General features: G+C 40.5%; 1 protein-coding gene across 1 annotated transcript; it reads left to right on the forward strand.

The window, feature by feature from the left end:
• Window positions 1-23,833: 23,833 nt before the first annotated feature.
• On the forward strand, window positions 23,834-228,538 carry LOC129783009 (potassium/sodium hyperpolarization-activated cyclic nucleotide-gated channel 1-like). Its single transcript, XM_055792628.1, has 8 exons — window positions 23,834-25,646; window positions 59,675-60,098; window positions 106,697-106,858; window positions 138,817-139,035; window positions 168,580-168,726; window positions 189,310-189,550; window positions 218,737-218,901; window positions 225,127-228,538. Exons 1-8 carry the CDS (start codon window positions 25,261-25,263, stop codon window positions 225,915-225,917), a joined length of 2,535 nt encoding a protein of 844 aa, XP_055648603.1. The 5' UTR covers window positions 23,834-25,260; the 3' UTR covers window positions 225,918-228,538.
• The last annotated feature ends 59,820 nt before the right edge of the window (window positions 228,539-288,358 follow it).

Consider the following 288,358-nt stretch of genomic DNA (forward strand, 5'->3'; position numbering starts at 1 on the left):
TGGCGTTGCAGCCTGAGGCCGTCCAAATATCTGCAAACCCGCCACTGCCACTGTGCTCGATTCGCGTTTTCAGTAGCTTCAAACAGGGCAAACAGATCTCGTGCAAACCGGTGGTTTCCTCTAATCCATTCTCGCAATTCCCACAAAGGATTCCTCTCTCTAACTTTCCATTTACATTGTAAACACCCTAAACCCATTCATAAGGTATATTCAGAGACCCACCATTCAAGTTTACATAAGCCACAAAGTAATAGAACCCAGCCACATTCCCTTCGTCCACAATCACAGGCATTTAGGGAATAGTATGGAGCTTTGTTCTCTAGTTCCACCCGTAGTTGGCCACATGCATCCCTTGGGGAGGCCCAAACTATCCTCTTCTGTAACAGTAGCGATGCCTCCAACGCCAGAGGCTGTGTGGCCAGTTGCCACCGATGTAGCTCCCGCTGGTGAGCTTCCGGTTCCAGTTTTATGACTACTGGTATCAGCACGTGTCCACTTACTGGGTACCCACACTGGACCTGTAGGGGTAGAAACACACATATAACCTCGACCATTGAACAAAACAGGGGCAGGACCTTCCCATTCCCCTGACCGCGGATTTTGATAATAGACAGATAATTCAGTTCTTGGGGCTCTAGTATTTACACAAGTAGCGTGAATAATAGCTGGGGGCTCTGAGTCGTCCCCAAACACACACAAGTGATTGAGAACAAACAAGACTCTGTGTAGGCACTCCTTTGGGTCTGTAATGGCCGCAAATTTCTGCAGATAATTCTTCAACGTTCTGTTTGTTCTTTCGACGATGGCTTGTCCCGTGGGAGAATGAGATATTCCAGTCTTATGCTGTACTCCCCACGTGATAAGAAATCTCTGCACGACTTGACTGACATAGGCAGGACCATTGTCCGTCTTAATCTGTTCTGGGACTCCCATGACGGCAAAACAGGCTGTTAGATGTTTACACACATGCAAGGCTCTTTCTCCAGATTGTACAGTTGCCCAAATAAATTTTGAATAGGTGTCTACCGTGACATGTACATATTTCAACCTGCCAAACTCAGGAACATGAGTGACGTCCATCTGCCAGACCTCTAATCCCCTCAGACCTCGGGGATTGACCCCCATCCCTAGGCCAGGACCATGGTGACTGCACTGCGGGCAACTCCTAACAATACCCTGTGCCTCAGCATGTGTTAGTTGAAATTGTCTTTTTAATCCCTTAGCATTTTGATGGAACTGAGTGTGGGAGATTCGTGCGGCTTCAAATTGATTGATGGGTGCAGTTCGTGTCAGGCTAACCAATTGATCTGCTCTGTGATTACCTTCTCCTAAGCCTTCCTGCCATTTGTGGCTTCTGATATGGATGACACAATATGGCGCAGTCCTCTGCTTTGTAGCTCTTTGAAGTTCTTGGAATAACTCATTTAGTCGTGGGTTGGTTACTTCTCTCAAAAGTGAATCCTCTATCCTTTGAGCTACTCCTGCCACATATAGTGAATCGGTGACAATGTTCAGCACCACCGTGCGCCAGTTTGCCATAGCCCAACAAACTGCAAGCAGCTCCAATGTCTGTAAATTATCTTTAGGGTGGGCAACAATAATGTGTTGCTGCCAGAGTTCCTTTTCCTTCCAGACCACAGCAGCGCTTCGACTAGCCTTGCCTGCACCCGTGAATGCTGTAAGACCCTCCTGAAGCAGAACAGATGAATGCTTAGGCATTTCCATCCATTAATACGTTCTCAAAAGGTGGATATCTTTCCCCTTTAGTTGTTCTCGTGATATCTGTCCAGTATATCCTAAGAGTGCCAATTGTAGAGCAGCAGAGTTTTGCAAGGCCCATTCTAGGTCTGCTCCCTTCATTGGCAGGTGAATACTAAATGGCTCTTCCCCTGAAATAGCTATCATCCTATCACGACCTTTTCGAATGACTTTGCCCATTGCTTCCATACGAGTCTGAACTGTTTTCTTAGGTTGAAGGGATAAAAATATCCATTCCAAGACATGCAAGAGGTCATCTCCCCCTTTTTTCTTTTGCCACTGCATGATAACAGCAAAAACAGAGACAGGGCGAGAAAACACCAGTAGTCGGAGGGGAAGGGTAACGTCTCGTCAAGCTGCCATCACGCTGATATTAGTTGGCTAAGATGTTGTACACATTTCTGTTGTTCATCAGTGAGTTGAATGGATTTAGCTGCATCTGTGCCTTGTAAAAGAAGCCGTAGGGGAGCTAGATCTTCATTAGTAATGCCCAGGAAGGGACGTACCCATTGCAAATCCCCCATCAGCATCTGCGCATCAGTAAGGGTTTTGATCTCAGTGGTAATGGTGGTTTTCTGTGGCGTTATGATGCTGTCATTAACATTCCATCCCAGGTATTTGAACGGAGATTGCTTTTGAACCTTTTCCGGTGCCACTTGTAATCCTGCTTGTCCAAGTGTTTGCATAAGTTGTTGTAGGTTCTGTTCCGTAAAGGGTTGCGGTTGAGCTACTAAAATATCATCCATATAATGGTAAATGAGAGCATGCGGCCACTGTTGACGTAAGGGTTGTAATGCTGCAGCAACAAAAAGTTGACACATGGTGGGGCTGTTGCGCATTCCCTGTGGAAAGACTACCCATTCATAACGGTGAGCTGGTCGATCCTTGTTAATCGCTGGCAAGGTGAAGGCGAAGCACGGTGTATCTGCTGGATGTAATGGTATGGTGAAAAAACAGTCCTTCAGGTCTACAATTAACAAGGCCCAATCTTTAGGTATCATAGTAGGAGTTGGTAATCCGGTCTGGAGCGCTCCCATAGCTTGCATTTGTTCATTCACCTTGCGTAAATCATGAAGTAAGCGAAACTTTCCAGACTTTTTTGGTATAACAAAGATGGGGGTGTTCCAAGGGCTGGTTGATGGCTTAATATGGTGAGCATTTAGTTGTTCTTGTACCAGCTCATGCGCTATCTGCAGCTTCTCCTTTTGTAGCGGCCACTGCTCCACCCAGACAGGCTCATCTGTAATCCAGGTGAGTTTTAGGATGGGAGGCTGCCCTGCAGCGGCCGCTGCCAGAAAACCGTACCAGGGGTAGTTAACACTACTCCCAACTGAGTCATTATTTCGCGGCCAATGAGGGCAGAAATGCCATCTGGTAAGGGTAAGATCATTACATGTGCTGATGCTATTTTGTCTTCCACTTGAATAATGATTGGCTCTGTGCTAGTATGTGGCAGTGAGACGCCTCCGATGCCACTGACTCCTCCTGTAGCCGGTCTAGTAGGCCAATGTTTAGGCCACACCTGTCGGGTGATGATAGTCACATCAGCTCCTGTGTCAAAGAGTGCAACAAAGGTACAAGATTCATTTCCTCTTCGTAATGTGACTAGCTTCTGGCTGGTTGTTCATTGACATAGTGAAGCATACAATTTCCTCTGTAGATCCGAAGTTTCTATTCCCACGGTTTGGTAAAGAGTCAAGAGGTGGCGCACATACTCTATGTGTTAAATTTTTCAGGGGAACTAATTGAGCAATTTTGCTTCCCTGTGGTATGTGGAGAGGTGGATATAATGTGTAAGCCACGATAACAATCTGTCCTGTATAATCAGCATCAATTAGCCCCGGCATTACAAAGATACCCTTTAGTCCAGGCCTATTAAGAGAGCTCCCAATTGTCAACACGAGGGGTGTATTGGGCCAAAGGTGGTGGATGGAATCTTTTGCGGTGTTGTGTCAATCAGAGTGACATCTATTGATGTCACCAAGTCGATTCCCAAGCTACCCTGGGTTGCTGTGAGGCCGGGCCATGCGTTGGTGGGACCACTTTTGTCTGCACGTGGCCGCTGTTCGAGCTGATATGGAGAAATAGTGTGAAATGGGGACAATGGACATTGATTGTGATTGTATATGTCTGCCCAGGAATGTGGGTATGGTGACTAGTCATGGGTGCGATGTCTGGTCACATAGGCACACAGCCTTGAGGAGACACCTACAGTTTTGAGGAGACGCCTGCCCTTCTTCCTCTAACAAAGGGGAGACGCCTGCCCTTCTTCCTCTAACAAAGGGGCTATTTAAAAAGAATGAGAAAAGGATGAGAGATATTCCAATGCTGTCTAGAGGGAGCTTCTTCCTCTAACAAAGGGGCTATTTAAAAAGAATGAGAAAAGGATGAGAGATATTCCAATGCTATCTAGAGGGAGGGAGTGCTAAGTCTCCTTGCTGGAGAAGATCCGGATGGTCACGGATGGTCACAAGAACATGAATCACCTACAAACCTGCAAGACCACCACATTCCAGGCAAAGGACTGATAAGCTAATTAACATACGAAGCGGGGTTTAGGTAACGAATATGTATAGGCGTTAATTGAATATTCATTTGTTTTATTGTATAAATGTGAGATGGTTTGTCACTTCGGGCATGCACGCTTGTGGAGGAGCGATCCCCTGTGCATCTGAGCGCAATAAACATACCTACTTTATAACTTTCGAGTTATAGAGTCTAATTCCGCATGTCAGCGCTCTTGTTGCAGTTTCCCGAACGCCAACAGACTTTAGAATCATGAGAATCAGTCTGGCAATGGTCACACCATACAGACACCGAGCAGGTACGGTGTTGGTGACCTTTCTCACCACAGCGGAAACAAGTTCCGAGTGGACCTTTTAGTTTGGTTCGCAGTCGTACTGCAGGTTTGAGGGCAGCTGCCAGCGCCTGGGTATGGGTTTGCATGGCTGTAGATACAGCGGAACTTACAGCATCAGAGACAAAGGCGGCTTGTTGGGCAGTTGCGCTGTTTACCATTTGTTCCAGCATTTCCTCCACCGGAGCTCTTCGGGGAAGGGTGGACAGAATCGTCTTGGCCCTTGGATTAGCATTTTCATAAGCTATCATCTGGAGCATTTGCACTTTAAGATCCTCCGTCATACTGTGGTTTTGGTCCAAGGCTTGCACTAGCCGGTTCACAAAACTGTCAAATTGCTCCGTTGCTCCCTGCTTGACTGTTGTAAAGGAAGGGGACTTGTGTTCCGATGGGACAAGTGTCAGGGCTTGTTTTGCAGCCAGGGCAGAGGCATTATGCATTTCCATGGAAAACGTTAATTGTACCTTAGGGTTGGCATAAATGTCACGACCTAACAGCATGTCCTCTTTAACATCACACAGGGTGTGCCCCTGGGCCCTAGGCAGCATCAAAATCTTACGCACTTGTCGTTCCCATTCCTTTTCAAAAAGCAAATACTGTGCTGGTGTAAGAAGCAATCTGCCTAGCGAAGTACAGTCACTGGGTGTCATGATTTCAGAGTCAAACAAATAATTCAGCAGGTGCTTGACTGGTTCTGATTGCAAACCATATTGTATAACAGTTTGTCGTAGCTGCTGCATAAACTTCCAATCAACAGGTTTCCACGCTGCTGAACAGTCTGGTAATGTGGTGGTCCGCACCGGACATGCAACAGCAGAAGCAGCCTGCCACCCTCCCTCCAATATAGCGTCTCGTATAACCCCAGACCAACGACTTTGGGAAGCGGCAGGCTGGATGATAACACCTTCCTGGGTCAGGACTTGAACATCACGACCACCAGTAGGCAGGTGGCATTCGTTCAGTTGCTGCAGCAAGCGGTTTAGGGCCCAGTTGGACGGTTTTGTTCGGGGACGGGGCATTGGGGCAGCTGGGGTGGGTTCATTTTCTCTATCAGACTCTGCGCTCTCATTCAGAGGCGCTCTCGGACCCGCTCTTGTACCCTCTTCCTCATCTAGCACGGGGAGCAGCTCTCGGTAGCTTTCAGGTCGGCGTGGACCACCCTTTGCGGCAGCACCCTCTGGTGTTGGGTGTAATAGCTCTGTCACAGATTTTTTAATAGGCACAATTATGCCTTTTGCAGATGGAACACCTTGACCAAATAATCGGGTAGACTCCATCGACTTGGTTTCCCGACCAAGGAGCTCTGAAGCAGCCATAGCCATCATTTTCTCCACAACCATTGATTGTAAATGGTTCACGACCTACAGCACAATTCTAATTCCAGGCCTATTCTAATTCCAGGCCTGGATTGTGCAGATCTTTAGGGATTCTATGGCCACGCTTCTGCAGCCATTCTTCTACATGTTAGATTGCTTCTGTAGATTAAAATTCAATCTTTGTATTTAACATTTGAACTCTAAAAGTCAGAACAGAATTTTAATGAATGTTTTTTCACTGTGAAAGATTTTACCACAGTCCTATGGGTATTGCTAGAATTCTACCATTCCTATTTTTATTTTCACTTACAGTCTTCTTCTAAAAGTGTATGTTCCATGGTTTTCCTCCTCCTGTTTCCATGTGGTAGGCAAAGATATTCCATGACTCAAACAGCATTAGCAACTGAATAAAACTTTGAGTATACTGAGAAAAATGGAGAGATGTTAAAATCCACATTCCATAGCAGTAGAAAAAGTGCATTCAGTGGCATAGCTGAGCATGTGCTCTCCACGGTTCTTTAATCATCTCCTTAGAGTGGGCAGCAATGCTGAGGAAAAGACAATCTGTCTCTCTGTTAATGAAAAAGTACCTATAAATTAGACTTGATTAGTATAAGGGTAAACTTCAGTGAATTAGAAACTGAGAAACATGAGCACTGTAAAAAATATTACCTTTTCTGCTTGAGCAGCTCAGATATTTATGGTATATGTAACACAAATACAGTAAAGCTTGTAGTACTTGAATATTTGAAGACAGAATGCAAGAAATATAGAATATTTTAATCTAAATACATCTGGAAAATTTGCCAAGTTATACTTTATTTAATTTCCTCTCAAGTATAATATTACCTCCTTGTAAAGTATGCCTGCAGTTCAGTACAGGGATGCACAAACCAGCTTTAAAAGAGATAGCATAGTATCCAGGTTTCATCTGGGATGTAGTTAACTTTCTTCTTAGTAGTTAGTACGGTGCTGTGTTTTGGCTATGATGTGAGAACTATGTTGATAGGACACTGATGTTTTTAGTTGTTGCTGGGTGATGTTTATACTAAGTCAAGGACTTTTCAGTTCCTTGGGCTCTGCCAGCAAGAGGGCTGGAGTGGCACAGGAAATTGGGAGGGGACAGAGCCAGGACAGGTGACCCAAGCTAGCCAAAGAGGTATTCCATACCATATGACATCATGCTGAGTATATAAACAGGGGGAAGAAGAAGGAAAGGGGGGACATTTGTCATTATGGCGTTTGTCTTCCCAAGTAACCGTTACATGTGATAGAGCCCTGCTTTCCTGGGGATGGCCGAACACCTGCCTGCCCATGAGAAGTGGTGAATGAATTCCTTTGCTTTCCTGTGCTTGCATTAGTGGCTTTTGCTTTGCCTATTAAATTGTTCTTATCTCAACCCTTGAGTTTTACATTCCTTTCTGATCCTCCTTCTGATCACTCTGGGTGAAGGGGGAGCGAGTGAGTGGCTGTGTGGTACTTGGTTGCCGGCTGGGGTCAAACCACGACAGTCCTTTCTGGTGCCCAATGTGGGACACGAAGGGTTTGAGATAACAACAGATTTGATTGGAATGTGCTACTTTGATTTTGTAGCTGTTATTGCTGTTTAGCTATTAAGGGCATGTTTCTGTGCTTACCATGGGGCTTGCTTGTCTTACTGTATAGTAGACTAGTGCTTGTTAGTGGCTGCTTCTTCCTTTCACTGCTTGCTGTACTGCTTATCATCTTACTGTGTTGTGCCCGGGAACATTCTGATAACAGCAATGGTGATGCACCGGGGCTGGCAGATGGCCAGGGCATGGCTGCTGTTTCTGTGCTGCTGTACTTGACAGGCTGGAGCTCCCGTGTGAACTCGAGTCAAAGGGACTGTGACCTGTGGATGAGTCCACGTGGGAGTAGGACACTCCAAAGCCCCTGCAGCTGTGACTAAGTCCATGCCTGAGCAGGTATATCTCAGAGCGTCTGTGGCCATGGTTATTTCTGTGCTGCAGCAAGTATGCCTCTGAAGGAATTGTGGCCCAAGGACAAGTCCATGTTGGAAAAGATACACCCTGAAGCATCTGTGGCTGTTGATAAGTCCATGCTGCAGTAGGTGCACATTGAAACATCAGTGGCTGTGCCGTGAGGTTATGGTGGAGCACCTCAAAGTGTGTGGCCATGGAGAAGCCCATGACAGAGCAGGTACAGCCCTGAAGGGACTGTGGCCAGGGATAAGGCCGTGCTGGAGCAGGTCTATGGTGATGGCCCATGGATAAGGCCATGTTGGAACAGATGCACCTCAGTGACTGTGGCTGTGGATGAGTCTATGCCGCAGCAGGGATACCCCTGGAGAGACTGTGGCTCATATCTGAGGCTCCACTTGGAGCAGGTTGCAATCTGTGGATAAGTCCAAGCTGGAGCAGGGGCAAGGGGAGGAGTTCATTGCAATGTTAAACCCTATGGGCTGGTCCGAAGGGTCCAGGGGTGGAGATTGTAATGGATATACCTTTAAATTGTTGTAATCCATGATTTGAGTTTCATGTTATAGGAATGACTATAGCAGCAACCACCTGGACCATTGGAGGACAAGCCTTACAAGAAGCAGTGCAAGTGCAGCAGTGACCTGACCTGTGCTGGCTTTGATGCCCGATAATCCCATACTACACACAACCTCTCTTCTCCTGAGTGACCACCATAAGAGCTCATTTTCATGGACTAAATGAACTCAATGGATATTTTGTGGACATTTGTGGATGTTTTATAGACATTTTTACAGGGATGTTGCATAGATTAGGGGAATGATATCTGTGTATTATATCAAAGGATGGGAAGGGTGATGGTGGTTAATGAGGTTGTATTGGAAAGTGTAGCATGACATCAATGGTATGAATAAGGGGTGGATACTGTCCTGGTTTCAGCTGGGATGTAGTTAATTTTCTTCTTAGTAGTTAGTACAGTGCTGTGTTTTGGCTATGATGTGAGAACTATGTTGATAGGACACTGATGTTTTTAGTTGTTGCTGGGTGATGTTTATACTAAGTCAAGGACTTTTCAGTTCCTTGGGCCCTGCCAGCAAGGGGTCTGGGGAGGCACAGGAAATTGGGAGGGGACAGAGCCAGGACAGGTGACCCAAGCTAGCCAAAGAGGTATTCCATACCATATGACATCACGCTGAATATATATTAGCTGGGGGAAGAAGAAGGAAAGGGGGGACATCTGGCATTATGGCGTTTGTCTTCCCAAGTAACTGTTAGGTGTGATGGAGCCCTGCTTTCCTGGGGATGGCTGAACACCTGCCTGCCCATGGGAAGTGGTGAATGAATTCCTTGCTTTGCTTTTCTTGCGTGCGTGGCTTTTGCTTTACCTATTAAATTGTTCTTATCTCAACCCTTGAGTTTTACATTCCTTTCTGATCCTCCTTCTGATCACTCTGGGTGAGGGGGGAGCGAGTGAGTGGCTGTGTGGTACTTGGTTGCCGGCCAGTGTTAAACCACGACACATAGGCAATGGGAATAGGTCTAAAGTGTTAGCACATAAACTAATCTACTCTTAATTCTCACCTGAATACCTTGACTCACATAGGGCTACATGCTGCTGTTACTAGATTGTTTCATGTAAACAACCTCAACCGTGCAGATAACTTGACTACCTCTGTACTTTTCTGTTGGCTGCCGGGAGGGCATATTCCTTATATAGATATGAAACAGCAAGAAGCTGAGCAAATAAAAGTGAAGGTCCAATTCAGCAGTATTACCATGTTCTTTCTTAGTTTTTCTCTCACCAGAGAACATGCTGCTGGCATTTTATCTGACAACAATAGTGACAACTGTCGCATTATCGATACAAGTCTGACGTGTGTCCAGGGGGAAACCCTCCCATTGAGCCACGAGGTTCAGAAAAGATCCCCTTGCTTTCCAGACTCCTCAGAGAGGAGTCTAGGAACAGATAGATCCAATTCTAGTCTCAGCCTGGCACTTTTCTGTGCCAGGAATCTGCCTTAGGCTTAATTTTAGCAGGTGGACAAAAAAGTTCAGACATTTTTGTAAAAAGAGTTAGACAAAACACAGTATATTTCTCTTATACCCAGTAGTGGTAACTTTTCTTTTTAGAATTTCCAGAATATCCAAGATTTTAAGAAAGAATTCATGTTTGCTGAAGTGTCTTTTGGGCAGGAAATAAGCCCTGGTCTTTCTTCCAAATATGTATTCAGTTTTTTCCAGTTTGAGTCCACAGTCATGAATGGAACCCACTGAACCCACTGTTCTCCTGTTGCCAGTAAATATTTATTAAATCCATTGGCAAAATGTCTCACCTTCCTGTAGAGCACCAACTCTCTGTAGGAGTTACCTCCCCTGTCTTAGCTGGAGAGATTCAGTGATGGACATAGACCTTTCAGAATTACAGATGAACATAACTGGAAGGTAGAGAAAGGAAAGGTGTTTGACTTTAGAAAAAAAAAAAAAGTTAAGAATACATACTACTACAAAACAACTGGCATTTTCAGTCATGAATTTGAAAATTAGGGAGTGCCTAAAGTAACATCTCTTATCCTACTGTGGTTTTGTCAGTGGAATGTTTGCCACAGTTTTCAAAGTATAAAGGAGTACAGAGTACCTAAGACCATCATTCCCAAACAGATCCTCATTGATGAATTCTTTTTAATAAATATATATGTTTTTACGATATTATCTCATATGTACTTTGATCACAGGCAATTTTTGAAATTTATATATATGAATAAACATCATGTCTACATCTCTCACAATGATGAAGATAAAAAGCCTAGACAACTTGGACATAGTAAAAAGTGATTTTGTTTATAAATGATGGCATATCATATTTTAAAGAATTATGGACTGCTTTGATTTTCAGAAGCCATAGTTCTTGCAAATTGCATAATGCTCTAGGAAGCCTATCTCCCATGCAAACATAGGAAAACATATCAGTGATGCATGGATTTTAAAAAAAATCTATTAAGCTTATAATACTTAGAGGAATGAAACTCTGAGTGCAAAAAATAAATTACAACATTATTTTTATGTCAGTGTTTCAATGCATAGAAGGGATCCATCACAAACATTTAGCAATTTTTAGATTGAGAAAGACAGACATGGGTAGCACTTTGGGGTCTTTCTTATTCATGTTAAATAGAAAGGGCTCAAATACAGCAGTACTGAATAGCAGTAGAAAATTAAAAGAATAGTTATTGAATAGCCAATAAAAATGAAGATATAGGTTACAAATCTATCCAAGTTGCTGAAAATACAGAATACAAGAATAAAATCTACCAAGACACTAACTTATAACAGGGGTTCTCAAACTACGGCCCGCGGGCTGGATATGGCCCCCCAGATCCTCAATCTGGCCCCCGGTATTTACAGAACCCCCCCACCACCCCCCGCCAGGGGTTGGGGGGGGAAACAAGCAGCCGCAGATGACTTCCTGCCACTTCATCTGTGCCGGCCCCCTGTTTAAAAAGTTTGAGGACCCCTGTTATAGAATATTAATTGGGAAGTGATTCTTCACACAAGTGATGTGCAGGGAATGCACTACTGGATCACCTACAAAATGACAAAAAGTGCTAGGATTCTCATTTGATTAGAAATATTCAGCTTCATTAATTTCATAATTATACTAGAGTAAAAGCCTCAGTATTTTGTGGACACAAAATGAAAACAGCACAAGAAGAATCTATTATAGTCCCTGCCTGGAGAGGCTGTATTTCTTAAAGACAAGAAAACAGGTGAGCCAAAAAAACAAAACCAAGTTTAGAACATAATAGCTCATCACCAAAATCATGCATATTCTTTGCAACTTGCAACCTAGTGTATAAGGAGAGTTATTCAAGCATTTCAGGAAAAGCAAGTTTTAGATTCAGAGCTTTCCAGACCTTTTTTCTACTGCTACCACTACCTCATTTCAGGTTGTATTACAGTCTTCTACTTACCAGATTTGACTTTCCAGCATGAAATATTATACTCTGAAATTATATCTTTCTTACAAAAGAAATTGAGGTAACGTATTAGCTAAGATCAACATCATCTACCCTCTGTAGTTCATTACCATCAGAGAAGGCTGTTGTGTTTTTGAATGCCATTACAAACAAGCAAGAAAGGAGACCTCTCTATTAATAAAGTGCCAGATACATGCTTCCCATGTTTATCTGTGATTGCTGCACATGGCGTATATTTTCTCACAAGCCTTGAAAGCACTGGAGGATATTCTTTGCCTTCAGTTTATTCTTCTTCTATGTGAAGTAGTATCTTGTAACCAATTTGAAAGATCACATCTTGCATAGACTGCTATCCCTATTTATCTGAAGACATTTTCAATTTTTTATCCTTTTTATAATATCTTGCTTCCCCTGATGCTCAAATCCTACCCGATACATATGATAAAGTTCTTTTAGTTCCTAAGTAAGATGTCTCTTACTTACTCACTTCTATGTAAGAAGTCCCCTAGGCGTGCTACTCTGGCAGAGGTGCTCCAGAGCGGAGGATAGTGCCAAGGGACCGTGGGGAGCTTTCTGTGAACCAGCAAAACAGAGAAAGGAGGGCAGAGAGAGAAAGAGAGGGTGCCCCAACCTCCCCACCGCTAGAGCGGGAAGCATTTGAGACCCTGACGAGCAGCAGCTCTGACACAGTGTAGGTGGGGCCAGGAGTGAAGGCAGCCAAACCCCTAAGCATACAAAAGCAGCCCCCAGGGAGTATGAGCGATCAGGACCAGTGTGGTGCAGTGTGGTGCAGTGCAGTGCAGTGCGGTGCAGTGTGGTGCAGTTGGCACTGGCAGGATGCCGTCCCCCTAACGGCTCAAAAAGGTGAGCTCCAGTAGTGGTCACCACCCCTCCCAGAAGAAACCTAGTCATGGTTTCCACTCAACCAATAGCCAGCACCAGAAGGCACGTGGCGACTCAGACTGAGCTTCCACGTAAACATGCAGCTGTCCAGGTCTCAGGCTACAGGGAGTGCCTGAGCCAGTCACTGCTACTGGAGGGCAGCAGGGATAACACCTGTGTGAGGTGTGAACAGGTGGATGACCTGCTCAGCCTGGTGGCAGAGCTGAAAGAGGAAGTAAAAATGTTAAGGAGCATCAGGGAGTGTGAAAGGGAGACAGACTGGTGGAGCCACTCTCTACCATCACTGAGACAAATGCATTGGATGGATGCATCACAAGTGGGGGCTCCCCCACCCTCTTGCCACCAGGCAGAAGGAGAGGACCTAGTTGATGAAGAGGGATGGAAACAGGTCCCTGCTCGGGGCAGCAGGTGAATCACCTCCCGGCCTACTTCACCTTCCCATGTACCCCTATACAAAAGGTATGCAGCTCTGGAACCTGAAGGCCAGGAAAATGATGATGTGAATGAAAGCCTGTCCAGGTTGGAGTTGCCTAAGGAGATTCTGTCAACCCCACGCATCATGACCAGATCTGCTAAGAAAAAAAGAAAGGTGGTTGTCATTGGTGATTCCACTCTGAGAGGAATGGAGGGCCTGATATGCCAACCGGACCCAACCCATAGGGAAGTCTCCTGACTCCCTAGGGCCCAGGTAAAGGATGTTACTAGAACTCCCTTGTTTGGTACAGCCTGTCAAGTAAAAAGGGGGGAATCCTCTCAACCCCAGGTGTTTTATCTGTCTATTAGCACCCCAGGAAAGCCGAGACCCTTGTGCCTGACCAGTCTGTCAGCGTCCCATTACAGGGATCCTTCACTGAACAGTCCCACTGGATCAGAGGGCAATTGGACTGCCTTGTTCAGGGAAACACGCCAACAGCATCAGGGGGACCCCTCAGCGGGTCTTCCCACTTTGTTTAAATGTGTTACCTGCTGCTGGCAACTTAGTGCCCACAAAGGACTCACACTAACAGTTTACGGCATAACACTATTATAAAATTGTGACAAGTTAAGATTCGTAATTGCCAGTGATAGGGACTGTCTGCAAAAACAAGCTTGAAATGATACACAACCTAACTATATACAACCAAAACCTTAATTACTAATGACAGCTAGAATGAGTTAGTTATTTAGCATGCATAAGTCAAAGTTCTTACCCAATAGGCATCCCTATGGGGGAGAAGACAGGTTCAGCCCGTCAACTGATCCCAGAAGTTATGATGGAATCTTCCCCCAACTTCTCCCCTCATCTGTCCACTTTTTATACTTCATCGTACATTGCATATTAATTCATCATACACAGGACTGGTTACAAGTTTCTCACTTTAATGCAAATCGGTACGCATCCTCAGATAGCACTATTGAAGTTCTCTGCTAACTATGCATGCTCCCCAGGTGGGGTTTGGCCCTCTTTTGGGGGGGCTATTTGAGTTGGAGGTTGTGATCTCCCACTACCACTATTATCTTTGTCCTACTTTAGACTAATTTTCTGTTGATGTCAGTGGATTGCAACACCTTATCATCCTGTTTCCTCTCATAGCCTGAACTTTCCTCAGTTGAAGGCTTCTTTCTGCATAACTTAGATAATGGTGTTCTTTTCACTGTCTGTTCTCATGCTCCCCAAGGCTGACTCCCTTGATTAAAGTCCCTTCATTCATAACAATTTTAGAGTGAGTCAGCTTGACCTAGCCTTGTGAACACTAAATCAGAGTTGGGTAATCCAGGAGTTTAGACAACAATTCCCACTGCCCTTTGGACTTATTTCAGTCCAGGACTAGTCCATTTCCATCACATTTAGGCAGAGCTTGAGTGACTCTAGTCATACATATCGTTGTTACTGATAGGTATCATGTGCCCAGTGAGGTGTAGTAGTACCTTGGAGGCAGGTAACTTTGGGAGGGAGGTGTGTGTTAGTATTACAATGAGATTATTTCATCTGAGGAAAGTAATTTCACTGTAGAGAGCTTTATGGCAAATGCTGGAGGCCACGATGCCTGTGAAGGACCTTGAAGGCTAAAGAAGAAAGAAAGATAAGGTTGGCTGAACGCCTGGAAGAAAAACGGGATATGAAGCGAGGCTGGAGTGGATGCACGATGCCACATTAGCAGCTGGCTGAGAACATGAAACTCAAAGAGATAAGAAGGAAGAGAGAAAAAAAATGCAAGAAGTTCAGTGTGTTTGTAGCTTAGTAATTAACCAATTATATGTAGCCAAGAAGCGCGTGAACAGTATTGATTAACCAATGATATTTTAGTATGGTGCGCGTGAACAGCGAACAAGAATATATAAGCGTGGGTTTTGGACTAACAAAAGGTCTTCTGATGGGATTCAGGAGTCCGTGTCTTCATCTCCTCATTTCACCACAATGATTGGCTCAGCCATGGACACCTCATGGATTCTTTGCATGACAGCTGGTATGCAGCTTATCAGCTGTGTGGTGCCATCAAGTTCCCCTTCCTGCAGGGAGCATGACAGAGCATTGCCGCAGGGTCCTCGCTCTGCTCCATCCTCTGTCACTCCTATCAGCATGTGCTGAGCTGGCAGGACGTGTTACTTAGGGAGCCATGGTAAAGCAGATTTCGTGCATGCCAACCATCCTGAAGGCGATAGCTGTATTTTACCCTAAAAAGCTTTCTGTAATACTATGCTTCTATTAGGACCTAATTTTTCTCTAATTCCCCCCCTCGCGGTGATTTTATCACACAGCCCTCTGATTATTATCCATTACTGGTTTTCCAAGCTGGCAATGATGACGTCCAAATAACAAGAAGTCTGAGGGCAATCAAGAGGGACCTCAGGACCTTGGGGTGACTGGTTGAGGGATCAGGAGCATAAGTAGTGTTTTCTTCTGTCCTTGCAGTTGCAGGGAACGATGGGGCATGTAATCAGAAGATTACACAGATCAATACATGGCTCTGGGCCTGGTGTCACTGGCTAAATTTTGGATTTTTTGATCATGGGTCAGTTTATACAGCACCAGGCCTGTTGGCAACAGATGAGGTTCACCTGTCTCAAAGGGGGGAAAGGATTCTAGGTCAGGAGTTAGCAGGGCTCATTGAGAGAGCTTTAAACTAGATTTGAAGAGGGAAATGGATAAAACCAAGCTCATTAGAGATGAGCCTGAGGGCAGCATCCCAATGTTGGAGGCGAGATTGATAGCACAGCTGAAGTGCATCTATACCAATGCCTGAAGCATGGGTAACAAACAGGAGGACCTGGAAGCCATTGTGCAACAGGAAGACTATGACATTGTTGCTATCATGGAAACATGGTGGGATACCTCACATGACTAGAGTGCTGCAATAGATGGCTACAAACTCTTCAGAAAGGATAGGCAAAGAAGAAGAAGCAGTGGGTTAGCTCTGAATGTCAGGGAGTGTTTTGACTGCCTAGAGCTAAATGATGGTAACAACAAGGTGGAATGTTTATGGGTAAGGATCGGAGGAAGGCCGACAAAGTGGATATCCTGGTGGGAGTCTGTTATAGACTGCCCAACCAAGATGAAGAGATATATTCTACAAGCAACTGGGAGAAGTCTCAAGGTTGCTAGCCCTTGTTCTTATGGGGGACTTCAACTTACTGGATGTCTGCTTGAAATACAGCACAGCAGAGAAGAAAAAGTCTAGGAGGTTCCTGGAGCGTGTGGAAGACAACTTCGTGACATAGCTAGTCAGTGTGTCAACCAGGGGAGATGCCCCACTGGACCTGCTGTTTACAAACAGAGAAGGACTGGTGGCTGATGTGGTGGTTGACAAAATCTTGGGAATAGAGACCATGCGATGACAGAGTATTCGATTCTTGGAGAAGTAAAGAGGGGGGTCAGCAGAACCGCTACCTTGCACTTCCAGAGGTCTGACTTCGGCCTGTTTGTCACTCTAAACTAGAACTTTGCTGTCACAATATGCTGAAGGCATGCAAAATTGGAATATTCACATGAAAAGCGGTGCAAATAAATTCTGGGGGAGATATATTTCCCTTTAAAATTATATTTTAAATGAACAGTTATTTAATTTTGCTATATATGCCAGCTGGCTATATGCTTTTGTAATTTTTACATTCTAAGATATCTGCTGAAGAACTGTTGGTGGTGTTAAGCATATTTGATCAATGTCTTGAATTGAACAGCCTGCATGTATACAATAAGTGAATACATCAGAAACCATTTTAAAAAAAAGGAAAATCCAGAATGTTCAATAGTTACATGGATCTTCTAAGAAAAAGTAGCTTAAATAGAACATGATTCAAGAGGGAACGAGAGGAAATGCTTGCAATGTCCGAGTTTCTGTGGGGCTATTCAGAATGGGATGTTGCACAGTGAGCTGTGCTAGCACCTTGCAGCTGAGCCTGAGAGCAGTACAACTACAAGAGCAGAGGGGCAGGGCAGCACACAGTTATGACTCAAAATCATGCTTCAAATCCCTGCTTTTTCCTGGGTCCCTGGAGGCAATAAGCTGCACTAATCTTTTTCCTAGAATAACTTTTCCTTCTTGCATGCCAGCTCAGCTGCACGAGCATGTGCATTAAGGGGAAGAGAGAGCCAAGAGTCCACCCACTCCCTTTCTGCTAGCCAGAGAGGGACATAGCAGGTCACATCCAGTGCTGCGGTAGCATGCATAGGGGATTAGGTGGGTTCTGATAGCCTTTTACTTACCCGTGTGTGTGCATGAGTAACTTTATTCACATGAGAATTCCCTTAAAATGAATGAGATTATTCTTGTGAGTACATTACCTTGTTTTGTTGTAAGCTTGGATTCTGAGTGAGGTACACAACCAAACTATGTTTTGGGCAATAGGAGGTTATGCATCATTGTCATGTAAAGGGGGGGGGGGGGGGGGGAGATTTTCCTGACCTCTAGTGTTTGATCTGTCTATCACTGTCCCAGGAAAGCCGAGACCCTTGTGCTCGATCAGTCTGTCAGCATCCTGTTATAGGGACACTTCACTGAACAGTCCTGCTGGATTGGAGGGTAATTTGACACTGACTTGTTCAGGGAAACATGCCAACAGCATCAGGGGGACCTCTTAGTGGGTCTTCCCACTTTATTTGAATACATTACCCACTGCCAGTGACTGCTAGTGCCCACGAAGGACTAACTAACAGTTTACAGAATAACACTCTTTATTAATATGAAATCATGACAAATTAAGGTTCATGATTGTCAGTGATAGGGACTGTCTGCAGAAACAAGCTTGAGATGATATACAACCAAACTATAATCACTAATAACAGCTAGCGTGAGTTAGTTATGTAGTGCACATAAGACAAAGTTCTTACCCAGTAGGCGTCCCTATGGGGGAGAAGACAGGTTCAGCCCGTCGACTGATCCCAGACGTTACGATGGAGTCTTCCCACTCTCCCCCTCCCTGTCACGGTCCACTCAGTGGACTCGTGATGGTTCGTTAACTATGATCTCGAAGTGCAAAAATCAAGGCGACCATGCCAAGGGGTTATGCTTCAATCAAACAGCACAATTTTATTGTTTGCCCGTAAAGCGGCATGCGATAGGTAGAAAGACAGAGAGTGAATAAAAGGTAAAGTAAAAAGAAAAGGAAAGAGGATTATAGCTACCACCACGGGTCCAAGGCGTCCCTATGGTCCCAGGTCCAGGCAGCGTCCCGCCGGTCCTTCCGATCATTGTGATCCTTGGTGGGGAAGATCTCCAAAGTTCAGTTGCTAAGAAGGCATTTTTTTATGCCAAGCAACACACCTTGCTCCTCCTCTGGTCCATGGACTTCTGCCAGTCTCTGCCCTCTTGAGCCAGGTTATCTTGCCCCAGAGGCGGGTAGCTTCAGACCAGGAGGCGTGTTCTTGTATTGTTTTCTGGTTCGTTGTTATGACCACGGTTGTGATCCATCTTCTGGACAGCTGTTATGCGGCCTTATTCAATCCCAGGTGGCAGGGAACGGCATAGTACTCCTCGTACCGTGCAGTTCTCTTTCCCAGGGCCTTTGTGTCTTGGTGTCCATGAGGACCACATTCCATCTCCAGGTCTCCGTTGGCAATGTTGAGACAATATTGTTCTCTTTAGACCGACTCTTACACTCCCCCATTCACTTTTATGCTTTTCTTTACTCTCAGGTGGAGCTTGAGTGAGTCTAGTCATACATTCTTTTATTATTGATTGGTGTAAAATTATCTCGCTTGTCATTTAAATATATAGCCGATAAAAAATATAAAGTGCATGCTCGATGAGGGGTGGTCGTACCTTGGAGGTGGGTAACTTTGGATGGAGGTGTGCGTTAGTATTATAACAAGATTATAATGGGCAAGGATCATCTAAGGAAAGTGATTTTGCCACAGTTGTTGGCTCAGCAACAGACATCTTCTCTTATATCTCCCATTTGACTGCCGCTATGTGGCTTATCAGCTGTATGGTACCATCAACTTCCCAGTCCTGCAAGGGAGTACAGCAGAGCCTGGCCACAGTGTCTCCACTTCGCTCCACCCTTCATTGTTCCTCTAGGATAGCAGGTTGTGCTGCCTAGGGAACTATGGTGGAGTAGATTCCATGCATGCCAACCGTCCTGAAAGTGGCAACTGTGTTTTACCCTAAAAAGGTGCCTACAACACTACAACTTCTGTTAGACCCCAGTTTTCTGTAGTTACGCCCCTCTCCCCCCAAGTGATTTTCCCACACTGTTTAAGAGCCTGGTTGACAGAGTCCCTTGGGTGACAGTCCTGAAGGGCCAAGGGGGTTCAGGAAGGCTTGACATTCTTCAAGAAGGTAGTCTTAAAGGTGCAGGAGCAGGCTTTCCCCATGTGTCAAAAGACAAGCCCGTGGGGGAGAAGACCAGCCTGGCTGAACAGAGAGCTTTGGATGGAATTCAGGGTAAAAAGGAGAGTTTATCACTTTTGGAAGAAGGGGCAGGCAGCTCTGGAGGACTATGAGGATGTCACGAGATTATGCAGGGCAAAGATCAGAGAGATGGAAGCCCATCTAGAACTCAGGCTGGCCACTGCCATAAAAGATAACAAAAAATGTTTTTACAAATACATTAGAAAAAAAAGGCGTGCCAAGGATAATCTCCATCCTTTACTGGATGAGGTGGGGAACATTGCCACAAAGGATGAGGTGATATGGAGAAATAGTGTGAAATAGGGACAATGGACATCGACTGTGATTGTATATGTCTGCTCAAGGAATGTGGGTATGGTGACTGGTCATGGGTGTGGTGTCTGGCCACATAGCCACACAGCTTTGAGGAGACTAGGCCTACCCTTCTTCCTCTAACAAAGGGGCTATTTATAAAAAGGATGAGAAAAGGATGAGAGACATTCCAATGTTATCTAGAGGGAGTGCTAAGTCTCCTTGCTGGAGAAGATCAGATGGTCACAAGGACATGAATCACCTACAAACCTGCAAGACCACCACATTCCTGGCAAAGGACTGATAAGCTAATTAACATACGAAGCGAGAGTAAGTTGGGTTTAGGTAACGAATATGTATAGGCGTTAATTGAATATTCATTTGTTTTATTGTATAAATGTGAGATGGTTCCTCACTTCGGGCATGCACGCTTGTGGAGGAGCGATCCCCTGTGCATCTGAGCGCAATAAACATACCTACTTTATAACTTTCGAGTTATAGAGAGGAAAAGGCTGAGGTACTTAATGCTTTCTTTCCTCAGTCTTTAACAGTAAGACCAGTTACCCTCAGGGTACTCATCCCCCTGATCTGGAAGACAGGGATAAGGAGGAGCAGAATGAAGTCCCTACAGTCCAGGAGGAAATGGTTAGTGACCTGCTGTTCCATTTAGATGTGCACAAGTCTATGGGGCTGGATGGGATCCACCCAGGGTACTGAGGGAGCTGGCAGAGGAGCTCTCCAAGCCACTCTCCATCATTTATCAACGGTCTTAGCAAAGTGGAGCCGTCCCATAAGACTGAAGGATAGCCAATGTGACACCCATCTACAACAAGGGCAGAAAGGAGGATCCGGGGAACTACAGGCCTGTAAACCTGACCTTGGTGCTGGGGAAGGTTATGGAGCAGATCATCCTGAGCACCATCACGTGGCACGTGCAGGACAACCTGGGGATCAGGCTCAGGCATAGAATTCATATCCAGTAGTTCATTTACAGAGGCCTGCAAAGGCTGCCCGTATTCCCTCACCACAAGATTTATTTGCCCTACATCTGACGTGCGGAATTAGACTCTATAACTCGAAAGTTATAAAGTAGGTATGTTTATTGCGCTCAGATGCACAGGGGATCGCTCCTCCACAAGCGTGCATGCCCGAAGTGAGGAACCATCTCACATTTATACAATAAAACAAATGAATATTCAATTAACGCCTATACATATTCGTTACCTAAACCCAACTTACTCTCGCTTCGTATGTTAATTAGCTTATCAGTCCTTTGCCTGGAATGTGGTGGTCTTGCAGGTTTGTAGGTGATTCATGTCCTTGTGACCATCTGATCTTCTCCAGCAAGGAGACTTAGCACTCCCTCTAGATAGCATTGGAATATCTCTCATCCTTTTCTCATTCTTTTTTAAATAGCCCCTTTGTTAGAGGAAGAAGGGCAGGTGTCTCCCCGTCTCCCCTTTGTTAGAGGAAGAAGGGCAGGCGTCTCCTCAAAACTGTAGTCGTCTCCTCAAAGCTGTGTGCCTATGTGACCAGACACCACACCCATGACCAGTCACCATACCCACATTCCTTGAGCAGACATATACAATCACAATCGATGTCCATTGTCCCCATTTCACACTATTTCTCCATATCACATCCATCTGTCACTGCCATAGTCCCACTATTGTTAAAAAACAACATCAGTTATCCAACCATCTAATTTTAGTGTGTATATCTAAGGTCATATGTCTTTTATCCCAGTAGTGGCCTAGAGTAAGAAAAGAACAACCATTTTTTTTCCATTCTTGCTGCTAATTGTTTGTTATTTTATTCATATTTCTCTTTAATAAAAGGACACTACTTACTCTATAACATGTATGATTTCATTATGGCAATTTCCACTACCTCATATTTTGGTATCACCACTGGAAAGGGGAAAAATCATCTTAGAGTTGGAATTTATTTATAATCACTAATTCATCTACTTTCCAAATAGGAGAAGTCAAAGACTATGGGAATCTGCTTTCAAACTTAAACAGACAGTGTCTGCAGTAGCAGTACTTCCACCCAAGTACTTGTGGTAATTCAGGACATTACATTTGTTCAACTGCACATTGTAATGTTTGCTTCTGCCTGTTGGGATAGTTTATTCCCCTCCTGTGCGGTAGAGATGCGTTTGGCTGCAAGAAAGTTGCTGGTGTGAACTGGGAAACAGAAAGTCTGACAGGAATAACTGGGACAATCCATCCACAGTTGTGTGTTTGATGTCACCATTTAGCCTGCATCTCTGAGGCAGTGCAATCAATAGGGAATAGTGCTTTGTGTTCTTCTAATTACACATGCTAGTAATTGAAATGTGCCTACCACCAGCACAGCTAGCTATGAGTAATAAAAAGTACCTTTGAAAAATAATTACATAAATGGGTATCTCAAAGATAGCAAGTGACATATAGCTCTAGATTAGTGCTGAGATCATCTCTGGACTCCTTTGGATTCCTTTTTAGTTGCTGGTAAAACTGAAGATTTAAATCAACATTGAAAAGATTTATACATTCATATTGTTTTCCCCAAAGTACTCATTAAAAATAAAAACACTTTTCAACATTCTGAATTTTAAAAAATATTCTGAAACATTTTTAAAAAGTAGTGTAAATTTAAATCATTGTTTTGAAAGTCTTCGGGTTCATCCCCCCACCCCCCACCTACCCCCCCACCCCCATTGGCTTAATAGCTGAAACTTCTTGATTTTCAATAATTTGAAGATTTTGCTTTTAAGGTGATCTTCCTACAACTTAGAAACACCTGGAGCAGGCCTTCCTCTTTGTAAACACTTAGCAATCATCATCTTTCAATAATATAATAATATATAATAATATTATATTATTTCAATAATAATTTCTAACTTTATAATTTGGTGACAGACATTGGATGAGGGAAGGAGGAGGACATCATCTGAGGTGTAAGAGGGTTTTGTCTATCAGCAGCTGTGCAATACCCATCAACAGATGTACACAGAGTCTTCACTATTTTAGGAAAAAATCATACAGAAAAGTATCACTCCAGATGGGGAAGGTTTATGTATGTCAGCTCTAACCAATCACACTGCAAGCATATTCCTTCCTATGCTGGTCACTGCCCAGCCTCCAGCAATCCATCCTGGTGCATCTACACTTGCCATCCTCTTCCACATTAACATCATGTCAATATTAACATCTTCCACACTTAACAACACATTAACATCATCCAAACCTTGAGTGTTTGAGTGCACTAAGCATAAACATTCTGTTAGAGTTGGAATTGCTGAGAAAAGCCTTCAGATCCAGTTCTGAAACACAACTCCCCAGCACACCTGATTTGCACTGTGCAAATTGTGGTGTGCAGATTTGCACACCTATTTATCAAGTTTGTTTTAAACATCTGTTTTGTAAAGGAGGAACTGGGTAACAACGAAGTGACAAATACCATTGAAAATATCAGAGCCAAGCTTGGGAGACTTTACTAATTCATTCTTAACATTTTTTTAATGTGCAAAATTAGAAGTGTGTTGAGAATTTGTGAAAAGCAAACCTATGTCAAACCCAGTGGAGCCCCAGGACCTATGCATATGTGCTGTAAAACATGCCTTTATGCTTTTGCAGGTACGCATAATGTTATAGCTCCTGTGATATCATCTGAAGATATTGATTCCCCATCATTCTGTAATCCAAACTCACACCTTTTAGGGGTAAATATCAACACATTTCAGTTTTCAGGAGAGACTAAGGCCCTCCTTGCTCATGGCTTGTAAACAGCTGCTTACCATTGGCAGAACTGGAAGTACTTGATGCTCTCTCAGATCCTACCTCACTCCACAGCTCCCCAAATACTATACTTTATTGTTAATGTGCCCCTGAGAATTTGGGTGTCTTTCCACCCCTCTTCCAAATGTCCCCAAGATAATGTGTGTAGAGATACCCAAGGCAATACATATCCCATTTCCTTTGAGTTTACTTGCTTTATCTGGAAGCTTGAAATACCTTCTGCTTCTTTCCAGTCCAACAGCTTTTTCTCTGTCTCCTGGAGGCTTCTTAATTATAACTGATGCACTTCAATATGAGGTTGAGTGAGCTGAGCATGGACTCCATATCCCTGTTTACAAACAAACAAAACCAAAATCACCGCTTGGCATATGTGAAAAACTTGTATCTGCACTTGGGTACACCTGCCATTTTATGCTTTTACAGTAAGACAGGCAGGCATCCGTGGTGGCATAGTCCTCCTGCATGCTGTCATGCCTTCACAGCAGGAATTGCACCGCTGCGTGCTCCAGCTGCATGTGCAGCAGCCCATGCATCACGCACCCGTATTCTCGCATGCTCAGCCACCTGTTTTCAGTCTGTGTAACGTTCAGGAACACAGAAACAGCCACTCAGAGGTAGTGAAATGTTGTCTAACTGGAGCAAACTGTTGTGTGTGTGAAAACAAATGTCACTCAAAACCTAGCCTTCCCTCCTTACACCCCCTCCATCTCTCTTGCTATTGCACACACACTGCATCAGAAAAGGATAGGTTCTGATTTAATTTGCAGCAGTATGAATCCAAAATGCCTGTGCTACCTCCGGTGCCATCACTCGGCTCCATTACCAGGCAGACACATTCCTCTTGCTCTCTTCCAGTCAATCTGCTCCATGAGAAGCATGAGACAGGCTTCACAAGAGACAGGCTGCATGCAAAGCGCAAACCTGTGAGATCTCTCCACAGTTTCATTTCCAGCCACTATTTCCCGCTCTCAGTGTGGAGGCACACTACCACCCAGAACCTCACTGCTCAGTTCACCCAAGGTGAAATACAAACCCACCCATTTTGTTGTATTTCTGTTGGAAGAACAGGCAGGGCTGCCGACGGGGAACCTTGGGGCAGCCCCACGTTCTGCCGAAAAGCCCCTCTCCTCCCCATCTCTCTCCACCCGACAACCGTGACCTCAGGTGTCACCGCCTGCCACCGCCATATGGAAGGAGGGAGGCCGGCCCCGCCCCGCGGGCCTCCGCACTTGCGCTCACGTGTCGAGTTGCCACCAGGCCCACGCGCGCCGCGGCCACGAGGACAGATCCCGCCCCTCCCCGCCGGCTCCTTCCCCTCCCCTCGGCCCGGGTGCTTCAGCCCCTCAAGGACTCCGGGGCGCTCGCTCAATGTCAGGCGGGCGTTGTGGCGCGGCCGCTGGCAGGGGGCGGACGAGGGGAAGCGGTGCCAGCCCTGCGCGAGAGCGCGGTTCAGAGTCAGTGGCGCTGGCCATGCCGGGCGGCGCGGTGGCGCAGAGCTGAGCCCAGCCCAGCCGCGTCGCTGAAGGGCACCGGCGGCGGCGAGGTTTCCCCGCGCTCTCCAGCGGCTGGGGCGCGCCCGCCCCGCAGCATGGAGGCTGGGAAGCGCAGCTCCTCTTCCGGCAGCCGGGACGATGGCAGCGCTAACTCCTTCCCAGCCAAGCCAGCGACCCCGGCGGCGAAAGCGCAGAGCAGCCCTGGCGGCAGAGGCAGCGTCGTCGTCGTGAAGGAGCATGACAATTCGGTGTGCTTCATAGTGGACGGTGGCGGGGGAGAGGAGCCCGTGGTGGGCTTCGAGGATGCCGAGGGTCCCCGGAGGCAGTATGGCTTCATGCAGCGGCAGTTCACCTCCATGTTGCAGCCGGGAGTCAACAAATTCTCCCTTCGCATGTTCGGCAGCCAGAAGGCAGTGGAGAAGGAGCAGGAAAGGGTTAAAACTGCGGGGTTTTGGATCATCCACCCCTACAGCGACTTCAGGTGAGAGCGGGGCTCCTACTGCCGCACGGGGCGGGGGGTGGCCCCGCCGCGGGAGGCAGGGTGGCAGTCCCTCCGCCTCGCACCTCGCCCAGCAGAAACTTCGGCAGCCTCTGGCCTGGGGGGGTGGGGTGGGGCGAGAACCGGCGCTCGCTCGGCGGCCGGCCGCGCGCCCCGCGGAGGTGAGGGGCTTCCCCTCCGTCGCCACCCCCGCGGGCGGGCTCTGCCTTGCCCTTTCCTTCCCTCACTCCCCGCGGCGCCTCGTTGCTCCGCTTGGCGACTGAAACATTGCCTCCCCCGTCCCCGGCTCGTGCGGCGGGGAAGGGGTTGGAAGCCGGTGCGAGGCGGTTGCCCTGCCTTCCGCGGTCCATGCATCGCTGGTGGGCCGGCTGCGGGGCTTGGCCCGGAGCGGCGCTCTCCGGCGTGCTGCACCCGATCCGCGCCGGCCGCCTCCGTGGGGCTGCGGGCACCGCCCGGGCGGCGCGGCGCGGCGGGGAGGACGCGCGGGCAGCGGTGCTGTCCCGGGTTGGTCGCGTTGCGGGGCCCGCCGCATTCGCTGCGTCTGTCGGGCGGGGAGTGGGCGGGGGCGCCACTGGAGCGGAGGACGGCCCTGCATAAGGGTGGGAGAACTTGATGGGGTGCACGCAGCAACACTAACTTAATAATTTATTTAAAATCCTTGGGGCCGCGTTGGGCAAATGCCGGCTCCTTCCTGAGTGCCTGGTGTAAACACTTGTTCATGGTGTCGTGTGAAGGAAGCACTTTTTTGTCAGAGTTGCAGTAAAATAACTTTATCCAAGCTAATGCTATATGGGAAACTAGGTTCAGAGAGTGAGCGGTAAATGTGATGCTAAACTAGAACTTTGCTGTCACAATATGCTGAAGGCATGCAAAATTGGAATATTCACATGAAAAGCGGTGCAAATAAATTCTGGGGGAGATATATTTCCCTTTAAAATTATATTTTAAATGAACAGTTATTTAATTTTGCTATATATGCCAGCTGGCTATATGCTTTTGTAATTTTTACATTCTAAGATATCTGCTGAAGAACTGTTGGTGGTGTTAAGCATATTTGATCAATGTCTTGAATTGAACAGCCTGCATGTATACAATAAGTGAATACATCAGAAACCATTTTAAAAAAAAGGAAAATCCAGAATGTTCAATAGTTACATGGATCTTCTAAGAAAAAGTAGCTTAAATAGAACATGATTCAAGAGGGAACGAGAGGAAATGCTTGCAATGTCCGAGTTTCTGTGGGGCTATTCAGAATGGGATGTTGCACAGTGAGCTGTGCTAGCACCTTGCAGCTGAGCCTGAGAGCAGTACAACTACAAGAGCAGAGGGGCAGGGCAGCACACAGTTATGACTCAAAATCATGCTTCAAATCCCTGCTTTTTCCTGGGTCCCTGGAGGCAATAAGCTGCACTAATCTTTTTCCTAGAATAACTTTTCCTTCTTGCATGCCAGCTCAGCTGCACGAGCATGTGCATTAAGGGGAAGAGAGAGCCAAGAGTCCACCCACTCCCTTTCTGCTAGCCAGAGAGGGACATAGCAGGTCACATCCAGTGCTGCGGTAGCATGCATAGGGGATTAGGTGGGTTCTGATAGCCTTTTACTTACCCGTGTGTGTGCATGAGTAACTTTATTCACATGAGAATTCCCTTAAAATGAATGAGATTATTCTTGTGAGTACATTACCTTGTTTTGTTGTAAGCTTGGATTCTGAGTGAGGTACACAACCAAACTATGTTTTGGGCAATAGGAGGTTATGCATCATTGTCATGTAAAGGGGGGGGGGGGGGGGGGGGGGGGAGATTTTCCTGACCTCTAGTGTTTGATCTGTCTATCACTGTCCCAGGAAAGCCGAGACCCTTGTGCTCGATCAGTCTGTCAGCATCCTGTTATAGGGACACTTCACTGAACAGTCCTGCTGGATTGGAGGGTAATTTGACACTGACTTGTTCAGGGAAACATGCCAACAGCATCAGGGGGACCTCTTAGTGGGTCTTCCCACTTTATTTGAATACATTACCCACTGCCAGTGACTGCTAGTGCCCACGAAGGACTAACTAACAGTTTACAGAATAACACTCTTTATTAATATGAAATCATGACAAATTAAGGTTCATGATTGTCAGTGATAGGGACTGTCTGCAGAAACAAGCTTGAGATGATATACAACCAAACTATAATCACTAATAACAGCTAGCGTGAGTTAGTTATGTAGTGCACATAAGACAAAGTTCTTACCCAGTAGGCGTCCCTATGGGGGAGAAGACAGGTTCAGCCCGTCGACTGATCCCAGACGTTACGATGGAGTCTTCCCACTCTCCCCCTCCCTGTCACGGTCCACTCAGTGGACTCGTGATGGTTCGTTAACTATGATCTCGAAGTGCAAAAATCAAGGCAACCATGCCAAGGGGTTATGCTTCAATCAAACAGCACAATTTTATTGTTTGCCCGTAAAGCGGCATGCGATAGGTAGAAAGACAGAGAGTGAATAAAAGGTAAAGTAAAAAGAAAAGGAAAGAGGATTATAGCTACCACCACGGGTCCAAGGCGTCCCTATGGTCCCAGGTCCAGGCAGCGTCCCGCCGGTCCTTCCGATCATTGTGATCCTTGGTGGGGAAGATCTCCAAAGTTCAGTTGCTAAGAAGGCATTTTTTTATGCCAAGCAACACACCTTGCTCCTCCTCTGGTCCATGGACTTCTGCCAGTCTCTGCCCTCTTGAGCCAGGTTATCTTGCCCCAGAGGCGGGTAGCTTCAGACCAGGAGGCGTGTTCTTGTATTGTTTTCTGGTTCGTTGTTATGACCACGGTTGTGATCCATCTTCTGGACAGCTGTTATGCGGCCTTATTCAATCCCAGGTGGCAGGGAACGGCATAGTACTCCTCGTACCGTGCAGTTCTCTTTCCCAGGGCCTTTGTGTCTTGGTGTCCATGAGGACCACATTCCATCTCCAGGTCTCCGTTGGCAATGTTGAGACAATATTGTTCTCTTTAGACCGACTCTTACACTCCCCCATTCACTTTTATGCTTTTCTTTACTCTCAGGTGGAGCTTGAGTGAGTCTAGTCATACATTCTTTTATTATTGATTGGTGTAAAATTATCTCGCTTGTCATTTAAATATATAGCCGATAAAAAATATAAAGTGCATGCTCGATGAGGGGTGGTCGTACCTTGGAGGTGGGTAACTTTGGATGGAGGTGTGCGTTAGTATTATAACAAGATTATAATGGGCAAGGATCATCTAAGGAAAGTGATTTTGCCACAGTTGTTGGCTCAGCAACAGACATCTTCTCTTATATCTCCCATTTGACTGCCGCTATGTGGCTTATCAGCTGTATGGTACCATCAACTTCCCAGTCCTGCAAGGGAGTACAGCAGAGCCTGGCCACAGTGTCTCCACTTCGCTCCACCCTTCATTGTTCCTCTAGGATAGCAGGTTGTGCTGCCTAGGGAACTATGGTGGAGTAGATTCCATGCATGCCAACCGTCCTGAAAGTGGCAACTGTGTTTTACCCTAAAAAGGTGCCTACAACACTACAACTTCTGTTAGACCCCAGTTTTCTGTAGTTACGCCCCTCTCCCCCCAAGTGATTTTCCCACACTGTTTAAGAGCCTGGTTGACAGAGTCCCTTGGGTGACAGTCCTGAAGGGCCAAGGGGGTTCAGGAAGGCTTGACATTCTTCAAGAAGGTAGTCTTAAAGGTGCAGGAGCAGGCTTTCCCCATGTGTCAAAAGACAAGCCCGTGGGGGAGAAGACCAGCCTGGCTGAACAGAGAGCTTTGGATGGAATTCAGGGTAAAAAGGAGAGTTTATCACTTTTGGAAGAAGGGGCAGGCAGCTCTGGAGGACTATGAGGATGTCACGAGATTATGCAGGGCAAAGATCAGAGAGATGGAAGCCCATCTAGAACTCAGGCTGGCCACTGCCATAAAAGATAACAAAAAATGTTTTTACAAATACATTAGAAAAAAAAGGCGTGCCAAGGATAATCTCCATCCTTTACTGGATGAGGTGGGGAACATTGCCACAAAGGATGAGGTGATATGGAGAAATAGTGTGAAATAGGGACAATGGACATCGACTGTGATTGTATATGTCTGCTCAAGGAATGTGGGTATGGTGACTGGTCATGGGTGTGGTGTCTGGCCACATAGCCACACAGCTTTGAGGAGACTAGGCCTACCCTTCTTCCTCTAACAAAGGGGCTATTTATAAAAAGGATGAGAAAAGGATGAGAGACATTCCAATGTTATCTAGAGGGAGTGCTAAGTCTCCTTGCTGGAGAAGATCAGATGGTCACAAGGACATGAATCACCTACAAACCTGCAAGACCACCACATTCCTGGCAAAGGACTGATAAGCTAATTAACATACGAAGCGAGAGTAAGTTGGGTTTAGGTAACGAATATGTATAGGCGTTAATTGAATATTCATTTGTTTTATTGTATAAATGTGAGATGGTTCCTCACTTCGGGCATGCACGCTTGTGGAGGAGCGATCCCCTGTGCATCTGAGCGCAATAAACATACCTACTTTATAACTTTCGAGTTATAGAGAGGAAAAGGCTGAGGTACTTAATGCTTTCTTTCCTCAGTCTTTAACAGTAAGACCAGTTACCCTCAGGGTACTCATCCCCCTGATCTGGAAGACAGGGATAAGGAGGAGCAGAATGAAGTCCCTACAGTCCAGGAGGAAATGGTTAGTGACCTGCTGTTCCATTTAGATGTGCACAAGTCTATGGGGCTGGATGGGATCCACCCAGGGTACTGAGGGAGCTGGCAGAGGAGCTCTCCAAGCCACTCTCCATCATTTATCAACGGTCTTAGCAAAGTGGAGCCGTCCCATAAGACTGAAGGATAGCCAATGTGACACCCATCTACAACAAGGGCAGAAAGGAGGATCCGGGGAACTACAGGCCTGTAAACCTGACCTTGGTGCTGGGGAAGGTTATGGAGCAGATCATCCTGAGCACCATCACGTGGCACGTGCAGGACAACCTCGGGATCCAGTCCTGAAGGGCCAAGGGGGTTCAGGAAGGTTCAGGTTCTACACCTTCTTCTACACCACCCCATGGCTCAAAGATTGTCACTTCTTCATCCATGGTGGTGGAAAGGTAGAGAAAATAGTAAAGTGTGGAAAAGAGCATAGTTTATACAATGTTTACAATCGGGGTTTCAGGCTTATACCAGAATACCACACCGATCTGTTTGACATCTTCATAAGATATGGTGGCTATGAATTGCATACTTGAGACAGTGCGTTGGATCAACTGTACAAAACATGGAATTAAACATGGGAGGAAAAATAACAATGCAACACCACATAACATATAGAAAAGGATGTGTTTGACCCATGGGGTACCTGGAAGCCATGAGAATGGATCAAGATCCCAACTCTCCCAGGTCTGGACAGGGACAAGGGCCAGTTTTCATATTCCTGAGGTGATATGTTTAACAACTTGACCATTAGTATCAATTTTTAAAGAACATTTAGAATCATTTAGCTTACCACAGACACCCCCTTCTTCAGCTAGCAGGTAATCAAGAACCATTTGGTGTTGGAATATCCCTGTTCACATTTGTGTGGCCTGATCTGCCAACAGATCAAGGGCACGGGCAGTCTCACTGGTGATAATTTCTAGGATGGCTTGTAATCGGATGATGCGATTTAAATCATAGATAGGTTCTCGAGCACCACTAGCCATTTTGTTAGGGTTCCAAGTGGCTGGCCTATAATGCTGTATAATTCATTCTGGTGGCCACTCATCCTTTCCCCAATTCTGAGTTCTCCCACCAGTGAGGGAGGTATCAATCGATGGTTTTTCTCTTATTAGGTCATCATATACTCTGATTCTTAATGCATTTCCTTGAATTTGGGGTAAGAGAAAAAATAAGGGCCAAATATACCCTATATAACATATTCCTGACCAATTAGGGGTAATTTGTTGTAGGCATACTGTCCACAAACCCAATAGCGGCCTTGTAAGGCCCAGGTTCCATTAGGGAAAGGACCAATCCATTTTTTGTCCTTACTTGAGGCATCGTAATATAAAGTGTCCTTGTTTCCCAGTGGTCCACCTGTAACACCTCTGGTGGAGTTATAACTGCATCTTCATGCCCCTGCATTTAGATTTCAGGAATAATTAGATACTAAGGGACTTCCTGTTTGGTTGGTACTGGACCAGAATTCTTTGAAAGAGACTCTGGTTCCATTTGGGTATCGCCAAGCCCAATGAAACTCTTGTGTTACATACATCTCTGCAGTAGTAATACCTCGCTGACAAGTAAAACCAGCTGACAAGTTAAACCCTTTATCCTTTGCCATAATACTGATACATTTGTGATTATTATATGAACATCGTATCCAACTGCCAGTGGATAACTGAACATGGGTCTGATTCCACTTGCCCTTATACCTTGAACAATTATGAGGTTTACACTCTGGCTATACAATTGTAACCGGGTGATAACATCCATTCACAGGTGCTTTGTCCCAACCATACCACTACCAATTCTCCCACTTGAGTGTTACCTTCCCCCTTCAGTGATTATTTTTTATTTGGTTTTTATTTGCAAGGCAGCAGCTCAATATTTCCATATATTACCCTCTCATTTAGCAGTGGCATCTGTAAACCAAATATTCTGAAAACAGGGGGGCAACTTGCACCACAGGGGAAATTGTACTGTTTTCAGTTTTCAAGGCAGCTTCTTCCTGAATAGCCAAGGTCTTGGCAGCACCCTCTGAAACCTCAAAAACATTGCAGTAATGTTCTATCTGAGCATACCATTTCCTCACCAAGGCTCATTGTGCCACCCTGTCAGGGGGTGGTGTCCCAGTCAATACAGGTTTTATCACCTTAAAAGGACCTCTGAGCGCTATTGGTTGTTTATGTATGGTGTATTTGGCCTCTTTCAGGGCTAAGCTGACCATAAACAAATCTTTTTCCCAGATGGAGTACTGTTTCATGGCATCCTTAAAGCTGGGAGAGTAGAACCCAATAGGTCAAGTGGGTCCTTCAGGGCCCTTTTGCCAAAATTGTATCAATAAGCCTGACTTGGAAAATCCCCATTCAATTTGGACTGGGTCAGAAGGATGGACTGGGCCAAGAGCCTGATGCTTAGCAGCCTTAAACACTAACAGCTGGATAGATGCTGTAAGCTCGGCAATGTTTGGCACAGTAGCTGTTAATAGGCCTGAGTTAACATTAAGCCTTTGATAGTCTACAGTTAGTCTCCATTTCCCATTTGGTTTATGAACAAGCCATACTGGGGAGTTAAAAGGATAGCTGGCACTATCATTCCTAATTCCTTTAACTCCTCCAATACTAGGATTATCCCTTCCCATGCCTCTAAGGGTAACAGATATGGTTTGACATTCATCAGTCGTGAGGGAGGGAGCAATGGTGCAGCGTGTAACAGCCTTATATGTATAGATGGGGTGCCAAATGTCCAATTCCTCCCCTTATCATCAACCTACACCTTACCTTTCAGAACATCAAGTCTTAAAAGATTAAGTGAAAATGGTCCCACAATCATCGTTACTGAAGTGGCTGTATCCTCCCCGGGTAATTGCAAAACAACAGCAGCCAATGTTTGCACTTGAATATTACCAAAAGCATCTGCAACAAACATATGCCGCTTAGACAAAGTTATGCTGCTTTGTGCTGCATCTTCAGTTTTAATAGCTGAAATTTGGGCTCCAGTATCTACCAGGAATGTTATTGGTACCAACTTAGGTTCCACAAAACAAGTAATTAATAAATCACCTCAGTGATTTTCAGTGAGCTGCCTAATGTGAAGCCACCCTTCACTGCCCTGCTCACTACAAGGGGGCGAAGGCATTAGTTTCCCATTGGCCTAGGGGATGTGGTTGGCTTCAGTAAGGGGGCACTAGGAACAGGATTCTCATTCTTAACCAGTGGACTTTCAGGCCATCCTAACACCAGCTTCTCCAATTTGTCAGTCAGCAACCCATTCATAAGATCTTGGGGAATACCTTTCCACCACCCCATGGTCCACAGACCCTTTTGTCTGTGTCCTTTCTCTCTCCCACTTGGTGATGCTACAGGAGACATCCTTTTATTGTTAGCTGTTTGTGGGGAAAGTTTCAATTCTGTGCGCCTTAACCCTTTTGGGTCCATTTTGGTGGATGGAGTGGTGACAGCCGTATTTACATTCATAATTTATTAATTCTTGAGCAACTTCTCCCCAAGTCCACATTTTCTTTTCCTGGGGTTTGTGATTAGGGGTCACTATCCCTTCTAATGCAGTGATAGTCCTTTTACCCTGGGACATCACCTCTATTTTCCCCTGTAATTCAATACCAATTGCTTTTAAGGAGTCAGGGAAGCCCCTTATGCGAAAAGTCATTCATTCTGGGTCGACCTGTATCATTGGGGATTCCTGCTTAGGTCTAAGCTCCTGGTCATACATCATTTGCAGACATACTGCCTTCTGTACGTTTTCTACTAGTTGGTCAACTGTCCCCATAATAGCAAGGGCATCCCCCCTTTTCCAAAGGGTTATGACCCCCAGCCCAACAGGCTGATCTTTGGGTCAGGGACCAGGGTGCACAGTAGTTGCCAGTGGTTAGGAACACTCCTGGCCCCCAATAGCCCTTGGCTTCCTTTTTGCTCAACAATATCTGATCCCCCCCAGACAACGACACTCTCCAAACATATTCCATCTCTGACTCCTTAGGAGTCCAGCTGAACTCTTTTTTCAATTTAGCCAATTCAGTAGCAGAATATGGAACTTCTTTAGTAGTAGTTCGAGGAAATTCATGGGCATCATCCTCATATTTAAATTCAGTCTTGACCAAGGGTTGCAGAGAACAGGTGGGGACATCCAGTTTGTCCAACTTTGATTTTGCTTCCTCTAATTTATTACTGGGATATTCAATATTTTTTTCAGGGAGCGAAGAACTGCCCTCACCTGTGAGGAATTGCTCTTTCAAAGCAGATTGTAAATAATTTGCTGGGTTCTTTCCTCTTTCAGTTGTCCCTTTAAGTTCTCTACTTGCCCTTGCAAGGACTGGACCAGGTCTTGTAAAGACTGGATGATTTGGGATTCTACTATGCGTTGTTGTTCTCTGGCCTACACAGCAGTGACTAGGCTAGCACCCAATACAGCACGAATAATTGTTTTTCCTTTTCCATACCGAAGCCTTGCATCCTTTTGGAAAGCACTGATTCAGTCGGTCACACTTTGCAAATTATACCAATTATTCTGTGCCCAGTCTGTGCCTGGCACAGGGGGTGAGCCTTATGTTTCCTCAAGAAGTTGTACAACACATCTTTGCCTTCAGGGGCAGTCTTTTTGTCACTCATATCTAAAAGGCAGAGTGGTTGTCTCAGGGAGGCAACTCGTTAGTTTCTACAAACTTCACCCCTTATGCCCCTGAGAGGTGAACACATAATTCAAAACGGGTGAAACATGACACTCTCACTTCCAGGTATCCTGTCCGCGATGCAGATTTAAATGTTCTGGTCCGGGAAAGCCTGAGCCAGGGAGATTCGTTGTTATATCCAGAGTGAGATGAAGACACAAACAAGGTCAAATGCCCCCAATCAAGGAAGCTTATTGGAAGAAAGTGTTCATAAGAAAATAGCAATAGGAAAGGGAAGGAAGGATAGAAAAGAAGGAAACTTAGCAAGCAGTCAGGACAGAGTTGCAAGAGATAGTCACCACCGTGGATTGAGCAGTGTCCCGTTGGTCTGTAGCTTCCTTGTCTGTCAGTGGTAGGGGTCTCCGGATTGTGCCCCTGCTTTTCAGTTGTGCAGTCTTTTATAGGGTATTCGGGGAGTCCGTTTCCCTGACAATGGCACGTACTGCACGTCTGTGCATGCTCCCCATCTCGGTACGCTGGTTCCGAGGGGCACACATGACGGCCATGTGGTCCTTTGCCACGGACTGCACATGCCTCGGCAGTTTGAGGTGGTTGGTTGTGTCTGGACATGTCCTCCAAAACAATGTGGCTGTTCCTTGACCCTGACTGATGTCTGGTTTCAGGTGGCTGTTTGCTCCTTGTCTGTTCACAACTGCTGAGTTCGGTTAAACCGCCAGGTCACCACACACCAAGCTTGCCAGTAATGTGAACAATCTTTGAGACAATCAGTTCACAATAGGGTCTCCCACAAAGGGGACTTTGAAGATCGTTTAGTTCCAGCCCTCTGCCATGGGCAGGGACACCTTCCACTAGACCAGGTTGCTCAAAGCCCCATCCAGCCTGACCTTGAACACTTCCAGGGGTGGGGCATCCACAACTCTGGGCAACCTGTTCCAGTGTCTCACCACCCTCATAGTAAAGAATTTCTTCCTTGTATCTAATCTACCCTCTTTCAATTTAAAACCATTACCCCCTGTCCTATCGCTACAGGCCCTACTAAAAAGTCCGTCCCCATCTTTTCTTATAATTCTGTCCTAATTTTTCCTGTAGGAAGGTTTAGAGATCATAGCATATGCTTTATTTTTTTTAGTAGGAGTAAACAACACTGCATCCTTTTCGGGATGGTCATCTGTATATTCTTAAATTGACTGTATGTTCTGGGGGGTTTATTATGTTTTTATTTTATTAGAATGGAGGTGTTTGTTTTTTGAATAAAGTTCATAGTCTTTCATTAGTCTTGGGATGATGTGGCCTGATCTAGACCCAGTATTTTAGCCAGTAGGACTGTTTCAGTGAGAAATATGAGATGTGTTGTTTCTCCTGTAATAATTGGTGTAATGGTAATACTTTTGTTGGGTGGCAGTGTTTATAGAAATGTATAAAGAAGTTGTACTATATATTCTATTCAACTTCCTATGTGGGAATAAGGTAAAAAAGCTGAATATTTTATGATATCCAAATGGGAAGATTTAGGATAAATTTGTAAATTTAGCTATTATTAAGGTGTTTGTAGCACATATGAAAATGAACATCACAGTAAATTTTAGATATAGGCACACTTAGGAGAATATTGGATGAACCATGTAATACATGGAAAAATTCTGGTACAGGTTCCTGTAGATTCTCTCTCTCTCTCTCTCTTTTTTTTTTTTTTTTAGTTCTGGATGCTTGTATGCATTTGCTAGGATACTTTGATGCCTTTCTTACATTTACTGACATCATTCTCATGATTTTTATAAAACTTAGTATGTTTCTTTACACACTGAGCAATATTTTGCTGTGGTGTTTGAGGGGGGCAGGCAGTGTCCCTGCACCCTCCCACCCCCCTTTTTTTGTATTAACACAGTGTGGAAGCTGTGTCTATATACTCAGTGCTCTGTGAATCAGTTACTCGCATCCTTGTGGGGCTTGGTCTCTAGTTTTATGGTTCTTCCTCCTGCTTGTGTTTCAGGGAAGAATTTGCTCTTCATCAGACAGATACACCCTTGGAGAATTAAGTTCAATAAGTATATAATTTTTCCACAAGGGGACCATTTTGTTCCTGGTTGTCTCTTCCCAGTCTTCTGAGGTTAATGTCTAATTTGGAAGGTGCTATGTAAACTGAGCACCTGATGCACATCAAACCCAGCAAAAGACCTCTTTTTATCTCTTTGTAGCAGTGATTACTGCATCTCTAAACTTGTGTAATTGCATGACTCACAAAAGTGAATTTATCATCAGTGTTTTGGTTAGAGTTTATTGAAGTCTTGCATGCTTTCTGTGAGATAGCAAGCGCCTCTGATCATCCCTGCTTGTGTGCAGAATGAGTTAGTGGGAGAGCATCACTGAGACAGCCCCGTGGCCTTGCAGCCACCAGATAAGAGCAACATGAAGCCAACAGGAGATGCAAACAACTGCACATGGTTATGCTGGTGCCATACGTGTTTCACTCATTTCATAGCAGTGTTGCAGTAAACCTCGGCTTTGGGTGACTTTTGTACATTACAGCCTTCTGATATTAGTGGAAATGTGTCTGATTTTTAAGACAATTAATTACTCAGTGTCATTGGCCCATCAGGAGTTTCATTAATGCTCAGAGGGCTTGATTGCACGTGCCTGGACTGTTGGGTCTAGACCTGTGGCATCTCCCTCCCTCCCTATCTATGAGTATACAGAGAAACTCATGCTGTCATGGAAATCTTGTTTTTATTACTACATCAGCTAAGGTATCTGTAGTAAGCATTCTAAAAAGAAATTAGTTACTACCTCCAGAATCACAAGGGAGAGGCATCTTTTGACGTGTATGAGAAAGACTGAGTGGAAATAATATGTGTGTGAGTAAATGTAGCCTTCACACTCTGATGGTTCCATTCTTAATTTGATGTTTGGGAATAGCCTTTGACTGAAAGTGAGGACAGAAATTTTAATTGGCTTCAAGATAAAGTAAAGTAAGACTGTGATGTGAAGTTATCTGGCAAAGTAGTGGATAAGGAGGTACAATGCAGGCAATGCTGAAGGTCTTTTTCCTATATAGGTGAATGTAAAGTATGAACTGATTTGCAACAATAGCAATAAGCTATTGCCATCTTATATTGAGAGAATCTCTCTGGGTAACTTCTCATCTATTCAAGGAGCACAAAGCCTTATTTTTATGATAACAGAACAGTAAAAGCAGAGTTAATTCTAAAACTTGAACAGAAAATTTCAGAGCATAGTGATTAGTAAAAGTATGCCAGATGTTTTTAACATGTGGCATTCCAATTTCAAAACCTTTTTGTATAAACATTTGAAGTAAACCTATGTTGTTCATCATATAAACCTTTATAAATCATATAAAGCTCTACTGATGCTACCTTGTAAGTAAATTTGTCAGGTTTTAATGGGTTTTAATCAGGGTGAAAGACAATAATATTTGCATATGTACATCTAGGTACTTCTGGAAGAATATTTTTATGTCTGTTGCTATTAAAAATATTATATTATTTTGTGCAGTTTTATGCAACCCATCCATGTTGTCATATACATGTGCAACTTAATTTTTCAGTTATGTGCCAAAGTGTTAGTCATAATTGCAACATATTAGTGTGCCTCATGTTTCTTATTATACTTCTCTCAATTTTGAACTTACATTTGCCTTATGCATCGACTTTCTTTTTAATTTGTATATATCTTTTGGACCTGCCTTTGACCACCGGCAGTCACCTTAATGTGGTAGACTGTGTATGTTATATGTGTGGCTCACATAGATATTTCTAAAATTTGTGCATGTATTGATTTAAAACCTATTCTTCCTTGGGATCAGTCTTCGCTCTATGTGTTATACCTATCATTTATATTTTAAGAATCTTAGGGTAAGCACTTTGTCCCTCTTTTTTGTCACGTCTGTAAAATCTCAGTTGAGGCTAATGAGATTTATATTTTTTGTGAGCTGTTACATACTTCGGTTTATACAGAGCAGTAGAGTTTGAAAGTAAAGTTATATGTGATGAAGACAAAATGTGTTGTGTCATACTTAAGTGTAATTGATATAGAATTATGTATATAAATCATGTTGGTTTATATTAAATAGATCAGTTACAATTTGTTGTGGGTTTTAATAGATACATTATGTCACTGGTAGCGTAGGGGTATGAAATATCTGTAGTTTTGTATTCTAAAGGTAGTCATCTCAGTTTTGTTGCTCAGGATTTGTCATGAGGTTCTCTTACAGTATTAAGACTTTTGAATTATTTGATAATAAACTGATAATCAGGATTTATAATTATACTGTATACATTCCTTGCACAAACCAATTTTATATGTATGTATTTATGGTTTTATGACTGAAGCACAGTTTTAGCTAGGGCTATATTTAATGTGTTGTTTTCAAATACTATTGCAGTGATTATTATTTTTATTTCTATTAAAGAAAAACTTCATACAGTTAAATTATTCCTATTACATGAGCATTTACTCTTTGTACATGAATAAACATAGAGAACCATTTAGTATTAAAAAGATTATTAGTAGTGCTTGGCTTTTTATTTGATAAATTCCAACAATTTTTGCACTTGTCCTGGTTTTGGCTGGGATAGAGTTAATTTTCTTCTTAGTAGCTAGTACAGTGCTGTGTTTTGGCTATGATGTGAGAACAATGTTGCTAGGACACTGATGTTTTTAGTTGTTGCTGGGTAATGTTTATACTAAGTCAAGGACTTTTCAGTTCCTTGGGCCCTGCCAGCAAGAGGGCTGGAGGGGCACAGGAAATTGGGAGGGGACAGAGCCAGGACAGGTGACCCAAGCTAGCCAAAGAGGTATTCCATACCATATGACGTCATGCTGAGTATATAAACTGGGGGGGTTGGCTGGGGCCTGTGGATCCTTGCTTGAGGACTGGCTGGACATCAGTCAGCGGGTGGTGAGCAGTTGTACTGTGCATCACTTGTTTTTCTTTCTCCCTTTCCCGTTGGATTTTATCCTTTCCCCCACCTTTCCATTATAACTGTTATTATTATTGTCATTCTTGTTGTTATCATTATTATTTAATTTTTATTCTGTTTAAATTATTAAATTGTTCTTATCTCAACCCTTGAGTTTTACATTCCTTTCCAATTCTCCTCTCCTCCCCTCTAGGTGGGAGGGAGTGAGCAAGCAGCTGCATGGTGCTTGGTTGCCGGCTGGGGTTAAAGCACGACAGAACTTTACTTCTGTAAATGTCCCAAAGGATAAAATGACAAAATTGTAGCATTAATCTAAACAATACATTTATAATGTCAAAATTTCTTTCTGACAGTATATTATATATTAAGCTTTATAATAGTTCCTCAGGTAAAATGGAACTACCATAATGGTAGGCTGAAGAGAAACATGATAACGGTTCTCAAATGCACAAATGGATGTTACAAAGAGGAAAGAAATTACATAGAAATAATGGGGTGAAACTGCAGCAAGAAAATTAGACATTTAGGAAGCAGGACAAAAAATAATCAACAAAATATTCTATTGGAAATGTTTTGATGTGGAGTATGTCCAGAAATGCATTAGATTATCATCTTCAGTTCCTATTATTTTTGATATCGAATAATGTCTCATCATTGGCTGTCACTGATTCATTTGTTATGAAATCTAGTTGACTAAAGCTAGCTAATGGCATTTCTTTTTGTTTCAGTTATAAGCATGTATTAGTGAAAATGGTTGTGTAGAAATGTACGTTGTGCGTTTGGGCTTATGAGGGTCATGTGTTCTTGTCCTCTTTGAAATTGTCTTCAAAAACCACAAAAGAAAGCCAGCTGAGTCCACCTGAGGTTGGTGCAACAGCCACTTACCTTCCATTCCTTTTGGGGATGTGGGAAGGTTTATGCCTTTATTTGTGCAACAAAAGCAATTCATTTTATTGATAAGGCATCCTTCTGTCTCAGGATAATGCAGAATACTAATCTGTAGTTTGAACTCACATATATGTTGAACATTTCCCAATTTTTATTATGTCCATTCTAGTCCTGGAATAACAGTCCATTCACTGCATTTTCTTTCAAACTTTGGACATGTGATATACTTGAACATAGAGTAATGTTTACAGCAAAGAAAGAGCTCAGTAAGCGCAACTCAAATAATTCCTCAGTTCTTTGAGGTACTTTTAATTTAACTTGGGATGTTTTGAAGATCACCTGCAGCACCTATGAAGAAGTACACAAGTACATTTTTTCCACAGGATGCTTAATTCTAGAATATTCAGCTTCCTCACAATCTAAATAAAAGCAAATATATTCACCATGATTTTGGGATTTGTTTAAAAAACCGAAAACAACAAACCAAACTAAAATATTACAGAATTCCTATGGGTAATCAAAAAGATGATGTTTTGAGGGTGTTATATGCGAGTTTTTAAACTTTGACCCAGGATGCTCAATATCATGAGACTTCCTCTTCAGTTTTCTGATTTTTTTGTTTTGATGTAGTGAGAAAACAGTGCTTGATTAATATTATCTCTATATATACACATATCAAAATTTAGATCTCATAAGATCAGCATCATGCTTGGGGTCATGGGGGAAAAAGTACTGATTCTCTTATTCTTGTTGGTTATTTTAGCAAGACTACACATTTTTGAATGTGTACCGACACTGTTAGCTCATCAAAATAAGCAATGCACATAATCATGTTAGTAAAAGTTTTTTCTTTATATTAGGTTTCTTGGACTCAAGTGTATGGAGGGAACTGTGAATTAGAATACTATGTAAAAACATGGAATATTAAAGGTCTGGGTTTAGGATTTGGTTTGAGGGTTTTGGTGACTACAGAGCTGAATAAAAAAATGCATAATGTTTGATAAGTTGCTTAGGCTTTTTTATGATTATATAATCCAAGTTAAAATTTGAGTGCCTGTTTCTGGTTGTTCAGTCTGGGTTAGGTTTTTCATAGTACTCAGAAACAGAGACTTATGAAATCAGGTCACTTAAAAAGTATGAATCTTTACCTCTGCATTTCTGTCTACCTATCTAAGATTGGTGACACTGTAATATTTAATTAAACTTTGTCAGTTTCTTTGAGAGGCTTGGTTTGAAGGCTCAGTTTGAATTATGAAAGTTAATAGAGAAATTTACTTAATTTGGTTATAAATAAGCAGTATCCATTCTCACCTCTGATTTCATTCAACAGCATGCCTGAGAGCCATTTTCTATGTCAACATCCAATTTTTGAGAGAGAAAAAACACTTAGCCTACTTTGCAATGTTTAATTTTTAACCTGACAGTACAGTTCTTGTTAATTGCTTGAAAGTCCTTTAGATGTCTATTCCCTGATTCTTTCCCAGAGGCATGATTTAATTTTAAAAATCATAGTGTATTCAGCTCTAATTATTGGAGGGCTGGTTCTAGACACATAGTAAGGTATGTTAATGACTAAAAATTGTATCATGTGGAGTCAATGTCAGTACTACCTCAAGGACAGTGTCATTTAACCTCCATAAAATCTCTGCTGATGTCGTTTAATCTGATCATAGTCAGATTTAGGCAATCTGCATTATATTTTGAAATAATCTTATTGTCTTGGTTTGCAATGCAACCAGAACAAGTCTGGAGTAAACTTACGTTCTGAAAATATTCATTTGATTACAAAAGAAAAGCAGTCTGTTTCCATTATATATTAAAAAAATACCAACCTACAACCCCAAACCCATTCTTATTTATGCCACTGAAATTCCCACAACTGGAGTTGCAGCATGTAGCTAAGAATATAATTTTGTTCTTAGTTTATTAACTTCTGTGCTGTTTATGTGGATGTTTTATCTAATGAAGCATGTTATTTAACAAATAATTTGATACGCTATTGGAATTTAGCACACTGCTGACATTAATACATTTTCTATCTCTAAACCCATCATATTTATAAAAAAAATTCTTATTAAGATATTTTGCTCTCATCTGAAAAAAAACAGATTGCTTTACACTCACAGTCAAAGCTAGTTTAATATAGAAAATGATAGTCAAGTCTGTTACTGTCAGGAATAAGTTTTTTTTTTTAATGATGTAATTTAAAATAGCAAATATACATAAAAATTGCTTTGACTTAATGGGTTTATTTTAAGCATTATTGTTCTTTTTCATCCAGTTCTTAGTCTACAATCCACTGAAGCTTATGCTTGTGCTGAACCTTAAGTATGTGAAGAGCCCCACAGGAATAAAATCTGCCCTCACAATATCAAATCTTCCAATTCTATACGTAGTGTATTCTAGTTGCCTACAGATTTTTCTTTCCTGTCAGCAAAGTATGGAAGTATTGATGTTTCCTTGGCTGGTTCTGTTCTATCTTACAATAACTTACCAGATCCTCAACACAGCATATCTCTTTGGGGTGACTGCAGCAATATGTAGTGTTGTTCTTTAAGCAAATCTGTAGATTGCAGTAAATTTAGGGTAATATATAGAATCTTAATGATAAATGATTATTCTAACTTGTTCTAGGTGAAAGCTGTGGACAATACACAGAAACTTTGTAAGATATATACAGTAAGATCTATCCAACTCTACCCAGGAGATGGAATAAGAGTATGCATGGAAAACCATGGGGATGCAATCAAGTTTTTACATGGCTACTGAGAGGTTTTCCATCAGGCTCTTGAGTGACTTCTGTCTTTATTTTCCAGGAGCACTTATGATTTCTGTCTGGTAGAGAAATTACTATGAAACCAGTAGTAGGTAATACTACCCCCTAAAACATCCTATTACTGCCTGACTACTTACTCGCAAGCTTCTGTGTTCGCCAAACACATCCTGGGCTACAGGTTCCTTGGGATGGCTGCATATGTGCTTGTTTGCACTTGATTTCTCAGTGAAGATAACACAGCCAAGCTTGTCTGTCAATCTGGTTCACCTTCACTGCTAGACAAGCTCAGTAGTAAAGCAAAGATTTCCTTGTTCCAACTAGGGATTACTCTGTAAGACAAAAACTTGGAAACCAAACATAAGTAGTAAAATAAATAAAGCATATACCTCAAGCTTCAGTTAATAATTGCATACTTTTCTTGTTACCTACCTTACCAAGTATGCTTCAGAGATTTCCTTTTTTCAGAGCTCTCCCCATTGTTTATGGAAACTGTTATCTAGGTGAATCCCTAAATACTGAATCCTGCTTTTGATGTTATTTATAGCATTTCCTATGGTCTAATTTTCAGGTAGCGAAATATTGCTATAGACAACTTGCAGTTCTCATTTGAACATTAGCAAGAGCATGGTGATGTAGTCCCTGACAGGTCAGTTGCATAGTTGGTTTTGGTTTGGTTTGGTTGGGTTTTTTTTGAAAACAACTTCTTTTTTTCCTCATTCTGTTTTTCCTTCCCCCTCCTTCATCCCTTTTTGAAGACATAATGAATTCATATATATAAATGGAAATGATGCATTGATTGTTTTTTTTTAAATTGTTAGTGCTACTATGCAGTTTTTCATTCTTACTGAGTCTGTTAGCTAGGAGGTACTGAGCTGTTAGTTCAAACTAGCAGGGAGAAGTTAGCCTAGGTATTCTTCATAGTGTCTTGGAGTTTGTAAATAAATACTTTGTAATAATTAAAAAAAAGTAATTGTATGTGCATTTTCTATTTCCCATGACTTGGGCAGGTTGGTAGCTTTCTGGTGAGAATGCACCTGATGAAATTGAACATGCTGTCACCATAGACCTAGTAACAAAATACTTTGCCCAAATTGTCCCCTCAGCTCATTTATTGCCAGCTTGGGAATTCTAGTGTTGCATACATCTAAGATATAATTATAAGAAATACACTTCTGTAATGCAAAGGGAGTGTGGTATCAAGAGTAAACACTGCCAGATGGTAGGCAACCTGACAGAGCATTTAAAAAGGGTCAAAATAAAAAATGTCTGAAATCCGATGGCTTATTAAGCAATAGATGTTGCATGTATGGGACAAGTGAGAGAGAAGTAACCTAATTTAAGTTCCCACATGACCAAAACTGACTTTTAATTGCATACATCTTGTCAGTAAATATCTGAAATTAATTTTTTTACTGACTTATAGGTGTTTATTGAGATTTGGAACAGGATATTAAATGCAATGATATACTGCTGGGTGTTGAAAAATTGAGTAGGATTTGTACATGTACTTATTGTGTATTTATTGAAGTAGTGAATTTATTATGATGGCTGATCTCACTTGAACAGAATAAAAAAATCTAAAAAAACAGGTCAAGGTTTTTGATGTTGAAAAGAATTATATCCAGTACCTAATAATTGTATTATTTCATATGCATATTACTTAGCTAGATGTGAACTAAATACAACATAAATGATGACTGAATCCAATTAAATCTCCTGGGGTTTAGTTTGCTATTTAATGATTTAATTATATTAGCTATGAGTTTAAATTTTTTTTGCTTCTCTTTTAAACTGAAGATGAAAAGTCCCCCCTGTTCTTGTTTCCTAAAGGTACATTTTCCTGTAGTCTTCCTGTATGCTGTGTTCTGTTGTTCACATGCAGACTAATTTTCTTTTGGTGAATGATTCTTGTTAAGACAGGTCTGAGGAATACTCCTTCAATATTATACAACCTGTCAGTGTTCAGCAATTTTCACCCCCCTATTCCCAAGGACTTTATTAACATTGTTCGATTTGATCATGATTGTTTCTATCATTTGTAAGCTGCAGCCAACTTTGATGTTCTTGACAGGATAGACCAAATTTATCTTTTTGTGGAAGGGATGGGAGAGCAGTGAACTTCCACTCCCCCACTTGCTTCTTACAGTATGATGGAGTTCAGACTTGTTTCATGGAAGGAGAGCTAGCTTTATAGCCCAGGAACACAGGTATGATGAATCTGTGTAAAATGGTAGCAGATGTTCCTGCTGGGGCTACTGACTTGTAATTCCATGAAGTGTCACTGAATTGCAGCTCATCTTAATGTTGAATATACATACTGATTTTATGCCACTGGCAAAATGAGCAAACAGAATATGATATTTAACTTGGTTTCATGTTTCCAGTAAAACGTTTTCCATTTCTGGAACAGCTTTGAAAATGTAAATTTTACCCAGTGCTCTGCACAGTGTGCACAAATCTATAGCATGTTAGATGAAGATCCAAGATAGAAGTCAGGAGCCTAGCTATCTTTGGATTTCAGAATGAGTTAGGGACCTAGATACTTTTAAGCATCTGGACTCGGTGGCTGAACATCTTTCAGAATTCTAGCCTAAGGAGCCATAAACGGTAAAAGAGACTTTTTTAAAAAGTCACCCATGGGTGTTGTGCATGTTTTGAATTAGTATATCAGAATAATTTGAATATGCTTCATGTTCCATTTCTGTCATATTATATATTTTGATTGTGCAGTTTACAGATCAATATCTTTTCTTAGATTATGATGAGAAGTTCTATTAATCATTTTTCACCCTCAATTTCTTGCTGTTCTCCACCAATGAATTACTAACATCCATTTGGCTGTTCTAATTATTGCACATCTTTAGTTTAAACATGTTTGAATAGTTCATAACTTACTGTTCTCCAAAAATTAGACATAAATATTTTGCTAAATTAAATTTTGTCTTTCTGAGAAATATTGGCGTGTGGCTAAAACCTCTTCAGGGATCTCCAAAGTAAAATATTTTCATTTGATGAAAGCCAGAAACCCAGTTATTATATTTAGTCAACTTCATTTTCAGTGAATATGAATGGAAGATATAGATGGACATCTGGTATTTTATTCACCATGGTAAAGGGAAACTGTTTGTTTTGCTGTATCAAAGCAACAATCATCTGTCTGTATGGGGTAAATAGCTTCCTTGGTACTTTTGCTGTTGTTTATAGTTCAGGTCATAGATTCCTGACTAAAGTTTCTTTGAGTGCTTGTTTTAGAGCCACTTATCAGTGTGGCTAGGATTATAGGCAACTTTACTTGCAGGCAAACTCTTTCCCTTGTCACCATTAACCTGTACTGTGTGGCTGATCTCTAGAGCCAGCACAGGCAGGGGCTGTGCCATTGTTAAGGAATATGGACTACTTTGTTTGAATGCTCAAAGACTGGTGAAAGAGAAGTTTTGTACCACTTGTGTAAACCAGACTCTACAAAAATATAAAGTGAAGTAGATTATTAAATAATTCCCTTTTATATTTTTTCTGATAAATATTTATAGGTGAAGTATATATCAAATCCTGTGGTTAAGTTTGAATATTTTTTCAGATCTTAATATTTTTATTCTTTTCTTTTTCAGGCTGAAAGATGACATGTTTTTCTGCAGCTTGAAGTGATTTCCTTTCTTTTTTTACTAAAAAATAAAGACAACCGTGGAGGAAAAAATCTTTATCTAATATACATATTTTGTATAACAACTTTACTTTAGATGGTTCTGTCTCAATGAAGATAGAATAGAAACGTAATTTTAAAATTAATTTATATATTGATAACAAATATCTTCCAGTGGCTCAACAACCATTTCATATGACTAAGTTAAAATAGTTAACAAATATATTTCAAGTTTATAATCTGCCATAATTCAATAAATACTTTCAACACATAAGTTGGTAAATCTAATACATATTATTTTTAGAAATGGATCTTTACCACCTATTTCAGTGTTACATATACTCATGACAAACTATAATGGAACCTCATTTTTTAATGACAACCAGCAGTACCGCTGCTGGCAAAGGTGTACTGGAAAGAGAAAAGGCCTCACTGCACATAAAGGCAACCTCTCTGGACTACTTGATATTACAGGTTATCTCCTGTTTCACAGATCAAAAAACATTGAATAAACAAGTATACATAAGTTGTTTTGTTGTTGGCTTTTTTATTGAAAGGCATTTGTTTGCTTTTTGTCCTGGTTTTGGCTGGGATAGAATTAATTTTCATTTCAATAGCTGGTGCAGTGCTATGTTTTGGATTAAGTATGAGAACAATGTTGATAGCACACTGATGTTTATAGTTGTTGCTAAGTAATGCTTGTAATAAGTCAAGGACTTTTCAGTTCCTTGGGCCCTGCCAGTGAAAAGGCTGGAGGGGCACAAGAAGTTGGGAAGGGACACAGCCAGGACAGCTGACCCGAACTATCCAAAGGGATATTCCATACCATAGAACATCATGTTCTGTATATAAACTGGGGGAACTTGGCCAGGGCCTTCTGATTGCTGCTTGGGGACTGGCTGGGCATCAGCCAGCAGCTATATTGTGCATCACTCCCCCCCCCCCTTTGGATTTTATTCCTCTCTCTCTTTTTCATTACAATTGTTATTATTTTTATTGTTATTTTATTGTAATTATTAAATTGTTCTTATCTCAACCCATGAGTTTTACCTTTTTCCTGATTTTCCTCCCCATCCGGGGGGAGGGAGGAGTGAGCAAGTGGCTGCATGGTACTTTGTTGCCAGCTGGGGTTAAACCACACCACTTTAAGAATAACCAAAGCAGTGTCATTGAAAAAAAACTTGTTTCCTTGTATCTAATTAAATTGCAAAAGGGCCATTCAGCAATCATATTCTGTTACACTGACCAATGTTCATAAGCATCAGAGACAGTTTTTATGTCCCTGGAAACTTGGCTTGTATTCCAAATCTCTACTCTTCACTAAGCTGCTTGTAACAGCAGTATGTGAAGTTTCACTCAGGCCTGCTTGCTAGAGCATTAGAGGGTAAAAAGCATGAAAAGATGAAGAACAGAGGTAAAACTAGCAAGATCATGGTTATGTAGGCCAATAACTAGAACATCTTTAAACATCATGTATTCTCCTTGTTTGCTTTTCTGGGTTTTCCTTTTTGTTTTAAATAAGTATCAGGTCTATGTGATTACTGCTCTGTCTAGCTGATTTGTTTTGGCAATGCAGGCAGAGCGCTATGCTGTCAAAAGTACGGTAAGACTAAAGCATGCAGTATGTGAACTGGGACATTTTAAAGAAACATAAAAATTATACTGCATCTGTTGAAATACTGTCAAAGGCAAACAGCTAGCAGGGAGATCTAGATACAAGCTGAGTAATTAAAAAAAAAAACAAACCAGGAGATTTCTGAATATGATTGGTTTTCAGGAAGAAAAACCTGCAAGAGCTGCATTTTATTTCTGGTAGGGATAGGTGTTTTAATGTATGAAGTATAAAACTTTGTTTTGAAAGATAATGGTAAAACTGAATATTCAGCTTCCTAGCTGAGCAGCCTCCCCTCCTACCCACTCATTAGTGGGGAACTCCTAAGGAGCATCACTCTGTAAAAAGGGGATTGTAATAAATACACACAGGGAAAGGCATAAGCAGGCTTGTGAAAGATTACTTCTGTCATTCTGTAAAATTGTTTGACACTCTGTATTAATTTATCTCTCTAAAACATTTAAAAGAACAATTTCAGTCAAAATATCAATACAGTAATAATACTAATATAATTTTCAGAATGTATATTTGAACATGTACATTAATGTTTCCTGTCACTAATCAGCTCAGGAACTGAAACTGTTCAGCTCAGATGTTGAAAGTGAAGACTAATTTCCATCCTCTGCTGAAGAGGATATGAACCTGTACATTTACTTTGCATAGCACTTCTGGAATGGATACTTTCTATATCAATATCACCTCTCAGTTGTTCTGCTTTGACAGAACAAAAGTGAGGAAAAGTCTCTGGTGTAGTGGTTGCCTAACCTGGGAAGAAGGTTTTAGTTCCTGCTCTAATTTATATTTGTTTAGGGAAAGAAGAACATGTCAGCAGCATACCTCACTTCAGGAGATTCTTGGGGGTTATGAATTTTCCTGAGAGGCAGGATATTCTGGGCTCAGTGCCCACAGATGAAGAAAGTCACATGGATTTTCCTAGGTGTTAGTGAGAGCTCTAAGTATCGAGCTGTTTTGAAAAAGGACGATAAAGTTAACATAACCCCTAATGATTTCTCATGTTGCTTTGTTGTGAGTTTGAACTTCTTTTTCCTTTGCTTTTCTAAAAAGTGTCTGAAATAATTTAATCCCTTTTCAAAGTATAAGTAAGAATGAAGAACATATTATTTTGATTTGATCAGAACACCAATACCTCAATTTAAAAAAGAATCGTTTGGTTGGAAGGGACCTGAAACAATCATTTAGCCCAACTACCTGACCAATTCAGGTCTGACCAAAAGTTAAAGCATGTTGTTAAAAGCATTATCCAAACGCCTTTTAAACACTGACAGGTATGGGTCATCAACCAACTCTCTAGGAAGCCTGTTCCAGTGTTTGAACACGCTCTCAATGAAGAAATGATTTCTAATGTCAAGTCTGAACCTCCCCTGACACAGCTTTGATGTATTCCCACACATCCTGTCACTGGATCCCAGAGAGAAGAGATCAGCACCTCCCTCTCCACTTCCCTTCCTCAGGAAGCCGTAGAGAGCAATGAGGTCACCCCTCAGCCTCCTTTCCTCCAAACTACACACACCCAGAGTCCTCAGCTGCTCCTCATAGGACATGCCTTCCAGCCCTGTCACCAGCTTTGTTGCCCTCCCCTGGACACATTAAAGAACCTTAACAGCCTTCTTCAATTGTGGGGCCCTGAACTGCACACAGTACTCGAGGTGAGGCTGCACCAACTCTAAATACAGCGGGATAATCACCTCCTTTAACAAGCTGGTTACATTGTGTTTAATGCACCCCAGAAAGCTGTTTGCCCTCTTGGCTGCCAGGGCACACTGCTGACTCCTATTGAGCCTGCTGTCGACCAGCACCCCAGATCCCTTTGTGCAGGGCTGCTCTCCAGCCACCCCTCTCTCAATTTATACTTGTGTCCAGCATTACTCTGTGCCAGGTGCAGAATCTGGCATTTGTTCATGTTAAGCTTCATGCCATTGATGATGGCCCAATGCTCCGATCTGTCTAGATCCCTCTGCAAGGCCTCTCATCCCTGAAGAGAGTCAACAGCACCTCCCAGTTTAATATCATCAGCAAACTTGCTAATGGCTCATTCAACTCCTTCATCCAGATCACTGATAAAAATATTAAAATGAACCAGCCCTTCTTGTAAATTGGAATAACATTGGCTAGCTTCCAGTCAGCAGGGACCTCCCCAGACTCCCAAGACCTTTGGTAGATGATCGAGAGGGGTCCTGTTGTATCATCTGCTAGCTCCTTCAGTACTCTGGGAGGAATCCCATCAGGCCCCACGGACTTCTGAACATTCAGCTGATCCCTTACAATTTCAGTTTCTACAAATGAAAGTCACTGCTCCCACAGTCATGGTCCTCTGACTCAGGGGACCGGGCAGCCCAAGGTCTATCAGCATTATTAAAGACTGAGGCAAAAAAGAAAACCCAAAAACATTGAATGCCTCTGCTTTTTCTTCACCCCTATTTGCCAGGTGACCATCTTCATCAAGTATCGGTCCTATGTTTTCTTTAGACCTCCTCTTGCTATTAACATACTTTTAAAAAGCCTTTCTTGTTGCCTGACACAACACTGGCCAGTTTCAACTCTAGTTGAGGTTTGTCCTTTTGTGTCTTCTCCCTGCACGGGCAAACCACAGCTCTGTGATCTTCCTGCGAAGCCTGACCTTGCTTCCAGAGATCATACCATTTCTTTTTCCTCTTGAGCTCCACGAGGAGTTCCCTGTTCGCCAAGTTGGTCTTCTGCCCCGCTTGCTTGAGTTATGACACAGTGGTATTGCCTGCTCCTGTGCTTTTACAAGGTGGTTCTTAAAAACTGACCAGCACTCATGGACCCCAAAGGCCCCAAAAGCAGATTCCTAGGGTACTCTGCTAAGTAGCTCTCTGACTAACTTAAAAGTTTGCTTTCTCAAAATCCAGGGTAGCAACTCTGCTCTCCTTTTTTCCTCATTACACTGAAAATTTTGAGCTCAACCATTTCGTGATCACTGTGGCCAAGACAGCCTCCTACAATCACATCTCACAAGAGTCCTTCTCTATTCACAAAGAGCAAGTCTAGGAGGGCATCTTTCCTAGTTGGCTCCCTGAGTACCTGTGGCAAGAAATTATCTCCCACAAGCTTCAGGAGCTTCCCAGACTTGCTCATCACAGCAGTATGGTATTCTCAGTTGATGTCTGGGAAGTTGAATTCTCCCATAAGAACAAGGGCTATTGATCCAGAGATTTCTCCTAATTGCCTATAGGATAACTCATCAGTGCTATCATCCTGACTGGGTGATCAATAGCAGACACCCACTACGACATCTGCTTTGTTTTCCAGCCCCCTAATCCTCACCAGAGGCTCTCAACCACATCATTGCTAACTCTAAGGGCTATGCAGTCAAACCTCTCCATTACATACTGGGAAACTCCTCCACCCCACCTGCTCTGCCTTTCCCTCCTGAACAGCCTATAGCCCTCCATCCCAGAACACCAACTGTGGGACTCCTTTCTCCAAGTCTCAATAAAACCAATGACATCATAGCTCTGGGGACTGACCAAGGCTTCCAGTTCATCCCGTTTTTTCTCATACTACATGCACTGGTTTACAAGCATTTCAGATGTGCTCCAAAGCCCTCAGTGCTTCCAGGAGCAGAGCAAATGCTGCCATTAGCATTGCCACCCTCAGGGGATGCCATACCAACCCTTGGTTTACCTTTAGCTCTCCTGATGGTATCCCCTTCCCCCACCAGTTTTAGTTTAGAGCCCTCTCAATCGATCCTGCCAGCTTATGTGCAAAGATGCATTTCCCCCATTGGAACAGGTGGATGCCATCAGGCCCCAGAATACCTTGTCTTTTAAAGACTCTTCCATGGGTATAAAACCCAAAGTTCTCCAGAGGCACCAGTCCTGGAAACAGGTATTGATATCTTGGGTATCTGGCAATGTATTTTGAAGAAAAGGGACATGTGGCCTATCAAAAGTCAATCTTGCTTTAGCAGCTTGACATGATTAAAGGCTTTGCCTGCTCATCAAGGCTGCAAGGTTGTGTGAGAAAGACACTAAGATTAAAGAAAACAGGATCTTTGGCAGTTAAGCGGGTAGAAAAACAGGAGCTGATAACCACAGGAATGTCAACAATTCTAAAAATGGGACTGACCGCTTGTATGCTTTTAACCAATCTGTATAGCAGCGTGTGAACAGTGTATGTAACCAATAGAATTAAGGTGTGACGTGTGTGCGGATATGAAAATTGTATATAAGTTTGCAGAAACTTAAGTAAAGCGTCTTCAACTAGGATCATATTGATATGTTGTTGAGTCCGTTATTTCACTCCTACATTGGGCACACCTGTTTCTTCCAAAGTCTTTCTCCATTACTGGGAGGATTGAGGAAAGCACTACCTGTGCTCCTGAAATCTCTTTTGATCGACCTTGGACTGCTTGTTGTGATATCGTTAGTACCCACATGAAAGAGCAGGAGTAGGCAATAGTCCAAAGACTGTACTAAGCTTGTCAGTCATCTGGTGACATCCCTGATTTGGACCCCAGGGAGGCAGCAAACTTCCCTGAAAAGAGGGTCTGGTCTGCAAATGGGTGCCTCTGTTCTGCTAAGGAGGGAGTCACCTACGACCATAACCCACCATTGTTTCTTTTTGGTGCTGGTCTTAATGCAGGTCTTGATGTGAGGGACTAGTTGATCTGACCTTGGCAAGAATACTTACATAGGTTCCTCCTCTTTTATCTCATCAAGTCTTCTGTCATACCCAGAGCCTCACGCCTATTCTGTAAAGGTATACAAGAGGGTAAAGAAAAGGTTTTTTTACAGCTTTGTGCTGTAACTTGCATCATTCCCTCTCTATCCCCTGTAACACTGCTTTCCTTCTGGCACGAAACAGATCCTAGGCCTACCTCAGTAGTGGCCATGCTGAGCTAGGTTGTCTGTAACTGAGATGGCAGAGCACAGGTCCATTGATCAATCTCCTTCTCAGACTCAGATGCTCCTCAGTCTGTCCACCTCCTTCTGCAGTAAAGCCACAAGGCAGAACACTTCATCCACCTGGTTGCACCATCCGCAGGTTTATTTGCTGTCACTCTCCATCTCCACAAATATCCCTACACACATCCTACGGCCAGAAATCTAGATAGTTGCATGCTTTAACAGGAGTTCTAGCCTGCATTACAATGGTGGAAGCAATCACTGGATGGCTGGAAACATACCCTGTGCCCCATGCCACTGCCTAGAATACTATCCTGGGCCTCAAAAGACAGGTCACGTGGCGACATGGCACCCCAGAAAGAATTGAATCCAACAATGGAACTCATTTCCGAAACAATCTCATAGACACTTGGGCCAAAGAGCATGGCATTGAGTGGGTATATCATATTCTGTATCATGCACCAGCCTCTGGGAAAATTGAACGATGTAACGGACTGTTAAAGACTACGCTGAAAGCAATGGGTGGTGGAACTTTCAAACATTGGGATACACATTTAGCAAAGGCTACCTGGTTGGTTAATACCAGAGGATCTGCTACTCAAGCTGGCCCTGCCCAGTCAAAGCTTTTGCGTACTGTAGAGGGGGATCAAGTTCCTGTAGTACACCTTAAAAATACACTTGGGAAAACAGTCTGGGTCATTCCTGCCTCAGTCAAAGGCAAACCCATTCGTGGGATTGTTTTTGCTCAGGGGCCTGGGATCACTTGGTGGGTGATGTGGGAAGATGGGGAAGTTCGATGTGTGCCTCAAGGGGATTTGATTTTGGGTAAAAACAGCAAATAAATTGAGTGATGTTAATTGTTACATAACACTGTATATTGTCATTGGTGACAATGGTAGAATTTGAACCCATGGCCCTGGAGAGACTGGATATCTTGTGGCACCCATCTCTACCATTTTAGATTTGAAGATTTGAACCTTATTTCTTTTCAATTGCCACACCAACAAAAATTGATTTGTTTTCAACTCTAAGACACAAGCTCAGCAAAGAATGTAATCACTATTCTGTTTGTAAATGTAAGAATAATTTTCGTACTCTTAAGGGGATTGCTGACAAGTCTGAAAAGAAAAGATATCCTATTAAGTAGATATCTTTAATAAATTGTCATTAGTTATCTGATACAGTCATCTACATTTCAGCTTTTTTTTTGAGCATATTTATTTTGTAATTTATCCCAATTAATAAAGTAGGCAGCTATAGACTTGTAATGAAATTAGTCCTTTTTTTTTCTTGAGGGTAGCTTCTCCACACAATTCACATATTGGCAACTACTGGAGAGGCATAATATTTGGTGCAAGAAGTCTGAAAGAAATTGTCATTCACTTTAAGGAAAATTATTAAGAACATATGATTTCTTTGTCTTTCTTGGTAGTTAGTACTGTATGCATTTATGTATATTTTTTTTTGGCTGCTTTAATTGCGTATGGCTGAGAGTTACAGATTCTTCAAGAAGAAGGCACAGCACACTGTGTGCGACGCTGTCATTTCTATGCAAATGTGAATTATCACTGCAAATATGACCAATGTTTTAATGTCCAAAGGATGTATAAGGCAACATGTAGAAAGAATGTATTAAATTGGCAGGTCCCTTAGTATTTTTTCATGTTAACTATTTTCTTTAGTTTTTTCATATATAATTCCTTCAATGTTAAGCTTAATTGTAATTCTGTTTTTAATTTTACTGATACTTACATGTGTGGCTAAATTCTCCAGATATGTTGTCTAAAATCAAGCAGTCTATTCATGCTGTGGGTTTTCTTAAATCAAACAACCCCCTCCATTTTAAATACCTGGAAGCTGTGGTAGATATCTTTAAATGTGTTTGTTTATATGTGAATTAATTATAGATTTCTCTATAAAAATATAATCAAAATTAAAAGCAACATTTCCAGGACTTATATAATCATTACTGTGACAATCTCAAAGTTTTTGAACTAAAGTAGAGATAACTGCAAATACTGAACCTCACCACCTAAATTTTAGAGCTGTAATTATTATCATGATCTTTCCCTACTGTCAAAAAAGGGGGAGAAGAACAGAGGATCTCTCCTGTTTGTTTCTCTAAAACAGAAGTTGACAGACTCAGAACTGCTGTCTGATTAAAATCTTTTATGTGTCTGTACTTTCTGTGGCAAGAATAGTTTTTACTCATTTTCCTTTCCTTTTACATCATCTGCTCTCAGAAAAGTTATCTAGCATTTGTTGTCTATATCAGTATTACATTTCATAGGCTATCACAGAACTGTATTCTCTTATAGCTGTGATTTAATATGCAATCAGCTTTTTTCCCAGCATAAATATATTTTTCCTTCTTCGATGCAACAAACCATTCACTTACCATGAAACTGTGGGAGGACTAAGTGTTTGCATATAATGTGTCAAAAAAAGGAAAAGGAAAATAATACAATTGGAATCAGCTGTCTTGTTAAACAGGGAAAAAAATTAGCACTCATTTCCAGGACATTACATATGGTGAGAGAACCTAAAATTTTGTCATACATTCTGTCTTCTCATGATCTGTGGGATATAGGATGAAATACTCACTCTAGTCTAGCCTAAGTGTGTCCACCTTTTAAGGTGGTAGTATTCAAAGATCCAGTTCAAAGAGTAATACTCAAATACTCAGCTTTTCCCTCTAAAAATCCTCCTGGCTATGCAGAAAAGCTTTAATGTGCAAGTCAAGTATAATTCATTTATATAGCCTGGATACTTCACTTGGGAAAGGGTGAGCATAACGCTCCTCCACCTCCTCAGGCACCGGAATGGGACAGTCAGTGAGCACTAGATTTGTACTGCTCTGTGTCCCTTCAGCTTCCTTTATAAAAGACCTTTGTGTGTACACAGCTGCTCACACCTCTAAGTAGACAAAAATGAATAAATATGACAACACAGTGATGGGAACAACCAGCTTTCATAAATTTCTTTTTTTAGAGCAGAGTGTTCTTGCTGCTTCTGAGAATGGAGGGTGTGAAGAGGAGCTGTTCTTTTTTGGGACCTGCAGACCTTACACCCTCTGAGAACTTTAACAAATACCACATGGAAAATCGTAAGAGGTCTTCTGCCATAGTGTGTTTTAAATCCAGAGATATTTATTCAGCACTACTTTATCAAAGCTCTCTAGATTGTTGAAAACCAACAGAGTAACCACTACAGAATGATTTCACAGAAAACAGAGGTAGTGATACAGTAGATGATTACCTAGGATGTTATCTTGCAAGGTACTGACTGCAACCTGCAGGATGTTTGGCATTTCTGTCTTCCAAGCAGTGTCAAACAACTAGGTGAAACAACTCTTTCCAAATGTTTGATATTTTTGTTTGGTTGTTTTTTTGTTTTTTACATTGAGTCAGAGTATTGAACCCATCAGCATTGTCTGCAGCCAAGCTCAGCACAATATTTTTAATCACTTTTGAGTAGTTCAGTCATTTCTCATATAATCAGAATAGATAAGCTCATCAGACATTAAGGAAAAATCACATAGTACTTTCTACAAGGTCAGTGAAAGGACTTAGTAATGTCCCAAGAACATGCTAGTGCACTAATAGTGTCTGCCTCAATTTAAAATTGAAAGCTGATCTGGCAGAGATCCAGTTTCCAGAGCACTAACTTGTCTATAGAAGTAATTCTGACCCTGAATGTAAAAAACCACCTGCACATATTCAGGGAGAGACAGAAAGACCCTGTTATAGAAAGGTTTCTGAAAAAATAATGCTGATGTTGTTACATGGCCTCCTAGAACCTTTTTAATCTTATTAGTAATTTTTTCTCTCCTTGACATTTTGAAGGCTGAGAATGAAATAAAGAGATGTTTCATCATTATTTTAAGATTCCTTCTCTAGTTACTCTTGGAAATTGGGAAAAAAATTATGAAGAACACAGCAAAAAAATAATTAAGGACACCACTTACATTGAAATGCCCCGCTAATTACATCATGCCAACTGCAAATACATTTCCAGTTTGGGGTTCCTTTCAGCAGCAGTTTCTAGTGGGCTGAAAATAACATCTTGAATTATGTTTCAAGTTATGTTTTTCCACATTTAAAGCCACAAAGAGATCTTTAGGTATTTCTGTTGGTGCGGTGTTTGGGGGTTTTTTGCTTACTTGTTTGGTTGGGGTTTTGGTGGGGTTTTGGTGGAGTTTTTGTTTTGTGCTTTTGTTGTTTGTTGGTTTGTGTTTGGTTTTTTTTAAATACCTACAAAAATTTAATGTCATATTTCCAGATGTCAGAAAATCTGACACAAATTAGCAGCAAAATTATTCTGGTAAGTCCCACACAGTACTAGAATCTCAAAAAAAGCAGAGAACACCACTTTTTACTGCATGTGTCCCCTCTGGTAAATATATATATGCTCAGCAGTTTCAAGTAGCTGGGCTGATTGTTTTAGCCTCTTTAATTCACCTGTGCTGCTTGGTACAGGCTTTGCTCCTTGCTGGCTTGTTCAATTAGTGGGTCTGGGCTCAAGTTACTTGGGAAATGACCCTTGTTAAGCTGTAGTCTTTACTTAGTTTTGTGTATCCCTTGTGGGTTATTTGCTGTTTCTTCTCCTTCTCCTTAAACTGTTCTGGTGTCTCTGTTGTTTTTGCAGTATCTCTGTTAGTAAATAAGATGTTGGTGTCTTTAATGGGGTTGTTCCAGAAACAGGGGTACTGATGCCTTGCATGGAAAAGTTTTCAAGTCATAGAGTTGCATAATTTAGTTCAGGAGGAACCTGTGGAGGTCATCTAGTCCAACCACCCATACAATGTAGGACTACTGAGTTAGATCAGATCTCCAGCAGAACAAGAGTTTATGCTTTGGGTTTAGGCTTTCTTAGGTTCTGATTCAGTTTAAGTTCTTTTCTTGAACAAGAATAATTTCCTTAGGCAATTTACCCTTCAGGAGTTATATTTTTTTTCTTAATTGTTAGGTATCTATTACTATCCCCTGGAAATCCATCCATCAGGATGGATGGCTCTTCTATATAATAGGTGAGTTTATGTACTGTTTCTATAGTAGATACTAAAGTTATGAGTCTGGTGCTCTACCATCTGTTTCAAGCAGTTAAGTATTCAGAGGGGACCTTTAGATGCTTCTGGAATAAAATAGTGAAATTCAGTATCCATTTTGTACTATGGAAGTTGCAACTATTATTGTCTAGACTTCTTAACTAGCTCTGAAAGAAGATAAGCTATCAGGTGGTAAACTTTCAGTTTATAAAAGTAGGTAAAGGTTTTGATCTTACCTTTTTTCTGTTTCTGTCTTTTGCTTCAGTGTTGTTTTTTTTTCCCTCTTCCTATAATTTTATTCCAGCACTGTAATGGTATGAGTACATTTGCAAAGAGGTACTTACATGTAATATGTTATCTGTTAGGTGTTTGGGTTTCTATTTGGATAGAAGCCTTAAAAAAAACATTGCATTGCTAAAGTACTTGTGATTGGTACCAAAGATATTAGTGTGTTTATATAGCTAAAACTAGGTTTTGACAGGGGTCTGGAGAAGTCTGAGTGCCACACATGCACACCTTTCAGATATGCTATGGAATGATAAGCCATGGTGCTGTCTTTATCCTAGGTGTATATTCTTGAGAAGGAAAGCACAAAATGAAACATATTATTTACTTGTTCTTCTCTATTGACTGTGAATATATTGAATGAGTTTAAACATTTTGTTAATGCTAAGCAAACTCATTGTTTTAGCTTCCTCATATATGTTGTATCTCTGTATGAAAGCATAGTATAATTGCTAACTTCATTTGGAGAAAACTGACACAGAGTTTCATTATTGTAATTAATTTGTATAGAACCAAAAATGTACTTGATGTGAAGAAATGGCATGATAGAGACTATATTACAACAACCGTTCTGTTTATTCCTTTTTTTTTAGGTTTTACTGGGACTTAATCATGCTCATAATGATGGTTGGAAACCTTGTCATTATACCAGTTGGAATCACATTCTTCACAGAACAAACAACACCACCGTGGATTATTTTCAATGTGGCATCGGATACTGTTTTCCTATTGGACTTGATCATGAATTTTAGAACTGGGACTGTAAACGAAGACAGCTCTGAAATAATACTGGACCCTAAAATCATTAAGATGAATTACTTAAAAAGCTGGTTTGTGGTTGACTTTGTCTCGTCAATACCAGTAGATTATATCTTTCTCATTGTAGAAAAAGGAATGGATTCGGAGGTTTACAAGACAGCAAGAGCACTTCGTATTGTGAGATTTACAAAAATCCTCAGCCTGTTACGTTTATTACGCCTTTCAAGACTGATTAGATACATACACCAGTGGGAAGAGGTAAGATATTTATGGTTATAACATTTGCTAAGATCTTATTTCTACAAAAAACTGTTCGGGTCTCTCCAAAGATCTACACACAAACGAGAATGGAATAAAGAGTTTTTACTCCCCAGTTAGTGTTATTACATACAGGTGCTAGTAGAAAAGTCTTGTTGGAAAAAAGCATAAAGGAGTAACCATCTTCTGTCTGCTAACCACAGAGACCAAAAACGTGTTTGGGACCATCAGAACAATGAGCATAGATGGGCTCCTACTGAGAATATTAGAAATTTTAGCAACCACCTAAATCTGCATTTGAGTTTGGTGACTAGCATTTATGAAGTTAATACTCTTGTAATAACAAAGAACTTAAAATACATGTTCATATTTTTCTATTTCAGGAGAAATTTAAACCATTTATAATGGAGTAGATTTCCTAGAACTCCCATTATTTGAAGGCTATATGTAGGCTGAATAAATTGAATGCTGACCTTCATAAAAAATGGGTAGTTCAAATTTTGAGTAATTTCCTTCTAAACTGTCAACTTCACTATTTCCAGATGTGACCTTATGCTGCCTGCCAATTTGGCATGACATTTCCAGGAAATTATGGCATTCCCTAATTAGGCATGCTTATGGCTAGTAAGTGTTTAATGCTTTGGCAAATAGCAACGTGATTCAGCCATTTCATTTCTTGCCTGTCCTCATTTCTGTAGTTCTAAATATCATGTTTTAAAAGGAAGTGCTAAAACCAGGAAAAATAATGTCTGTTTTCTAAACCTTTCTTGCAGCAAGTGTAATGATAATTATTTTATAAAGTATTTTCACAGAAACTGTTAAAATAGATTTGCATAAACTTATTTACCTATTTCAATAAAGATTTATTTAATTAAATTAATATTTAAGGATTATTTGGTACAATTTCTGGTGCTTTTCCTGCTGGTTATCTCCCTTTTAAAGTATTATGTTCATTTTCCAGTTTAATAGAAACCTAAATGCAAAGCCATCTCACAAATAATGTCAGATTATATTTAAAAATTGCATGATTTTGGATGGTACTAAGTATCAAAGCCTAATAAATTTACAGTTGCTTTTCAGAACCCTCCTGAAATAGATAATGGTTTTTTATTAATGTATTTTGTAAATTCTACTTCTTTTTGCCTCTCTGTAATGCAGTATAACTATATTTTTGACATAGAAATAGAACACTGCAGTTTTGTACTCAGTTTAACTAAGGCAAATGATTAAGCATATCTTGCTGTTTTACCATAAAGATGTGCTTTTGTCTCTGCATTTTACAGAGATACAACCTTCTGAAATGTGTTCAGTGACATTATTTTCTGGCAGCTTGAGTTAATAGCTTGCCACTATACAGTCCTACTAAGTAGAGAAATTAATACTCTCTTTTTCCCTTCCCACCTGTTTTCAAAAATAAATCAGGTATTCTAAATCAAAAGTGGTTAAATAGAGCACTAAGTGGGACTAGAAGGGACCAGAAGATGTGGTCCAAACCAGCAATAACTGGTGTTTTAGCTCATGTAATCTATAGCTAATGGCTGCTGGTGTCTCCAGGCTGCTTTGATTGCAACTTCACATTTGATTCTACTGGTAAAACTTGCAAAATATTTTTTTGTGTGATATTTTATTTGGCAAGTATTGAAAACTAAATGGAGTCCATCTTTTTGTGTTTGATAATACTTTACAGAGTTCCCTGGATGTTCTTAGGAAGGTGAAAGAGGTTCAGAATTTTTTTTTAGTATTTGAGCCTGCAATAAAGCATCAAGAAGCTCATTGGCTGCTTTTAAAAAAGAGCTCTCGTGACTGTGAAAACATGTGGGACAAGTGATGAATATGTAGACTGAAGCAAATTTTGATAAATCCCAAAATTAAATGTGTGCAAAAGAAAATTTAACCTTTTCTTTAGCATCTTACAGAGGTCAGAAATGAAGGTGTTTATGGATTTTCATATTTACCTTTTGTTATCACAATAGTTGATTATTATTTTGAATGTAGAGTGTGAAACTGTTCTGCACTGTGATTCATTACCACTTTGGAGAAACTGTATGTTATAGCATTGTAATGTTTTAAAACAACAAAACTGGCTAGGGATTAACTTTGCTGAATTAGGAAACAATATTTGGATGATCTCATAGGGGTAGTCAGTGAGACCTTTGCTGCTGATATTAATCTTTCCTGTATTGTGCGTGTATGCACATGCACAACAGGGAGACTCTGTTAACTAATTTTTATGACACAGAACTACTGCCTATTTGTGCATGGTTAAAAGGATTTAATAGTTTTTGCATATAGGCTGATGTGTTGGTTTTAAATGTGGTGCAGATAGATCTGAAATACTATGTATTTGGATCCAGAATAATGAACATTATGTCAAAAATATTGAGAGGACAGTCAGTAAACTCATTATTCCACCAGGCAGCTTTACCAGCCGCTCTTCCCCAAGCCTGTAGCATTGCATGGCGTTGTTACAACCCAAGTGCAGGACCTGGCACCTGTTGACTTTCATACAATTGGCCTTGGCCCATCAGTCCAGCCTGTCCAGATCTCTCTGTAGAGCCTTTCTACCCTCAAGCAGATCAATACCCCTGCCCAACTTGGTGTCATCTGCAAACTTCCTGAGGGTACACTCGATCCCCCTCATCCAGATTTTTTGATAAAGATATTAAACAGAATTGGCTACCACTTGTGACCAGCCACCAACTGGTTTTAACTCCATTTACCATAGCTCTTTGGGCTCGGCCATCCAGCTAGTTTTTTTACCTTACGAGGAATATGCAAGTCCAAGCCATGAGCAGCCAGTTTCTCCAGGAGAATGCTGTGGGAAACAGTGTCAAAGGCTTTACTAAGGTCCAGGTAGACAACATCCACAGCCTTTCCCTCATCCACTAGATGGGTCACCTTGTCATAGAAGGAGATCAGGTTCGTCAAGCAGGACCTGCCTTTCATAAACCCATGCTGACTGGGCCTGATCACCTGGTTGTCCTGCACGTGCTATGTGATGGCGCTCAGGATGATCTGCTCCATAACCTTTCCCAGCACTGAGGTCAGGCTGACAGGCCTGTAGTTCCCTGGATCCTCCTCCTGGCCCTTCTTGTAGATGGGCATCACATTTGGTGATCTCCAGTCACAGAATCAGATTTTGGGATGGAAGGGACCTTTAAAGGTCATCTATTCCAAACCCTCCTGCAATGAGCAGGAACATTTTCAACTAGATAAGGTTGCTCAGAGCACCATCTAGCCTAACCATGAATGTTTCCAGGGACGTCCCTGGTTAGTCAGTACTGCTGATAAATGACTGCAAGGGTATTGGTGAGCACTTCTGCCAGCTCACCCAATACCCTTGGGTGGATCCTGTCTGGCCCCATAAACTTGTGTATGTCTAAGTGGTGTAGCAGGTCACCAACCATTTCCCCTTGGATTATAGGGCATCATTCTGCTCCCTGTTGCTGTCATCAAGCTCAGTGGGCTGGATACCCTGAGAACAATTGGTTTTACTGTTAAAGACTGAGGCAAAAAAAGCATTAAGTACCTCAGCATTTTTCTCATCCTTTGTCACTATGTTTCCCCCCGCATCTAAGAAAGATGGAGATTCTCCTTAGCCCTCCTTTTGCTGTTAATGTGTTTATAGAAACATTTTTATTGGGTTTTTTTTTTGCAGTAGCCAAATTAAATTCTAGTTGGGCTTTGGCCCTTCTAATTTTCTACCAGCATAACCTCATGACATCTTTGTAGTCCTCCTGAGTTGCCTGCCCCTTCTTCCAAAGGTCATAAACTTTTTTTTTTTTTCCTGAGTTCCAGCCAAAGCTTTTTTTTCATCCAGGCCAGTCTTCTTCCCCACTGGCTCATCTTTTGGCACATAGGTATGGCCTGCTACTGTGCCTTTAAGATTTCCTTACTGAAGACTGTCCAGCCTTCCTGGACTCCTTTGCCCTTCAGGACTGCCTCCCAAGGGACTTTGTCAACCTCCAGCTCTTTGGAACAGGCCAAAGTCTGCCCCCTAGATATCACACAGAAATGTCTTATTCTACTTTTTGCTATTTTCTTTCTAATAGTCATAGTAATATGGATCTAGAAAAGCTCATAAATACAAGCTTGCTTGAATGCTAAGTTTCAGTAATGTGCTTAAACATTAAGAACTGTGCCATTTCAGGTCCTGCATTAACAATTCCATCTTTTGCTTTCATGTTACCAACACTAATTATCACAGATCATCACTAGTTGTCCTCTTCTTGTTCTGCTTGTTGCCAGCAGTATAAAAATACATATGATGTGTATATGATGTTGAGTCATTATTGTTGCCTAAATAAAAATATTATAAAAGAACACCTGAGTTTTTTCAGACAATAGAAGACTACTTACTTAAGTAGCTTGCTGTTTCTGTGGTAGTAATGCAGATGACTTTTGTCCCGTATACAGAACCAAACTACTCTTTCTTTCCCTTATAGCCTGGTGAGAAGTCAATGTTTTGTGTCTCTCCTTTTGATTACTAACTGGGGAATTTTGTGGGGAGAGATTGAGTTAGGTGGTTACTTGGTAGTATTGGATAAAAACACATATTGTTATTGATTATTTATTTTAACAGGATTGTGTCTCTACAAGATGTTTTTTTTTCTGTCAATGATGGTGTTATACAGTTTTATTTTTTTATTTTTTTTAGTTAATGGTGCCATGGAAATTGGAGGTGACATAATTTTTTTTTCTTTCTTTTCATTCAGTTTTCATTCAGTCCTCCAAGAAGTTAGTTTAAAATATATTTTATAGGCCCTATAAATTTGTGTCAATTAGTGGAGTATTGCAAATAGATACACCAGTACAGGTTGAGTGCATTTTAAAAATAAATTAGCTTAAAGTATGATACACTTCTTTATTGTAGATGCATCAGTGAAATATGAGTTGTCTAGTTTGTGGGGAATGAGGGGAGGAAACCTGATTAAATATCTTTGGGGACAAGAATACTTAGGAGATCCCACCTTCTCTTACTGGCACAAAGTCTGTGAATTCTGCAACAAAGTCTGTATTGATAATTTCTGCCTTCCTACTGTTGAGAAGACTGAAGTAGGAGAAAATTCCAATTTTCTGCCAATTTCTACAGGAAGGAAACAAAATCAAGTTTTGTGTTTTTTGGAAAGTTGTGCTTGGAAATTGCCTCTTATGTATAAATTAATGAATTTGTGCCCTCCCACATAAAGTCTATGGTTTGGAGCAGGTTGTGTAGATCGATGAGGAATATCAAAACCCTGAGCTGTTTGGTGCTTTTTTTTTTTTTAACTCAAGAAGTGTTTCTTCACAGGATTAAGTAAATATGCAAACCATGGTGAGTTATTCATGTTGTTTAGTGTGCAGGTACTTGCTTGCATATGTATGTCTTACACAGTTGACTTCTGTTTCGTGCTGGGCTGTATCTCGGACACTTGTGAGGTTTGCTTGGGGCTTCCTCCTTGTTCTGCAGTCTTCCATACCAGATGAAGCTTTTGTCACATGTGCTTGACACATACTGACCAGCTCCACCTGTTGTGTAATCTAGAGGGGATCCCCCCCCCCCCCAACCCCCCTTATTTGCTTGCAATTTGAATTACAAAATCTAAGAGTACTCCTTGCTCCACATAGCTATGGTAGAAGATGAACTCTAGCTTCATCATAGCAGAAGTCTCATACCTATCACATGACTGCTGCTTTTATCCATTTGGGGTTACATGGTCTGATATAGAGGTCCCAAATTTTAAGACAACAGACATTTGAGAGGCTGCTTTTCAACCCAAGACTGTACTGTTCTGAAGTATGTTTGTACTTTTCCTATAATGTGACAGCAGCAAGTGTATTAACCTGTTTGGTTTTTTTTTTCCTTTCCAAGCCATGGGAATAATTTGTTGATATCTTACATCAGTACATTCTGTCATATGTAGAAGTAACTGAGAAACTACTTCAGTTTCTTTGTGTCGGAGGAATTTTCTTATTTTGGATGTAGCTGATTTATGCATGCTCAAAACCCATGTTTCACCCTGCATTTGATTGGTACATCTCAGTCTTATCTGTGTGGATGTGAACTAGTGCGTGGTACTCCATCAGGACTGGGCTATTAGTGTTCCTACTTCAAACCATACAAGCTGATTATTTAGAACTGTTAAATTGCATGCAGCAGAGGGTTGCTCAGCCTAGTTCCCCAGAGGGAATGCATTCCTTCTGTACCTGTGAATTGTGCTGGCTGTCAGTTCATTACTGGGTAGGATTCAAAGTGCTGGTATTTCTTTCTAATTCAATTGGGATGTTGGCTAATGGATAGTCTGTCTCTATGCCAGCAACTGAGAGCAAGGTATTTAATCTGCAAACTCTGATCCTATGGAGCCAGAACCCTGACTACTAGCCCTTTTCTTTTTCCACTTAAAATTAGAGAGTTTAAAGGCAATTTCCTTAATACTGTTGAGGCTGTTGATACTATGTTTTGATAGTGTAGTTTTAGTTTGCTAAATATAATTTGCCTTTATGTGTACAACTGAAATGCTAGAAAAGATACATAAATAATACATAAATTCAAAAATAAAACATTATAAAACATGAAAGAACATGTGAATGAAAATATTTCCATAGGAGCAAAAATCAGTCTCATAATATTTAGATATGCAAATTTCAGTGCTGTTAAATAATTTTTTTTTCTTTGTCATGTAACTTACAAGCCTATTCTCTCTGGTTTGCTAAATGGAATGCCTAATACAGTCTTTACTAAATTGGTAGTGTTCCAAATGGGAAATTATAATGGATCTCATTTCATGCAAACCTTTTTGTTTATATGTAACTATCCATATTTTAATATTAGGTGGGTAAATTGTGCTCAGTTGTGCCAGTGCTTTTTCCTTTATTTCAATGAAAATTGAGTAAAGTACATATCATTGCAGCTAAAGTATACATCCATGAAATATCACTGATGTAGATGATGGAGCATACTCTCAAGTTATTTTCATTCTTTTATATTCTGTACAACAATAGGAAAATGCACATAACTGATAGAGGCAATTAGAAGGCATTATGATCCATGGTCTCCTAATAATAGAATACTAACTGCTAAAACAGAACAGCACATTTGTAGAGCAGGCAATTACCAAAATGCAAGCAAGACATAGAGTATTCTGGTTTTTAATTCCCTACTTTATGACCTAAGCGTAATCACTTTCATGGGAGGAATAATACATCTTCCTACAGAATAAATAGGAAGCGAGTGTAAAGTTTCTTGCTTCATGTTTTTATGCCCTTTTTAAGACTGTTCAAACTGACCTGCCTTTCTTGTGTACATATGCCAATAGAGTAATTGTGTGGTGATGATGTTTTCCCTATGAGATAAACCATGTAGAACATAGCCTGAGATAAATTTCCCTGAACTCAAATGCTGGAAGATAATATTTTTCTTCTTTATATGAGTTTGTCTGGCTTCTATAGTAATGGGCCTGTTGCTGGGAGTCTTGGCTGTAGACCCAAGAAGGTGGGTTCGTTCCTGCAGTAGCATTTCTAGGTGATGACAGTCAATCAGTTTTGAAAATGATCAGAACTGCATCAGCCTGTCTTTGACACTGAAGTGTAATATGTTTTTATAGAAGAATTTTTTAAAAGTCTAATTTGTTGTTTATTATTTTTTAAGCTGTTCTGGAGCTAATTCCTTGTTTTGCATGTGCTAGAGCTTGCATGCATTGCTCCTGGTTGCAGATTTGGAAAAAAAGCCTCTTATTCTTCCATCCTAAGCTTGTAGCATGAGCAAAAAGCCCCCCTTAGCTTTCACGAGGTAATGGTCTGATGGATATGCTCCATGTTAGGTAGGAGGGGAGGTAGGGGATGTTTAGTTCTCTTCTGAGATAGAGCTGATGACTGCTCACCAAGTTGTACTGTTCCTTCCCTGGAGCTGAAGAGCCATCAGAGAAGTTGATGATGGCCAAAGAGCTGTTTGGGCAGGCCTTGATCTAGATCATGATTCACTGTTTGGACACTGCAATATTGCAGAATCCTTCCTGTGGTAAGCGCGTGTGTTGTAAGATCCCTTTGGTTTTCTGCAGTGATGAGACAGAAGGGGAACCCATGAATTGTATTTTTCATTTTTTTTTCTGCTGTATTTTAACAAGAATGACGATTTTAGGGTTTTTTCTTTGTAGGCTAAACACAGTCCATTCAGATATCTCTGCGTTTTCACCTTTGTATTAATTGTGACCAGTTCAGAATTACTTGTTTTCACTTCTAATTTACTCAGCAACAGTAATTTAACTAAAAGATATTCTTAGCTTGTCACTAATGCCTTGTAAGATTTTTTCCCCTCTGTATTTGTTTGCATAATACCAATAGATTTTTGCATGTAAAGAAACCAGTCGAATAAATACCTTAGATTTGTGTCCAGATTTTAATTTGTCTTGGTATTCTTTTTATGTAGCTGCTAGGTCAAGTCATCTTTGGAGATTGTTAGAGATACATTATGGCCGTTTTATGCTGTCTTAAATAGACTTTTAAAGTAAAATTTTAGAAGACAAATTTTAAATTGGATTGCTAGTCTAAATGGTAAAATATGTCCTGATGGGAGCATAATGGGAGATTTGTAATGCACTGTAATAATATCTAATACTTTTTTTTTTTAAGAAAGCAACAAGATGCCCTTACAGAGCATTGCTACTAATTGAAAGTTGAGGCACAAATTATGCAGGAAAAACAAATCATAAAAGTGTATGGGTAGAAGCTGGGTATGAACAATTTAACTTTTTCCTAACATTTGGCCACAAGAAGCATTTAATTTCTTAAATTAATTAGTCATGTATTAAAGAGTGAAAAGATAATTTGTTAGATTTCAAGGTGATAGAATTCTATGTTTTACTTTAAGGAGAAAGTTTTCAGTTGCTGTGAACAGCTTTTTAAATAAAAAAACCCAAACCACCAATATATCCTCTCATTCCCTTCTGTGGAGAACAGTGTGTTAGTGAAACTGCAGGTTTTAATTAAGGAACGTGGATTTTGTGGGAGAGCATTGCCTCAGTTATCTCAGAAAGGTCTGAGAGGTAGAAAATGGAGATATCTGGAGAACTTGTGCTGAGCTGAGCTGGATAGACTGACTGTGAACTGCTGCCCTTATTTATTCTCCCAGTCTGCAATGTTCCTTAATTCATCTGGGCATTTTATCAAATAAGACCAGGACTGAAAAAATACAGATTTCACCGCATGTCAATGGGCTGAGTATCATATTTTGATCAAATTTGACTACCTTCTAATACAATAAAATACCTGGGATACTACTTGTTTAAGTAGGTTTCTGAGGACAATGGAATAATGATTTAATAGTTAAATAGGAACAAGATTCTGCTTTATAAGCATAAAATGGTCTGAATTAACCACTTAGGAAGTAAGATGCAAATGTATAAACCTATTTAGAGAGTGCTGAGGATCTGAGATTGCAGTGTAGAAATGACTTTTCCAACTGCAAGTTATATTTAATGTGTTATTTCTAACCTGAATCTCATGGAGTTTATTCTAAATAGCTATGACATTATCCCACATGCGTAATGTATGATTTAAATATAGTTATGACCTGAAAAGGACAGGAAAATAACCTAATTCAGAAATTGTCAGAGCTGTGCTCCTTGCTTCCAAGCAGAAATTAAGTCTGTGATCGAACTGTTACACTCTCCTCAACATACTGCTCTGGGAACACACTCTCTCACCATTTTAATCTTCCTTAACCCAGACATGTGCTTTGCCATAGCCTTTCCACGTGTCTAGGCTCATAGTGTTTTCCTCTATTACTTATTGTTATCTTAAAACAGGTCTTTTTTTTCCAGCCTCTGCTTTCAGAATTGATGGCAACAAGCTTAACTATACATCTGCCTACTTTGGTATGGCACCTTGTAGTTGCACTGGCTTTCTTTACAGTAAATGTTGCAACTGTTGTCATTGATCTGACAGGAACTGCTGCTGTGCAGTGTACTTGGTGTCATTTCAATCTTGGTTTTGTATGATAAAATGTTATGGAATGGAGATCCTGCTTTGCATCCAAGTGGGTGCTCCTAGGTGAAGAGCTGTAACAGTAAAACCCTGTATAGCACATGCATGGGAAAAACCATCTGTAAAAAACTGAAAGTGGATGAATGGCTAATTATGATATAACTGCTGTAATCTTGCCAGAGCCGTTGGCTCTGTGTGATTGGGCTGCCTGTAGGAGAGAGGAAAAGTGAAATTGTCAAAAAAAAAAAAAGTGAGAAAATAATGGTAATTCAAACAAATGTGCATGTACATATTTATGTGAATATGTCTCCAAGTGTGAGCCAAGTGTGAAGGTTCCTAAGATTATCTGTGTACCTGAATAGAAACAAGAGAAAACTGTCCTATCTACAGACTATCTCTCCAGATTAATTCTCCATGCATTGTATGCTCTCTAGATTAATTTTCCATGCATTGTATGCTCAGTTTACCTTACTTGACTGAAAATATTCAAAGGCTCGTGACAAACAATCTTTTATTTCCACTAAACCCTATAAGCTTTGCTGCTGAGTTGATGCTTCTGTTCATACTCTTAAGATGGTGGCATACAAGATTTAGGGCCAAAACCTGAACCTGGAGAGAGAGCATTGCTGTGTGTAATTTAAAATGAATCTGTTTTTAAGAATACCTTCCTGTGGGATTTCCAAAGCACATTATTGAGAAAGGTGTAGTAGCTCTCTTCAAGATGATAAATTCTTCCCTCAACGAAAGCCATGAATTGTCTTCATCTGTCTCAAAAAAGACTGGGCATGTCACCTGAGAATTGTTTTCCAACTTTTTAAATTTAATGTCAGATATGTTTTAACAAGGAAATGAAAAAAAAAAAGGCAATTAAAATGTGATTTCAACAGGCAAGGGTAACTTCTAGAACTGCTGTATTTTTTTGATCAAGAAGTTTTAAGATATTGAACTCAAACAAGTAACTTTATATATAGTCATAATTTATTGGGATCAACACTTGAGTAGTTTGTCTGATTACATATATTTTCAAAAAGGTGAGGTACTCTCTTCTTGCAGAGACTGCAATGAACTAAGCCAAACACTGTTTTTCCTTTAGAATCAATCATATAAACACTCTTCTTCCCATCACTTATTTCCCATGGCAAAACCAATCTATACCATAAATGTAGCATTCTTTTTATCCTTTTTATTATGTGACATTTTTAGTAATTGAATACACATCTTAGTCCTACGTAGATTCTTATTTATATTTCTGTTAATGTTTGTGTATCACAAATGTGTACATTATTGATCTTTTTAAAACAGTTTTTAAAAAGTTCAGTCTGTTTATTGGGGCTCTTAATTGACATAGTAACTGCCAGGCAATGGAAATGAAGATGTTGAAATACTTTGCATGAATAAAATTAATCAGCCCTGTAATGTTTTTTATCAAAAGCAAATCCATGTATTTTTAAAATGATTATTAAATAAATTCTGGTAAACTTTACATGCTTTCTTCCTTCTCATTTAATCTTCCCATCATTATTCCCATGGAAGCTAGTGAAAATAAAATGAATCAACACTAAGATTTTTACATTTACTATTTTTCTGTTTATTAACATAATTGAATCACTAGTTCTTGTCAGCTCTTGTTTCTCTCCTCATTTAAACAGTTTTGAAACTTATAGTCCCAAATGAGTCATGATCATGGCCCTATGGTTTTCCTTCCAGTTTCTCTAAAAGTTTTCCTCTGATGTCAAACAGATCATGGTGGACTTCAGAAGCTGTGATTATGTCATTCAGAATTAGAAAATTTAGCCCAGTAGTAGATTGTCATCTGAGCAGTGCAAAATAATTCCCCACCAATATAAAGCTATCACTTTTTGATAAGTCATGAAAGAGCTATAGCTTGAGATAGTTAAGGCTTGAATTGTTATACGTTTGAGGAGTCTCATTTTCCTTTAATTCTCCTTTTTTCATCTTTTGACAGTAAGCTTTTTGGAGCAGCAGTGCATCTCTAGCTCTATGTTCCAGTGCTAAATATACTCAAAAAATGTAACAATATATTAATCATTATGTGTGCTAAACCTAGGGGAGCAGAGAGAAGGTGGGGAAGAAAAGAAAATCTAGCGAGAGAAGGGGCAAGCAATCTCATGACCGTAAATGACCTTTTTTTTTTTTTCTTCTCTATAAATGGTGCTGCTTGTTAGCTGCTGCTGTCTAGAAAACCAATATCAAAAAGCTCAACTGTGATATTTTCCTTGACTACCATCTTTTAGTTTAAGCTATGTGAAAATTATACAAGTGATATGGCTGGCAGTAAAATAGACCTTTTGAATCGTGTCCACTATCCTGATGACCAGCTTGTGGCTGGAAGCTGAGAACTCTATTAATTTTTCCCTGACTGTGTTCTTGTCATTGCAAATACTCAGCAGAATCAGTCTGGTGAAAAAGAAACAAGATGGGTGGTACTCGCAAGAAAATGTCTCTCTGAATTCTTGAGAGAAAGTATATTCAATGTAACTTCTTAATCTTCTAAATAGTGCTTTTATTAATTTTATGTGTAAATATTTTTCTTTTACTATATTTTCATAATTGTTATTATGGAAAGAATGAATGATCTTCACAGAAATTATGACTATATTAGAACGATGTCTGGCAGTTTAGGACAATGAAGGAATTTATACTGGAAATCACAATTTCTGATACTTTCTCTCAAGATGGCTTGAAGACTTACTAGCCTTAGCTTATTTTTTTCTGGTTTCTTGAACAGCACCATCTTTAATTCTGTGTTGGTTTTGGGACTCCAGTTTTGACTGGCATCTCCAGGTTTGCAGTAATCTTATGATATAAAAATTGAAATAATTAGTAAATTACAAAGGTATATTCTTGCTGGTTATTATGCCAGTTAAATTGCCTTGTTCTAATTCTTGGATGTCCATCAATCTTTGGTGGTCTGGGATGCTTAGGGCAGTTTGAGACAGGTGTAAAAGCAGGTTTCTAGCTACCTAGAGGACTTCAGTAGGGTCAGGCACATGCAGACCCTATCAGGGGTAGACAGCAGCTGAGCTGGACTGTTGTGAACACTATACTTGGGACTGAATATCTCAGATTCACCCATGTTCTGCTTCCTCAGCTCTAGTCCTAAGTGCTCTACAGTATTAGCACCATTTCCCCTCTCCATTTGCATGTATGTAACATTTTGTGTATGTGGTATTCCAGGCGGTTAGCAGAGTAGGTATATACTATTTTGGGACCTGACATTCTTTTTGCTGGATGATTTATGCTTGAAAACCTGATATAGGAATGCAGAGATACAAATGTGTTAAATATTTTTTTTAGCATTGTCACATTTCTGATGTTTTACATGGATAAAGTTTATCAAACTATAGTTTACTTTTAAATAGTGTCATGGTTTCAGCTGGGCTAGAGTTAATTTTCTTCTTAGTAGCTAGTACAGTGCTGCGTTTTGGCTTTGGTGTAAGAACAATGTTGATAGCACACTGATGTTTTTAGTTGTCGCTGGGTAATGTTTATACTAAGTCAAGGACTGCTTAGTTTCTAAGGCCTTGCCAGCCAGAAGGCTGGAGGGGCACAAGAAATTGTGAGGGAACACAGCCAGGACAGGTGACCCAAGCTAGCCAAAGGGATATTACATACCATATGACGTCATACTGAGTATATATAAGCTAGGGAAAGAAGGAGGAAGGGGGGGGTACATTTGGCATTATGGCATTTGTCTTCCCAAGTAACCATTACATTTGATGGAGCCCTGCTTTCCTGGGGATGGCTGAACACCTGCCTGCCCATGGGAAGTGGTGAATGAATTCCTTGTTTTGCTTTGCTTGTGTGTGATGTGGCTTTTGCTTTACCTATTAAACTGTCTTTATCTCAACCCACGAGTTTTCTCACTTTTACACTTCTGATCTTTTCCCCATCCCACTGTGGGGGGAGTGAGCGAGCAGCTGTGTGGTGCTTAGTTACCAGCCAGAGTTAAACCACAACAGTCCTTTCTTGGAAAATGCTGAGCCAGACCAGGACCCCTGGCCATGCCCCAGTGGGTACCTCTGTACCAGCACCTTCCCAAATGTACTCAAGTAACCTCCAGCTGTTTTTTCACACCGAGAAGTATACTCCCAGGCATTTATTCTGCAACACCTTTTCAGTCCCCCCACCTCTTCCTTTATGTCATGGAAGTATCTGTGCCCTGTGCTTGCAGGCAGTGGTTGTGGAGGGTCCAAGCCTGTTACTGAATTTGTAGCTCTGAGACCTTCAAGTCTGTTTCCATAGTTGAAGATGTAAAACACAAGAGATTTTAGTGACAGTTTTTACTTATACTAGTACAAATAAACATACCAAGACAACATATGCTTCAGTTTCTGTTTTTACAGTTTGAAACAAAAGAGAGAAAACCAGTTTCTAAACTTGTCATATGTCATATTTTCTGATTTAAACAGAAAAATTTTGCAGGCCATCCCAGATGAAAGCTACAGAATGTAGAGTTGTTACAATCACGTTTGTTCCCCATTAAACATTTCCCCCTATAGTAGCACTGCTTTATTTTATAAAGAGAAACAAACCCAAGAAAGTCCACTATATTGTGCACTAATGTCTTGAAGAAAGGAAGGTGGAGACCGGGAAGCCCTTCCCTCCCTGATCTAAAGGGCTTTGGGTAGGGTTGGCATGGGAAAAGGTTTATGCTGGCACACTGCCCTACTTGTCCCTACATGATTCCTTTTGCTTGTGTGAGCACCTAATAGAGAGTGACTCTGCCCTAATGATGGGTGCACTCATACTGAAGGAGAGGCAGCATGGGTATACGCGGGTTTTATGGAAAGACAGTTTCATGACACACAGAAAGGATAATGCCTCAACCCTGACATTTCCCATTGACTAGCTGTCAGCAGATCTGTGCTCCCTATTATGACTAAGCATCATCACCTGAAGTGTCCATCTCTTCCCCCAAAATCAGGCAGGGAGCCCAGACATCCATTAAGCACTGGAGAGCAAATATGTCAGAATGTGCTACCTAGGGGCCTTAGACTTGGCTATTAAAGCTACTCTCAAGTGACAGTTTTGAGAATTTACTTCTATACAAAAGAAATAAGGTGTATGACCTGGAGAGAATGAAAAGATGAAGCTAGTTTAGCTTTGCCTTATAATATTTTGGATTCAGTGATCCAGTCTGCTCATCTCAACTGAATTCAATGGGGCTGCACTGGTGAAAATGAGCAGAATTTTCCATGGAAACTCTGGACTCTCTTCAAGATATACCTTGCTGACCCATACCATTCATTTGCAACAGGAAAAACTAGATATGTCTGCTGAATAGTGCTTTTAAATGTGGACCAGAAGAAAAAAACCCAACATCTAAACTTATTGAACTTTTTTTTTAAGTTGCTCTTGTGTTTAAATGTAAAGCAGGTAACTGGCATAGTTTGTTCCAGTTCTGAGACTGTCAGAGCTTTGCAGTGATACTGCTACCTTAGTTGATATAATCATAGAATCATTTAGGTTGGAAAGGGCCTTTAAGATCATAGAGTTCAACAGTAAACCTATGTCGTGGTTAAACCCTGGCTGTCAACCAAGCACCACGCAGCTGCTCGCTCACTCCCCCTCACCCAGAGGGATGGGGAGGAGAATCTGAAAGGTAAAACTCAAGTGTTCAGATAAGAACAATTTAATAGGTAAACCAAAAGCCACACATGCTAGCGAAGCAAAACAAGGAATTCATTCACCACTTCCCATCAGCAGGCAGGTGTTCAGCCATCCCCAGGAAAGCAGGGCTCCATCACACGTAGCAGTTACTTGGAAAGACAAACGCCATAATGCCAAACATCCCCTCCTTCCTCCTCCTTTCCCCAGCTTATATATACTCAGTATGACATCATATGGTATGGAATACCTCTTTGGCTAGCTTGGGTCACCTGTCCTGGCTGTGTTCCCTCCCAATTTCCTGTGCCCCCCCAGCCCTCTGGCTGGCAGGGCCCAAGGAACTGAAAAGTCCTTGTCTTAGTATAAACATTACCCAGCAACAACTAAAAACATCAGTGTGCTATCAACATTGTTCTTACACCAAATCCAAAACACAACACTATACTAGCTACTAAGAAGAAAATTAACTCTATCCCAGATGAAACCAGGACAACCTAACATTGCCAAGTCTGCCACTAAACCATGTCCCTAAGCACCACATCTACATGTCTTTTAAACACCTCCAGGGATGGAGACTCAACCACTTCCTGGGCAGCCTGTTCCAATGCTTGATAACCCTTTTGGTGAAGAAATATTTTCCTAATATCCAATCTAAAACTCCCCTGGCACAACTTGAGGCCATTTCCTTTCATCCTATCACTTGTTACTAGGGAGAAAGAGGCTGACACCCACCTTGCTACAACCTCCTTTCAGGAAGTTATAGAGAGCAAGAAAGTGTCTCCTGAGCCTCTCCTCCAGACTAAACAACCCTAGTTCCCTCAGACACTCCTCATAAGACTTGTGCTCTAAACCCTCCACCAGCTTCGTGGCTCTTCTTTGGACATGCTCCAGCACCTCAATATCTTTCTTTAGTGAGGGGCCCAAAACTGAACACAATATTTGACATGTGGCCTCACCAGTGCTGAGTACAGGGGAACAATCACTTCCCTTGTCCTGCTGGCCACACTATTTCTGATGCAAGCCAGGATGCTATTTGCCTTCTTGGCCACCTGGGCACACCGCTGGCTCATGTTCAACCAGCTGTTGACCAACACCCCTAAGTCCTTTTCTGCCAGGCAGCTTTCCAGCTGCTCTTCCCCAAGCCTGTAGCATTGCATGGGGTTGTTACGACCCAAGTGCAGGACCCAGCACTTAGCCCTGTTGACATTCATACAATTGGCCTCTAACCATTGATCCAGCCTGTCCAGATCCCTCTGTAGAGCCTTTCTACCCTCAAGAAGATCAATACCCCTGCCCAACTTAGCATCATCTGCAAAATTCCTGAGCGTGCACTTGATCCCCTCATTCAGAGCAATTGGTCTTGCTATTAAAGACTAAGGCAAATAAGTCATTAAGTACCTCAGCTTTTTTCTCATCCTTTGTCACTATGTTTCCCCCTGCATCTAAGAAAGATGGAGATTCTCCTTAGCCCTCCTTTTGCTGTTAACGTGTTTATAGAAACATTTTTTTTTTTGCAGTAGCCAAATTAAATTCTAGTTGGGCTTTGGCCCTTCTAATTTTCTACCAGCATAACCTCATGACATCTTTGTAGTCCTCCTGAGTTGCCTGCCCCTTCTTCCAAAGGTCATAAACTTTTTTTTTTTTTTCCTGAGTTCCAGCCAAAGCTTTTTTTTCATCCAGGCCAGTCTTCTTCCCCACTGGCTCATCTTTTGGCACATAGGTATGGCCTGCTACTGTGCCTTTAAGATTTCCTTACTGAAGACTGTCCAGCCTTCCTGGACTCCTTTGCCCTTCAGGACTGCCTCCCAAGGGACTCTGTCAACCTCCAGCTCTTTGGAACAGGCCAAAGTCTGCCCTCTGGAAGGAAAAGGATCTATAATGTTTCTTTCTGACATCTTTTTTTCTGACCCTGGGCAGAAAACATGTAGGTCAAAAGGTAATATTAAATCAGTGATATATGTATATTAATAATAAGTATGTAAATGAAAAAAATAGGGAAATCATTGAATAAAAATGTCAAGACAGTTGGAAAATAATAAGGTCTAAAGAAACCAGTTATAATATGATAGATGTGTATTTTCTTGGTATCAATCTCATTTGTAGATAGTTGCATCTTCTGTAAGTTTTTTCTTATACTGTTATTTCTGAACCAAATTTTTTCAGGAATCCAGGATCAGTCTCTCATTTTATGATTATCATTGGTCTCCTTAGACATGTGAGTTTAGAATAATGTGAGCATGAATTTCTTTGTGTATATATAACACAGAAATTATTTAGAAGTAGAACAATCAAAAGGGCAGCAATTTGTGTGACTGGAAAGTGCAAGGGAGACTCAGAATAGAGATATGATACCAACGCCCTTTTCCAGGAGTATGTGAAAATGATGTGAATTAAGTATCTATTGTAGTTTAACCCCAGCTGGCAACCAAATACCACACAGCGGCTCACTCACTCCTCCTGACCCAGAGGAATAGGGAGGAGAATCAGAAAGGAATGTAAAACTCAAGGGTTCAGATAAGAACAATTCAATAGGTAAAGCAAAACCCACACACGCAAACAAAGCAAAACAAGGAATTCATTCACCACTTCCCATCAGCAGGCAGGTGTTCAGCCATCCCCAGGAAAGCAGGGCTCCATCATGCATAATGGTTACTCATGAAGACAAATGCCATAATGCCAGATGTCCCCCCCTTCCTTCTTCTTACTCCAGTTTATATACTCAGCATGACGCCATATGGTATGGAATACTTCTTTGGCTAGCTTGGGTCACCTGTCCTGGCTGTGTCCCCTCCCAATTTCCTGTGCCCCCCCAGCCCTCTGGCTGGCAGGGCCCAAGGAACTGAAAAGTCCTTGACTCAGTATAAACATTACCCAGCAACAACTGAAAACATCAGTGTCCTATTAGCATTGTTCTCACATCAGAGCCAAAACACAGCACTGTACTAACTGCTAAGAAGAAAATTAACTCTATCCCAGCTGAAACCATGACAATGGCAGATGAAGGGGCTATGTTTCCACCCCTGGGGCAGTTGATTCCAGGAATCCAAGCGAAGGCAAACTGTGGCCTGCACTCTGCTCCCAAAGGGATTGAGAAAAACACATTTGCAATATCAATAGTGGCATACCACTTGGCTGCCTTTGATTTCAATTCATATTGAAGATCTAGCATGTCTGGCACAGCAGCACTCAATGGCAGCGTGGCATCATTCAGGGCATGATAGTCCACCGTTAGTCTTCATTCTGCATTAGGCTTTCACATTGGCCATGTGGGGCTATTAAAGGGTGAACGATTTCTGCTGATCATTCTGTGGCTCTCTGTTCAGTGAACCAGCTTGTGGATGGGAATCAGGGAGTCTCGGTTGGTGCAGTATTGTCACTGGTGCACTGTTGTAGTAACAATCAGCACCTGTTGTTCTTTGACCTTCAGCAACCCCACCACAAATGGGTCTTCTGAAAGGCCAGGGAAAGTAGACAGCTGCTTAATTTCCTCTGTTTCCAAGGCAGCTATACCAAAAACCCACCAATACCCTTTCGGATTCTTGAAATACCGTCTCCTAAGATAGTCTATGCCAAGGATACATGGAGCTTCTGGGCCAGTCACAATGGGATGCTTTTGCCACTCATTCCCAGTCAAGCTTATTTCAGCCTCCAATACAGTTAGCTGTTGTGATCCCCCTGTTTCTCCAGAAATACTAATTGGTACTGCCCCTTCATAGCTTGATGGCATTAAAGTACACTGTGCACCTGCATCTACTAGAGCTTTATATTCCTGTGGGTCCAGTGTGCCAGGCCATCGGATCCACACAGTCCAATATACCTGGTTATCCCTGTCCTCCACCTGGCTGAAGGCAGAGTCACTCTAATCCTGGTCTAGGGACTCCCCACTAGGATGGGTAGCGGTGTGAAGCGGATATAGTGTGGAGTGGTTCCGCTCACTCATGTCTTGCCAGAATAGGTTAGAATTCCTTTTCACAGGATCAAGAGTAAAGTCAGCCCTATCACTCTGGGTGAGTGTCCTCTGGAGAGTGGAGCAGCAACCTTCCTGGAAGGTTATTTGTGATTGTTTTTCCTTGTAGTTCACGCACTCGTGTCTCCAGAACTGAGGTAGGTTTTCTATTCCACCTCCTCATGTCCTCTCCATGGTCCCACAGGTAAAACCACAGAGTACCCCATGGTATGTATCTTCTATATTCTCCCTCCCAAACAGAAGGGCGTCTACGGTTGATAGCTGAAATGTGGGTCTGTATTGGTGGAGAGCAGGACATATTCTTGTTAAGCCGCTGTACCAGTCTCTCTACAGCTGAGATGATGGAGGTAGAGACACTATCTTCATAGTCTTGGAGATGATGAACCACTTCATCCACTGTTGGTGGTGCAGTATCTGACCAACCCATTACTGCCAATGAGTTGGCATATGCTGATGGTGCGCTCTGTACCAATTTCTGCCACATGGGTTGTGTGCATTGCACTTCATCAGGGTCCGTGTGTGACTGTGGGTCATCCAGGTTATAATAAATCATCTCTTTCACAGCTAATACCCTCAAGTACTGAATACCCTTATCTATTGCAGTCCACTTGGTTGGGTGACATGTAATATCCTCCTTGTAGGGATACCTTTCCTTAATGCTTCACAGAAGTCACTTCCAGAGGTTGATGGCTTTCGTTCCTTTTCCAATTGCCCTATCAATGGCCCCTTCTTCAGATAGTGATCCCAGCTGCTTGGCTTCCCCACCCTCCAAGTCTATACTATTAGCCCCATTATCCCAGCATCGAAGCAACCTGGTGAGAATATGTTCACCTGATTGACAGGCAAAATCTTTCTGCATATCCCACAGTTCACTCAGAGATAGAAATTGAGAGGTTACCTCTTGTTTGCTTTCTTCATCTTGTTCCTGTGATGGTCCTGCTGCTTCATTCTCCTTTACCAAGTGAGTTGCTTTCTGTTTCCATTTCTTCTTATCTACAGGGGCCACTGACACTGACACATGCTGGTCTTCTGCATTGGTCATTTTGGGGGTGTCCTGGTTTCAGCTGGTATAGGGTTAATTTTCTTATTAGTAGCTGGTGCAGTGCTTTGTTTTTGATTTGGTGTGAGAACAATGTTGATAGCACACTGATGTTTTTAGTTGTTGCTGGGTAATGTTTATACTAAGTCAAGGACTTCTCAGTTTCTTGGGCCCTGCCGGCCAGAGGGCTGGAGGGGCACAGGAAATTGGGAGGGGACACAGCCAGGACAGGTGACCTGAACTAGCCAAAGAGGTATTCCATACCATATGACATCATGCTGAGTATATAAACTGGGGGAAGAAGAAGGAAGGTGGGAGACATCTGGCATTATGGCATTTTTCTTCCTGAGTAACTGTTAGATGTGATGGAGCCCTGCTTTCCTGGGGATGGCTGAACACCTGCCTGCTGATGGGAAGTAGTGAATGAATTCCTTGTTTTGCTTTGTTTGCATGTATGACTTTTGGTATACCTATTAAATTCTTTTTTTCTCAACCCTTGAGTTTTACATTCCTTTCCAGTTCTCCTCCCCATCTCTCAGGGTGAGGGGAGAGTGTGCGAGCGGCTGCGTGGTGCTTAGTTTCTGGCTGGGGTTAAACCACGACAGTCCTTTTTGGCACCCAACATGGGGCACGAAGGGTTTGAGATCGCAGCTTTCATTAGAATGTGCTAGTTTGAATTTATAGCTGTTATAGCTGTTTAGCAACAAAAGGGCAGTTTTCTGTGGTTTCTATGGGGCTTGCTTGCCTTACTGTATATTAGACTCCAGCGCTCATTAGTGGCTGTTTCTTGCTTTCACTGCTTGCTGTACTGCTTATCATCTTACTGTGTTGTGCAAGGGAACATTTTGATAACAGCAATGCCGATGCGCCTGGGCTGGCAGATGGCCAGGGCATCATCACTGCTCTTTCGTGCTGCTTTACTGGAAAGGCTGGAGCTCCACCGTGAACTGGAGTCAAAGGGACTGTGTGACCTGAGGATGAGTCCACATGGAAGCAGGACACTCCAAAGCCCCTTATGGTCTGGGAGGAAGAAATAATGTTAGTACAAATATCTCCCTGAAGTGAGGAGAGTATGGTGATGAAGGATACACATTAAAGACCGTGAAGATCAAAGGCATATACAGAGTGGTGCAGTGCCCCCGTTGCTGTGGTTTAGGAGCAATCCTTTAGGAGCTAAAGGGAGTGGTTGGTAATTTCTGTGCTGAGAGAGTTTGTATTTACAAACTTATATGTGAAAGTTCTTGCTGTGAGCTCATCACTAGCAACTATTTTTGTACCCATCTCACCTATCCTGATTACAATGCTATCAAATTGCATAGTCATGTTGGAATTAGATTTGCTGAAGACTGTGATACAGAGGTTTCTGAGTTGGCTTTTCCCCTGTATCCCATCATGTGTTCCATACCCTCTAGGCAGCCACCTCCCTCAGTCCAAAAAATGCAGTAGTGTTGACTTGGCTTGATAGGCTTTACGCCTGGACATGGGGACCGAGGCTTTTTTTGGACAGCCCTGGGAGAAGCCTGGCAAGGTATTATTTGGTCTATTTAAATAAAATATGTCATTTTCCATGAAAAGATAAGATTGCTGTTATTGATACTCTGTCTCTGAAATGGCACATAAAATTAATTTTTGTGTGGTCTCTAATTCTCCACAATAACAATGTTTAAAAATTAATTTCATGTCTCTTGTTCATGCTATTTATACCATTTTTTTCTTGAACTTCTCTAGTTCTGTTGAAAAAAAGGAGCTAATTCCTTCCAGCTCAGCAAAGTGCATTTGCAACCTGCTGTCATTAAACAGCTAAAGCTGGAACATCATGGGGACTTTGCTGTCCCAGTCCCTGGCACTATTCTCTTATTCTGCAGCTACAAAGAACATGTTGTTACATAACATATTTTTTAGTGTCACAGCAGGCAGCTAGCAAAACGAAAACTGAAAATTAGGTTATTTTAGTTAGGAAAAAGCAACAAATATATGAAATTATTCAGATCCATTTTATCTACAAATATAAAAATTTTGAAAAGCTCTGAAGAGAAGTTGTCAGCATTAAAATTCTCACCAACTCCATTTTGGGCATTAGATAGTGTCACAGCTCCGGTGTCTCTATTTCACCTCTTGTGTTTCTGTGAGCTCATTTACAGATTACAGTCTTTATCTAAAAAGTCTGTCGCAGAACTTTTGGCTATCATTTTTAAACACAGGTGCTTAAAGTGGTTATGGTATATTCGCATGCAGATGCCTAAATAAAAATGGCCTGATTTGCAGAGGTGTGATCAATTCTAGGTCCAATTGAAATCAATGGGAACTGATGGAGTGCTCAGTTCTTTTGAAAACCAGGCCATTTATATATAAGTGCCTAAATATGGCACCCAATTTTGAAAAGCCTGGCTTTAAAGTCATATACCATCTTCCTCCTTTTGATATCTGAGTCCCTGCTGCAAGAAAGAGTAAGAAGGGTAATGAAGAAAAAATGTAATGAAAGGAAGACTTACCAGAGCAACCAGGAATATTTATATATAGTTAATACCCTGTGATTATAAAAATAGTTTTTAAAATCAATAAATGCAAGTTTCCACTGAAGTACATAGCCTTTTCAGAGCAGAAAAAGGGAGAAAAAACATACTAAGCAGATCTACCACAGAACATGGGATTTAACTGGGACCACTGTATAACTTTATTGGCAGACTGAAAAATATAACAGGTTGAGAACGTGGTGGAGATAGGCTGGCCTAGATTGTCCCTGACTTGTAAAAAAATCACTTTGTGTAAATAAAGGCAGTAATTCATAAGGGGAAAACACCAACAACCTCTAAACAGTTATTTTGTAAGAAAGAGAGTTAATAAGCAATGTCTCAAGGAGAGATACTAATTTGCTTTGTATTTTTAGGCCTTTTTGTAACTCAGTGAGGTCAGCTCAACAAACTCTTTGTTACTGAACATAATTTCAAATGTAGTTTTCCCACTACCAGAGTAATTTTAATTGTCCTTAACTGTTCTCTTTCCATGCAGGGGAAAAGTAATCTAAGAGAATAAACCAGAGAGGGGTTATTTCCAAATAGATGATTAAACCATTCCACTAGAAAATAAAATTAGATTGAAATGAAATACAGCTATGAAAATGCTATTACTTTGGGGAATTGTATGTGGGGACCCTCATACAAGGGCACAATAGGATTTGAAGGATCTAGGTGCAGAAGTACTAACTTCAGAAAAGAAAAATAATGTAATTGAGGAGGTTCTCTGAACTGGTAGATGATGTAAAGCAAAAAGTCCTCAACTGGAATGTAACAGAGTGAGCTAAAACCAAGATGGATCTATGTTTTGACAGGTGACAAGATAACTTTCAAGTTATGCCAACCTAACTATACAAAGTTAAAGTGATGGACAGACCCCTGGTTGGTTGGTTGTTTTTTTTCCCTCACTGTCATTAAAACTGCTAATATGCTTAAAATAAGGTACTTGCTAAGTGCTTTCCTGGACTAGGACCAGGGAACCCACACAGCATTTTGCAGGACTGGTCTCCCATATAAGTCTGTGAAAAATCCAATATTTCCAGGGACTATCTGTTTAATAGCCTTTTTTTTCTTTTCTTTTCAGCAGTATTGCAATTAATAGGATTTTGTTACATTAATAATGTATAGTCTAAAAGCTTAATAATATAACGTGAAGATTCCACAGTCCACATTTGCATTGACATTAGTACTTTAAAGTAAGACTTAAATCCTCTCTCTCATGCTTATGTTTCTAGTTCCTACAGATTTCTAAGGGTTTGATATAACTAAGTTGAATAACTTCTTTGGAAAAATCCAATACAGTGTTTCTGAACAGTGCTTTCTAAATAATCCATACAATTTCACAGATTCTTCAAACCTCACAGACATTCTGGTAACATCTTTGAATTACTTGAGCATGGAGACAAGTGGGTGTGCTCGATAGAGGGGAGGAAGCTGAGAAAAAAACCAAACACCTGCTATGTGGAACATGTTAAATGACTTGTCTGGTTTTCTTGTAGTTTGCACTGAATACACTGCCACTTCTGCACTTAGATGGTTAGAGTTTTTTAAAGGTTGTATCCATTAGAACTGAATGATTACTATGACACTATGATCCAAATATGACTGAAAAAACAGGTAGACTGAAAGTCTATGATAAAATCACTCAGAATCTTAAAAACAGCATTTCTTGATCTTGTGGTATTTGTGAATGTGTTATCAGGATATTTCATAGAGGTGGTGGCAAGTTGGACTGAGTGGCATTGCTGTATTGGTGTCTGACAAAGGAGGCAGGGTCGAGAAAGAGACCAATAACTACACATTTCCCAGTGATGCCAAACTAACTTTACAAAGTTAAGATGATGAACAGGTCCTTATTTGGTCGGTTGTGGGTTTTTTTTTCCCCACTGAGTCAAAACAATTGCTCGTGTGCTTAAAAATAAGGTACTTGCTAAGTGCTTTCCTGGATTAGGCAGAAAAGCTCATGCCACATCAACGGCAAATGTATATTTTGTTATTGAACAAGTTAATGTATAAAGTTCTGGCTTGGTGAGGTGCTGGGGTACTGTTGTGGGGTGGGTCCATATCATGTTCACAAAAGGTGGTGAGGCATTTCCATTGCTAAGACAGCCTGATGAAAACATTTTCATGAGTTTGGTCATTCAGAGTTTGCAGTGAAAAAAAAAATAGCAAGAATTATTTTTGTGCATATATTATATTTGCTGTCGAATTTTCTATAAAAAATCTGCCTGAAAAATGACGTAATCCTCATCTGTAATTGGTGATGTATGGGACATTCAAGGCTCCTTTTGGTAGCAGTGCACTTCTGAACTGTGTCTGAAAGTAGCCTTAAATAGCTTAATCCACTTTTCTATCCACAGACTTTCCAGAATAACACCAATATATCCCTCATTGACAAAAACTAACAAGCAAGGGGGAAATCAAAAGGAAAGAAAACAAAGAAACCCAAGAATTAAAACCTGGAGTAAGTAAATGCTGTGGTTGACTTCCCCTTCGGCTTCACGCCTCTGTCGAGGAATCCCTCCACATGGCCCATCTTTTGTTGGACTGGAGGAAATAAAATGCAAACTCAAGCATGTGAAATGGAATTTGACACATCCAATACAGGCAATTAATGTGATTCTTAGTTTTCCATTGTTTTGGTAAGGTGGGAGTTTTAAGGCAGAAGGAGAAGGGTGTTTTTTTCTCCTCCCAATTATTTTCTTCTAATATACATATTACTTATTTTGTAATTATCTGGGAGAGCCAGTTACTGGCTGAAACAGAGAAAGAACTCTGTTTCATGGTGGTTTTGGAATTAACATATGCCCTACTGTCTGGCTGGCAAAACTGAACTGCATTAACCTTCTTTAAAACATATTTTTATCGCTAGGAATACAGTTAGGAAAAATAAACCTAATACAGAATAATTGAGCTGTCAAAAATTCAAACTCATAAGTTTATTAATACCTCTAGGTGGTACTAAATGCTTTTCTTGTTCAAAAGTAAATCAAATACTTTATATGTAAATAAAAGCAAAATCTTAACAGTTTAATGCACATGATGATCTCTAAATTGTCAATTGTATAATAGATTCCATATTTTCTCTAATAAAGGTGTCTAACAAGTCTTTTTATAACTCATGGAATAAAACTGTTCTTGTGTGAGGATTGCCTAATATTATACTAGAGTTTATTTAGAACTTTATTGTGAAAAATATGTACAAGGACTTAAGTACAGATTTTTCTTTAAAAAAGTATAAACATTTCAGTAAAATATGTTTGTATTTTTTTATTTAGATTTTAACATGTTTTAAAACTTCCCTGGTAAAGCCATGGCAACAGTGAGAAGAGACAAACAGGAGTAGACTGGGTCTGAATGGTCAACCTGTTAGATAAGAATATAGGTTCTTACAATAAAATTCAGATATAATGAATTGGAAATGTTATAAAGAAATTGTAGTTTTTCTACATCAGGTGACAGGCATATTTCTCAAGATACTAATGAGTTAAAACATTCAGTAGGACAGTAACAGGAGATACAGATGAGGGACGTTCTCTCTGGTTCTTTCTCTTGGCTTTTTGTACAGAGGTGTCCTCTGTATGAATAGTCATTATTACTGCACTCAAATTGATAAATTATATATACAGGTATAGATCTCTATATATTTACATGTAGGCTTTACAGTGTGATCAAAAATGTCAACTATATTAATAAGCTTCAAAAGGTAAAGCATGACAGCTGAGCTGCTGGTGAAACCAAAGTGGAATCTCTGTGGTAGAATTTCTTAGCACTCAGTAGTAGTGGTGACACCCGGCCATTGCTGAAGTAGCACTGGAGAAGGTGGCTTTAGTCCTCTTGGCTTGGAGATAATTGTTTCTATGACACCTGGTGTAGAAGAACTGAAGTAACCAAAGCTGAAAAACACAAAAAAACTTTAACTGTGTCCAAATATAGTTAATATTAGGCACAAGGCACTTTTACAATTAATGCAGTGTTTCAAAATAGTGTATATGGGACCTTTGTCACACAAATGCAGGAATGGAAAAATAAATCTGTAAGCTGAAGTGATCGGAGAAAGCACCCAAAAGCCTACTGGATTAAAATAAAATAGGCTATGTTTTGGAGGAGAATAAAATATTCAGACATCCTGGGTGTTTATTTTGTGCATTAAGCTACATGGTATTTTTCCTGAATCCTTAATTAGCCAGGTCTAGGTGATGTTGCAAGTTGCTTAGCAGGGCAGGTTTTGTACCTTTTTCAAAGTTTGTGTAAAATAAGTAATAAAATAATACAAGGAAAGAGTTGTGCATGTTCTCTGTGCTGGTTTTAAATACTTGATGTTTTAGGCTGTAATTTAACCTTCGATTTCTGTACACAAATTTAACAGACAGTAATGTCCCTTTCCTCTTGCATTTTTCTGCTAAATAGTGTTCAAATCCACAGCACATTTAAAACAGTATCAGTGTATTTTCTTTTAGGTCATCAGGTAAAGAAAGATACAAGAGTAGTAAATACCCACATGACAGTAGTCTTCAAGGGGTTAGATAAGATCGAGTCTCCACATTAATCCTATGTAAACTGCAAAAAATGGAAAATCTAATAATTTGTCCCTAGTTTGCTTTTCAGAAAAGAGCATGTTCATCACCATGGCCAATTTTACTGCTACAGATAAAAGAAAGAAGAACATATAATACAGACTGGTATACTGTTGCTGCCTGGTGATTAGAGAGATGTGCGTGTTCTCAGTGTCAGGAATAGACACACACATATAAAACTTGAATTGACATGCATTTTGATGTAGAAGATATATGAAGAAATGTTAATGGATCCTTTTGCTATTTCAGGCATAAAGCCAAATTGTGCAAAATTTGATAAAACAGGGATTAATACTTGAAATTAACTAAAATCCATATGAACCACACCTCTTATGTTTCTGCTATCTTTAACACACAGTTATCTCTCCCTCTGTCTGTTGGATTCATCCCTCCCAAATCCTTTCTTCTCTAATGGTTGGGACATACTAACTGCCATTTAATTTAATTCAACCACAAGAGGACAGGGAAAATTAAGTGAAACCCTGGATTCACTGAAGGCAATACCAAACTCCTCCAGACTTCTGGGAGACAAGGATTTCCATAGGATATCTGTAGGTATATACATCTTCTGAAGGAGCTCTGTACATTCTTAGGTAAAGGGCTTTTTGAAAGTGAAGAAAAACAGAGCTGGGGTAAAGAATTGTGTTGAGTGTGGAATCAGTTGGTGCTGCATTTCTACACAGCATTTAGTAGTGAAACTGTTAAGGAGAGTGTGGGTAAGGTAGAAGATGGGGTTTTGATGGTTTAAGAGCTTAAGGTGTGTATCAAAAGCCCAATGTTACTTCTAGTAGGTCTGCACACATCACTGTCATTTGTCATATGTATATATTTATGTTTGCATATATATACACACATACAGATGATATCACATATATGTTAGTACATTATATTCAGCATCAGAAAAATAATTGTACACTGTTTTCCCATTTTAACAGTTGTACTTGAATGAAAAGATCTAACAGTACACTAATGGAATAACATTCTGCTTGTAGCTGACAAATACTGAGAAAGGAGATAATTGTTTTATAATTGTGCTTCTTCAGAAGGGAAGAATCAATAATCAATGAAATGTAAAGGGAAGACAAATCAACTGAGAGAAAAACTAAAAAGTTTGAAAGGAAGATGTTGGATAGACCTGATTGTGATTTAATGGGGATTTAGTCTGTGATTACAAAAACTTTTGAAAATAATGATGCATTTAGATGGTCAGTTATTTTGTTTTTACTTTCAGAGCTAATGTTCACTTTACTGTTACCCTGATGCAATGAAATCCTTTGTTGGAAGAAGGGTTCGCCGGAGTCAAGAAGACACTCAATACGAGTTATGCATCTTGCTCAACTTTATTAGTTTCTAACACTACTTATATAGAACCGATACACATGCATATTTGTAAAGCAGAAATATAATTGGTTAGTAGTCTCTAAACACGTGCGGTTCTCACACCCCTAATTATCATGACTAAAATAAGCATTCTATCCATGTAGCTAATTGTGTTGCTGTGCTTCAGCCTTGTAGTTTGTTACTCCCTAATTTCCCATACCGCACCCTATCTTTCTTGGCCCTGCACCTGCTTTCCCAGCAGCTGTAGCTTGTTACAGCCACGGCCTGTTGGCACAACATAATTACTTGGTCTCAGGATTCAAGAATAGCTCAAGGCTACCTTTCTTGTTAACTTCAGCACAGCAACTTCAGTACTATTCTAATACCAGGCCTGGATTGTGCAGATCTTCAGAGATTCTAAGGCCATGCTTCTGCAGCCATTCTTCTACACTCCTTGGTTCTTGAAAAGAAAAACTCAACTTAATTAATTATTATCCTGGTTTAACCCTGCCTGGTAATTAAGTACTATGCAGCCGCTCGCTCACACCCCCCTCACCCAGAGGGATGGGGAGGAGTGTTGAAAAGGAATGTAAAACTCGAGGGTTGAGATAAAAACAATTTAATAGTTGAAATATAATAAAAAATGAAAGAACAATAATAACAATGGTGACAATAACAGTTATGATGAAAAGGGGAAGGGAAAGAATAACATCCAGAGGGAAAGGAAGAAAAAACATGTAGTGCACAATGCAACTGCTCACCACCTGCTGACCGATGCCCAGCCAGTCCCTGAGTAATGATCTGCCCACCCCAGCCAACCCTCCAGGTATATATACCAAGCATGACATCCCATGGTATGGAATACCTCTTTGGCTAGTTTGGGTCAGCTAACCTGGCTGTGTCCCCTCCCAATTCCTTGTGCCCCTTCAGCCTTTTTGCTAGCAAGGCCTGAGGAACTGTAAAGTCTCACATCAAAGCCAAAACACAGCACTGTACTAGCTCCTAAGAAGGTAATTAACTCCACCCGAGCTGAAACAAGGACAATTATTTATGCTCTTTTATATAAATAATATCACTGTTTTTTAAGGCCTCTTTCAGTTTTCCACATGATAACTGTAATGACACTGTGCACTCACACTCCATAATGTCAGGGGAATAAGGGAGATGAGCATTAAATGCAGGAAATATACCAGCTCCTTGTGCTAGGTGTACAGGAAAGGGTGTAGCAACCCCCAGAGGGGTCCTCTGTCTGCTGTGCAGTCACTCTTTGTCCAGACAGCCAGTAAGGAGCCAAGGACAAGCCATGGTGTCTTTGTCTCCTGCTTCTCAATAAGTTCTGCAATTAGTATTGTAAAGATGCGTGAGTGAGGAGAATAAGTGGAGGTCTTGTGCAGAGCACAGTCTTCATATTTAACATGAGGCATGTTAAAAAATGTAAGACAAACCCTTTATTTTTAATGTGTTTATTCCAGAAATAGAAGTCAGGTGGTCAGACCATAATGGATTTCCCAGAATTATTATGATTATAGGTTGGTTTTTTTTTTTTTCTTCTTCTATTTAGCAATGAAAATTATGACATTTTAATGCCTAGAAAACATGCGGGTGACCCAGGAATGACTATTATTTGTTCTGGGTGTCAGACAGGGAAGAAAAACTGTATTTGGCAGGTTGATTTATAAAATAAGACAGTTGTTTATTGCTGCTTCTGAGGCTGGGAATATTAGAGCAAGTTCCAGGCAGATGGACTAGCCAAGTGACAGGGTCATTTGGACAGTCAATTTGTCCAGAATAATTTCAATATTATACTTCAGGGAATACTGTCTGTTAGAGAGTTGAGTAAGTGCTACTCCACATTCAGCAGTCTTTCAGAATACTCCCTGTGGCCTGTTTTCATCGCTCATGGCCTGTCTCTGCAGGGCAAGGACTGGGTAAGCAAATAGTTTTCACAGCTCTGTAAAGCCACAGCTTCTCCTTCCTTCTCTCCTACCCTTTTCCCTTCCTCGAGTGATACCACACATGCGCACACCCTATAGGCATACAACAGTTATGTATCTGGAAAAGTATTTGGAGATAAAACTGTATCTGGCTTGAGGGATGGGGTTGCTCAGGAGCTCCTCATATTTTATTTTCACTGCCTCATTAGGACTAAGAGGGGCTGGTAAACAAGGAGGTCTGCTGCTGTCCCCACACAGATGCTTTGAGATGCCGCAACACTGTGTAAAGGGCTCAGCTTATGCACCCAATCATGGCATGTGGGCAAACCTAGTCAGCTGGAAAAAAATAGCAAATAACAAATGTCCTGATATTATTACCATATTAGATGATGTCAGATGTCAGTGCTCCCTCCCGCACTCACTGCATTTTTTCTTGGGGACATGCTTCAGTGCTGATGGTTTTTCCATCCTTGTTGACCACATGTGAGATGTTGTCACTCAGTTATCTCATGATGTCACTACTCAAATGGTGTGCAGTTTCACTGAGCTCATTTCTGCACATGCTGAGTTGGTTTTTGCATATACTGGTTATAATTGCTCTCTTCCATCCTGAAACCTCTACATTTTTATCATTCACTTCCTGGGTTATTAGCTCCACCATGTGCAAACTAGGTCTTTTGAAATATTCAAAGCACCTAGTGCTTAGCTGGTTTTGCCAAACTCAATAAAAATAACTCCTCACTTCACTGTCACTCTACAATTGCATAAATACTGGGGGTTTTTTGTTCAGGCTCTGTCACAGCACTATCTCAGAGAGGCAAACTGCAGCACTAAGAGCACGCAGGATAAAGATTTCCATTATTTGGCCTTCTGGAAACAAAAGATTTCTGTAACTTAGGACTAAGTTAGTAAAAGTAGAATGATTGAAACATCATTGCAAATTTGCAAACTCTTTCAATTATATTGTAGGCCTTACAGTATTTCTTTTGTCTCTGAGTCCCAGTTCCTGGAGTTGTGTGACTGTAAACATCTCAGATTTATTACTATTTTATTTTCTTACAGCTATTTTTAGCCTTCCACCAATTTCTGAGGGAAGTTTGAAAGGCATGCAAATGTGAACAACCCAAAGCATATTTTTAAATTAATCTCAAGTTTTATGGGGTTACCTAAACCACAATTATATTTGCTTGCAGTCGGCAATATTGCCACGATGTGGTAATTGAAATACTAACCTCTAATGGCAACTATTGGATACAATCACTCTGAAAAAGGATGGACAGTTACTCTAATTCTGAGAACCTTTTCTGAATGCTTTTTGGATGTAATGTTCATGTTCTCTGTGGGACTATATGAAAAAAAATAAAAGAGGATATGGCACAGGGATGAGGTATAGAAAAATTAGAACATTTGGAATGAATGGACTGAAAATGTACTGCAGGTATACCCTGGGGAACATGAATAAGAGAAAGCACAGAAACCAGAAGGAAATTCTGGTCTACTTACTGAAACTAAATCCTTTTCCTCCAGATATTTAGTAATGGAACAGTCTGCCTTTAAAAATGCAAGTGAGTCAAAATCTCAACGCCAATTTGAAATTGCTTAGAATGCACAAAGAGGAAGTAAGGACACATTTTTCTTCTCAAAGACCCCACATGATTCTGCTTTAGCAGTCTGTCTTTGGTTTTAAATGTGAGCTATATATAGAAAGCAAAAAAGGAAAACATCAGGAGGTAGAGCTGTACAAAATAAGGGCTATACAGAAACAGACTGACAGAGAAGGAAAGCAGTAGAGTGCAACCAGTATTGTAGAGGAACACATTCAAAGGACAACAAGAAAAGTCTCCATCTTTTAACAGCAATGTAAAGTGAATAGAAGATAAAACTCTTAAATGTCCCAAATTTTTCCTTCTGCTCAAGGAAGAATAATAAAAAAACCAAAACAAAACAGGGGTACATGGGTTACATGGGATAATTGAGGCTTTCAATGAAGAAGAGTATGTTTGCTTTAAGTTCTTAGACTCAAGATTTACTTCACTATGTTTCCTCTTCACTGGGTGCCAATTATTTGGCTGTCATATGAGTTATGCTTTTCCTCAATAGCCAGTTTGATTCCATCTGGACTGTGGATTCAGCTTCAGTGTCATCAGACAGAGAAAACAAACAGGAGACTGGAAAAAGGCTTTGTGAGGCAGCCGTGTGCTAAATCCATGCAGAAGCCAACGGGTGAATGTGGCCTGTTCATAAGAAAATGTGAAGCAAAAGATGTTTTTGCTTTGCACAGTTGACAAACATTAGTATTGCTCAGCGTTGCGCAGGCGGGAGGAACAGGCTGTACCTGTGATTTTCGTACAATGCTGACTACCCTCAGTGGAGCAGTTCCTGTGGGGCCAGGCATCTTGCAGATTAAAAGGACAGTATTTCATAGGGACAAAGCTGCAAAGAGAAAGCAGAAGACAAAATGAAATCCCTATGTGCAGTCCTTGAGTCACAATAATCTTATGAAACGAAAAAGAAGAAATTATTAGGCTTGAATAGAAGAGGCACTGTTATACATCTTGGAAAGAGCAAGGGTTGTCATTATACAGGAAAGAAGAGAAAACTAAGCCATTGATCATGACATTGAATCATAGTTTGTAATGTCAAGTGATGCCAAAACGGCACAGAGTAACTGCTCAGAGATCAATTTTGTCTTTAAGCAGCAAAGATATTTATTTCGTGCAACATTGGGGAGCTAGCCAATTCGCACCGGACAAACTAGCTACAAAGTTTTCAGTGAAAAGTTTGGTATTTTATACAGTTTTCATGAGATGTTATACAACATCTTTACATACTTACTCATTTGATTTTGACACCCAATCATTCCATTCACAATAGGTGGGATCTAGGTGGAGTAGACTTTTCAATTTTCTTTGTTCAACGATTTCCTGACTTGATGGTCTCCTTATCTCCTTCAGGTGCCCACCTTATATTTTCTAATTATTCAGAGTACATTCCTTTCTCAACACAAACAGAGCATCAACCAGAGCATTGTACCAAACTCATCCTGACTAATCTTTTTAAGACCTTGTTCTATTTCAGAAGGAAGATGTAATGCTAGCACCAGCTTGCACTGCCTACCATCCTGTGGGAGTGCTTTAATTGCTGGTATGATTGTAGCAGGTACAGTCTGGAGATGAGTGTCAGAAAGTAAAAGGCAGCATGAAGTGCTCTTGAGAAAAGACAAAATTGTCATTTTCCTTTTGTGAATAATAAACCATAAGAAAGCATGATGAGAAGGTGACTAATGAATTAATCTGTGTGACTACAACTTAAATTACTGAGTGTTCAGCAAAGTTGTTTGAGAATAAGGATATCACCCATAAAAGCTCACTGATGGTCACCAAACCCATAAGGCCCTTTGCAGAACAAAGGATGAATTAGCACTGTGGAGCGACATGCAGTTGAGGTTTTTGACATACATTTACATCTGTAGCAAAAGGCTACAGACAATCCAACAGACAAGCCCCTGGCAGTAAATCACTGAAAGATTGCAAGGAATGAGTGCACAGATTGTTCCTGGTACCAAATACAGGATGGAACGGAATACTTCTCTGAAGAAGATCTGGCAATAGTGTTAGCTAGCAGAAAAGTTGATATACTAAATCAAAATACATGAGAGGACAGAGGTATTCCTGGGACAAATAAGGAGGCATATTTTCTACCACAACATGAATGGCCAATGAAGGCATACACAAAACCAGCAGTAATTGCGCAAAAGGTGTTTACTTGTGTTTGTTGTGGTTTAACCCCAGCTGGCAACTAAACATCACACAGCTGCTTGCTCACTCCACCCACAGCGGGATGGGGGAGACGATCGGAAAAGTAAAAGTGAGAAAACTCATGGGTTGAGATAAAAATAATTTAGTAGGTAAAGCAAAAGTCACACATGCAAGCAAAGCAAAACAAGGAATTCATTCACCACTTCCCATGGGCAGGCAGGTGTTCAGCCATCCCCAGGAAAGCAGGGCTCCATCACATGTAACGGTTACTTGGGAAGACAAACACCATAACACCAAACATCCCCTCCTTCCTTCTTCCCCCAGTTTATATACTCAGCATGATGTCATACAGTATGGAATACCTCTTTGGCTAGTTCAGGTCACCTTTCCTGGCTGCGTCCCCTCCAAACTTCTTGTGCCCCTCCAGCCTTCTGCCTGGCAGGGCCTGAGAAGCTGAAAAGTCCTTGACTCTAGTATAAACATTACATAGGACACTGATGTTTTCAGTTGTTGCTGTCAACATTGTTTTCACACCAAATCCAAAACACAGCACTGCACCAGCTACTAATAAGAAAATTAACTCTATCCCAGCTGAAACTAGGACAGTGTTCAGCAACAGATCAGTCAAGACCCATCAGCCTCATAAAATCTGAGTGTAATGGTAAAACGTTCAGATCAAACTTCTGAGAATAGATAATAGATGATCAACTGTGATTATTCCAATTTCAGAAAAAGCTGCATTAGGGAACCAAAGCCAACCTTTGCAAAGTGTAATCTTGTGGATATTCTGTATTTAGAAAATGAGTAGAATATTCTGCAGCAAAGTTTAATTGAATTATAGCCGGGGGGGGGAAGCACGCACGCATGTGTGCCCTAGATGTAGGAGAGACAAGGAGAGGCCCTGGGAGAAGAAGGGGGCCTAGAAGACGAGCTGGTGGCTGGAAGACTCTGGATGCAGGAGAGGCAAGAAGCAGGGTGGTCTGGCCTGAAGAGGATGAAAAAAACAGCATGGACAGTAGATGAACTTTTGAAATCTTGTGGGGGATTGGTGGCTGTGCTGGGGCAAGGTGTGGGAGCTACTTATTGAAGTTAACCTGGTATGGGATGGTAAAAGCCTTGTTGCAGCTGGCTAGTTTTGATAGTGCTGTGGCACACCCTCAGCAGGAGTAAACCTAACATGGAGATTGCTAGGCTGGGGGTAACCTTCCTAGGAAAGACTGTGTGCTGTGGCCCAACAGAGATGCTGGACAAGGCTAGTTAGGTAGGCAGCTTGCTGCACAAATGGATTGGGACAAACAACACGCAGGAGCACCTCTGTGCTCAGTGACTGAGTGGCAGGGAAAGCAACAAAATTAATGTGCAGGAGACTGTGAGGCCAGAGGAAGGGCATCATGTTGGGCTGGTAAGAGGCTTGGTGCACATACTGCACTTCTCTTACTGGTGTACTAGAAAAAGGGCAAAAACAATATAAAAGAAAAAATTGTCAGTAGTGTTTTCACACTAAATGAATATTCCTACATCTCCACCACCACATTACATGGTATCGTTATTTCTCAGTGGATTTGGAAAGCTTACCAGGCTTACCACATCTTTGTGTAGTCTATAATTTGCTATTGATGAGTTTTAGTAACAATTCCAGTTGTATTACTCACATTTAATGTACATTTCAAATGCAGAGGTGGACATGTGCAATTTATAAAGCAATCTGTCTTGTTTCATTATTCATATGGCAAACTATAGCTAGGCATTGTGTTTAATGAAGTACTAGTTTAAAAAAAAATTAAAAATACTGAATGTAAACTCTTGGAGACTATGTAATAGTAAGTACTGTGAGAGATACCATAGCTTTACACATTAAGCTTCCTGTGCACTAACAGTTTTTTCAAAAAACCTTACCATAATAAAATAACCATGTTAAAATATAACTAAATAATTTAATTGTAAAAAGAATAATGTGAAAAACTCAGTCCAGGCACAATGTCCCCTCATCAGCTCTTCACCATTATGACTGATAGCATTAAAACACTAGAGTCCAAAACAATTGCATATTGAATCCTGAAAAAAATTTAACTGTTAGAAACAAGAAACAATTTTAAATAACAGTAAGGGAAAAAAAACCCACAACCAAATAGTAGCATAGAAGAACACTTCTTACTTTAGTTCCTCTTTTCTGATATTAGTTATATGTTCACTCACTCACTCACTCACTCACTCACTCACTCACTCACTCACTCACTCACTCACTCACTCACTCACTCACTCACTCACTCACTCACTCACTCACTCCTCTCTTCTTTGGCTGCCCAACCTCTTAACAGAACCAGCCACAGCTGCACCTTATCTACATCAGCCAACCCACTGCCACTGAAACCAGCCCACAGTTGTATATTATCAATGTTAATTAACCAAGCTTCATTCCTCTACGTTATTCCTTTGATTTTTTAAGTTTGTGTGATTATGTGGTTTTATCGTGTTTGCTATTACCAAGATTTTCATGATTTTCATAGGAATAAATGAATTTTCTGTGTTTTGGGCTTTAAGCATCTGACTGATGAAGAGTTCTGACTTTCACACAGTATTGTGTGCTAATCTTCTGCCTTGACTTGTACCGACAATCCTTGATATAACCAAAGTCTTTTTTTTATAAGGATTGGCCTATGAACTCTTCTTTTAGATTAGTATAAAAAGCAAAATTTAAACTCTAATACAGTATAGCATTTTACATATATTATTATGGCTTATATTTAATCTTAAGAACCCAAATATATAAACATTAAAATGTAACAATTGTGCCTCATAAAACAACATTTTGGGGCTTTTTAAAATGAAGGCATCACATGCTATTAAAAGAAAGCATTCTGAATCAATTTGGTTTCACAACTTTTATTCCGTGGGAAATTTAACAAACTTTTATTTTCAATTCCTTGCCCATTATTTCCACATTTGGAAGATTAACCTCAACAGCTTCAGTAAGACACCAACTTTAATTCTCCAGGAGAAATATTCCTTGTGATTTCAGTTGATTGCTATTAGATCATTATGTTGCTGTATTATAATTAGGACAAGTTTGAAGCTCATATATGCAGCAGTATGACTTTGAGGGTGGGCATCATGTAAAGAGAACTAGTGATTTAAGAATGTTAATGAACCACCACATTAAATCTCAAACTGATTCTTTTGGGGGTTTAGGATGATGTAAGAGAAAATTTTCTTTTCCTTTTATTCACCCGCTTTCTTTTGCTTCCCAAGCCTGGTTCTGTCTGAGACAAGAGAAGCTCCTTGAAGTGTTTGCAGCCTATCATGACATACAGGAGATCTAGTGAAAAGAAAAAAAACACTGAGAAAATTGTTTTACAGAAAAAATAGTTTCAAATACAATTCTTATAAACATGCAAACTTTCAAGTTTCTGTGTACATCCAATCTTCTGATGCTTCTCCTAGTGTCAGAAAGTATCTGATTTCATTTCATATTCATAGAGTTTGGAAGTTAAAACATGATTACTCTAAAAACCCCCCAAACTAATGAAGTTTAGGAAAATACCGAGGTTGAAAGAAGTTGGTTACGTGTGTCCCATTTGTACCATACTGATTGTAAAAAATATGTCGTTCTGGGATATGCTGTTACTTTGTATGTATTTATAAATACTTCCTGCAGTGTTTATTCATTTTTATTGAATTTGGGTAGAAGTATTTCTCTTTCTTCAGTTATGGTTGTCACAGTTAAACCTAAAAACATTTGATTCTTTAGACACTTTATTTACCTGAGCCCATACTTTGAAACATCCTGGGATGCATTTAATATTCAAGGCAACTGTCTCTCATAGACACAACGGACAGAACTAAGAAGTCTGAAAGGGATCACAGGGAATGTTTGTGATCTGTTATACTGTTTGATCTGTGAATCTGGGAGTTCAAATTTTGTCCCACCTGTTTTGATGGCAGATGCAGCCAAGGCACTTCCCTGTTCCTCTCTTTTAAATACATGGCTCAAAGTGGTGTTATAATGTCCAGAGTTATGTTTAAAAGATGGAAATCAGAGAGGTCCAAGGTTTGTGAGACCTGAGTGATCAAAAATGGTGTAAACCAAGTATCAGATATGTCACTTTTTGTGAAGACTTCAGTACTTCCTAAGGATATACCTAAATGGTCTCAGTGGCTTTGACACATTTTGTGGTAGACTTCTTTATAAATATATGCCTGATATTGGTTTATTTCACATTTAATAAGGATGAGAACAGTTTCGTGTAAGTATATTAAAACTGGGAAACTTAGGCTTCAGAAGCTCATATTAATTCCTAAAAATGCAATCATTTATCTGACTTCATGCCCTTATATTTGAAATGTTGTAGGCGGTTATATTTTTTAGGATTCACATTGCTGGCTCTGCTGCCCTTTTCAGCACTGTGGGAGTCCCTGCCTTGGCATTTCTGTGGGCAGATGAGTGATGTTGAATAACTTATTTTCTCTTGTTGCTACCAGAGTTCATTTACACATTAATATGAGAAACAGTTCCTCTCACTCAGCTAGTAAGATAAATCATAGATAATATTTTGGGCCATTTAGAGACTGGCTGTATCTTCAAGCTGCCTTTTTTGGAAGAGGCAAATAATTATAAAAGATAATAAATGAAATGCTCCTTCTAGCCCAGCTCCACCCACAAAGGTCTCCAGCCTGAGTTCAATGATGCTGTCACTTGAGATACTTGGCCCATCAAGAAGTTTGAGCTGAAGGTCAGGTGATGTTGATGTTTGAAATAATGCTGAAATGGAAACTGAGCTATACTTCAAGCTGACAAAACCCTCAATGTCTCTGCTCATGTACAGTTCAAGTATTATTTGCCATACGGTCACTCTCAATTTGGTACTATAACTTAAGGAGAGTAGCTTCAGCTTAATTTTGTCACAAAGACAGGCTGTTAGTATTGCATGTTTGTGTCTTTGACAGCTATGAACTGTTTTTGATTTTTTTAATGAAGGTGAAGTCTTAGTCTAAAGAAGTACATTCTGTCATAAAAATAAGTGATGAATGAGACATCCACCTCTGTAAAAACATAGTGAAAATTAGCACTGTATTTTTTATTTCAGGATCCTGAAGTTTGTCAGTCTTGGCTTGTTTTGTTCATTGTAGAACTAAAGTGACTGCTCCTCTCAATTTTAATGTCAAGACAGGTCACACACATTAATCACAGCAGGATAATAAAACCACATGTTTTGGCAGTGAAGTCATGCCCTCTGTGTGAGAGGTAATATATTAGTATGGCATTGGCAGATTTGCAGTAGAAAATATATATAACAGAATTTATATATAGTAAATAAATTTTGCTTCGTGCTTATATTTGACCTTTCCAAGGCTTGCTAAGTCTTCCTTCCTCAAAGTAGTTTTATTAATGTTTCAGGTTTAACCTGGATGTGGCACACTGTCACATTTATATACTGTTGTGATATTCTTTTTGCTCCACAGAAGCTAGCATCCATTTGTACATGCCTTGAAGTGGAATAAGCGAGACTTCCATTATAAAACCTAATGTCAGATTGACTCCATCTAGAAAATAACAGTTTTTAAAGGTCACATAAAATAGGGCCATTCTCTGCTCTTTTTCCAGATATGTTTGATTAAAAATAGTTTGCTCTGTTTATTAAATCACTACTGTCTTACCTTCAGGGGCAACTAAAACAATAGTTATTCAGTCATACCACTGAAAAAGATAGAACAGAGCCCAAACACAATGACAGACCTCTTTGGTTCAGCAAGGCCCTTTAGTTGGAACACAGTGCTCCAGCTATTTGGTTTGAATTTTAGTCTCCCTTTGTAATATCTCTTTGTACTGGTTACATTGGCTCATTTGGGAAGACTTACTGAGCCATTGCACAGTCTCACAGGGTAGGCATGAAATGATAAATCTATAAGAGCTAGGCAAGATCGTGGAAATACTTAAATAAATACATTGGCAAATCCATCCACCTGCTTTTTTTGTTTTTCAGTGCACATTACTCATTTGAATTATGTGGAATTTAAAAAATTTGATATGAAAATGTACTAGCACAAAATTATCTAAAATCTTGAAAATTCTATATCAAGATATGAGCTTTGCAATTCAGAGCATATCTATAATCTGAATTGATGCCCCAAAATGGGCTCTGTCCAAGTGAAAGAGCCGCAGAATGATCATTTTTATTAATCCCTGATCACAGAATACATGCACAATCTGTCATGGTTCATAGGCCTGTAGTTACAGAAGCAGAAGTATTCAGGAGACTTGGGTCTATGCAAGTGCTGTTTTGTGGACTCTGGAGAGTATTGGAGAACCAGATCTTCCCCTGCTCAGCACATACACCTAGGTGCATGTTTTCAGAAAAGTCCTCTTTATAAGTTAGTACAGAAATGAAGATGTTTGTGCTCAGTTTGGCTGATTGTCATATTTGTGACCTATTTTTTTAAAACCACTCAGTATCCGATACTGTGATTTATTCCAAAAATCTGGTCTCTTACAGTAAAGCCTAATAGGAAGCTTGAGGCAGTATGAAAACAGCATGGGTGGGAACTGTGATTTTTGTCCAGCCCTAGTGTAGAGCTGTCATAACTTCCTTTTTTTGAACAATAGAAAATTGCTGTGGAAGTTGTGATATCTGTGTAAAATATGCAATAAGCTGCCAGTATCTCTTTTTCAGTTGGAGTATAGCGGGCCTCAGATCCTCTGTATCCCTGACTCCAAAAACCCAAAGGTCATCCTCGAGTTTCCCCTGGTTCTTTCTGCCAGAGGCTCCAGGTAGGGCCATTCTCCCCAGCTGCAGTGTAGAACACATTCTTTACTTCTTCCCAGTCTGAACTGGCCCAAGACCTACTGCTTGAACTATCTCTCGTTTAATTTATTCAAAGACTGGTCATTGCTCAGGACCCCATTTAAAATCATTCTTCTTTTGGGTCACATGATAAAGAGGGCTTACAATCATACTGTAATTTGGAATGTGCATTCTCCAAAAAACGATGACACATAAGAAAGCCTCAGTTTCTTTCTCATTAGTTGGTGGAGACATTGCAGCTATTTTGTTGATCACATCCATTTGGATTTCACGACATCCATCTTGACATTTTATTCCCAAAAACTGAATCCCCTGTGCAGGTCCCTTGACTTTGTTTTATGGCAAAACTGGATTTCAGAAGGATTTGGACTATTTACTCACTTTCTCAAAAAATTCTTCACCTGTATTGCCCCATACAATGATATCATCAATGTATTGCAGGTGTTCTCGAGCTCCACCCTGTTCTAGTGCAGCCTGGATCAGTCCATGGCACATGGTAGGGCTGTGTTTCCACCCCTGGGGCAGTCGATTCCAAGCGTATTGGACACCTCTCCAAGTGAAGGCAAACTGTGGCCTGCAGTCCGCAGCCAAAGGGGTTGAGAAAAACGCATTTGCAATATCAATAGTGGCATACCACTTGGCTGCCTTTGGTTCCAATTCATATTGAAGTTCTAGCATGTCTGGTACAGCAGCACTCAGTGGTGGTGTGATTTCATTCAGGGCATGATAGTCCACTGTTAGTCTCCATTCTCCATTAGACATTCGCATTGGCCATGTGGGGCTATTAAAGGGTGAATGGGTTCTGCTGATCACTCCTTGGCTCTCTAGTTAGCGAATAAGCTTATGGATGGGAATCAGGGTGTCTCGGTTGGTGCAGTATTGCTGCCGGTGCACCATGGTAGCAGCAATAGGCACCTACTATTCCTTGACTTTCAGTAACCCCACCAAATAAGGGTCTTCTAAAAGGCCAGGGAAAGTAGACAGCTGCTTAATTTCCTCTGTTTCCAAGGCAGCTATACCAAAAGCCCACCAATACCCTTTCAGATTCTTGAAATACCGTCTCCTAAGATAGTCTATGCCAAGGATACATGGAGCTTCTGGGCCAGTCACAATGGGATGCTTTTGCCACTCATTCCCAGTCAAGCTTATTTCAGCCTCCAATACAGTTAGCTGTTGTGATCCTCCCTGTTTCTCCAGAAATACTAATTGGTACTGCCCCTTCATAGCTTGATGGCATTAAAGTACACTGTGCACCTGCATCTACTAGAGCTTTATATTCCTGTGGGTCCAGTGTACCAGGCCATCAGATCCACATAGTCCAATATACCTGGTTATCCCTGTCCTCCACCTGGCTGGAGACAGGGTCCCTCTAATCCTGGTCTAGGGACTCCCCACTAGGATGGGTAGTGGTGTGAAGCGGATATAGCGTGGAGTGGTTCCGCTCACTCATGCCTTGCTAGAATAGGTTAGAATTCCTTTTCACAGGATCAAGAGTAAAGTCAGCCCTATCACTCTGTATGGGAAACTGTCCTCTGGAGAGTGGAGCAACAACCTTCCTGGAAGACTCCTTACTTGTGATTGTTTTTCCTTGTAGTTCACGCACTCGTGTCTCCAGAACTGAGGTAGGTTTTCTATCCCACCTCCTCATGTCCTCTCCGTGGTCTTGCAGGTAAAACCACAGAGTACCTCGTGGTGTGTATTTTCTGTATTCTCCCCTCCAAACAGAAGGGTGTCTACAGTTGATAGCTGAGATACAATCTGTATTGGTGGAGAGTAGGACATATTCTTGTTAAGCTGGTGGACCAGTTTCTCTACAGCTGAGATGATGGAGGTAGAGACAATATTTTCATATTCTCGGAGCTGATGAACCACTTCATCCACTGTTGGTGGTGCAGTATCTGACCAACCCATTACTGCCAATGAGTTGGCATATGCTGATGGTGCGCTCTGTACCAATTTCTGCCACATGGGTTGTGTGCATTGCACTTCATCAGGGTCCGTGTGTGACTGTGGGTCATCCAGGTTATAATAAATCATCTCTTTCACAGCTAATACCCTCAAGTACTGAATACCCTTATCTACTGCAGTCCACTTGGTTGGGTGACATGTAATATCCTCCTTGTAGGGATATCTTTCTTTAACACTTGACAGAAGTCGCCTCCAGAGGCTGATGATTTGCACTCCTTTTCCAATTGCCCTACCAATGGCCCCTTCTTCAGATAGTGATCCCAGCTGCTTGGCTTCCCCACCCTCCAAGTCTATACTATTAGCCCCATTATCCCAGCATCAAAGCAATCAGGTGATAATGTGTTCATCTGGTTGAGGGGCATAATCTTTCTGCATATCCCACAGCTCATTCAGAGATAGGGATGGAGATGTTACCTCGTTTGCTTTCTTCCTCTTGTTCCTGTGATGGGCCTGCTACTTCATCCCCCTTTACCAAAGGAGCTGCTTTCCATTTCCGTTTCTTCTTATCTACAGGGGCCACTGACACTGACACATGCTGGTCTTCTGCATCACTCATTTCAGGGGCCAAAGTAGCTGGAATGCCTTTCACAGGGACTAGAGTAGCTGCAGTGCTGACTGCAGGCATGGAGCGGCTGGAGCAGCCACAGCACCTGCCACAGGAGCTGTAGCAGCTGCAGAGGGTGGATTGGCGGCTGGAGTGGCTGCAGCAGCTGCTGCAGGGGCTGGAGTAGTAGTTACAGTTTGTCGTTTAAAATTCCACCAGTTCCAGGACATGAAAACTGCATTCAGTATTCCTATCACTAGGTTCAGGACTGACACTTTGGAGCTTCCAGCGGACCAGAGATACTGAGTCTTCTAAAATCCGAAATGTTTCAGTAATTAGCCCTGGGGAGAAGGGGGAGTTGTTAGACCCCACCCATAGGCCGCCTATCTTGGAAAACAAAGCCGAAGGTACAGTTGTTGGCATTCCCCCGCAGGGGCCACCAGACACACAGAGGTGACAACACCAAGTAAACAGACCAGATTAGTTTCAAAACCAATGAGTCCATCATATTATAGACTAGTACTATATAGTACAGCACTATAATAACTTTAGCCCAGGTCCCAATGTAAACAAACAACACAAAAGGGAACCCATACTGTAAATAAACAAGACAATTCAACCCTGGGATCATGGGCAGCAAATTTGAAAGCAGGGAAGCCAGCACTGTAGCCAATTACTATTAATTTAATACAACGGATACTGCAAACAATTAAATCTAACACAGTCTGATTAGACCTGTCGTTATCTCTACCCTTCGTGCCCCACTTGGGTGCCAAAAAAGACTGTCGTGGTTTAACCCCAGCTGGCAACCAAACACCATGCAGCCACTTGCTCATGCCCCCCCACCTGGAGGAGTGGGGTTGAGACTCAGAAAGGAATGTAAAACTCGAGGGTTGAGATAAGAACAATTTAATTATTTAAACAGAATAAAGAGGTAAGAACAACAATAATAACAATAACAACAATAATAATAAAAATAAAAATAATAAAAATAAAAATTATAATGGAAAGGTGGGGAAAAAGGGTAAAATCCAAAAGAAAAGGGAGAAAGAAAACAAGTACAATTGCTCACCACCAGCTGACTGATGCCCAGCCAGTCCCTGAGCAACGTTACCACCACACCACCACCCCCCCAGCTAACCCCCCAAGTTTATATACCAAGCATGACGCCCCATGGTATGGAATACCTCTTTGGCTGGTTCAGGTCAGCTGACCTGGCTGTGTCCCTTCCCAGTCTGTTGTGCCCCTCCAGCCCTCTGGCTGGCAAGGCCCAAGAAACTGAAAAGTCCTTGACTTAGTATAAACATTACCCAGCAACAACTAAAAACATTAGTGCTGTTATCAACATTGTTCTCACATCATAGCCAAAACACAGTGCTATATTAGCTACTAAGAAGAAAGTTAACTCCATCCCAGATGAAACCAGGACAGGGTACTTGATCTCCACTTTCAGTTTATATATGCAAAAGTCAGGATACTAACATTCCCTCTTTTATATGGTAATTCTTTTATTTACAGATGCAAAATTGCACATGCCAATATGGTTGTATACCTCTAGCAATCTGATGTTTTCAGCACTAAAGCCTCTGATTTCTATGTCTATGTGTACAATTAAATAATATTTTCTCCTTAAAATTCCATGAAATATCATCTGGACTTTCTTCATCATCTAAACTGAACTCCTGGACAGTGATAATTATGTGTATTAAAATACAGAATATTTACCATGAATTGAGTGAATTGTGTAATAAGTAAAGAATATGGTTGTATTTGTAGCTTTGAAGTGCTTTAAAAACAATAGAGAATAAAAGTACTAAATATAATGTTTTTCTCCATACGATTTGGCAATTGACTGCTGCTGTTCATGCTAATTCTGTCCAACAGACTTGCCCATGATAAACTTGAAAATGTCTGTGTTGTTTTTAAGAGTATATATATGTGTTGCTTTAAGGCTTTTCAAATGCAAACATTTTTGGTCTAAGAATGGAGCAATATATTGAAATCCAAATGATTAGATATATTTGACATATACTTAGCTACTACAGGTGTTTCAGGATTCTCAGAATTTTAGGAAAACTGACAATTATTGAGCAATGAAATACTTCAGTATCATTTTTCTTGGTGGACTGGTATGTGCAAATTGGCTTAATAAATACACAGTGTAAAAACAGAAGTAAAAAAATACTTTGTCACTCCAACAACTTTGAGTATTTAGATACCAAGCTCACAGACAATTAACGGTCTCACTACATGTACCAAGCTTCCCAACTTTTTTTTTTTATTTATTTGTGAGGCTTGCTTCAATTGAAAGAAGTTGTAGGCTTTAAGACAATACTTCAGTCAGTGACTTTGGATCCAAAATAATCCCTTTTCAGCATCTTATATAACACTGGATTATATAAAACACTGTAAAGAGTCAGGTGTGTCAGCACAGCTGTCTGCCCAGATTATTTAGCCTTGCTGAGAACTCTCAACTTTCTTAGAAGTTCAGGAAGATACTTCTTTGTCTTTAACCTGCCTGATGAGAAAAAAATGATTTGCATTTCTGATTTCAATCACATACATCATGTGTAATTTTTGCCTACAGATTTTCCATATGACGTATGATCTGGCAAGTGCTGTGGTGAGAATCTTTAATCTGATCGGAATGATGTTGCTGCTGTGCCACTGGGATGGTTGTCTGCAGTTTTTAGTACCGTTACTCCAGGATTTCCCACCAGATTGTTGGGTGTCCCTAAATGGTATGGTTGTAAGTATTGTTCATTTTTCATTGTGCTTTCTAAACATTATTTTTCTAAACAGTTAATTTCAAACTTAAGTGTAAAAATACATGTCTAGTGATACATTGCCCTGCAATTTATTCAAGGTTACTGTCACATGAAAAGAGGGGGGGAAATCCTCTCAACCCCAGGTGTTTTATCTGTCTATTAGCACCCCAGGAAGCCGAGACCCTTGTGCCTGACCAGTCTGTCAGCGTCCCGTTACAGGGACCCTTCACTGAACAGTCCCACTGGATCAGAGGGCAATTCGACTACCTTGTTCAGGGAAACACGCCAACAGCATCAGGGGGACCCCTCAGCAGGTCTTCCCACTTTGTTTAAATGTGTTACCTGCTGCTGGCAACTTAGTGCCCACAAAGGACTCACACTAACAGTTTACGGCATAACACTATTATAAAATTGTGACAAGTTAAGATTCGTAATTGCCAGTGATAGGGACTGTCTGCAAAAACAAGCTTGAAATGATACACAACCTAACTATATACAACCAAAACCTTAATTACTAATGACAGCTAGAATGAGTTAGCTATTTAGCATGCATAAGTCAAAGTGCTTACCCAATAGGCGTCCCTATGGGGGAGAAGACAGGTTCAGCCCGTCAACTGATCCCAGAAGTTATGATGGAATCTTCCCCTAACTTCTCTCCTCATCTGTCCACTTTTTATACTTCATCGTACATCGCATATTAATTCATCATACACAGGACTGGTTACAAGTTTCTCACTTTAATGCAAATCAGTACGCATCCTCAGATAGCACTATTGAAGTTCTCTGCTAACTATGCATGCTCCCCAGGTGGGGTTTGGCCCTCTTTTGGGGGGGCTATTTGAGTTGGAGGTTGTGATCTCCCACTACCACTATTATCTTTGTCCTACTTTAGACTAATTTTCTGTTGATGTCAGTGGATTGCAACACCTTATCATCCTGTTTCCTCTCATAGCCTGAACTTTCCTCAGTTGAAGGCTTCTTTCTGCATAACTTAGATAATGGTGTTCTTTTCACTGTCTGTTCTCATGCTCCCCAAGGCTGACTCCCTTGATTAAAGTCCCTTCATTCATAACAATTTTAGAGTGAGTCAGCTTGACCTAGCCTTGTGAACACTAAATCAGGGTTGGGTAATCCAGGAGTTTAGACAACAATTCCCCCTGCCATGGACTTATTTCAGTCCAGGACTAGTCCATTTCCATCACATTTAAGCAGAGCTTGAGTGACTCTAGTCATACATATTGTTGTTACTGATAGGTATCATGTGCCCAGTGAGGTGTGGTAGTACCTTGGAGGCAGGTAACTTTGGGATAGAGGTGTGTGTGAGTATTACAATGAGATTATTTCATCTGAATAAAGTCATTTTGCCACAACGGTTGGCTCAGCCATAGACATCTCATGGATTCTTCATGTAACAACTGGTATGCAGCTTGTCAGCTGCGTGATGCCATCAAGCTACAATTCCCACAGGGAACATGACAGAGCATGTCCACAGGGTCTCCACTCTGCTCCATCCTCTGTCACTCCTATCAGCATGTGCTGAGCTGGCAGGATGTGTAGCTTAGGGAACTGTGGTGATGTAGATTCCATGCATGCCAACCATCCTGAAGGCGATAGCTGTATTTTACCCTAAAAAGCTTTCTGTAATACTACGCTTCTATTAGGACCTAATTTTCCTCTAATTCCTCTCTTCAAGGTGATTTTACAACAGTTACTTTTGGTTTTTGTTGGTTGGCTTGCTAATGAACAAAAGTTTTATAGCCTTCATCACTGATAGCATTATGTTGACTCATTGTCAGTAAAGGAGACCATAAATATTTTTAGTTTTAAGGTAATTTTAATTTATTAATCTTCATTCCCTCAAAAAAAAAAAAACACCAAAAGAAATTTGAAAACACTCAATTCACCAGTGCTTTCAATGTAGGCTCTAATTTCAGAATGCTTATGAATCTATATTATTTGTATTTTTTTCACCTAATGTTGCCAAAAAGGACTATCGTGGTTTAACCCCAGCCAGTAACTAAATACCACGCAGTTGTTCACTCACTCCCTCTCACCCAGAGGGATGGGGAGTGTCGCGACGGAGGGAAGACACAGTCACTCAATATGAGTGATCAGCAGACTTCGTTTATTGTACCTTACAGTCACCTTTTATGCCTTGTTATAATTAGCTCATACATATTACAAAAGTTAAGCTCATTATTGGTTAGTTGCCTAAATACCAAGCCCGCCCCTAGTTTCTCTTCTGTAGTTATCTGTTCCCACCTGCAACATTCTTTTCCCACCGCAATCTTCCTGTTATTGTGTAACTTTTGCTTTACTTCAGATAAGCTGAGAGCGATGTGCATTTTTGTCCAGCCAGCTGGACTATGTCTATGTGAACTTTTTCAGCTAGCCAGTTATCCACAGGGGAGGAGAATCAGAAAGGAATGTAAAAATCAAGGGTTGAGATAAAAATAATTTAATAAGTAGAGCACAAGCCATGCAAGCAAAGCAAAACAAGGAATTCATTCACTACTTCCCATTGGCAGGCAGGTGTTCAACCATCCCCAGGAAAGCAGGGCTCTATCATGTGTAACGGTTACTCGGGAAGACAAACACCATAATGCCAAATGTCCCCGCATAATGCCAGATGTCCCTCCCTTCCTTCTTCTCTCAGTTTATATACTCAGCATGATGTCATATGGTATGGAATACCTCTTTGGCTAGCTTGGGTCACCTGTCCTGGCTGTGTCCCCTCCCAATTTCCTGTGCCCCTCCAGCCCTCTTGCTGGCAGGGCACAAGGAACTGAAAAGTCCTTGACTTAGTATAAACATTACCCAGCAACAACTAAAAACATCAGTGTGCTATCAACATTGTTCTCACACCAGAGCCAGAACACAGCACTGCACCAGCTACTAAGAGGAAAATTAACTCTATCCCAGCCAAAATTGGGACAGTTTTATAAATATCTTCTGTGTCATCTCATAACGCCCTTTACCAAGTTGTTCCCAACTTAAATGTTAGTGTGAGGTTTTCTAATTAAAATATGGGAAATAAAGATTTACATCTGTGATACTTTTGTGTGTGTAAACAGAAAGTTCTCGGGTGGGATTTGGGCTGTGCCTTTATTTATAAGTAGTGGTAATGATGTTTGCTTGTTGGATATGTGCCTTAATATCAATGGCTGTGAAGAATTAGTTTTTATGAAGTCACATAATGAGGTAATACATAGAACATTTTTATTGAAATACACTGAAAAAGTTATTGAGATATGCCTATAGCAAAAAGAAAAAGCTCCAAGCAACTGTCTGATTGGCCATCTAAAAACGTGTGTCTCTCCAGTTTTTACAATTTTAGAATCCATAAAATTATAAATTTACTGTAGATGGGCAGCTTGCTCACTCCCATGTATTTCTGTTGTAGAAAAATAACAGTATTTGTTCCTTTAGAAATGTGATACTACACATTATTGTGGGAGCTCGTTGACTAAATTGTCAGTCATACAGACAAGTATTTGCAGTCATCAAACAACTTCTTTAACGATAAGCAGCATGTTTGCTGACACCTCATTGTGCAGCTTTCCTAAAAAAAAATAATAGTGACATATCCTCAAAAATGGGATTGCTACAATAAAAATAGGTCATCAGGATGCTGACTGGCACGTCTTTGCATTCTGCTGCATTCTCAATTCTGCTTTGTAACATCTTTCATTCACATTTAGAAAGGGTACATTTACTACCAGCTTGTTAAAGATCTGGACGAAAACCATACCAGAGAGTGAAAGGAAGCTTTGGATTACAATTTTAGTGTAAAACTATTTAAGTTTTAAAGAACACTGAACTATTAAATTCCCTCTTTTCCATAAGAGCTACATTTAATCTAAGAAGGTTGTATACACTCTGCGCATGCTTGGGGAGACCCTTCTTTCTGCCTGCCTACACATTTTTTTAATGGAAACTCTGTCCTTACAGGCCACATACACTTGGAGAGATCCTTTTTGAAAGTTGCATTTATTATTTTTTTCCTCTGGCAACTGAATCTGTTGCTATTAATGAACATTGTAGGGAAACTTGAAAATTGAGGAAGATTATGTTCATAGAATAGGCAGTCTTTTGGTCCTATGGCAAGAGAAAGAGTTGTGGACTGACAGCCTGGAATCAGGAGCATATCTAAGGCCACTGTTGTGGGAAATAACTAGACCTTTCTTCTGACCCTGTCATGATGTTATGAGACATTTCCTGATTGCTTTCCAGGCTCTGGAAATGAATTCTTTAGCACTAAATGCAGACAGAAAACCCAACATGGAACATTAGTCCTCTGAAATGATAGAGGAAATAGAAGGATGATGATGGTTATATGCTTTGCTGGTGCATTCAGAGTCTAACCAACTGCTAACTTTGGAATTTGGAAAGGCATCAGGTTCCTGATACTACAAGAGTTTTGGGAAGAGGAGTACCTTACTCTCCCTAGTATACTGTAGCATATAACAATTTAATCTGCTCTGAATTTAAACACTTGTTGCTGAAATGACTGTACCTAATACTGGGGTTTAGATTCAAATGCTGTCGAGGCCAAAAGTCAAATAAGAATCTTATTATTTCTTCTGGCCTTAAGTTCTTTATCTGTGAACTGGTAGCGAGGGCCATGGTGAAAGGCCAATACTGTCAGAAAGAGGAGGTCTTTCCTTAACCCCAGCTAATCCACATTTATGTCAAAGCATTCCCTTCTACTCAGATTTTAGTCAGATATTTTAGTAGATTAGTAGGTAAAGATAACTCCTCGCACCTGCATACATTTGGAGTTTTATTCAAATTTCTGAGTCAAAGAATTCTGAAATACAACTGCTCAAAGAAAGGCAAAATTACCCCTCTTTGAATTTCAATCTTTTTTTGAGGTGGGACAGGTTTGTCTGAGTATTTCCTAGGATTCACACTGTGGGTCCAATGTACTTTCCTCAAAAAGACATTGTTACAAGGGCTAACCTCAGGCTAATACACCAACTTTGAAGTAAAATTTTAATTCATGTTGATCATTGCCTTGAAGATTTATTCAAGCCAATGTATGCTCAGCCAGAAAAAGTTAGTTTTCCGATATGCAGCACAGCCAGTGGCCAGTTGCAAGCCAGAGAATTTGCAGATAATTTGTGTAGAGGAAGTGTAGAGGAATGAAGCTGGGTTAATTAACTAAGCAGAGAGAAGAAGGGGGCCTGGGTGAGGAGAGGCTGGCTGGAAGAGGAGCCCAGAGAAGGAAGACTCTGGATGCAGGAGAGGCAAGAAGCAGGGTGGTCTGGCCTGAAGAAACAGCATGGACAGTAGATGAACTTTTGAAATCTTGTGGGGGATTGGTGGCTGTGCTGGGGCAAGGTGTGGGAACTACTTATTGAAGTTAACCTAGTATGTGATGGTAAAAAGCCTTGTTGCAGCTGGCTAGTTTTGATAGTGCTGTGACAACTTGATGCTAAAGGGAGTAAGGATGCCATGAGGGTGGCAAGCTGTCTCCTCAATTGACACAGCCCAGCATACTCTTCCAGCCCATAGTTGTCTCTGTCTTGCATGTTAGTTGCTTCAGGCTGCAGAGTACAAGAACTTCTAAAAGCCTTCTCCTGAAAGCTGTTACTTCTGTACTATCTGATACGTGAAAGTACTCAAATTCCATGGGCATGTTCATGGTTAAGAAAAATAACATAGGTTAAATTTAATGTCACAAAGCAATAGGATAACAAAACCAAGCTACAATTTACTTACTACCTCTCTGAACAATGAGACCAAATGCAATTAAAGCAAAACAAATGGATTGGATTTTCATCTTTGAAAAGGATGATAAAAATGTCACAGTGGATCATGAAGAGACTATGAAATGAAATGGAAAGCCTCCTGTGTAAAAATGGAATAAGATCACAATTGGCTAATACTGCACCAACCTACAGCCTAAGTAGCTCAACAAAAATGTTCAGATCACACTAAGATATTATTAATATTAAACCCAGATTGTATTTGTACTATCAGATTGACCTTCTTGGCTAGTTCCTAACATTGGCCTTCATGTTGCTATGAAATAAAAGCCAGATCTGGTATGTATCTTCCTTTAATTTTTCTAAATGTGATCCTACTTGCCTGCTTTTATATCTTTACTGCCATTTGATTGCACTAACTTTATTAATGCTTAGTTACTACTGACAAGCAGGGTCTTATGCTCTTCAAGAATATCAATACACTTACTCAAAATAAGAAAATCAGTAAAAACAATATAAAAGTAAGAAGCATCTGGGCTTTTTTCTACTCACTTTAAGTCATGTTCCAACCAATCCATTACAGACAAAATAAGTCAATTACTTCTGCAAGGGTATATGGCGCTCTGATGCTGTTTCCAGGGTTTTTTTAACACTAGGATTGAGAGTGTCAATCCTAAAAAAGGTCTTTTCTGAAGAAGCTTCCCAGACTTTCCTAATGATACTGCCTCATTTCTCCTTGGCTCAGAAAGCCTATTATACACAGCTTCTTGTATGATTTGTCCTCAGCTATCTGATCTGCATTGCTTCAGACTAGTGTATTTCCATAATGACTCATACACCAAACATCTTTATCATACCTCAGAGTTTGAGCCAATAGTTCTTTAGAAAATTAGGAATAAAATTTTCAGCTGAAACCAGGGGAGGCACAAGAACAGAAAAAAACAGTGATCCTCTCCTATAGTCAGTCTGTGCAAACAGATTCTGCATTTTGCATTTGGTTTCAGCTGCAGTGAACAGGACACCTCTGTTTGCAAGTGTTGATTATAGCACTGCACTGCATTACTGATGTGATAATATGTGCTAAAGAGGATGACTTCTGTAATGAATTAGTTGTCTGCCTTGTGTGATTCTGTTTCTTTCAGATAGAAAGCTCATCTTTCTCATATGGGATAAGAATAATGAAATAATTAGTTGGAGGAAGCATGAAAAACAAATTGGTGTACCTAATATATACTAACTTATTTCCACACTATTTCTTCATTATCATAAGAGCTAGTAGAAAATTATCAAGATGTGGATGTAAGGAGGGATTTTCCCATTTATCATCAACATTTAATTTCCATTTCTGCCGTCCCCCTTCCCCCAATCAACTCAACTCATAAATTTTTATACTGCAGTATATTGTGAAAGCATTTCTGGTAAACTTTAAATTACAAAATATTTTATGTAAGCCCTAAACTTGAAAGAATACAAGTAACTGCATGTAATATGGTTAAGTCTAATGTTCTATTTGCTGGACATTCTAGAGAAAAATAATAAGCATCATAATACATGCCTTAAGCCATTTAATAAAAAAGCGAACAAAAGCAGAAACATAAATTGGACCTGTCATTTTAGAACCTTGTACTCCCCATTTGCCTTAGAATGAGTATTCAAGGGGAGAGTTTTATGCATCTCATAGCCAAATGCAACTTCACTGTTGTAAAAGAGTATTCCCTTTGTTTCATGGGAGCTGAATCAGGTTACTTTGCTCTGTCTCTATGAATTTTACACTAAGTGTTTATCTGCATGTTGTGGTATTCCAGGTTGAACTGGGATATTGGTGTGGAACAATTATCTGAAGTAGCTTTCCATGGATGGCCTTTTCTCCTGTGATTGGAATATCTGAATGCTGAACCCTTGGAATATTTATACCAGAGTAGGTTTCCCAGAATAAATCCAGGTGTAGATATATCCAAATGAATACCATTTGTATGCAGCTGCTCTTCAGCAAATCTTTCTCATTTTCATTGCAAACTGATACTAATATGCACAGTATAACTTCTTGATCTGTATGCTTTAAGACTGTATAAAGAGAATTGGCTTTGTATAAACTGTGTATTATTTCTAAGGGGTCATTATCAGCCATGTCACAATCAGGTTTTCTTAAGAGCATTGATTTTACTGCTTTTAACTGAGGGGTTTTGCCATACCATATTTGAACTTTCTATACATGGCTATTTAGCACCTGACTCATTCTAATATCTAAAGTACATCTGCAGAGAAGTCTCTATTGAGATGCAATTGGACACCTGAAATTGTGGCATTTAGAATGCTTACATTTCACATTAGAAAAAAATCAAAGCAAGATACTTTGTTCTGGGTCACGTCATTCTAAACTGAAACACTTTCATACAGCAGACACTTGAGATATTTTTGTTTCCATTGACCTGTGTCCACCAGACCTACATCAGCAGTCTATAGGGTCTGTAATCTGGATTCCCAAAATCCCAGAGGGATACAAGGGGGTATAATGCCAATGTTTTTTAATCTGGTTATTTATGAACTTCTCCTTCCATTAAATTTTTATTCTTTTATATTTTCATCCAATCGAATCATAGACTCATTTAGGTTGGAAAAGAACTTTGAGATCATTGGGCCCAACCATTCTCCTAACAATACCAAGTCTGCCACTAAACCATGTCCCTAAGCACCACATCTATATGTCTTTTAAATACCTCCAGGGATGGTGGCTCAATCACTTCCCTGGGTGGTCTGTTCCAATGCTTGACCACCCTTTCAGTGAAGAAATTTTTCCTAATATCCAATCTAAACTTCCCCTGGTGCAAGTTGAGGCTATTGCCTCATCTCATCCCTTGCTACTTGGGAAAAGAGACTGACACCCACCTGCCTACAACCTCCTTTCAGGTAGTTGTAGAGAGTGAGAAGGTCTCTCCTCAGCCTCCTTTTCTGCAGACTAAACAACCCCATTTACCTCAGCTGATCCTCATGAGATTTGTGCTCTAGACCCTTCACCAGCTTCCTTGCTCTTTTTTGGACATGCTCCAGTACCTCAATGTCTTTATTTAGTGAGGGGCCCAAAACTAAACACAATAATTGAGGTGCAGCCTCACCAGTGCCAAGTACAGGGGGAGGATCACTTCCCTTGTCCTGCTGGCCACACTATTTCTGAAACAGGCCAGGATGCTATTGGCCGCCTTGGCCACCTGGGCACACTGCTGGCTCCTATTCAGCCAGCTGTCGACCAACACTCCCAGGTCCTTTTCCACTTTTCATTTTATTTCAGAATGAAGCTAAAAGTGAAACTAGGAGAATTCCCTGTAAAACAGGAATTGTCAATTTGCATCCAGTTCTGCTGACTTAAACATGAGAAAAAGAGGAAATATATGGCACTATTATTTTCATTCATTTTTTTTAATCTACTGATTTTCATTCATGTCCCTAAGACTGGGATTCTCCTTAACATTTCTCCCTTCCCTTCCCTTCTATCCAATAAATATCCTTTAAGCACATACATTCATTTGGGCAGACTCAGCCTGAAGTAATTCAAGTAGTAGTATAAAACTTTCAGAAAATAATGTAATTTAATAGAAATGATGGAAAGGATTTTCTATTGGAGAAATACAGTAATATTCCACAAATTTTACAACATTATCTGAAATGTGCAGCATCTTATTTAACATTATTATTCATGAGTAAATTTTGAAGAATATCATCTAGATAGCCTGTGTACAGATGTCTACGTATTATCTGTATAAGCAAGCAGCAAGTACTTTCATGTATAAATTTCTTGCAAACTTTAAACATTTAATGCCTCTTAAATATGCTTCGCTTTCTTTCAGAATTTTTATGTCCATTTCATTTACTGCTTAGCCGATAATTTTGATAGGGAAAAGAAAGCCCTGTGGTGGGATATTATCTGGTCCGTATACCACTTGCAATAATTTGCAGTGGCTTTTTTCCTCATGTGGGAGGGATAACAATCAGCACTAAAAATTTTATGAGCATCTATTTTAAAAAACTGTTGATAAAACAGTTTCAAATTATTTAATCTAGCTGTTAAAAAAAAAACCCAAAATAGCCAAACAACAGTTTTCCCTAAATTTAAAAAAAAAATTATTGAAATTACCCTAACATTTTTTTCTCTTTCTTTTCAGTGCTGGATTTTATTACAAAAAGTTCATGACAATCTCAGATGAATAGGACTGGAGGAGAGAAAGATGTAGAATATTAGGTATAGTGCAATAACACAATTTTAACTAGGTTTTGTACTACTGCTAATACAGTGAGAGAGATGCTTTGAAGCAATCTCTTTGAAAATCACCAAGCCTAAATATTCTTTGCTATTTGAATCAGAAAAGAAAATAATTCCCATAATGTTCACAGATGACTTATGTAACTTTTCCAGTTCATCTTATATCATTTAAGTTAGTCCAACATGCCTTAATCTGCAATAAAATAAGAGAATATAATTTCTCTTTCCATAACATATTTTCATCCTTTTGCAGTATTTTTTAGGCAAAAAAACATTAGAGTTTAGTAATTGTATTTGATCTTTTGTATTTGGAAGGGGTTGAAATTAGCTTCCTTTTGAGATAGCCTAACATGTTGATAATAGTACATAAAAAAGGATTATCTAGACTGATATAGATAGGGAGGGATTTACATGACTGGTTCTGAACACCTTTCTACTTAGAAGGGGCATTTTCAAGCAGAGTCTGTAAAGAAATGTTTCCTAATGTCCAGTCTAAACCTCCCCTAACACAGCTTTGATGTATTCCCACACATCCTGTCACTGGATCCCAGAGAGAAGAGATCAGCACCTCCCTCTCCACTTCCCCTCCTCAGGAAGCCGTAGAGAGCAATGAGGTCACCCCTCAGCCTCCTTTCCTCCAAACTACACACACCCAGAGTCCTCAGCTGCTCCTCATAGGACATGCCTTCCAGCCCTGTCACCAGCTTTGTTGCCCTCCCCTGGACACATTAAAGAACCTTAACAGCCTTCTTCAATTGTGGGGCCCTGAACTGCACACAGTACTCGAGGTGAGGCTGCACCAACTCTAAATACAGCGGGATAATCACCTCCTTTAACAAGCTGGTTACATTGTGTTTAATGCACCCCAGAAAGCTGTTTGCCCTCTTGGCTGCCAGGGCACACTGCTGACTCCTATTGAGCCTGCTGTCGACCAGCACCCCAGATCCCTTTGTGCAGGGCTGCTCTCCAGCCACCCCTCTCTCAATTTATACTTGTGTCCAGCATTACTCTGTGCCAGGTGCAGAATCTGGCATTTGTTCATGTTAAGCTTCATGCCATTGATGATGGCCCAATGCTCCGATCTGTCTAGATCCCTCTGCAAGGCCTCTCATCCCTGAAGAGAGTCAACAGCACCTCCCAGTTTAATATCATCAGCAAACTTGCTAATGGCTCATTCAACTCCTTCATCCAGATCACTGATAAAAATATTAAAATGAACCAGCCCTTCTTGTAAATTGGAATAACATTGGCTAGCTTCCAGTCAGCAGGGACCTCCCCAGACTCCCAAGACCTTTGGTAGATGATCGAGAGGGGTCCTGTTGTATCATCTGCTAGCTCCTTCAGTACTCTGGGAGGAATCCCATCAGGCCCCACGGACTTCTGAACATTCAGCTGATCCCTTACAATTTCAGTTTCTACAAATGAAAGTCACTGCTCCCACAGTCATGGTCCTCTGACTCAGGGGACCGGGCAGCCCAAGGTCTATCAGCATTATTAAAGACTGAGGCAAAAAAGAAAACCCAAAAACATTGAATGCCTCTGCTTTTTCTTCACCCCTATTTGCCAGGTGACCATCTTCATCAAGTATCGGTCCTATGTTTTCTTTAGACCTCCTCTTGCTATTAACATACTTTTAAAAAGCCTTTCTTGTTGCCTGACACAACACTGGCCAGTTTCAACTCTAGTTGAGGTTTGTCCTTTTGTGTCTTCTCCCTGCACGGGCAAACCACAGCTCTGTGATCTTCCTGCGAAGCCTGACCTTGCTTCCAGAGATCATACCATTTCTTTTTCCTCTTGAGCTCCACGAGGAGTTCCCTGTTCGCCAAGTTGGTCTTCTGCCCTGCTTGCTTGAGTTATGACACAGTGGTATTGCCTGCTCCTGTGCTTTTACAAGGTGGTTCTTAAAAACTGACCAGCACTCATGGACCCCAAAGGCCCCAAAAGCAGATTCCTAGGGTACTCTGCTAAGTAGCTCTCTGACTAACTTAAAAGTTTGCTTTCTCAAAATCCAGGGTAGCAACTCTGCTCTCCTTTTTTCCTCATTACACTGAAAATTTTGAGCTCAACCATTTCGTGATCACTGTGGCCAAGACAGCCTCCTACAATCACATCTCACAAGAGTCCTTCTCTATTCACAAAGAGCAAGTCTAGGAGGGCATCTTTCCTAGTTGGCTCCCTGAGTACCTGTGGCAAGAAATTATCTCCCACAAGCTTCAGGAGCTTCCCAGACTTGCTCATCACAGCAGTATGGTATTCTCAGTTGATGTCTGGGAAGTTGAATTCTCCCATAAGAACAAGGGCTATTGATCCAGAGATTTCTCCTAATTGCCTATAGGATAACTCATCAGTGCTATCATCCTGACTGGGTGATCAATAGCAGACACCCACTACGACATCTGCTTTGTTTTCCAGCCCCCTAATCCTCACCAGAGGCTCTCAACCACATCATTGCTAACTCTAAGGGCTATGCAGTCAAACCTCTCCATTACATACTGGGAAACTCCTCCACCCCACCTGCTCTGCCTTTCCCTCCTGAACAGCCTATAGCCCTCCATCCCAGCATTTCAGTTTTAATGGAAATCTAACATCTGAAGCAGAAGTCCCTTTTATAAAAAAATCTATGAGCCAGCACACTCATCCATCTCGCCATTATTTGAGGAAATATAAAGTTGGCATGTGTACAAATAAATAAAAGCTGAAGGATTTTAGAGTTTAACAAAGCTTGTTGGTAAATAGCTCAAAGGAATTAAGGGATGTTCCTCTAAGAAGGTGTTCCAGTCCAAGAAGACTCGAGCCGGGGAGAATCTTTGTTATATCCAGAGTGAGATTAAGACACAAATATGGTCAAATGCCGCTAATCAAGGACATTTATTGTGCGCTTATATAAATAAAAAACCCAAACATTTACATGTTGTAGTAAGAAAATAGTGATAGGAAAGGGAGGGAAAGGTAGGAAAGAAGGAAATCTAGTAAGCAGTCAGGATAGGGTTGCAAGAGACAGTCACCACCATGGATCCAGTAGCGTCCTGTTGGTCTGTAGTCTCCATTCACTTCAGTGGTGGGGGTCTCTGAATCGCCAGTTATTGTTTGGTTGCACAGTCTTTTATAGGGTGTTCAGGGGGATTGTTTCCCAGACAATTACATGTATCGCATTCCTCCATGGGGCACATGTGATTACTGCATAGGTACGGGTTATCGTCCATGTCCAGACACATCCCTCACAGCATTGTGGCCTTTCCTTGACCCTGGCTGAAAACTGATGTCAGGCACCTGTTGGCTCCTTATCTGTTCACAACTGTTAAGTCTTGCAGGATCTCAGAAAACAAGCTTTGAGACAGTCAGTTTGAGATATGGTCTCTCACAGAAGGTGACACGGCTAACAGCCCAGCTGAAGTGCCTCTACACCAACACACACAGCATGGGCAACAAACAGCAGGAGCTGGAAGCCACTGTGCTGCTAGAAAGCTATGACCTAGTTGCCATTACTGAAACTTGACAGGACGAATCCCATGACTGGAGTGCAGCTATTGATGGCTACAGGCTGTTCAGAAGGGACAGGCAAGGAAGGAGGGGCGGAGGGGTTGCCTTCTATGTCAAGAAATGGATAGATTGTGAAAAGCTGTCTCTGAAGAATAGCCATGAACAGGTTGAAAGCTTATGGGCAAGAATTAGAGACCGAGGAAACAAAGGGAACCTTGTGGTTGGTGTCTACTACAGGCCACCCGATCGAGGGGAGCCTATTGACAAAGCTTTCTTACTCCAGCTGCAGGAGGCATTGCGCTTGCAGGCTCTTGTCCTGCTAGGGGACTTCAGCCACCTCGACATCTGCTGGAAAAGTAGCACGGTGAGCTGTAGTCAATCCAGGAGACTCCTGGAATGCATTGAGGATAACTTCTTAAGTCAGGTAATAGACAGCCCTACCAGAGGGGATGAGATAGTGGACCTGATGGTCACCAACACAAGCGAGCTCATCAGAGGCATCAAGACTGGAGGCAGCCTGCAGTGATCATGCACTGGTGGAGGTCGCAGTCCTGAGGGATATGGGACAGGCAAAGAGTAAAGTCAGGACCCTGAATTTTAGGAAAGCAAACTTCCAGCTGTTCAAGGAGTTAGTCAATAGGACCCCCTGGGAAACTGTCCTCAGGGACAAGGGAGCAGAACAGAGCTGGCACATCTTTAAGGATGTTTTCCATAGAGTGGAAGAGCTCTCGATCCCCAGGCGTAAGAAATCAGGAAAGGAAGGCAAGAGACCAACATGGATGAGTTGAGACTTGCTGGCCAAACTAAAGGGAAAAAAGGAAATGCACAGGCAGCGGAAGCAGGGTCAGGTATCCTGGGAAGAGTATAGGGACGCTGCCTGGTTGTGTAGGGATGGGGTCAGGAAGGCCAAGGCACAGCTGGAGCTGAACTTGACAAGGCATGCAAAGAACAATAAGAAGGGCTTCTACAGGTATGTCAGTGTGGTGTTGCATCTCATCCCCTCCCCTGGGCCGCACTATAGTCTCAGGAATCCTTGTTAGGCCTTATCCTCTGTGTAATGAATTAGGTTGTTCAGTGTCCCTTGACTGTACTAGCAACTTTTGCACAGCTGAGGTGGGAAATTGCACTGGCTGTACCAGATACATCCCTTATCTGAACAACAACACCTGCTAGACTTAAAAGCATTCCTTATCTGGACCATAACATCCCTTAACAAGCTTGAGTACACTAATGTGGTGACGCAAGTCGAGGCGGACTTAAAAGAAACACTATGTCTGCGTGGCTGGGTTTGGACAAAATGGCCTTTATTGTTTATACAAACTATTTATATATCTTAGACAGTGCAGGTGTTAGACCCTGATAGGTTTTTGTGTCCTTCTTCTTGCTTGCTATTTGCTGTTGCTGTAGGTGCCCGTATGCTGTGGTTCTAAGTTCCGATTCTTCACATCCTGTTTACATACCTGACAATTTGTGGCTGTCTTAAAGGTACACGGCTAAGTCTTTGAGGTCAACTAACTTATCTGCAGACCCGCTGCAGACCCCAACACACTATTATGACTATGAGTGGTATAGTGCCACCGTCACTGGAATTTTGAGAAAAATTCCATTAATTACTGACTCAGATTGTGGCCAGGATGGAAAGTTACTGATGACTAAGGCCAATCTTCTCTGAACCTATAAACAGCAGTCCTAACTGAGGCCCTTTGAGCTCTCCTGCACTACAGTAGGCTGTGAACAGCATCTCCCTCTGGCTGGGACACCTCTCAGAGCTCACAGTCTCCCAAGCCTGTGATACTAGGGGGATTGTTGCCGAAAGCTGACAACGGGGCTTGGGCTGATTTTCCTGATTCTTGAGGCTCAACCCTTTGCCCACTGAGAAATGCAAAGTCATTTGGTGTATTTAACTGAATATGAGGGCAACTTTTAACAGGTATACCTTTGTACGTTTCTATATATATATATATATACATCTATCTATTTCTGTCTGTGTGCATGTGTGTGTGAACTGATTTAGGTACCTCATAATAAGTATAGTATAAGTATTACCATTCTGAATCCATAGTTAATCCACTTTATAATTTCAGTAAATCCCATTTGATTCACTTTGTAAATGATATATTAGTTAATCATTAAGTGCTGCTAACATCCTATGATCAACCTCAAACTGTAAATGTTCCTTATATCCTTTTGACATAAACCATTGACCAAGTCTGAGACTAGGATTGGATCTAGCCACACCTAAGCTCTATAAAGAGTTTAGAAAGCAAGGGGGTCCATTCTGAACCTCATGACTCAATGGGGAGGGTCTCCCTTACCCTTTTACGTTTTTAGTCTCTGTATAAATCATTCCAGCTTAATTTTAATTTTATTCTTCTTTGTGTGATTTATCTATGTAGTAATAGAGTGAACCTTGCCATCGAACTTTGTGAAGTCTCCTTTCACCAATTCTTATTAAAACTTTTTTGCTCATACCTTTGATGGTGATTCTTTAAGCAACTTAACCTAAACTACTCATTTGTGACAGTCAGCCAGAAAAGGTCAAAGATAGTCAACCCCCACTGATGAACATGACTGGCAAACCGGTAACAACAGACAAAGAGAAGGCCAGGCTACTCAACAACTTTTTTGCCTCAGTCTTCTCTGGAAACCTCTCTTCCCACAAGTCTCAAGCGGATGGACTGCAGGGTCTGGGGAAGCAAAGTCTCTCCCACTGTAAGAGATTAGTTTTGAAACCACCTGAGGAACCAGAACATACATAAGTCTATGGGACCTGACAAGATGCATCCCAGAGTCCTGAGGGAATTGGCTGATGTAGTTGCCAAGCCACTCTTCATAATATTTGAAAAGTCATGGTAATCAGGTGAAGTCCCCAGTGACTGGAAAAAGGGAAACATTGCACCCATTTTTAAAAAGGGTAGAAAGGAGGAACCTGGGAACTATCGACCTGTAAGCCTCACCTCTGTGCCTGGGAAGATCATGGAACAGACCCTCCTAAAAGTTGTGCTAAGGCACATGGAGGACAGGGAGGTGATTCGAGACAGCCAGCATGGCTTCACCAAAGGCAAGTCTTGCCTGACAAACTTAGTGGCCTTCTATGATGGAGTGACTACATCAGTGGACAAGGGAAGAGCTAAGGATGTCATCTATCTGGACTTTTATAAGGCCTTTCACACGGTCCCCCACAGCATCTTTCTCTCCAAATTGGAGTGATATGGATTAGATGGGTGGACTGTTCGTTAGATGAGGAATTGGTTGGATGGTCACATCCTGAGGGTAGTGGCCAACACCTCAGTGTCTGGATGGAGATCAGTAATGAGTAGAGTCCCTAAGAGATCCATATTGGGATCAGTACTGTTTAATATCTTCATTGATTACATGGACAGTGGGATTGAGTGGACCCTCAGCAAATTTGCAGATGACACCAAGATGAGTGGTGCAGTTGACATGCCCAAGGGACAGGATGCCATCCAGAAGGACCTGGACAAGCTTGAGAAGTGGGTCTGTTTGAACCTTATGAGGTTCAACAAGGCCATGTGCAAGGTTCTGCACCTGATTGTTTGGGGCAACCCCTGGTATCAATACAGGCTGGGGGATGAAGGGATTCAGAGCAGCCCTACGGAGAAGGACATGGGGGTACTGGTGCATGAAGCGCTAGACATGAGCTGGCAATGTGTGCTCACAGTCCGGAAAGCCAGCCTTATCATGGGTTGCATCAAAAGAAGCATGGCCAGCAGGTGATTCTGCCCCTCTACTCTGCTCTGGTGAGACCCCACCTGGAGTACTGCATCCAGCTCTGGAGTCCTCAGCTTGGGAAAGACATGGACTTGTTGGAGCAGGTCCAGAGGAGGGCCACAAAAATGATCACAAGGATGGAACACATCTCCTACGAGCACAGGTTAGGGTTGTCCAGCCTGGAGAAGAGAAGGCTCCAGGGAGACCTTATTGCAGCCTTTTAGTACTTAAAGGGGGGCTAAAAGAAAGCTGGAAAGAGACTTTAGTAGGGCCTGAACTGCTAAAAAACAGGGTAATGGTTTTAAACTAAAAGAGGATAGATTCAGACTAGATATAAGGAAGAAATTTTTCACAGTGAGGGTGATGAAACACTGTAACATGTTGCCCAGAGATGTTGTAGATGCCTCATCCCTGGCAACATTCAAGACCAGAGCCCCATCCAACTTGAGCAACCTGATTTAGTTGAAGATGTCATAGAATCATTCAGGTTGGGAAACAACTTTAATATCAAGTCCAACCGTTAACCCAGCACTGCCAAGTCCACCACTAAACCATATCCCTAAGCACCATATCTACATGTTTTTCCAGTACTTCCAGGGATGGTGATACTACCACTTCCCTGGGCAGCCTGTTCCAATGCTTCACCACCCTTTCAGTGAAGAAATTTTCCCTAATATCCAAACTAAACCTCCTCTGGCACAACTTGAAGTCGTTTCCTCTTTTCCTGTCACTTGTTATCTGGGAGAAGAGACCTACCCCCACCTACCTACAACCTCCTTTCAGGTAGCTGTAGAGAGCAACAAGATCCCCCCTGAATCTCTTCCTCTCCAGGCTAAACAACCCCAGTTCCCTCAGCTGCTCCTCATAAGACTTTTGCTCCAGACACTTCACCAGCTTCCTTGCCCTTCTCTGGACATGCTCCAGCATCTCAATGGCTTTCTTGTAGTGAGGAGCCCAAAAGTAAACACAGTATTTGAGATGCAGCCTCACCAGCGCCAAGAACAAATGGACAATCACTTCCCTTGTCCTGCTGGCCACACTATTTCTGATACAGGCCAGGATACTATTGGCCTTCTTGGCCACCTGGGCACGCTGCTGGCTCATGTTCAGCTGGCTGTCAACCAGCATTCCCAGGTCCTTTTCCTCCAGGTAGCTTTCCAGCCACTCTTCCCCAAGCCTATAGCATTGCATGGGGTTGTTCTGACCCAAGTGCAGGACCTGGCGCTTTGCCATGTTGAACCTCATACAATTGGCCTCTACCCATTGATCCAGCCTGTCCAGATCCCTTTGCAGAGTCTTCCTACCCTCAAGGAGATCAATACTCCCCCCACACTTGGCATCACCTTCAAACTTCCTGAGGGCGTACTCAATCCCCTCATCCAGATCATTGATAAAGATATTAAACAGGACTGGCCCCAATACTGAGCCCTGGGGAACAGTCATCAGCTGGATGCAACTCCATTCAACACCACCCTTTGGGCTAAGCCATCCAGCCAGCTTTTAATCCATCTTAGAGTACACTCATCCAAGCCATGCGCAGCCAGTTTCTCCTGGAGAATGCTGTGGGAGATTGTGTCAAAGGCTTTACTAAGGTCCAGGTAGACAACATCCACAGCCTTTCTCTAGGTGGGTCACCTTGTCATAGAAAAGATCAATTTCATCAATCAGGACCTGCCTTTCATAAACACATGCTGGCTGCACCTGGTCCCCAGGTTGTCTTGCACATGCTGTGTGATCACTCTCAGGATGATCTGCTCCATAACCTTCCCCAGCACCGAGGTCAGGCTGACAGGCCTGTAGTTTCCTGGATGCTCTTAATATCCCTCCTTAATGAAGGAGGTTGGACTAGATGACCTTTAAAGGTCCCTTCCAACCCAAACTATTCTACGATTCTATCATTCTGCTCAGCAGGTGGATGTTATAGTTGCTCTGGAAGATAATGTTGTGTATATTCCTGTAATCGAAGTGTAAAGGTTAATTGTTAAGTGCAGATAGAGGTTTTCTTCCTTTTTGTGTTATAGCTATGAAGGTATCACATATGCTTTACAAGCTTTTCTGTACAGTTAAATGGCATTACCATTGCTATCTGAATGGAACAGCAGTCTCGTGAATACTTACTCTAAAGTTGTGAGAAGGCAAGATGGCTAAAGAAAAGTTATAACCATGAAAATTTGTAATTTATGATTTAGTCCTCTTCTGTATTCACTAATCTGTGGAAACAACGTATAGAACAATGAAACCTATTTATGAATTGGCCATAGCCCTTTGAATAAGTCAAATTTGAAAAGTACATTTATTCTCTCTTCTTTAGATTATAAAAATCTTTGTGGAGCTAGATAATTTAGAACAAGGAATTAATATTTTTGAACTGTAGTTTCTTTCATCGGTAACAAAGAATCTATTTGTTTGAAAACTACATGTAACAGTAAAGGAAGTTATAACCCATGTGTTAATTAATCGGGTAAAATAATGCAATGAAACAGTCTATAGAAAAGACTGAACATAAAATTAGAATTATGCATCAATGGTTTTAGTGCATCTGACTTTCGGGTGAAGAGTAGAAGAGGTTTTGGGAAGAGGTCGGAAGGTTTGCAGAGAAAAGAGAAGAATAAGGAGAAGACAAAATAAATCTCCTTTTTCCTTTGCATCCCAGGACTAAAGAAGTATACACAAACTTGAGATGAACTTGTCTCTCTCAAGAGATACCAAAATCCTGGTGGAAATTTATGTCATGTTTGCTGTAGAGTTCATACAGCACAGTACTTTGCAGATATGCTTAACTGAGCCCTAAATGCAAGGTAGATATACCTGTATGGCTGCATTCAAGTTAATGATTCAACTGTTGAGAGTTCATTCACGTGGAAATACAGGACGACAGAGGGGCCACCTGAAGTCACTTTGATTCAAAGAGAATGGTGGTAGCACTCAGAAAGCTAAATGTCCACTGCCAAAACCATTTCAATTTGTCATTTTATTTGGGATCAGATGCTTCACATAATTTCCTATCTAGTCTGAGTTGTTCACAGAATACAGAGATGCAGTTCCTTTTGCTGAGTACCCTTTTCTAAATTGCTTTCAAATATTTTCTGTGATAATGGAGATTCTACCGAACAATTTGCATTAAAGCAGTACACTGTGGAGTCACCAGTCAGGTTTATATCACCTTCACTCCTTTACCTGTCTCCCAGAACTGTACTATATTAAGTACTGTTGTGGTTTAACCCCAGCTGGCAACCAAGCACCATGCAGCCTCTTGCTCACTCACCCCCACCTGGAGGGGTGAGGAAGAGAATCAGAAAGGAATGTAAAACTCGAGGGTTGAGATAAGAACAATTTAATTATTTAAACAGAATAAAAAGTTAAGTACAACAATAATAACAATAAGAACAACAATAATAATAACAATTAGGATGGAAAGGTGGGGAAAAAGGGTAAAATCCAAAGGAAAAGGGAAAAAAAACAAGTGATGCACAGTACAACTGCTCACCACCAGCTGACTGATGCCCAGCCAGTCCCTGAGCAACGTTACCACCACACCACCACCCCCCCAGCTAACCCCCCAAGTTTATATACCAAGCATGACGCCCCATGGTATGGAATACCTCTTTGGCTGGTTCAGGTCAGCTGACCTGGCTATGTCCCTTCACAGTCTCTTGTGCTCCTCCAGTCCTCTGGCTGGCAAGACATGAGAAACCAAAAAGGCCTTGACTTAGTATAAACATCACCCAGCAACAACTAAAAACATTAGTGCTGTTATCAACATTGTTCTCACATCATAGCCAAAACACAGCACTGTACTAGCTACTAAGAAGAAAGTTAACTCTATCCCAGCTGAAACCAGGACAAGTACACATTATCATCTGCATGTTCTTGACTACCAGATAACTACTGTTGAAAATTCAAAGCTTTTATTGGTGGTTGAATTATAAAAACATTTCATAAATGGTTTGAGCCAATGCTTGAGGCTTGTTAAATAAACAGTGTTTTGCATCATATCCAGCTCCTTTCACAAACTGAAAAGAGCAGAAAAAAGATATGGTGTCTTTAATGCACTCTGATTTTTTAGCTATCCTAAATAATATTATTTCATGAACTCCAGTTTCGCATTGGAAAAGATTTCCTGTGGGATTTATGTATTGTCTCAATAGACGTGCCATTGTTTTGACTCTTTTTTTCTTATAAGAAATTGTTTATCTCTGGGGTGCATTGTTTACCCTGAAAAATTATCTTTAATAAAAACCTGTAGATGTACTTATTTGTTATAATCACTTATTGTGACCACACAATACTTATTGTAATTACAACTTATTTTCCCCATGGCAGACAATGTATATCTGTTCCAGTCAGTCCCTTTAAAAAATGGCACTAGAGTTTATTTCATTATCAAAAACCAGTGGGATTTGAACTTCATCAAACTTGGAGTATGCTGTGAGAGGCGAAAAGTCAAATGTCTTCATCAGATTATTTGATAAATTTCAAAAAAAGTATCTCAAAGAACAAAGATCAGCATAGAATGGCATGGTAACATCTGCTGTTTCAATTACAAGAATTTTTTTTTTTAATTTTGTATATATTTTGTGATAATGTAATTAATTTCAAAGGAGGGTAGAAGGAATGCTCTCCAGCGGTAGTAATTGTTAGTAAAGATGATGCCACCTACTAAGTTTGAAACCAGATATATACAAAAACAGTCACAACTGATAGGCAAAGCCTAGAGCTCCCAGTTGTCCTCCTTGCAGAAGCAGTTTGCATCCTAGGAGAGTGCTTAAAGGAACTGAAACACAAACCTTTTCAAAATGCCAGACTGTTTCACTGCATTCCGATCTCGCTTTTGCTGCAGATGAGCATGAGATGAAGTAACAGGTACTTTTTATAAAATTCCTTTATCAATATTTGTCCCTTAGTTTGTCACTGACTGATTAACATGCAAGCTGTATTAATACTGGTAGATTAAACATACCCAGGTCTGTTTTCTCTCCTGGAAGTCAATTGCCTCCACAGCCTGCTTCCATACGAGTGAATTTCTTAGTTACCAAGGCAAGGTGGCCTCAAGTGAACTGCTAGACAGGAGTCATCCGTGACCAGTGCCAATTCCAGGGCTGTGTTCAGGAGTTGATTTGGAGAGTATTAATTGGCCCTAGCCGAAACCACTGCATTCTGAAAAGTTACAAGTACAGACAATCAAACTCCATGGTGGGAGAATGTTTCCTAACACTATTAAATTTTTACATGGGAAAAATAGACAGTTTGTGCTTTTAAAATTTTGTTGTAAACTTTATAAAAGCTTTGTAAGCTGTAATTCCTTAAAAATTCTTATTAAAATAATCCTTTGGAATGGAATATTATTTTAAATGGGATTCATGCATTTCTTTAGTCTTCTGGGTTCAGTTAAGGGAGCACAGTGACCAGATAAAAGAACGAGTGAGTGGGCTGATTCATAGACCAGGCTGTGCGCATAAGCCAAATATTTGCACTTCTATAGCTGTTTATGAATTGCCACACTGATTCCACAAAGAAAATTATTCATCCTTACCACAAAAAGGTCATCACAGGGCAATATTCTTGCTGCTTCTTTTTAATAGGGGACCATTCAATTTCCCCTGCATCAGAAAAAACAATTAAAAAAAAGATGTTACGCTACTGTGTTTTTGTTTGATGGCTGGTGCCAAAGAATAGCACCAACATTAATAAACTGTAATGACAGCAAATTCACTGCACAACACTGAACAAAATATATAATATTTAGTCATTGTTCCCCCAGTTAAACCTCTTTTCCTGTGAAATGCAATGCCCAACACTTTCTAAAATCTTTTTGTTCATATTGGTCTCGAAAGTATATACTGAATCATTTGCACCATCTGTTATCTGTGCACATATCAGCAGAGAGAAATATTGAGAAGATTCTGAAGATATCTGCTTATTCCACTGAGCTTACATTCAGCTTTTTTTCCTTAAATCATATGTACTTACACACTTCCTAAAATACACTCTTCTTCCTTATGCTTCTTAAGATTTTTTTGAACAACAGAATTTTTAGTCTTCCAAGTCTGATCTCACCTTGCCTTTGTTTACTAGTTTTAGAAAACAACAAAAGATTCTTAGTAATAATAGCTGTGATAACAAGTAGAGGTTTTGCATGCACCATTGTATGAGTTTTGAAACAATAAACATTTCACAACTTTCCCATTGGCAATTTGGTTATTCACTGTGGTATTCAAACAACATTTTTTAAAGTTGAAGTGCTGAGATAGTATTTTACTGTAATTTTCTGTCTGAGATTTTAACTAATGCGTTGTTCTAAGGAATTGTATGAAGCCACGGGCAGTAAATTATGCAACTGACTGATGGATAAGTATGTAAGCTGTATATCCATATCAAAATGTATATATGGATTACTGTTGAAATGATAGATTTCGTACAGGAGCCCAATTCTAATCTGATGTCAGTATAATATGCACATAATTAATTGACACAGGGCAATTATATCTAATGGATATAACTTGTATTCTGAAATATGAAAGCAGAGCCAGAATTTGAAGATGTGTAGATGCCAAACCCAGAGCATGAGAAACTTTTTATGTCAATAAAACTTTTATGGAAATTTAAGTGTAATAGTTGGGAAGATTTGACTATTGAACTTAAATGACACAGGATTTGGTAAGAAATGTCCTTTTTTCTAGTTCTGTTTGACATCTATTAGAAGTGTTATAAGCATACAATATAGTCTTTTATTAGCATGCCTTTTTGATAAGTTAAATTATATTTTAAATATGGCTTGCAGATAAATATATACAAATAACTCATAGCTATATAAGACACAAATACCATTTAATCAAATTGCCCTTGGAAAAGACTGTAATTTTTACAGTAACTTCAACCAGCAGTGGCCCATGTCCTCCAGATTTTAGGCAGCCATTTCCTTGGGGCCACCACTGCATTACGCTATGTGCTACCAAGCTAGCAAGGATGCTTTGCACTTTCTTCCACCTGTGAGTCCCCCACCCTGAACTTTACATTTGTTTTGTGCAATAACTTTCTGTGACAGTGCCAAAACCAGAGGGCTTATGCACTGTCTAGCTGCCTCCACACTCATAAAAGTGCCCACTTTTAATGGGTACTGGGAAAGAACTGGGATTTAAGCTACCTAGTGTGTCCATAGTATTAATCTTGTTTGTGTTTCAGCACAGGACAAGCTCATGCTGGCAGCCTAAAAGGAATGTTTCCTCACCTGCACCAGCTCCCAAGTAGAACTGGCATTGCTGGAAGAGTGCTATATGGCCAGTGCCATGCCAGGGGTGTTTTTAACAGTATACCCATATGAACCAAGCTCCAGAGCTTGGAAATTCTTTCCAATACTTTTTAATTTACTAGTATAGGCATAGACCATCTATATCCTGTCATGATTCATCTCCATCTTCCCTTCTTTAGATATCACTTCCTTTCAGGAGACTCTGAAGTCTATGGTGGGCATGAACAAATGTGTGTGACTGATTACAAGACAAGATCTTCAGGGTAGAGGCAGGCTACTCCCCAACTCCTACTGCAGTTTTGAAAGAGACAATCAGGAGTGTGAGTTCAAGATCCTTGTAGAAACAATTTCACTTAATTCCAAAGTCAGTCTTTGCTCCATGATTGTAAAGCATGCCCTTACAAACAGAGAGGAACATTTTTGTGACACATGCAGCAACCATGATGTAAAATGAAAAAAAGAGACTGAGTAAAAATTTTGGAAACCACTACTGTCTGTGCAATAGTCTGCTTGTTACAGGATTTCTAAATCAATTTCTATTTCAGTGCAAGGGTATAACTGAATGAAGATAAGTTGTGCCTGAGGGAATGACTAGAATATGAGTTGATTTGTCTGATGACAACAAGACCTCCTGGTAAAAAACCTCCATAGATTCCAGTAAAATAGAAACCCTTTCTTAATCCACTGAGAAAAATAATTTGCCTTTTACTGTTGGCCCTTAGAAGGTGCCATGTGACCTTTCTATGACCTATTTCTTATGAACTCTAAAGTTAATATTACAAAATTATCTTTGTGGCAATTTTATGTGAAATTATGAAACAAAGGATAGTTCATCCTGCAGTGAAGAGGCTTAGAGAAAGACCTTTAAAAATCAGAAGTACACTGTGATGAATGCATTTTTTAGGTTAACTGTTAAATTATGTATATATTTACAAAAATGCAAATGATCACTGATAATTACTTTCACAGTGTGAAGATTTCCTAATGTCATCAAGCTAGATTATGTAATCAGTCCTTGGATAAACAGCTTTGGTATTTCTCACAATTGCAGTCTTTAGGAGTTTTTCCAAAATAATGTTATTTAATTTAAAACACTTTAAACCAATTACTGCTAAACTGGAACCAGTGATCAACCCATCATCAACTAAGAAATTAAATGCCCTTTTTTACTGATTGGTAGGTATTTTTTTCAGCTTATAGAGGTTTGGAGTTTTTTAAAAAATATATACATTGAAAATAGAATATGATCATTCAGGGAAACAATATTTCTATAAATGTTAAATAATTAACAATTATATTAAAGAAAATCTATGTAAACACAGGACTGTTTCATAGGATGGGCTTTTATTAACCTAGAAATATTATCTGTGAATGCGTTATGTAAAAATTGCCTTATGATGAAAGTGCAAAAAAGCTTCTTAAAAAAAAAAAAAAGTCTCTGTAGGCTAGTAGCAGAGGAATGGCTACCACTCACTTTTGTAGAGCAAAGAGTAGCACATCGGAATCAGGTTGTGGAAAATTCCAACCTCTCACGTTGAAACTGAGTTAGGGTTGCTCCTACCAAACCCTTAGGTTATACAAGGCAAGTAGAAAATAATTAAATAATAATAATAATTTCATATAGGAATTTTGGTAGTAGAATACATGATTTATAGAAATTTATATTAGAACTAATGTCCTTTTTAAGTGATTTCTATATTTGGGATAAATCAGTGAACACCACAAGTAACTACTGAAATTTGCACCCTCCGCAATGGTATAAGTTCAGCATCATCTTAAAAAATCCCCATAGAAACTAAAAAGATCAACGTTTACAACTAATTTTACAAGAACTGATTGATTATTAAGGAAAAGAAAAAAAAAGTATTGGCACATTTTCAGCAACAAAATCCTCAGACAAATCCAAGTTGAATGTAAATGCTTTGTCAGGCCTTTTCACCAGGTCTTTTTCTCCTGCTAAACCCTTTCTACCCATCTGAGGGCCAGCTTCGCAGGACCATCCATTCATAAATGTCTGAAGCGCTCTTAGCCTATAACAAGTTATCTGGCAATCTGAATATTAATATCTAATGTCGCTGATATAATAAAATGGCCATTTCAGATGGCCTTGACCTCCAGTTTGGATTCAGATGTAATCACGACTGAGGTGTTGGACCCTACTTTGACATATATATAGTTAAATATATATTTTATACATTTTTAGTTATTTCTCTTCTGTCAAAATGACTCACTTATTCCCTCATAGTACTACTTCTCAAGCAATATTTTATTTAGTTTTCACTCATGATGTTACATATTTAGTAGAAAGCCCTCTTAGTATTTTGTTTCTTCTTGCTTCTCCTCACTTCTGTTTTCTTATTCTTTCTTAAGGACAATGGTATTTTACTTAATGTTGTATTTCACACACTTGGAAAGAATCGCAACTGAGAAATAAAATCAACCAACTTTCGGATTAACTCAAAGATTTTGGTGTAAAAACATCATTTTATTGAAAGTTTTAATTGAGATTTATCATACCCAGAATATGATAGAAAAGGTTCATAGGCAAGATAAAGATCAGCTTTTATTTAATAGTTACGCTAAAAGGTACAGTTTAGGACCAAAATCCACTGTATGGAGTCCCACAAGAACTAAGGTTTTGATCTTACCACCTCCTGAATACTATTATTTCAGTAATACTACTTGTAGCCTTAAAGTTCAGTAGTTTTGGGTTTTTTTCTCCTGAAAGTAGTTTACAGCTTTATATAGACTACAGTGGGGAAAACACTAACTGCCAAAGAACTTGGTATGGTTCTCTAATAATTCCCTTATTAATTATTTCCACCCAAAGGAGATTGATACCAGCTGGAAGGAAAGCCCTTCAAAATACACTGAACCTAGACTGATGTAAATTGCTTTCTTCAGAGACAGGGAACTTGGATTAAAATACCTGCAATGACCCAGATGGAAAGGAGTTTCTGTGCTCCAGCTGAGCATTTGAACCCTGAAAAGGAGATTTTTGTAAGAAGCTTCTTCATTTCTTTCATCTTCTGAGATTTTTTTTTTAAAGCCTCAAGTTAAAAGGAAGCTTATTTCTTTGATAATAAGTGAAATCCACCTGGTTTCCAGCACTGTAATTTTATTCTAAGATTTTTTTTTTTTAGTACAGACACTGAAAACCTATTCCTTAGCAGTATCTACAACACAAGTTTGATTTGTAAGGACAGAAACAGTTCACAGATCTGAAAAGTTTTTACTTAGAAAGTGAAACAACTGTAAATAAAGAGGAACCTTTAACTTGTAAATTCTTATGTTAGTGAGTAAATAGTAACTTTATCATATGCAGTCCAAAACCTGTTATCTTATTTTCTGTTGCCAGTTATTTTAGGTGATAGGGTCTAGGAAAAGTATTTGAATAGGTGAAAAGCACAAGAGTAGTTTGTAACTGTCATGGTTTAACCCCAGCCAGCAACCAAGTACCACACAGCTGCTTGCTCACTCCCCTCACCCAGAGGGATGGGGAGGAGAATTGGAAAGGAATGTAAAACTCAAGGGTTGAGATAAGAACAATTTAATAGGTAAAGCAAAAGCCACGCATGCAAACAAAGCAAAGCATTCATTCACCACTTCCCATGGGCAGGCAGATGTTCAGCCATCCCCAGGAAAGCAGGGCTTCATCACACCTAACGGTTCCTCACAAAGACAAATGCCATAATGCCAGATTCCACACCCCATACCCCCCTTCTTCCCCCAGTTTATATACTCAGCATGACATCATATGGTATGAAACACCTCTTTGGCTAGTTTGGGTCACCTGTCCTGGCTGTGTCCCCTCCCAATGCCCTATGCCCCTCTAGCCCTCTCGCTGGCAGGGCCCAAAGAACTTGACCTAGTATAAACATTACCCAGCAACAACTGAAAACACCAGCATGCTATTGTCACAGCACTCTTCAAACTATAAAGCTAAAACAAAGTCTTTTACCATCATACTCTTCATACCAGTCCTTCTACTACCTTCTCCTTGTCCCTCCCCACCTACAGTGCATGTTCTCCCTGCTTCTACCTCCTCACTATTGTTACTTCTTGCTCTCTCTTCCTTGGATACACAACCACTTAACACAAGCAACCACACCTGCAATTTATCTACATCAGCCAACCCCTGCCCCGAAGCCAGCCTACAGCTGTATATTATCAATGTTAATTAACCCAGCTTCATCCCTCTACACGCTATCAACGCTGCTCTCAAATCATAGCCAAAAACCAGCACTGTATTAACGACTAAGAAAATTAACTCCATCCCAGCTGAAACCAGAACAGTATCCACCCCTTATTACATATCATTTATGTCATGCCACACTTTCCAATACAACCTTATTAACCAGCAGCAAACTTCCCATTCTTTGACATAATACACAGACATCATTCACCTAGTCTATGCACCACCCCTGTAAAAATGTCTATAAAATGTCCACAAATGTCCACAAAATGTCCAATGAGTTCATTTAGCCCATGAACACAAGCTCTTATGGTGGTCACTCAGGAGAAGAGAGGTTGTGTGTGGTATGGGGTTATCGGGCATCAAAGCCAGCACAGGTCAGGTCACTGCTGCACTTGCATCGCTTCTTGTAAGGCTTGTCCTCCAATGGTCCAGGTGGTTGCTGCTATAGTCATTCCTATAACATGAAACTCAAATCATGGATTACAACCATTTAAAGTTATATCCATTACAATCTCCACCCCTGGACCCTTCGGACCAGCCCATAGGGTTTAACATTGCAATGAACTCCTCCCCTTGCCCCTGCTCCAGCTTGGACTTATCCACAGACTGCAACCTGCTTCAAGTGGAGCCTCAGATATGAGCCACAGTCTCTCCAAGGGTGTACCTGCTGTGGCATAGACTCATCCACAGCCACAGTCACTTCAAGGTGCACCTGTTCCAACATGGCCTTATCCATAGGCCATGACCATAGATCTGCTCAAATGTGGACTTACCCACAGCCACAGTCCCTTCAGAAGTAAATCAGCTCCAGCATGGCCTTATCCCTGGCTACAATCCCTTCAGGGCTGTACCTGCTCTGTCATGGGTTTATCCAGCCTGATCTCACGCGCAGCCACTGGTGCTTCAAGGTGTACCTACTGCAGCACGGACATAACCACAGCCACAGATGCTTTGAGGTGTACCTTCTCCAACATGGACTTGTCCTTGGGCCACAATTCCTTCAGAAGCATACCTGCTGCAGCACAGACACAACCATGGCCACAGACACTCTGAGATATACCTGCTCAGGCAGCTTTGGAGTGTCCTGCTTCCACATGGACTCATGCACGGGTCACAGTCCCTTTGACTCGAGTTCACACGGGAGCTCCAGCCTGTCCACTACAGCAGCACAGAAACAGCAGCAATACCCTGGCAACCTGCTAGCCCCAGCGCATCACCATTGCTGTTATCAAAATATTCCCAGGCACAGCACAGTAAGATGATAAGCAGTACAGCAAGCAGTGAAAGGAAGAAGCAGCCACTAACAAGCACTAGACTAATATACAGTAAGACAATCAAGCCCCATGGTAAGCAAAGGAACCTGCCCCTTAATAGCTAAACAGCAATAACAGCTATAAATTCAAACTAGCATATTCCAATCAAATCTGTTCTTATCTCAAACCCTTCGTGCCCCACGTTGGGCGCCAAAAAGGACTGTCGTGGTTTAACCTGGCTGGCAAGCAAGTACCACGCAGCCGCTCACTCACACCTCCCTCACCCAGAGGGATGGGGAGGAGAATCAGAAAGGAATGTAAAACTCAAGGGTTGAGATAAGAACAATTTAATAGGTAATACAAAAGCCGCACATGCAAGCAAAGCAAAGCAAAGCATTCATTCACCACTTCCTATGGGCAGGCAGGTGTTCGGCCATCCCCAGGAAAGCAGGGCTCCATCACATATAATGGTTACTTGGGAAGACAAACGCCATAATGCCGGATGTCCCCCCCTTCCTTCTTCTTCCCCCAGTTTATATACTCAGCATGACGTCATATTGCATGGAATACCTCTTTGGCTAGCTTGGGTCACCTGTCCTGGCTGTGTCCCCTCCCAATTTCCTGTGCCTCCCCAGCCCTCTCACTGGCAAGACATGAGAAACCAAAAAGTCCTTGACTTATTATAAACATCACCCAGCAACAACTAAAAACATCAGTGTGCTATCAACATTGTTCTCACATCATAGCCAAAACACAGCACTGTACTAACTCCTAAGAAGAAAATTAACTCTAGCCGTGCTGAAACCAGGATAGTAACCTTGGCATTTAAATGGCAAGATAGCAAGCCTGAAGCTCTTTTGAGAAAAAAGAACATTTGAGCAAAGCTTGTATGGGTGGAAGAGAGACACAAATATTGATATTTCATATGTAAATTTTATATATAAATGGTACAAACAATTTGGATATTTGTTTATATTAACAGTATTATTACTTTTTGGTTCTGTATATTAGATACTATACTGGATAACTGCTTAATCTTACTAATGTCATTCTTCCTTCTTCATTTCTGAATTTATTCTCTGTTGTAATAACTACTAGGTTTTGTCATGTACACTGCATGCCTCCAAGCGGTTTGTTTTCCTGGGCACTGGATGATCAACAGCTATAAAACTGTTCTTGTTTCATTCCTTTGACAAGGAAAATAGAAAAATCTGACAAAAATTACTAAGGCTTTTTCGAATGACTTAAAGTGTCTGCTTTTCTCTGGGAACACCCCTTTGACTGTCTCTATGTAAAGATAAAGGAAGGATGCTGACAATACCTTTGCAATTTTAAAAGCTTGTGAGTGAGCTGTCAGGTCCTTCTAATCTCCCAGAGAGAATGGGAATGGGTAGCTGCATATCAGAAATGCATGACCCAGGTATTCACCTTTTATTCTGGGCTGTTTCACAGATTGTGGCTATGAACATAGGTTTGCTATAATTGCAGAATAAACAGACTTCTTTTGAATTGAGATGCTTCTGGTATAAACAATATTACAAGAAAAAGAGGATAAGCATACATTACAACAAATAAGACTTTTTCTCTCCTTGGGAAGTGAAACATCTGATAAGATGAAATGTGGTTGTGTGTTAAAATGGACAACTGAAAAGAATGAAATGGGGCCATAGGAGTATGTTCATGCATATTAAAACAAAATACTACCTTCTTGCGCTTGATAAGTCTGCGTGCTCATCTCTTTTTAATCCGTCTGCCATGGACTGTAAAATAAAATTGACTTTTAGTCTCCTTGTAATTAGGTTAACACCCACATTTAAGAATACAATCATGTATTAAATATAATCAATTTTATTTAATCTCACTGTGCCAAGTACTATCTGGCAGAATCTCTGATGCTTTATCTAACAACTAATTTAGATGGAATATCTCTCATCATGCACAGAGGATACATTACCAGACTGCTCTTTCAAAACCAGTAATCTATGATCCCACTGTACAGGTAGAAACATATTTTTCCCTTCAGCTGCTTGCTGGCTCAGTCACCTGTCTCTTTTCTTGCAGAATGATTCCTGGGGAAAGCAGTACTCATACGCACTCTTCAAAGCCATGAGCCATATGCTCTGCATTGGTTATGGAGCCCGTGCCCCTGTCAGCATGTCTGACCTCTGGATAACCATGTTGAGTATGATTGTGGGGGCTACGTGTTATGCCATGTTTGTTGGTCACGCCACTGCCCTCATTCAGTCTCTGGATTCCTCACGGCGACAATATCAAGAAAAGGTAACTCATTTTAATGTAACTTCTTAAGTTTTGAAATAATTGAGCTGTTTTAAATGTGAAAAGGCCTTACAAGTTTACATGAAATAATCTAGTAGCATCTGAATCCTGCAGCAAATTTCATTGAATTTAGAACATGCCATGGGCTAAATATGTTCCTCCATGAACCCACATTCTTTAGGGTGTACATGGTTGTGTGTGTCACATGTATTGAATGAAATCTTGGATGTGAAACTTGCTTTAAACTCTAAAGTCTTCTGTGAAAACACCATCCTCTGGTTCAGACTGTGCTTTATACTCCTGTGCTATACTCTGTATGTACTTGATCTAGGTAGCTTGAATAAGGGCCTTGAGCTCAGTACCTTGGGTATGTCTATATAATTTCCTGCTATTCCTTTGGATCCCAATTTAGGGAAAAACTTGAACATGTGAAAAGAATAGCATTTAAATGAGGACCAGGCCCAATCAATTTGTTTTGTTTGGAACTACCTCAGAGCAGTGCTCAGAAGAGGTCAGTCTTTGGTTTATAATGGTATTGTTTACACTATCCTCCATGACCTGTTAAGTCTTCTCCAAGGACAAAAGGAACGGTGGCCAAAGTACAGAAACGTAGAGAGAATTTAGTGGAAGAAAGACAGTTCTTTATGAAACAGGAAGAAAAAGTTTGTTCAATTCCTTATTAAATTCTTTGTAGGTATAGTTAGAATTAAAAAGGCATAAATAGGTACAGGGTGGGAACTTTGAGCACAAAGATGCACTAATTAACACTGTCAGTTGTGTAATAAAAGGCAGAGTCAAGTATGGGTGAAGCTATGAAACGAGGTGATGAGGCAAGGAATGGTGGCATAAGGAAGAAGGGATCAGAATGAACCTCAGCAAGGGACAATAAGGTTATGCAGAGTTATTGAGGTGCTTAAAAGAAGCCAAATTTGGTTATTATAGTAAATGGGGAACTGGAGAGGCCCTGCCAGGAGAGAGGTCAGCTGAGCAAGGTAGTGAAATCAGAGAGTTCAAATCAGCAAATAAAAAACGTGGCCTGAGCAATAGTATTTGGCATATGTCCAGAAAGGCAAATTGGGCAGAAATCCCAGTGTGATGGAACATAAGCCTCGGGGAGAAACCTGGCAGACAGTAAGTAGAGGAGAGGGTGACCCTGGCATGTGCTGAAAATGAAAAGGAATGGCCTGAGTTTGCTGGGCAAGAAAAAGGGAAAAGTCAAAATAAAGGTCTGAGTAGAATGGATTGGAGCATTTTCTTTGCAGGCAGGCAAAGAGAGAGGAAGACAAGAGTGTGTGGGAGAAAAAGAGTTTAAATTCAGTTCTGTTAAGCTCAAGTTGCAACAAGACCATGGAGTCAATATATGAGACAGGGAAAGGTAAGGGATGAGCCATAAATCCAGCAATAGGAAAATTGGACAGTGGCTGACACATTAATCTCACAGCTATTTAAAACAGAAGTTTGCAAGCAAGAAAGCCCACACAATGTTATTTTAAAACATAAGTGAGGATGAAAGGTTTAGAAGGAGAGGATGAGTGAGCATTAAAACCTCTGAAAATTTGAGTTCTGTCAGTGACCATGTGAAACCACCTAATCCATCTCAGTATAAAGTCACAGGGCTAATCATGGTAGGTGATTTAACCCAAGCTAACCGGTTTGTTAGGTCTGTTCTGCTAGCTGAAAGGGAAGTAATTTTATTAAAATGGGACACTTATAGGAAGCTGTGGGGCAGAAACATCTTTACCATAGGTACAAAGGCAGGCATAGGGAAGAAAACTCTAAACCTAGTATAACTGAAGTTTCATTAGAGTCAACATATATACACACACATATACAGATGTATGAAATCAGCAGAAATGTCACCATCCACCTGAAATCTCATCTTAATCATTATCCTCAGACCTTCCTGGATGCAGCATGATATCACAATGTTTTGAGCATAAGAAATGTAGTGCACATGTAAAAATATTCATATATTTTAAACTGTGTTAAGTAAAGCCAGTTTTATTTGTGGTTTTGGTGTAAATTAAAACCTGGCAGCAGTCAAGTGGTATTGCATTTCTCATGTTTTCACATAACAGAAAACAAACCTTTTCTTGTTTTTTTCCCCGTTTTTTATGCACACACTTTATTAAACATTACTATAGAAATGTCTGGCATTTTTCACTTCCTGCAGTTCTGAACATTTTCATTCCTCTTTTTGTTTTTACTTCTTATTTGTTTCCTGACATCAGAAGCAAGAGCATAACATGACATTGATAATCAGGAGTGAAAGAAATGAGCCAAAAATTGCATGTTTCTTGACTTTCTGGCAGCAGTTTGTATGCCAATTATTATGAGCTAGAGCTAAAGGATGTCTTAATTAAATAATTTTTTCTACTGATTTTTGAGACCCTGAAATCATATGTATCAGCTATAACAACTATACTGACATGTTTTTATATTCTTGTCCATTGATTTATCATAGTTTAATCATATATTTTGAAATAAATCTTTGATTATAGCCTAACAATTATAAACCATTACTATATACTGCTAATGAATATTGTATATTTTTCTTTACTCTGCAAACTAAATAAATAGGTATTTCAAAGACCAGTTTGTGCTATCAGTTTGTCAGCCTATTTTCTAAATTGTTGACAGATAAAAATAACTTATATTTCACTTAACTGAGACTTGAGAAAAAAGTAAATCAAATCTTCAGCCACAGGTTTCAGAGTTTTAATATATATACTGCATTATATATTTTGGCCTAGTGCATTGCTTTTTTTTTTTTAACTTCTGAAATTAAAAAATTGGAAAAAACATGAGACTATGACTTGTTTAGGCTTTGGGGGCTTAAATGCTAGAATTAATTTTTTTTAGTCTTACGTATATAGGATTGTGTAGTTCTTGGCTCGATTGTTTTCTTTATGAGACACAAAAAATAGGCAACATAGAATGATAGCAGAGATGAAAAAAGATGCTGTTCTTAGGTTCTTCTATGAGTAAAATTATGCCAAAATCTTATCCTCCTTGTTTTCCAACTAATTTTTTTGCTGTACCTAAAATGATATTTCATAAATATATCTGTGGAATACAACTAATGGAAGGAGAGTTCTGGTCTTTCTCACACTGAAAGCACCTAGAAGTAACATATTTGCTGAAATCACCATATCTTCCTCATTCAGATCCTTCCAAAGCTCAGGGTATGCAAAATTAAACATGCATAATTCAAAATAGAAGAAATAAACACAGGAAGACAAGGAAGAGTTTTCATTAAGCCAAATATGTCAAACACCATCTAAGAACTTGACAAGCATTGCATGCTGAGAGAAATCAAAGAATGGTAAGAAAGAAAATATTGTTCCATGAGTTTACTGTTGTGGGCGGGCCAAAGACATAATTTATCAGAGGAAATTAACAGTGATTATTAGATGCCAAATGTAGAAGGGGGACAATAAAATCACATACCAATAATTGCTACAAAAAAGGACGCATTGATACATTCTGGTCACTTTGAGGAACGCTTCAGAGATTTTTCTGTTGAAGTGAATGGAACTGTTCTCAGAGAAAAAATACCTCTCAGAGTGAATACATACATCAGAACTTGTCTTCAGTGAGTGAAGTGCCAGTGCCTGACAGAGGAGAAAGATGTGTTCAAGCCAGATATACTCAATCCATATTTCCTTTTCAATAAGTAAGTCTGACAGACCATTCTACCTTATAAAAGGACAGAAGAAGTCAACAAATCAATGGCATCTCTCCCGCCTCAGTCTTTGGTATAAATCCAAGATGAACATATCAGTAAATAGAAGTCATATTTTAAGTGATAACTCCTTGGAAATTTTCCAATATCTGGAAAGTCAACATATCTCAAAGACATTTGCCTTTGCTAAGGCAACATTTATTTGAAACAACCAGAAATACATATGCTGAATTTGTTAAAAAACTGGTGTGAAACAGCAGTCAAATGAAGAGTCACTTGACAAGAAGCTAAAGATCATTAGTAAAATACTTCTTTAGATGTTGGCAGTTTTTAATGGGAAGATGTTCACCTAATGCTCTGGATATCATTGAATAATCCTGACTGAAGACTGGTTAGTATTTCCTGTGTTCCAGTCTGTTGTGGGCATAAAATATCCAGAAACAAAGTCACAACAAGCTAATAGAGGCAAGATTTGTGATAGCATACAGATTGTCTCATGTTCATAAAGATTTTTAAATTGCTTTGATAAAATGAAAGCTATTAGATCCATTTTCATTATGCTATAATTTTGTATATTTTGATTTTCCTCTATTGGTAAACAACTCAAAAAAACATGCAAGATTTCAAAAATAGGAAAACCAGACAAGGCAATTTTACTAGTTGCAAGTATTAGAGAGGCATAAATGATATGTAATTCAACCATATGCATATCATAGGAAATGGAAAAAATTACAACTATCTCCGTATAGTGGATGCTGTCCTAGTCTTGGAAAGATATGTTAAATCATTATTAAAGACATGAAAGAATTCTGGGCTTGACATGAGCTTCGAATGTCCCAAAGGACATATCTTAGCCCTATATTCTCCTTTTATCTAATCTCTTAATTTATGGTCTTTTAGCACATTTTCAGTTAAATCAGTCTAGTTCAAAGGGAGAAAAGGATCTAAAAGTACTTTTCTACAAATGAAAAGCAATATTTACATATAAAGATTATTTAAAAGCAATTTACTAATTGGTTTGGGGTATTTTTACATAGACAGCATTGTGATTTGAAGCACAGACTGCTCATTTTTCATTTTCTTTTTAAGCACCAAAAAAAAAAAAATGTTTAAAAATGAATAACAGGTTTAGGGCAGGAAGATGGCTTTAGATTTTGCAGCATGATGCCTTGCACTGGCTTTTTAAGTCTGCCTCTCACAGCTCCAGTTTGGATATCTAAATTGTCTGTGAAGTGCATGGGGACATGCTCAACACACACTTTGCAAGAGGCAGCAATCTCTCAGGGTGCTTTGGGGCAGAATTGGCTGAAGCATGTTTCCATTTCCCTTCCCCTCCATGAAGCTGTGGCACATACTTGAGCACCTCATGCAGTGAGACACTGGAGCTCCTTCCTTTGAAAACAGGGAAGAGAAACCACCTTTCTCTTCAGAGGTGGCCAGAAGAGCAGGTGGAAATGCCTCCCCTGCCCAAGACACACCTGGGGCAGAGGACAGTCCTGGAAACAGCAGAGGCAGGTTCAGAGCCAACCTGCAATTGAAGCAGGAGTATGTCCCTGCCACTCATTCTGGAGTCCTTGTGCTGGTGTGAGATGAAACAGATGGAAAGGAAAGTGCAAAGGAGACTCCTCACCTCAGCAGCTCAAACCACATTGCTGAGAGGAATGGAAAATGTGCTGTGCCTGAGAAGGTTAAGGTGAATGACAGTGACTCCCTGGGGGACAACACACTCTGCTCTGCTCCCCTACCTCTCCCCAGGGGCATTTATAACTGGTTTCCAGAAAACTCACAAGAGGTGCTGGCAGCAGGGACAAAACCTTTTCTCAGATGAGTGTCTTAAATGCTGGGGTGAAAAGTTGTGCTTCTTTCTCTGAGTGGTTATTTTAGAGTGCAGTGGAGAGGCTCTGCCGTAGAGTAAAATCAAGACTTTGTAACCACTCATTCAGCCAGTGATGCCTCTGCATTTTTTAATGAGCAGCTCTTCCATGTTTTCCTAAGTTTTAAGCACTTTGTGGTTAAATTCAAGGTAGAACAATGCAGATACCCAGTTCTCAATATGCTCATTAGTAGAGCTTTGGTGCCTAGCAGACTTTTCTGGAAAATCTTAGACATCTGTATCTCATCTGTAAGTATCAGGGACAAGCTGACTTTTGGTCAGCTCGCCCTTGCTGGAGACCAGTCAGATGAGACAGAGTGAAACAGATAAAGCAGAGTTTCTGTTGCCTATGTATTATATATCGTTCATAAAAATCTTTGAATTTCTAGTTCTGCTTTTTTTTTTGCTTAAACTGGACAGATGTACAGAATACAAAGAGCAGAACTTGAATTTTACATACACAGCTCACCTTGCAATCTGGAGTTTTAGCATGTAATTCCTGGATTGGATCTGATCAGCAAAGTTTCTCATGAAATATTGATTTGCAAGTTGAGTAGCTTTTCATAGCATTCTTTTTTTTTAATTTATTTTATTTTTAAATGGAGCTCCTGCTTTTCTGATGCTGCTAGTGGCTTTTAGAAAGCATGAGAATAGTGTAACACAAAAATGTTCTGTGATTGGTTTCAACTCCTTCTCTTTACTTAACAATAACCCATTTTCATTTATCCAGCATAATTTTAACAATGCGTCATGTCATGTTCAGGTTGCTGGAGCAGGTGAGCCATTTTCCATTTTGCCGATATATCTTACCTTTTCTGTGCAGTTGTGCTACAGTATACATGCCACCCCAAAGGAATTACATCATTGAATTGGTACTTCATTATTGTATTTCATCTTCTCATTACAGTCAGTCTTGCTGGGGTAATAGGCCTGGTTATTTTTGCCTTGTATCCCTAAAAAGGCAATTGGTTCCTCCCAGTAGCAGGTACTGTGCAAGCCAAGTGCTATCTACCCAGCTTCATCATATCTGTGCCAAACTGTGAAAAACAAACAAACAAACAAAAATCCTTTAGAACACATTTTTCTAAACATTAAATATTTATTAAAAGCATAATGAAAGCAGATCTTTTCATAAAAATCCACAATGCCATGAGTTAGCATTGAACAGTATGGGGTTACGAAAAGGTCATTTTCACATAAGCATCTATACAATTGCCTTCTAGAAAAAATATTTGTTTATCAGCTGCTTTTTATTATGGGCAGTGCTGGATGCCTATATATATTCAGGCAGAGCTGGCCGAACATATTTCTTTATTGCAGAATTTGATGTAAATGTAAAAATAATTTTATAAAGTTTTGAATAAAAAGTTGAGCAATTCTTAAATGAAAAGTGAAGGCAAATCTTTGGGTGTTCCTTATACATTTTATAGGAGCTGGTAACCTGAGTTTAATGGAGTTAATTCCCTTAATTAAGATGCCTCCCTATCCTTTTTCATCATTATTTTTCCTGGCGCAGGTCTGTCTTTTCTCCTGGCTTTGTAGTGAATTTAAGCAAGTAAAAGGAGAGAGCGATCACCTGGCAGAAGAGTAGCTCTCTTTGTTGCTGATTCACTCCTGCACAGCATCAGGAGTCTTTCAGTCCTCGTTTGTGCAGTGTCAGGGCAGCATCAGAAGATGGACATGGGCCTCACCTCAGCCAGGAGTACCATTGACACCAGAGGCAGCCCAAAAGGCTAACACAAAGAAAAATTGAGGCAGAGAGCCCAAAGGGATGATTGATCAGTGTAACAGTGGAAGGCATCTGTGACTTTCCTATGGTAGGCCTGCGAAGAAAAAAGCATCTGGAAGTAGTAGGAGCCAAAGAAAATGTGAAGTAGGAGGTAGGGAGGGATGAAGAGGGGAAAGAACCATGTCCTGGTTTCAGGTGGGATACAGTTAGTTTTCTTCTTAGTAGCTGGTACAGTGCTGTGTTTTAGATTTGGTGTGAGAACAATGTTGATAGGACAGGGATGCTTTTAGTTGTTGCTGGGTAATGTTTATACTAAGTCAAGGACTGTTCAGGTTTTTGGACCCTGCCAGCAAGAGGGCTGGAGGGGCACAGGAAATTGGGAGGGGACACAGCCAGGACAGGTGACCCAAGCTAGCCAAAGAGGTATTTCATGCAATATGACGTCATGCTGAGTATATAAACTGGGGGAAGAAGAACGAATGTGTGGACAACCAGCATTATGGCGTTTGTCTTCCCAAGTAACCATTATATGTGATGGAGCCCTGCTTTCCTGGGGATGGCTGAGAACCTGCCTGCTGATGGAAAGTGGTGAATGAATTCCTTGTTTTGCTTTGTTTGCATGCGTGGCTTTTGCTTTACCTATTAAATTGTTCTTATCTCAACCCTTGAGTTTTACATTCCTTTCCATTTCTCCTCCCCATCCCTCTGGGTGAGGGGGAGTGAGTGAGCGGCTGTGTGGTGCTTGGTTGCCGGCTGGGGTTAAACCACAACAAACCAGGTCTGTACTGGAATGAGAGACTATTGGCTTCTTTGAAATAGAACTGTGATAGAGATAGGAGCTTATAATGGAGGATTTGTTGATGGCCCTTGAATTCATCTGCTGAGAAAAGCCTCTGATTGGGCTCATCTGGAAGAAATCCAGAAATTATTTGCTGTGTCTAGACCACATATCTCTTGAAGACTGAAAAATGGCCTGGTGATCTGTTATTTATCTATAGCATCCTTAAAATCCATTCCCCCAAAACAAGAAAAATGTTCTTTTAAACAAAAACAACCATTTTGCATTGCTGAACTGGAACAACCCTCCTCAGCAGGGCTGTGCAGGTGCCAGGTTGGCTTCACCTGTGTTCCTGCACTGGAGCCCTTTGACAGGATGCCACTGTCAGTGCTGGTAATCGTGTTTAGAGTACTAGTTGTACTGGGTTTATGTGTCAAGGTTTTGTTAGAAGGGGGAGCTACAGGGGTGGCATATGCAAGAAACTGCTAGAATCTTCTTGTGTCCAATGGAACAAATGCCAGCTGGCTCCAAGATGAACCCGCTACTGGCCAAGGCTGAGACAATCAACAATGGTGGTAGTGCCTCTGTGATAATATGTTTAAGAAGGGAGAAAGAAACCTGTGCAACACCAGCAGCAGCCAGAAGAGAGGAGTGAGAATATGTGAGAGCAACAACTCTGCAGACACCAAGGTCAGTGCAGAAAGAGGGGTAGGAGGTGCTTCAGGCACCAGAGCAGATTCCCCTGCAGCCTGTGGTGAAGACCATGGTGAGGCAGGCTGTACTCCTGCAGCCCTTGGAGGTTAATGGTGGAGCAGACATCCACCTGCAGCCCATGGAGATCCCCATACTGGAGCAGGTGGATGTACCTGAAGGAGGCTGTGACCTTGTGGGAGGCCTATGCTGGAGCAGGCTCCTGGCAGGACCTGCGGCCCCATGGAGAGAGGAGCTCATGCTGGATCAGGTTTGCTGGCAGGACTTGTGACCCTGCAGGGGACTCACACTGGATCAGGGGAAGAGTGTGAGGAACTTTCCCTCTGAAGAGTGGCAAAGACAAGGTGTGATGAACTGACCCCATCCCCCTGTGCCACTTGGGGGGAGGAGGTAGAGAAATTGAGAGTGAAGTTGAGCCCAGGAAGAAGGGAGGGGTGGGGGGAAGGTGTTTTTAAAATTTGGGTTTATTTCTCATCATCCTACTCTGATTTGATTGGCAATAAATTAAACTAATTTCCCCAAGATGAGTCTGTTTTGCCCATGATGGTAATTGGTGAATGATGTCTCCCTGTACTTATCTTGACCCATGAGCCTTTCATTATATTTTCTCTCCCCTGTCCAGATGAGGAGGGGAGTGATAGAGTGGCTTTGGTGGGCACCTGGCATTCAGCCAGGGTCAACCCACCATGCTAGTTTAGAATATAAGTGGACTTGGATTATCAGTTACACATGTGAAACAATAGCCGTTGGAGTCCATCATATTTACAGTACTATAGTGCAAATTGCTTCTCTTGCCATGGAAACAAAGTGTCCTTTATTCTACTCCAAAACTAAGATAAATTTTGCTAAAATTTCAGATGCTGAACAAAATTCTCCTAAAAATTCATAAGTTAAGAAAGAGATAGGTATTTTATAAATCTGATTTCTGTAAAATCAAACAAAATGTAAATGATCCTTAGGTCTTTTTACTTTAGATTTTTTAATAGAATTTTTTAGGATCCCTTTCCTAGCCTTTCACTACTTTCATAGTTTTTCATACCCTTTTGATGTTTTTCTCACTTCTTCAAAGCTCTTTATATTTCTCCTTCATGTTATGGAAGAAGGTAAAAAAAAGAAAATAAAGGTATTATTTGACAGAAGTTCCATTATTTCTCTAGGAGTTACAGCTTTTGTGACTTTACTTTTGGATAAACCCAGCTATATTGAATAAAACACTTTCCCTGAGCGTTTCTCCTAAAATGATCAGCACAGAAACATAATGTCATAGTTTGAATTAAATCTCCATAGACATGTGGGAAGTAATCCACTACTACGAAGAACTTTTTCTGTCTTTTTGGAGACAGATTTCCTCTGGTTGATGCATTGAACTATTTCTTCACAACCAGAAATAAGAATTGATAGTTTATTTGAAGAAAAGTATAAATTACCTTAAAATATGTTCTTTGCAGAATGCACTCCACTGGCTTTTCTATCTCTGATAGGCTCTATAGCTGTCCTAATTCTCATTTTTACTCTACTTCAAGAATTATCCTTAAGTCTTATTAAACCTTATTATTTTTTTCCTGTACCAGTTGAATACATTCCATAATTCTGGAATACAAGGGGAAACATCCTGTCACTTACAGACATCCCTTTGGAACTCTCAGGTCTATAGTGACTGCTTTTCATTGGAGTACAAATGGTTGCTTGGAGTTTTACTTTACTGCTATGACTCTAGGATTAAGCCTCCAGGTGCCATAAATTCATTTCTATAAGGATGTCTCTGAAGTGTTTATACTTAAAGACTAGAAAAAGAGAAGGTAAGGAGAAAAAGAAGATAGGATGATTGTAGATATTTTGTAAGAATGAATAAAACAAAATGCCTGGGAACGTGAAGAGGAGCAGTTTGTCAGACTGTTGGAGGCTGTTGCAGTTGGTGTAGAAGGCTCAGAATCGTGAATGCCAGGTTATGTTTTGTGTTAACCTCAGTGATTCAGGTGAAGCTGGAGACATGAACAGTGTCTGACAAACAATTTTAGATTATTTTAAAAATTAATTATAATCTCCAAGTCACCTTTATAAATGAAAGGGCTCTTTGCATCATGCAGTGAAAAGCTATATGCTCAAATAACATGCAATGTTTCAGACTGTATATGCTAAGCAGTAAATCATAAATTAATAAGTTATTATTAATGAGGTTACCTGCTGAGAGCAGAGGGGTTTTGATCTCTAAGCTCCTGCAGTTTAAAAAAAAAATAAATAATAAAAATAATCTCAGTGCTGCAGCTGTCTGACACTGACTCAGTTGTTTGCATGTTAAATGTCTGTGACGAGGTGGATTAATTGCAGCCAATGGCCCTGTGCAGACCCTTTCCCACAAGTAGCATCTGCATGGGATGAGTGTTTTTCAGTGTTTCCCACCACCTCGATTCTGTGTAAGTGATTATACTTTATTGGAAAAGCAAGGTGAAATGTGATCATCTACACTGCTATTTCTATCCCTATGAAGAACATGATATTTTTTTTCTCTCTCTCTTTAATTTGATGCATGCTTATACAAAGCAGAAAATACACTGAGAGATGCCCAGCCTAGAACAACCATTTCCTCATCATTAGGACACTGCTGTGAAATGAGGGAAGGCCAGTTTTCAGGTCTCTGATCAGAAGTCAAGAAAGGCAATGCATCCAATAACTGAGCAACTAGACCATATTTATTTACTGAAGAAACTTTGTCTCTCCCTTTGGCTTTGGACAGACCTTCCCATGCATGATAAACTTATTGCCATGCAAATTTCTTTGAAATGGATCAATTTAAAAAGCAAGTTCTTTTTGGTAAATTGACATTTCCCATTAATTAATAATAAAAAAAAAGGCAAGCTATAATTAGGTCTTATCAGAGCCAGAATTTCCAGGATCAGCAGCTGTATCATACCAGTGTTTCTATCTTATTACTTTTTTTTTAGTGACACAGGGAAATTGAAAAGAAAAAAAAATCCAAAAAATCCAAAAGATACAGAAAATTGTACAAGATGACTGGATAGGTATTAAATTTCGCTTTGAAACTGGCAACTTTAAGGATACCATTACAACATATATGATATTTTTAAATAAGCTGTCATCTATATAGTATTTTTCTCATAAAAGCAGGATGATTTTCTTTTTTAGACTTGATACAGTTTCACCTATAAGAGCATGGAGAAGAGATGCTTTTCATTCCTCATGGCTTTGGTAGTTGTTTCATTAAATCAGAGTTCCGTTATTGCATCTGTGAAGAGGGGAACTGAGCTTGCTTTTCATGCTCGTTCTCTCCCCTACCCTTTTTAAAACAGTAAAAAGCAAATTTGTGCAATATAAATAACAGGCTAAGAAAACATATCCTATTCAGAAAAATTCCGTATAACTTAATTTCTCAATTACACTAATTGTAAAGAGCAATAATAAGAGATAGTGTATTTTGTGGCAATTGAAAGGAAGTGTTTAATTACTGTGTATAAGTAAAATGACAGCTTAAAGCATTCTTGCAAGCAACAGTAGTCTTTGGGGGGTAATTAGTGAAAAATAGATAGTAAACAAATGATAGGTTTTTAGGCTAAACAAATCACTTAGGCTAAACTTTATCACTGATAAAGACCTATAAAAGTGAACCTATCACACCATTCAGCAGAAAACTTAGGTTTTATTTTGAGACGAGTTTGATTATAAACTGTTGGAGTTTTTTCTGTGAAAAGATCTGTAAGCTAAGTAGAGTAGCAGTGAAGAAAGCAGATTGTAGAAATATCTCTGGATTCATAGTGAATTCACCATTCAGTGACTGTGGGGTGGACAGGTAAGCTTATTACTTTACTAATATCAAAAGAAGGTAACCAAATGGATGATTGGCAGGTTCACTATCTGTTAACTTTTCTGAACAAAACCAGATCTCTGGTCATTTGATAACCATTAGTGCATACCATTTGTGCTTATTCATGTATAGTTATCATCACAGGTAATCATCCTATAAGTAGATGTTAAAGGTTAGTGCTAACTTCAAGTTTGACCAAGTATTCAGTTAGAGACAGTCCTTTGGTGCCTTGACAGCTAGATCTAAACTTCAGCTGGTTCATGAAATAACCTGCTATCAGTCCAGAGGACTACGCATAAATGAGAGGTGTTTGTAAGGTGGAAGTCATTCCTTTTTCAAATTAGCTTGGGGGAAGTCATACAAGAGGGGGACAGGGATTTGAGTCTTTTCCCCATGTCCTGGTTTAACCCTGGGTGGCAACCAAGCACCACGCAGCCACTCGCTCATTCCCTCCACAGTGGGATGGAGGAGAGGATCAGAAGAGTAAAAGTAATGTAAAACTCAAGGGTTGAGATACAGTTTAATAGGTAAAGCAAAAGCTGCACACACAAGCAAAGCAAAACAAGGAATTCATTCACCACTTCCCATGGGCAGGCAGGTGTTCAGCCATCCCCAGGAAAGCAGGGCTCCATCACACGTAACAGTTACTTGGGAAGACAAATGCCATAATGCCAGATGTCCCTCCCTTCCTTCTTTCCCCAGTTTATATACTCAGCATGATGTCATACAGTATGGAATACCTCTTTGGCTAGCTTGGGTCACCTGTCCTGGCTGTGTCCCCTCACAATTTCCTGTGCCCCTCCAGCCCTCTCCCTGGCAAGACCTGAGAAGCTAAAAAATCCTTGACTTGGTATAAATATTACCTAGAAACAACTAAAAACATCAGTGTGCTATCAACATTGTTCTCACACCAAATCCAAAACACATCACTGTACCAGCTACTAAGAAGAAAACTAAGTCTATCCCAGCTGAAACCAGGACACCCCATTTGAAACACGGAGGTATTTCAACATTCAAAACATTTCTTTTCCTAATAATCCCAGTCAAGGATAGGATGAAAAGAATTTTAAAAGTATCTACTGTACAAATATGAGACATACAGTAACCTTTGCAAGTGTCACAACAATATTTCTTCATTCCTGGTTGAATTTCCTGTGGAGGGCGAGAGTCACTTTTGACCAAGAGCATGGAAACCAGCTGCAGCCCTCTACTGAATATGAAGCAGGAGCCTAAAGAGATTATTTTTAACATTAGGACAGAATCAATGAGTCTACTCCTATACAGATGAAAAAATTGTCATATGGAAAACAATGATCACTGCAAATAGCAAATATGTAGTAGCAGCTACTGAAGATAATGCTTTTAAATGTTGGGTGAGACTGAATAGAGGCTGAGCTTAATCACTTTAGGAATTTTTATCCAAAATTCTTTGTAACTTGGGAAAATGTTTTTGACTTTTCTCTCATTTCTGTCCTCCGGTAATCTAAAAACCATTCAGGTGCTCAACCAAGGGCAGTAGGTAAATGCTTACCCCTACGTTGTGTTTGCATAACATGAGGGCCTTGCAGTAATGAGGAATACTTGTTGGCTAGGTAGGATTCCCTTACTGTAGAAGAGAGCTGATTGGTGATCATGTTTTCCACTTTATTCTAGCTGCTGGTAGCTGAAGCTCCAGGCTAGAGGCATCAGCACAGCTAATACAGTGCAGCACACCCAGTATATTATTGTTTGATTCTGTAATTGTGAATTGAGGCATACAAACAGTTGATGAATGGATTGTATGACTGACAGTGGTTGCAGACAGGAGACAATAACTTTGGAGACCTTATATCACCCAGCTGACAGGTTCATTAAATAGTAGTTTGCAGTCTGAGATGGAAAAGATGCATGTAATAGTATTCTGCAGTATCTACATGCCCTGGCCAGACTCCTATAATCAAAAATAGGGGTTCCTCATCTTTTGTGATAAGGAATACTGGTTTTACCTCATTTACACCACTGTGTATCAGGAGTAATGCTTGCAGTTGAATCTACTCTGGTGCTTCTCATGTGAAATAAGAAAAGCCAAAGGAAAAAAATAATAAAGTCAGTTTTGAGGGAACTTGCGGTGACTTGGAAATTTACTTGACAAAGATGTAATAAAAGCACCCGAGTTGCTTTTGTGAATGTGGAATTAAGACATCTATTTTCTGAATAAACCAAACCAACCAACCAACCAAAAAAACCCACCCCAAGTCAACCACAATTTTAAATCTAGAAGGAAAAAGATACAGTTTGATGAGAAGAATCATTAGAGACAAATTCCACACATGTATGATGATGCAGGTTGAAGTATCAAGTCTGATGGATGACTCTAGGATCAGTTACAGCTCTTCTATGTACAATTTAAATACAAAGTTTTGACAAAATTTAACTTTGCTGACATTTTTATCAACCTCAGATGTAAAGTCGCACTTAGAAAAAACAGGGGAAGCTATAGAATTTTCATATTTATTCAAGGATTTGTTGTGATTTAACCCTAACGTGGAGCACAAAGGATTGAGATAATGACAGGTCAAATCAGACTGTGTTAGAACAAAATTGCTGTCGGTATTCATTGTCTCGGGTTAATAATCATTAACCACAATGCTGATTTCTCTGCTTTAGAAGTTGCTGCCCATGATCCCAGGGTTGAATTGTCTTGTTTATTTACAGTATGAGTTCCCTTTTGTGTTGTTTGTTTACATTGGGACCTGGGGTAAAGTTATTATAGTATTGTACTACATAGTGCTAGTCTATAATATGATGGACTTGTTGGTTATGAAACTAATCTGGTCTGTGTACTTGGGTGTTGTCGCCTCTGTGTGTCTGGTGGCCCCTGTGGGGGAATGCCAACAACTGTACCTTTGGCTTTGTTTTCCCAGAGAGTCGACCTATGGGTGGGGCCCACACCTCCCCCTTCTCCCCAGGACTAATTACTGAAACATTTAGGATTTTTGGAAATTCTGAATATCTTTGGTCATGAGAAGCACCATAGCGCAGGTCCTGACACTATTGCTAGGATTATTGAATGTGGTTTTCACCTCCTGGACCTGGTGGAGATTTGCATGACCAGCTGTAGCTACTCTAGCCTCCATGGCAGAAACAACAGCTGCTGCAGCCCCTGTGGCTGCTCCAGCCTGTGGCAGGCACTGCAGCTACCTCAGCCCCTGAAATGAGTCTTGCAGAAGACCAACCTGTATCAGTGGCTCCTATAAGAAGAAATGGAAAGCAACTCGTTTGGTAAAGGAAGAGGATGAAACAGGCCCATCATGAACAAGATGAAGAAGGTAAGCAAGAGGTAACCTCTCAATTCCTATCTCTGAGTGAACGGCAGGATATGCAGAAAGATATGCCTGTCAATCAGGTGAACACATGATCGCCTGGTTGCTTTGATGCTGGGATAATGGGGCTAATAGTATAGACTTGGAGGGTGGGGAAGCCAAGCAGCTGGGATCACTTGCTAAAGAAAGGGGCATTAACAGGGCAATTGGAAAAGGAGTGCAAATCATCAGCCTCTGGAGGTGACTTCTGTCAAGTGTTAAAGATATCCCTACAAGGAGGATATTACATGTCACCCAACCAAGTGGACTGCAATAGATAAGGGTATGCAGTCCTCGAGGGAATTAGCTGTGAAAGAGATGATTTATTATAACCTGAATGATCCACAGTCACCCACAGATCCTGATGAAGTGCAATGCACACAACCCATGTGGCAGAAATTGGTACAGAGCGCACCATCAGCATATGCCAACTCATTGGCAGTAATGGGTTGGTCAGACACTGCACCACCAACAGTGGATGAAGTGGTTCATCAGTTCCAAGACTATGAAGATAGTGTCTCTACCTCCATCATCTCAGCTGTAGAGAGACTGTTCCAGTGGCTTGACAAGCATATATCCTACTCTCCACCTGTACGGACCTGCATTTCAGTTATCAACCACAGATGCCCTTCTGTTTGGGAGGGAGAATACAACAGATACATACCATGAGGTACCCTGTGGTCTTACCTGTGGGGCCACAGAGGAGACGTGAGGAGGTGGGATGCATTACCTACCTCTACCCTGAAGGAATGAGTGCATGAATTACAAGGAAGAACAATCACAAATGGGGAGTCTTCCAGGAAGGTTGCTGCTCCAGTCATCCAGACAGAGTGATAGGGCCAACTTTACACTTGATTCTGTGAAAAGGGATTCTAATCCACTCTGACAAGACATAAGAGAGCAGAACTACTGTCTACTTTGCCTGGCCTTTCAGAAGACCCGTCTGTGGTGTGGTTACTCAAAATTGAAGAACCACAGGTGCCGATTGCTACCACAGCAGTGCACTGGCAGCAATACTGCACCAACCAAGACTACCAGATCCATAAGCTGATTCGCTGACTAGAGAGCCAAGGAGTGATCAGCAGAACCCATTCATCTTTTAATAGCCCCATATAGCCAGTACAAAAGCCTAATGGAGAATGGAGACTAACAGTGGAATATCATCGCCTGAATGAAGTCACGCTGCCATTGAGCGCTGCTGTGCCAGACATGCTAGAACTTCAATATGAACTGGAATCAAAGGCAGCTAAGTAGTATGCAAATATTGATATTGCAAATGTGTTTTTCTCGATCCCTTTGGCTGTGGAGCGCAGGCCACAGTTTGCCTTCACTTGGAGGGGTGTCCAATACACCTGGAATTGACTGCCCCAGGGGTGGAAACACAGCCCTACCATCTGTCATGGACTGATCCAGGCTGCACTAGAACAGGGTGAAGCTCCAGAACATCTGCAGTACATTGATGACATCATCGTATGGGGCAATACAGCAGAAGTTTTTGAGAAAGGGGAAAAAATAATCCAAATACTTCTGAAAGCTGGTTTTGCAATAAAACAAAGTAAAGTCAAGGGACCTGCACAGGAGATCCTATATTTGGGAATAAAATGGCAAAATAGATGTTGTGAGATCCCAATGGATGCGATCAACAAAACAGCAGCTATGTCTCCACCAACTAATAAGAAACTCAGGCTTTCTTAGGCATTGTGGACTTTTGTGTGGGAGAGGATAGAGAATGTCTGAAGAGATGTATGAGAGGAGGATGGAGAATGTCTGATCTGGCAGGAGATGAGAGAACAGCTGGGTATTGTGAAGGAAAGTAAGTAAGATAAACATGGTTATCTAGTAGTCAAAAGGTGTCTGTGTGCTTGTAGTGATATATAGCTATGTAACTGCATGAATGGTTTCTGCCCTGAGCCTGGTGGTACATACAGCTGGAATTTATATCCAGGCTCAGAGATATAAATATGAGCTTCTCTGTACAATAAGGTGTTTCTGGTTGCACCAACAACTGGAGCCTGTGCCTTCATACGCCACAAATGGCACCTAATGTGGGGCTTAAGTAGGAGGCTCATGGAGCCCAAACCAGTGGTGTTGCCCAACTGAACCAGGATCCGTGGAAATTTTGTGCACCCATCACCTACAATACAGGTGAGCAGTCGGGAACAATGGGAGGGAATTTATTTCAAGATCAACAGCACAGCTTGGATGTATTGCGACAGCTGCTTGCAGCTCAGCAACGAGCTGTGACAGGTCTACAGCTAGGGACTCTGTTAGAATGGATCCATGACAAAGTGCCAGACTTTCCACCTGATGGCACTTTGCAAATTCCTGCCTGGCAAGCGGTCAGCAGAAGATTGTATGATGCTGCTGTGGAGGGGGACTCTGCAGCAGGAATACATTTAGCAACTTGGTGGCAAATTCTGACTACTCTCCGCCAAGTGTGGACTAATTCTACTAACAGTGCTAAACCAGGGGAAGCTGTAAATTCCATCGACAGCATGATTCTTCTCAACACACTGTCAACGATGGTGACTCCATCCACACCTCCTCTGCCCCACAAGCTCCTGTCGCCAGTTGCAGCGACCCTCACAGCACAGGACCAAGTGTAGGCAAAGGAACAATGATTCCATTGACAATGAGAATCCTTTTGATCCAGGTCCTATGGATCCAGAAAAGGAACCAGACCTTCCCCCCCCCCTCCCCATGCGTTGACTGTATTTTTGGGGAAGGTGAAAGGGAGTCTGGGGGATCCATGGCAGGAATGCAAGCGGGAAGTGCTTAAGCAAGGGGATTTGGGTGTCGCTATGGCATGTCCAGGATTTTATCGGCCAAATCAACCTCCAGAGTGGCAGCCTGTGCAATATGAGGCTATTAAAGAGTTAAGAGTAGCAGTGCGAGAATGGGGGATTCATAGTACATTCCCTATGTCCCTTCTTGAAGCGATGGCAGAGTCTTATACACTCGCACTGCATGATTGGAGGTCATTGCTTTGCATGGTACTAACTCCGATGCGGTATATGATGTGGCTATCTGATTTTTGTGAGCTATGTGTAGTGGCCTCACTTGAAAACTTTAATTGGGGAATTGCTTTTAGCTATGAGTAGTTACCTGGGAAAAAATAATTATGCCGCTTCCACGACTCAGGCAGGGTATCCCAGGGATGCCTATTTGCAAATTAAGGAGATAGCTATTAAGGCAGTCCAGAAGATACCTCTGGGCGAGCCTCTAGTGCAGGGGTCCTCAAAATTTTTAAACAGGGGGCCAGCGCGGATGAAGTGGCAGGCAGTCATCTGCGGCTGCTTGGTTTCCCCCCCAACCCCCGGCAGGGTGTGTGTGTGGGGGGGTTCTGTAAATACCGGGGGCCGGATTGAGGACCCTGGGGGGGCCATATCCAGCCCCCAGGCCGTAGTTTGAGGACCCCTGCTCTAGTGAGTTGTTCACCAAAGTCTTGCAGGGTCCTAGAGGGTCATATACTACCTTTACTGATCAGCTTCAGAACACTTTGCAACAAGTTGAGCATGAGGAAGCTCGAGGGTTGCTTTTAAAGCAACTAGCTATGATAATGCCAGTGAAGATTGCAAACGGGCATTGCAGCCCTTTTGCAATCGCAACCCCACCATGTGTCAAATGTTTATAATTCAGACCTCACAGCAGACTATAACTCTCAAGTTAACTTCTGGAATGCAGCACATCACATTTTTGCTTCTCTAATCCCTTCTGTAGGAACAGCACATACCCTTAAAACAATAAATTAGGCTACTGGCTTGCTAAAGAAAGTATTGCTACGAACACTGCTCTTTCTGGCTTATTAGCAGATGTTGATTCTGTCTGTCATGCATTGCTATAGAACCGAGATGCTATTGATTTTTTATTGTTGGCACAGGGACATGGGTGTGAAGACTTTGGTGGGATGTGTTGCATGAATCTGAGTGACCACTCTGAATCAATTCACAAAAGCATACAAAATTTAAGAGCCTTAAAGATCTGCAGCAGAGCCAGGGGCGGGATGCCTTTGGTCTCTTCTCACGGCTGGGAAACTTTGGGACATGCATCAAAAGTATTGCAGGATTTATTATAATTGCCTTAACTGCCATATTTATGTTTGCCTTATGTCTCCCATGCCTTTTTTCCTGTATTCAGCATTTAGTTGACCGTAACATAAATCACGTCATGGTCACCCAGCTACACACAACCTTTGCCTTGTTGCATTTAAGAAGGAAAAAGGGGGAGATGTGGGAGAGGAGGACAGAGAATGTCTGAAGAGAGATGTATGAGAGGAGGATGGAGAATGTCTGGTCATTACTGAAAGGAGATAAGAGAGAGGAGGATAGAGAATGTCTGAAGAGAGATGTATGAGAGGAGGATGGAGAATGTCTGATCTGGCAGGAGATGAGAGAACAGCTGGGTATTTTGAAGGAAAGTAAGAAAGATAAACATGGTTATCTAGTAGTCAAAAGGTGTCTGCATGCTTGTAGTGATATATGGCTATGAGACTGCATGAATGGTTTCTACCCTGAGCCCGGTGGTACATACAGCTGGAATTTGTATCCAGGCTCAGAGATATAAATATGAGCTTCTCTGTACAATAAAGTGTCTCTGGTTGCACCAAGCCTTCATACGCCACACTTTGGAGAATGCACATTCCAAACTACAGTATGATTATAATCCCTCATTATCATGTGACCCAAAAGAAGAATGATTTTAAATGGGGCACTGAGCAATAACAAGTCTTTGAAAAAATTAAATGGGAGATAGTTCAAGCAGTAGGCCTTGGGCCAATGTGGACTAGGCAAGATGTAAATAGTGTGCTGTACACCACAGCCAGGGAGAATGGCCCTACCTGGAGCCTCTGGCAGAAAGTACCAGGGGAAATGGGAGGTCGACCCTTGCGCTTTTGGAGCAGAGGATACAGAGGATCTGAGGCCTGCTATACTCCAACTGAAAAAGAGATATTGGCAGCTTATGAAGGTGTTCGAGCCGCTTCAGAGGTGATTGGTAATGAAGCATAGACCCTTCTCCTGGTGCCCTGGTTACCAGGGCTGGACTGGATGCAACTGATGCTACATGGAGCAAGTGCGTTGTGCTGATTACACAATGAGCTTGGATAGGAAATCCCAATCATCCAGGAATCTTGGAAATTATTATGGACTGCCCAGAAGGTAAAGATTTTGGAATGTCATCAGTGGAGGAGGTGACACATGCTGAAGTTCCACTGCATAATGAACTGCCAGAACATGAGAAGCAGTATGCCTTGTGTTGTCGCGACGGAGGGAAGACACAGTCACTCAATATGAGTGATCAGCAGACTTCGTTTATTGTCTCTTACAGTCACCTTTTATGCCTTCTTATAATTAGCTCATACATATTACAAAAGTTAAGCTCATTATTGGTTAGTTGCCTAAATACCAAGCCCGCCCCTTGTTTGTCTTCTGTAGTTATCTGTTCCCACCTGCAACATTCTTTTCCCACCAAAATCTTCCTGTTATTGTGTAACAAGGACAGCCAAAGACAGTGTATTTTGCTTTACTTCAGATAAGCTGAGAGCGATGTGCATTTTTGTCCAGCCAGCTGGACTATGTCTATGTGAACTTTTTCAGCTAGCCAGTTATCCACAATTCCCCCGTTTTTATTTTGGGCGACATAGGCCTGGTTGACCATTTTCAATAACAGCGTTTTAACACAGGAAAATACACAGCCAACTTATAAAATCTCAGTTCAGAAGTATAATTCCTGAAATACTTGAAAAATAAAGTTAGCTTGAAGCTTTAATTTAGATGCTCTTTCTGTTCCAGTGATATAAAAAGTTTAAAAAATTCAAAGGTAGTTTTAAAGTTCTGAACATGGACTAATGCAAGCTCAAAACCCAAAAAGAAACCAAACTGATGTTTGACTAGGAATATTTGCAAATATTTTGGTGGAAAATCCCTGACCATTAACAATTTTCTGTCCAAATAACAACTGCCCTTATGCAACCAACCAGTCCATACATTTTCTGAAGAATTCCTCATTGATATCAAAGAATTAACAAAGGGAAAAAATTAGTTCTAAGCTATATACATTCATAGGGGGATTTTTCAATAGTTACATACAGATTTACACACTAAGCCATGATGGCTTGTAGGTGATACACACAAGAAGAGTACGTTGCTTATCTGTCTGAATGTCTATGCTAAATTTGACAACTATGCCACAAGCCAAGCCTACATGGGTGCTGTGTGTTATGCACGTTCCTTAACAAACAGAAGTATAATAGACAAATTCCCAAGATCTAGTCCCCAACCTTATTATTTTGTAGCCAATTAAGGAAAATAACACAAATGTGCATATCTACATGTGCACACACCTTTTAGTTCAGAACCAATCTGTGATAAAAGGCCTTAGCCTTATGGCATCATTGAATCTTAACGAGTACGGTAATTAAAAATGCAGTCTTACTGTAAGTGCGATTTATGCTGACATTCCCTCAAATGCTACACGTGAGTATTTCTCACTCAACTGCCTCAAGGTAAAATAGTAGTATTTGTTAATATGTATTAAAAAATCATTAATTCTCTACAATAGCAGTTGACTTCCATTACACTATGTAAGCAAAAGAGGCTTAAGATGGGTTTTCTGAATACTAACAATTTATTTTAGACTGTCTAAACTCAGGTCTTGAAAGATTTCACTCTGCCAGACGTAGAAACACTGTTGCACTCCAGTTGTGATATCCCTTTTCCCAAGTTGTCACATGCACATCTCGCTCAAGCAACATTATTGTTAAAGTTTCTCTCTGCTACATAAAAGTATATTGCACTTGTAGACATAAAAGACAGCACCCTTACTTAGATTATTACCTTATTACCTCATAACTCTTAGTATACCTTGTATCTCTGATTTCATCACTTCAAAAATTCACCAGAAGCAGATAAAACCACAGCATCAGACTAAACTACACCTTAACTGCTGATTCAAATAAAGGCATTCTCTTCAGATATGCCTAATGCTTACAAATAATTTTGGCTGGTTTTGATCAAAAAACTATTATTACAATAATGATCAAAAATAATAATCCCGTTTGCAAAATGCCTTTAAGCCAGCCTCCTAGTCCCAACCAATTTCCACATTCAGAATACAGCATAAATACAGAATACAGAATAAATTATCTCCATCAAGGCAAAAAGACTTCTTTTTAAACACAGAGATGTTTGCTAGTTCAAGGCAGAAACCCGTTTCTTGTAGGGGACATCTGAAGCACCTTTTTTTTTTTTTTTTTTTTTTTTTTGGTGGGTTTGTAATCAATTCCGTATTTTCCCTTGAGAAGCTTAAGCTGTTCCACTTGTTTCAGGAGTGTTTCCAACTCTGATTTGTCGAATAGGTCCGTATTTCCCAAAAATATCATACATTTCCTCCGCTGTGATTTTATACGGCAGGTTCCGAATATAAAGGATCCGATTGACCTCTGGGTGCAGCCAGATGTTAGCTCGCTTGGCCGCTTGCATCGCCATGGCGCCGATCGGAGGCGGGGGGGTGCCGCCTTGGAGAGAAACCGCGGCCGGGAAGGGGCCTGCCGGGCTGCGCGCCGCCGCTCGCCGCTGCCGCGGGGGACCCAGATGCTATCCCATACGCTAATAACCCGAGTAATTCCTTTTTACAATCTATGTCCTGAACGCTCCGCTTTTCTAAAAAGCATATGAGCGAATCATACGCTGCTTGTCTTTCCATACCTTCGTCAGCGCTGTTGCAGCCTTTGCGAGACTTCGGCGATGCGTGGCCGGCGGGACCCTCTGTAGGTGCTCCCGGGTGCGGGGACTGTGCCCTTCCGCCTCCTGCGCTGCTTTCAGGACCGGTACCCGAATCTCCGTCGAACCGTGGCTCGCAGGTTCAGCCCTCTCTAGGGTCCCTGTTCGGGCGCCATTTGTTGCGACGGAGGGAAGACACAGTCGCTCAATATGAGTGATCAGCAGACTTCATTTATTGTCTCTTACAGTCACCTTTTATGCCTTCTTATAATTAGCTCATACATATTACAAAAGTTAAGCTCATTATTGGTTAGTTGCCTAAATACCAAGCCCGCCCCTTGTTTGTCTTCTGTAGTTATCTGTTCCCACCTGCAACATTCTTTTCCCACCAAAATCTTCCTGTTATTGTGTAACAAGGACAGCCAAAGACAGTGTATTTTGCTTTACTTCAGATAAGCTGAGAGCGATGTGCATTTTTGTCCAGCCAGCTGGACTATGTCTATGTGACCCTTTTCAGCTAGCCAGTTATCCACATTGTGTACTGATGGGTCCTTCCATATTGTAGGAAAGCATCGGAGGTGGAAGGTGGCTGTATGAGGTCCCCTACAACAAGTTGCAGAAACTGCTGAAGGAGAAGGTGAATCAAGTCAGTTTGCAGAAGTGAAAGCTATCCAGCTGGCTTTAGATGTTGCTGAATGAGAAAGGTGGCCAACACTTTACTTCTGTACTGATTCATGGATGTCCTGTGGGGGTGGTTGAAGCAATGGATGCAAAGTAATTGGCAATACAGAGGTAAACCACACTGCTTGGGTGGAGAACCTGGTTGTGAAGGTACGTCATGTAGATGCTCATGTACCCAAGAGTTGGGCCACTGAAGAACATTTAAACAACCAGCAGGTAGATCAGGCTTCTAAGACTGAATTGGCTCAGGAAGATTTGTATTGGCAACATAAAGGTGAATTATTTATAGCTCGGTGGGCCCATGACACTTCAGGCCATCAAGGGACAAGATGCAACATATAGATGGGCCTGAGATCAAGGTGTGGACTTAAACATGGACAGATAATCCATGAATGTGAAACATGCGCTGCAGTTAAGCAAGCCAAACAGTTAAAGCCTCTTTGGTATGGAGAAAAATGGCTGAAATATAAATATGGTGAGGCTTGGAGATTGATTATATTATACTTCAAGAGATCTGCCAAGTCAAGTGACATGTGCTTACAATGGTGGAAGCAAGCATCAGATGGCTGGAAACATATCCTGTGCCCCATGCTGCAGGTCAGAACACTATCCTAGGCCTTGAAAGACAGGTCATGTAGTGACATGACACCCCAGAAAGAATTGAATCAGACAACGGAACTCATTTCTGAAACAGTCTCATAGACACTTGGGCCAAACAGCATGGCATTGAGTGGGTATATCACATTCCCTATCATGCATCAGCCCCTGGGAAAATTGAACGGTGTAACGGACTGTTAAAGACTATGCTGAAAGCAATGGGTGGTGGAACTTTCAAACATTGGGATACACATTTAGCAAAGGCTACCTGGTTGGTTAATACCAGAGGATCTGCTACTCGAGCTGGTATTGCGCAGTCAAAGCTTTTACGTACTGTAGAGGGGGATAAAGTTCTGTAGTGCACCTTAAAAATATGCTTGGGAAAACAGTCTGGGTCATTCCTGCCTCAGGCAAAGGCAAATCCATTTGTTGGGACTGCTTTTGCTCAGGAACCTGGGAGCACTTGGTGGGTGATGGGGGAATATGGGGAAAATGGGGAAGTTCAATGTGTGCTTCAAGGGGATTTGATTTTGGGTGAAAACAGCCAATGAATTGAGTTGTGTGATGTTAACTGTTACACAGTATTGTACATTGTCACTTCTATGTGCCTGTTAGTACTGGGTATCCTGTGATGCCCATTTCTACCACTTTGGATTTGAAGATTTGAACCTGCCTCCTCTTTAACTGCCTCACCAACGAAGATTGACTGGTGAAACCAGATTAGAGCAGCCATAATAGAATCAGAACTGGCTTCAACATGCAACAATCCAACACCTCATACCATCTTCCCTGCCCAGAAAGACTGTTACAACAGATGGAGCCCGACATCATGGACTAAATAAACTCAATGGACTTTAGAGGGATGGTCCATAGACTAAGGGAATGATATCTATGTATTTATGTTAAAGGACAGGAGAGGTGATGATGATGTATTGGAAAATGTAGCATGATGTAAATGGTATGGAATAAGGGGTGGATACTCTCCTGGTTTTGGCTGGGATAGACTTGGTTTTCTTCTTCGTAGGTAGTGCAGTGCTGTGGTTTGACTCTGGTGTGAGAACAGTGTTGATAACACACTGATGTTTTTAGTTGTTGCTGGGTAATGTTTATACTAAGTCAAGGACCTTTCTATTTTCTCATGCCTTGCCAGCAAGAAGGCTGGAGGGGCACAAGAAATTGGGAGGGGACACAGCCAGGTCAGCTTACCTGAACCAGCCAAAGAGATATTCCATACCATGGGACATCATGCTCAGTGTATAAGCTTGGCGGGGTGTGTGTGTGTGTGTGTTGGCTGGGGCCTGCTGATCATTGCTCAGTGACTGGCAGGGCATCAGTCAACGGGTGGTGAGCAATTGTGTTGTGTATCACTTGTTTTCTTTCCTCCCTTCCCTTTAGATTTCATTCCTTCCCTGCTCCCTCCTTTTCATTATAACTGTTATTGTTGTCATTACTATTGTTCTTTTGGTGGTTTTTTTTTCTTTTCACTTATTAAATTGCTCTTATATCAACCCTTGAATTTTGTATTCCTTTCCAATTCTCCTCCCCATCCCTCTGGGTGAGGGGGGAGTGAGCAAGTGGCTGTGTAGTGTTTAATTACTAGCCGAGGTTAAACCATGACAGGATTTATAGTGGTAGTGAGAATTTTTAAACCTCTTAAAATGTAATTTTTTTCCCAGAAAGTAATTAATTTCTCCTGAATTTATTTGCATTGTTTTCATGAGGGAAAAACAACTAACAAATAACAGTAAATTATGTAAAAGTAAAAAATGCCTCCATTTCTAACCACTACTGATAAATGTCGTATGCAAAGAGAAGCTATTCTTCAAAATTAACTTGGAAAAAATAGTGTTTTTTACACAAAATGAACAAGACCATATTAATTTTTCTCTCTGTATCTTTGTTTTAGCATTCTTTTTTGCAGCTGGCATGTGACACACCACAGTAACAACTAATCTGGCAAACCTTCAATATTTTCAGTAACATATAGCAAGCTGAAAAAACCAAACATGCTTTTCTGATCTGGAACAATATTATAGAAATAAAAAAGCCATCATGACTTAGACTGAATTAGTGAAAGATATCAGTTGCTGAAGAAAATAAGTTAAAAAGTTTTGAGGGAACACTTCACATGAATGTTATGACAGAATTTCAAGAAGGGAGTAGTAGTATCATGAATAACATGGAATGTAAGTCAAAATCACACTGAGAAAGATTAGGAAAAGATTTATTACAGAGTGATAGTGATAGTATACTGTGCACTCATATGATCAGATATTTTTATATGGAAAGAGACCTTGGTGGTATTTAAGATGGTTAAATATTTCTGGGAATTGTGGGAGACACTAACTTCCTAGATGTTGTGTTTTTTTTAAAAATGTTGATAATATGCAGCTGTCCCTGTTATTCTATGTTATTAATTTGGAAACATTTTGCAATACACCAGTGATAAACACTAGTTTCCTACTAGTTTTATTTTTCTGTTTCCCTAAAATTCTAATGTGTACGCATAATTCTTGGTAGAGAAAAGAACTAGCTTGTGTGGGAGAAAGCACCTATTAAAATAATAGCATTAATGAAAGGGAGCAGTGTAAATTGCTGGCAAAACAAATTTCTTTTAGCATAAATGTTCTCTTCAAGGTTATTCTGGTATAAAAGTCCTTTGCAACTCTCTTCCATTATACCCTACATATCTCAAATTAATATACATTTTTTTTTATTAGCAAGGATTATTCTATATTAGTGATGCTCAAGCACATTTGTATGCAAATAAGATTGAGTGGAGGAGTGCAGCCCCTGTGCTAGGGAGCATAGTGAAGTCCTTTTCCTGTTCATGTGTGCTATGACAACATGTTTTACATGTCCTTCTTACATGAGACCACAGTGATGGAGGGCTGGACACAAACACAAAGAGGAAATTGCATAGTGCAGCATCTTTTCTTTGGCTTTGCTACAGAAAAGCTAGAGCACTGCACAGCAGCTTGGACTGTGACCACCTTGGTGAGATACATAGAGCACTGGGCAATCTCATATCCCTTGCCTCCAAGTAAATCCATGCCTAGATTAGCTGCAACTGATTAGTAGGGTAATTTTAGAAGCGATACCTTGTTTATGCTAGAGCATGTCTGTCTTCTAGTGACCCAGAGCTCTGATTCATACCTAGAATATATGGACACATTTCTTCTCTGAGCAGAAACCAATGATGAGCATGCAAATTTAAATCTCACTTCTAAAGGATGGAGGTAAAGAATTCTTGCTTCAGATGTGCAAAATAGCTGTACAGAGGTTAAATTAGACCTACATATTCATCATACATTGTTAAAGTCCCATGCAAAATTACTTTCTTCTTATTTAGGGAATGCATGTTGTACACATGGCCTCATCTAAACTTTTTCCACTTTGGAAAGCAAAAACTAATTTAAGTTCCAGAGGATGGAGCAGCCTTCAATTATACAAGTTAAAAGATATGTGCTACAGTTCATAAGGAGTACATGTACATTATAAATTAATTTAATTGCTCTACAGAGATGTTGATCCTAATTAAGACTTCATTGGCTTTTTTCATTGAAAACAGTTAAAATCGCCTAATTCAGCATGAAAAAAATGAAGAAAAAATAAATGAGGAGTCTTTGTATAAGGAAACTGAATTTCTGCCAAGTTTTAACTCACCTGTAAGCCTGGGAGGGGTTTTCTCCTCCTTTGTCTCAGTACCTTACCCTTTTCAACTGAGACATAGCTGGGGGGGTCAGAGAGGCAAAAGTCTTGGTCAGGTGGTACTTGTCCATTTGTGGTTTAGGCAACTCCATTTTGTGGGTCTCAGATGTATCATACAGTTTCATACAATACAACTCTGTTAGTTCAGGATGTTCTTTTCTGAAAATTATGCTATCCAAAACAGCTTCTGAAGAAGGAAAGCAAAAGAAGATGGGGCAAAAGACTAGTAGAAACAAGGAAACTAAATGCACAAGGTAAATTGAGTGAGGTCCTCTGAGTCTCCTGGGTCCTGGCATCTATGATGCCATGCCTATTTTTCCAGTTCACTTCTCTCTTCTCTTTATTCCTCCTGAGGAATGTTTTCTACATCATTATCTCCACAGATTTTAACTTTTTTCTTCAGTCGCCATATAAGTGTACACATTAATATGTTGCATATTAATACAGCATATCCAGTTTCTGAAATTCCACACCTTAAACTCTCTCCAAATGCAGCACTAGAGAAGTAGATATACACTGTATACAGTATCCCTGTCTGCTGCATGGAATGAGCTAAAAATGGTGTTGATGTAGTTTCACAAGTTCTATATAGCTGGGAATTTAGGGAACACGTGACAAGTGTGTGAGGGCTTGGCTTCTAAAACTTATAAAGTAATGTGGATATTAGCATCACCACTAAAGGCAGTTTCCATAATTTTCAGTTGTTGTGCTGTTATGTGAGCAACAGTAATACTAAATTAACTAATATTTCTGTGAAGGTCCTCTGACATGTATAAAATGCTATCTTTATAAAATATATAAAGCTTAAGTGGATACATGAATGAATTTTCATTTTGTAGGTGCCTTTAGATAGTAAAAAAGTGGATGTTTTTTTTCTGACTCTTCCTTTTATTGTCCTGACAGTACAAACAAGTGGAACAGTATATGTCATTCCACAAGTTACCTGCTGAAATGCGCCAGAAGATCCATGATTACTATGAGCACCGCTACCAAGGCAAGATCTTTGATGAAGAAAACATTCTCAATGAGCTCAATGATCCCCTTAGGGAGGTAAGTGTTCAAGTATTTCTTCATAATATGGAAAACTTTAATGTCTCTGATCTTTCTGTGTTGAAATGCTCTTTCTGATTCTTTTCTGTAACATTTAATCTCATTTGACCATCTACCTAGTCAATAAACAACCAGGAGAATAAATTTTGTATTAGATCAATACAAAGAAATAAACACACTATTCTGAGCCAGTCTGTCGGAGTCACTGCCACACAAGGATGTCAAAGAATAAAATCCTGTCCTTAAGTGTTAAGAGAAACTCATGGTCTTCTGCCATTCTTTAAAATAGAGTGGCTAGACTAGAACGGTCCTGGGTGAAAGGTTTTTTCTGTTCTCCCTACATGTTAACCAGATATCTGTGTGGATGAAACCACTGAAAGCCATCAATGAAGGGAGAGCTCCTCTGTTTCATTCTGTGAAGTAGCATCCTTGATTAAGATGGTCTTTACAAGTGAGGAAGCTGGAATATGACATACAAACCATTAAAAAATATCTTTTGTTAAAACTCTACTTTTGTACTCCAGTTTTGTTTTTTTAAAATGTTATGTTTTGTGTGGAAGCAGTTGGAATTTTTTTTGGCAAGATGCTTGGTGTGGAAGAAAGGCAGCATTCATCTTACTCTAACAGAGGTAGCTGCTTATTCAGAATATAAATCTGACTGTTTTCAGTTGGCATATTCAAGTTAAAAGAAACGATGCTATGCCTTTTCATGGGCTCTGAGGCCACATCTGTGTTATTATAGTCTGAAAGTGGTCTCTCTCCTTACAAAATGCCAACTGGTAATGGGGAACGGTACCCAAAATTACATGGTCTGACAATTTAACAGTACAGATGACTGAATTCCAATGCCTGGACCCATTTAATACCCTAACATAGATGTAGGTTGAGTCTTTTCATTATATTGTGGATTTGTAAGTGTTTTGGAGGGCAGGTGGAAGGCTCTGGCTTCTGCGCTGCCTCTGCCAATTTACCCTGCAGCTCCCTTTGGTATATTTTGAAATGTCAAGAGGAGAATGCATTATAAAAATATATCATATAGGACAGGAAAAGTGTGGAACATATTCCTAGAGTACAGTGACAGTCAAACCATGAATCTTGACCAGTATGGAGCTTTTGTTTTGTTAAAAAAACAGGTGCATATACAGACTCATCAGTCACAGACAACAGAAACAGTTTCATCTACTTCTGCTTTCAAGTAAAGCATTTCTCCATAAATGAAGCCTAATACCCTTCCACTGCAAACAAACAAACAAACAAATAAATAAATTATCTGTCTTTTCCTTCCTCCTCCCTCCTTTTTTCCTTCTTTCTTCCCCTCCCTTTTTTCTCATTGCTTAAGAGCAAGAAGGCAAATTTGGTTAAGCATAAAAATCAGAAAGCACTTCAGGGGAGAGATCAAGCATGGAAAATTTTAAAAAATTAATGAGGCACTAAAACCATGAAGTAAGACTAGAATTTCACTGAAGGAGCGGCTTCTGATTTTGCTATGATCATGCTGTATTTAGTGTGTTTTCTTTGTTTTCTGTTTTATATTTTTTAAAAATAATTTACTCAGTAGAGTGCATTCCTCAGGAGCTACAGTCAGCTTGTACACTGCCCTGATGACAACACAGTAGTTGTTCCAGAAAAAGTTGGGTTTTTTTTTAAAAAAAGGTAAGAACTGGACAGTGGCAATGCCAGAACAGGTTTCCCAATTAATCTGTTCAAATTCTGGCTGCAACTCACGCACTGTACCCTGAAAACATGACTTGGATGTTTGCTTAGTTTAAGTTTTAAATTATATTTTAGCTACTGCTTCAGTATGAGCAGTTTGGTAGGGTATGTAATATATATTTGGTCAGTGTGGGTCAGCTTTCCCAACTGTGTCCCCTTCCAAATTTTTGTGCACCTCCAACCTAGTTGCTGGTGGGATGGTGTGAGGAGCAGAAAAGGCCTTGACTGTGTGTAAGCACTGCTCAGCAGTAGCTAAAACATCCCTGTATTATCAACACTGTTTCCAGCACAAATACAAACCATAGCCCCATACAGGCTACTATGTAGAAAATTAACTCTACCCCAGCCAAAACTGGCACAACCTGCCACATACACACTCTCTCTCACTGTAAAGAAAGCCTAGCTGACTAGCTTAGAAAAAAGGCTACATCTTCAAACAGCAGTTGACATGTGAGTTAAATTCTGCCTTTCATAGTATTTGCAGTTAACTATATCTCCCTCATTTCTTGAGGTAGTAATTAGCAATTGGTAGCAATTAGATACATAAATATCGTCTTTGGTTCTTTGGCAGACAGAGATTCTTGTGAAGTTTTCCAGAGTTTACATTTTTTAATTCAAAGTTCTTGCCACCTATGTGCTTGAACATCATCTGGCATCAGAAGGCCCTAATCCCAAAATTGTTTTTTGTAACTGTCATGACACGAAGAGGAGATGGTACAGACAAGAAAAAAAACCCCAAAAACAATGAACACAGCTAAGAGAAAACTCTTCTAAAAGGACACCTGAATTACAAAAGTTAAAAGACATATACATAAGCAGTTTCATCTAAGAACAGAGTGTAAGAAATGTCAAACTGGCTCAGCTCTGTCATTCATCTAAGCCACTAGCCTCCCCTGCAATGCCTGCAGGTGGACACCCAGAGAAGAACAGGGTAAGTATGGTATTTCTTTCTTCCTAGACTCCAACTACTTTCAGTTCAAGGAATCCTCTGAGACTGATTTGATTTGTCTATTGAGTAATCCTTAATACAAATCTCTTACAATTACTTATTTACACTCCTCTTGGATCCACATAATCTTTCTGCAATCACAACATACTTTGGCAAGGAGCACAGACCTGTACCCCACTTCGTGAAGTACCACCTCCTTGTCTTGGGCCTGAACCTGGCTCCCAGTTTTTTGGTTTTGATGGCCATTAATTCTTGTGGCAAATGTGATCGTACAGTCAATTCCTACCTACCCTTTACATGCTGGTTATGATTTTTATAGACTTCTATGAGAACATTCTTAAATTGTATCTTTTGAGGGTAGAAAGACCTATTCTACTTAATTCTTCCTTACATGGAAGCCAGCTCACCTCCATGATCATCCTTCTTTCCATTCTCAATTTTTTTTCCTGACTCTACTATAGCCTTTTAGAGATGAGAGTACCAGATCTGCACCCAGTATAATGATGTTATAATAATATGAATAATTCCTTTCCTAATAATTCCTAACATTAATTTGGTTTTTTAATAGCTGCCAACCACTAAGCTTACTTTTTTGTTTTTATTATAACTGTAAGAGCTAACTCTAAGAGGTAATGGATACATTACTTTATTTGCATTTGCCTATGTGTATCACTTAACATTGCTCTCCATCCGTAATTTCCAACCAGCCCATAAGAAGTCCCTTTTAATTTCTTTTTAACAAGCTGCTTCATCTTTACACAGTGCCATTTATGAAATTGAGCAGAACTGTATGAAGTTCTTGGCCCTTTTTGTTCCCATACCTATTACAGTCTAATGAGTCAGGTGTAAGATTCTGAAAAAGATCCTGCACAGTGCTTAGTGTTTCTTTGAGTTGCATTTTGTGACAGTTCTTGCAAGGGAGGTAACTCTCATACAAAATAATGGAAATCTTCTGTTACTGGATATATAATTTTATAATAGTAATTGTATATAAGTGAAAACAAGACTAAAACCAGATCAGTTTGGTACATGTAGACAAATTGAGTATATTTTTAGAGAAAGTATTTGGTCCTTTCAAAATCAATTTTAATTATCATCAATTTGGTAACTTCACTATTCTTCCCAGTTGTTAATATTCTCCTTTTTCTCATTAAAACTTACTTCCTTTTGTAATATCTTTCCTTCTATTTCATATTTATCTTTATATATCACAAAACATTAGATTATGATTTAGACTATGCTATAATCCCATGAGCAAAGGATGAAATATCTCTGGAGTTAATAGTATGAGGCCAAAATGTGATGTGGTTAGAGCATAGTAAGCTTCAATCCTTTTCAATAGTGTAATCATTCTGATTTTTGGATACAGGCCATCAGGCCATCAAACATTAAAATTATAGTAGAAAATAAAATGTTTTTATTAAAAAAACAATAAAGTATCAGAGTCAATATTAAATTATTGGAGATTTCAAACATTTTGCTTCCATAACAACTTATGTCCATAAATTTAGATTCATAAAAGACAGAGGTAATTGTTTCATTATAATCCACTGTGCATTTTTATATGCAGTGAACCTTGGTATGAAGCTTAAATGGCAGAACTAGGGAAAATGCATCAGAATTATAAATGTAGTCATGCAGGAACTCATTTAAGTATCTCTTTATATAGCTATATGGACAGAGTGAATACCTCTTCAGTGCATTAAATGTTTTTTTCACACAGACATAGATAAAACATTACTTTAGTTCATACTTTGGAGTACTGAAGTCATGAATTAATTATGCAGCACATCAGTCTTGCAAAATAAATACTGATATACCACAGCATTATTTATTGGACAAATGCAAAAAAAAAAAAAAGTATTGCTATTTTTCAAAGATCTGTGTAAGGTATGTCCAAATAATTGTCTAAGTATACAAGGCTTGAGCAAATCCCTGAAAACTTCTTAGAAAGGACTATAATTAAGTTTTAAAGATTAAAAATAGCAATGAATGGGACATTTTAATGTTAGAAATGGGCAGACAATCACCAGATGATTGGATTATTGTGTTTTAAGATGCTCAACCCCACCAGCTGTGTGACATGGTAACTGTGCACACTCAAATCTGTTTCCCAGGGACCTAAGACAATGTAGTTTAATTTCCTGAACTATGGGGAGTGTGTTTTCTCCTCAGTTTTTGAGACACAGCTTTTGAATTGCCAACCACTTTCATCACTGTTGCACATATTCTAGAAACTTTTATCAGAGTCCCTTCTCTGTTTGACATGCTTTGTTAGCAAATCTGTCCTGAGCTGAGACATGCTTTGTCAAGTCCAAGATCTAACTGCTTCCAATCATACAGATAATAATGCACCAGCAGTTCTTAGTAATTATGAACAGGCTTGCACCTACAAAATTCCTTTTTCATAATTGTTTAATAAATATTTCAGACATGACAGTTCTTTCGTGAGCTCTTCAAATAACTAATCCAAATCAAATCCCCACATCTTAGCACAGTAGTTTTCTTTCATAAAACAGTAGATTGTTTGAGAAAAGTACTAGACTATTTAGATGCATACTATATGCTGTGAGAGATGTCAAAGCCCATTATAGAAAAATAAGTCCAGTCTGTGCCTGCTCCAGTCTGAACTGCTGTTCTGAAGAGCCGAAGCAGAAAGGTTTTCTTGGGCACCAGGTCCAGTGTATTGAGACAATAGCAGCTAATATAACGAGTGCTGTCCTGCAGAGGAGAATTTCTCACCTTTGCCTCATTCAGTCCATTCAGACCATGCTTCCAAGTGTCTGTCATGTCTCAGTTTTTAATGGAGTGAAGGATTGTTCAGCTAGCTGATACCCAGGTACTTTAGGAGCAGCAGATGAAGCGACAGGCATTTTTTACTTTTTTTTCATGTAGCTTCTGCTGAAAGCCAGGAAAAGTTACTACATATTAGACGATGCTTACCACAGCATGATCATTCTTATTAGGTCTGAATATGCTATTGCAATTATAAATGGAGTTGCAGATTTTTAGGAGGTTTAAAGTAATAACAAATTACTTCAGAAGACTTCTGAGTTAATTTTCCTTATGAAATCACATTCTTTTAACACTGTGCTTGCTTTGGTTTGGCTAGTGTTCTCTCTAGTAGGATTTGGAAAGTTTTAGTTTACTCAGCTAAAACCAAATTATGTGTCCTTTACATTAAAACAGTAAAAGTTAACACATGTTCCTCTGAACCCTTTAGAGAACAATTGAAGATAAATTAAAAATAAATGAAAATTCTTGATGCAAGGCTGGAAACTGCATGCTCTGTTTTAACTCAAGATTAGGAGATGCAGGATTTGGCTACAAGAAAGCACTCTGCTACCTGTCATTGTTCTCCATTTTCCACTTGTGGGCTTCTGCAGTAAAGAGTTATTGCATAAGGGGAGCATGGGAAAGGGAAGAGGGGAAGCAGAGAGCAGGATGCAGTCCTGATCCCAGTAGAAACACCAGTGCAGACAAGACAGGAATACGTGGTATGGATATGCCCATGTCTCTTTCCTGTAAATCTCATCCTTGGAGGTGGTGAGAAGGAACTTCTTTTCCTTCAGTTTCCAATGTGGAATTTAAATTCTGGATCCAGAAACAGGATAAAGTCTTTTGAAGCATATTTGGAATTGGTAAAAGTGCTTTGGGGGTCATGTAATACACAAGTTTCTGTGTTGAGTGGGCACCCTTTAAATGTGCCAGCATCCATGAAAGTCAACACAAATAAAGATTAGTGTTGTGACTTACCACCAGCAAGAGATAAATATGTCATGAACTGTTTGATGTAGAAGCAAATGCATGTGCATATTTTTATGCACTCAGCTATACACTAGGAATAGTAGTAACAGCATACAGAAGGGTACACAGTTTTTCCCATGCATAAATTTGGAGTTTCCTTTTAAAAGCATGTGATCCTAAAGGCAAGACAAGGAGAATGAAAAACAACAAAGCATAAAATGCTTTCTGAATGCACAGTTATGGACTTATTTTCCAGTTGGTAAACTGGTGATTTAAGAAGGTAAATCTTGTTAAAGCTGTGGGAGATACTCTGCACATCATAGCAATGCTAGATCTTTGTTTTGCTTTTTTCCTAGTGCCACTTGAACAAAAAAAAAAAGTGCCTTTTTTTGAAAGCAAAGTGCCTTTTTTTGAAAGCAGCACAAAAATCTGTCTAAACTAGTTTTGGACTATTGGTGTTATCTAGCAAATACAGTAAGCAAATGCTAATAATATTTTCTTCAAAAATTGTCTTGCAAGCTAGCCAAATGTGGAATAATTTTTCTGATGTCTTACTACCTGAAAAATTGGGGGTGTCCTCCTCAGTTGCAAAATAATCTTTTGAAAATGTAATATCCATATAAAGCCCTCTTTTGATGAAGAGTCTTTATGCAAGAGATTAAATGGAAATGGGAAATTGCAAAAAATATTTTTGTTTATTCATAAGCTGTTCTTCTAATATTTCAGTGGGCTTGTCTGTGTCCTATATTAGTGCTTGAAATTACTTATAGATGGAGAGATAATGAAATATAGCATGATTTGGATGCACAGGGTGTTGTTTAATTTAGAGATGTGTCTAACACTGGAGGAACATAGTGTTTGATATTTATAGTGATTAACAAGAATCTTCACCTTGGGAACTAAACTACTGTTGTGCAAGACTGTTAGAGATGAATGGAGTTAAAAGCTAGTGCAAAATGTAGATTATGACACTGTGAGTACAGTTACAGACTTCCCGGTAGCTCCTGGACTGAGTTCAAGGTAATTGTTTTTATCTGTTGGCTCTGTCTATTTTGTGATACCTTGACAGTCTTGCTCGGTGGTAGCACTGGATCCTTAGCCAGTTTCAGTAGGAGTAGAGCACTGACTTGGAAGGAGTTTCCCCAAGAGGATTTTCATCTCCCAGATTGTTCTGCAGAGTCTATGTTTGTTAATTTTCTTGTGAATAAATCCATTTTTCCCTCCTTTGCAAAAAAGCAAAAAAAACCCTGTGACTGGTAGAGAGGATACTAAAAAGGTGTCTAAAGCACATACAATTGCAAGTTTTATGAGCTGATCAGTGCACCTTTGTGTGCTCTGATCACTGTAGTACATTTGAAGCAATGGATGGTGCCTTGCTAGAAGGCTAAACTATTTTGTAGATAAAATAAATACTTATGTGATTATATATACTGTAAAAAAAAGTCACATTCTTTGTAATTAACAGTTTTAATTTTAGCCTGGGTTGTTTCAGCTAGTCATTAGATAACTGCGTAACTGAAAACTATTTAATATTTATTTCTGAGATCTTGTGAATGTCACTTACATGTATTTAAAAAGTTCATTTCATAGTGAGAAATTTTTTCTTGCACTAAATTGAGAATCAGGAAGCAAAGATAGATCTGTATGTACTAAAAAAACTAAGAAAATAGTAGAACTGTCACAGCACTCTCAATACTAGCTGGCTGTAACAAGGTCTTTTACCATCTCATACCAGCATACACTTCATACAGTCCCTCTACTACCTTCTCCTCACCTCATTCAGGTTGTGTGTTCTCTCTTCTCTTACTTTTTCCTCGGCTGCTCTCTCTTCACTGGTTCTCAACCACTTAACTTAACCAGCCACAGCTGCACCTTATCTACATCAACCAACCCACCACCCCTGAAGCCAACCCACAGTTGTATATTATCAATGCTAATTAACCCAGCTTCATTCCACTACCTATAACTACTTAGAATCATTTGAAAAACATACCTGATGAGAGCATTATGCTGTGGGAGTTGGACAAGAGATTATTTGGGAAATACATTGGTTAGTACAGGCATACACAGTCCTTGAAACAAAAATCTAGCAACTTGTATCACTCATTGCTAGATATTGTATTAACACTTGGATATTTATGAAAGCTGGTGTTTTCTTAATCATCCACATTTCATCAAGAGTAGAAAGTCTCTTATCAGTAGAGGCTGGAAATAAAATAGTTCACGCTTTTTAGCATCTGGCACAAAATAGATTTGCTACAGAGAGATAGAGAAATGCTGCCAATATTATGTGTGGATGGCTTAATATATAACAGACCTTGAATGGAATTAAGAGGCAATGACATCTGTAGACCTGCTGAGCAGAACTGGAGGTGTATGTAGCTTGCTTTGCCATTCTCTAACACCATACACATTCTTCATAATATCAATACTTACAACAGTGGAACAAACTTAGAATGCGAGAAAGAGGTTAATACCCTTCCTGAGACATTATTTAAAGTTCATGACTGGCCTATATTTAGGCCACCATGTGAGAAGTTGTTTGCTGAAAATAGATACAAATCATGTGTCCTTGCAGAATACATAACATCAGGACATTTCATTTCCAAAGAACATAATTAGAACTGGGAGCAGAATCTTCTGTCCTCTCTCCTTTTTGCTTGTAGATTATAACTTCAGTTATACAAGCACACACTCTTACATAAGTTATATTAATGTCTAAATATTTAACTGAAATGAATTTGAAATATAATGGAGCACATTAATTAGTTCAACTTTTATATTTTTTAATATATTTAATGTACAAAGTCTTGACAATGATTTGCCTCCTAGTTGTAATGTGACTCCTTCTTTGTTACTCTGATACCATGTGCACTTGTTTACATTATACACTAATGGCTCAAATACTGGCCTAAAATTCCTTCAAGTTGTATTCCCTAAAGGCCTTATTTTTTTAACTTCTGATTGGTACCTGTTCTACAGCAGATGTTATCCCCAAATTAAATATCTTTTTTTCAGGGCTAATTGGCCATCCCAAGATCTGCCATTATTAAACATGTCTGCCTACTGGATATTTAAAGAGTCTGATGCATTACTTTTACTCCAGCTTTTATTACTATTCCACATAGGCTTAGTCTATTCCTGCCAGTTTGCCTTCTTTTTCCTCCACATGATCTGCTATCGAGACTGTTCTTGCTGTCACCATGCCTCCTCAGAATTTCTTACCCTTTTTATACCTCCCATGGCATTTATGCATCTCTTTCCCCTGCAGCTAACAATTAGTCAGTGGTACTCTCAAGCAAATTCTATCTTTGGGGCTGTATGGTTGTCACTCTACTAAGTTATTTCCAGAGACTTCATCTTCATTTTTACTATCTGATATCTCTTCTAGAGCCAACTCTCCATGTCTCACCCTTTCATTTGTAACTGAGCAGCATCCTCATGTTTCACTGTAAAACTGGGCTTCAGAATCTGTGCGTTCAGTATTTTTCTACATCTATATGCTTGTGCTCCAGCACAGCAGACTGAATGTGGGACATGAGTTCCTTACACTCATGTTGCAAGTTGCTACTCACAACACAGCATCACTGAGCCCTTGCTCCTGATCTTACTCCAGCAGCCTTTTCAGTAGTTTCATTTAGAGGGCAAATTCAAATGGTCTCATAATTAGCTTGTCCCAGTCACATAGTAAAGCAGTGATGAAGGCTGATTCAGAATTAGAAAAGGGACTGTGCATCCTCCTTTCTTTTATATTCTTCTGTTATATATAGATATGTACATATATAGCTGACGTATATATTCTAATACACGCACACACAGAGGCATTCAGGGTTCTGTCACACATTTGTCTAAGAAATCTAAATAAATCTTTTCATTTTTTATAAATGCATAATGCAGCAATGTTTAGATTTTGTGTGTTAGATTAAGTTAGGAGTTTGCTGTTTATCTATATCATAATATAGAGTAGGCCTTCATTGAGTAGTTACAAAGCAAATTAGATGCAAACAGAAATGTAATTAAAACCTCTAAACATAACTTCAGTGTGGATATTTCAAACTCAGCTAATTGGGATTTATCCAGTATAATCAGTAAGATTTAATTTAAGTCATTTAATAATTTTAGAGAGAGAGGCTTTGAACCAACGGGCTTTTAATTCATAATAAGAAGTGTTAACCTAGCAATTAACAAGATGACAGTATTTCTGATCCAGAACTCTTCGAGAGCTTTAAAATAACTCAGTGAACAAAACACCACTGTTTTTTAAATAACTGTTTTCCTGGTTGTTGTTGTTATTGTTTCAGCTAAACCCTATACATAGAGTGTAGATAAAGCACATTCTCTTGAGAACTACCTCCTTGCTGACTCAGTTGTTTTGGCCATTTGGGTTGCAGTACACAGGGGACTGGAGAAAGGAGGAGGGGACAAAGAGGGAGGGATAAGATGGCAGAAGGAATATCTTGCCTGTTGCAGAGCTCATAATAAACTCTCCATTGAAGCATTCCTAGCTTCAAGTTCTGCTTTTGATCAAACAAGTGCAAATCAGAAATAAGTCAACACAAAAATTTATATCCAAGTCACAGCTTTCTATTTCTCCTAAGGCATGTTGATTTTTCTCTGCCACTTAGTACTTTGCTTCATACTTTCTTTTAGCACCCTGCTAGCTTCAAACAGTTTTTTTTCCTCCTTGCCTTCATCTACAAGTCATAGCCTTCCTTTTTTTCAGTGAGACAAACTGTATTGTTCAGGCATCACATGCTTTTCTGCATTGACTGGCATATTTTACACAACAAAGCACCCAAATCGTTATATTTTACCTAATAAGTCACAGTAACTCAGGCTGCCTTTGTGAAACTCCACTCTCTTGCTCTTTTTCTTTGTGACTTGCTTTCACTCAGACACAACTACTCTTCCTTGCCATCATGTGAATCAAGCACTGTTCTGAGAACAGCAGCACTCTTTCCTGCACTATTCTAAAACAAAACCATTTTTTTCTGGCAATCAGGTAAAATCTCACTGACTTTGGTGTATATAAGAAGTAGTCTTCATTCAGAAAAGCAATAAGTAGCATTTGAGATTTTTTTTTTTTTAAGGATATAGTAGAAAAATATAGTAGCTGCCACACAGATCACATACTAGGTCAACCACAGATTGATTGGTGTTAGCAAGTGGTATCACTGGAGTTTCAGTACAAATGCACAAGAATTAATATAGTTTCCAGAATCATCAGATTACCAGATAGAGGAGGTGACTGGAAGCTCCAAATACAGTGGAAAAGCAATACTACAGTAGATATTAACCTGTGAGCAAGCAGATTAGACAAAGTTTTGTAATTATTAGTAAAACCAACTTTCTTCTGTTCTGTAATCACTGTTTTAGAAAAACATGGGTTGTGCTTCATTCATTTGTACAACAAACATGACTAATTCATGCCACCCTTCCATGTACTAATACAAGTTTCTGATAGAGATACCAATAGGATTTTGTAAACTTCACATCTCTTAGGATTCACCTTTCTGCCACAATTTGACAATATATGTGTTTAGATCTGTAATCTCGTTGGCATAATAGGACAAATTCAATATTTAAAATCCCTCCCTAAACCAAGACTTTAGCCTTAAGTGCCCCCTGCCCAAGATAGTATTTAGTAAATAGAATCATAGAATGGTTTAGGTTGGAAGGGACCTTAAAGACCATCTAGTTCTAACCCCCCTGCCATGGGCAGGGACACCTTCCACTAGACCAGATTGCTCAAAGCCCCATCCAACCTGGCCTTGAACACTTCCAGGGATGGGGCATCCAGAACTTCTCTGGGCAACCTGTTCCAGTGTCTCACCACCCTCACAGTAAAGAATTTCTTCCTAATATCTAATCTAAGTCTACCCTCTAGAATATGCTAGTATTAGTGAGTATCACACACACAAATAGGAATAAAGATATTTGAATATTTGGGGACAGAAAACTGAAATAGTGTTTGTTAAATTAATTTTCAAATTGAAGTTTATTTAATTAATAAAAGGGAACAGTATAGCACTAATTCCATATTACCTTCTGTAATAAACTGTGTGGGTTTTCTATGAGCATTCAGGAAATTTCTTCGGCAGTACAGTTCAGAAGGAAAACCTACAAGAAATAGAGGTTGGTCATCTGGCCCAAACTTTAAGTACTTATCTGAGTAATCAGGACTTCAGGGTTTTTGAAATTAGACTGGCTATCTCACAAACATTGCCTGTATCTCTATGCTCATTTTGATGCTTCTCATCCCTTTTCCAGCTGGAAACCAAAATTAAGAAATATAGAACATTTCAGAACATTAAAGATTAAAGCTAAATTCCCTTAAAAAAATAGCCCAGTTTAGGCATGTATGGACAGTCGGGTGAATGAAAGGGTAGTTAGTGTCTGTTTTCTGTCTTCTTTCTTTTGCTCTTGTTAAATCTTCTAAATATAATGGAAGATCCAGAGAAGAGAAGCATGAAAGGCACAAAACTGCTCTCCCTTAAGCTCAATTAAAGAAATTAACAAGCTGGGAAAAGATGGATATCCTTCATCAGACATCATTGGAAGTTTGGTTGAACCATATATTCTTAAAAGGATTATCCTGTCTGCATTTAAATGTAATGCAGTAATAATTCTGAAGCCTAAAAAATGCATATAAGGAGTTGAATAGAAAATTCTAACCAACTAGGGAATAATAGAAAAGTATGCAGAAGGCCAACATTTAATCAACAAAGACAAGAAAACATAATTGGTCAAATCTATATCCCTTCTGCTTGCAAATGCATAAAAAAAATTGCTTTCTCTTAGGAGACAGCAATATTAGCTAGCATATGCACTCTTTAAGACTGACTTGTCTTAAAATGAAGTGAACAAAATAAGATGGGGAAAAAAAGAAGAAAAAAAAAAGAAGAACCTGCTTCCACTCAGTCTTGGCAGAATCCAAGAGAGGATTTCATTCAATATTTGGCTGGAAAGCATTTTTATTCCTCTCTTCCTTTTGCCTACCTCCTTTTGCCTGTCTCATCTCACAGCTGGCTGGAATATTTTCTGCATCTGGGTAACCTCTCTGCAGATGTGCTGGAGGTCTTGGGGACCTGAGGGCTTTGAAAGTGTAAATACACAGGCTGTCCATTGGTTTTCAAGGCAACTAAGATCATATGGACTGTCTTTGCCCTAGAGATCAGAGGTTTTTCAGTTTTTGTGCTTTGTCTTTAAGTCAGATGTATAGCCACAGGGGCTAGAGAGCAAGGTTTTCTAAAGCCTACACACCCGCAATATCCAGCTATGTTAACAGAATGGCAAAATATCAAAGTTCTAATGAAAAGAGAATTGTGTTTCCCATTGTAGCTCTAGGCATAAATGATGTTATCCACAAGTTACCCTATTTGTAAGTAAAATTTAAGCAGGATCTCTGTGTTAAAAGTGATCAATGTTATTGAAAAATGGAAATCCTATTGAAAGAGAAAAATGTAGTCATTATTATTTATATGAAAGCCTCTGAGAAAAATGTTTTTTTTTAAGTGATATACTCTGTATAGATGATTAAACACGATGTGTCAAAGCAATTTGAACAATTTCAGGTGCACCAGAAATAAAGAATATTGCATCCCATTATTGCATGTAGATTTTCTGGCATTAAACAAGTTGTGAGCTAATGATGTAGTCATTCATTCAGTGAAGTTATAGTCCTAGTCCTCCAGATTGCCTGCTGTCATAAAACCTGTGAGAACTTAATATCTGTAAGATGCTTCCTTTCTGCCAAAGTTGACTATAATTGACAAATGGGTTAGAAAATTACAGGATATCATGGACACATACAGAATATGACTCCTTAAAACCCAGTTTAAATATATTTAAGCTGCTCATATAACCCCAAATCCCTAAATATCATGCTTTTTCCTGTAGTTCACTCTTAATCACCTGCTCAGTAATTTTCTTTTTGTAAGTTGTTTCTAAGAGAAAAAATATCTTTCTTAATGAGGTGATTTCTTCTTTCAATAGTCAGGAAATTAAGACTGATTTATTTTTTCATCTTTTGAAAGCAGGGTGTAAAGGAGAGACACTCAGAAAAAAAATTGCATTGTTAAAGTTATGCACAAGATTTTTACAATAGTATGTAGAAGTCACCTAATGAAATTAAGCAGTTGTTTGATGTAGCCATAAACAGGCTTCGGTGGCCTACACCAAAGTACGCAATTTGTAGATGGAAGTAGTACCTTTTATTAGCTCAATTGGTTTAGTGGGAAAAAGTAATCAAACCTCTCAATAACTTTGTCTGCTTTTTTCTAGTAAAAGCTTTTTCTAGTTAAACTAAAAGCACCACCTTTATCTAAAAATCTTCTCCTGGGAAAAAGGTCCTAAAAACTCTTATAGATGCCATCATAGAACTAACACAGTGAATCACTGTCATGCCCTGGTCACAGCTAGGACAGCCTTGCTGCCTCTATAAATGTGACATCTTGAGATGCATCAGAACAGTCATCCAGAAATACTGAACCCATGCAGAATTATAATACATAATGATTTAATATCAATTTGAAAAAATAGCCAGGAAGGCCAAGATGAGTGATAAAATTGGTACAATATAAAGGAATAGGAGCCAGTGTAATTACCTAACCAATCTTATATTGACTGTTGCACCTCTGACTTAGTTCTTGTGCAACAGAGACCAACACTTGAATTAGATCAACACTTGTTCCATGTAGGTCTGAATCACTCGTGCCCTTTAACTACTTTAGCTATATAATACACTCCTAATCCTTTCCTAAGGCTTGTCATGATTTAACCCCAGCCAGCAACCAAACACTGCCAGCAACCAAACACCATGCAGCCACTTGCTCACTCCCCCCCCCTTCCCCCCCTTCCCAGAGGGGTGGGGAGGAGAATCAGAAAGGAATGTAAAACTCGAGGGTCGAGATAAGAACAATTTAATAATTTAAACAGAATAAAGAGATAAGAATAACAGTAATAATAACAATAACAAGAATAATAGCAATTAGAATGGAAAGGTGGGGGGAAAAGGGTAAAATCCAAAGGAAAAGGGAAAAGGGAAAAAAACCAAGTGATGCACAGTACAACTGCTCACCACCAGCTGACCGATGCCCAGCCAGTCCCTGAGCAACGATCCCCCCCAGCTAACTCTCCAAGTTTATATACCAAGCATGACGTCCCATGGTATGGAATACCTCTTTGGCTGGTTCAGGTCAGCTGACCTGTCTGTGTCCCTTCCCAGTCTGTTGTGCCCCTCCAGCCCTCTGGCTGGCAAGGCCCAAGGAACTGAAAAGTCCTTGACTTCAGTATAAACATTACCCAGCAACAACTAAAAACATCAGTGCTGTTATCAGCATTGTTCTCACATCATAGCCAAAACACAGCACTGTACTAGCTACTAAGAATAAAATTAACTCCATCCCAGCTGAAACCAGGACAGGCTTGGTATTTTCTTGGTTTAGAGGTGACACAAAATCACTATTTCTTCTAATTAAGTTATCATATTAGGCAGCATAATCTGGTTCCAGTCTGGCTCCAAAGAATTAACTCAAAGAAAATATGAGTGGAAGATTTTTCTTTGCACAAAATGTAAACTTTTAATTTGTCAGTTTGTTCTTTTGTTACTTTTGTTTTAAAATACAGAACTATTTCTCCTAGTACTTTCTGAGTTACATAAAACAACATGAAGCACATTCATAATATTTAATGTTTCTTTCTCCCTAAGATAATATTTAAAGTAATACACAAGAATCTGAAATTGCAGTGCTGCTTATGATTAAGACTCAGGGAAATGTATTTTATTGCTCTGAATAATCTCTTATTTAAATAAAAATACTTTAAAGAAAAACAAAGAACATTTATTTCTCCCTTAGTAATTTTCCACCTTCTAACATATTAAATAAGGAAGGTTTGTACTTTAGCATAAACTTTCACAGAAAACTAATAAACTAATCAACAAATTGAGTGCATTACTAGGATATAACGGCTGAAAATACCATATGTATTAGGTTTACGTGGTTTTGGTAGCAGGGGGGCTACAAGGGTGGCTTCTGTGAGAAGATGCCAGAAGCTTCCCCCCATGTCTGACAGAGCCAGTGTCAGCTGGCTCCAAGATGATCTGCTGACGAGATGAATCCCTTTCTGCTTGGGCTGGGCTGGCTAGGTGCAGTGGAGTCATGCAGGCCTGAATTCTCTATCTATATCATGTTCACCTATGAAGCTATTAAGATACGTTACTGATCACTTTTTTTTTTTTTTCCCAATTTCCTTGTTTTTTCTTCATCTGCCCCACTTCTCAGCTTTCACTCCAGACACCTTTTCTCCAGGTACTGTGCTCCCATGCTCTCACTTTTTCAGGAATTTAAATTTCTCAATTTGTTTTTGAAAGTCAACCTTCCTGCCTCCTTTTTTCCCTTTCTTCTAGTTCCTTTGTGTATTTTCTTTTGATTTTCCTCCCACTCTCTTTCTTAATACTCTACCTAGGTCTATTTTTCTCTTTCTTCCTGATCATGACTGGAGCTGAACTTTTCACTCTCCCAGCCTTTTCTGTGCTTCCCCATCATTGTCTATATAATTTCTAGTCAATTTTTGCTTTCTTTAGTAATCTTCTTTCTCTGCCTCCTGGACACACCAGACAATTATTTAACTCTCAGAAACAGAAAACAAGCAGCAAGTCTACTAAAAAGTCCCTGAGCAAGGCAAGACACGTAACAGTTGTTCCCACCTTTCTAGCATCAGCCGAGACTGCAGTAACAAAGTCTCATATGGAGCTGAGAATGTAGTCTGGGACTCCTTGCTTGATGCCACCATACTGCAAGCAGTGAGAGAAGAGAATAACTTTCCCTTGGAAGGGAAGCAGGGTGGCTGAAGCTTTACTGAGAAATTAAGTTCCTTGTTACCTATTTAGACAAGAAGGAAAAAAGGCTTTTCCTCATCCTTTAGAAAGGTGGTCAGATGTAATCTCTTTTTTAAATATTTATTCTCTCATACAGAATGTACCAGGGTAGCCTGGGATTACTCCTCTTGACTTAATGACTCAGCAGGATTCACTGATCCTTAATGCCAGTGACACTCCTCTGGTAGTTCACATCTTGCAGTGCTGTTGCTTGAGATAATTTTTGGATTCAGGCAAACAGCACCACATCTTGCATCAAATTTTCCATGTGTTTTTACAAGGAAGACTAGTTTGTGGGGGCTTTTAAGCTCTAATTCTGATGTCGTGTGAGGAGATAGTGTTGTCCCATAGTATTGCACCAGTAGCACCCATGCCTTTGTCTGCACTGGGTGGGAGTCATAGCTAGATTGCTTCTCCTTTCTGAAAGTAGAAATCTCCCAGTCATTACAAATCTCTGTGCTCTTTTCCTTCCATCTTTTCTGGTTTCCATTCCTGCCATGTATTCCTGTACATTTCAAGTTTCATGCAACCATGAAGAAGTCTGTTCTTGATCTCAGATCAGTCTCCTCCTGTCTTAATCCAGCCCATTTATGTTTAGCCATGGAGTCCATACATGGTGCAGTGTTTCAGGCATGCTAAAACACTCATAAAACAAAGAAGTATGGCAATCAGAGAGGGTGAGGGAGAGTGAGGCAGTACAGTGAAAAGTGATGGAATGGTAGTGTTGTTCTATTTCCATCACTTATAAATAATTATCAGGTAAAATGTTCTTGGTGGAATCATATCCCCGCTGAATTCAATTGGAGTTTAGTGTTTGACTTCAAACATGTAGCATCTCTTCATTCACTCCATCTTTAACCCAATAATTCTGAAATTAAATCTGCATTAAGATATAATTATATAAAATTATATGGTTTTGTATCTCCTTAGTTCATTCATAGGAAAAAAGATATTATACTTATCTAAGTATAGAGATGATGCTATTGAGACCAAGGTTAAAGAGAACCACTGTATTGCTCTTTGTTAAGGCTCAATGTTCATTTCTGCTTACAGACACTTCTGTTTTCACCTTGCCATTATATGACACTTTCTTGTGGGATTCTCAGAAGATATCATAAGTCTATCTTAGGAGTAGCACAAGAAAGCAATTTTGCTCTGGCTTTTCTTTTTTTTTTTTTAATGGAAAATAAGACGTTGCTAGAGATAACAGCTTTCTGCTTCCCAGGTGCCTGGTGAGACATTTTGCTTCACATTATTTTTCCAAGTTCCACTGGATTTATTTTGAAAGGGTGCAATTTCTCTGGGAAAGGCGGTTGTTTCTTCATGCTTAGATCATTGCCCATGCCTCTTAATTGCCTCAGTAGCCAATGGCTTCCCTTCAAGGGGAGATTCCCACCTCCTTCCCACATGCAAGGGGACTGATTTGAAGAACCCATTACAGCTTTGATGCTTATACTGTGGAATTAGCTGAACTTTCCCATCATGTCTGCAAGTAGGATATCAGACGGTGGGAGTGGGAGGAGAAAGAAGGAATTTGTCTGAACTGTGGACAAGCATATCTCAACTTGCTGCCCAGAGAGCAGGCTGCATGTGATATATGAGATAAGTAAGTATGAGGCAGCAGATGCATGGAAGGCTGAAAGAGCAACATCCAGCAGGAGTGCAAGGAACCTTAGTCAAGGAGGTAAGAGCACTGGTAGGTGGGATATCTCCTTTACATCAGTCATGAAGGGTTGTCTTGGTGTCAGAAATACTAGGGATGCTCCTCTGACACTGAAATAATATTTAGCTCTCCAAAGCAGTTAGGTGACTGCTGGTTGTATTTTTCTTTTATTTCTTCTCTGTGCATTTATACACAGATGATCATATATCCTTTTCCTGTCATGTTTGGGTTGCTAACTCAGCACATTGCCTGCCTAAGCCCCTCTTCATGTGTAATACTGATTAGTCCCAGTTGTTCAGTACACTGTTAAATATGAATAACTGAACATGTTCATTTTCCTAAGACAAAGTAAGGTCTGCAAGAATTAGCTTGAAACAATTTGAAATTCATGAAATGCTTTCAGTCGTTCATTTTTTAATTTAAAGCAAGTAGGACATTTACAGCTTTTTGGTACTAATGCTTTCATATAGATGTGCTCATAGTTGGCTCTGTAAATATAAATATTCTTGGTGGGAGATGTGGTGTATGAAGGCACAGACTCAGGTTGTGGTGCAACCAGAGACACTTTATTGTACAGAGAAGCTCATATTTATATCTCTGAGCCTGGATACGAATTCCAGCTGTATGTACCACCAGGCTCAGGGCAGAAACCATTCATGCAGTTACATAGCTATATATCACTACAAGCATGCAGACACCTTTTGACTACTAGATAACCATGTTTATCTTTCTTACTTTCCTTCACAATACCCAGCTGTTCTCTCATCTCCTGCCAGATCAGACGTTCTCCATCCTCCTCTCATACATTTCTCTTCAGACATTCTCTATCCTCCTCTCATATATCTCTCATCTCCTGCCAGATCAGACGTTCTCCATCCTCCTCTCATACATTTCTCTTCAGACATTCTCTATCCTCCTCTCATACATCTCTCATCTCCTTTCAGTAATGACCAGACATTCTCCATACTCCTCTCCCCCAGGAGACACCCTTAAGGTCTGTAGCAGTCTTAGGAAAATAGTACTGCTTTCTGCATATAAGGGTCTACTGTGTATGCATTTCTTTGAAGAGCAGGAATGTATGCCTCAGTGTTTAAAAGATGAATTAAATTCTGGAAAGGAAATTTTCCTGTTGATTTCAGCTAGCCCTGCAGCTAACTATAATGTGCATTTATATTACCACTGCAGTTGTTCCATCAGAAAGATTACTGGTGTAATATTTGAAAACACAGTGCTAAACTTTCTGCTTGCATAACTTTTATCACTTAATACAGTTACTGCAGCAACTAATCTTGTTGTCAGCCAGTGTAATTCCTATTTTATTTTTATTTTTCTGTCATCTTTTTTCCCTTAAAAGCCAAGGGAAATAATAAATAACATGAAAATCACCTGAAGAAGACAACCTTTGACCTCAGTAATACAAATCAGTATTGCACTCTTGTTTTAATCACTTAAGTAGAAACATGAAAATGTAATGAAAAGATTAAAAAAATTAGACACAGAAAGAAACACAGAAAAGTACAATAAGAGCATAAATAACTTATTTGTGAACAAAGCAGAAAGTCTTTTCTCAATGCCCATCATAATATATGTATTTGATAACCATTATTATTATTATGTTTCCTTCCCATTTAGGAGATTGTCAACTTCAACTGTCGGAAGCTGGTTGCTACAATGCCTCTTTTTGCTAATGCAGACCCAAATTTTGTGACTGCTATGCTAAGCAAACTGCGATTTGAAGTGTTCCAGCCTGGAGATTATATTATCCGAGAAGGGGCTGTGGGTAAAAAGATGTATTTCATTCAGCATGGTGTTGCTGGTGTCATCACCAAATCCAACAAGGAGCTGAAGTTGACAGATGGCTCTTACTTTGGGGGTGAGTAGGAAAAAATTAATTGTAACATTGGACTGAATGCACTAGAATAAAAAATGTTCAGATATCAGAAATATAAAGACATCATAATAAGTCTACTGAGTTTCTTTTGCCTAGACAATTCGAATTGCAGTGAAGAGTGCACAAAATATTTCTGAATAAGACATTCAGAGTCTGCTTACTGTTGCAAGGATTGCTATTGAAAATACAAAATGACCTTCCTGAATTTTCAAGTTATTTTGAATTGAGCACTGTTATTTAACAGACAGTATTTCAATAAAAATATAATAATTTGCATAGCAATTTTATAGGTATTTGAAGATAAAATAATCAGGATTCTTCTTCTTTAAAAAGGGATACAAATTTTGAGTCATAAATGTAAAGCACTTCTAAAAGGTAAAAATCACTGCAAGAATTACAAAATTAGACAGTGGATAAAAGACTATATGGGATATTTTGGTATTCTTCAAAAATATTTCAGTCTGGTTTTAGTGCTTTTTTACTGATGTTTAGCACACATCAATGTTTATCCTTCCAGCATATACTATGGAAAACTGGACTCCCTATTTGAATAGATAGCTCTCTAACAGATGTATATTAATAAAAATCAGACATGAATTTTAATCCAAATTAAAATAATCTGGCAATCCTAATGAAAAATAGGTTTTTTATTTAGATGAATGCATCTGGATTTTTATATTTGGATTAAAAAATTATTTTTCTTTTTTTTTTTTACATTTAATAATTTACCGGTATGAAGATGTTGTTACTTGTGACTGTAAATTGTCTTTGTTCAGTAGAATAGGTGTCTGCTTCTGTGGGTAGCAGCAAGGCTGGTTTCCAGGACCTGATTGATCATTTGCATGTACCACTGCTGCCCATGGGAGTTACAATTAGTTGGTTATTGTATTAATTTTCTGTTGAGTCCCATGAATTATTCCAGAACTGAGTCAAAAGCCTTTCACAAATTGTTCAATTGAAATCCTAATCGGTGGCATTTAGCTGTTATACAGAAGTGGGAAGCTTAGAAAACTGAATTGGGCTCAGTGTTTGAATTGGGCCATAGTTACTTAACTAATCCTGTTTTAGAATAATACGCTAAAGCAACTCCTACTGATCTGGCCACCAGGCCTTGTCACTCTGCAGTAGCCTCTGGAAGGTGATTTGTACCAGTATTTGTTGAAGCACTTTAGTAAAGAAGTCTTTTGCTTATCCCATGGGCTTAAACTGTAGATGCTGAAGACAGGAGATTAAGGAGAAAGAAAAGGTAAATGCTGAGGATGAAGAAACAAAGCAACCTTGGTCTTGGTCTTCTCTATGCTTAGCAGTGCCCTAGTTTATGAAAATGAGTTTGCAAGAGCCTGTGTGCTGAATCTGGCCATAATACTCCTCTGAACTAGCAGAGGATCAGAGGACATTGCACATGAAAGTATTTTACATAACTGTTAGCCTGTTGTTGCAGTGCAAGTACTTAGCTTATCCTGTTCACCCAATACCCTTCTTAGCAGGAATGCAGACAAAAAATAAGCTATTTGCAATATCCAGAAACCACAAGAACTTATTACATTGCATACCAAAGCAGTTTTTTTCATCCAAACTACAGCTGGGATGAGACAAGGGGTGCAAAAATTGGGGCAAATGCATCCAAACCAAACAGCTGCTCAGGCAAATGGGAGATAATAGCTGCTTGGAGAGGGAGAGGGAGAGGAGAGGGAGAGGGGAGGAGAGGAGAGGATGCAGGGAGAAAGAACCTGAGAAAGGAAGTGCCCTGAGATCCAAAGTGTTGTGATTCAGATCTGTTTTAACAGAATACCATATAGCATTGTGAATTCCCAGAAGTAGGTTTCAGACCCTGGAGAAGAAATACCTATTTGACTGCAGTTGAAAAGAGAGGAAACAAGCTGCACATCAGATAACTGTGAATTGAAAAGGTTTGATTTGTCAAAGCAAAAACCCTAAAAATAATCTAATATTCTCTTCTCTCTGGAAAAGATGTTCTTTCCCTGAAATGTGTATCATAATCTGAGTAAAGCTTCCTGACCAAAGCATAAGAAGTGCTGCACAGTAGAATAATACCAAGCTGGAAGAATAAGCCTGTGTTCAAATCCTAAGGCAAATAACCCTTTTGTTTTGCCTAATGGAGACATGCAAAATCTGAGGCTGAGATACCATTTAAGAAGCTGCAGTTTATAATTTCAACTGTATAGCTCCCAGTTGTGACCCAATAAATCAATATCAACACTTGTGCTCTCACAAGCATGGGAAGGACACAGGTGGAAGGGATGTGCCATACCTAAACAGATCTTTTTTTCAAATGTCTTATGAATTGGAAGTTCACAATCCCAGCTCAGAGATACTAACCGTTGGATGTCAGGTATGTCCTAGATTTTGGGTTTCACAGAGGCCCTTGGCTCTGGGGAGATTCAGGAGTCGTCCCTGGAGATGCAGGCTTGCCTTGAGAACTTGTGGAGGGTTTTCACTGACATCCCACCTTGGATTTGGAAAATGTTTATCAAACTTACAATATTTAAAATGTTTGGGTATTAACAACATTGTATTAATAGAAAAATTCTGACACCCCAGAGTTGTTGGAGAACTGGAGTTTAGTGTGAAAGCCATGATTTAACAAGAGCTGAAGCTGTGTGGCCAGTATTTGGGAGAGGCTTGAATGGAGACTGTTGGGAGAGTGAGAGCCTGGAAAACCAAAAGTTGCAGTAATAAAGAGAGGTAATAGCTGGAGGTTTGAAGACTGAGATGCTACTGAACAATTAAATCCTCATGCCTGATCTTTGTTCTTAATTAAAAAACAGGCTTCCCTATGGATCTGGGTGTTATAAGTTGCACATGTAACTAGATAAACCTTACAATTGCTTAGAAATTCTCAAAAAGAATGTGCCTGGATAATCATCAATGGAATTGATTGATCAGGCTACATTTCACCTCTGCTTTACATTGATTTTTGAGGGAGGTGCAGAATGGTGACTCTAGAGAGTACTCCATAGATCTGGGCTTGATTACTGCCTGCCTCTTTCCTCATCTGTGCTCACTGGTTTCTCATTTCTGGAGGGAAGGACTAAGTACAAGACAGTGGCCACAGAAATACTGTGGTTTGTTCATTGGTATTCCTGTGGCAAGAGCATTCTATCCCTTAACCTTTATGCGTGTTCATTAATCTATTTTTCTTGAACTTTGCGTGCAGGAGCATTACTTAGCCCAGCAACATGTAGGATGCTAATTTAGATCCCAACAAGTTTTTTGTCCTTCAGTATCCTAATTGAAGGATATTATCACCCTACATATCTACTCCAAGTACTAATGTGAATTTGAAAGTAATTTCTGGTACTATCCTTTTCCCTAGGCCGTGTACCCCTCCACCCTTGCCCCCGCTTCCCCTTCGACAGAATATACAAAACATGTAAGGGAAGAAGTGAGAAATACTGACCAGTCTACGCTCCCTCAGATCTGCAGTCAACATATCAAAAACCAATGTCCTCCAATTATTGGAATAACAAAACAGATAAATAAATATGTTCAGAAAACAGACCAAAGAGGAAATGTTTTAGAGAGTGCCATAAATTGTCTTGAACAGACATGGATCAGTAGAAGAACTGTTTCATAAAGATTCAGGACAATCCATTTTTCTTTTCTTTCTACTGACATTTAAAGAAAACAGTAACTTTTTATTGCCCTAACTTAGAATTCCTGTCCTTACATGATGTGCTTGTGTGAGTTTTTATAGAAGGGAAAGGAATTAGATAATGAATGCTGATTTTGATGCTAATTTTCACTATATTGCTCAGTTATATATTCATTTCTACATCAGTAAAATTTTGTAATCCACAGTTACCGGTGGATAATTCCAGGGTTTTAATACTCTATAGCTGCTTTTAGAGGATTCTTCAGGACCATATCTTATAATTTTTGTGGAAATTTTGCAATACTCATTTTTCCTAAACATCTATGGATTTTTGATGTCTTCCTTCACTTTTCTTTTCCCTCCTGTTTTCTAAAATATCTTCACTTCCCCATTATCAGGAACTGAAAATTCAATTATAGCAAAGCAGTGAATAGGTCTTTTCTCTTTACAAAAAAAAAGAGAATGGAACTTCTCCCACTGAGACCGATACATGTTTCATACAAGGAAACAAGGTTGCTCTCAATTAAAATTATAACCTTCTCCCAGCTGCTTCTGTAGGATGGGCAGAGTACAATGTGAATGAAGAATGTCAGGAGAGAGTGGATGGTCAGGAGAAGGTAGATTATATTAAGACATAGGACATAAACATAGGGGAGGTCAGAAGAGTGTGGAGGGTGAAATGGAGGTCAACAGAGAGAGGACTGTGTGGGTAGGAGTTAGGTTGTGAGTGGTGCAAAGAAATGACATAGAGGAACTGTGAGTTCAGCACAATGTCATGGGCATGAGACTGATGAGAAAGGGAAGAAAATGCAAGGAGGAAGAGAATGTGTGAACATGCCTAAAGCAACCTTCAGAAGCTGGAAAGTGAGGGAGAAGGTGCTTACACCTATCCCTTTTGAATAGCAAGTAGGGAAACCTGACTGCATGTGTTTACAGCTAAGTTGAATTATAAGATTGATATGCACACACTTGAATTCAGCCTTCCTGGGACAGACAAGAATCGCGAGGCAGGTAAAAAATGTAAGCAATTATATTTTGAGGATCATAGAATCATTTAGGCTGGAAAAGACCTTTGAGATCATCTAGTCCAACCGTTAACCCAGGACTGCCAAGTCCATCAATAAATCATGTCGTTAACCATTGCATCTATGTGTATTTAAATACCTCCAGGGATGGAGATTCCACCCTCCCTGGGAAGCCTGTTCCAATGCTTCACCACCCTTTCATGAAATTTTTTTTTCCTAATATCCAGTCTAAACCTCCTCTGGCATAACTTGAGGCCATTTCCTCCTGTCCTGTCACTTGTTGCCTGGGAGAAGAGATCTACCCCCACCTACCTACAACCTCCTTTCAGGTAGCTGTAGAGAACAATAAGATCCCCCCTGAATCTCCTCCTCTTCTGCAGAATAAAAAACTCCAGTTCCCTCAGCCGCTCCTCATAAGACTTGTGCTCCAGACCCTTCACCAGCTTTGTTGCCCTCCTCTGGACATGCTCCAGCACCTCTACATCCCTCTTGAAGTGAGGAGCCAAAACTTGAACAGAGTATTCGAGGTGTGGCCTCACCAGTGCTGAGTACAGGGGGAGGATCACTTCCCTTGTCCTTCTGGCCACACTATTTCTGATGCAAGCCAGGATGCTATTGGCCTTTTGGGCCACCTGGGCCCACTGCTGGCTCATGTTCAGCAAGCCTTCAACCAGCATCCCCAGGTCCTTTTCTACCAGGCAGCTTTCCAGCCACTCTTCCCCAAGCCTGTAGCATTGCATGGGGTTGTTGTGACCCAAGTGCAGGACCCAGAACTTCTCCTTGTTGAACCTCATACAATTGGCCTCGGCCCATCAATCCAGCCTGTCCATATCCATCTGCAGAGCCTTCCTACTCTCAAGGAGATCAACACTCTCCCCCCACACTTGGTGTCATCTGCAAACTTACTGAGGGTGCACTCGATCCGCTTGTCCAGATCACTGATAAAGATATTAAACAGGACTGGCCCCAATACTGAGCCCTGAGGAACACCACTTGTGACCGGCTGCCACCTGGATGTAACTCCATTTACTATCACTCTTTAGGCTCAGCCAGCCAGCCAGCTTTTAACCCAGCATAAAGTACACCCATCCAAGCCATGAGCAGCCAGTTTCTCCTGGAGAATGCTGTGGGAGATGGTGTCAAAGGCTTTACTAAGGTCCAGGTAGACAAGGTCCACAGCCTTTGCCTTGTCTACTAGGTGGGTCATCTTGTTGTAGAAGGAGATCAGGTTTGTCAAGCAGGACCTGCCTTTCATAAACCCATGCTAGCTGGGCCTGGTCCCCAGGTTTTCCAGCATGTGCCATGTGATAGTGCTCAGGATGATCTGCTCCATAACCTTTCCCAGCACTGAGGTCAGGCTGACAGGCCTGTAGTTCCCCAGATCCTTCTTCCTACCTTTCTTGTAGACAGGCATCACATTTGCTAACCTCCAGTCTTCTGGGACCTCTCCACTTTGCCAAGACTGTTGATAAATGATGGAGAGTGGTTTGGTGAGCTCATTCGCCAGCTCCCTCAGTATACTCAGGTGGATGCCATCCTGCTCCATAGACTTGTGCATGTCTAAGTGGAGCAGCAGGTCACTAACCATTTCCTCCTGGACTGTGGGGACTTCATTCTGTTCCTCCTCATCCCTGTCTTCCAGCTCAGGGGGATGAGTACCCTGAGGGTAACTGGTCTTGCTATTAAAGACTGAGGCAAGAAAGCATTAAGTACCTCAGCCTTTTCCTCATCCTTTTTGGCAATGTTCCCCACTACATCCAATAAAGGATGGAGATTATCCTTGGCCCTCCTTTTGTTTCTAATGTATTTGTAGAAACTTTTTTTTTTTTTTAATCTTTTGAGGCAGTGGCCAGCCTGAGTTCTAGCTGGGCTTTCATCTCTCTGATCTTTGCCTTGCATAACCTTGTGACATCCTCATAGTTCTCCAGAGCTGCCTGCCCCTTCTTCCAAAGGTGGTAAACTCTCCTTTTTTCCATGAGTTCCATCTAAGCTCTCTGTTCAGCAGGATGTTGTGATGGCTAAATTAATTTTTTTGTCATCTGGTCCATGGTTTTGAGTATTTGCAATTTCTAATACTGAAAATTTAAAGTCATTGTTAAGTATATAGCAGTGGAGAATGAGACATCCCCAATTTTTTTGTCTGTCTCAGTACATATTTTTGTTTCTCTTCTTTAATACCTCTATATTTCAAACTCATTTATGCTATAATCCCAGTAGTAAATGGTAAGGAGGAAATTGCCAGGTTTCAGTCCTACTGAACCTTTTCCTCTGAGTACCAGATAATTGTTTTAGATAGACTTCTTGTGATAAGAGGAATTACTGAACAGATTGCATATTTCTTCCTCACTAGACACATAAAATTGGTAAAAAGCAAATATTTTGAAGTCTTTATAGATGAAGCACAAAAATATGGGTCTTTTGCTTATAGAGAAGCATAGTTCATAATTTACTGAGATTTTACAAAGCAGAAATAATGTGTGTAATGAACTTAATACTAATGTTATCTACATTATAACAATATACATTGATATAAACTGGTGTAATACCACTGATACGAGGCAATTCTGATTTTTGCTGGAGTTAATGATATCAGAATCATTCCATAATAATATTATATATGTTGGTGATTCAAATGTCTTATGATTAATAACAAATATGCAGGAGTTTAATAAACTAAAGAGAAGTTGGTTTTAGTAAAAGAACTCCTTTCCAAGAATTCCATTCCTCTTACTCAGTTGGTTCCATGTGTGGCTTTTAGAGCTCCTTTAATCATCATCATAAGCTCTGGCTCTGCAAGTTCTCCTTCCCTTCTGGAAAGTCCTTTTCCTCCCTTTATTTTTATAACATTTAGTTCATGGAATACTTTAGATTTTAAAATATTTTATTTTGTCTAAATTATTTAGTACTGTTTTCACAACCCAAAAGGAATTGTTTAGGATGACCTCCTTCCCCTTGGAGCCAATGACTAAGTTCGTGATACCCTTGGACTGAATTAAGATGAAATGACACCAACCAACCAGTTTTATAATTAATAAATACAAAATACAAGATGTGGTTAGATACGATAGCTCAATAGTGATTACTTTAACTGGATAAGCAAGTCCCGTGCCACGCGCTGTCACTATTCAATAAAGAGAGGAGAGGAGAAGAAGGGGGGGGGGGGAGGGGAGAGAAAAGAGAGATCACCACCCATGGATCCAGCAGCATCCCGTTGGTCCTCTTCACCCTAGGCATCTTGGTGGGGAGGTCCCACCCAAGCTTTCATCAATTCGGGTTTATGCTCTCAAGAGGATGCCTCCTCATTTACATACAAAGTGAGGGTGGGTGTGGTCTGTGCCTGCACAAGTTCAACATGTGAGCAGTGGTGGTCGCAAGTTGTCCTCATCAGCAGTCGTGAGGGGTGAGTGCCCCCAAAAGCTTTCAGCAACCCCTGCTGTGCACATGAGCAGTTGCCTTATGTTACCACAGAAGTCTCTTCCAGGAAGCGCTAGCTAGATCTCACCTTCATGAGACCTAAAGCCATTCCATCCTGTACCACCTTGGGGTTACCAAATTAGGCAACAGCAACTCACTTTGCAGCAACAGCTCATTTTAATTCCTCTCCAATTTGAGCAGAACCGCTTTTTTCACCAGTTCCACTTGAATATGTGCACCAAGAAATGTTTAAGGCAATTATTAATATATTGGTTCCTTACAACTGTTTTAACAGCTATCCTTACACACTTGAAATTGTATCTTGCATTGCTTCAGTTTGTAGAAGGCCAGTTAGAACTACTTTGACCTACCTATTATTGATGGAGCTTTTCCCCATTTCTGAACAGCAACTGTCAGTATATTTTAGACCAGTGTATTGGAAAATAACACCATGTGAAATGTTGAGTAACTTCAGATTACATTTTGCCACTTTGTTTTTTTTTCTGGGTACACTCTAGGTACTTCCTTTTGATGGTCTACTTTTAAGAATTTGCAGTATAATATTGATGATAAATAGAGAAAATGCTGTTAAAGTGCCTGACCACTCACTGCTTTACACCTCGTAATTTTGTTGTGGTTTAACCTTAGCTGGCAACCAAGTACCACACAGCCACTCGCTCACTCCTCCCCTCCCCTGGTGAGATGGGGAGGAGAATTGGAAAAAAGGTAAAACCCATGAGTTAAGACCAGTTTAATAATTGTAATACAGTAAAATATAACAATAATATTAGTAATAATAGTAATGAAAAGGGAGATAACAAAAAGAGAGAGAGAAATAAAACCCACGAGAAACAAATTATGCACAATACAATTGCTCACCACCCACTGACTGATGCCCAGACAGTCCCCAAGCAGTGATCGGCACCTCCTGGCCAACTCCCCCAGTTTATATACTGAGCATGATGTTCTATGGTATGGAATATCCCTTTGACTAATTTAGATCAGCTGTCCTGGTTGTGCTTGCTCCCAGCTTTTTGTGTACCTGCTCACTGGCAGAGCGTGGGAAACTGAAAAGTCCTTGATTTAGAGTAAGCACTACTTAGCAAGAACTAAAAACATCAGTGTGTTATCAACATTATTCTCATACTAAATCCAAAACACAGCACTGCACCAGCTACTAAGAAGAAAATTAACTCTGTCACAGCCAAAACCAGGACAAATTTATACCTGGACAATATTATATGATACAGTTTTACATTTTGCAAAAACACTGCATATGGCTACTTCTTATTCAAGGTAGTGGTGAATTAAGTCTCTCAGTATTCATACTCCAATTCAGTACTGCACTGAAATACATAATTAATTATAACTAGCCTCCCTGAGGTGTGATCATTCACATTCTTAATCGCAAGCACACTGCTTTAAAGGAGCAGAATCTCCCCATCTCCTTACCAACTCATTAATAAAATACTTTTAAGGTGAACAGTAAAAAACATTTCTCTAAAAGTATTGTCTGCAAGAGGTCCTAAAATTGGAATTTTTTTGGCACAGACTAGTCTGCCATTTTGCGTATACAATTTCCTAATAGTATAGCACAACTCCTTGTTCTGCATTATGTTGTTCTTTTGACAACATATTTTATATAGAAAACACCATGCAGTCAGAAGAACTTGCTATTTATCCTTTTTAAAAGTCTAAGAGTCTTAAAGAAGTTAGAAAGAAAATAACTTACTCTGCAATGCTAGAAGGTATAAGTGGATATGGTTTTAGGAGTTTTATTAATTAGCAAAATCTAAAATGTATATTTACAATGTTAATAATAATGCTAATAATTTCTAGTATCTAAATAACAAAGTATTCAAACTAAATTCTAATTCTGATTTTGTGCATTCATGAATATTATAAATAGCTTTTAGTTTAGTTTTTATATCTAATAGTGTCAATACTAGACACAAGCAAAATGTCACATCAGTATAGCTTGGAAATCTGAAGTGACCAATACAGATAAACCAAAAGATTATTTTGCAAGTACCTTCACTTTTACACAGTAGAATTTAAACTAAATATTTGAGTATAGATTAAATATTTAATCTAAATATTTGATTCAGAACTGAGAGTCTCTGATAATTTCTTTAATAATTTAATGGAAAATAATGAAGTGCAATATTTTTACAGTCCATTTAAATTCAAGTTGAATAGTCTAATTTGTATCTGTTATTTTTTGCCAAACTCAGGGTGACAAGGGCATAACACTGAATACATAAGGAACTAAGTGGCTTTTTTTCAAAGGCAACAGGCATCCATCTGTCACGGTCCACTCAGTGGACTTGTGATGGTTCGTTTACTATGATCTTGAAGCACAAAAATCAAGGCTACCACGCCAAAGGGTTATGCTTCAATTAAACAGCACAATTTTATTGTTTGCCCGTAAAGTGGTGTGCAATAGGTAAAAAGACAGAAAGTGAAGGAAAAGATAAAGTAAAAAGAAAAAGGAAAGAGGATTATAGCTACCACCATGGGTCCAAGGCGTCCCTATGGTCCCAGGTCCAGGCAGCGTCCTGCCGGTTCTTCCGATTATCACGATCCTTGGTGGGGGAGATCTCCTAAAATTCGGTTGCTAAAGAGTCCTCTTTTATGCCGAGCAATACATGTTGCTCCTCCTCTGGCCCATAGATTGTTGTCGGTCTCTGCTTCTCGAGCAAGGTTATCACGCATGTTATGGTTTGTTGTAACGACAACAGTTGTTATGCGACCTTATCATAGTTGTTCCTTCCAGCGCTAGGTATCAGGGAGTGGCATAGTACTCCTCGTACCATGCAGTTCTTCTTCAGGGTCTCTGCGTCTCAGTGTCCATGAGGACCACATTCTATCTCCAGGTCTCTGTTAGCAATGTTGAGACAATATCGTTCTCTTTAGACCGACTCTTACACCATCTGAACAAAAGTAGGCATAAATGAATGGAACAAAGACACTTTTGGACTTTGACCCAGCCAGTATAAAAGCTGAATCTGTACTTAGGCATATTATCTCAAAATCTAAGGTTATTTTTTAATATGAAAATTAAATTAATATCATCCAAATTATGAGTTTTTAAAAGATAATAGACTATCCTAGTCTCTCTTGGTAGAAAGAACATTTCATCAAAGTAGAATAAAAATATATGGATGCTCTATTATAAATAGCATTGAAGATAAAATAAGGACTTTCTATTTTATATAATGATTCTAAGCTTCTCTTCTATCTGTTCTCTTCTATCAGATCTTTCTCAGGAGAATTTGAGTTAACAAGAGAAAATAGGCAGGATGTAAGAAATATTGCTGCCTCTGCTCTAGTCATGAAAACTTGGACACAGCTATTTGCAGTACCTTCAGATAGAAAAAAAGAAAAGACAGGTCAGGATGGAATGTAAAATCTCTCTGGGCAGATAATATGCCACTTTTTATAAAGGCAATTGTATTCTAACCATGTATATTTGGCTGCCTGTCTAGATGTAAGTGTAATTATGACTAACAACCTTTCTGAAAAGAATTAAATTCTACTGTCAATATATATAAAGCATAAAAAATTGAAATATGCTTAATAGTGTATCAGTATTAACTTTACAGGAAATATGAGGCCGTAAAAAAAATTGTTATATATCAGTCTTGTAAAAAATTGTAAGTCATTAGAGAATGGCTAAAATTGATTCACTTATTGTATCCAAGCCTGCCTTGAAAATTAATATATGCCTAAAATGTCTTTCTCTGTATTAACATTTACCTATACACAGTAGATAATATTTTAAAGGTCCTTCCAAATTGTTTTAATGAATTTCACATGGAAATGATGAGGCATGTTCTGAGTAAGTCTCAAAACATCCAAAATAGTAACATGTTATCACACTGCTTTTGTCAGTGCTGCTATCAAGTAGTGTATTAAGCCTTACTCAATGAAATGGCCTGATAAGAACACAAGTTTTTCCAAGAAATGGGTTTCTTATCAGTAGGTGGCATAAAAGACAAATTTGGATCAAAGAAAGGCACATACTTTTAGGCTTGTTGACAAACCCTAAATAAATATGAGAAGTTGCTCACCCATTAGCAGACTTTGTTTTAAAAAAATAAGTATTTATCTATAAATCCTATCAATGTTGGGGTCAATGAAAGTTAGGCAATTCTTGTAAAAAAAAAAAATATCCCCCCAGGAAATTTGTGAAATAAATGTACCTCTCTTCCAATTAGAATAAAATAAGAATAGAACCTCTTTAATTAGACCACTTACTCTACCAAACATTTGACATATATACACAAAGGTTAAACAAATGAAGGCTTTGGAGGGAGACCTTTAGGGAAAAGAGTAAGGGAAAGAAATATAGCAAAAGACCTAATAATCAGCTTTCACCTTTATTTTAGATCAGGAAAATGGTTATGAAATACTGATCACGGATAGCCATCTCCAGCTGCTTCCAATTCATCTGTTTTGAACATTCCTTCTTGTTTCAGAGAGGCTTTGGGGACAAAAATTCCTTTTTTCAAATGTGGTGATTGTGCCCAAATTATAACATTCTGAATGAAAGGGATTGGTGTAATACTGTTTGTGGGGGGTGCTGATATCCCTTATCATCTACTTCTTTGTCCTACTGACCATTTCCTTCCTCAAGAAGATTAAAACCATCATTATTACTTATTGGCTATTATACCGTATCATTATGTCATCCTTAAACAGGGGTCCTCAAACTTTTTAAACAGGGGGCCGACGCGCGGATGAAGTGGCAGGAAGTCATCTGCGGCTGCTTGGTTCCCCCCCCAACCCCCGGCGGGGGGGGTGGGGGGGGTCCTGTAAATACCGGGGGCCGGATTGAGGACCCTGGGGGGGCTGTATCCGGCCCGCGGGCTGTAGTTTGAGGACCCCTGTCTTTAAACATAGAAGCAAATGTTCTCTTCAGTCCCCATTTAATTCTCTTCCTGTCTTCAGATATATGACATATCTTCATGATGGAGAAATTATCTCATTCCGTAAGTGTGCTGGCAAGGAGGGACAGCTATTTGCAAACAAGAATCATGTTCCTAACATGCAATGACACAAGTCAGTAAGCATGAGTCTCTAGCTTACTGAATGAGATAAAATTTTACATTTTTAATTGCTATATTAATAGGGATGCAATTCACCTTTTTCAAATCTTTTTCTGTTTAAAAAGTTGACAATATTAACCTTGCTGGTTAGGGCACATGTTCTATTATTTCTTTTATTTGCCATCTTAAATTAAATAAAATTTGAAAAAATAAACAATGCTGAGAACTCATGTGTCAGGTTCTTCAGAGCCAGAAATCAAATGACTGGAAACAGGTAATTAAAATGTGAAAGAAACTGACCCAGTTTCTTTTATTTTTTTAAATAGGATGGATATATAAAGGCAACAGCTATCACAAATAGTTAAATTTACATTAACTTTAGGTAAAGAGTTCAAAAAGTGACAGGAGACTGAAACTGAGGGTTTAAGGAAGTTATTTTGGACCCTTAATTGTAATTGGACATTTTCAGTCCCTCTTCAAAATAGTAACTACTCAGCAGTGTATCCAGGCCTCCTTCATGAAGCCTCTCTCCAGTTTATGAGCCCAGATATCTGAAAGCAACTTTACAGACAATTGTTGGCAGGTTTTAAATGAAGAGGTAATGCAGGCACTATCTGCCTGCTCAGTCTGACAAACTGTCTTGTCTGCAATTACATATTTAGTGTAAATAAGGTAGGAAAAGATGTAGGTTTTGCATACTTTTCATTTGGACAGTCCAGATTACAGACCTGGCTGTAAAAGGCAGTTATTGCCTCCATTTCCCTTCCTCCTTAAATTCACTCCTTTGTTGCGGTTGTTAAAGAATTTCCACAAGCCAAATGGGTTTCTCTAGGTTTGCTTTTAATCGCAACTCAGAGTTGGGCCATCACCTCAGTGAGTGGCAACTCGAAATTTTTAATTTTACATTTTATATAGGTTTCTTTAAAGCAATTACATAATCCCTAAAGTGCAATCATAAGAGTCCACCTAAAGTTTCATCATCTTTTTGATTCTTCTGTTCTTCTTGGTCGGCTGGAAAGTACTTTGAATTCTCATCCATCAGCTGATTCTCATCGTTCAATCCAATTGTCGATCACGAAGATCATGCTGTTCTCTTCTTGACTCAAAATCATAAAAGTCATTTATATCTAATAACAATCATTTGACAGGCTTATTTGATTATTACTTACTGTTTAACATATACATTTATTTTTATCTACTGATTAACTCAGTTGAAGGCTAAATCAGTCATGGAAAGAATCATACAATGGACTTGGTTATATTGTAATTGCTGCACCTGTGTTTTCACTGCTGCTAACAATTAATCTTACTACTTTAACCTACACAATACTGCTATTAATCTATGATTAACCTTTAAAAGCGGTAATGTTCTTGTTGAGGAGTGACTATATTTTAAAGTTTTATAAATATAGGACTAAATTCTGAGCTAAGTGTTACCTGAGCCTTTTAATTTCCATCCACTCCATAGATATGGATTTGTGGGATATGAATTACTTTTTCTTTTTTTTTTTCCCCTCCACAGTCTTGACTATTGTGAATGCAAATACTGTTTTGTGAAAAAACCCCTTATATAGCTATCTGGCATAGCATTTTATTATTATTGTAGAGAAAATAAATTACTGAAACTTATTTAATTTGTGTAAGTTACATTCTGGCTAATAATAAGACTTGGTGTTAGTAATTTTAGTGGCTATAACAAAAAGCAGCATATCCCTGGGTTTTCCATTTTATGCACTAATGATAATATATTAAAAGATAAAAATAATATTTTAAAAAGTTAAAAAAATAGTTACAGAAAGATGTATTTTATGCTTTCCAGAGTTTAATAAAGACAAAGGAGACATACATACAAATGTATCTATTAAAGCAATCACATTTTTATCATATGAAATAGCTTCTCTCTGTTTTCTGTATTAGAGATGGTTAAGTCAACACAGAGCTGGAAAATTATTCCATTTCTGAAGGATTATCCATTTCTCAAGAAGCCTATTGATTTTTTTTTAATTGCTTGAAGTTTATATAATCCTTTGCTAAAGAAAAAATATCACGCACATTACCTTTTGTAAAGCTGGGAGCAGAGTGCCCCAGTTTAAAGGCTACTGTCCCTTCCTGCGACTGGCACACCAAGAAGGTGCCTGTTAGCTAGTTTTTGGTCAGTGGACAATTTCAATACCTTGAAGGAAATCAAGAACTATTGATCTTAGCACTATGACAAAGAGTTGCTGTTATGAAGAGTTAGGGAGAAATACCTAAACCTGGTAGTTTTGGGAAACATGCTCTGAAGACTTATATAACTTGCTAGGAAAAGGCATGAAAGCATGGGGGAATGCAAAGAGCTGTCACACATCTAAGTTCTGTCTATAATAGTTTAGTAACTCATTGCTCTCTATAAAATAAACAATATTCTAATCTGTTCACACAAAACATTCCCATATACATTAGACCAACTGACCCAAGCTTATGAATTGCTTTGATTTTCTATCTTCTGCTGTTGAAAGTAACCAGATGGTCTGAACAGCTGCTTGCCCATTTGCACAGCAATGTATACACCTGCTACATGATGAAACAAGTTTCCTGCTGAGGAACTATAGCAAGTGTCAGCTGTCCTCAGCTGGAAAGACACTTCATTAGATCCTGTAATGTTGAATCTTACAGATGATAGGAAACCTGCTATAGCTTAGGAAGGGGACAGAGCATTTAATAAACTGCTGCAGTTCACAAATACATAGAAATTTACAGTTTTATTTGCTGGACTTTAATATGGAGAGCACTATATGGCTAAAATACTAGTTAACTAACTTATTCATTACTAAAAAAAAAATAATTACTGCACCTAGTAAAGTGAACTTTAGCTTTCATTCTGGTCTTTGTGTTCTTTAAAAAAAAAGCTGTGCGTATGATAATAATTCACTGCATTAATTTTCTATATATGACTATATAAAATTCTAAGAAATATGCTCCATGAAGACAAGACCAGTTTGATATTTTTTAATAAACCATATAACTATTTGACTCATAACTGTTTCTTTTATCAGCACAGTTTATCTATTTTTGGACATATTTTGTCTTCAAGGCAACTTTATATTGTTATTTTGATTTTTGAAGTTTCTTAATCTCTAGTCAAATGTTAATGTGACATAGATACTTGATGTATTACATCTGGAGTATAATTTAAATGGAAAATGAACCAACAGTTAATGGATATGTGCCATACTGTCAGCTAAGCTGTACTTCCCAGAGGAGAAAAAGGTTTTTCATAGGTCTACATAAATTGGAAACAGGAAATTATTGCTAGGGTAGCCAATCCATGTACCAATACAGCAAAGACTAAGAAAGCAATACAACATCACAAATGGTGCTAGAGATGAACTGCTCCCACATCCCCAGTAATTTTCTTGAGAGAAAAAAAATAATTAGGAATCACATAGCAACAGGGGAGGGGGAAAATTAAGCACCTATGGTGGCATATCAATATAGACCATAGGAACTATGAACCTGATCTCAGTTGGTACCAAAACTGTGGCCCATATAAAAGACCTACTAATCCTAATTCTTTAAGAGTCATCCTATGAGTTGTGTCATTCACCTTCACTCATTCAGGTTTTCCCAAAATAAGTCTTCCTTAGTGCTGTCTTTCAGGTATGTAGAATTTCCTATCCAGAGTGTTTTGTCACACTTATGCAATAATAAAATAGAATCTATATTTCCCCTGTTTTACAAGATATACATATGAGCTAGCTTCTTTAGAAATTCATGATGTTCCAGAACCTGAGCCTGATGCTCCTACTAAAAACCATCATGTATGTGTACAATTGATATACTGATGATCAGGTTTGATTATTATAATTATAACCTTCAGAACAGGCTTAACTTCAAACTTTTATTATTGTGTGGTTTAGTTCAATGTCTTGACAGCAAAACGTACATGGTATTTGAGCCCTTTTCAATATTATTTTGAGAGCTGGATTGTTCTGTGGGAAAGATCTTATGCTAGCAGAACACAAATTGTGATTTTCACATATAAATTAATTGCATTTATATTAAATATGGACTGTAAGAACAAAATGTTTTTGGCATTGTTTAGTGCTTTCAAATACTCATTTATCATTAGTGCAGTGACTGACATTTATTTTCAAATGTTCTAGGTAACAGTTGTCCAAAGAGATTAAATAATTAAAGTAAAACTTGCATTAAGAGTTGAATTACAGGTTCAATGTAGCCTAATACATAATTATTAATTGGAACTGAAGACATTCTTACATTTGGAAAGGAGAGAGAAAGTATTTTACACTTTAAAAGTGTCAGCATGAAGACAATGCACCATTCCGACCACAGATGGGAATATTAGTGAGTAATATGCTGCTACCACTTTCTTTTTATGCTAATAAAGAACCTTGTTTGTCCAAACTGTTTGAAAATACTCTGTGGCCTTTGTGTTTCACCACACACTCTTGTGCTATTGATTGTATTTCATAGTCAATTTAATTAAATTGAATGTCAAGGAGAGCATAATTCTTGAGGGCACCTGGTGTACTTGATGACACTAAGACTAATTTTAAATATATCATGGATATTTTCATTACTTTGTTCTCTTCATGAAAACTGTTGTTTATTTATTTGTTAAAAAATAATTACTTTGATTTATTTAAAAGAACACAAGTGTTTGATGGGAACACATTTTTGGCATTCTCTGTTCTTGCTCTCAAGTCCAAGTAAATGAGATTTCAGCTGAAACGAGGACAGTATCCACCCCTTATTCCATACCATTTATATCATGCTACATTTTCCAATACATCATCATCACCTCTCCTGTCCTTTAACATAAATACACAGATATCATTCCCTTAGTCTATGGACCATCCCTCTAAAGTCCGTTGAGTTCATTTAGTCCATGATGGTGAGCTCCATCTGTTGTAACAGTCTTTCTGGGCAGGGAAGATGGTACGAGGTGTTGGATTGTTGCATGTTGAAGCCAGTTCTGATTCTATTATGGCTGCTCTAATCTGGTTTCACCAGTCAATCTTCGTTGGTGAGGCAGTTAAAGAGGAGGCAGGTTCAAATCTTCAAATCCAAAGTGGTAGAAATGGGCGTCACAGGATACCCAGTACTAAAAGGCACATAGAAGTGACAATGTACAATACTGCGTAACAGTTAACATCACACAACTCAATTCATTGCTATTGTCCCCAAAATCAAATCCCCTTGAAGCACACATTGAACTTCCCCATTTTCCCCATATTCCCCCATCACCCACCAAGTGCTCCCAGGTTCCTGAGCAAAAGCAGTCCCAACAAATGGATTTGCCTTTGCCTGAGGCAGGAATGACCCAGACTGTTTTCCCAAGCATATTTTTAAGGTGCACTACAGAACTTTATCCCCCTCTACAGTACGTAAAAGCTTTGACTGCGCAATACCAGCTCGAGTAGCAGATCCTCTGGTATTAACCAACCAGGTAGCCTTTGCTAAATGTGTATCCCAATGTTTGAAAGTTCCACCACCCATTGCTTTCAGCGTAGTCTTTAACAGTCCGTTACATCGTTCAATTTTCCCAGGGGCTGGTGCATGATAGGGAATGTGATATACCCACTCAATGCCATGCTGTTTGGCCCAAGTGTCTATGAGATTGTTTCAGAAATGAGTTTTGTTGTCTGATTCAATTCTTTCTGGGGTGCCATGTCTTTCAAGGCCTAGGATAGTGTTCTGGCCTGCAGCATGGGGCACAGGATATGTTTCCAGCCATCTGATGCTTGCTTCCACCATTGTAAGCACATGTCACTTGACTTGGCAGATCTCTTGAAGTATAATATAATCAATCTCCAAGCCTCACCATATTTATATTTCAGCCATTTTTCTCCATACCAAAGAGGCTTTAACTGTTTGGCTTGCTTAACTGCAGCGCATGTTTCACATTCATGGATTACCTGTCCATGTTTAAGTCCACACCTTGATCTCAGGCCCATCTATATGTTGCATCTTGTCCCTTGATGGCCTGAAGTGTCATGGGCCCACCGAGCTATAAATAATTCACCTTTACATTACCAATCCAAATCTACTTGAGCCACTTCAATCTTGGCTGCTTGATCTACCTGCTGGTTGTTTAAATGTTCTTCAGTGCCCCGACTGTTGGCTATGTCAGCATCTACATGACACCTTCACAACCAGGTTCTCCACCCAAGCAGTGATATCTTGCCATAATGCAGCATCCCAGATGGGTTTACCTCTGCGTTGCCAATTACTTTGCATCCATTGCTGTAAGCACCCCCACAGGGCATTAGCCACCATCCATGAGTCAGTATAGAGGTAAAGTATTGGCCACCTTTCTCATTCAGCAACATCTAAAGCCAGCTGGATAGCTTTCACTTCTGCAAACTGACTTGATTCACCTTCTCCTTCAGCAGTTTCTGCAACTTGTTGTAGGGGACCTCATACAGCCACCTTCCACCTCCGATGCTTTCCTACAATATGGCAGGACCCATCAGTAAACAAGGCATACTGCTTCTCATGTTCTGGCAGTTCATTATACAGTGGAGCTTCAGTGTGTGTCACCTCCTCCACTGATGACATTCCAAAATCTTTACCTTCTGGGCAGTCCATAATAATTTCCAAGATTCCTGGATGATTGGGATTTCCTATCCAAGCTCATTGTGTAATCAGCACAACCCACTTACTCCAAGTAGCATCAGTTGCATATGTAGAGAAAACCCTCCCTTTAAATATCCAGCCCAGCACTGGTATCCAGGGTACCAGGAAGAGCTTCACTTCATTACCAATCACTTTGAAAGCGGTTCGAACACCTTCATAAGCTGCCAATATCTCTTTTTCAGTTGGAGTATAGCAGGCCTCAGATCCTCTATATCCCTGACTCCAAAAGCGCAAGGGTCGACCTCCCATTTCCCCTGGTACTTTCTGCCAGAGGCTCCAGGTAGGGCCATTCTCCCTGGCTGCAGTGCAGGGCACATTTTTTACATCTTCCCCAGTCTGAACTGGCCCAAAAGATACTGCTTGAACTATAACCTATTTAATTTTTCAAAGGCTTGTAATTGCTCAGGGTCCGTTTTGAAATCATTTTTCTTTTGGGTCATTGTAGAGCAGGAGTCCTCAAACTTTTTAACCAGGGGGGCAGTGCGCAGATGAAGTGGCAGGAAGTCATCTGCGGCTGCTTGGTTTCCCCCCCCAACCCCTGGCGGGGGGACGGGACGGGACGGGGGACAGTTCTATAAATACCGGGAGCCGGATTGAGGACCCTGGGGGACCATATCTGGCCCGCGGGCTGTAGTTTGAGGACCCCTGTTGCAGAGGAATGTAGGCAGTGGGTTGATTAACATTGATAATATGCAGCTGTGGCCTTGCCGCCAAGGCAGTGTGTTGATTGACATGGATGATGTGCAGCTGTAGCTCCTTCCTGCTAAGTAGTTAAATAGCCCTGAGGAGTGTAGAAGAGGTTAGACAGAGAAGGAGTAGTGTGGTTTGGCCTCTGGAAGAAGGGGAAGCCATATGCATAGTAGAGTCTGATGGTAAAAGCTTTGTTGCAGCCTGCTAGTTTGTTTATGCTGTGACAACTGATGCCCTTTGTGTGGGTGAGTTAGACTCTGACTACAACTGGTACCCAATGTAGCTGAGGCAAGTGGGAGAACCTGTGACCCATAACAGACACTGTGAGACATGAGACGTTGACAACTAATTTATATGGGTGTATTGCAATGTTTGTTGTTCATCTTAACTCGAATGGCAACTTTTGGTGCCCAGTGTAGATGGGGACTAATGCTTATAAATATATTTGGAAAAGGAAGCATGAAGTATAACAAGAAGGCAATAAGATCTTTCCTAGGATGATGCAAAGTAAATGATGTACTAGTTATGCTGAAAAATACCTCCAGTGTTCAAATATGGCAAAACCCTGGAAAAATAGTTTTTGAGGCTGCCTTGAGGGGGGATAAAATTGCAACAATATTGCCAACAACATGGAGATTGGTCTTAAACTTTCTAGAACAGTTACAAGTGGACAGGGAGAAAAATTCTATATTTTCAATGCTTATGGCTATATTTTAAAAAAAAGGTGTAAAATAAGATAAAATGGCAATAAGAATCCCGCTAGCATGGTGTAAAAAGTATGATTTGCCAATTACAGGGAACAAAGTTTTCAGTGTTCAGACATGGCAAAGCATTAGAAAGGTACTTCTTGAGGCTGCCTCGAGGGGAGACAAAATTGCCACAGCCTCAAAGAGGCTCCCCCGTGGAGAGTCGGCCAAGTCACAACAATCACACCAATATGGCTACATGCTGTACTCACTTTAATAAACAAACAGGTTATATTTATAACTTAAACCATCTGCTCACCCAGGTGATTGGATAGAAGTCTCTGGCCATGTGGGGGTCCATGTCGCTGATTGGTGGGCATGCTGCAGGTGCCTGATCAGAGTGTGCTGATGAGAGTGTGTTGATTTTGTGGTTCCCAGGACTTGCTCTGCACCTGGCTTTTTGTTTGTGCATAGCTTGTTTTCTTTCTCCCACTGCTTGTTCCAAGGAGAATTTAAAGCTGCTCTGCAGCTTCAACTAACAGGCCTGGGTTGTCCAACCCAGACAATGGTAACATATGTCCTTGGGCCTTTAAAAATCCCTCTACATATCCCCCTTTTTTTTTTTGGACAACCCATGTCTGTTTCACAATAGATGTTAAACCTTTCTTCAACAAGAAAACAAACAGCTAAAAACATTACAACAATGATTATAACAAAGTGTATTCCTTCCATCAATAACATCTTTAAGTCTTTAACCAACCTGTTATCCCCAATCCTCTCAACCATTCATCAAAGGGATTATCATCAGCAAGAATATGCTTCATGTTTCCCTGCAGTTGTGACAACTTCTTGTGCATCGATATGGAATGATCGGAAAGGTTCATACAACACATCCCTTCCAAATCCTTCACAACCGTGTCCATGTGCTAATAGCAAAAAAATCTACTGCAGCTTTATTTTGTAATGTAGCATGCCTAACACTATCTACATCAACACTATCTCTGTCCCCACATATCAGAAAGACTCCCGGTGGCAACTGATAACCCCCTGATACATCTTTATGGAAACCCCTCAGTTTTCAATTTACTCCAAATAGGTGAACCGGTTAGATTTTGAAACCCTGTATAAAACCCCTGTTCACCTTGACATGTTAGCCATAACTGCCACGGGTCACCAAACCAAATTACTTCAGTGCCATTCATGGGCTGAAGTGGTGATGACATGTGGGTACAGTCTGCCATACCAGTTGCAGTTACATTAACATATTCAACAGGTAAAACGCTAGCCAATAGGTCTAACTCCTGCAAAGGTAAATGATGTGGCTGATTTAAATCCTCAATAACTATCTTCTGCCACGCTGCATTACGCAGAGAAGGCCAAACATATTGCCCGTTTGGACTCATACATGTACCATTCTGATTGGAAGTCAGATCCACTGTTTTAACATTCCAAAAACCATCAACATTTGTTTCATTCTCTTGCAGGGGAATACCAATTAAACAAATTCTAAAGGGGTTGTCTGCCTGTTGCAGACTTAAAAGTCTGTTATTCCTGTGATATTTGCCCATGTCACCCATATGTTTGTCCTAGGCAAGGTGTCAAAAATACTTTGGCCAATGGGTATAAAATTCATCAAGACTGTAAACCAAGTCCACCAAACTTGTTTACTCCTAAAATTTATTTGTTTGGTTGTTTGTTTGGGTTTTTTTTTCACATTCCACCCCACAAAACTGTGCTTTCACAGATTCTGATGATGTATGCTGTCTCCAATCAGCATGGTATTACACTAGTCGTATGTTTTCTCTTGCTTCATGCCCGGTTATTAATCAAACACATACACTCTTTACACCATTTACATTTAAACTTTGGCTTACAGAACCGTTTTACCCCACATAGCATACATTGGCATAATACCCGCGGGTTACGTCCTTTACAACATAGACAGTTTGCTCGCTCTGAGTCTTCTCTTCTGTCTTCTGACCTTGACATGCAGGTCGCACAAACTTGCTAGGGATCCATGTAGGTCCTTTATCTGTGGAGATACAAAAATAACCTCTACCGATAAATAACACCGGATTAGGTCCTTCCCATACGCCTGAAGCCATATTTTTATACAGAACATTCAAACCAGGAACTGTAGTTGTTTGGTTCCCTCGCGCTGTTTGGTGATGTATAACAACAGGTGGTCCCTCTCTACCCTCCATAAGGGAGAGATAGTTTAAGGTAAACAACACCTTAGTCAACCTTAGATTTCGTGTTTCTCAGGGCTTGCTCTGCACCTGGCTTCTTGTTTGTGCATAGCTTGTTTTCTTTCTCCCACTGCTTGTTCCAAGGACAATTTAAAGCTGCTCTGCAGCTTCAACTAACAGGCCTGGGTTGTCCAACCCAGACAGTGGTAACATATGTCCTCGGTCCTTTAAAAATCCCTCTACACAGCCTCGTTAACAACATGGAGATTGATCATAGATTTGCTAGAACAATCAGAAGTGGACGGAGAGACAAACCCTGTATTAAAAATGCTAATAGACATATTTGAAAGTAGAGGCATAAGGTATGATGAGACTGCAATAAGAACTCTGCTGGGGTGGTGTAAAAAGAATGATTTGCCATTTATGGTGAAAAATGTCTCCAGCATTCAGATATGAAATGCTGGAAAGTTATTTTCTGGGGCTGCCACGAGAGGGGACAAAATTGCTACAGCATCATTGACAGCATGGAGATTGGTCTTAGATTTACTTGAACAATCAGAAGCGGACAGGGAGACAAAGGCTGCAGTTGAAATACCCACATCCCTGGTTGCAGAGATGATGCCCAATAAGGTACCTTCAGTGCCATCAGATTCTCTGCCATCGCCTGATTCACACAGTCAGGGCTGACAGGAGTAGCAGAGCGCTGCTGGGTTGAGCAGGCAGAGTTGCTTCCCTCTGGGGTGGCAGGGGAATCCAGTCATTGTCCTGTTGCCTGACTGTGATCCTGAGCCACCTGTGATAGGCTTATTGGAGGAGACCTCAGGTCATGTTCAACAACCAGTCCGAATTAATGCATCAGGACCAGATCCTGCCAAATTCTGGAAAAAGTTGTGGGAACAAGCACTTGTGGAAGGCGATATTGATGCCACAACTGCCATGGGGGGCAGGGTGTTAGCCTGCCCAGTGCTTTGAAGGGATGGTAATGCTCCCCCTGAGTGGTAACCTTTCAGCTGTGGAGTGATAAAAGAATTAAGATCAACCTGTATGCAGTGTGGAATAGGCTCACCCTACGCTCAGTCATTGTTACGTAGTCTTTTCACAGCAGAGCTTACTGCTTATGATTGCTGTATGATTGTGCAAATTATATTGACCCCCTATACAAATGTTACTTTTTGAGTCAAATTGGAGGTGCTTGGCAAATGAGCAATCATTGATGAATTTAGAATACCCCCAGGATGATCCACGTTTTGGGGCAGGGATTCCACAATTGATGGGGGAGGCTCCAGTTAACTCTCCTCAGTTACAAGCTCGCTTACATCCTTTAGTCCTGCAGCAGGAAAAAGAGTTAGCTCTCCAAGCTTTATTGCAGGTCCCAGATCGTGGCGCTCCACAGCAATTGTGGACCACAATAAAACAAGGTCCAAATGAGGGGTATGTGTCATTCCTAGATAGGTTGAGAGACTCCTTGGATGAGCAAATACAGAATGGGGCAGCTAAGGAAGCATTGTTAGTTCAATTAGCTAAGGACAATGCGAATGAGGATTGCACAAAGGTGATTGCAGACATGCAAATTGTAATCTCGCTTTAATAGAATTAATGGATGTATGTGGGAAGGTAGGAACCGCTGCCTTCCAAATGGAGCATCTGGCAGAGACCTTTGCTGATGCAGTCAGGGTTGTCTGCCATTATTACACACGTGGGCAAGAAGGTCACTTAAAGGACTGTCCCAAGAGATCGAGGTCAGGAAGGAGTGATGGCTCTGGTTTGGTATGCTGTTGATGTAGCAAACTAGGGCATTTTGCAAAATACTGTAGTTCTAAGTTTAACACTCAAGGACAGTTACTTGCAGGTGGCAACAGAAAGCAGGGAAATGGAGGGAGGAATGCAGGGAGGAACCGTGTGATGATACAAATGAATCCTCCACAACAATTCCAGGCTTATGCAGCCAACTTGCAGCCCCAACTTCAGGGAGCGCTGGGTTGGATGTTACCGCAGCAACTGCCATCACAATAGAGGATGATAAAGTACATAAGGTCCCACTGAATACTGTGGGACCCATTGGCAATAGATTGAGCTCACTGTTGCTTGCTCTAGTGTAACATTACAGGATTTGTTTGTCTTACCAGGAGTCATTGATGCTGATTATATGGGTCAGATTCAAGCAATGGTGTGGACCACCCCCCATGTCAATTCCTGAAGGTAGCTGGATTGCACAATTAATTTCTTTCTGGGTGCAAGTTAATTATGCCCATGACAAAGTCTGGGGCAAAAAGGGTTTGGTTCAACAGGAACACCACAAATTTTCTGGACTCGGGGCATACAAAACGCTCGACCAACTCTAACCTTTAAAATCACCTTAGCCAAAGGGACCCCTTCCACAATACAGGTGACCGGAATGATTGACATGGGAGCAGATGTAACTTTTATATCTGCACGCATTTGGCCTTGCTCTTGGCCTGTCTGTTCGGCAGGAGTGGGTGGTGTGACACAAAGTGTCCAAAGTCAGTAGTATACGGTGCAAGTTTGAAACCCTGAAGGCCAGACAGCAGCAATCAGTCCCTACGTGCTTGATGTCCCTCTGCACTTGTGGGGACGGGATGTTTTGGGACAATGGGGAGTTATCATTGGTACCCAGAAGGATTTTTAATAGGGGCCGCTGTGATGGAGGGTGTACAAAGACCTGTTCTGCCTTTGACTTGGAAGACAGATACCCCTGTTTGGGTGGAACAGTGACCCCTTCCTGAGGAAAAGTGTGTAGCCCTCCAACAGTTAGTAGAAGAACAATTAGCACAAGGTCACCTAGAACCTTCCCATAGTCCTTGGAATACCCCTGTGTTTGTGATAAAAAAGAAATCGGGCAAATGGTGCCTGTTACAAGATTTAAGGAAAGTAAATGATGTAATGGAGGGAATGGGAGCCCTGCAATCGGGCATGCCTTCCCCAATGATGATCCCATGAAACTGGGACATTTTGGTAATTGATTTAAAAGATTGTTTTTTCAGTATTCCTTTACATGAAGCTGATAATGTAAATTTGCTTTTTCAATACCTAGCAGAAACAGTATGACTCCTTGTAAGTGATACCAATGGACGGTGTTGCCGCAGGGTATAAAAAACAGTCCTACTATATGTCAGTGGTATGTAGCAAAGGCATTGTCACCTGTACAGGAACAATTTCCACAAGTGCATTGCTATCATATGGATGATATTCTTGTATCGGCTGCAAATAAGGCTGAACTTCAACAAGTGTATCTAGTTTTGCAGCAGTTGTTGGCCACCTTTGGGCTACGTATAGCACCAGAAAAGATTCCACAACAAGCCCCGTGGAAATACTTGGGAGATAAAGTGCTATATCAAACACTTAAGCCACAGTCTATCCAGCTCCGAGTAAATGTCAGAACCCTAAATGATTTGCAAAAATTATTAGGGACCATAAATTGGGTAAGGCCATATTTGGGCCTTACAACAGACCAATTGAAACCACTCTTTGATCTATTGAAGGGTGACACTGATTTAATGTCTCCCCGATCACTAACTAAAGAAGCCACCTCAGCCCTAGAGAGGGTGGCTGATGGTCTGCAACAAAAAAGGGTACTCTGTGTAGACTTAGAAACTCCAATAAGTTTATATATTGTCATTGCTAACTATCATCCCATGGGATTGTTGGGCCAATGGAATGAGTGCTAGCAGGATCCGCTACATGTCTTAGAATAGTTATTTTTATCTGTACAACCACGGAAGACAGTGAGCACTCAGATTGAACTAGTATCAAAAATCATCACCAAAGGACATACACCGTGTGTTCAACTCATGGGCCAGTATCCTAATTACTTGATAATTCCTATTGAACACTATTACATAAGCTGGTATTTGGCAAACAGTTTACTGTTTCAGTTAGCTCTGGAAGGATTTAAGGTACATATATCCTATCATCTTCCCAGTCATAAATTGTTGCAAACTTATTCGGACATACAAATACTTCAAAAGCTGCTGGCAGCAGATGGCCCAGTGCAAGGCCCTATGGTCTTTACGGATGCTTCTGGGAAACTGGGAAAGGCAGTGGTCATTTGGCATGATGGGAAGCAATGGCGAGAACTGATACACTTAACACAGGGATCACCTCAATTGGTTGAACTTAGTGCTGTCATTGTTGTCTTTAAAATGTTTTCTCTATGTGCTGTAAACATTGTTACAGACTCTGCTTATGTTGTAGATGTCACGTGATGTATTGACTGCACACTGCTTAAGGAGGTAAATTCAGAACAACTATTTTTTTTGTTAAAGCATTATGGGTAATAGTGAGCCAACATACACATAGATATTACATTCCGCACGTCCGCAGTCACACTGGATTGCCAGGATTCATCTGTGAAGGAAATGCCCATGCTGATGCTCTTGCAGCTCCCACTTGGACTCCTCCAGTGCCGGATCTGATACGACAGGCCCTCATGTCTCATCAATTTTTTCATCAGGGTGCTTGGGCACTTGTCTGTCAATTTAAAATATCTTTTGAGGGTGCAAAATCCATCATCGCTGCTTGTCCGGAGTGTCAGCGATTGGGTCCTGGGCTGATGTTTCCACAAGGGGTCAATCCACGTGGATATCAGAACTTGGATCGGTGGCAAACTGACGTCACACATGTGCCTTCTTTTGGTTGTTTACAGTACGTTCATGTCTCCATTGATACCTTCTCAAAAGTTGTGTGAGCATCTGCCTATACTGGGGAGAAGGCTCTGGATGCTATTTCACAACTTCAACAGGCTTGGGCTGCTCTGGGGGTTCCGAAGCATCTCAAGACAGTAACATGTAACATGTCTGAATATTGAAGCCTTCAGTTGGGAAACTTCCCTAAGATGGATTTATGTGTCTTTCTTATTCTGTCTTGTATGTTTTGCTGTTATAAGCCTCAGGCACTGGCTTTGGCCTTTATCCAGTAACCCTCTTCCTGTGGGTTCAGGAATTGGCTGTTGTAGGATTGGGGCTGTTTCTTGGGACTCTGCGTATGGCTTTGGTCTCTTCTGTTTGAGAATGGTGAATTCCTGCTTGAGGCACTTGCAGAGAAAGTCTACTAGACTATTCACATGGAGTAAGCGGAGGTTAAAAGAGTTCTAGTTTTTTAGCCCAATGAGGAAAAAAAGTCTAAAATCATAAGTTTACTCTCCCAAAATGCCTAGGACTTAAAACCTAAGATAACAGAAGGCATTTTCATGCCTGAAGCATTTTTTCTTAGAGCAGTTCTTATATTCAAATATCATGATGTCATGTATTAAATAAGTTTAGTAAATCTAGTGAATGATTGTCAGTGGAGTATTTCCAAAAAAATCAATATAATCACTTGGGTTAACTGAGTCAGCAAGCTGTGTTTGACAGCGGATGGATCATTTCTTACAACTTAAAGAAGATATTTTTAAAAAGGCCTGATGAAATCAGTGTCTAGGCCAGGGGTCCTCAAACTTTTTAAACAGGGGGCTGGTGCGCGGATGAAGTGCCAGGAAGTCATCTGTGGCTGCTTGGTTTCCCCCCCCAACACCCGCTGGGGGGCAGGGGGGTTCTGTAAATACCGGGGGACGGATTGAGGACCCTGGGGGGCCGTATCCGGCCTGTGGGCCATAGTTTGCGGTCCCCTCGTCTAGACTGAGAAAACTTATAAACATGGCTCTTAAAGGAGATTAGTTATTTTTTCAGAGTAGCAAAAATAGAATCAAACATCTTCAGAATTGCCTCTGCAACCTTGCGTAGACAGCAATAGAAAAATTGCTGCTGAGTACTGTTAGTGTTAAGTCACTTCCTAGCTTTTAAGTTTCACATGGTTCACTAACTTTGTTTCCTGTGTGTATTAAATTTTTCTCTTCCCAGAGATTTGCCTTTTGACCAAGGGCCGTCGAACTGCCAGTGTACGAGCAGACACGTACTGTCGCCTGTATTCCCTCTCAGTGGACAACTTCAACGAGGTTCTGGAAGAGTACCCCATGATGAGAAGGGCCTTTGAAACAGTGGCAATTGATAGACTTGACAGGATAGGTATTATTATTTTTTTTACATGTTTGGAATTCTTAAAACCTTTCTATCTTTTCTTTTCCTTGAGTTGAAGGATAAAATGTCCAGATGAAAGCTTTCTTAAAAATTTTGTATTGTATACAATCACAAGTTTATATATGTTATCAGAGGCCGCGCACTTTAAACAGATTGGTTCTTTAAACTACACATTACATACTAGGCAATCCCTAATCGGTTAACTACAAACAAAGAACACTTTAAGTAAGTTTCTACAGTCATCAATTAGCACAAACTTGTTTTTTCTCTTTTGGGCCATCTGTTCCTCATTCCCTTATCTTTTCTCGGCCTGACTCATCCTGTCGGTTGTTATCTATTCACATTCCTTGTCCTCCCGAGGTTTATGGCCAACAAGCTCCAGCACATCCCCGCTTATCAGCTGGACCGTACTGGGAGGCTTGCCTCTCAGGCCCTGTCCCACATCTCCCCCTACCTGTTGCACAAAAAGAACTTTCTTCATTGAGTGTGTTATCCACTTTTGTAGACACTGCAACAAACAGGGTAAAAAGTTTATCCAACCAATCCCAGCTGTTGTCTTGTGAAAGTTTAAAGACTCCAGCTTCACGTTGTTGAATGCTGGCATGAACTGATTCCGAGTGGTCAGAGAGATTCATGCAGCACATGCCATCAATATCCTCACAGCCGTGTCCTTGAGCTAAAAGCAAAAAATCTATAGCGGCCCTATTTTGCAGTGAAGCATGGCGAACACTGTCTGCATCTAATAAAAGACCCGACAATGCATTGCTAGTAGCATTCATTTGTTTAGCAAGCCAGCAGCCAAACTTATCTAAAGTCGCTAATGCTTTTCCAGTGGCCGCTCCAGGTATAAAAAGGGAGGCAGCAAAGCGTTGACTAAAAGACCAAAACTCCACGCAGTCATCACAATTGGAAGCATATGCATGAATGCCACGCTTTGCCCTATGAGACAGACGGTGCTGTAAAATCAGATGTATTAGGAGTCAGGACAGAAAGGCGTCCGAGGCTACATGGACCTAACAGTATTAATTCCATTAACAAGACAGCCTTCACACCATTGTTTGGCTAATACTACTCTACACCACCATTCCTTTTTACAGTTATAGCACACACATAAGACCCAAGGCTTACAGCGCCCGCATATAGTGACGTACGGAGTTAGACTCTATAACTCAAAAGTTATAAAGTAGGTATGTTTATTGCACGCATGTGCACGGGGGATCGCTCCTCCACAAGCGTGCATACCCAAAGTGATGAACCATCTCACATTTATACAATAAAACAAATGAATATTCAATTAACGCCTATACATATTCGTTACCTAAACCCCGCTTCGTATGTTAATTAGCTTATCAGTCCTTTGCCTGGAATGTGGCGGTCTTGCAGGTTTGTAGGTGATTCATGTTCTTGTGACCATCCAATCTTCTTCAGCAAGGAAAGGTGATTCATGTCCTTGTGACCATCCAATCTTCTCCAGCAAGGAGACTTAGCACTCCCTTCCTCTAGATAGCCTTGGAATGTCTCTCACCCTTTTCTCATTCTTTTTTAAATAGCCCCTTTGTTAGAGGAAGAAGGGCAGGCGTGTCGTGTCCCGTCCAGTCCCGTGTCGTGTCCCCCCCACCCCACCCCCGTCTCCCCTTTGTTAGAGGAAGAGGGGCAGGCGTCTCCTCAAAGCTGTGTGCCTATGTGACCAGACACCGCACCCATGACCAGTCACCATACCCACATTCCCGAGCAGACGTATACAATCACAGTCGGTGTCCATTGTCCCCATTTCACACTATTTCTCCATATCAATAGTACAATAAATTCCCACGACTGATACTTCTCTACATTGATTAGTCATTTTCAGTCCACAGGGTTCAGTTTATACTGCTTCAGTTATTTGTGATCCCAGAAGGTTCAGAAACTTGTTGATCGAGGGGATGATCCGGAGGATGATCGGAGTCCTCACTGGATGATTGTTGGTAGGGATTCACGGAAGGGTCGTATGTTCTTCGCCGGAATCCACCTGGGGCCTTTTTCTGTGGAAACACAAGCATAACCTCTTCCCCATGTCACAAGAGGATATGGTCCCATAATCTTACCTGTTTCTGGATCACGGACCAACACCAGAGGTTTAATTCGTGCCTCAAGTGAAGCATTCGCATTAAAATGCCGAACTATCAGAGGATTATTATCTATTAAAGAACAATTCAAAAAATTGAAAACATACAGAGCTTTCTTTAGTCGTTCCTCAGGGGTTGCAGTCCCCATTCCCCCTTTTTGTTGTTGTAGTAAGCGTTTCAAAGACTGATGAGAGTGTTCAATCAAAGATTGACCTGTAGGGGAATGAGGAGTACCGGTAATGTGGGTTATGCCCCATGAGTCAAGAAAGTCCTTTGTTGCAGCTGAGATATATGCGGGACCGTTGTCCGTTTTTATTTGGGAGGGTATGCCCAAGACGGCAAAAGCATGCATCAAATGCTTGCGGACATCACCAGCTTTCTCTCCTGTGTAACAAGAAGAAAACAGAGCACCTGAAAAGTTGTCAATAGAGGAATGGACATATTTTAATTTACCAAACTCTGGATAATGTGTAACGTCCATTTGCCATAGTTGTAAGCTCTGTAGTCCTCTAGGATTAACCCCTCCTGCTATGGATGGAAAAGAATGCCTTTGGCAGTCAGGACATACGGCGATAATATTAGACGCTTGATGGGAGGTAAGCCCAAACTGCCGTTTGAGACCTCCAGCATTCTGGTGAAAGAAAGAATGGCTTAGTTTAGCCTGTGCTAGATTATCTGGTAGGACTTGTACTGGTAAATTGAGCATTATCAGCTCCTCGATTCCCTTCTGTAATAAAGCCAGGTAAAGAGGTATGTGCCCTGACATGCATAACAAAATAGGGGTGAGGGCGAGAGTCTAAGAGAAAGACAAGCTCTTGTAATAAGGCAAACAGTTCAGAATGTGAGATATCATGTAGTACAGATGCTTCAGCTCGTTCTACACACTAGCCCCGGATCAAAGGGGTCTTCCTCTGGGGGGTAACCCGTGGCACAAACCTTCAAGGGGTCAGGCGGTTTTGGGTCCTCCGGCGGTAATGGAGGTACTGTAGGAGAGTTTCCATCTCCCCCTGCCCCCCCCCCCCCCCCCCCCCCCCGGCTTTGTCTCTGTGACTTTTTTCCTGTGCTTTCAAAATCTTAAAAAAAGCTTTTCCACCATGGGAGCATGCGCTGCGCTTCAGCATCCCCCGATGTAGCCGCATCCCATAGTTTTACCCCCACATCATCCCAAAGTTCTCACGTAAAAATATTAGATGCAGTTACAGCGGGTACTTTCACCTGTACCCATCTAAGGATTGCCTTGAGATCATGCCCCGGAATATTCTTTTCATGCTTATTAAGGAGAGCTTTCATAAGCTCATATATGTTTCTTTTGGGGGAAGACGCCTGATTCCCCGTGTTTCCCACAGCTCACCTCTAAATTCCAGAGGGACTTTTTTTCAATTCCTGCTTCCTTTCAGCAGCTCATTCAACGTTCTGTGGGACTCACGACCTGCCGCTCAGCCTGGTGGTTCATAAACCCATCATGTCGGGGTCACCAGTTTGCCACGATGAGAGACGGGACGCTGCTTGATGCAAGCAAATGTCGATTTATTGTGTACAATCACAAGTTTATACATGTTATCAGAGGCCGGGGCGCTTTAAACAGATTGGTTCTTTAAACTACACATTACATACTAGGCAATCCCTGATTGGTGGTTAACTACAAAGGCCACTTTAAGTAAGTTTTTACAGTCATCAATTAACAGCAACCTGTTACTTCTCCTTGGCGCCATCTGTTCCTCATTCCCTTATCTTTTCTCAGCATGACTCATCCTGTCGATTGTTATCTATTCACATTCCTTGTCCTCCCAGGGTTTGTGGCCTACAAACTCAAGTACATTCCTTTCAGCTAACTGGTTGTTACTTATGGTCCTGATTTCCAGGCCCCCTCCTGCAAGAAGTAACAAGTTTGTGCTAATTGATGACTGTAGAAACTTACTTAAAGTGTTCTTTGTTTGTAGTTAACCAATTAGGGATTGCCTAGTATGTAATGCTTAGCTTAAAGAACCAATCTGTTTAAAGCGCGCAGCTTCTGAAGACATATATAAACTCGTGATTGTGTACAATAAATCAACATCTTGCTTGTATCAAGCTATGTCCCGTCTCTTCATTCGCCCCAACTTCTCTTTTGGGCCATCTGTTCCTCATTCCCTTATCTTTTCTCGGCCTGACTCATCCTGTCGGTTGTTATCTATTCACATTCCTTGTCCTCCCGAGGTTAGTAGCAGTCCTCCCAAGGTTTTATGGCCATCCTCCCAAGGTTTATGGCCAACAAGCTCCAGCACATCCCTGCTTATCGGCTGGACCATACTTGGAGACTTGCCTCTCAGGCCCTGTCCCACAATTTTGTTTCTGTTATGCTGCAGTAAATGTTCTGCTGATCTATGAATAAAATGTGTCCAGACAAGAAATTCTGCAAGCTCACTTTTTAGTATTTAAAACTTTTGACTTTTGGAAAACTCTCATAGTCCTCTGAGGATTATTTTGTATACTTTAATTTTCATTAGTATTACTTATTAATCCCACATTTCTTTTGCTGCCCTCAGCACTCATAGGGTTTATTGCAGTTTCATAAGCAGTGGATGACATTTTCCTACATAAATACTTTACAGGTGACATCTATAATGCTGGGAAGAGCTGAAGTCTCTCAGCACTCACAAAACCCATGTTTGTTGAAGTGATTTTTTTTTTTTTTTTTGCAGCAGGGCTCTTGTTTTCCTCACAACATGGGTGCTGCTAGCACTGATGGCTGCACACTGGCATTACTGAGATCTACTTGAAATCAGAAAAGCAGGCCAATGATATCCAAGTGAAAGGCAGAATGATATGGCAGATTATCAAAACAGTGTGTGTGTGGAGTCTGCTGTTGTGCATCCAGACATTCTGGACTTCTCTAATAGGACATACTAGATAAAAATATATGGTCTTTGGTCAGGAGAAATGCACTCTGATCAGCATTATTGACGCTGGTTTCAAAATGCAGCTATGCATAAAATATTTATCCCAATTAGGAAGAAAACTTGTTTAATATATTAAATGTTTAATAAATAAATACATGTATACAGGTTTCAAATATTTAATAGACTTGTTTTAGTATTTTGCAGATTGTGAACAGTCAGTGCATTAATTTATGTTTTCAAGACTTTTCAAAGCCTTATAATTTGTTTTTCAAGACTGTCTGGAAATGTAGTCCAACTCAAAGTAATATGTGCTTAAGTGATATTAGTAGTAAAGTCCAGTCTGCTCTTGGAGTAGTAATCCCATCTGAAGTGCTATCTACACAGGACAAAAGATAAAATATGAACCATTTTATTGAAAAATAAGAAACAATTGAGTGCAATTGTGTTCCTGTGCATCTGATGACACAGAATAGTGTCTACATCTTGCAGACACCAAGAGCCATCAAGCAAACATCAGGACACAGTGTATAGCATTCTTTATTGTGTAGGCAGTTTTAACATTAGCTGTGAGTTCATATTAATTCAAAAATATTTAAAAAGAAGATTTCTTGCAAGCTAGTGGTCACTGGTTACTAATGTCTAATAATTAGTTCCAGGCAATGTGCTAAATGGCAGATATATTTATAACTTGTGTAATAGTTTAGTGGAAATTAGGATCATTTTTCAATGGGAAAGACATACATGCAGAGCCTGGTGGTTTTTTTCACCCTGTTTTTCAGTAAATTACCATGGTTACACTTTCAGAATAATTGTAGTAATAGCAGTGCACTACAAGTGAAGAGGCACAGAAAGTTCAGGTGTCTGAGCACAATGGTGTTATGAAAACCTGCCATGTTGGTACAAAGAGAGGGGAAACTGGGTGTACATGGAGACCAGCTGTCAGGAGCTGCATGCCAGCATGACTTGCTGCAGCACTGGTACCTGGAGAGGCTCAGCACTGTTCTGCCTCAAGGGAGGAGGTCTTCAGTCCTTGGGTCCTGGGGAGATTGGTGCAGTGCAGCCTATCACAGTGGGCTCCCTGCTGAGCTGTGGCCAGGGCTCAACCCTGTGTTTGCTCAGGCTTTTACAATGCCAATGTGGCCCTCAGTGATGGGGGTTGAAATGCAAGGTCAGAGTGAGGGTCTGCCTCTGTGTGTCAGGCTTGCTAACTCTTCTGCCTCTCTGTAAAGGGAAGAAGAACTCTATCCTCCTGCAGAAGTTCCAGAAGGACCTCAACACTGGGGTTTTCAACAACCAGGAGAATGAGGTCTTAAAGCAGATTGTGAAGCATGACAGAGAGATGGTGCAGACCATTGCCCCAGTGAGCTTGCAGCAGATGCCTGTGCTGAACTCCAGCACCTCCACTGCCACCTCATCATTACACATCAGGATGCAGTCCCCTTCCATTTACACCACAAGCAGCCTTTCTCATGGAAACTTGCACTCCACCTCGCTCAGCACACAGATGTCCCAGCAAGCCATCATCCTCTCACCCTGCTCCTACACCACTGCAATCTGCAGCCCACCTGTACAGAGCCCTCTCGCTGGTCGAACTTTCCAGTATGTCTCATCAACCACCTCACAACTCTCTCTCATGCAGCAGCAACCGCAGGCACAGAAGAATGAGGTACACAAGAGCACCCAGGCCCTCTACCACACCAATCTGACCCAGGAGGTGCGGCCCCTCTCTGCCTCGCAGCCTTCCCTGCCCCATGAGATCTCTACCCTGATCACCAGGCCTCACCCCACTGTGGAAGAGTCCCTTGCCTCCCTCCCACAGCCCACCCCTGGTACAAGCATGCCCCCAGCCAGTCAGGCCACCGTCCCCCAGCGTGTCTCACTCTTCAGACAGATGTCCTCAGGAGCCATACCCCCAAACCGGGTGGCCACACCACCCACAGCCTGTCTGCAAAGGGATTTTTCCACAGTCTTAAGCACAGAGCCTGAGGGAGACAAACCACGGTTCGCATCAAACTTATGATTCCTGGTAACTGTGAGCAACAGACTTGTAATGAACTGAGAACCATCCATGGAACAGTTTTAGCTTATTTCCTAATGTACCCCAGCAGTCCACTATGAGAAAAATATTTTAGACAGCTTTTCCCTTGAATGTAAAAATTATATATATATATATATATATATATGAAAGAATTTTAAAAACTTGTTGGAATTCATCTTCTTTTCTTGCAACCATTAAAGAAGTCTAAATTCAGCTGTAATATTATTTATTTTTAACATGTTGACTTTAAAATCAGTCTGACAGATTTCTCTGTTTATGAGGTTTTCTATTTTCATGCAAAAACTGTCAACACAGTAAAAAAGTTCAAACATATATATTAAAAAATCAATGCAACTATAATATAACACTGAGTGATATTCTGAAACCTTCATTATTTAATGTATTACATATATGTTGTTAATTTGTCAGGAAGAATTCAGTTGTTGTTTCCTATTGCATTTCATATTTTAGCACTTTCCATTCAGAATTAGATTTAAAACCAAATAATTGCCAACACCTGCAATCAAAATGCTGGCACTAGCACTCTTCTGGATAGATTGTAACCTCATGACATGTTGACTGTTCTGCTCTTTCAGAAAAATGGGTGGACTTCAGTCTTCACATTGCTAAAGACTTTTACAAAGACTATAAATATTGCCATTATAAATAACTTTTTAGACACCCCCCCAAAAAAAAAGCTGCTGTTGCTGTATCATTGCAAAGTCTTTGTTTAGGAATTTAGGTTCAGCTCTTCACTTTGAAATTTACAGTTTTAAAATTTATTGAACCTAAGTGCAACATAAGTGTTGAATTGTAATGCAGTGGCTTTAATGTTACTTTTACATGCAATGTTTTATGTAAAAATGTATGCTTGATCCTGCAAGCCACTTGTACTTCACCAGTGCCATCACTTTTCTTCTCCTTGCCCTCAATAGCATCTGAAAATTTTCCATGCATGCTTTGGAGAACCAAAAAAAAAAAAAAGACAATAAAAATAGGTTTGGTCGGCCATTTTAGGAAAAGGCTTTATGGTATCTTAGGAACTAATAACCATTCATTAATTGTGTCTACCTTAAAATTACTATAATTCTGACTTTGAATCTCTGGTTGAAGTCTAGAAGTGAGGTTTTTCATTTAAAGGATTATTTGTAAACCATAGCTTGATTTAGGCTTTCAGGTGCTTTCTGTGTCTTCACTGTAGTTTTGTATTCGATATATAAATATAATATAGCATCAAATCTATCTGGAAATGCACGATTTGCTCTGTGTATATTGTAATTAAATGGCTAGTATATCCTAAGGCATGTAGTGCCAAGCATAGCCCATAGGTATGAGGTTTATTTTTTATGTCTTCAAAACAGTAAGGAAATGGTGACAGAAAGCAGGGTTAAAGCATACTGTTCTGTGAACGTTTTGTTGTTTGCTCAAACCTTCACATTATGTTATCCACAAAAAAGTTCTTTCGTAATCATTTGTGTCTGATTTGTCACATTAAATAGAGATTGAAACTAAATGTGTCATAATTTAACTCATTGAAAAATCAGCATTATGGATATGATACAAGCTATATTCTGTTCCTTAAAACCCAGCTGACTCATGAAGGAAGTGAATGCAAAGGACTGATTCTTTTCCCATTAATGCTGAGTTTAACGATGCATTGAAAAATTAAATAATATCACAAACTACATAATGCAATGAATCCAGATGTACTTGAGAGCCAAGTAAATATTATAAAGCTCCACAGAGCTTGAACCCATGCTGCCTGTTATGCCTGTTACACCTTTTAATAAAGTGGTACATCAAATACATTTTTTAAAAAAAACTTCCAGTTTTTGCTGACTCCCACTCACCATTAAAAATCAATGTAATTAACCCATTAACATGCTGCTGCCATTAATTCAAGTGGCCCAGAATAGTATACGAAGAAGCGATTGTTTAAAAGTGTTTGGAACATTATGGATACACTGCAAGACCATTTACTTCAGTTAATTAAGATCATATACTGATCTTTCACACTGTTTAAGGTTTACATTTGCTAGGAGAAATGGGGTTAGTAGTGAAATATTTTTATATATTTTTTTTATTTTAAGCACTATGAAGAAATATTAATTCATATGGTCTTTCAGCAAAACCATAATAATTTTTAAATGAATTTGTAATAGAGTGGACAATATCTAGGATTTATAACTTAATTTAAAAAATGGTACAGAGTATAAAATTATATATGTGTATATATATGTTTGTACGAATGTCTATGTACTTAGATTAAGAAACAAATTGCTAACATTCCTGTAATACAAAGGTTCATTGCTAGTTTCAGAAGTGACCTATTTTCTCTGTACATAAGTAAGCCCATAAGTATGAAATCTCACATCTGTACAGGATGAAACGTATTAATGAAAAATGTTGAATTTTACTGCTGCTGGGAAGACTATAAATCTGATTCTTATAATAACTGTATGGCCAGGGATGAGTTAGATATTTTTTCTTTTGTCTTTGCGCAAAGCCATAAATATAAATATAATATTATTAATAATTTGAAGAAAATATATACAATAAAACCATGAATATTTTTTGGTTCCAATATCTTTATAAGTGGGCAAGTTTTGCTTTACCATGAAAGAAGAGCTGTTTGCTTTTTTCTTTGTTCTGAGCCCCAGAAATTATATGCACTAAGTGTGGGGAGGTGGAGAAAAAAAAGTCTGAGTCATTATCTGAATAGTAGGAAAAAGAGGGCTTAGAAATTCAAGGATGCTACCTTATTTACTCAAGCATTTCCTAAGGAATAGTTCCTGTGTAGTTTAGAGGAATTCATTTTTTTAAAAAAAATTCTCACTAAACTCTCATTTAATCTATTACCACTAACTTGTAATATTTCTTGAGTACAAATATTTCAAACTTAAGTTTACTTATATATAAAATTTTAAATATCCTGGGGGAGAATCCCAAGTAGTTGTTAGTGTAACTTAAGAAAACTATATTCTTTGTTCACTTTATCTTACTATGTATGCCAATCCCAGATGATGTACCTCTGAAGTTGTGTATAATAGTTGAGATTTCAAGGGAATATTGATGTGGATGTAGTGTTCATTAATTACATTTTAAGTCACTGTAAATGAAAAAGCATAGTCCATTCAAACCAATAGTAGATTTTTTTGTGCTGACTTCAGTAGGATATATAATCCTTGACTGATAAACTATAATTTTAAGCAAGCATGAGTAGTTGTATTTTCAAATTGCATCCTAAAGTGTATTGTGATTTCTTTTAAGTGGCATTTAATTATTTTTTTTTATTTTGTATTGCTAAGATATAAATCCAGACCAATTGTAGTCAATGAAATGATTTCCAAAAGGAACAGCATTGTACTAGAAACTTCTGGTCTAGCAGCAAAATTCCATCCTCCTGTCTACATTTGACCATTGCACAGGGTATACTTTGCTGTTTTGGTCAAGTCTTATTATTTCATACATATTTGTGTACAGAACCAAAAGAAACAATATCTGTGTGCACCTACACACTAATGTATATATTTTTAAAAGTCTGTCCATTTCTAATATCTATTTCTACCTCAGATTAATTTCTATCTTACCTTAATTTTAATTTAAAAAGCAGTAGTAGAGCTGGAATCAAAGTAAATTTTATTTTAAACAGCAAATTTTCATGTCTTGATGCATGTAATTAAGGTTTAAGCTTAATATTTATATTTTCAAAATTTACTCGTGTGAGTTCTCACACTGACTTTAGTATGTCTATCCATGTGAGTTCTTATCTACATTATAGCTGACATTGTCCAGTTAAGAAAAATGTTTTGTTTTAAAAATAAGATGTTGGACTTTTAAACAAGCCTGCAATTCAACTGCTCTGGGAATGTGCAGTGACATTAGTTATTTCTGCTTTTTCCACAGACCTCTGTTCACACAAAAAATGTTACAAGATAGGAACAGATAGTGTTTGTTTAGAAATCATAGGTCTGAGCTACAAGCATTATCTGGTACATTCTAAGACACATTATAAGAATTAGGTGTGCACAATTTATTTGTTTAGCAGATTTAGCCTTTCCCCCTCCCATCTTTTCTTTTGAGCAGGGAAGAGTAATAGCGTTAAAATTGTCGTAGGCCATGTCCTCTGAGAGATACATGTTGTGAATCTTGAATCTGTACATTTTTACAAACAATCAGTACCCAGTGCTCCTTTGCATACTTAGCAATTTGAATCACTTACTTGATTAGTGTGGTAGATCGTACAGCCAGATGGCATAATTTCTGGTCCATGATTACATTTCCCTCACCTCTGAACACATGCAATATCTTCAGAACTTAAAGCAGCACCAAATGTTTCAGGTCAAGATATGGGAACATTCAGAAAAAGAAACAGAGTAATAGTAGACAAGCAGAGTATCCAGCTAAATGAAATTATTTTAAATCTACCTGTGTACCCTTCATATATATTTCAAAATACTGCTACATGTATGTGCACCCAGTTAAAAAAAATATATGTTGTGAGAATGAAAACTACATTTGCCATCTACATTAGATGATTTGAGATGTACACCATGGCTAAGGTGATCCTTGGCCTATGAACTGAGACTCAAGCACACATTTGAACCAAAACTAAATTTTGTCCCATCCTCAAAACTGTTCCAGATATGTGATGTTATTTCACCTGCTTGCAGAAGATACCATATTTCTTACTATTCTCCAGTTTTACATGTCAGATTTGTACTGTTTCCCCTTTTTCCCTACACTCTGCTTTGAAGACAATCTGCAGCACGTAGTTCTCACTGAAAGGCCAGTGGCAAATTTGGATCGAGCAGAACCACAGACCAAAAGAGAAGAAGATGCCAAATTCCAAGTCTACAACCAGTCCAAATTAGCCTGTGCATGAAAGGGAAGCAGGTACTTGACCCATGTCACGTGAAGGGGGGGGGGGGGGGAAGAGATATTTTCCCGACCCCTAGTGTTTGATCTGTCTGTCAGCACTCCAGGAAAGCTGAGACCCTTGTGCCCAACTAGTCTGTCAGCGTTATAGAGATCCTTCACTGAACAGTCCTGCTGGGTCGGACAATGATTTTGTGAGAAACTATGGACTAGGGTATTGTTTATTAAGATTTATGTTAAGCCCAATGTAAAGGTCAGACAGTGTGAGAAACTATGGACTAGGGTATTGTTTATAAAGATTTATGTTAGGCCCAATGTAAAGGTCAGACAGTGTGAGAAACTATGGACTAGGGTATTGTTTATAAAGATTTATGTTAGGCCCAATGTAAAGGTCAGACAGCAAAAGATATAAACAGCCACAAGATACCGCTTGTGCAAGATAAGATAACCACCAGATGTCCAGGAACCGACAGAAACAGGACAAACTACCCCATATAAGGACATATGAGTGAGGGGTCAACTATGGGACAAAGGAGGAAGACTTCTTACTTCGGCCTCAACGACCACCAGAAGGCAGAAAACGACCCCCTAACAACAACTGAAGCATGCGCAGAGTACCTCCACTACCTCATGAACACGGGAGTAAAGATGTATATAAAAAGGGACTGTTTGAACTGCTCAGGACGGCAGTTGGCGGAGCGCAGACTCCCCTGTCGTCCAGCGCTGTTTTTGCTCATATTCTACTTGCTATAATTAATAAAATTTTAATTGGATTATGATCCGTTGTGGTCTCAATTTATAACAATTTCTGGTGCCGTGACTCAGATAAGGAACGGTGGGCTTTGGTCCTCCGGGGAGGCGCCCCGCGACATTTCGCGGCCCCGCGACCAACAGCTTACTCCAACCTTACCAACGAACCTAAATTCTAGAATAATGAGCAAAGGAGAAACCGGTAAAATCCCATAAAAATTCTGTGCACGGGAGTCCGGACGAAGACGCAGGACGCGTAAGTATATTGCGAAGTTGTTCGCGGGTTTGCCGTTCGGGCGGGATTGGGTTTCCTGGGATATAACGAGTGAGAGGTTCGATATACTGAACCAAGCGAGTGCGGACTCTTAAGTACTGCGTCTCCCATCTCCTGCGAGGGACTGGGCCAGGAACAAGGGGAGCGAGTGAGTGTATGTTTGTGGATATTCCAGAAGATGGGGGCGAAGGGCAGCAAGCCTTCGACTCCCATGGGAAGGGTACCCACTGTACCTAAGAATACCCCTCTGGCATATATCTTAGACAATTGGAGATATTTCCCTGGAACTCTAGGGAAAGATAAGCAGAAGATGATAGAATATTGTACTAAGATATGGGGAGGGAAGAAGATTTCTAAAAATGTCTTTTGGCCAGTCTATGGGTCAGAAGAAGATTGGGTAAGACAGCAATTAAACCTCTGGGTTAATAATAAAAAACCCCTTAACCCGGAGGAGAGTCGATATGCGGAAGTGTGGCTAGAAAGACCGGGAGCTAGACTTTACCCACTGAATGAAATGAAAACTAAACAAAAGAAAAAGCAGGAAGAGTTAGACGAAACCCTCCTAACCCCCCCTCCTTACATTCCTCCTCCTGCTCCCGCAGAGGTCCCCAGAGCGCCCACTCCCCCACCAGAGTCGGAACAAGGGTCTCCCCCTCTTCCTAGACGCATAACTAGAAGTCAGAAAGGGGCAGCTCAAATGTACCCCCTAAGGGAAATACCCATGGGGGGACCTCAACCTGTGATCGGATATATTTCCGTACCCCTAAACTCGGCTGACCTACGAGATTTTAAAAGAACCGAGATGGGAAACTTAATTGAAGACCCACTCGGAGTGGCAGAAAGATTAAATCAATTTTTGGGACCAAACCTTTATACTTGGGATGAAATGCAATCTATCCTTGGTCAATTATTTACTACCGAGGAAAGAGATATGATTAGACGAGCAGGAATGAGACTGTGGGATGCTCAGCATGCCCAGGGACCCCAAGCAGATATTAAATGGCCACTCCAAAGACCTAATTGGGATAATCAGGATCCAGTGCATAGAACTCATATGCAGGACCTGAGAACTATAGTAATTCAGGGGATTAGGGAAGCAGTACCCCGTGGCCAGAATATCAATAAAGCATTTAATGAAATGCAAAAGAAAGATGAAAGCCCTACTGAGTGGCTGGAACGACTGAGGAAAGCCCTTCAGCTGTACTCTGGGGTAAATCCAGACGACCCTTTAGGGTAAGCGCTCCTCAAAACTCAGTTTGTGGCAAAATCATGGGAAGATATCAGAAAGAAGATTGAAAAGTTAGAAGACTGGCAGAATAGAGGGTTGGATGAATTATTGAGGGAAGCTCAGAAAGTCTACGTAAGGCGGGAAGAAGAGAGCAGCAAGCGACAAGTAAAAATGATGGTAACAGCAGTCAGAGAGGATCGCAAAGTGCGAACTGGTGAACACAGATCTGCTGGAATGAAACAAGGGAACGTAGTAGTAAAGAAGGAACAGAGATGTTGTTTTTACTGTGGAAAAAGGGGACATATAAAACAGAATTGCAGAGAAAGGATCAGGGATGAGGAAATATTGAAAACGGAATAGGAGAGTCAGGGCTCTATATCTTAGGGGACCGGAGTCATCATGAGCCCTTGATAAAATTAAAAATAGGTCCCCATAAACAAGAGTTCACCTTTTTAGTAGACACTGGGGCTGAGAAATCAACTATTAAGCAAATACCTGAGGGATGTAAAGTTTCCCCTGAAAAAGTACAAGTAATTGGGGCAAAAGGAGAACCCTTTAAAGTAAGCAAAATCAAAAATGTGGTATTCGAAACTGAAAATAAATTTGGAATGGGTGAACTCTTGCTCGTCCCTGAAGCAGAATTTAATCTGTTAGGACGAGATTTAATTGTTGAATTGCAATTAGAAATTAAAGTAAAAAATCAAGAGCTAACAGTGTCTGCTTATCCTTTGACCGTGGATGATCAAAAACAAATTAACCCCGATGTCTGGTACTCTCCGGACACAATTAGTAGACTGGAAATCCCACCGATTAAAATCCAAATTTCCGAACCCCACATACCTGTGAGGGTAAGGCAATATCCCATATCCCTAGAAGGACGGAGGGGATTAAAACCAGAAATCGATCGATTGTTAGCACAAGGAATCTTAGAGCCTTGTATGTCACCCTTTAACACCCCCATTCTGCCTGTAAAGAAACCAAATGGGAAATATCGGCTCGTACATGATCTAAGGGAAATAAACAAAAGAACTATCACCCGGTTCCCTGTAGTAGCAAATCCATACACACTGCTAAGCAAGCTAGGACCCCATAACTCCTGGTATAGTGTGGCTGATTTAAAGGATGCCTTTTGGGCCTGTCCACTGGCAGAAGAATGCCGTGATTATTTTGCCTTTGAATGGGAAGACATAGAGACAGGCCATAGACAGCAATTGAGATGGACCGTGCTTCCTCAAGGGTTCACTGAGTCCCCTAATCTGTTTGGACAGGCCCTGGAAGAGCTCTTAAAAGAATACCAAGTACAAACAGGAAACGTACTGTTACAGTATGTAGATGATCTGCTCATAGCAGGAAATAATAAAGAGGATGTAAGAAAAGAAAGCATTCGACTCCTAAACTTTCTTGCACAAAAGGGACTACGGGTATCACAAGAAAAGTTACAATTTGTGGAGGAAAAAGTGAAATATTTGGGGCATTATTTGTTTAACGGCAAGAAGATATTGGATCCAGAGCGCATTAAAGGAATTCTGGAATTACCTATGCCTGTCACTAAGAGGCAAATTCGGCAGGCATTAGGGCTATTTGGGTATTGTAGGCAATGGATAGAGAACTACAGCTTTAAAGTTAAATTCTTATATGAACAACTGTCTAAAGACAAAATGCCCAAGTGGACCCCTCAGGATCAAGAGCAGTTTGCCAGTCTCAAAAGGGAGCTAAGCCAAGCACCGGTTTTAAGCCTACCAGATTTAAAGCGGCCATTCCATTTATTTGTTAACATATATGAAGGAACGGCATTCGGAGTATTAACTCAGGAATGGGCCGGACAAAAGAAACCGGTGGCATACTTATCAAAGCTGTTGGACCCTGTGAGCAGGGGTTGGCCGAGTTGTTTACAAATCATTGTTGCTGCTGCCTTATTACTTGAGGAAACGAATCGCATTACCTTTAATGGAGAAGTTGTCTTATATGCGCCTCATAATATCAGGGGAGTGTTACAACAAAAAGCAGAAAAATGGCTTACAGATAGCCGATTATTAAAGTATGAGGGAATACTTATAGAATCCCCTAAACTATCTTTGAAAACTATTGGAGCAGTTAACCCCGCTGAATTTTTGTACCCAGGAGAAGGTAATGAACTATTGCACAATTGTTTTCAAACAATTGAACAGCAGACACGCATTAGGCCAGACTTAGAAGAAGAAGAACTACAATGTGGAGAAGTATTATTTATAGATGGGTCATCACGAATAGTGGAAGGTAAACGATTGTCCGGATATGCCATCGTTAAGTTGGAAAAAAGAGAATTTAAGACAATAGAATCAGGCCCCCTGAGTGCCAGCTGGTCGGCTCAAGCCTGTGAGCTGTATGCATTGTGGAAAACATTAGTGTCACTGAAGGGAAAGGATGGAACTATATATACAGACTCACGCTATGCGTTCGGAGTAGTGCACACTTTTGGGAAAATATGGGAAGAAAGAGGATTCATTAACTCACAGGGAAAAGAACTGATACACCCGGAATTAATTCGGCGAGTTCTGGAGGCATTAAAAATGCCGAATAAAATAGCAGTTGTACATATAAAGGGACACCAGCGAGGTACAAGTTACCAAGTTAGGGGAAATAATGCAGCTGATACAGAAGCAAAACGAGTGGCAGGCAATTATAGTATGATTTTAACTATACAACAAATACCTGTTAGTAAAAATTTGAGTTTTGAGTCTGCAGAAAAGGAAAAACTAGAACAAATGGGAGCTAAGGAACAGGATGGTAAGTACATATTGCCAGATGGGAGAGAAGTTTTGCCGAAGGGCATAGCACTTGAAATATTTTCAAAAATACATAGTAAAACACACTGGGGAACCCAGGCGTTAGTTGATCATTTCAATCAACAGTTTGCCTGTATAGGCGTATATAACATAGCAAAGACAGTCACGGCAGCCTGCGAGACCTGTAAAAAGGTTAATCGAAACAACATGAGACAAAAGCCTCTTGGAGGACGTTCCCCAGCATACAGACCTTTCTCACACATACAAGTGGATTTTACTGAACTACCCAGGGTAGGGCGTTATAAATATTTATTAGTAATGGTGGATCATTTAACACATTATGTTGAGGCTTTTCCTACCTCCAAGGCAACTGCTAACCAAGTTACTAAAGTGTTACTTGAACACATTATACCTCGATATGGAGTACCTGAAGTAATCGACTCGGACAGAGGAACACACTTTGTGTCAAAAATTGTTAGAGATCTAACAGAAAGCTTGGGTATTAAGTGGGAATACCATACGCCATGGCATCCACAAAGTTCGGGAAAAGTTGAAAGGATGAATGGAGAAATCAAAACTATTTTGACTAAATTAATGATAGAAACCAAATTATCATGGATTAAGTGCCTACCCATGGCGCTATTAATTCTCAGAACCAGACCCCGAGCAGATGTAGGAATATCAGCGTTTGAAATGGTGTATGGAATGTCCTATAGAATTGAAAGTCCACAAACAAATGTTTTAATTCGAGACCGTGTGATTAATGAATATGTTTCACAATTAGCAGAACATCGTAACAAGCTTTGGGAACATGGACTGATTGTACAACGACCACCGTTGGACTTAAAAATTCATAATCTTAAACCTGGGGACTGGGTATTGGTTAAAACGTGGAAAGAAGAAACCCTAAAACCCAATTGGGAGGGACCTTATCTTGTTCTGCTTACAACAGAAACGGCTGTCCGGACTGCTGAGCGTGGATGGACTCATGCTAGTCGCATTAAAGGCCCAGTGACGAGACCCCACTGGAAAGTAATCAGTACTCCAGGTGACACCAAGATAACCCTGAAAAGATAACGTAATGATAGAGACTTTATTTGATTATTTTGCCGCATTACCTTTTGGTATAAAGTGTGTATTGTTGTTTATATTTGCTATAATTATTTCTTTTTTTATCTATTATATATGGAAGCCTACAAAGTGTGTTGAAGGAAATTGCTAAACTTATGCAACCACACAATATCAAGTATAAGAGGATATGCTGATGCAAATAATATATGCACTCTAGATATATAAATTAGATGTAATAATTTGAACTGCAATTGTTATCCATTTGCTTGTTTCAGGTGTAAGGTATGCCAGAATAAATGGTGGACACACTGTGAATGTGGATACCCTCCAATAGGAGTTTGCACACAGTGTTGGAAAATCCAAAGAACTCTTACTGAGTGGAAATTAAAACAATTAGAGTCTAAACAAGAAATTATTCGAGAATCCCATGAGTGGTGGGAAATTTTTGCCAAAGGAATAAACCCTCAATATTATTGTTACCACTCCACCGAACCAGTCCCCTTTGTAGCTGAAATCTTGGCTATAAAGTGCAGGAGGGAAGTACTAACCGTGTCTTGCTTGGCCCCATTAATTAAAGCTGCGAAGTAGGAAGCCTATGTAAACAGGCAAAAAGCCCGAAACAGCTATTCTCCTGAAGAATTCCCTTGCTGCCGAGAAGATGGTACACCCCGTGGCTCGAAGCAACCGAGTCGACGGGCGAGGCAGAGGAGAAACAAACCGTGGAGAAAAGAGCCAAAAAAATGGGATGCAAAAGCAGCCATGGCCGAACTTCCCCAGGACTGGTAAGAATATACTTAAATTAGCAAAATTAACAAACACCCTTTTTCCTGGTATACCATTAATTGTGCTATTGATAATAACCCAAGCAAAAGGGGGAAACCCACATGAACCATTTAAGTGGGAACTAATATCTTGGGAAGGAACGAAAACAATAGCCACTTTTAGCAACCCAGGGCCACCTGAATTTGTAGTGAAACTTTGTAATTTAGTACCAATACCTTGTGAAAAAGGACCTCCATTTTATTTATGCCTGGCCTCTGGACAGCCTTACCGTAATTATCCCGGACACTATTATTGTGGTTATTGGGGATGTGAAACAATAGCCTCGGGCTGGACAGTAAAGGCTCCTGATAAATATATAAAAGCAACCTGGACTCCTAACGGATGTGTACCTGAACAAACGGGTGTAGATCTTACAGGTCTGCGCGACGTGGATTATGTAGCTCCACGTAACAAAAAAGTCTGTACCCACATCAAATTTCAAGTATTGCATCCCCTAGAAGACGAGTGGTTAGTAGGACGAACATGGGGAATACGTGTCTATGCAGGAATTCCTAAAGATTGGGGAGGGCACTTTCTCATAAGAAAAATTAAAATACCATATGATTCACTCCCTGTTGGGCTGAATAAAGTATTGAATTCACCCACTTTCCCTAAGAAAAAGATTGTCCCACAAGTGTTACAACCACTCGTCCAAACTCCCTATCAGTAACAGATAAAACAACTAATGACACGGTGACTGAGTCCTCTTTAGTTAGGGGAGTGTCAGAGTCTAAAGACCCCTTATGGGATTTAATGCAAGCCTCTTATCATACCCTTAATGAAAGCAAACCAAATTTAACTAAAGAATGCTGGTTATGTTACAATGTTAGACCACCATATTTTGAGGCAATCGGAATACCAGATAGGATTCAATGGTCTAGTGGTTCAAACCCACAAGAATGCCCATGGGGTGACCAGAGGAACCATACGCAAGGAATTACTATTCAATTGGTAACAGGTCAAGGAAAATGTATAGGTACAGTGCCCGAACAATATCAGCCCTTGTGTAATCAAACAATCACTAAAGCTAACATAAAGAAACATAAGAATCAAGCTGACAAATGGGCTATCCCGACACCAGGAGCTAAATGGGTTTGTTCAGACTTTGGAGTAACGCCTTGCCTATCCCTAAACGTGTTTAATCAATCTCAGTTTTGTGTACAGGTGATTATTGTTCCTCGTCTGATCTATCACACCTCTGAGGAGGTGTTACACCACTTTGAAGGAGACCTGAATAGGCAAAAACGAGAGCCAATTACAGTGGTAACCCTAGCTACACTGCTGATAGCGGGCGGAGTTGGAGCAGGTACAGGCATAGCCTCCCTAGTAAAAGGTCAGGAATTACAAAGTTTGCAGATGGCTGTAAATGAGGATTTAACAAGAATAGAACAATCTATTAAAAATTTAGCCACTTCAGTAAAGTCTTTATCAGAAGTAGTGCTGCAAAATAGAAGAGGATTAGATCTATTGTTCTTAAAAGAAGGAGGGTTATGTGTAGCTCTCAAAGAGGAATGTTGCTCTTTTGCTGATCATACGGGAGTAGTCCTGGATGCCATGTCTGAACTCCGGAAAAGGTTGGAACAACGTAAAAAGAATCTTGAGGCGGGCAGGTCATGGTATGAAAACTGGTTTAATATTTCACCTTGGCTAACCACTTTGTTGTCTGCTTTAGCAGGACCACTTATTATGTTGATTCTAGGACTTATATTTGGGCCTTGTATATTACGCTATATTTTACATTTTATTAAAGAACGGTTTGACATAGCTAAATTGCTTATTTTAACTACGAGGTCTGGGGCAAAGTATAAGAGTGTATCTATTAATGAGGATGAAGATTGTTGCGAATGCGTTATGCCACGTGAGAACTATGCCTATTGTAATTGTGAGGTATTACCTTGTGAGTGTTATGATAAATGTTGGGATTGTGGAAAAAGGTTTGTTCGCAGTGCCAAGAATGAAAGTAGCGTCTAATAAACAATAATAGGATAAAAAGAAAAAGGGGGGATTGTGAGAAACTATGGACTAGGGTATTGTTTATTAAGATTTATGTTAAGCCCAATGTAAAGGTCAGACAGTGTGAGAAACTATGGACTAGGGTATTGTTTATAAAGATTTATGTTAGGCCCAATGTAAAGGTCAGACAGTGTGAGAAACTATGGACTAGGGTATTGTTTATAAAGATTTATGTTAGGCCCAATGTAAAGGTCAGACAGCAAAAGATATAAACAGCCACAAGATACCGCTTGTGCAAGATAAGATAACCACCAGATGTCCAGGAACCGACAGAAACAGGACAAACTACCCCATATAAGGACATATGAGTGAGGGGTCAACTATGGGACAAAGGAGGAAGACTTCTTACTTCGGCCTCAACGACCACCAGAAGGCAGAAAACGACCCCCTAACAACAACTGAAGCATGCGCAGAGTACCTCCACTACCTCATGAACACGGGAGTAAAGATGTATATAAAAAGGGACTGTTTGAACTGCTCAGGACGGCAGTTGGCGGAGCGCAGACTCCCCTGTCGTCCAGCGCTGTTTTTGCTCATATTCTACTTGCTATAATTAATAAAATTTTAATTGGATTATGATCCGTTGTGGTCTCAATTTATAACAATTTGACTGACTTGTTCAGGGAAATGCGCCAACAGCATAAGGAGGACTCCTCAGCAGGTCTTCCCACTTTATTTGAATATGTTACCCACTGCTGGTGACTGCTAGCTTCCACGAAGAATTAATACTAACAGTTTATGGAATAACACTCTTTACTAATATGAAATCACAACAAATTAAGGTTTGTTATAAAGGTATGTGATAAAGACTGTCTGCAAAACACAAACTTGATGTGATATACAACCAAACTATATACAACTAAAATATAATCACTAATAGCAGCTAGAATGTGTTAGTTATTTAGCATGCATAAGTCAAAGTTCTTACCCAATAGGCGTCCCTATGGGGGAGAAGACAGGTTCAGCCTGTTGACTGATCCCAGAAGTTACAATGGAGTCTTTCCTAACTTCTCCCCTCATCTGTCCACTTTTTATACTTCATTGTACATTGCATATTAATTCATCATGCACAGGATTGGTTACAAGTTTCTCACTTTAATGCAAATCAGTACGCATCCTCAGATAGCACTATTGAAATTCTCTGCTAACTATGCATGCTCCCCAGGTGGGGTTTGGCCCTCTTTTGGGGGGGCTATTTGAGTTGGAGGTCGTGATCTCCCACTACCACTATTATCTTTGTCCTACTTTAGACTAATTTTCTGTTGATGTCAGCGGATTGCAACACCTTATCATCCTGTTTCCTCTTATAGCCTGAACTTTCCTCAGTTGAAGGCTTCTTTCTGCATAACTTAGATAATGGTGTTCTTTTCACTGTCTGTTCTCATGCTCCCCAAGGCTGACTCCCTTGATTAAAGTCCCTTCATTCATAACAATTTTAGAGTGAGTCAGCTTGACCTAGCCTTGTGAACACTAAATCAGGGTTGGGTAATCCAGGAGTTTAGACAACAATTCCCCCTGCCATGGACTTATTTCAGTCCAGGACTAGTCCATTTCCATCACATTTAGGCAGAGCTTGAGTGACTCTAGTCATACATATTGTTGTTACTGATAGGTATCATGTGCCCAGTGAGGTGTGGTAGTACCTTGGAGGCAGGTAATTTTGGAATAGAGGCGTGCCTTAGTATTACAATGAGATTATTTCATCTGAGTAAAGTCATTTCTCCACAATGGTTGGCTCAGCCATGGAGATCCCATGGATTCTTCATGTGACAACTGGTATGCAGCTTATCAGCTGTGTGGTACCATCAAGTTCCCATTCCTGCAGGGAGCATGACAGAGCGTGGCTGTGGTGTCCTCTGTCACTCCTATCATCATGTGCTGAGCTGGCAGGATGTGTTGTTTAGGGAACTGTGGTGATGTAGATTCCATGCATGCCAACCATCCTGAAGGCAATAGCTGTATTTTACCCTAAAAAAGCTTTCTGTAATACTATGCTTATATTAGGTCCCAATTTTCTCCAATTCCCCCAAGGTGGTTTTCCCACAACCAGTTTCTCTGGAAAATCTGCAGACATCTTCAGGGATATTGAACCATGGGTCTCAGCAAACCCAGGGTCCAATCTGAAAATGCATCTTCAATGTCAGCTACTTCTAGACTCTGCAGTTACTGAGAAGTTTACATAGATTTAGGCAATAGTTCCTATACCATTAGCAAACCATCTTATCTGTCTTCTATTTAATGACTGCTCTACTCTTTATAGTTTCTATATCACACTTGACATCACAAAATCAGAGATGTTCTCTGGGTGGTACACTGAGCGTGACCACTGCTCATGGATTTACTTTCATCTTTTCTTTTGGGAGCAAAATGTGTGCAGTCTGTGTCCTGTTTTGTCACTGCAGTGCAGGGGTTTTAGATGGAGTGCAGGAGCGGTCAGGAAACTAGGACCATGCGTGGCAATCAGTTAGCTGAGGGGAATGTGCTCGAGCTTGTCTAGACAACAATTAACATGATGGGGCATGTTTGCAGAGCACGGGGGAGTGGAAGACGGATGGCGCCAAGGATGGCGCCAAGGAAAGGTAACACCTTGCTGTTAATTGATGGTAGTTAACCACCAATCAGGGATTGCCTAGTATGCAATGCTTAGCTTCAAGAACCAATTAGTTTAAAACGCGCAGCTTCTGAAAGTGTATAAAAACGCGTGCTTCTGTACAATAAATTGACATTTGCTTGCATCAAGTTGCGTCCCGTCTCTTCATTCGCCGCAAATTGGTGACCCCGACGTGATGCATTTAAGGATCTAACGTGAGGGGCTTTCGAATCGCCTAACTGAGCGACATGCAGCGAATCCCACAGAACTTTGAATGATCTGCTGAAAGGAAGCAGGAGCCGGCCAGAAATCCCTCCGGAGTTGAGAGGTGAGCTGTGGGAAATCCGTAACGGGGAATCAGGCTTCGTCCCCATAAAGAGACGTATATGGACTCATGAAGGGTCTTCTAGTCAGATCAGGGAGTCCGTGCCTCAGTCTCCTCAAATGGTGACCCCTATGGTGGTGTTCCGAAGCCTTGGAAGAATAAGGACGGAAAAAAGACAGCTCGTGGAAGAGGGCTGCGTTCCGGAGGAGACTGCTTGGCTGAACGATCGTCTTGCTGTCTGGACCAGGCGGACAACCTAAACCCCGAGGATAACGCCTGTATGCATCGAGACAGGTGAGCAGCCAAGAAACTTCAGAGACTTTGAAAGAATGAAAGTGTGTACATACAGCAGCCAATTGTATGATGCTGCCGCGGAGGGGAACTCCGTGTCGGGAATGCATTTAACATCTTGGTGGCAAATTCTGACTACTCTTTGCCAGATGTGGACTAACTCTACTATCGGTGCTAAACCAGAGGAAGCTGTAAATTCCACCGACAGCGCGACTCTTCTCAAGACACAGTCAGCGATGGCGATTCTGTCCACACCTCCTCTGCCCCCAAAGCTTCTGTCACTGATTGCAGCGACCCTCACAACACAGGAGCAAGCACGGGAACAGGACAACTCGGACAATGATTTAATTGACTCTGATAAACCTTTTGATCCAGGTCCTATAGATCTGGAAAAGGAGCTAGACCTTTCCCCCACCCCCTTGTCTCTCCTGATGCATTGATTGTATTTTTGGGGGAGGGTGAAAGGGGGTCTGAGGGATTGGTGGCAGGAATGCAAGTGGGAAACACTTGTGATGTGTTCTGGGAGTCGCTAGGGCATGTTCAGTATTTTGTCAGACAAATCAACCTGCAGAGTGAAAGCCTGTGCAATACGAGGCTGTTAAAGAGTTAAGCAAAGCAGTGCGGGAAGGGAGGATTCATAATACATTTGCTATGTCTCTTCTTGAAGTGATGGCAGAGCCTTATACACTCACACTGCATGATTGGAAGTTACTGCTTTGTACGGTACTAACTGATACAGTATATGATGTGGTTATTTGATTTTTGTGAGCTATGTGTAGTGGCCTTGACTGAAAACCTTAATCGGGGAATTGCTGTTAACTATGAGCAGTTAGCTGGAGCAATTACCTGTGCCTATTCTGTGACTCAGGCAAGGTATCCCAGGGACAACTGTTTGCAAATGAATGAGATGGCTATTAAAGCAGGATGCAGGAGTCTTGCCACAGTCTTGCAGGGTCCTAGAGAGTCACTAACTTTAATACTAACTTTATTGATTGGCTTCAGAATATTTTGCAACAAGTCGAACATCAGGAAGCTCAAGGGTTGCTTTTAAAACAACTAGCTGTGATAATGTCAATGAAAATTGTAAACGGGCAACTTTCACAATCGCAACCCCAACATGTGTCAAATGATTGTAACGCAGAACTCACAGCAGACTGTAATTCTCAGGCTGAGTTCTGGAATGCAGCATAACACATTTTTGCTGCTCTAATCTCTTCTGTAAGAATAGTACACGCTCTTAACTTGCTTAGTAAATTAGGCTGCTAGCTTGCTAAACAAAGTAATACTACAAATACTATTTTTTTTCTGGCTTATTAACAGATGTTGATTCTGTCCATCATATGTTGCTACAGAACCGAGTTGCTATTGATTTTTATTATTAGCACAGGGACACAAGTGTGAAGACTTTGATAGGATGTGTTACGTGAATCTGAGTGACCACTGTGAATTAATTTACAAAAGTATACAAAACTCAAAAGCCTTAAAACAAAGATCTGCAACAGAGCCAGGGGCGGGATGCCTTTGGTCTCTTCTCACGGCTGGGAAACTTTGGGCCATGACTCAAAAGTATTACAGGATTTATTATAATTATCTTTAACCACCTAATTGATGTTTGCCTTATGTCTCCCATACCTTTTTTTCTCTGTATTCAGTGTTTAGTTGATTGTAACTTAAAGCAGGTCATGGTCACCCAGCTACACACACCCTTTGCCTCGTCGCAATTAACAAGCAAAAAAGAGGAGTATAGAGAATGTCTGAAGAGAGATGTAGGAGAGGATGCTGGAGAATATTTGACCTAACAAGAGATGAGAGAACAGCTGGGTATTGTGAAGGAGAATAGGAAAGATAAACATGGTTATCTAGTGTTTAATAGGTGTCTGCATGCTTGTAGTGATATATAGCTACGTAACTACATGAATGATTCCTGCCCTGAGCCTGGTGGCACATACAGCTGCGGTTTGTGTCCGGGCTCAGAAATGTAAATAGGGGCTTCTCTGTTATGGTAAAAGTGTCTCTCTTTGCATAAAAAACAGAGGGAATGAAGGGAATGACCCCAGAGGTATGTTCAGAGAAGGCATGCGATGTTTCGAACTTTTTGACTGAACCAGTTCTTGTTTGGTGTGCCCTTCCATCTATGTATAATGTTAATCCAAAAGAAGCTGATATTGTTTACACTTTGTCGATAATTGTCTTTCTGTAGATGCTAATGTAGTAGGAGGCTATGATGGGAACGTGTCGCAGCGGTTCTTCTCTTATCCAGAGTAACAGCAGGGAAAGCATTAAAGAGTTAAATCACCTTGTTTGTTAGGCAGTTCAGAATGTGAGTCAAAATTGCCACTGCTTTTTGTTGTTGGTTCAAGGACATGGCTGTGAGGATTTGGATGGTATGTGCTGCGTGGATTTTAGGCGCCCCATTGCAGCAACATGTTATCAAAATCTGAGAAAATTTCAGCCTTTTTAGCATTCATTCACTCAATTGGCAGTATTGTTTGTTTGCTATTACCTTGGTTGCTGTCATGTTTGCAAGGGCCCTGCAGAACATGGCAAACCTGGTACTAGCTGTTCAAAAACAAAAAGGGGAAATTGTAAAATTGTACGGAACAAAGACAGTGGGTTATTTTGACATTGATAATATGTCTTAGTTGGTTTTTTATTTGTTCTATTACTTGTGCCTTGTTTTTGCTCGGTTTCAGGGGTTCTTTTGTGCAACAGGAAGGGGGAGATGCAGGAGCGGTCAGGAAACTAGGACCATGCGTGGCAATCAGTTAGCTGAGGGGAATGTGCTCGAGCTTGTCTAGACAACAATTAACATGATGGGGCATGTTTGCAGAGCACGGGGGAGTGGAAGACGGATGGCGCCAAGGATGGCGCCAAGGAAAGGTAACACCTTGCTGTTAATTGATGGTAGTTAACCACCAATCAGGGATTGCCTAGTATGCAATGCTTAGCTTCAAGAACCAATTAGTTTAAAACGCGCAGCTTCTGAAAGTGTATAAAAACGCGTGCTTCTGTACAATAAATTGACATTTGCTTGCATCAAGTTGCGTCCCGTCTCTTCATTCGCCGCAATGGAGAGACCTGGTTTTGAAGTAAGAGAAGCTCCTGTGTATCAGAGGGAAGCAACTGCAGATTTTAGTCTTCGTTGTGGACAGTTAGGCATTTTGTGGTTCTGGACCATGCTCTGTTTGAATTAGATTTTTTATTTCTCTGAAAAGTCAACATAAACTATGCTGTGCTTGTTACATCACAGGTGTAATCTGCATTGTTGAGGAGATGCCTGCAGACTTTTATATTAATTAGCTTTTCCTACATGCTGGAGGATTTACATCCAATTATATCAGTTTCTCTAGTCCAGCCAAGAGGCAGTGTGAGCAATAACTAATGCCTGGTCATCATCCACTGCAACAGGCAATCTTCTAGGTAAGGAAAGAAGATGGATAACAATATTAGAGGTGGTCTTACAAAGAACCGTAAGTATTTCTAAATATGACCTCGACTGTTCAATTCACATCCAAATTCTTTATGAAAGTAGATTATAAGGTAATTGCAAATTTTACTTTTTTTTTTTTAATCGGTCAGTTGATACCCTTTCTGCCTCTGATTTGTCTTCATCTCGTGCTACGTCATCTTGGCAACAGAAATGTGTACTGATATTTAGAGGCCATGCTGTATATCAACTGTTTTTCAGTTTAGCTGATATCTGTATGTTGATATTTTAAAAAGATTAAGAAATATTTTTTTTAAACCTTATGAAGGAAGTGTATTGTGCACATTTTACCAATTGGCATAATGCTAATGTCTTCCTCCAGGAAGGGCTCAAGTAGTTTTAATGATCCATTTGGACCTTTGGTATTATCTCACAGATAATGATGCCCTGGGCAGAAATGGTGAATGCTGTGGAAAAATCCAAGAGAGTGGTTTGGACATCTCCTTTTCTCCAGTAGCAACTTCATCAGATCCATCAGATCAAGGCTTTTGTTTTTGTTCATGTCTGATTTGGACACAGTTCAGAACTCTACTCAAACTCTTGACTGAACTAATGATTAGCACATAGAGAAATAAACTTCCTTTCTAGAGCATATGATAATCTTATGTCATCTGGCACATAACATCAGAAAGCAAGCTATTAGACAGTGGGAAAAAAAATTGTTACCACTGTATGCATGATTGAAGATGGTATGTGCCACTAAACACTATGTAATCTACTGTATGTGTTAGATCAAAGATAAACTCTGAGCCAGAAAGTGAGAAACTGTCTTTGGGTTTTTAACTTCCTGTTTTATTTGCATATGTTTAAATCTCCCAGGATAACAAATCCAAATAAATAAAATAAAAGGATTGTGACTTTATGTTTATGAATCCCTTAGGTTTTGATCCTCTATAAGCAAGCATTAGAATTGTGTTTCTGGTTTCTATGGGAGCTGAATTAATTTGAATGAAAATGTCTCACATAAGACATCTCTCAGATTGGGAATTTGAGAAGTTGAATACTTTATAGCCTTTATTTTCTTGCTTGGGTCTATGACGGTCAAGTGTTCTGTGAAAGAGGAGACGTTTTTAATTTGTCTTTTGCCATTTTTTGGACAGCTTGCTAAGGATAGTCGGCATTGTTACAGCTGGCAAAAGCTGATGTATCTGGGGCAAACTATAGTGTCGGCAGTGTTATTACAGAAGATAGCACTGAGCACAGAGCATTATATATCATGGACCCAGTTACGCTGGCTATTTTAGGTCCATGGTTATCAATGAGGTCACGTGTTGTTTATTGCTGCACTCTTCTGGCTCACTTCTTGCTCTCTTGTCCTGTCCCTAACAGTCCTGTGCAAGACAGAGATACTGGATATCTGGAACACAGAGAAATTCTTCTGTCTTCTAGAACAACTTTTTCATAATTTCAGATGTGATAGGTGATAAAATAAATTCTACTATGTGGAATGATTGTTCTATTTTATTTTTTTTTCTCAGAGTTTGGGGGTGACTTTTCAATAGTAATGGGACATACTGATGTCATTGCCAAAGAGCAGTGTAAAGAGCAAAAGTGACAATAACAATGAGTAGAAGAAAGGCAAAGAGAAGTGCCAGAGGCAGAAAAAAATTATTTCCTTGAAATAAGGCACTTGCACTGAGATTCCCTGAAAGACACAAAAGAGACAGAGGAGGAAAGATGACAATATGTCATGTCCTATTTAAGGCTGCCAAGCAGCTTTGTCATGGGGGTAATGATAAAGCAGGAGAAGCAGGACAAATCAATCTCTATTGCATTTCCATCACAAATGCATGGCTTCTTTTAGGTAATTTATTTCATTTCTTTTGAGAACTGAAAGCAGATAGATCCACATTGCTGGTTGCTTCTGTTGATATCAGAGCTGGGTCTGCTGGAAGGGTGTAAGGGAGAACGTCTGGAAAATCACAGACCTGGGCACTTCTTGTCCCTGATCCCATGCACCCTTTTAGCACTTGCATATTGAAAAATTCTGTAGTAAATTTTGTCATGTTATAATAGCATTGCTCTTTGTGTCTAACAATTACTTTTATGATCTTGAAAAATATGTACAAACTGTCAACAGAGTTAATAAAACTTCATGGTAGGCTGAAGTGAGCTAACTGTGAATAGGTCCAAATACCTTAGATGGAAACCACAAAAAATACTGCTGATCAGGACTTGGTGGAGGCTATGGCACAGCATAACCAGCATGTAAGATTCCCAAAGATGTTTCTTCTAAATATTTGTTCTAACAGACCAAATCTTACCCTCCCACACATTCCCTATCTTTCTAATTTGCTGGGGCTAGCTTATCTCCCATTTCTTTTTTCACTTCTGGGAGTGAAGCCAGAACATCACTGTACTGGTGGTGAAACACAACAAATCATGACAGTACCCCACAAAACTATGATAAGCCTGTCTTTGGCAGCCAGACATTATAATCAGAAAAGGTTACTTGTTTGCTTCATAGTATGTTCAGCAAATATTAGGGGTAAAAAAAGGAATGTATTATTTTGAAATCCATCTAGAAGAAAGTATCTAGAATATGATTGAATTCTACCTTGTGGGAAAATTACATTGTGTGTGTGTGTGTGGAAATTAGGGAAAACTGATACCTAAGGGAAGTGTAGTATTACAGAAAGCTTTTTTAGGGTAAAATACAGCTATTGCCTTCAGGATGGTTGGCATGCATGGAATCTACTTTACCATGGCTCCCTAAGCAACACATCCTGCCAGCTCAGCACATGCTGATAGGAGTAATGCAGGATGGAGTGGAGTGGAGACACCACAGCCACGCTCTGTTGTGCTCCCTGCAGGAAGGGGAACTCGATGGCACCACACATCTGATAATCTACATACCAGTTGTCACATGAAGAATCCATGAGATGTCCATGGCTGAGCCAACCATTGTGGCGAAATGACTTTACTCACATGAAATAATCTCATTGTAATACTAACGCACACCTCTATCTCAAAATTACCTGCCTCCAAGGTACTACCACACCTTACTGGGTACGTAATACTAATCAGTAACAACAATATGTATGACTAGAGTCACTCAAGCTCTGCCTAAATGTGATGGAAATGGACTAGTCCTGGACTGAAACAAGACCAAAGGAGGGGAATTGTCTAAACTCCAGAATTACAACACTCTGTTTTAGTGTTGAACTATACACAAATCTGTGCACAAAGTTAGGTCAGGCTGACCCACTCTCTAAATGAAAAATTAAAGGTAAGGAGAGCTAATACCTGCAAACACTGATATTTGAGGAGACAAGTAAACAGCTGGTTGTGTGCTTCCTCCAGACATGCCTAGATTGTGTTTCAGCCATTGTTCTTCATTCAGGCAGTGACTTCAATTAGGCTTCAGAAAAGCTGGTGTATTGGGTCTGGCTGAGCCCCATAGCAGCCCTCATAGTGCTGTGCTTGTATTGGTAGCTAGGAAGGTGATGATAACACACCAGTGTTTTCACTACCGTTGAGCAGTGCTCACAGCATCAAGATTGTCTCTCCAACCTTCCTTCACCTGTTGCAATCTGGTCTGAGACCGGAGCTTGGTTCTGTTTGTACTCTTGGGAACAGAATTAAGACTCAAACCGGAGTCAAGAGCCAAGAAACTTTATTTGCCCAACAATAAATCTGCGAATGCAAAGGGAGAGCGAGAGATAGAGAGAGAGAGGAAGGAAAGAAAGAAGGAAAGAAGGAAAGAGTTCACAGCAATAGCTACCACCCCGGAGCTGCGGCGTCCCGACAGTCCGATTCATTTCCAAGTCCGGTGGGGGAACGTTCCGTCCAATGTTAGTTCATTCCATTTTTTTATAGAGTTTTTACAAGCTGTTCTGCTTAACCACACCTTCCACCCGGCAATGGTGTGCGTGCCCAACATTCCTCAGGGGCCTCCAGGATCCTTGATCCCCCTGACCCCAAGTATGGGCACATGCACAGGAGTTTGGTTAAGTTTTGCAGGATCAGCCTCCCCCGTTGCTCCATGGCGTCAGTCAGTCTCCTAAATCTCTGTGGTGGTAGTGGTGTTATCTTCCTGCCTTAAATCTCTTCTGTGGCAGTGGTGTTATCTTCCTGCCTTAACAATGTATAGATAGATAATTCACTGTGGTGATGGCATGAGTTTCCTGCCATAGCTATGTTGAGACAACACATCTGCTGTGGCAATGGTGGGTCCCACCGGCACAGTCCCTTACACCACCCTGTGGCTCAACATTGCTAACTTATGAATTGCTCTCTGAGGTGGCATGAACGATAGAGAAAGAAGGAAGGAATCGAGATAGCACATATCACAATAATTAACATCTAATAACTAACAGCATCTCTAGTAACTATATTATAAACTAACATTACAAAACCAAAATTCATTACAACCCAATTTCATGGTCCCTGGTTTCAGGAGCAGAAGAAGAAGAAAGAAGGGCAATTACAAGGTATGCATTCACAAGGGCATGTAATAAGTATCATAATAAAAATTAAAGCAATAGTTAGCCCAACAAAGGTTGCAAAATAAATTGATACAAGAACATACAGGTATTCCATTATTTCCCGCGAATTCGACGACACAAAGTGAAGCCATTGCAGTCCTCGTGGTCCACGTGGTCTGCTGTCCTGCTCAGCCAAAGTCGGGGTCAGGATATGAAGTAGGAAAATAGATTTCCACGCTCCCTTAGCTTAATGCGCGTGTACCATCTGGGTCTAGAAACTTCTGTCACGAGTTTAGGTAAAAGAAAACAAACAATAACACTATACAATATGTATTACTGATGGTGTAGTTTGGTGCACAGCACAAATTTGTTTAACACTGTCAGTTGAGACAGTTGTTATAAATTGCATCTTAGCTACAACATGTTGAATCAAATGTATAAAATATGGAATGATACATGGTAAAAACATCACCATGGCAAGACCACATAGCAAATAAAATAAGATTCGCTTAACCCATGGACCACCAGGGAGCCAGGAAAACATGTCAATGTCCCAGCCTTTCCATGTCTGGACAGGAACATGGGCCAGCTTTTGTATTCCTGCAGTAATCTGTTTAATGATTTTGCCGCTATCATCAATTTTTAAGCAACAATTAGAATAATTTAGTTTACCACAAGCACCTCCTTCTTCGGCTAGCAGGTAATCAAGAACCATGCGATGCTGCAATATTGCCGTTCGCATATGTGTAGCCTGATCTGCCAATAGGTCAAGGGCATGTGCTGTCTCATTAGTAATGATCTCCAGGACGGCTTGCAATCAAATAATGCGATTTAGATTATAGATAGGTTCTTGAGCACCACTGAGCCACTCATTGGGGTTCCAGGTGGCAGGTCCATAATGTTTTATGATACGTTGAGGGGTCCACTTCTCTTGACCCCAAGTTTGATCACTACCACCTGTTATAGAAGTGTCAATGGACCACTGATATCGATTAAGGTCATCATATATCCTAACTCCCAAAATGTCTCCATTTTCCTCTGGTAGCAGGAAATAGAAGGGGTGTATATAACCCACATAACATGTTCCACTCCTATTATTTGGTAATTTTTTTATAAGCATGATGACAGCAAATCCAATAATGACCTTTTAGGGCCCAAGTTCCATTTATAAATGGTCCATCCCCTTTGCGCCTTAAATTGAAATTACATGGAGTTTCAAAATAAGTGGTATTTTTTAAGCCCAAAGGATGCTTAATTTGATTATTTGCCTTTTTCCCTTTAATCCAAAGATCGCATTTTCATGCTCCTATCGAACTACTATAGTTACACTTAATGGTTACTGTTTGGTTAGTTATGCCACTGATGGCACAAGTCAAAGGGTCAGATTCCCTTAATAACTTAGCTCCAGTAAGATTGCTACTAGATCAAAAGTTATTAAATATTTTTTAATGTCCAGTTTCATTGACCCATGCCCAACTTAGACTGCGAGGGATAAGTTTTTCATTGGTGGTGTTGCTAAACAAACACCATAACATGTCGCCCTCGACATGAAGAGAGTGGTTATAAGTTGAACAATTAATTGGTCAACAGCCTGGAATAATACAATGATTTCCATATTTAAATGTCCAATTACACTCACTGTGACCCACAAAAACCCCATTGCTGTTGTTCCGATTAAGACAGTATTCTCCTTTTTCTGGAACTTGGATTTTCCATGGGTTTATTTCTTCATTCCAATAGAATGAGTTATTACCAATGGTTATGTCACTCAAATTGCTCACGAGCCATTTTGGGGATAGTGGTTTTGATGTCCATGGCCAATCTTTAAATCCTAAAGGACTCCCACATATCCAACAATTAGTCAGATTAAAAACATCAGCCACCTGCTGGCCTAAAGCTATAAATTCATTTTGCCACCCTCTGAGAGTGAGGGGGGGTACAGGAGTTTCCCTGGATATTAAACGTGGCGACAATGATCAACCAAAACAATGTCTGCAATGGCATGCCAAACATCCTAAAAATATTAACAAGGCAAATACTGATGAAGCCACACAATCAGCAGCTTCATATGGGTGTTTCTTTTTTCAGGTACGCTCCAGAGTCCTCACCTGGAAAAGAAAAGAAAAACAGACTCGGTTCGTTCAAAGGAACCAGAAGTAAATTGTTAGTAGAAGGATGGAGTAATCCACCTGGTGTTGATTTTATATTCTTTTCCATGAGCATCTTTGGCTTTACAAGCATATTTATTAAGAGGTTCAGTGAACACGAGAAGAACAGTTGCAATGGTTGGCATTTCTACCAACACAGGCTGTCCAGGAGAAAAAGCTAGTTCTCCGGGAGTACTGAGAGTCTGAGACTTTGGGGTCAAAGTCGGGGGTTTAGGACAAAAGGCATTCAGTTGGGGACATCCATTTATTCCCCAGCAATCATTAACATGGGTAACTGCATCCCAAAGGCGTTCCACCCAATGTGGCTTGTGAGGTTTCAGAAATCATTTTAAGAGTCCATTAATTCATTCTACTATCCTGTTAGCTTGGGGATAATATGGGGTGTGGAATACCCACTTGATTCCCTCTTCCCTTGCCCACTCCTGCACTTCGGCAGCAGTAAAATGACTGCCATTGTCTGATTGAATTAAATCAGGTTTTGGGAGGGAACTAAACCAAATTTTCCCCAGTCGCTCGTGGAAACGCTTCGGCTTGAACTAGGCCAGAAATCACTTCCACACCTACTAATACGTACTGCTTCCCTTCTGACCTTCGGAAAGGTCCAATGTAATCTATCTGCCAAGTTTCCCAGAGAGACTTTTTATGTCTCAAATGAAGGGGGGATTCTTCCATGGGGTGTCCCTCTAGTCGAAGTCTGCATTGTTCACAAGCTGAAATACAGGTTTTGCAAGATTCCCTAGTGACAGGCCAACTTCTAGCATGTGCCTCTTTGTATAAATCATTAGCCCCTGAGTGACCATGTTTAACATATAGCCATTCCAAAAGTCTGTCCCAATTTTCCCTGGTTTGATTTTCCTGCTGCAAAGGGGCAATTTTGGCCAGCTCGTCTGCCCTGTTATTCCATTCACCTGCCAGAGTACCCCTTTCCTGGTGAGATGGCACCCATACTACTGCAAAATCCCCATGTTTGGCAATATCTAAGATTTTTTGCCACTTCTCCTTTTGCCACAAAGGCACTCGGTTTACTTCCCAGTTATTCTGTTCCCAAAAAGGGAGCCATTCTGTGCATCCTTTGAACACTGCAAACAAGTCAGTGTAAAAGTACACTGGAGTTTTAGCCCCTTCCTCGCTATTAAACACACTCCACACTGCCACTAACTCTCCCACTTGGGCACTGCCCTCACCTTCGGTAATTATTTCCCTCTTAGCATCTACATTAATATCTACAGCTCGGTATCTCCATTGTTTACCCTCTCTCTTAGCAGAGACATCTGTAAACCACACATTCCACAATTCCTCTGAAAAAGCAGGAGCTATTTTTACCACAGAAGGGGGAGGGGTATCCTCCTTCAGGAGGCTTGTTACTTCCTCTTGGATATTTAACTGTTTAGGGGTGCCTTCAGTGACAGTGATAGAAAGCTTAGAAATAACTAGATTAATAGGATATGGAAAACTTAGAATAATTAAAACTCTCATTGTATATATAAAGAGGAGCTTCACAGTATGACTTTGCAAATTAGGCCCGGTCCTGGGGCCCTTTGTACTGATAAGATTCACCTGGGATGCTTGTGTGCTAAGAAGACACTGGTATGGGAATACCTATGCCTTGAGATAGGAAAACTGGATCTGTCTTGTTCTTTCCTTTGTACTGATAAGATGGACCTGGGATGCTCCTGTGCTGATAAGAAGACACTGGTATGTGATATGGGAGAAGACTTATGTTAATGACTTCTCGATAGACTAATTATCCTAACACAACCTATTCTCGGGCATCTATTGAATATGTATGAATGTATACTTTAAAAAAGAAGTCGGGGCAGCAGGTGCTTTTGGAATTATCCACCCTGATGCTCGCCGGTGAATTAAACATACCTGCTTTATAACCTATCCTGAGTTATAAAGTTTAATTCCACACGTCAATTTGGCAACCCAGATGGGACACCTCTCTGCCTGACTGCAAAGTTGATTGAGAGGAGGACGTCCTAGGTGCACCCCGGGGATTCTCGAGGAACTTCCCCACTCCTCCGGCTGCTGCAGGGGTAGACAAGGGCCATCAGCAAGGGTATAAGGTATGTGAATTTAAAATACCTGCAGGGGGGGCAGGGGAAGAACCTACAAGTCGTGTAGAGACCTCCCATGTGAGGTGAGGATTAATATCACTCGCCAAGACCCTGTAAGACGTGAGGAGATATCCCACGCAGGGTGAGGGAGCAATATGGCTCGTCCCTTGTTTTTTTGGGGCCCAACGGAATTAGGACCACGTGGGGTGAGGGAGCACCCAAGATCCTGTAAGTCATGGTGGAATGGTAACTTGGGCACTCCTTGCTGGGATAGCTGGAGCGCTGTGTGCGATAGCTATCATTGTATACATCTAAGTGTTCGGTACCGTGTGTATTTTAACATCAGTGAGAACGCGTCTTAATATCATGTGTCTGGAAGCCAGCCCTTTGGGTTGCATATTAAAACACTAGAAAAAGATGGGGGGGGGGGGGGCATGGAGGCTCAATGGGTAAGAGGACATTGATAAAATACTGTAATCAGTGGTGGCCCCTCTATAAATTAGAGGAGGAAGAAAAGTGGCTGATAAATGGTACTTTGAACTATAATACCCTTTTGCAATTAGCATTATTTTTAAGGAGGGGGTGAAAATGGGAACAGTATTCATATGCCAACCTATTCTTTACTCTCCATAATCACCCAGAGTATCAGAAAGTTTGTGGCATGAACCCCCACAGGACCCCATGGTGTTGGCATTAGAAAAGGAAAACCTAAAAGGAGGAAAAGGTAAATTGAAGAGGTGTTGTTCCTCATGTAATATTGGACAGAGATGTACGAACCCGGACAAGATTTGAAAGGCACAGAAAAAAAGTTTACCTGAATATGATAGGCCACTCCCTGTAACAGCATGGAAAAGCTGGGAAAGCTCTGGGGAGTCAGACTCTGATAGTGCCCCTGAAATGCCTGTGGCTTCCCGTACTCGGGCCAGGAAAGAGTTAAAATCTGAATCTAAACCCATCCAGGCACCCCTACAGAAGCAATTGGGCCAGATGGAGGTGCCATAATAATAAGGGTACCCTTTACCTCGCTGGATTTAGAGTCCTGGGAAAAAAAGGCAAGGGACTATAGGACGAATCCTACAGGGGTGGCAAAACATTTCCAGTACTTAGTCAGACAACATAACCCTGATTGGAAGGATATTCAATTAACGTTACATCATGTAACTGAAGCTGAGAAACAATTGATACTGAAGGCGGCCCAGGAGCTGGCTGAGGACCAACTTAAAGGGTCAGGGGAAGATATAAAAGATCATTTTCCCCTACAAGACCCCCCCTGGGATCCCAATAGAGCTGCACAGATGCAATTATTGGAACAATATCGAGATTGGGTAGCACAAGGAATAGAGAGAGCTATCAACCAAACAATAAATTGGTCAACATTATATATAATTAGACAGGGGCCAAAAGAATCTCCATCAGAGTTCCTGGAAAAACTTCGGGACACGATGAGGTGACAAACTCTTTTAGATCCCAAATCAGAAGTGGGAATTCAACAGTTAGTCTCGCTTTTTATAGGCCAATCAGCCAGAGTCATATGGAAAAAACTACAGAAACTGGGCATGCCCAAGGGGCAAAACAGAAAAATTTGTCGATGAGGCTTGGAAAGTATTTAATAATAGGGAAGAGGAAGAAAAAAAGAAAGACCATAAAGCCATGGAGGAGGACAGAAGAAGGGATAGGAGAGCCTTGATAGCAGACTTAAAACAAGGGGGGGTCTTGACAAGAGAGAAAACAGTGACGACCCTGGAAGGTGGAGACTCTTGGAGATCCCCATTGGGGATGAATCAGTGTGCATGGTGTAAACGAACAGGACACTGGAAGAGGGATTGTCCTCAAAGCAGACAAGGAGGCAGGAAAATCATGAACACCCCTAGAACCCAGGCCCCTGTGGCAGGAGACTCTGATGATTGATGGAAACCTAGGGAATCTACCCTAGTGGATCCACTGGTCATATTAACGCTAGGGAAACAACAACAGGGGGTAGAATTTTTAGTGGATACTGGGGTGATGTTTTTGGTCTTAAACCAGGCTTTAACACCTACTGATAATGATTTTGTAACGGTAAAGGGAGCTACTGGTCAAAGTGAAAAGGCATATTTCCTCCAGCCCCTGAAATTCAAATTAGGTAAACGATTAGGGATACACAAATTCCTCTATATGCCAAATTCACCAAAGCCCTTATTGGGACGATACTTAATGGAGAAACTGGGAGCGGAAATAAAATTAGGAAAGGAAGGAATAGAATTTAAGGTAGGGAATGACCAGCTAATTGAGCTTTTAAGTTTAGCTTTGATAAGTCCCTCTGAAAAGGCAGAAGTACCAAAGGAAATTCAGGACCAAGTATTTCCAGGGGTATGGGCCACTGAAATACCTGGCAAAGCCAAAACAGCCTTACCAATAACAGTCAAAATGAAACTGGGAACCAAACCGGTAAGGGTGAAACAATATCTCTTAAGGATGGAAGACAGAAAAGGAATTTGCCCGATCATAGAACAATTTTTAAGGTATGGACTGCTGGTGGAGTGTGAATCTGAATATAGCACTCCTATATTACCAGTGAAAAAGACAGATGGAAAAAACAGGATAGTCCAGGATCTTAGGGCCATTAACAAAATAACTGAGGATTTATACCCTGTGGTAGCCAACTCGTATACTTTGTTAACCAAATTAAAACACGAATTGGCCTGGTTTACTGTCTTGGACTTAAAGGATGCTTTTTTCTGCCTACCCTTGAGCCCAGAAAGCCAATTGTTATTTGCCTTTGAGTGGGAAAATCCAGATTCTGGGAAGAAAACGCAGCTAACATGGACTGCACTTCCACAAGGTTTCAAGAATAGCCCCACTCTTTTTGGCAACCAGCTAGCAAAGGATCTAGAACAATGGGAATCCCCATCTGAGAATGGAACTGTGTTGCAATATGTGGATGACCTTCTCATAGCCACTGAAACAAAAGAACAGAATATAACATGGACAGTGAGTTTATTGAACTTTCTTGGACTAAGCGGTTATCAAGTCTCTCCACAGAAAGCTCAAATAGCCCAACAGAAGGTGACTTATCTAGGATATGAAATCACAGCTGGTGAACGGACCATGGGAAAAGTGAGGAAAGAAGCCATCTGCCAGACTCCCAAGCCACAAACTGTTAAGGAACTTCGAACCTTCCTGGGAATGACAGGTTGGTGTCGTTTATGGATCTACAACTACGGACTCCTGGTAGGACCGCTTTATGAACTTATTAACGCAAACTCAAGGGATCTCACTTGGAATGGAGAAGCCGAGCAGGCTTTCCGCAATTTGAAATGGGAACTCACGCAGACACCTGCCTTAGGGTTACCAGATCCTACGAAACCCTTTTGGCTGTTCTCTCATGAAAAGCAGGGCATTGCATTGGGAATTTTGGCCCAGAACCTCGGCCCAGATCGAAGAGCAGTGGCATACTTCTCTAAACAATTGGATGAAGTAAGCAAAGGATGGCCTAGATGCCTAAGAGCGGTTGCTGCAGTAGTGACCAACATCCAAAAGGCCCATAAATTCACCATGGGCCAGAAGATGACTGTACTAGTGTCACATACTGTTTCTGCCGTATTAGAGAAAAAAGGGGGACATTGGCTATCCCCACAAAGATTCCTCAAATACAAAGCCATTATGGTGGAACAAGATGACGTTCAAATAACGGTTGTTAATATTGTTAATCCAGCATCCTTCCTCAGTGGAGCGATAGGGGAGCCTGTGACCCATGATTGCCTGGAGGCCATTGAAGCAGTGTATTGCAGCCGAAGATACGTGGTATACAGACGGCAGTAGCTTTGTCCGCCAAGGTAAACGTAAGGCTGGGTATGCAATAACCACTACTGATCAGGTAATAGAAGCCAAGGCTCTCCCTCCTAACACTTCAGCTCAAAAGGCAGAAGTCATAGCTCTAACTCGAGCTTTGCAGTTAGCAAAAGGGAAGAAGATCAACATTGGAACTGATTCTAAGTATGCATTTGGGGTGGTTCATGCTCATGGAGCAGTATGGAAGGAAAGAGGACTTTTATCCACCCAAGGAAAACATAAAACATGCTGAAGAGATCCTTAAATTGTTAAATGCAATCCAACTACCGGAAAAGGTAGCTATTATGCACTGCAAGGCTCATCGGAAGGGAACTACGGATCAGGAAATAGGCAATTCCATGGCAGACCGTGAAGCCAGAAAAGTGGCTGAAGAAGGCCTAGTGGAATTGCAGTCTTTAATCCCAGACAGTAAAATTCAAACTGATCAAACCCCTAAATATTCAAAAGAAGATCAAAAACTGATTAGAGACTTAAGGGGAATAACAGAGAAAAATGGTTGGGTTAAGACACCACAAGGGAAAGTAATAGTGCCTACCACATTATTCTGGGCTATAATAATGGCTGAGCATAGAAAGACTCACTGGGGAGCTGAAGCCTTGTATAAACACCTGAGCAAATACATTGTTGCCCATAATTTGTATACAACCATCAGACAAGTGACACAGCAGTGTGACATTTGTTTGCAAAATAACCCTCAAATAACCCAAACGATTGAACTAGGGCAAATAGGGAAAGGTAATCTCCCTGGGCAGTGGTGGCAGATTGATTTTTTGGAACTCCCTAGGAAAGGGAGATTTTGGTATCTGTTGATATTAACTGATACCTTTTCAGGATGGCCAGAAGCATTCCCTTGCTGAACAAAGCAAGCCAGGGAAGTGACTAAGGCCTTATTACATGAAATTATACCGAGATTTGGGGTTCCAGCAGTAATATCCTCAGACAGAGGCCCTCATTTTGTAGCCAAAGTCACACAACAAGTTAGTACAAATTGTAAAGTTGGGTCAGGAAGCTGAATTAACCTGGCCTCAGTCACTACCCCTAGCCTTGTTGCGCATCAGGACCAAACCAAGAACTAAAGAGGGATTGAGACACTTTAAAATGCTATATGGAAGACCTTATATGGTCCAAGCAGGAACATCAACACAAGTTGGTACTGAAGTATTAACTGATTATGTGATAAGTTTACAGAAACAACTTAGGGAAATCGAGAAACTGGTCTTGGGAACTCATGCTCGGGGTGTGGATGGACCAAACATAGCAGAAGGCCAGGTGATTATGTATATGTTAGATCTCTTTCAGACTCACCTTTGGAACCAAAATGGAATGGACCGTTCCAGATCTTATTGACAACACACACAGCTGTTAAAATACGGGAACAGCCGTCGTGGATACGTCATTCCAGGGTGAAGAAAGCCCCTAAACAACACTAGGAGTTAATGGAAACTGGACCTTTAAAACTCCGACTCAGACAAAGACATTCTTGATCAAGACAGGTTTTATATAACAAGAACCGATGTGTGTCTGTGTGTGGGGAGAAGGGATGTCTAGATTCCTAGAATGATCAATAACAGATTTGGACCGTTCGTGCTTTTTTGTATCCTCCCTCTTGCCTACAACCAAGAGCCTGATAACTGGCCTTGGAATCATGCCCAGAAAAAAACCACACTGGAATAATGGGAAGTATAGATCCAAAGACAAAACTAGCTAACCTCAATGGAACTGTACTCTATCCTTTTGAACATAGAACATGGGCACGGATGGTAGATGAGAAATAGCAAACTGTAAATTTAGAATCTTGCATTATGAAAGAACAAAAGGGATTTATTTGTGAAAGTAGTACAATTGACGCTCAAGACATTTGTCTCGATACCGAACAAAATATCTGTCATTTTGAAATTCATTCAGACACTGATCAGAAAACAATATTTATATTTTGGCCAAGGTTGTGTGTTTGAGAACTGCTTGTAGCTCTATAACAGTAGACAAGAGAGTTGTGAACAATCAAAACCATTCCACTTTCTGCATTTTAATTTTGTTAAGATAGTTGGGTATGACTTTTCTTATTTAGCACCAATCATATCTCACCAGTTGATATGATCCAAATATACAATGTTTCACAGATTGACACCTGCACCTATTGGAATGAATCTTACATTGGTAAAACAATTAGTGAAGCATCAAGACTTGATCGAAATTTTGAAGGAAGTCCAAGAAAATGGACAGAAAACCCTAATAACAGTCCACCATGGTGTAAAGGAAATTTACAGGAAACTGAAAAGTATAAAGAAAGATGCAGAACATAACTGGTGAGATGTGCTTTTTGGATGGTCACCTACTGCTACTGGGATCCTAAATAAATTATGTCACCCCATTGTTGTTCTTTTAACATTAGTTCTATTCGGTTTTATCTACAATATTGTATGTTTGGAACTGGAAAATGTTAAAACGATTGACATATTTGACATCTATACTTAGTGCACGTGAGAACGTATTAAGAGGTAACTTTCAGGCAAAGTATTATCCAGTCCCCCTTTGAGAAAAAGATTGTATATAAGGCAAATGAATTTGCCTAGGATAAAAGGCAGGGGGAAATTGATAGAAAGCTTAGAAATAACTAGATTAATAGGATATGGAAAACTTAGAATAATTAAAATTCTCATTGTATGTACAAAGAGGAGCTTCCCAGTATGACTTTGCAAATTAGGCCCGGTCCTGGGGCTCTTTGTACTGATAAGATGGACCTGGGATGCTTGTGTGCTAAGAAGACACTGGTATGAGATTTGTCCTGGTTTTTGGTTTCGAAGAAACTCGAGACAACAACCCCCACAACCATCACCAGGAGACAGTGTGCAAGCGCAAATGGGAGAAGACTTATGTTAATGACTTCTCGATAGACTAATTATCCTAATCCAACCTATTCTCGGGCATCTATTGAATATGTATGAATGTATACTTTAAATCAGAGGTACACAAAGAAGTCGGAGCAGCAGGTGCTTTTGGAATTATCCACCCTGATGCCCGCCAGTGAATTAAACATACCTGCTTTATAACCTAACCTGAGTTATAAGGTTTAATTCCGCATGTCAACAGTAAAGACACTACAATAATGTTCAATCTTAGCATACCATTTTATCACAGTATCTCTTTGGGCTACCCCATCAGGAGGAGGAATTCCTGCTAACACAGGTTTAATTACCTTAAAAGGTCCCCTTAAAATTAAAGGCTGTTGGCATATGGTTTGCTTTGCTTCTCTGAGAGCAACACTCACTACAAACAATCCTTTTCCCCCAATTGGAATATCCTTTCTCAGCATCCTTAAAGCTCCTGGAGTAAAATCCAGTCAGGCGTGTAGGACCTTCTGGTCCTTTTTGTCAAAAATGAATTGACAAACCTGAGTGTGCAAACCCCCACTCAATCTGGACAGGGTCAGTGGGCTGAATAGGACCCAAAGCCTGGTGGGCATTTGCTTCAAACACCAAAAGCTATAATGCTTCATCGTGGGCTGGAGCCCATTCCCAAGCTGCTCCTTTTCGCAGCAGGTCATATAAGGGCCATGCAAGTATTGCAAAGTCTGGGATGTGTTTTCTCCAAAAGACCAATAAACCTAAGGCATGCTGCAGCTCCTTTTTATTTTCTGAAATTTTTACCTGCTCTAGTGTTGAGAGGGAGTCCTGAGGAATACAGGCTGACCCTCCTCTCCATCATATCTCCCAAAATTTCACTTCATTTGCAGCAGTTTGTAACTTTTCCTCTGGTATCTGGAGTCCCAGAGACTCTAAGTGCTGTATAATCTTTCCCTGTGTCACCTATACTGGAATAATTTGATCCCCTCCTATCAAATCATCACCAATATATTGATAAAATCTAACTCCCGGCTCTGGGAGAATTTGGGATAATTCTTGTGCCAAAGCATGATATGCTAAGGTGGGAGAATGTTTATAACTCTGAGGGAGGCGAGTAAAGGTATACTGTTGTCCTTCCCATGTGAAAGCAAAACGATCACGGTCTTCTTCTTGCAGGGGATCCATGAAAAACATATCTTTCACATCAGTTGTGGCCATCACTGGATGAGCCTGTTCCTGAATGAGTGAGATTAGCTCAGCTATATTAGGCACTGCTGCTGTCAAGGGACCAGTGTTAGCATTAAGTCAATGATAATCTACAGTCAGTCTCCACTTCCCATTTGATTTACGCACTGGCCACACTGGGGAATTGTATGGGGAGTGGGTGAATGTTAAAATACCCTGTTGTTTAAGAACCTCAATCACAGGAGCTATCCCCTCCCGGGCCCCTAATGGCAACAGGTAGGGTTTCACATTAGTCATCCTGGAAGGGGGGAGGGTAGGTGCTGCTTGCAACAGGCGCACTTCTGTCCAGGACATTTCAGCTAATTCTCTGATCTGAGGAATGCCAAAGGACCATGAGTTCCCTTGGGTATCATACCACTGTCTGCCCTTCAATATATCTATGCCCAAGAGATTTGTCGGGAAAGGGCCTATTGCAATCTTGGTGTTAACTGGGTCTTCCTCCCCAGGCAACCATAATGTTACCAAGGCCATAGGTACCGATTGGGCTTTCCCCAAGGCATTTAAGACAACTAGGTTTCTAGACAAAGTCAAAATTCCACATTGCTCCACCTCACTCCACATCAGAGCAGTGATTTGTGCCCCAGTACCAATTAAAAAGGTTATTGTTTTTTTCCGTAGCCCTACAGACACTGTAATCATTAAATCCCCTCTCAAATTTAAGGTGAGTTGCCTTATAAACATCCCTCGTCCGTTCCCCACCCCCCACATTCAGGGGACGGAGGATCTAGTTTCCCGTTGCCCTCCTTACTTCATCAGCTTTTCCCCCGATGCCTATTGATGGTGGGTCACTAGGGGTTGGCTCAAAACTGTAGAGGGATATTTAAAGGACCGAGGACATATGTTACCATTGTCTGGGTTGGACAACCCACGCCTGTTAGTTGAAGCTGCAGAGCAGTTTTAAATAGTCCTGGGAACAAGCAGTGGGAGAAGGAAAACAAGCTATGCACAAACAAGAAGCCAGGTGCAGAGCAAGCCCTGGGAACCGCAAAATCAACACACTCTCATTGGCACACTCTGATCAGGCACCTGCAGCATGCCCACCAATCAGCGACACGGACCCCCACTTTTATCCAATCACCTGTGTATAAAGTCACGTGAGTGGTCGGTTTAAATTATAAATATAACCTGTTTGTTTAATAAAGTGAGCACGGCATGTAGCCATATTGGTGTGATTGTCGTGACTTGGCCGACTCTCCATGGGGGACCCTCTTCGCAAAACTAACTTTGTGCCCTGACCATATCTGTACAAGTTTCTCCAATTTCTGGGTGGGGAGCCCATCCATTAGATCCTGGGGAATACCTCTCTGAAGCCCCAGCTGCCACCATTCCTGTTGTCTTAGGGGTCTCCCTCTCCCAGGATCAGTAAATCAGACTGATTTATAATTCTGACTTCTCTGAACCAGCGCTGACTGTCCCTCAGCTTTTCCTGCAGTTCATATGGCTCTCGTTTTGGGTCTTTGCCAGGATCCAGCAACAGGACCATATTTTCTCCCAAAATTAATTAGCACTTGGGCAACTTCCCCCCATGTAACTCTATCTGCTACGGGGGTATTTTGTATCTTCCCCTGTAGCTGGATCCCAATGGATTTTAAAGAATCAGGAAGTCCTCAAATTAGAGGAGTCATCCGTTCTGGGTCCACAGGCATCATCATGGGAGAGCCCTGGTGACATTCAAGCCTTCTATCATACATCATCTGCAGACAAGCTGCCTTTTGTACAATTTCTACTAGCTGATCCATTGTACCTTTTATGGCTACGGGGTCTCCCCTCTCCAAAGGGAGCCCAATACACTGCCTTCTGTGTCAATGACCATGGGGTCCGATGGTTGCCTGTAGTTAAAAACACACCTGGAACCCAGTATCCTTCTGCTTCCTTCTCTGACAACAAAATCCCATCTCCTCCTGACAGGGACACTTTCCAAGCATATTCTGTTTTGGATTCCTTTGGAGTCCTTGCAAAATCCTTCCTTAATTTTGCTATCTCCTCTTTAGTAGCAATTTGGGGACAAGTGTCATTGTCTGTCTCATATAAATACTCAGTCTTGACTAGGGTTTACATGTGAGGAGGGGTTTCTGCTGCCTCTTTTGCTCTCTGTAAATCCCCCTGGGGATGTATTTGCCTAATCTCTCTCTCTGTTAACTTTGACTCCACCTCCCCAAATGAGTCACTCTCTTTCCACAATTCTTCTCTTAATGTCTCTTTTAGAAAAGCATTCTGGTTTCTTTCCTCCTCTAATAGCTGTTTGGTCTCTTCTAACTGTTCTCACAGTGTTTTAACTGACATTTTCAAGGAATCTACCATGGCATCATCTTGACACAATCTTTGCCTCCTATCTTCCATGGCTGCTGCCAAACTTGCTCCCAAAACTGCACAAATTATGGATTTCCCCTTCCCAGACCTAACTTTAGCCTCTTTCTGCAATATCATGATCCTATCCACTATACTCTGCGGTTGGAACCAGTGATTTTTTGTCCATTCTCGTCCTTGGGGAGCTGGGTGAGCATGATAGGTTCCCAAAAGTCATCCAATTTATATAAATCTCAGTGGGGGAAACATCACTAACATCTGTAGATGTGTGGGCACTCATTTCACCAAAGTGGGGTTACTTCTTCCTGAGAGGACCTCACTGTAAATTCTCTACTAACTACACCCCCCCCCCCCCCTTCACTCTTCCAATTCTTTTCCAAGTCCAGTGGGGGAACGTTCCGTCCGATGTTAGTTTTTTCCGTTTTTTATAGAGTTTTTACAAGCTGTTCTGCTTAACCACACCTTCCACCCGGCAATGGTGTACGTGCCCAACATTCCTCAGGGGCCTCCAGGATCCTTGATCCTCCTGACCCCAAGTCTGGGCACATGCACAGGGGTTTGGTTAAGTTTTGCAGGATCAGCCTCCCCCGTTGCTCCATGGCATCAGTTGGTCTCCTAAATCTCTGCGGTGGTAGTGGTGTTATCTTCCTGCCTTGACAATGTATAGATAGATAATTCACTGTGGTGATGGCATGAGTTTCCTGCCATAGCAATGTTGAGACAACACATCTGCTGTGGTGATGGTGGGTCTCACCGGCACAGTCCCTTACACCACCTCTCACCAGTAGGCTGGGGGTGTGCAAGATCTTGGGAGGGGACATAACCAGGACAGCTGACCCAAAGTGACCAAAAGGATATTCCATACCATATGACATCTGCTCAGATATAAATGCTAAGAGAAAGGAGAATGCGGCGAATGAAGAGACGGGACGCAGCTTGATGCAAGCAAATGTCGGTTTATTGTACAGGAGCACAACTTTATATACACTTTCAAAGGCTGCGCGTCTTAAACCAATTGGTTCCTGAGGCTAAGCCTTGCATACTAGGCAATCCCTGATTGGGGGCTAATTAACAGCAAGGTGTTGCCTTTCCTTGGCGCCAACTTTGGCGCCATCCGTTTCCTACTCCCCTGTGCTCTGCAAACAGGCCTCATCATGTTAATTGCTGTCTAGACAAGCTCATCATGTTGATTGTTGTCTAGACAAGCCCGAGCACATTCCCCTCAGCTAACTGATTGCCACGCATGGTCCTAGTTTCCAGCCTGCTCCTGCAGGAGAAGGAAGGGGGGGCATTTGTTATTTACTACATTTGTCTTCCTGAGCAACCTCTATGTGTACTGAAGCCCTGCTTCCCAGGAAGTGGCCAAACACTGCCTGCTGATGGCAAGTAGAGAATAACATCTTTTGTTTTCCTTTGCTTCTGCATGCACAACTTTTGCTATTGCTTCATTGAGCTGCCTTTATCTTGACCCACAAGGTTTTTTTCATCTTATTTTCTCCCCCCCGTTCTGGTGAGGAGGAGAGTGATAGAGCATCTTGGTGGGCACCTGGCATCCAGCCAAGGTCAACCCACCACAGCTGGTTATCAACTGTTTCATTTTTGAGGATAAAAGGTGCTTTCTGGTTTAAATTTGAAGTTGAAACATTCCTTCCAGTCCTCAGATCTTATAGCAGTCAACATCTGAGCTGGCTAAAAAGAACCCCAGAGAGGAAATGCTACCAAAGCAATTGCATATTGCTCTTGATAGTATCTCATTTAATTAGGAGATTTAAATATTCATTGGTTATTAACATGAAGCAGTGGTATCCTTCATACTGCTGCAAGTTTATTATGTATCTGAAATTTGGTGGTAGATTCTCTACATCAAAGGGGGCTTTAGTCAATTTTAGGTATATGCTGCATAATTCAAGGCACTACTAGGTCAGAGTCAGCTCTGAGTCATTGTGCCATATCTAAAGATTTCTTTGAGTAGTCAGTATTACAAGAAACTTCTGTTACTTTCCTTTTGGCTCACATATCATAATCAGAAATATGTATTCAAATGAATCATTTTTCTGAGGATGATGCACAAGGCAGAAGGAACACAGCAGAAGTTACTTATCCCAAGGGAAGCCTTCTAGACATGTTTCTGGAGGAAATAAAACCAACTTGAGCTTTGAACAAATATGATTTAAAGCCATCGAGACACATAAGATGCAGAACCTTATACAGTTGAGTTTTTACAGCCAGTTTTTTAGAGTGGAACTACTTTTCCAAGAATGATGGTTTTGCCTTAGTTACGTCTTGGACTGTGTGAAACCTGTATTTATACTACATACAAAAATGCAAAATTCTGGATTATACACTCTGGTCCCAGGTAGGAATTCTTCATTTCATGGAATCCACAGCAGTCAGCTTGCTTTATTGTGAGAAATAAAAAAATTAATATAATCTGAAAGTTAAAATACTAACATGTGTCTGCTACTCTTTTTTGAGATTTCTTTGTCCATGGTCCCCAATCCATCATGCTTGCATTAATTTCTTTATCCATTTTGTTAATAATAATGCCCTCTTTTATTGCCTTTAATTGCTTCATTTTGTTGTAAACTTGTGCTATTGGTTATTCAATTCTCTTTTTCTTAACAGCTAATGAATTATTTACTTTATTTAAGACTAGCCTTACATTTGTAAAGATAATTTGCAAGCCATTGCAATTAATTAAAGTATCAGGTCAATCTGGCAATTTTGTTCATTGCTATCAGGTTTACTGATTCTTAAATACATTGCCAGAAGCCTAATGTTGAAATAGAGAGATCTTAATAGCTCTATTGGTCTATATGCAGGCAATCGGTCTACATCCAAGTTCAAGAAGAAAAGACAATTTCATTAACTCATGATGTGCAGGAAGCAATTTATGCTGTGACATCCTTTGCAGTGGTTGCTTCTTTAGTTTCTGTGCTGAAGGAAGATCCTATGGATGACACTGGTAGTGATGGAGGAATGCAAACTCTTTGGTTTTCCTATGGTAAGACTATGAGATTGCTATTAGTTCCTGAAACTGAAAGAGGCAATATGAAATGTAAGACTATTGTTGCTTTTTTTTCGAATGTGAATGTGAGTGCGTGCTGTCTATGTCTGTAGTGAAATGTAAATGTAGTTTCCCGTTTCCCAGATAAGTGATCTAAGTGGGAAAGATAGTTTCAGTCTATACAGCCTGTGGTGTGTACATCCTATGAATGAACAACTCTGCTAACAGTAGAGTTTTCCTGATTTTTATTTATTTATTTATTATTATATTTTTTTTGTCTGGGAGGGATCCTGCACCTTAGGGACTCCATGTATCCCTGTTGCAGCTGCATCAACAGAATCCTGTAGTGTAAGCTCAGGAAACAAATAGTATATGCAGCTTTAGTGACTCCATTTGAATTTGCAGAGTCAACCATTTAAACAAATTTCCTAGCAGAAAATATTTTCTGAGCTAATCTGTGCTCTGAAGATGTGTATAGACTGTTTCCAAAAGAGAGTTAAACTTTATTTTTCTCTGCCCTGGAAATCTTTGTTGTAAGAATCATATACAGCTTTGTGAAGAAAGGAAAATTGTGATATAAACCAAACGTTTTTTGTGATAGTGGTTGTGTTCATTCTAGGTGGAATAGAAGTCAAGAAGTGAATTAATTATATATCAGGCATGGTTCATATCAGTGACAGAGTTGTGTTGAAAAGGTGGCGTCAGTGAAGACCTATTGGTGTAATGAAAACTGAGAAGTTGGGTGTGATTAGCTCAGAAAAGATTGCTTTCCTTTCTCTTTATTACTCTCTCTGTGAATTGTAGATGGATCATATCTTCAAAGTTTTTGAAACATCATTAAAGTCTTGATATAGAAGCAAGTATGAGCACTGGCTTTAGTGATATGACAGTATTTAGATTTGGGGTTTTTAAAACTGTAAAGAGATGAGTTGAAATAATATACTTTAATTTCTTTTCAGTTATTAGTAATTTTTTTCTTCTGTAAAATAGTAACAGAAGAATGAAGTTGATCAAGATCTCTGTATGACTAAAACACATATCTTCTGATATAATTTCCAGTTTGGCTCACCCAAGAAAACTCTGGAAAGTGGTACAAATTTTCTTTTATTCATATGGGATTCACTCCTCTTTCATAACACATCTAACTGCTGCTTTAGAGAGCTTACAGTGGTGCCAAAAGCTTACATTGTGACTTCTATAAGATGTTTCTTTATGTTGAGAAAATATTTTATTAGATAGTTAACTTAAAATTAATCAGGGTTCTTTTCAGGGTTATATAGACAGCTGCTCGAATTAGCGTTTTTTGGGATGTTTTGCTTGTTTTGCTGCATCCTACCTCTTGATGTGGAGGCAAGAGAGAATCCACAGTACTGCTTGTGTGTGTGGTCTGGCTGTGTGAAGCACAAGGATCATGAGACTCTAGTCCAGGGGTCCTCAAACTTTTTAAACAGGGGGCCGGCGCGCGGATGAAGTGGCAGGCGGTCATCTGCGGCTGCTTGGTTCCCCCCCCCCCAACCCCCGGCGGGGGGGGGGGGGGGCAGGGGTGTGTGTCTGTAAATACCAGGGGCCGGATTGAGGACCCTGGGGGGCCGTATCCGGCCCGCGGGCCGTAGTTTGAGGACCCCTGCATCTAGGCTAAGTGCCTCAGACATGATAGAAAAGGGATATCTTTAGATGTATCACAGGCAGTTAATTATATTTATTCTTTCTCCCAGGGAGGAACAGGATCTGTTCAGGAAGAAAGAGGGAGTACAGTTGAGGCTGAATCCAAGGGAATTCATGCTTGTGGCTAACAGAATCACCCAAATGCTATCCTTGCTTTTTCTCAGGATGTGAAAATGTATTCAGTGAGACTACTTATCCCCTTAACATGTGATCCATGTAACACACAGATTCATTCAGAGCTGTGGCTTCCTCATGACTCATTTTATGGCCTGCTAGTGAAAGCTCCAGTGTTCCCACAGCTCACTGCAGGTTTAATCTAGCACTAGGAGAAAAATTAAATGCACAAACCTCTGAAGAAATACATTACACAGACCCAGAAGTTTGAGGGGAAGGAGGGCTGATGAGATAATAGCAATTTTTTACATACTAAGGAGAAGTTGAAAGGGATCTTCCTTACCCATCAGATCTGTTTCCTGCCAGATTCCTTAACTAGTTGGAAGATTTTACCCTTAACTCATCCTATTGAAAGAACATTATAGAGCATCACATATGTTATGATAAAAAAACCCCACTAAACACAATAAACAAAACCAAACCCTCCATCTAACCTTCATCCCCCAGTTCTTTCTAGACAGTTTGCATTTTGTAAACATCCTCTCTGTCTACTATGCAGAAATTTAACTCTTCCAGCCAAAGTCTGTGCCAGGGGAGGTTTAGACTGGACATTAGGAATCGTTTCTTTACTGAGAGGGTGGTCAAACACTGGAACAGGCTTCCTAGAGAAGTGGCTGATGCCCCATGCCTGTCAGTGTTTAAGAGGCATTTGGGCAATGTCCTTAATAACATGCTTTAACTTTTGGTCAGCACTGAATTGGTCAGGCAGTTGGACTAGATGATCACTGTAGGTCCCTTCCAACTGAAATAATCTATTTATTATATTATATTGTTCTAAACATTGTGATGGTGATATATGAAACCCCAGAAATGCAAAATAGGAATAAAGTTGGAGTCTCAATTAATTCAAGAAGCAAATAAATGGCTTTGTGAACTACTTGAATTTGAAGTCACCAGACTCTAATATAACCCACTACAAGGAAAAGAATAACTCAGTGAATGTGTGTACATCATGAGCAGCTGTTGGGGCTCTTGCTGTATTGAATGATTATACTGAACTCTGAAGCAAGTGGAAAAATACTGAAGAAATAAGACGAGGTTACGGCCAGAACAGTGGGATGAAGAAAAAGGAGCAAATTGCAGATGTTGGCACAAAACCAAGGCCAACGGGACGTGATAAGAGGAGCTGGGAAACCGCAGAAAGGAGCCTACATGCCAGAACAAGCAGAAACAGAAATCTTCCCAGTAAACAATTGTTAACCAATCATATTATTATACGCTTGTAAAATAGCCAATCACATTATTGCACGCTTATAGAATGCCTTATAAAAGTCTACCTGGTTTGTACAATAAACGGATCAGATCTTGAACTCTGTGAGTATTTGAATCTGACTCCCGCTCGCCCGAAATGCCCGCAGCAAGCAGCAATAAAGAAATAAATTTCCAGTGTCTGTTAAGAGAAAAGAACTAGGAGATAGTGATTTATTTTCTATGAAATTAATTTGGGTGCTTGAAGACCAAGATAACTTTTACAGGTATTCCTTGTTAACTAGAGAATGTATCAACCATGTTTGTGATCTATCAACATGAAAGGAAAGCACACAAGCAAAGTGTAGGGAAAATATCTCCTTGCCTTTCAGCATTTTGTGTCACTTCACACCAGTGCTTTGCTGTGTCACTTGTTAGTTCTGTGCCTCTGCCATGGTGTTAGACTACCTACCGAGAGTGTACAGACAAAAGAATCACTTGTAGGCTTAAACTGATATGTCAAAACCATCAGCAGCATTCAGGCATATTTTGCTTCCCTTCTGCATCTTGGTTTTACAGTTCCCATTTTAGGTCATACTCTGCAAGACTTTTTGGCAAAGAGGAAGTTGAAAAGCAGTATTTCAACAAGAGAATAAGTAAAGTAGATGCTCAGAAAAGTTTTAAGTAATGACTTTAAAAAACAAAACTTTTATGCTTAGTCCAAACCTTTTTCTATCTTGAATCTTCCCAGAGAATTAGTGCCAACTGAATATGCCTTCTTTTTATACCTAAATTGATTTCTTTTTAATTCAAACAATCTAAAAGAATAAGAAGCACATAGTTAATGGAAGTTCCTATAAAATTTTTATGCAAACAATGCTGCCCAGTGGTATTTATTATAGTGATGTTATTATGATACAATGTTACCAGTCCTCACTAGTTTACTGTGAGTTTTCTGATATTTCATAGACTTTTTTTAACAGCCTCAAAACTAGATGGATACAACATACTGGTATGTCAGCTTCACTGAAAGAAAAACAATCTCTTATTGCTCTAGAGCCAAGCCGAAAATATGTGCAGGATGTGAGATAAACAAACAAAACAAGAGTCTTGAATGTGTTACAGGCAGAGACTCACTATTATTTAGCTTCTAATGCATGTTTTTTAAAAGATGAAGTTTGGCACTTTCTTTTTGAATGCAACAAAGGTAAAGCCTGATAGAGACCCCAGCACCCAGTCATTCCCTGGCTGCACTGTAACCCATGCAATCATGGATGGAGGGTCAAGATGTTTTGGCTTTCACCTTGCCAACTGATTGTTTCATTTCAGGCAGCAGCAGCATGTCCTCAACATGGTGCATCCTGAGAGTTATTGTTAGTGGGCTATTTTGTAGTACTTGAGAGTGCTAGCACTTATCTGATTCATTATATGCTGGCTATGATCAGATAAAAGCTTGGTTACATTTTTATATTATCTTGGGCTCAGTACTCAACCAGTTGCTACTTTTGCACTAATTTGATTAAATGTGCATTGCTGCAGTGAGAGAAAATTCAGCATTATTGATGGATGATGGAGAGAAACTCCTTAATTGCTTACTGTGGCAAAACTGCAGCTGATAAGGATGTAAATATCTATTGCACTTTAAATTCAAATAACTTTAATAGTCTAAAGAAGCAACATTTATGAAATTTTAAAATGGCTTGTAATGATATTCAGTGCATTAATTTGATTTGTATTTACTTTTCAATGAGATAAATTGAATCTTTATTACCACTGGATAAATAATAGAGGATTTTAATAGAAACCTAATTTACAGAATTTTTATATACACATTGTACACACTACCAAACAATGAAAGTTTGTAAACTAATTTATTATTTTGACATTATTTCCTTGACTTTTTCTTGAAAAAAAATCAATAACTTACAAGGTAGTATTGAATATTTATTGATAGCTGTGTTCTAGGTTATTCATGCAAGGTAGCCCAGGCATTCAGATGCTGTATTCTGCTCTAATATATGGGTCTCATCAAATGTTGACTTAACTGATGAGTCTAACTCAATTAATTTGGTGAATGCTGAACTGAGTCTACAAAAAGCAAGATGTGTTTCTTTACAATATGGAAGCAAAAAGAGTTTACATGACCTGCATTTTATGAGCTTTGGGAAAAGACCAAAATTATGCATTTGCACATATATACACATGTAGCCACTCCTTATCTATTTCTCTAGACCATTATTCCTCTGGTCCCCCTCAGAAGCTACTTATTTATTCCTAGAGATAAGTTAGGTAAAGATATTAAGGACAGACAGACTTGTTCCCTCAGAGGTTTCAGACTGCTTTTTACTGTGCCTTCTGGAAGGGTACAGCCATTTCTGTCTCTGCTGTCCATGGTTTAGTCTGTGACTATGTTAGTGTTTTAGTTTGGAGTAGTTGTGGTTTTCAAGCCAATCCCCTGATCCTCCCATGTTGGTTCTGACTGCAGAAGGATTTGGCTGCCTTTGCAAACTGAGATCTGGATCTCGGCAACAGCTGTTTCAATCTACTGTTCTGCTCCTATCATAGCAAATTACTTGTTGATGTAGATATAACCTTTGGGATGAAAAAAGATTGGGTAGTCTTTTTTGCCTTTTCAGTCTTTTATTCTTGGATGTATTATATTTGGTCATACTGGGATGAATACCCCTGTTCTTTGGTCTTGGAAGCTAAATAGTTCATGATTGTCTAATGCATGTTTAATATTCTACCTGAGTACTAGGCTTGTAGGAGTAAGCCAGTCACAGAACACCAGACCACAGAAATCAAAACTTGTTTTGAAAGACTCTTTTTGACCCACTCAACCAGCTGTATTTCTGGGTGTGTATAAAGAAGATTTATACAGTAGAGGACCTGATCAAAGGCTAGATTTTTACCACTTTGCTTTAATACTTTGCCCTTCGTCAAACATGAGATACAGCCTCACTCCAATACTGGAACCAAACTTCTTTACTTTGAGGGAGACAGAGCAGTGGAACAGGCTGACCAGAGAGGTGGTAGAGTCTTCTTCTCTGGAGACATTCAAAACCTGCCTGGATGCGATTCTATGCAACCCAATCTAGAAGGACCTGTTTTAGCAGGGAGCTGGACTAGATCTCCAGATGTTCCTTCCAACCCTGACCATTCTGTGATGACATATTTAAGGAGAAAACATTACTGTGCAACTGGGCAACTGCAGCTGGAAAGAAGAGTGAGGATATGTGAGAGCAACAACTCTGCAGAAACCAAGGTCAGTGGAGAGGGAGGGGGAGGAGGTACTAAAGGCACCAGAGCAGAGATTCCCCTGCAGCCTGTGGTGAACACCACGGTGAGGCAGGCTGTCCCCTTGCAGCCCATGGAGGTTAACACTGGGGCAGGTATCCACCTGCAGTCCATGAAGGACCCCACACAGGAGCAGGTGGATGCACTCAAAGGAAGCTGGGACCTGTGGGAAGCCCACAGTGGAGCAGGCTCCTGGCAAGACCTGTGGCCCTGTGGAGAGAGGATCCCAGTCTGGAGAAGGTTTGCTGGCAGGACTTGTGACCCTGGCGGGTGACCCACACTGGAGCAGTCTGTTCCTGAAGGACTGCACCCTGTGGAAGGAACCCATGATGGAGCAGTTTGTGAAGAACTGCAGCCCATGGGAAGGACTCATGTTGGAGAAGTTTGTGGAGAACTGTCTCCTATGGGAGGGACCCCACACAGAAGGAGGGGAAGAGTGTGAGAAGTCCTCCCTCTGAGGAGGAAGGAGCAGCAGAAACAATGCATGATGAACTGACCCTAACCTCCATTCACTGTCTTCTACCACTGAGAGGAAGAAGACAGAGAAGTGGAAGTAAAGTTAAGCCTGGGAAGAAGGGGGAGAGGAAGGTGTTTTAAGATTTGGGTTTTATTTCTCATTATCCTACTCTGACTTTGATTGGTAATAAATAAAATGAATTGTCCCCAAGTTGAGTGTGTTTTGCCCATGACAGTAATTGCGGAGTGATCTCCCTGTCCTTATCTTGACCCATGAGCCTTTCACTATATTTTCTTTCCCCTGTCTGATTGAGGAGGGAGAGTGATAGACTGGCTTTGGTGGGCACCTGGCATCCTGCCAGGGTCAACCTGTCACACTGCTTCTGTAATTAATATCTAAAAGTATATATGCTGTTGCTATAAAATAATTAATATCTAGGCAAATGTAATCGTTGTTACAGACTGTCATATTAATGAGTAGTTATGAAGCTGTTACCTGTTGCATACTTAGCACCTCTTTCTAAAAAGCTCAGCATGCTGATCTCTGAATTACTGGGGGAGGGGGGAATTTAATCAAGTACATCAAAACCAGAGGTGGCTGCTTAAAAAATAATAAAAAAAATAAAAGTATTTCTTGGGTATTGCAGTACATTTCTTTGAAGATCTAGCCAGGAACACTCTGAAAATCTGACTCTTACTATAGAGGGCTGTGTGATCTTATTCTAGTATGGTGAATTTCTGTATAAGTTAGAATAATAAAGGATATATGTCTACACCAGGTTCCTAAGTGAGGCTCTGACTTTAACACATATTAGTTTGTATAATATATTCTCAGATCTATGTTTTTTTATAATACAGGTTCATTTTTCACTTTAGTTACAATGGCTGTTTGATGTCACTGGCTTTCAACATTTATGTACTTCATGAAAAAAGAAATATATGCTGGTGGGAGCAGTATTGATTTAATGGAGGAAAGTTTATTAAAGGACAAGCAATGATTCAAAGTGGTGGTGGTAGTAGGTAGACCTGTCGGATCCAGTAGTGAGTTTTCTGGGCAAAACAAAATTGCTGAAGAATATTTTGAAATATAATGTGGCTGCTTTACAGTTGGTGAAATCATAAATAAACTGACAAAATAGAATTACTTTCTTTAATACTAAGGTTGCAGAACTGTAGGAGGCAACACGCAGGAGCCTGCTTTCAGGCCAGTACTGGATGGAGGCAATTGGATGGTAGTTTTATCAGCATTCCTGGTGGCTGAGATGCTGTTTCCATTGGGCTTGGGTCCACAGTTGTCCAGGATTCAGCTAGGATAGAGTTAATTTTCTTTTCATTAGCTGGTGCAGTGATGTATTTTGGATTTGGTGTGAGAACAATGTTGATAGGACACTGATGTTTTCAGTTGTTGCTGGGTAATGTTTACAATAAGTCAAGGACTTTTCAGTTTCTCAGGTCTTGCCAGTGAGAATGCTGGAGGGGAACAAAAAATTGGGAGGGGACACAGCCAGGTCAGCTGACCTGAGCTAAACAAAGAGGTGTTCCATACCATATGACGACATGCTGAGTATATATAATCTGGGGGAAGAAGAAGGAAGGGGGGGACTTCTGGCATTATGGCGTTTGTCTTCCCGAGTAACCGTTATGCATGATGGAGCCCTGCTTTCCTGGGGATGGCCGAACACCTGCCTGCCCATGGGAAGTGGTGAATGAATTCCTTGTTTTGCTTTGCTTGAATGCGCGGCTTTTGCTTTACCTATTACTCTGTCTTTATCATAACCCACAAGTCTTCTCAGTTTTACTCTTCCCATCCTCTCTGGGGGGAGTGAGCAAGTGGCTGCGCGGTGCTTGGTTGCTGGATGGGGTTAAACCACGACAGTCCAACATGGGGCTTGAAGGGTTTGAAATAACAATGGATTTGATTGGAATGTGCTAGTTTGAATTTATAGCTGTTATTGCTGTTTAGCTATTAAGGGGAAGGTTTCCGTACTTGCCATGGAGCTTGCTTGCATTACAAGCACTAGACTAATACACAGTTAGTAGCTGCTTTTTGCTTTCGCTGCTTGCTGTACTGCTTATCATCTCACTGTGCTGTGCCCAGGAACATTTTGATAACAGCAATGGTGATGTGCCTGGGCTGGCAGACGGCCAGGGCATCGCTGCTATTTCTGTGCTGCTGTACTGGATAGGCTGTGTGGGAAAATCACCTTGAGGGGGGAATTAGAGAAAAATTGGGTCCTAATAGAAGCGTAGTATTACAGAAAGCTTTTTAGGGAAATATACAATTGCCACTTCAGGATAGTTGGCATGCACAAAATCTACATCACCACAGTTCCGTAAGACATACAACCTGCTATCCTAGAGGAGGAGTGGAGTGGAGACCCTGCGGCCAGGCTCTGCTGTGCTCCCTGCAGGACTAGGAATGCGATGGTACCATACAGCTGATAAACTGCATAGCGGCTGGAAAATATATGAGATGTCTGTTGCTGGGCCAACAACTGTGGTGAAGACCAAGCAAGAGCCTCATTATCTGTGAGAGAAGGTCGGGAACTAGGCCCGCTCAGCACTTCAAAGCTTTCTGACGAGGACATGCTAACTGCTAAAAGAAAACAAACTGCTGAAGAGACAAAATTCAAGGATGCTAGGGTAAAATAATTGTGATAGTGGGAGATCGCGACCTCCTACTCAAATGGCCCCCCGAAGAGAGAGAATCCCCTGCTCAGGGAGCATGCGTAGTAAATTTAAAATGAACTGTATCTTTAAATGAAAGCGAGAGAACTTTGCACCGATCATAATAAAGGCATGTATGACTAGGGTCACTCAAGCTCCACCTGAGAGTAGAGAGAAGTATAAAAAGTGAATGAATGAGGGGACAAGTGGGGAAGACACCACCGAGAACAAGCTAAGGGAAGACGCCACTGAGACACACTCCTGGGATCGGCTGACGGGCTGAGCCTTGCTTCTCCCCCCCTTGGGATGCCTTGGGTGAGACTTAAATTAAGTGCTTCATTGGGAGACTTAGAAATATCTCTAGAGAGTCACTCTTTAATATTTGTAGCCAGGCTGTATTGTTGTAACTTTTTTGCACGTTTTATGCTTTATAACATTTTATTTGCATGTACCTTTTTGCAGACAGTCACTGTCACTGGCAGTAAAAGAAACCTGTATATCTGTTGCTAGTAAAACTGCACTGTTAAGTAGCTGGTCGTCACAGTTTCTCATTGAACATGACCATACCCTAGAGTGTGGCCGTGCTAGTTCATGAATATGACTGGACTGGCAGTGCAGGCTGCTATCAGTGTATCCAGACTCGTGGTAGTTTAATATACATATTAAACGCGACTGGACTGATAGTGGTAAATTGGACGTCACCTAGGATTTAAACCTAGCTGCACCCAACCTCTCACCTCAGTGAGGAGAGTTGGAAGGGAGGGAGGAGGGGTTATTTCCTGATAAATTACTCCATCCCCTTTAATGCAACAAGCTGGAACTCCAGTGTGTATTCGAGTCAAAGGGACTGTGACCTGTGGATGAGTCCACATGGGAGCCAGACACCCCAAAGCATCTGTAGCTGTGAATAAGTCCATGCCCAAGCAGGTAGATCTTGGAGTGTCTGCGGCTATGGTTATGTCTGTGCTGCAGCAGGTATGCCTCTGAAGGAATTGCAGCCCAAGGACAAGTCCATGTTGAAGAAGGTACACGTTGAAGCATCTGTGGCCGTAGATAAGTCCATGATGCAGTAGGTACACCCAGAAGCATCAGTGGCTGTGCATGAGGTCATGATGGAGCACCTCAAAGCATGCGGCCATGGATAAGCCCACAACAGAGCAGATACAGCCCTGGAGGGATTGCAGCCAGGGATAAGGCCGTGCTGGAGCTGATTTACTTCTGAAGGGACTGTGGCCAGGGATAAGGCCATGCTGGAGCAGGTCTATGGTCATGGCCCATGGATAAGGCCATGTTGGAACAAGTGCACTTCGAAGTGACTGTGGCTGTGGATGAGTCTATGCCGCAGCAGGTACACCCCTGGAGACGCTGCAGCTTGTAGCTGAGGCTCCACTTGGAGCAGGTACAACCCTAAGGGACTGCAGTCTAGGGATAAGTCCAAGCTGGAGCAGGGGCAAGGGGAGGAGTTCATTGCAATGTTAAACCCTATGGGCTGGTCCGTAGGGACCAGGGGTGGAGATTGTAATGGATATACCTTTAAATTGTTGTAATCCATGTTTCATTTTATAGGAATGACCATAGCAGGAACCACCTGGACCATTGGAGGACAAGCCTTACAAGAAGCGGTGCAAGTGCAGCAGTGACCTGACCTGAGCTGGCTTTGATGCCTGATAACCTCATACAACACACAACCTTTCTTCTCCTGAATGACTACCATAAGATCTCATGTTCATGGACTAAATGAACTCATTGGACATTTGTGGATGTTTTATAGACATTTTACAGGGGTGGTGCATAGACTAGGGCAGGGGTCCTCAAACTATGGCCCGTCAGCCAGATACAGCCCCCCAGGGTCCTCAATCCGGCCCCTGGTATTTACAGAACACACACATCCCCCCGCCGGGGGTTGGGGGGGGAAACCAAGCAGCCGCAGATGACCTCCTGCCACTTCATCCGCGCGCCGGCCCCCTGTTTAAAAAATCTGAGGACCCCTGGCCTAGGGGAATGATATCTGTGTATTATATCAAAGGATGGGAAGGGTGATGGTGGTTAATGAGGTTGTATTGGAAAGTGTGGCATGATGTAAATGGTATGGAGTAAGGGGTGGATACTGTCCTGGTTTCAGCTGGGATTATGTTAATTTTCTTCTAGTAGCTGGTGCAGTGTTGTGTTTTGGATTTGGTGTGAGAACAATGCTGATAGGACACTGATGTTTTTAGTTATTGCTGGGTAGTGTTTTTACTAAGTCAAGGAGTATTTAGTTTCCCAGGCCTTGCCAGTGAGAGGGCTGGAGGGGCACAGGAAACTGGGAGGGGATGCAGCCAGGTCAGGTGACCTTAACTAGTCAAAGTGATATTCCATACCACATGACATCATGCTGAGTATATAAAATGGGGGAAGGAAGAGGAGGAAGGCAGGGACATCCAGTATTATGGCATTTGTCTTCCTGAGTAACTGTGATGCGTGATGGAGCCCTGCTTTCCTGGGGATGGCTGAGCACCTGCCTGCCCATGGGAAGTGGTGAATGAATTCCTTGTTTTGCTTTGCTTGTGTGTGTGGCTTTTGCTTTACCTATTAAAGTGTCTGTATCTCAACCCTTGAGTTTTACTTTTACTCTTCCTACGCTCTCCCTCATCCCACTGTGTGGGGAGTGAGCAAATGGCTGTCTGGTGCTTGGTTGCCAGCCGGGGTTAAACCATGACAACAGTCAAAGGGAAATTTCCACTGACTTCAGTAGGCTATACATCTGGTCTTTTTTTAACAAGGTATTGGGGTTTATAATGCACCATATAGCTCTTAATAACCAGATATCTACTGATAAAGCTCAGAAATTAATTATATTAGGAATTCAACCATGAAATTAGATGCGAACAGCTAAGTCAGAAGTAGATCAACAATTAACCAAATATTGGTAAATATAAATCATGGAGAATCTTGTAATACCTTTATACACTGCTAAATGCACAGGATCATGATTTCTTTTTATTAAATGTCTCTTGTAAACAATTGAACAGCACCAGCAATTCCTGTACTCCAGCTGTCATTCTTATATGAATGCTTGGGCAACTGACATCTAATTTAAGTGCCATCCAACTGTAAATAAATTGTGAAGCTTTTGTGCCTGTGCAGTAATATATAGTTATCTCTATGTTGTCACAAATGCAGATTGTGTGAGTCTCACCCCTTTAAAACTAATATGGTTTCAGCCAGACAAGGAAGAGTGTTGGATAAAAATAGCTTGCAAGAAATTTTAAATTATTTTTCAGTGTTTCTTTTGGGGACAGGAATAATAGCTTAGATTTCTGAGTGTCAGAGAGAATAATAAAGCTGATTCCCAGCATTCAGGCTTTTTGTTTACTGCCTTTTTTTTCCCCCCCATTTCGCTCCGCTTGAACAAGGAATATGTATTTGTCTGCTTTGTCATGTACAAATGTGACACTACAGGTACAAGTGAAAATTGTCTATTAATTTCTTATGTCTATTGAAGATCGTCTATTAGTTTTGCATGAGGAATTGTTGAAGCTTCCATTTTCTTTGTTCCTTACTCAGTCTTTAATATTCTGTATGTCAGTTAGAATTATAGGTTTTGAAGCAAATGTCTGATTTCTGTCATGCATGATTGTTATACAACTCCAACTTTGTAGTCTCTTCTGGTCTTCAATTTTCAAGTAGTTGCCTACTTAAGAGATTCTGATATTTTTGGAATTACCTTCTCCTAGCAGTCTAAAAGTCATACTTTAAACCCCCAAATAAATAAAAGTCTAATGAGAGTCTATTTACATGAGGTGAATTGGTCAAATTCAGATTTTGTGTCCCTATTAAAAATATTTCATGTGCATTTTTTAATATCTGTTTCCTTATATAAACTTGGAAACCATGCCTTGGATAGACTGAGAAAGTGTGATATTAATTGGCATTCATTTCATTAGCAATGTAAATCACTTTAGATTACATATTTTGATTTCTGATTAACTGAGAAACAAGCAAGAACTGTAGACTACCAAATTTTTAGGCTTTCATTCACAGAATTCACCTTGGCACCTGGTACAATACATGTGGAGAGTTAGGTGCCTATGAATAGGCTAGTGACTGATCAAGGAGAGGCCTGACCCAGAAAAAAAACCACCTTCAAGAAGAAAAGAGAGCCAAAGCTCTCCTTGGAGGAAGCAGTGCTGAGCTGCATACTTCTTTCTAGGCCAATGATAAGTCTTTTCCTCCATCCATGATTCAGAGCTGAGAATTCTCATCTGGTGGCTAAACAAAGACAGACCTTCATTTCTGGCTGAAAGCCAGGGATCTTTGCCAGATAAGTAAATAAAAACAATCATATGGGATATAAAGGACTGTAGCTCAAATGTCAAAAGGCTTTGTGTTTTCTGGAGAATATAATAAAAAGTGACAATGAGAGAGGACTGGATGGTTCAGGAGGTATGGCAGCAGACTGTAAAGCAATTCACCTTTAAGCCATTGGTTGGAATCCACTGATGGCCTGCAAGATTTTCATAGAATCATAGAATCATTTAGGTTAGAAAATAACTTTAAGATAGAGTCCAACTGTAAACCTAACACTGCCAAGTCCACCACTAAACAATTTCCCAAAGGACCACATCTACATGTCTGTCCTGGTTTCAGCTGGGATGGAGTTAATTTTCTTCTTAGTAGCTAGTGCAGTGCTGTGTTTTGGCTATGATGTGAGAACAATGTTGATAACAGCACTGATGTTTTTAATTCTTGCTGGATAATGTTTATATTAAGTCAAGGACTTTTCGGTTTCTTGGGCCTTGCCATCCAGAGGGCTGGAGGGGCACAAGAGACTGTGAAGGGACACAGCCAGGTCAGCTGACCTGAACCAGCCAAAGAGGTATTCCATACCATGGGGCATCATGCTTGGTATATAAACTTGGGGGGTTAGCTGGAGGGGGATCATTGCTCAGGGACTAGCTGGACATTGGTCAGCTGGTGGTGAGCGGTTGTACTGTGCATCACTTGGTTTTCCTTTTCCCTTTTTCCTTTGGATTTTACCCTTTTTTCCCACCTTTCCATCCTAATTGTTATTATTATTATTATTGTTGTTATTGTTATTACTGTTGTTCTTATCTCTTTATTCTGTTTAAATTATTAAATTGTTCTTATCTCAACCCTCGAGTTTTACATTCCTTTCTGATTCTTCTCCCCACCCCTCTGGGTGGGGAGGAGTTAAGCAAGTGGCTGTGTAGTGTTTGGTTGCTAGCCGGGGTTAAACCACAACAATGTCTTTTAAATACCTCCAGGGATGGTGACTCAACCACTTCCCTGGGCAACCTGTTCCAATGCTTGACAAACCTTTCAGTAAGGAATTTTTCCTAATATCCAAATTAAACCTCTCATGGTACAAGTTGAGGCTGTTTCTTCTCATCCGATCCCTTGTTACTAGGGGAAAAAGACTGACACCCACCCCGCTACAACCTCCTTTCAGGTAGCTGTAGAGAGCAATAAGGTCTCCCCTCAGCCTCCTCTTCTCTAGACTAAACAACCCCAGTTCCCTCAGCTGATCCTCATAAGACTTGTGCTCCAGACCCTTCACCAACTTCATCGTTCTTCTTTGGACATGCTCCAACACCTCAGTGTCTTCCTTATAGTGAGGGGCCCAAAATGGAACAGAGCTTGAAGCACCACACAGCCACTTGCTCACTCCCCCCTCACCCAGAGGTGTGGGGAGGAGAATCAGAAAGGAATGTAAAACTTGAGGGTTGAGATAAGAACAATTTAATAATCTAAACAGAATAAAAAGATAAGAACAACAGTAATAACAATAACAATAATAAAAGTAATAACAATTAAAATGGAATGATGGGGAAAAAGGGTAAAATCCAAAGAAAGGGTGAAGGACAAAAAAAACCAAGTGATGCACAGTACAACTGCTCACCACCTGCTGACCGATGCCCAGCCAGTCCCCAAGCAACGATTGTCCCCCAGCCAACCCTCCAAGTTTATATACCAGGCATGACATCCCATGGTATGGAATACCTCTTTGGCTGGTTCAGGTCAGCTGACCTGGCTGTGTCCCTTCACAGTCTCTTGTGCCCCTCCAGCCCTCTGGATGGCAAGGCCCAAGGAACTGAAAAGTCCTTGACTTAGTATAAACATTACCCAGCAACAACTAAAAACATCAGTGCAGTTATCAACATTGTTCTCACATCATAGCCAAAACACAGCACTGTACTAGCTACTAAGAAGAAAATTAACTCCATCCCAGCTGAAACCAGGACAGAGGTGTGGCCTCACCAGTGCTGAGTACAAAGGGATGATCACCCCTCTACTGCTGGCCACACTATTTCTGAACAAGCTAGGATGCTATTGGCCTTCTTGGCCACCTGGGCACATTTCTGGCTCGTATTCAACCAGCTGTCAACCAACACCCCCAGGTCCTTTTCCTTCAGGCAGCTTTCCAGCCGCTCTTCCTCCAAGCCTGTAGTGTTGTGTGGTGTTATTGTCACCCAAGTGCAGGACTCGGCCCTTAGCCCTGTTGACTTTCATACAATTGTCCTTGGCCCATCGATCTAATCAGTCCAGATCCCTCTGTACAGCCTTCCTTCCCTCAAGCAGATCAACATTCCCACCCCAACGTGGTGTCTGCAAACTTCCTGAAGGTGCATTCAATACCCTTGTCCAGATCATTAATAAAGATATTAAACAAAACTGGACCTAATACTGAGCCCTTGTGACTGGATGCCAACTGGATGTAACACCATTCACCACAACTCTCTGGGCCCAGACATCCAGCCAGTTTTTTACCCAGAGAAAGTATGCCTGTCCAAGCCTTGAGCAGCCAGTTTCTCCAGGAAAATGCTGTGGGAAATGGTGTCAAAGGCTTTACTAAGGTCCCGGTAAATACCATCCACAGCCTTTCTCTCATCCACTAAGTGGGTCACCTTGTCATAGAAGGAGATCACGTTAGTCATGTGGGATCTGCCTTTTATAAACCCATGATGACTGGGCCTGATCACCTGGCTGTCCTGTACGTGCCATGTGATGGCTCTCAGGATGATCTGCTCCATAACCTTCTTTAGCACCAAGGTCAGGCTGACATGCCTGTAGTTCCCCAGGTCTTCCTTCTGGTCCTTCTTGTAGATGGGTGTCAGATTTACCAACCTCCAGTCAACTGAGAATTCCCTGGTTAGTCAGGACTGCTGATTTAGAGTGGCTTGGTGAGCACTTCCTCCAGCTCCCTCAGTACCCTTGGGTGAATCCCATCTGGCCCCATAGACTTGTACATGTCTAAGTGGTATAGCAGGTTGCTAACCATTTCCCCTTGAATTATGAGGATTTATTATGCTCCTCATCCCTGTCTTACAGTTCAGTGAGCTGCATACCCTGAGAACAATTGGTCTCACTGTTAAAGACTGAGCCAGATTTTATGTAAATCCAATAAAATCACTGTTAAATATAGCAGAATTTCTAGACCCCTACTGCATTTGTGGAGACTCTACCATAACTGTTAAGCTTAGAAATCAGGAATAAGGTACGTTAGAAATGACAACATGCAATGTATGGTACCTGTTATAAACTTTCAAGGACAGATCCTGATAGCATTTTACACCCCTGATTTCTCTGGCAATTTGTATTAAAATTAAGCATAATAAAAGGGAGGAAACTTCCATGTATGGCATTTCCTACATTACTTCCTCACTTAGCAGAACAGAGATTTGTTTCACAGAACACAGTAGCAACAGTCATTTCTTGTTCAAAAACACAAGGAGAGAGGCAGGTGTCCAGCTATATGTACAGCATTTCTTCAGAAACTGTGGGGGCCCACCTCAGCTTGGAGGGGTGAAATGGTTATATTGTCCGAAGAGTGCATCAGTTATGGAGCTACAAACTAGTTTAGCTGAGGACAGGCTACAAAAGCTACAAGAATGATAAAGGGAGACCAGTTTCTCTAACTTGGTGCTTTGGGTCCTCTATTGGAAGAGCTGCTGCTGGGTGGTTTATGTATTTCACACTAGACAGTCAAAACCAGGTTTAAATCAAATCCCAGAACTAAAAAAGGACCAGAACCTAGAACTGACCACACCTTGCTCTCTTTCCTTTTCATTAAATGAACCTTGTATCTATGTATTTGTTTGTTGATGCACAGCAGCTAGCCCACTTAAACAGCTGGATACAGGGCTGTTCTTGTGTTGCCTCTGTAGCACTAAAGGCATTTTTCCAGAATGTGGGTTTGAATGCACTCAGGCTAGTGTCAGATAGACTCAGGCCTCCTATCTTCTAGATTAGTATGCTGAACAGTATTTTAGATAATTATCTAAAGGTTATGACCACCATAACTCCTTTTAAAAGAATTAATTCTGCTCATATAGGTACCTAGATTGATCAGTAACTTGCTAGTAATGAAGGCACTTAACATGCCACTATGTTTTATAGTTTTAGGCTTGAGAGAGGCATGGAAGTTGCCTCCTACAGACATAGTCCTATGTTCAGTATTTCTTGCTTGACTTTAAAGAACTTCCTACTCTGTGTGAGGTTCTCAAGGAACATTTTTCAGCGGTACCTATGTCTATGTGGATAACTGGCTAGCTGAAAAGGGTCACATAGACATAGTCCAGCTGGCTGGACAAAAATGCACATCGCTCTCAGCTTATCTGAAGTAAAGCAAAATACACTGTCTTTGGCTGTCCTTGTTACACAGTAACAGGAAGATTTTGGTGGGAAAAGAATGTTGCAGGTGGGAACAGAAAACTACAGAAGAGAAACAAGGGGCGGGCTTGGTATTTAGGCAACTAACCAATAATGAGTTTAACTTTTGTAATATGTATGAGCTAATTATAACAAGGCATAAAAGGTGACTGTAAGGGACAATAAACGAAGTCTGCTGATCACTCATATTGAGCGACTGTGTCTTCCCTCCGTCGCGACAAATGGCGCCCGAACAGGGACCCTAGAGAGGGCTGAACCTGCGAGCCACGGTTCGACGGAGATTCGGGTACCGGTCCTGAAAGCAGCGCAGGAGGCGGAAGGGCACAGTCCCCGCGCCCGGGAGCACCTACAGAGGGTCCCGCTGGCCACGCGTCGCCGAAGTCTCGCAAAGGCTGCAACAGCGCTGACGAAGGTATGGAGAGACAAGCGACGTATGATTCGCTCATATGCTTTTTAGAAAAGCGGAGCGTTCGGGACATAGATTGTAAAAAGGAATTACTCGGGTTATTAGCGTATGGGATAGCATCCGGGACCCCCGCGGCAGCGGCGAGCGGCGGCGCAGCCCGGCAGGCCCCTTCCCGGCCGCGGTTTCTCTCCAAGGCGGCACCCCCCCCACACCCCCCGCTCCGATCGGCGCCATGGCAATGCAAGCGGCCAAGCGAGCTAACATCTGGCTGCCCCCAGAGGTCAATCGGATCCTTTATATTCGGAACCTGCCGTATAAAATCACAGCGGAGGAAATGTATGATATCTTTGGGAAATATGGACCTAGTCGACAAATCAGAGTTGGAAACACTCCTGAAACAAGAGGAACAGCTTAAGCTTCTCAAGGAAAAATACGGACTTGATTACAATCCCACAAAAAAAAAAAAAAAAAAAAAAAAAAAAAAAAAAAGCTTCAGATGTCACCTACAAGAAATGGGTTTCTGCCTTGAACTAGCAAACATTTCTGTGTTTAAAAAGAAGCCTTTTTGCCTTGATGGAGATAATTTATTCTGTATTCTGTATTTATGCTGTATTCTGAATGTGGAAATTGGTTGGGACTAGGAGGCTGGCTTAAAGGCATTTTGCAAACGGGATTATTATTTTTGATCATTATTGTAATAATAGTTTCTTGATCAAAACCAGCCAACACTATTTGTAAGCATTAGGCATATCTGAAGAGAATGCCTTTATTTGAATCAGCAGTTAAGGTGTAGTTTAGTCTGAGGCTGTGGTTTTATCTGCTTCTGGTGAATTTTTGAAGTGATGAAATCAGAGATACAAGGTATACTAAGAGTTATGAGGTAATAAGGTAATAATCTAAGTAAGGGTGCTGTCTTTTATATCTACAAGTGCAATATGCTTTTATGTAGCAGAGAGAAACTTTAACAATACTGTTGCTTGAGCAAGATGTGCATGTGACAACTTGGGAAAAGGGATATCACAACTGGAGTGCAACAGTGTTCCTACGTCTGGCAGAGTGAAATCTTTCAAGACCTGAGTTTAGACAGTCTAAAATAAATTGTTAGTATTCAGAAAACCCATCTTAGGCCTCTTTTGCTTACATAGTGTTATGGAAGTCAACAGCTATTGTAGAGAATTAATGATTTTTTAATACATATTAACAAATACTACTATTTTAACTTGAGGCAGTTGAGCGAGAAATTCTCACGTGTAGCATTTGAGGGAATGTCAGCATAAATCGCACTTACAGTAAGACTGCATTTTTAATTACTGTACTCGTTAAGATTCGATGATGCCATAAGGCTAAGGCCTTTTATCACAGATTGGTTCTGAACTAAAAGGTGTGTGCACATGTAGATATGCACATTTGTGTTATTTTCCTTAATTGGCTACAAAATAATATAATTAGGTTGGGGACTAGATCTTGGGAATTTACCTATTATACTTCTGTTTGTTAAGGAACGTGCATAACACA

Source organism: Falco peregrinus, chromosome W (genome assembly GCF_023634155.1).
Source record: "Falco peregrinus isolate bFalPer1 chromosome W, bFalPer1.pri, whole genome shotgun sequence".
Classification (NCBI taxonomy): domain Eukaryota; kingdom Metazoa; phylum Chordata; class Aves; order Falconiformes; family Falconidae; genus Falco; species Falco peregrinus.

Bases quoted from the DNA above. Each gene is read 5' to 3' on its own strand.
- LOC129783009 (XM_055792628.1), top strand. From the start codon at position 25,261: ATGGAGGCTGGGAAGCGCAGCTCCTCTTCCGGCAGCCGGGACGATGGC. The intron at 60,099-106,696 runs GTAAGATATTTA...TTTTGCCTACAG, and splicing joins ACATACACCAGTGGGAAGAG to ATTTTCCATATGACGTATGA. The intron at 189,551-218,736 runs GTGAGTAGGAAA...TTCTCTTCCCAG, and splicing joins AGATGGCTCTTACTTTGGGG to AGATTTGCCTTTTGACCAAG.